At 37.5% G+C, this 223,486-nt stretch overlaps 7 protein-coding genes and 1 long non-coding RNA gene across 11 annotated transcripts; 4 read left to right on the forward strand and 4 right to left on the reverse strand.

Moving 5' to 3' along the window:
• Positions 1–21,705: 21,705 nt before the first annotated feature.
• On the forward strand, positions 21,706–28,584 carry LOC145772342 (uncharacterized). 4 transcript variants are annotated; one of them, XR_014289293.1, is made up of 4 exons: positions 21,706–22,360; positions 23,296–23,619; positions 26,215–26,366; positions 28,314–28,584. It is a non-coding gene; the product is annotated as an uncharacterized LOC145772342 (long non-coding RNA). The 4 variants fall into 4 exon arrangements; XR_014289295.1 differs by lacking the exon at positions 23,296–23,619; XR_014289294.1 differs by lacking the exons at positions 21,706–22,360; positions 23,296–23,619 and adding an exon at positions 24,939–25,222.
• A 17,402-nt stretch (positions 28,585–45,986) lies between these two features.
• Positions 45,987–58,810, forward strand: LOC145772295 (uncharacterized). Its single transcript, XM_082584162.1, has 4 exons — positions 45,987–46,056; positions 47,168–47,297; positions 53,825–54,058; positions 56,419–58,810. Exons 1-4 carry the CDS (start codon positions 46,013–46,015, stop codon positions 57,274–57,276), a joined length of 1,266 nt encoding a protein of 421 aa, XP_082440288.1. The 5' UTR covers positions 45,987–46,012; the 3' UTR covers positions 57,277–58,810.
• A 3,513-nt stretch (positions 58,811–62,323) lies between these two features.
• On the reverse strand, positions 62,324–110,866 carry LOC145772362 (uncharacterized). Its single transcript, XM_082584242.1, has 53 exons — positions 110,744–110,866; positions 108,663–108,740; positions 108,259–108,324; positions 107,865–108,016; positions 107,222–107,327; positions 99,954–100,139; positions 98,387–98,460; positions 97,485–97,607; positions 96,786–96,882; positions 95,201–95,311; positions 93,997–94,173; positions 93,255–93,338; positions 89,527–89,652; positions 88,741–88,830; positions 88,199–88,354; positions 86,462–86,586; positions 86,112–86,190; positions 85,548–85,667; positions 85,178–85,357; positions 84,709–84,780; positions 84,221–84,322; positions 83,677–83,855; positions 82,890–83,028; positions 82,310–82,464; positions 81,838–81,915; positions 81,355–81,493; positions 80,850–80,948; positions 80,646–80,750; positions 79,852–79,983; positions 79,252–79,389; positions 78,768–78,904; positions 75,394–75,841; positions 74,658–75,041; positions 74,288–74,488; positions 73,802–73,989; positions 73,127–73,216; positions 72,733–72,886; positions 71,997–72,134; positions 71,466–71,590; positions 70,853–70,973; positions 70,059–70,194; positions 69,411–69,598; positions 68,336–68,430; positions 68,154–68,268; positions 67,574–67,699; positions 66,796–66,912; positions 66,538–66,645; positions 66,185–66,334; positions 65,862–65,930; positions 65,128–65,214; positions 64,641–64,839; positions 64,441–64,565; positions 62,324–63,981 (listed from the first exon to the last, which is right to left on the reverse strand). The coding sequence occupies exons 1-53, from the start codon at positions 110,864–110,866 to the stop codon at positions 63,976–63,978; spliced, it is 7,098 nt and encodes a 2,365-aa protein (XP_082440368.1). The 3' UTR covers positions 62,324–63,975.
• Positions 110,867–120,461: 9,595 nt separating this feature from the next.
• Positions 120,462–123,408, forward strand: LOC145771905 (26S proteasome regulatory subunit 8). The gene has a single exon (XM_082583664.1). It carries the CDS (start codon positions 120,548–120,550, stop codon positions 122,066–122,068), a length of 1,521 nt encoding a protein of 506 aa, XP_082439790.1. The 5' UTR covers positions 120,462–120,547; the 3' UTR covers positions 122,069–123,408.
• Positions 123,409–125,813: 2,405 nt separating this feature from the next.
• Positions 125,814–126,805, forward strand: LOC145772290 (large ribosomal subunit protein uL11m-like). The gene has a single exon (XM_082584158.1). It carries the CDS (start codon positions 125,864–125,866, stop codon positions 126,467–126,469), a length of 606 nt encoding a protein of 201 aa, XP_082440284.1. The 5' UTR covers positions 125,814–125,863; the 3' UTR covers positions 126,470–126,805.
• Positions 126,806–127,024: 219 nt separating this feature from the next.
• LOC145772128 (uncharacterized) lies at positions 127,025–138,924 on the reverse strand. The gene is made up of 4 exons (XM_082583970.1): positions 138,650–138,924; positions 136,218–136,519; positions 135,817–136,005; positions 127,025–128,665 (listed from the first exon to the last, which is right to left on the reverse strand). Exons 1-4 carry the CDS (start codon positions 138,881–138,883, stop codon positions 127,060–127,062), a joined length of 2,331 nt encoding a protein of 776 aa, XP_082440096.1. The 5' UTR covers positions 138,884–138,924; the 3' UTR covers positions 127,025–127,059.
• A 2,470-nt stretch (positions 138,925–141,394) lies between these two features.
• Positions 141,395–159,459, reverse strand: LOC145772012 (sodium-dependent neutral amino acid transporter B(0)AT1-like). The gene is made up of 10 exons (XM_082583815.1): positions 159,076–159,459; positions 158,317–158,549; positions 157,371–157,598; positions 156,815–156,925; positions 150,537–150,778; positions 148,810–148,981; positions 144,727–144,922; positions 144,115–144,274; positions 142,822–143,002; positions 141,395–142,134 (listed from the first exon to the last, which is right to left on the reverse strand). Exons 1-10 carry the CDS (start codon positions 159,386–159,388, stop codon positions 141,919–141,921), a joined length of 2,052 nt encoding a protein of 683 aa, XP_082439941.1. The 5' UTR covers positions 159,389–159,459; the 3' UTR covers positions 141,395–141,918.
• A 27,337-nt stretch (positions 159,460–186,796) lies between these two features.
• Positions 186,797–196,676, reverse strand: LOC145771520 (solute carrier family 2, facilitated glucose transporter member 1-like). Its single transcript, XM_082583215.1, has 9 exons — positions 196,429–196,676; positions 195,787–196,007; positions 195,023–195,165; positions 193,617–193,735; positions 192,669–192,808; positions 191,261–191,411; positions 190,494–190,632; positions 190,019–190,221; positions 186,797–189,294 (listed from the first exon to the last, which is right to left on the reverse strand). Exons 1-9 carry the CDS (start codon positions 196,593–196,595, stop codon positions 189,108–189,110), a joined length of 1,470 nt encoding a protein of 489 aa, XP_082439341.1. The 5' UTR covers positions 196,596–196,676; the 3' UTR covers positions 186,797–189,107.
• Between the last annotated feature and the right edge of the window lie 26,810 nt (positions 196,677–223,486).

The raw sequence follows: 223,486 nt of genomic DNA on the forward strand, positions 1-223,486 counted from the left end.
ATCTTCTAATCTCTGAAAGCTTGGACTATATGTGTTATCAAAGTTGTACGAATTAATTCTCCCGAGCGTTCATTTGTTGGTTCCCACGATGTTATGATTTTACAAACTTCATTGCAGAAAATAAAGAATCACAAAAATATGTCCTGGATAAATATAGAAATGTCTTCTACACATTGGAACCTTTCTCTCAAACTCAATTGTAGTGTGGCATTAACTAAAAATTTCTAGAGCTATGTCTTCTTGCATTTCAATCAGTTTCATATCTAAAGCACAAGTGCTTGTGACAATCGGTCGGCAAAGTGGATAGTCATAGCACTGGCTACATCAACATTGAATGAATTCACAAGGATCGTCCTGTTCGTGTTCTGTCAGTGCTTGCTTACCTTCTTTCTGTCCGTGTTCTGTCAGTGCATACTTACCTTCTTTTTGTCCGTGTTCTCTGCGTGCTTACTTACCTTCTTTCTGTCCGTGTTCTGTCAGTGCTTGCTTACCTTTTTTCTGTCCGTGTTCTCTCCGTGCTTGCTTACCTTCTTTCTGTCCGTGTTCTGTCCGTGCTTACTTACCTTCTTTCTGTCCGTGTTCTGTCAGTGCTTGCTTACCTTCTTTCTGTCCGTGTTGTCTCCGTGCGTACTTACCTTCTTTCTGTCCGTGTTCTGTCAGTGCTTGCTTACCTTCTTTTTGTCCGTGTTCTCTCCGTGCTTACTTACCTTCTTTCTGTCCGTGTTCTGTCAGTGCTTGCTTACCTTCTTTCTGTCCGTGTTCTCTCCGTGCTTACTTACCTTCTTTCTGTCCGTGTTCTGTCAGTGCTTGCTTACCTTCTTTCTGTCCGTGTTCTGTCCGTGCTTACTTACCTTCTTTCTGTCCGTGTTCTGTCAGTGCTTACTTACCTGCCTACCTACCTACCTACCTGCAGTGCCTTGCTTTCCTGAATGCAGTGCCTTGCTTGCCTGCCTGCCTGCCTATATACCTACGTACCTACGTACTTACCCACCTACGTACCTACGTACTTACCCACCTACGTACCTACGTACTTACCCACCTACGTACCTACCTACTTTCCCACCTACATACCTACGTACTTACCCACCTACGTACCTACGTACTTACCCACCTACGTACCTACGTACATACCCACCTACGTACCTACGTACTTACCCACCTACGTACCTACGTACTTACCCACCTACGTACCTACGTACCTACCCACCTACGTACCTACCCACCTACGTACCCACGTACCTACCCACGTACGTACCCACGTACCTACCCACGTACCTACCCACGTACCTACCCACGTACCTACCCACGTACCTACGTACCTACCCACGTACGTACCTACCCACGTACGTACCTACCCACGTACCTACTCACGTACCTACCCACGTACCTACTCACGTACCTACCCACGTACCTACTCACGTACCTACCCACGTACCTACTCACGTACGTACCCACGTACGTACCCACCTACCCACCTACCCACTACGTCCTGCGCCTTTTCGTCCTGCGTCTGGCTGTCCTGCGTCTGGCTGTCCTGCGTTTTGCTGTCCTGTGTGGCTGTCCTGTGTGGCTGTCCTGTGTGGCTGTCTTGTGGCTGTCTTGTGGCTGTCTTATAGTTGTTTTATCGCTGCTGTCTTATAGCTGTCTTATAGATGTCTTTTAGTTGTCTTTTCGTTGTCTTTTCGTTGTCTTTTAGTTGTCTTTTAATTGTCTTTTAGTTGTCTTTTAGTTGCATTATAGTTGCATCATAGTTGCATCATAGTTGCATCATAGTTGTATCATAGTTGTATATAACAGTTTAGGTAGGCCAACCCAGCCTATGTTACAATTGCAAGTCTGATTAGTAGGTTAATTTAGCATTTGCCTAATATGAGTCAATAATTTTCTTTTTGTACCTTCTTTTAAAAGTTGTGAAGGAGGATTTGCGCATTTCAACAGATATATTATTCCACATTTTTGCACCACAGTATTTTATAGAGCGTTGTAGTTTAGTGGTTTTGTATCGATAATAATAGTAAGTTAGGTTGGTCGAGTTCCCAGTAGTAAAGTTGTGAATTTCGTAGCAGTTTTTAAAGTAGTTTTGAAAAGTGCCTGGTAATAAATTAAAACTAAACTGGTACATAAATGTAGCAATTTCAAAGTTGTACAGATCTTCAACTTTAGGATATTGAGTTGATTATAAAAGGGTGTGACATGGTCAGCCCATTTGCCTTTCGCAACAGCATTGACTGCCTTATTTTGCAAAACACCAAGCTTTCCTATATGTGTTTTGTATGACGACTCCCAAATAGTCAGTCCGTATATTAGGTAAGGATGCACCAGAGAATAGTACAGCTGAAGCATAGCTGGTTGATAAACAATGTTTCAATTTAGAGAGTCTGCCAACAGATTTGGAGAGTTTGGAAGATAGAGCATCAATATGAGGAAGAAAAGAGAGATTCTTGTCGATGAAGATACCAAGGTATTTAGCAGTGTCAACGTTTTTTAGTTGGGTATTGCCGTAAAATACTTCTACATTAGGCAGTGATCCAACGTTGGATTCCTTTCAGTTCAAGATTAATTAAACTTTGAAGACTTAATAAATTATAGACTTTAATGACAAGACAAGTGTCATCAGCAAATAATCTAGGAACACAAGAAACACAGTTAGATATATCATTTATGTATAGTAAAAAGAGAAGTGGTCCTAATAGGGACCACTTCTTTTGTCCACAACCACTATTAGGACAACCACTTGTCAACCACTGTCCTAATAGGGACCACTTCTCTTGAGGGAAAACAAATTTTATTTCTTTTAATGTAGAATTTTCTTGTCCTATAGAAACATATTGTTTACGGTTTTTCAAGTAGGAAGTAAGTAAGGCATTGGCAACTCCTCGAATGCCATAATGATCGAGTTTATGCAAGAGTTTTTCATGATAAACTGTGTCAAAGGCTTTTTTAAGATCTAGTAAAACAAGTCCAGTCAATCCATTGTTCTGCATTTGCTCATATGAGGAGGTAATAATGTCCAGAGCAGCATGATTCGTTGAATGGTTGGCACGATAGTCATATTGAGTAGGCGTTAAGATCGAATGCTTATTTATAAACGATGTCAATCGTTTGAACATTAACTTTTCTAGAATCTTTGAAAAGCATGAAAGTAGAGAAATTCGTCTATCATTATTAGTTTCAAGTTTGCTTCCAGATTTATAAGTTGGAATGACTTTAGCAATTTTGAGAACATCTGGAAATGCCATTCGAAAATGCGTGGTCGAAAAGGATGGATAGAAGCAATGCTATGACAGTGGAAGAGATTCGAAGGAAATAAGGCGAGATACCACCACTCCCTGCTGATTTATTTAATTGTAGATGGTGTATTTCATCTATTATTTTGTACACGTCTGGTGGTTCAAGGAAATAGAAGAGGAAATACGATTGTTTAAAAAGTCTTTAAAATTATTTGTTTTATCAGTTTCGACTCATTCGGCGAGGTGGCTTCCGATATTGGGAAAAATGAATTAAAACTCTCAGCTATTATTTTTGGATCGCTTTCCAGTTTATCATCACGAGAACGCAATCAAAATTTTGGGTTGTTTTCTTTTTATTAAGCAAAAGAGAATTTGTAGTACTCCAAATTTTCTTTGGGTTCATTACTGTTAATGTTCAGTTGGTTTTGAAAATAATGCTTTTTGCTATACTTTTAATCTTTGTTAGTTTATTTGAGTATTTTTTGTAAATGTATTTTCCTGTTTCGCCTCCTATGAGAAAGTGAGTTTTGCACATCTTTTAATTGTTTCGTATGGAGACAAGCAATCCTCGAATCAGCCAGGGTTTAATTTTCAATTATGTTTGTTTACGAGAAAGTTGTTAAGTGGGGCATATTTATCAATTACGCTAATGATTATTTTCATAAAGCGAGCAAACTTCAAGTTTAAATTATCGGATGTGGGATTCAGACAATACTGGTAGTAATTCAGACATGTGATTACTAAAATCATTACAAAATAGCTCAGGATTAAAGTGTCGTTTGTCTCTGACAAGGTAAGCATTTGAACGAGAGCAGTTCTTTAAACCAGAAATAATACAGAATATAGGATAATGGTCAGAGAGGTCACTAGTGATTATACCAGGCAGGACAGCGTTTGAAGTGTCATTTGTTAAAATGTTATCAATAGTTGATGAAGAGATATCAGTTACTATGGTTGGTTCAACTATCAGAGGGTACATTCCATTGCTTTCTAGCATGTTTAAATATTCGGTCACACCAGGGAGATTGCAATTAGTGATGTTTATATTAAAGTCCCCAAGAAGGTAGTATTTTTCATTCTTTTCATTTAAAAGTGGTTAGGGAATTATTTAGGGCTTGAACAAAAGAAGATAAATGGGTTACTGGGTGTCTATAGAGTGCACCAACTACAAACTTAGATTGAGTGGTCAAGTTTTTGATACTAATCCATAAGTTTTCACAGTAATCGGAATCGACTTTGCAATGGTTTAAAACAGAAAAAGAATAACGAGCGGAAACAGGCCCGGATTTAGGGGGGGCAGAGAGTGCAGGTGCCCCGGCCGCGAAATTTTTTTCCCACGAGATTTCTGTCTCATTTGCATATTTTGGTAAAAGTTTGTATTTAAAACCGTGAGAATGCAACATTTCCTCGTTGGCACGGTTGGTTCAGTGGTTTCATCCTCTGCCTAGTGTTCGTGAGAACGAGGGTTCGACGCTCCGTCAAATTTTTGCGGTGCACAAGAGCTTTTCAACAAAAGGAGGGTTAGGGAAAGCTTATATTTTATTATCATTGCAGAATTTAATTGGCGAATAGATATTTCGCAATCTGAACCAAACAATCTCTCAAAACACTTTCGGAAAATCTTACTTTTAGAGTGACTAGAATCAATGAAACAGAAAGCTCGTGGGAAAAAAATTTCGCGCCCCGGCCTCCCCTCTTTTTAAGGGCCCTCTACGCGGAAAAAAGGTGATTTATGTGTTTTTTATTTTTTTGTCACAATCAATGTGCAAGGCCTCGCGTCGGGCTGCTTTGCGTCTTGACAGAATGTGCTGTTTTCATTGTGGAATTTTGAGCGATGTGTTATTATCGGGTATTGACCTGGAGTAACCTTTGAATGAGAAATCTGTATTATGTAACGTATTTCTAGAATCGTCTGTAAGTATGCAACTCTGGAATGTTCTGTTATTTTTCATGATTTCTAAGCGTCGTTTGTCATGACGTCATCAGGATGTTTATCAGTAAATGTCCGATTGCGAAATATTTATTATGTAAGAATCTTTTACCCTACGTGACATTCTTTAGACTTCTTTAAGCTTCTGCTTGTTGACATTTATTGCAACTTGACAGAACAATGTGACACTACGTAACCTTCTCGATGTTACTAGACCGAAACAACCTTCTATAAATAGTGGTGTAATTTGCGTAATGTATTATTATTGAGTTGATTATGTGATTATGGGAGTTGTATTATTATGAGTTGATTATGAGAGTTGTGTTATGAGTTGTGGATTGGTAGTTGGTGCAGAAATTATTGTTGATTGAGAGTTGAAGAAATCAAATACAAGTAGATGAGAATTGGTGCTGATATAAATTGTGTTCGAAATTAGAGTTATTTGAGAAGCCGTTCGTTAAAGTCCTTCAAGAAGTTAGATTATCATTTCACTAGTGGAACCATTCGACATTTAATTGACTGCTTTTCGGTTTGACCCGTTAAACTACGTCATTGAACCTTTCCAAGTCTTTTTCCTGGTAAGAGATAGAAAGAAATCGTGACATTCTGGGGGCTTGTCCGGGATAAACCGAATACCGAAGAATACCGAAAGATTTATTGAGAGAATAATAAATTAACAACAAGCTGTCAAATGGCGGATACCGTCAAACATGAGATGATTGAAGACTTACGGAGCATGGCTGAACGAATGGGGCTGAGTGACAATGAAAAGTCTCAGTTTGTGATGGAAGAGTATCACAAGATAATGGCCCAAAAAGCTCAGCGAGAAGCTGACGAAAGAGAAGATAGAAGAGCTGCTCGTAAAATAAGGAAAGCAGAACTTGAAGCTGAAGGAAAACGAGCACAGCGTGAAGTCGAAGCTGAAGAAAAACGAGCACAACTTGAAGCTGAGGAGAAGCGAGCACAACTTGAAGCTGAAGAGAAGCAGGCGCAGCGCGAAGCAGAAGTTGAAGAGAAGCGAGCACAACTTGAAGCTGAAGAGAAGCGGGCACAACGCGAAGCAGAAGAAAAACGAGCACAGCGTGAAGCTGAAGCTGAAGAAAAACGTGCACAACGGCAGTACGAAGCAGAAGCTGAAGAAAGAAGAGCGCAATATGAATTGGAAAAGTTAAGGCTTGATTTAGAAAAACAAAAACTGAACATTGGTGAGCGATCTAATTCTACTAATGATAATGCTCGAGATGTTATTATAGCGCAAGTTAGACGTCCAGATTTGCCATCATTTGTTGAAGAAAAAGATGAGCTGGATAGTTATTTGTTAAGATTTGAAAGATATGCTACAATAGCCAAATTGGAGAAGTCGACGTGGGCTACTCAGCTAAGCATGTTATTATCGGGACAAGCTCTTGATGTATATTCAAGACTTTCGCAAGAAGAAGCGACGAACTATGACAGATTGAAGTTAGCTCTGTTAAAGCGATACAATTTCACCGAGCATGGATACCGTCAAAGATTCCGTGAGGCAAAGCCTGAACGACACGAAAGCCCAGGTCAATTTATTGAACGTTTAAGAAACCTTTTGTTAAAATGGTTTGAACTTTCGGGGGCCGAACAATCATTGGACGGATTGGCAAACCTTATAGTTAAGGAACAATTCACAGATTCATGTTCAAAAGATCTGTCTGTTTATTTAATGGAGAGAAGTCCAAAGACTCTAGAAGACATAGCCAGTGTGGCGGAACAGTATTTAGTTGCTCATGATGAGAAGTTGTCGACCGAAGAGATGTTGTCATTTGATGATGACGAAGAGCAAACAAATAATTTTAAAGGAGGTGCGGTTCCAAGAGAAGTACGTTGTTTTAATTGTAATGGCTTAGGTCATAAGACTGTTAACTGCCGGAAGAAGACTAACAGAAATCATCAGGAATCGAGGAAGTGGTGCAATTGTTGCAATAGGCAAGGACACGAAGCGAAGGAATGCAGGGACAAGTCGTTTTCCCTATCCAATCAGTCTGGAAAAGATAAAGACACGGACGTTTATCGATGCGGTTGTGCGTTAATGATTCCTGAACCCACGCTTGGAAGTGAGAGATCGGATGAAGATGATCAGTTGGAGAAGATAACGGGAAAGAAGACAAAAGAAGATGCTTACGAAGAAATAATACCTGAAGATTACCTGCCAGTAGTGGATGGAAAAGTTGGAAACAAAAAGGTAAAAGTTTTACATGATTCTGGTTCTACGGGTATAATGGTGAGGAGAGCTTTGGATAAAGACAGTCAGTTAACGGGAAAAACTGGAATTGTGATGTCGATAAATAACACTTCAATCCAGGGACCGTTAGCGAAGAAATATATCGAAACTCCGTATTGTAGTGGGATTGTGAAAGCGTTATGTTTACAAAACTCTTTAGTTGATCTTATAATCGGAAATGTTATTGAGAGAAATTCTGAAGTTACTTGTTATTCTTGTGGCAAGAATGGTCGCTTTGTTCGAGATTGTTCTGCAGATAATCAGCGACGATCTCACGGTCATGGATACAATGAGCGCGAAGAACCGAGGGGAAGAGGCAGGCAACGACCATTTGGAATTTGCTATAGATGCAGTAGACGCGGACACTTCGCCAGGGAATGCGTTGCTGACGGCGGACATTCGGAAAACAGGCGTTGCCGTAACAACCATTGCTACCGATGTGGGGAGATTGGACACATAGCCAGGAGCTGCCCTTTTGATGAAAAGGCTTGCTACAACTGTCACAGAGAAGGTCATCTGGCCAAGGACTGTCTGGAGAGGAAGTGTTTCCGATGTATGAAGATGGGTCATCTTGCTCGCCGGTGCATTGAAGACATTGAGGACGCTGAAAACTTTCACAGTAAACGTGATAATTATTGTTTTGAGAAAAGCTGTCGTTGATAGATCATGCAACGATCGACTAATGAGAACTGTTTTATTGAGTAATTAATTGTTTTGTAGTGTGCTTTGTATTGATTGTGTTGTTATATTGTTTACAACAATATTCTAAGGGGGGGGCGTATGTCACAATCAATGTGCAAGGCCTCGCGTCGGGCTGCTTTGCGTCTTGACAAAATGTGCTGTTTTCATTGTGGAATTTTGAGCGATGTGTTACTATCGGGTATTGACCTGAAGTAACCTTTGAATGAGAAATCTGTATTATGTAACGTATTTCTAGAATCGTCTGTAAGTATGCAACTCTGGAATGTTCTGTTGTTTTTCATGATTTCTGAGCGTCGTTTGTCATGACGTCATCAGGATGTTTATCAGTAAATGTCCGATTGCGAAATATTTATTATGTAAGAATCTTTTACCCTACGTGACATTCTTTAGACTTCTTTAAGCTTCTGCTTGTTAACATTTATTGCAACTTGACAGAACAATGTGACATTACGTAACCTTCTCGATGTTACTAGACCGAAACAACCTTCTATAAATAGTGGTGTAATTTGCGTAATGTATTATTATTGAGTTGATTATGTGATTATGGGAGTTGTATTATTATGAGTTGATTATGAGAGTTGTGTTATGAGTTGTGGATTGGTAGTTGGTGCAGAAATTATTGTTGATTGAGAGTTGAAGAAATCGAATACAAGTAGATGAGAATTGGTGCTGATATAAATTGTGTTCGAAATTAGAGTTATTTGAGAAGCCGTTCGTTAAAGTTCTTCAAGAAGTTAGATTATCATTTCACTAGTGGAACCATTCGACATTTAATCGACTGCTTTTCGGTTTGACCCATTAAACTACGTCATTGAACCTTTCCAAGTCTTTTTCCTGGTAAGAGATAGAAAGAAATCATGACATTTTTCCAGTCTTTGAAGTTTGTGCAAAATGCTGTGCAGTGTTGGATTAATGCTACTGTAGACGCAGAGGTGTTTTTTATTGCACGGGGCCCCTTTCCCGATCTAAAAGTGCCCCGGGCCCCCACCAGCTAAATCCGGCCTTGAGTGGAAACATACATCATGACCCCACCAACAGAAGTTAACGGGTTTCGTAAACAAAGTGATAGCCAAGAATAGCAATGCTTACCAATGGTGTTGTTTTAATGCGAGTTTCAGTGATGCATATGACGTCAGGAAGGGTTTGTAGTGTCGTAAGAAAATCGTACAAAAAATCATAGTTTTTTTGGATAGAATTAATATTAATATGAAGAAATGCTATAATTTTGTTTTGGTTTCTATGAAGTGCTGGAGAATTTTGTTCGTAATAGTTTCTTGGGCTAATATTTTGTACAAGCGACTTGTTTAGAGTTTCACACAAATCAAAATTGTCGTTAGGATTGCAAATGAACGTGGCTGGTTGACTTGAAGGCAAAAATTCAAAGGGATTATAATCAAGTGAGCTGGACATGAAGAAGCAATTTTAGGTGCATTCTCAAGACAACATATTAGTTTAGTCGCTTTCTGTTTCAGTGTCAAAGTCGGTTTCCAATGAAGTAGTTACGTTTAGTAGTGAAGGTTTATAATTTAGCTTGTTAAAGTCAATATCAATTCCAACCTTAAATAAATCATCATAACTATTAATATGCAGACATTGTCCAGTACTTTCATCTTTTCCATCTCCTTTTACCAGTCCTGCTTTTTTAGCCGATTTTTTCATACGAATTCTTCAATTGATGGTGTGCGCAAGAACAAATTTACAGTCGCAATGATTTTTTATATATGAAAGCAGTTTGGATTTTAGAGTGGTGAGGTTTTCTGTGATGAAGGCATTGTTGAAGTCGTGGTTTGCCTTTAGGTTTTTCTTCGCTCTAATTATTTCGTTCCGTTTTTTACAGTTGGACAAGCGCATGATGATCGCTCTATAGGCTGCCTCCTGAGCGCGGGGTTTCCCAATGCGATGCGCTCGTTGAATTTCATTCTCATTCAAACTGGCTGTAGTGATTTAGCAATATTTAATATATTTTTTTCTCCGTGGTCACTGTTAGAATTGGTTTCAGGTACTCCATGGATTCTTAAGTTTTTTCGTATGCCGTATTTTTCTAATTCGTCAGTCTTAGCAATTTTCAGATTTAAGGCTTGTTTTAGTTTCAAATTTTCCTCGTTCAGTAGCTTTAGATGACTTTTGCTCTGTTTTAGTTCCTTTCTTATAATTTTAATTTCATTAGCTAAATCAGTGATTCCCAACCGCGGTTCTTAGAGCCGCATGCGGCTCCAAACTAGCCTTCTTGCGGCTAAAAAACTTGCTAAGATAAGCCTTCTTACGAAAACCAATGCCCAGAAAAACGCCTCTGTATTTGGATCAACTTACGTATGCGAAGCACTTTTTAGCAAAATGATCAGAATCAAAAATAAATATCGCAATCGGTTGACCGATGACCACCTCAAGCAGCTACTGCATACTGCATCCTCTGCAATTGCGCCTCGCTTTGACAAACATTAAAAGCTCAAAGCCAATGCCAAGTTGGACATTAAATTGATTTGTGTTATTTTTCTTGTTAGTGTTGCTATTCGTTGGTAATGGTACATGCTTTCATGCTCTAAAATTTTCGTCATAATTACTTGAGTGTTTTCATGCGGCTCTATACGTACTCTGAAGTTTGAAATTCGGCCCAGACAACAAAAAAGGTTGGGAAGCATTGAGCTAAACTCTCAACAGATGATATAAAGTAAATTAATTGAACGTTTCGCCGTCGGCAGCCTGGTCTAGCGGTTATGATTTCGAAAGTTGTCATTTCGATGACGTAGGTTTGATTCCCACTTTTGCCATAAATCTTTTTTTGTAATTACCAAACAAAGTTCAAATAAAATATCAACTCTCTGGATGAGTGCTAGAAGGGTCACAATGATAATTAATAGGCACTTCCACGTCACAGACAAAGTAGTCTCTGATTGGTTCGAGGTTTCATTGGCTGTGGCAGAAGGTGGGCACTTTAACATGCTGATATCCAATTCAACTACGAACCTTCAGATGTTACGTTGTCCGTCCAATTGTGACTATTCCTGCATTCAGCCAAAGCGTTGATTATTGCTTTGAACTTTGTTTGGTAATTACAGAAGAAAAAAGAGCAATAGCAGTGCTGTCTTCTGTTTTCCTTTGTTCCGAGAAACCAACTTTGATGACGTCATGAACAGCGTAGCTTCTGATTGATTGATGGTTCGTGGTTGAATTGGATATCTGCATGTTAAGGTGCTTGCCGTGGCCAGGGATTCATGGTATACTATGAATCCCTGACCGTGGCAGAATATGTTCATGTGACGTCGCTTTCTACTTCAATGGTGCCATTCGCAGTTTACTTATTGACAATTCTCTGCAACAGCATTATTTGTTAAGTACGTTATTGTGATTATTAAATACATTCAGGGCTGCCTAAAGATACTGCCTGATTTGTCACATTTTGTAGAAATTTCCAGATTTTGCCAACTTTGGGCGACTGTTTAATTTTTTTAAATTATATTTTTTCTCCTTCTTTACTGTTTTCCCGAGATGACGCAATAGGTTTTAGCATCCTCAGATGTTGGAAAACAAAGACAATTTGATTTCGAAGATTTTAGTCAGACTGTTAATTTTTCAATAACAGTCTGATTGAGTGTTTTCAAATTACAACTTATTTTTTCTCATTTGCTAATGCTTCCCCAAGGCAACAAAAAGCTTTTATATCATTAAGAGACAGCAAAACGTAAAACATCTCAGAAAATGTCAGTCAAATACTAGCAGTAGCCGTAATCAAAATCTGCAAAATGTGACAAAGCAGGCCGCATATCCAGGTGGTCATGATACATTGTTTGTTTGTTTTTTTTCTTTGGATGTTTGATATTAATTAAAAACCTGTTGGTCTGACTCTGATGCATATAAATAATAATAATAACGTGTATTTTATGTAACACATTTTCAGCGTCACTGTAACGAGACTTCCTGCGTTTCTGGTACAGACGTTGGAAATTGATTGCATCTATTTACATTTCCTGCGTTCCTTTGCATGCATACCTTTTGGGTTGCTTTGGTGGTTGAAAGTGAATACCGGTGTAACGGTCCAGGAGTTACTGTGGTCCAAAAGTTACCGTGCTGCTGCAGCGTGGCACTGTAGAAATGATGTCAGACCACAAATAACCAGAGCTGTCCGGCGCTTCTGAAAGCGATACAAAAACAAAAATTTTACAACTAAGTTTACTTGAGTAGTTACTCCCAAACAAATCTATACCTTTTCATTTAAGATTAATTAATGCCTAAAATTGTCAATGTAACTTTTTGAGCAGTAGAAATTTAATTATTTTCATAAAATTTGGCAACCCTGGTAACTCTTGGACTGCGGTCACTCCTGGACCGTTGCACTGGTAAGTAAAATAAAGGTAAGTAGGTTCCACTCTGTTGATCATCTTTTGTTGAACATTAGTTTGTGTGCTGCCTCAACTTTTATTTTTACGTATATGTCCGTAAAACACGGACTCTGTGGACACTGTGATGTACTACGATATTGGCAACAGTAGTGGGTGTCCAAAATAGTTTATAAATTGTAAAGAACGGCAAAGCCGTTGACGGTTGACAAGCTAATTTGGCCGCAGCACCAATGATTTTCCAAGGCTTCCAAAACAAGACCCCCCTATAAAAGTAAAATAGCTTGTATACGAAAATATATACAGGGAGGTAGCCTAGTACCAATGAAAATATTGAAGGAAAAGTAGTTTTAACAAGCTATAAGGAATTAATGTAGACCTACATAATACAGCACATCTTAATTTTTTATGAATTAAACTAATGCAGGCACAAGTACAACGGTGTTTTATCCAAGTTTTCTAGTTTTCCTGGAAAGGTTCGGGGCCATCAAAAGCTTCCTAGGCCTTGGTCTAAATTAATGACAATAGCCTACATTACGGGACGTGCAACTCCGTTGTTCCGGAAGCATTAGAAGGGTCAATTACCAATTTAACATTTTTTACGCTTTGCTGCTGGCTTGCTTTCAATTAAAAACCTTAAATTACTTTAAAACCAACTTCCATCTTCTTGTATAACCCATAAAAAGTACATTATTTTTTTAAATCAGAAAAAAAAACGTAACCCTTCTTAATTGTGTTGCGGATAAGTTAAAGCGGATGTAGTTTCCCTTTTACTTTAGTTCGAACGTACCTCTCAATCTGCCTGAGCGCTACAATGCTTGTTGACTGTACCGCCTCAATAAGAAGGTCTAGGTGGATAGTCTAGCATCCTTTGACTCTCGCTAACATCCAACTCACAGTGGATGTTGTTTAAATAAAGGGATTTCACAGTGAGGAAGCTATATGGCTTTCATTTACAAACAGGAATTTGTTGAGCACTAATTTTGTTCACTCTAAAAATAAGTCAATTCTTTTACAAAAATCTGAATTAAATTTTGGAGCTAGTGAAACTGCAAGTGAAATAATTGAAGATTTTAAGCAGGCCTATGTCTCAGAAAGTAGAAAGATTTCCTATTCCTCACATTGAGTTTTAGCAGGATACTTTTGTTTCTGCAATTTTGTATTTGGCCTATTTTTTACTGTGCTTTTTTTTTAAATGTTTCAATTTCCTCAAGTAAATCTTCATACGCCTGCTTTTTTAGAACATAAAAACATACAGCAACTCCTTTTAAAACAAACACTACAGCTTTCTCCTGTTTGTCTCACCACGTAAAACTTGAACATTAAAGCTTTATTTTTTCCTGCATTGGCAGCTTATTCGATTGACTATGTGGTCTTTCCGTCCCATCCTAGACAAAGTAATAATAAAGTTTGTTAATTTAGCCCTCTATTAGCGCGTTGGGCTCGCAGTCGAGAGCCTGCGTGTTCGACTCTAGCCACCCGCACTTGCTGTTGTTTCTCTGGGAAAGAAACTTTACGATAATTGCCTCTACCCAGTGATCGATTTGGAGTAATGAGTAGTACCAAATTTAAGTCATAAGCAGAGTAGACAACCGGAAACAGACATTGCCGTCGGCTGCAGCTTGGGTCAGGTGTATGTCGGAAGGCGTACACCGATGCATAGCGCTCAAGTCCGCTTTCCCGCAATGCAGGATAAAGATAAACAATGGCCGAGTGGTAATGGCCGAGTGGTTAGCGCGTTGGGCTCGCAGTCGAGAGCCTGCATGTTCGACTCCAGCCACCCGCACTTGCTGTTGTTTCTCTGGGCAAGAAACTTTACGATAATTGCCTCTACCCAGTGATCGATTTCGAGTAATGGGTAGTACCAAATTTAAGTCATAAATAGAGTAGACAACCGGAAACAGACATTGCCGTCGGCTGCAGCGTGGGTCAGGTGTACGTCGGAAGCCGTACACCGATGCATAGCGCTCAAGTCCGCTTTCTCGCAATGCAGGATAAAGATAAACAAACAAACAAACAAAGCAAAACAAATACACTACGCATTGCTCAAATGCACATTGCTCTGCGCTTTTCACAAAGTAGTTTTAAAACAACCGTATGGTGGTGCAGCCGAGTTATCCACTTTTTATGGTGCTTGCGAAGAAAGAACAAGATTAAGGTGCCATTTGATATAAAATTCTTAATGTGATCTATTCTGACAGGGTATCGAATTTATTTTATCGTTTCAAAAGAGAAACCTTTACCGGATGAAATGTGGTAAATTTGTGCAGAAATATTTGAAACCGCGTGTTTTAGCATATTGGTTTGATAAATTAAAAAAAAAACTTCCTATTGGGATGCATGTTCTAAAATTTTATTGGCTTATTTTTGGTACTTCAAAATTACAAAAATAGTATGGAAAATGTGTCAAATAATATTAAGCTATCATTAATCATAAGGAATACAACTTAAATAGATTTGGTGGTTGCTTTTAAATCTTTAACCTCGTACTGACAAAGCCTTTGATAGGTTATACTTGGTAGTTTCGCATGCTTGTTAGCAAAAAAGCGATAGGCTACTTCGAACAAAAACTACGTATATGCAAATCCGTATGATGCCAGAAAAACATGGCGAACCATTAACTCGCTGTTACCAAATAAAGAATCATCCCAAGCTACAGTTGGTACTATTAACGTAGAAGAAACACAAATCTTCCAGCGAAAAATTATAGCCGAAAACGTCAATAACTATTTTTGTATAATTGGAAAATACTTGGCTGATAAGCGATAATGTTGAACCAGTGATGATTATGATTACCTCAGGTACCTGAACAATTGAGTCCAATCGTTCATCTATTTCGAATCAACGGATGAAAATGAAGTGGTCAATGAGAAGTTTTTTAGATACTATGAAAGCGTCTGGTTATGATAATATATCGCCATATTTTTCCGACCTGTATCAAGCATTATCGCATCTCTATTGACAGCTTTGATCAACTATTCATTCACATAGCCTATGGAAATTTTTCGGACAAACTAAAAACTGCCAAAGTTTACCAGTTTCTAAGTCTGAAAACAAACAAGAAGTTTCGTTGTTATCGTATTTCTCCAAACTATTCGAAAAGCTAATATTTAAGCGAATTCTTGTTTTGATAAAAATTCTGTACTCATTCCTACTCAATATGGGTTCCGTGCTAACCGCTCTACAACTCATGCCGCTCTCGATATCATATATCATCAGCACTTTCTAGGATCGAATGAAGATCAACGATTTTACAGGGCTTGCTTTCTTGGATCTAAAAAAGGCTTTCGATACTGTTTGCCATAAACGACTCTTGCGCAAACTTGATCACTATGGTATCCGGGGAGTAGCAAACGACCTTGTCTCATCCTATTTGAATGGCCATCAACAATATATCGAGAATAACAATAACTGTTCCACTCATCAGTTTATTGAGTACGGTGTTCCACAGGGATCTACACTAGGTCCATTGCTATTCTTGGTATAATTATTATTAATGATTTGTCCAATAGCATATCAACAATACTAAAATTGCTTGCCGATGACACTTGTCTCATTGTCAAAGGCGAAAACTTAACTCTGTTAGAAAACAAGCTCAATTCGGATCTAGTTGAAATTAATAGCTGGATAAATGCCAACAAGTTAACTACCAATACTACAAAATCAAATTTATTAGCAATTCCGCCAAAAACTGCAGTAATTTTGATAAAATCTATGTGCTCTACAACTATAATAAATTAAAAATAGTTGACCATGTTAAATATCGGAGTAACGATCGACCATCAACTTTCGTATCCCACATTGATGATCTAAAATCGAAACTTACCAAGTCCGTCGGCATCTTGTTTCACTTGAAATCTTTTATGCTTCCGAAAATAAGACTTCAGTTATATCACTTGCTTGTGCATCACTATATACAATACACCATGACACTATGGGTTCCACTTTTAAGACACAATCATGTCGACAAACTTCAAGCATTCCAAAACAAAGCAATAAAAAACGTTGCGGGAGGTAGATGGTCGGATCACATGACACCATATTTCAAACAACTAAATGTTCTTAATAAAAGATTTGTTCAACTCGAAACTGCAAAATTAATATACAAATATGAAAACAATTTACTACCATGAACATTCTATAATTATTTTAAAGAGGCAAAAAATGTATATTTTGCAATACTAGAAATGCAATTAACATGAATAATTTTTATGTTCCTCAATACTCATCTTCAAAACTTCAACGTAGTTTCAAATATAAAGGTGTGGAAAATTGGAACTCAATCCCGTTGGAAATGAAAAAAAAAATACCTAACTTGAAAAAGGTTTTTATAAAAATCATTATAAAAACCTTCTACTATCGTATTACTAATGTTGATGGCATTAGACCTATGTAGATCTCTTATTGTTCGATGTAGTACTGTGCATGCATATCTGTCAACGTTCTAGTGGAACTATTCAACTGACGCGTATTATATGTTCATTCAAGCAACTATGCTGTAAACTTATGTTCCATTTTTATCAACTTTGTGTTAATTAGAATTTGTTTGCGTTCTTCTGCCTGGTCGCGCAATGAGCGCGAAAATATCTTACAAGCATGTTTCTTTTATATTTAATTTGTTACCTTTTCTTTTATTGATGAGAGTGGCTGCTTAACTAAAAGATCTTCCAAGTCACTTCGCAGCCCCCCGTTGCAGCATCGACACATTCTACGTGATTGTTTATATTATTTGAATTTGCTTTATGGTTGTGTGTTATTTATACTCACAATAAATAAACATCATCAATCAATCAATCAATCAATCATTATAGAGGATTTTTGAAGCAGAAGCCGGTTACCGAGATTGGCGGAGAGTGAAGTTTCCCGATTGTTGAAATGTTGTTGCCAAAGAATTGATCCATCCATTAGGTGCCGCTGAATTGAGAGCAGTCCTTGAAAATGCGTTACTTAAGCGCACACCTAGAGAGTCGAACCAGCGCCGCTTGATCTTGTTGAGCGCGTAACCACTGAGCTAACGGTGGGCACCCTTGGTAGATAAAGTGAAGGTTCCGATTGTTGCTGAAGTCTCAGCTGTTTGTAAATTTCCAATCCACTAGAACTAGATGCCGCTGATTAGAAAGCAACTCTTAAAATATGTTACTTCACTTGTGAGGCCCAAGTGTAAAATGGCTCTATTTTGGCAAGGCTCAGCAGATTGAATGATCGTAAAAGCTATAAATCAGTTTATTGAATTCGAGCACAGCACAGGTAGCTAGTCTGAGTGGACTACTAATTGTTATGAAAACAGATTATATGTCTATTTAATTTTAACGGAATACTGTTACCGCTAATTGGCGCTGCAGATCTACATTAAGAATTTTTTTGTTTTGTAGGAGTCGCTGACGAAATGAAACATCAATTGCTCAACGATCAATGGTACGCGGGTTCCATACTCAACCGTTGCATTTGTAAATATATTCTATTTTAGGACAGTGATTCGCAACCGCAGCCCATCGTGTCGCATGCGGTCCTCAGCAAGTCTTCCTGCGGTCCTCATCGATGCGGCAAAAATATTTTTTTGTATTAGAAGAACTGCTTAAAATGTCGAGAATACATTGCTGTCACATAACTTACGTGCTAGCCTAAAATGCCTTAGTACTTTTTGCTTAAGGTTAGGTAAAGTTTCTGATGAAAAATATTTAAAAAAACCAAATGCCATCCAAACACAAAGATACTGAATTGGTCAAGAAATACCATATAGCACGATAAACATTCGGCAGTGTGAGTCTGCCATTGGTCATCGGATTAAACTGAACAGTTTGTGCAAAACAAACTGACCTACACTTACTGCACTGTAACAGTAGATTGCCTGTCAACAAGATTTGTCCGCCCCGATAGCTCAGTGGTTACGCACCCGGCTCAAGATCACGCGCCGCAAGTTCGACTCTCGGGGTGTGCGCTTGAGCAATGCATTTCAGGACTGCTCTCCATTCAGCGGCACCTAGTGAATGGGATAATTCCCTAACAACACTTCAACAATCGGAAAACTTCACTTCACTTTGCTAATCTCGGTAACCTGTCCGGCGTCAAAAACCTCTACAAGTATGCGAACCTACCAGGAAAAACCACTCAAGGCTTTGTCAGTCCGAGGATAAAGATTCAAAACCAACCAAGTAGCGAAGTTCATTGCTGATTTTTTTGTTCAGACTGTTACTTTTTTGTTTCAGATTGCAACACATTTCAATGTTAATCTGTTTTAAAGTTGACCAGAGTATCCAGATGATAACCAGTCGTGGCTCAATTGGAATCTCTGTGTGATGTTGCTGAACTTTTGCATATAATGCTATTAGCCTTGGAATACTTTAGTACCAATGTTGGTTCACTAATTCGAACAATATGAGTGTCATAGCTTCTCCACTTTGGAATAAGGTTTCTTTAAAGGAATACCCTTGATAGATTATTATCGATTTAGCACGTCCTTAATAAATCAGTATAGAAATGTGCTAAACGTGTAGAAAAACCTATATATTGTATATCTTCGGAAAGAGTATGAAAATTGTAATCAAACTATGACACCAAGCAAATAAAATCAGCCAGAGTCGAAAACTTGTTTAATCTATTGCGAAATTCTTCGTCATCGTTTGAAACAGCGGTTCTTTAGTATTTTCTTCAAATAGAATGTTGTTGTTATTGCAAATCTTGTGTTGCCTAAAATAAACGTTGTATGACCTTTGCAGTAACAAACTACTCCTGGAAACACTGTCAAGAATATTTATGCACGGACGAATAAAGAACTTTTTGCAGTAAAAAGCAGTTTTCCCGCTGTTCAAAATCCTGTGATACCAAGATGTCTGGTGACCACACAAACAACAAAGCCTCTAAAATTAGATGGTCAATTGTTACCCAACAGTCCTATATTAAATATTTTATTGTGTTAGACTGATTTAAAAACTGCGTTAGGTTCCAAGTAGCCTACTCATTAAAAGGGTTCTAAATAATTGAAAGGACGACGGTTTTATTAGCCACAGGGCAAGGCAGCAAATCAGAAGTCACTACATCTTTGAAATAGCGTAAGAACCAACCTTCTAATATGTTGCTTATTACATTCTCAAGGATTATCTGAAAATGAGTAGAGTTAGTTGGTAGGATTTAGATTTACGACTTGTTCAGATTTTCCAACAACCGTTTGTGAAATGTAAGAGATGAGAAAGCATGTAGTGCAAATTCTCAACATTAAATCTTTTCAAACTTATTCAATTATCTTTAGCAAACTCTATAGAGTTTCGCAACCCTGATCGAGGACACAGGTCTTTATGAGAGCATGTTTCTCGATTCCTTCACGACCGCACAATATTGAATGAAAATGTTCTCCCTTGTAATTCTTTCCAGGCTTCTTTCAATTTTCAATGACGCTCGTGAATCCGAACAGTTTAGTTTTGCATCGATTTGAATCTTAACAGTAACTTGAGGTCTCTGTCATTTTTAAACCTCTTCACTATCAATTTTATTAACAGGATAAATTTAAAATGGTTTGGTCTTTGGAAATCATTTTTGTCCATTTGGGTGTCTCTGCAAACCTGAACCATTCAACTAATAACATTGATAATTCAGGTTTCTCTACTTTAGCGAAATATTTACCCCTTCCCCCGAAATGTTTTTGATCACAATTTTACACTCTGTTACAACATCATTTGATAAAGTTTTACTATTGATTTAGGCTGAAAGTACTAAGTCAAAATGGGCCATTTTAAGGTATTTTTCAAAAATTTTCTAGCAAAGGCCCCCCAGACCCCCTCTGGGTGATTTGTCGTAAGTGACTCGTTTCCGAACTCACCCCTCATTTGCAAAAATACTTATTTTCCCCCCAGAAATCTGTGTTAGCTACACCCCTGAGTACCATCAATTAATTTTTTTCTAATTATTCCTTTTACAAAGTAATGTGATTTGATAAAACGAGACAACATAGATTAGAAAAGCTGCAAAAGAGATGTTGATTGCTGATTGGCAAGCACAGGATTTCTTTTCGCGTACAAATTCAACAGCCCTGACACAATCACGTTAATTCGGAAAACCAACATCAACTGGTTCCAGAGTCCAAAAACTGAAATAACAAATGCTGCTGAAATTTTCGCACTCCAATTGAATTCATTCATGGGCAAGCATATTTTGTCCAATCAGATTACAATGATTTTTGTTGCTCGATTTTAATTGGTGGAAAACTTCTTGTCTGCGTTCTTTTGAATAGTGGAGTGAGACTTTAAAAAAACAAGACAATAGACCTTTTCCGAGCTGATCTCAGTCAAGCGTGACCGGGTAAACACGGTCCTCTGAGATGGCGAAGTCAGAACTGATTTTGCTTGAAACTTGTTGCATTTTTGCGCGTATTGTAAGTTGCAACGACATCGCAACGTTTTCTAAGTAGTTTTTATCTGGACAAACATTTAATGTCTATGAAACCTTTTGTCAGTTCGTTTCATTTTTTTGACAGAAAGATACCAGTTAACATGCTTGGAATAGTTAATCAAATTTGGGCTGTTTGTTGCATGCTTTGCAATTTTAAAGGCCAATACTTTCATCAGAAAAAGATTAGACATCGCTTGTAAGAATGTTTTGTTAATTTCATCATGTTCATGCAGTGACCTGTTATCACCTCACCTGAATATGAACCGTCTGTTTGTCTGCACTGAATAAAGTGGCTTTAGATGTAAAAATGTGCAGATTTCAAAGAGCGAAATGATTTGTTGAGTTCCCTCTGTACTGCATAAATAGTTTAAAGCATAGCCGAAGTAAAAATTGTTTAGTTTAGGTAACATAAAATTCCAAAAATCACCATCAAATGGAGTTCTCTGTACAAACAGTGACTTGGACGTTGACACAATAAGATCACACCAAGTCATTCCAGATATAGCCATTTGTCCTTGAATTTGGAAATGATAGTGATGAGAGATCTTCAATTGTGGCAAGTTTGTTTTTGCCTGGTTCAGTTCTAAACAAAAGTCAGGGTAAGACGTTGCTGCTCTGACGCCAGTGGCGTAGCCAGAAAAAAAATTGGGGGGGGGGGGCAAATATTTGATGAATTGAAGAGAACGACAAAGTGTTTGATTTAAGACATCGCCACCTGATGTGCAGTGGCGTATCCTGGTGGTTTCAGCAAGGGAAGCAATAAAGCTGGCGGGGGGTTAGAGCGTGCCGAAGGCACGCGTATTCTAGGGGGGGTCCGGGGGCGTGCTCCCCCGGAAACATTTTGCAAAATTACACTCAAATAATCGATTATAGCGCTTTCTGGAAACACTTTCAGGGTAATTTGTATGGAATTTATTAACAGATACACAGATATTAACTTATTAAAGGTAGATGTTACACACAAACGGGCAAAAATTGCGGCTAAAATTAGAGAACACAAAAAACTCAGCTAGACAAAAACCCAACAGAGTAAGCGATTCTGAAATTGCTTCCACAGATTAGTTAAAAGAAGCGTAAATCGCGTAAACTTTGCGCGATTTACGATTTGCAAAATTTATTGGTGCTTTTCTGTGTGTCTAAAATAAATTCTAAAACAAGTCAGATGTCTTGCTAAAACTAAAACTAAAACAGATGTCTTGCAAAACGATATAAATTTATACATGCAACAAACAGCCCAAATTTGATTAACTAATCCAAGCATGTTAACTGGTATCTTTCTGTCAAAAAAATGAAACGAACTGACAAAAGGTTTCATAGACATTAAATGTTTGTCCAGATAAAAACTACTTAGAAAACGTTGCGATGTCGTTACAACTTACAATACGCGCAAAAATGCAACAAGTTTAAGCAAAATCAGTTCTGACTGCGCCATCTCAGAGGATCGTGTTTACCCGGTCACGCTTGACTGAGATCAGCTCGGAAAAGGTCTATTGTCTTGTCTTTGCAGTGTTGCTGACCCCATTTCATTTGGGTGAGTTTTACTTTATTTGGTTTGACTTATATTCACAGTTAGGCTACGTGAAACACAAAATTTTCAGGTTTTTTTGTAAAAGTTTCCAAATATTCTTTCTTAAGGCTCACGTCATAACGACGTTATAACGTCATAATGTTCAACTCAGCCAGACGTCATAATGACTACTCATATGACGTCATAATGACGTCATGATTTCTACTCGTTATAACGTCATAATGACGTTATTGTTTTGCAAGATGATGAATAAAACCATGGACCAAATCATGGAGATAAATTATAAAGTAGTCTATGATGAAACAAATCAGATTTTCAACATTTCAACCACAACCTACAGTGTTTTAAAATGACTATCTCCTATTCCTGGAATTCAGTAAATGACTTATGATTTAGAATCAGTGTCTAAATCATATCATTTGATTTTTTTTTTTGTAACGAAATTCTACCAGCAAGTAAAAATTTCCATTTTTACGTCCTTCAAATAACAAACACGTTGAAATGATATGAACAAGATAAATTGTGCTGGATTGGACAAGATAAAATGGTCAAGAATAATGGTCAAGAATAATATTAATGTTTGAATCTCTGATTTAATGATTTACCAGCATCTTGTAATGTTTGAATCTCTGATTTAATGATTTACCAGCATCTTGTTTTTTGTAAAAGGATATTACCAAAGTTTTACTTTTGCATTTACAAAACAAGGTTCTCTTAAAGCAGTCAAGCACTGTACATACAACGAACAGATAAGATTCTATTGATGCATTGCTTTATTGTTTGGTAACGTTAAAGCAACAAAAACAAGGCATTTTTTATGAGTAACGATTCTAAGTTAACTTCAATCTAAGATCATCAACATAAAATAGACAAACTGCTTCAGTCCAGCAGCTTCCAGATTTTCAACATTCCAATTTAGATTGTTTTAATCATTACAGCGATTCGTCACCATGGGGGAATTGTGAGGAATAAAGATTAAAGCTTTACCTAATCTCCAGCAACGCATTGACCTACTTCTGTCTCTTGCGAAATTGCAATCTGCTCCGTTTCTCATGACACAGATTCGAGAATGCAATTTTAAATTTGACCAATCAGAACTCTGCTTGTGGCAACCAAGGAATGGTAACCCGATCAACACTTCACGCATGATGGATTTTCCAATATCCGTCCGACAAAAAGCTCCCAGCGAAAAATTGGTTCTATTTTACATTGATTCGTTGTCTGAAAACGTTTAATCAATGGAAAAACGGATGCATATACTGGTGGGAGTCTTTTTCAGTATTCTGTCTTTGATTTTAACGCTCCACTTGAGTTTGAGTGGTCCATGAGACACTAAATATGTTGCAGATGTTATTTAGACTTTAGTTTGTTGAATACAAAATGCTTTCGTCGTTTTGTTTATGTTTATTAAACATCGACTTTAAGAAAAATATGCTTTAGCAAAATACGTTCAAAAACACAAGTGATAATATTTTGTAACGTATCTTTTTCAACCTTTCAATCTTAATTTTTTTAAAGAAATATGACTACAGCTGACAACCAAGGTTGTGTTCACGAAGAAAGAATAACTAACGGTAACAATTTTCATTCCGTTTTTCATTTTCATTCACGATCACTTAACGCCTAACAGGCATATCGTGTGCATCAAAAGTGAATATACGTTTCAGTTGTCTTTCAAAAACTACATTTTATGATTTTTGAATTCATGAATTGTCTGCATTTTCGTGGCATATCCGTACGACCAACATTGACACCTTAAACGAATGAAACTTCAGTTCTAGAAGACTAAATGATGATGGCAAATTATTTCGGTTTATTAGTTTGAGAGCATGGTTTGGTCATGGATAAGGTACAATAATATATTATTATTATTATTCTTAGCTAGAGTTGATTTGTTGGATAATAATTGTACAGCATCGAGTGATGTTTGGTAGTCTTCAGCTTTTTACAAATTTATCGCTGGTTTGAGTTTATCTGCTGTTTTAAAATTAGTGTTTAAACAACTTGCAACGTATTCGACGACTTCTAGGGTTAAGAGCGGAAAAGAAAAAATATGGAATGAAATAATGGATTGTGTTCGTATACCTTGTGAAATTTTGTTGTTTCAACCCATAGCACATTTCATGGTTTTTGTGTTGACACTTGCTTGATTTGTTTACAAATAGATGATTTCTGAAGTATCTAAAATAAACAAACAATAATGGATGAACAGTCAAATTGCTTTATTAAGACAGACATAAAATAACTTCGTAACAAGCGGATAAAACTGCTTCTCATAATGCAAAGTGATCCGTACAAATGGTCATCCCACTAGAAACCATCGACCTGGAACTTGGTCATTAAAAACATTCATTCGTTTGTGTTTAATTAGAAACCCTTGTATTTTAAGATATTTTTAAAAATAAGCAATATTTTTGCAGCGCTGTATTATAACTAGTGATTTAGTGAATGCAGCAAATATTGATTCGGTGAGATATTCATCTCCTTGTTGTGATGCTATAAAAAACATCTATGCATTCATAATGCAGAAACAAAACCAACAAAATAGAAAATTTAGTAAAAATCACAAACGTTTGAAACGAGCATGCAATTGGTGAAAACGCAATCGCAGATTGGTTGTGAATGACGTATTCTGTACATGGCTATTTTGAGAGACTATTTTGGGCCGGTACCAATGAGATCTTGGGCCCCAAATCAAGAAACGGTCAAAATAAACGCATTATATCGCAAGAATACGTGGTAGTTTCTTTTTCCCGGGCCCCTTGGGAAGGTTCTGAGCCCCTACAATTATCTCGGCTCGGGTTCAAGAAGATCCCCTGGACCCCTCTGTCAACGATCGTGGTTTTGTATAGCCTACACATATCGGTATACCAGATGAAAAAATGTTCAAATTAGTTAAAACTCAAGATATAGAATATGAGTTTAACAACTGAACTTTGAATGCAAAAATACATTGAACTGAAGTATCTAAAAAAAAGATATTTAAATCCTAATTTTTTTTGTGTTCTTTTGTGAAAAGCTATTGACAACCTAAACGAGCAGTTTTTGTCACAACTAGAATGATTTACCAACTGTTCATTTGCCCCTTTGGCGATGGACAACTGTTAAGTGTTAATTCCAATAATCATCACATATGCTCTCGTGCGTTTTAATTTTCTGCCGCTGTTCAGATTTCTCAAAGACATGGAGTCAAAACAGGGCGATTAACAAATGTCGTTTGGAGTGTATTCAAAGAAGATAGAAGGATTTGTTAAAATAAAGAAACTAAAATAACTTTTGGTTTGTTTCTTTTATAAAATTTTCGTCTCCGCCCTCTCATTCGGTATATAAACAGTTGCGTCATCACTACATCATCAGTATGATGTAAAACAAAACGAACGACGCCGTGTCGAGAGAATTCTTTCAACAATGTAGCTAAAAGGTGCTCTGGTAAGTTTTAAGTTATTTTATTGAAAAAGTTTCATAAAAGATACATTTTTCAAAGTCTTGATCTTCAGATTTTGCCACGTGGCATCCACATTGCTGTAGTGTACCATATTAGAGTTGACGCATATAAAACGAAAAAGTTTTTTGCGAAAGAAAATTTAAAGCAAAAATTTCTAACTCTTCCAGTGCACGCTTTTTGAACCAAAATTCTAAAGTAAAAACTTGTGCAGGAGGTGTTTCACTTTTTTCATTTTCAAATAAACATATTTCAACCAAACAATATTTCGTTGCGGCGCATTGTAATTCTGGGTTCAGTTTTTAGCTCATTCCTCAGATGTGCTGCTTTTCCCAAAAACAAATAGTTTTTTTTGTTCTCACATCCAGAAGTATTTTTCGGCAATGTAAAAAAGAACTACTCGTTCTATTTCCAGGCACTTCCTCGTATGATCAAGGAGACGCATGGGAGATGTCACATTGACAGCACAAGGAGAACAAGCGGATAAGATTTGCCAACAGTTCTTCCGCAAGAAGGCATACTTTTCCTACAAAATTTACTCTCCGCTATCAGATATGAACATGCAAGGTACATTGTTTAACGAATTTTATTTACGTGGAAGTGCAAGTAGAAATCTTTAAATCACAGATCTGCCAATGAGGTATCCTTGCTAAAGTAATTCCTTTCCCCAGAAGCACGGAAAACTATTCCTAAGTTACGCTTATAACCCTTCCGAAAGTCTTTGAGCGTCAATTCCAAAAACATTTGCATTTAGAATTAAATTTATAGATACAAATCTTACCTGTTACATATTTGCCGTATGTTGTGTGGGTGGGTCTTGTAATGTGGAAGCATCCACCACGTTGGTTCTTGACACCACGTTTTAACTTTATGCTTAACAGCTACAGTATGACGTTCAACCAGTGGGTAGAGCAAACAAAAGAATGAGCTGTCACTTTAAACTTTCCGTTAAGTTCAGAGTTTCCATCTCTGGATAATAAGTTTTTAGAGATAGCTCGTGCTCTCGTGCCTTGAACAGAAGCAGAGCAAAAGGAAAGTTTTATTTCACATTTATAAATTTTTACATTTTTCCTATTTCAAACACAGCTGTCAAAATTTTTCGTTTTTGTCGGGCTGTAGCTTGCTCACAAAATAGGTTGATAAGTTTGCTATCGGAAGCCCTGGGTTGAACCGCGATGCATTGGAACTTCCAGTTCCAGTGGTTTAATTTAGCAACACGGTTCTGAAAGTCCTACTGCATTGCTGTTCCCAATCTTCTAGCTTTCGTTTTGTTTTAGAATGAAACAACAAAAGTAGTTCAGCAGCTCAGCTTTCACTGTTCCTTTACCAGTGAAATAACGGCATGGTTTGGGAGATATCACAGTGGAAAATTTTCAGAAACTTGCACCAATGCACTAACCGTCACTATGAACTTTCCACTAAATTCAGAGTTTGTGAACTCTGGGTATAAGAAAGTTTGTAAAGATGGCTTAGATCTTCACAAATTGCCTTCACAAGTTTGATATCGCTTACCAAAAGGTAGGTGCAATGCAGAAGAACACATCTGGTGTAGCAAAAAAACTAAAGTTATTGAGATGTACAATGTACTGTACATGCCTTAATCTGAAAACGCCACCAGAAGTCGTGCTCAGGTCAATAAATTAATTCCTCGTTTGTTGCCCGAAGATAAAGACATTAGCATTTCTTGATTTCACAACTTTAAGCATTGCTTCGGGTTGCCACGACTAATTTTGAAAACGGTTTGAGTATTTTTGATAAGAGCTTCAGTGGTGCGAGATTTTTGCACTGCTAAGGTATTGTTATGTTGCAAAGACATGTTGTCGTTTTGAACTTTCTATTAAATTCAGAGTTTATTTTCAGCTCTGGTTAATGGAAAGTTTTCAGCGATGAACATGACATTCGCCAAGGAGTATCAATCTCTGGTGTAAAACTAACCTTTAGGTTTTGAATGTTTCAAGCTATCAGACGTTGCTTGTTTTACATTATTCCAATGTGTAGCGACGTTGAAACGGTGTATCGAAGATGATTGTGTTGGCTGAAAGGGCAGGCAGGTAGACAACCGCTTCAGCAATGGGATGTTTTGGTGTCGGACAGAGTGAACTTTCCTATTTGAAAATTTGGTGCTGCATTTTCAAACTCGGAAAGTTCTCACCATCCGTCGCTTTTTCTACTGCGTCTGGGAGGGCATGCTGTAGGCAAGCGTAGCAATTCGAATACGCATGTGACAGTCAGCAAACTTTGTATCTAAAGGTGTCACGAACCATTCTCAATTTCAACAACTTTGCTTGTGATTTTTATTGTGCTATGATCAACTGGTACGTTTATTTTTCTTCTGTAAAATTATCCGCCATAGGCATTTGAAACGGGGCGCCTTTTAGATAACACCTGACCAAGCCGAAAAAAATTGCTTTTTACTTTTCACATCATAATTCAGACATTGAATTAACATTAAGTGGCTAGTTTTTTTTTCACTGGGCTAGTCCACCATTTTGCCTAATTGATTTTACTTTGCAGATTTACAGAATCATTTGCAGCCAGTCAATAGAGCATCTCCCTTGATGTGAAGGTGACAACTTCTGATGCCTTACCCTCTGGTGTCACATAAGTAGCCTACCTAACCAGAACGATGCTTTTGAAGTACTGCAATAGACATATATCACTGTCGTTCGTTAGTAATTATGCTCGTGAACATGGGTTTCGCTGGACTTGGTTTGATTTTAACTTAGCTTAGCCTACTTATTGCAAGTGAAGTATGATCACGGTAAAATATCGATCAGTGTAGTGTGTTTTGGAAATAAAATTACAGATGTTGCTTTCAGTTACTGTTGTTCGAAACAATTCCTTCGGCAGGTTACAAAAATATTTTTTTACAATTTCGTGCAAGTTTGTGAAAGTCGTGTCTTTGTTTCAATCGGTCAACGCGAGGCGCCATTTTTCATCAAAGTAGTGACAGCATCCGCATGGTGGCAATAAAGTGTAACACGGTTTTCGAAAGGTTCTGTGTTAGGTGCAGTCGATCGGCTCATTATTATTTTGTTTTGTGTAACCTTGCAAGGAAATTTTTCTCCAAAAATTTTAGATTATTTATCAACATGTGTCATGACCTATAATACCGCGGAATTGAAAGAACCATGCAAGGCTGCAATCTGGCAACTCCAAACACTATATTCTGTTGACTAATACTCAGGCAGCATAATCGACCATTTTTACGTTTATTCAACGTCTGCAAAAGTTGATGTGGCATGTTAATATCACACTTTTTCTGCCATAATTGAGACATTGACTTGGAGGTTTTGTACGACAGTAGAGCCATAGAACAGTGCGTCACATTTCTTATCTGCTAACCAAACAAATTGCTGAACAATAATTTTCTATTCAACGTGTTTGCTCATAATTTCACAAATATGTTTGTCTGCAATTCCGGCTTCCAGGAGAAACGATCTTGACCAAGGTGTCGGCTCATGATTACGAAGTTGGTACAGAGTTCGTTAGTGCTGCTGTGTAAGTTGTCTGCTTGACATGTTAAATAATTCTCAGATTATTTTTTTTATGTAATTGAGTGCCATTTTTCAAGACCTGAGGTGATTCGACTGGATAGCCTACACACTGTGTACACAGCTCATGTGAATGTCCATGCAAACCGAAATTGCATTGCTCGTTGCTTACAGGTGGTAGAAGTCACAATTTGTCCAGTTGTTAGTAAGCTACGTACTCGTACAAACACTAAGGCATCAGAAAAGCAGACAAAATGAGATTTGAAAAAAATGGAGTTGGACCCTTTATAAATTCACAGACAAAACAAAGTAACTTTAACAGGTTTAACATATTTATTACATAAAGCAGTAGGTCGCTCCTTCTCAACAGTGCATATCTTTAGTGACAGTTAGATTAGTTGTTTTTTTTTCCAAAAAGGTATACATTCAATTGACTGAAAAAATCAGCTGTTGAGAAGTATGGCATAATTAGTGGTGGAACACTGATGAGCCCAGCTTCATGGGCGAAACACGTGTCTATCGCTGTCGATTGCTACACTCGAACATAGGTTCGAACTACACTGAGAAACATAGTCAATGTTTTCGCCTCGTAGGCCTGATAGCTCAGTTGGTTAGCGATCGCTGGTTCAACTCACGGGGTGTGCACTTGAGCATTCTGACCGCTCGCCACAAAGATTCAAAATCAACCATTCAACCAACCACACCCTGAAACCAAACGGTAGGCAATACCCGTTTGATGTAAGTGTAGTGAAAAAAGTTTTTTGTTTAAATCGAAAAAAACGGGGTTCTTAAATCCCGACAAATGACCTAAAAATTCATTAAAAATTGACTTTAGGGGGTTGCCCCTATTTTCCAGCCGGCAACCTCCCAATTTCTGCGCGCGAGAGAGTAAAATTGCCTATCTCGGTAACCACTGGTCGTAGAGTCATGATATATAGCTCAAAAGCTGTCAAAACATCATGTTTCTATCTGCCCTAAGAAGAAAGTTTGCTCTATTTACAATACAAAACGAGTTATAGCCAAAAAAACAAAATATACACACATTTTTGTTCAAATTCAGCATTTTTTCTGACAAATTGTGATCTGTCATAAATATTTTGAAAAAAAAATCTGATATGTTGCACAAGATATAGTAACACACTGATAATACCGAAGATTGGGCCCATAATCCAGACATATTCACAACACAGTCCTTTTAATATCAGTTCAAAACATCATAATGAAGCACTCACATTAAGGATAATGTTAATTGCAGCAGTGCAAAAATATCACGAGTGTTTGGTGATGAACTTCAAAGAACTCATATTCATTTTGAAAAACAAGTTGCTTTGCCTGGTGTAACATGTTAGCGACATGGCCGAGCGGAACTGCTCGTGGTTTTCAATACTGCAGCGGCAAAGCACGAGTTTGATTACGGCTGGAGGCAGATTGTGTTTGACATATATTTGGGTGGCTGGAGACTCGAAGAGTGGTAAACTCATATCCCAGTCGCCCCCAAACTTAACGTTTTTTCATAACTTTGTTCATTTGTAATTCCTCAGTTGAAATACTTCAAGTGTGAGCTTTGCTAATCCTAAAAGTTTCTGTTTTTAAAATTACAATTCAGGCCTTCTGATGGCACGATAATCACAAAAAAAAATTTGAATAGGTATGTCAATTTAATTAAAACGACTTATTTAAAATGCGTTTGTGTCAAATTTTTTCATCAGTTTACGAGACTTAACTTTTTGGCAAATGAGTCCATCTCGTCTTTCAAATCCTGCAACTTGTGCTGATGCTTCTGTTACGAGCTTCACATGTCGTTCCACTGTTTGATTGTGGCATGGATAAAACAAAATCAGAGGCTTCTCGCGGCATTCTTCCAACTCTGCATCGGTTAAGTGCTCAATTGCTGGAAAAAGTTGTTGATAAGGTTCAATATCAACTAACTCGTGGTTTGTTTGTTTATTATCTTTATCCTGCATTGCGGGAAAGCTATGCGCTATGCATCGATATACGCCTTTGGAACACAGAACAACTTTGGAACACAGAACAAACGAATTAGACTGCAGTTCAATGGGTTGGAACTGCTATGACTTTCAATGTCCATAAGTGAACTTGTTTTAGCGGCATGTTTGCGAATTGCAAGCACCTTTATTGCTTCACACCCTTATTTCGTATGTCTTCATTATCATCCCCCAGCATTGCAATCAGAATATTTTTGGGGTGTGCGAAATAACCATTTCTTGTCACCACATTCAAAGCAATTTCCCGAACGTTTTGGTCAGAAAAATTCAAAACTTGTTGAATCAAGTTGAAAAAGTTTATGAATCCATTTGTTATATGGTTGTTTAGCTTGATTTCAAATCAAGTCGGAAAATATACTTCAAGGCAAAAACGAACCAGAATCTCCAGGTTCAAAGGCGGTTCATCCACTGTCACATAATAACGTAAAATTCGGCATCCCAAAATTAGCCATCTTAAATGCACAACTGGTCCAACCTCCAAATAAGCCAGATCATCATCAACTTTTCCTTCAATAATTCCCCAGCACATTTTATAAGCATAGAACTGGTCCGTACTTAAGTCATTCACAACTTCGGATGGGAGCTTTGAAAAGGCCAAAAGTGGTGGCGAGAGCTCTTTGAATTGAGTAACTGGCCAACGGGATACAGTTCCATGTAGTTTTTTTCAATTGGACCTGCAAGTGTGTCTAGGCCACTTGTAGCACCATCGAGACCTGCAAACACATGTTCCAAAGGCAGTTCATTAGTAGCCTTGCCCTATGTAGCAGACATGCTATCCATTGAAGTGGCTTATTCAGCAAATCTTCCAGGCCTCGAATGCATCCGTTGTGTTTTCCTGTCATTGATACAGTGCCAACAGTACCAACAACTGCCAGTTTATTTTGCAATTCTGTACCTTGTAATGAATTGAATAGACGTTGAGCTATAGTTCTGCCCTTGCCATCTTCAGGAGAAAAGTGTGTGAGGTAATAACTCCCCGGCTCGCCAACTGCAGTATAGTGTTCTTCCAATAGAACAGATCTGTAGTGCTTTTCGTTTGGAACTTGCACAACCGTTTGTGTTGTATCTTTACGTCCATCAAAGTATAGATCATTCACTATACTGAAATTTTGTTGCTCTTCTTGCCGTAGTTCCTCCCTGCATCTTTCACATTCGGTATTATCAGTGTGTTGGCCCATTATAATCTTGTTATTATATCTTGTGCAACTTGTGCCCAACATATCTTGTGCAACATAGCAGATTTTTTTTTCAAAAAATTTATGACAGATCACAATTTGTCAGAAAAAATGCTGAATTTGAACAAAAATGTGTGTATATTTTGTTTTTTTGGCTATAACTCGTTTTGTATTGTAAATAGAGCAAACTTTCTTCTTAGGACAGATAGAAACATGATGTTTTGACAGCTTTTGAGCTATATATCATGACTCTACGACCAGTGGTTACCGAGATAGGCAATTTTACTCCCACGCGCGCAGAAATTGGGGGGTTGCCGGCTGGAAAATGGGGGCAACCCCCTAAAGTCAATTTTTAATGAATTTTTAGGTCATTTGTCGGGATTTAAGAACCCCGTTTTTTTCGATTTAAACAAAAAACTTTTTTCACTCCACCCTAACGTGGGTCTAAAGAAAGGTATGATAGGGAAGTGGACTGAAAGCTGTACAGGAATGTATGTTGAGTGTATGGAAAAGTCTAGTGAATTATTAATTTCATCTATTGTATAAGTGCCACATGTCTTTTAGGTTCAGCAGTTTAATACAACAAAGGACAACCCGGTATCCGAGAAGACTACATACCGTAAACTTATTTTTAATGACAAAACTATCATTACAGATTGCGTCTTAAGTTATATTTTGCCAAACAAGAATACACAATGTGTTTGGCAGTCAAGTGTATTAAGTATAAACAACAATAAACACCTTGTTGCAAGCAATAGGCTGGCCTGGTCAATGTCGAGTATGAGGGGAAAGAACGTGGATACCGCATGGATCCTGTTTTAAGATTACAGCAAAAATGGTCTATAGAAATTGATGTCGTTTCAGAAGGAACGTATCTTTCACCTTCAGTTAAATTTCTGTCAAATGCATAATCATAGCCTTATTCGTTATGCGTACGTAGGCCATAATTAATTAGCGTTTTATGTGCTTTACAATTAAGAGAACACATTGATTTACTGACAACTCACTGCTTTCTCAGCCTCTGACAAGTTCTCCACTCGTTGAGTGTCCGCTGTCTTGCTATGTTCCTGACAGAGAAAAAAATTTTCAAAACAAGGTTTTTTCTCCCGAGCTGTGTAGACGTATTCCCAGGGGATTTTAATTAGGCTACTTTAGAAAGGGTGAAATCGCCTGCTGCATGCCAATTGAAAAGCTTTCGATGAGAAAAGCATGACATTTGGACTGCTTTTGTAAAAAATAATATTTTTAACCTAATTTTCGTCGTCCAAAACGTCTGTAGAATGCAAAATAGTTGGTAGTTATTTATAATAATGCAGATAGCCTGTTATTGATGGAATTTCAAAGTTGTGTTAAAACGGGGTAGATGCAGGCGCAGTGATACTTGGATATGAGACTAACTAAAACTACAGTTTTGACAATAAATTACAATGAAATCGGTTGGCAATTTTTTTCAATTCTTAAATTTTTATCTGACGTTTGAATTGTTCAATCATCATGCATATTTTTGATGCAAAATTTCACGTTTTAACTCCACAATGGAATTTGGCCTTTTTATCATAACAGGCAAATGTAACAGTTCAGCTGGTTGAAAAGCCAAGTAGGGGAGAGTGCCCTGGGTGCCTACAGTGCTCCTCCCATCGTTTTTCGCAATCCGTGACAAATTATTCACTTAACCGTACATTACCATGGTCACGTGGTCCGTAGAAGCTGCTGAAACTAAGTTAGGCAGAAATAATCATTGCTTGTTGGCAGAAATGAACATTTGTTTTAGAGGGTAAAAAGTAAATTTTCAGAACTTTATAACTTTTTTTGTTGCAGTTTTTACGGTGGCTTCAGGGATGCTTCACAAGTTTTTCATGCTTTGTCAGTCACTAGACTAGGTTTCAGTAATAACGTTTCAGATCGTAGGCCTCGGTAAAAAAAACTGACGCCATTTTATCTTGTAGGCCCGTGGTTCCAACAGTGCCCCACCCTGAGGTCTCCTACAGTGCCCCGGTGGAGCACTGTTGGAAGCCATGAGATTTTATTAATCAATATGCAGTGCCAAAATGATTATCAACATTTTATGTTATATCAACAATATTATAGGTATTGGGGAGTTTTTGGTAGCCTAAGTTTTGGCTGTGGAAGAAGCTTCGTGCCTGAACTATATGTGGGCCTATTGTTTAGTAATTTTGTCTGTCAAATTTGGTTATTTTGCTCCATAAACCAAGCGATTTCTTGTGAACCACATGTCATTATAGGCCTACTAAAGTGTGTTGTGTCTGTATCTTGTGTTAATCATACCTTCCATGTGGCCGAATCAATGATATCTTTAATCTCCTGCATTGCATGTTCTTTCACTGATTGACTGTTGAATAAACACCTTCCTTGTCATTGCAATTGGTAGTTAGGTCATAACACCAAAGCTTTTAAAAAGGTAATTACAGCTCTAATTAAATCAACTTGGGCTGTTCTATAAACTACAGCTCAGTGTGTTCGCATGGTTCCTTGAACCTATTCGCATTCTTTCGTTTAAGCACAGTCACCACGACGGGCAGATAGCGTGTCCTACATGTTATGATAATTCTGGCTGTTATATTTTGTGTCTGTGCTAATTGTGTAGCATAATGTACCACTTTTAAAAGGTTTTGTCTTTACCTGACCAGCTCAGTGACATCCATCATGTAAAACAATACCGGTATCGGTACTAACACAAGTTTCATACCTAGGGTAATCATTGCAAAAAGAGTGGCTCAACATTGCAACTAAAGACACCAATTATTTTGATAGGGGCACTGTTGGATACCATATCCAACAGTGCCCCACTTTGACAGGTGATTTTTAACGCCTGATTATGAAGTTTGTGTAAATCTTTTAAACTTTTTTTTTTATGTGGAAATACTAAAGAAAAGGAGGAATTTTCATAATAGAAAAAAAAAATTTGAAAAAAAATTTTTTTTTTATGTCTAAACCTCAATTTTCCAAAAAGCGGAGCACTGTTGGACACTCTCCCCTATGTTTCCTTAATAAAAGTCTTTAGCCTTCTGACAAGACCTTAGCAAAACAATTTCTTCAGGAAGAATGCAGGATACGCGCTGAGGTTTTTGTTTGTTATGCAATTTAAAAGAGCAATCATCTTAGTTCAAAAATATAGCCTATATTTGCACAAAATTGTTTGCAAGGGAAGAAAAAAGACAGATTTGTAATTAAGTAAAGACTAAATAATTGATAAAGGTTCGGATACCGTTTATTTGAAATTGGAAAATGGAGAGGATCTATATTATATGAATGACACCAGGATTACCGTTCACACAGGCGTAAAGTGTCTGATTCAAACACATGCCATTTTGAGGATTAAGCCATTGAACGTAACGGCTCTGAACGTAATTTTTGATCTGATACTTTATCTGCACTCGCTGTTATTTCAACACCGCAGTTGATTAATGTTATATTAAGAAAAAACAACGCTTTCATATGATACATCAGCTCTTTGCTTAAATCATTAGAACCATTTTCTGTTTTTGCCTTCAAGTCATTAGACATGTCGTCCTCAAAAAGATTTAATTGTTCTATTCGTTTTTATCTAGCTGCGTTGCATTAAATGCTTATGTTAATGAAGTTGGTCAACCGTTATGTTTTAGAAGCCACTTGCAATATCTTAAAACTATTACATACCTAATGGTTCAGATTTAGAAAATTCCAACAATGATTAAAGCACCTTATAAAATTGTGCATCTGAGGCTAAGCGACGGCATCATAAAATGTAAACAGTTTAATAATTCAAAACACTTGCAACAAGAATGTTGACAACGTGTGTGGAGAACTAAAGATTATAATCTTTTCCTGCGTGTCATTATGACTACTTTTTTATCACTTCCGAAATCGGATTTTTGTATGTTTTTTGTAACGTTAAACCGGTCATCATCCATCAGATTTGCGTGGTGGTATGTTTACAGTGTCTTCTTGGACTGGTAGATTACAAAACTCACTGATTACTTTTTTAATGGAGTTTATGGAAGCGTAAAAGGCTTAAAAGGCTATGTGGAAAGTAGTATATGTTAAGATCAAATGCATGCTCACGTATAAAGCAAATAGATTAAGGCTCAAGGGTAGACAAAAGTATTTTGTAATGAATTAAACACACCGTTTTCTATGGTGCGAAGAGTCAGGAAATCATTGGACGGTGTTATTCCAATTTTGTGTGAAAATAGGTTTTGTAAGTGACTGGTTAGTTTTTACTTTGTAATTGTCCAGTAAAAAATCACATTAGTACACATCTAACAAACATCATCGACTCATCGTTTGTAGTCATTGAATCTATGTCAAAAGAACGTATTTGCTGGCTGGAAAACTTAGCTGAGATCTTTTTCAATAACTGATCAAACTCAGGGATGTCACAAAGGCTTGCAGCATATCGTTGAAACAACTCCAGAAAAAAGTGCCTGCCTTTCTGTAGGCTACGAGTTATCTAGCTTACGGTCATACTGCATTCGTTTTTTCCGAATTGGAATTGAGAAGACTTGTTTCGCAAACCAGTTCCAATAGTTTCATGGTCCACCAACTGGTCAAATAGCTTCCTCAAACAAGCGTTACCCAATGACATTCTCGATGTCTGCCACACGAAGAGATTCTGTTACATCATTCCAAGAAACTCACAACATGAGTAATCAGCTTAACCACCCAGCTAGCACATAAGTTCCTTCTAACATTGATAAAATAAATATCGAATCATAAACACATCTTGTTATATCGATTCAAGCGATGTTGCGTGAATTAAGTGACCATGGATTACATTGATGATTTACCACTGTAGGTGATAATAATCTAGTAGGCGTAGGCTACTGACCATGTTTTAGTACTTTTTTCCCCAAACATTATTTTTTGTTTTGCATCAGCAATATTAGTACAACATGTTGCTGATCAAGCATAGCTGTGAAACATTTTTGTTGATAACGTGTTTTGTTTATTTAGCTGTTTTAAAGAAGAATTTGTTGTAAAAAAATAACATCTTTCTCCGATCACCGTAATAAACGAGTCTTAACTTTTTTCTGTAACGTTGCAAAACAAGTTCCCCCTAAAAGTGTTGATTGGTTGAGGCTTCGATGCAAATGGGTCGTCATAGCTAAATTTAGTTTGTTTAACATCTGTTAAAACGATGTCTTGTGAGATGTGGAGACAGGACACTATAACGTTGATCGGTATGGCCTAATGACTATGCATTCTTTAGTCCAGTGAGGTTAAAACTTTTGTTTGGCTAATAGTCACACAATTCGAGGGTTCTAAGATGCCTTTACTGATTTATTTTCCTATCCCATGATATAGCACTCTACCAGATTTTGAGAGGTGAATCTTTCTCAACACTACAAATAAGATTAATAAGAATTTGTGCAATTCATAACCTCTTGAGTCACCAGTTATGAGTAAAATTAGTCAAAACTTATTATTGTTTATTGTTTGTGCTTTCGATGAGTGTCAAACTAAAGTTTATTTGAGCTTTAAAGATACATTCGTACTATTCAACCATGCAACCATAGCTAGTCTTTGCATTGTCGCACTTCAAATAGATAGGTAGCCTCTTTTTTTATCCTGCCTGATATAAGGTTGATTAGGTTACGCGTTTACAGCCCTGCATACGTTCTTTTTTGGTAATTTTGTTGATGAATATCATAGTTATCGGCCAAGCCTATCAACCACAGCGAAGAAGTTTCATTAAATTACTTAGGGAAACTTTCCAGGTATTCCACATTAAAACCACTGTGTAGAGTATGCATATTCTTTTAAACAATCTTGTGGTAGTTGTATATGCGAAGAAAGGTCACCAGTGGTCTATGTTAAACCAAAACTCTTGAGCAATAGGCCTACTGCGTTGATGTGTGTAACTTTAGAAGCACCATTAATAGGAATGGATCACAAAATGGAATCGATTGCTTTACTATTTTTCACAAGCGTTTTATTTGGTTAAGGTCCACCTTGTCGTTTTCAAATGCTCGAAGTGTGCGCAACTGAAACTAAATTATTAATCTGATTAGGCTTTTGTTTCTAAAGGCAATGAGAAAATATAAATTTTTGCTGTCAATTAGATCAACCCGAACTCAAGCCGGAGTCAAAGATGTTGTGTGAGTCAAATATGTTCCTGATGAAACATTTATGTCATTCGTAAAATTGTGAAAAAGTAGCTGCAATAAAAAAATGAGAAAATGCACCCTACATCTAGGTTCCGTACCTCGATGTCAGGCGATGGTGGAATATAATGCGGTGATGTCACTTAATGCAATTTTGGGAATTTATGAGTCGGGGGAAAATGCAGTCATACCATAAATAGCTTATATTGCGAACACTGGAAAACGTATGATGTATGGATGCAGAGCTAGAGAAACAGAAGTATTTAGCAAGAAAGAACGTAGTTGGTGCCATTTTTTAAGTTTTGGTTTGATTCAACAGAAATTGAACCCACTAATGACTAACCCAAGTCTAGTTGAAGTGGAGGTATAGAAACGAACCAGCCAAACATCAAACTCGTGCAAAAGACGGTTTATTTTTATTTGATAGTGCGTGTCTACAAGTCAATTAACTTAAGTCAAACCAGCAAATTTTAAAGAACTGAAATTCTAGCTACAAGTAGTTTGTATTTACTGTCTCATTGCTGTTATTTTTTTAATTTCCCGTTCACACAAAGAATAGTGCAAAGTTTTTAAAAGTTGAAAGATTTTTAAGCTAAAATTTTGTAAAGCAATTAAAAACCAAACAACAAGACAGAAACCGCTCAGTTTTGCAGAGTAGAAAACTTTGTTAGCTTTTACTGTTCATACGAATTTCCTGATCGGTTTAAAGTCGTCAATATTTACATTGCTGCCGCTTGAATACAATTAGTGAATGAGATATTAGTTGAAAACATTTTGAACTGGATTTGAATTCAGTTATCGTTGCTCAAACACGACCAGTAGGTTAGACTATTGAAGCAGTTTCTAAACTAGTACAATTTTTCCGTTAATTCAGGAAATATCCAAAGCAATGTCGATCTATATTCAAGTTAAGGTCACTTTCAACTTATACTTTATGACTAGCTACAACAGATAATTTTCTATTTGGATGAGCAAGACTTGTTTTCAAAACATAATTGGCAGGTTTAGAATTTTTCTTCTCAGGTTTAGCCAACATTGTAGACGCAAACGTCTAGTGAAATTTCTTTACAGTTTAAGTTGTGGCGAGCAAACAAGGAATACGGTAGTTAACAGACCACCCCACATGAGGTAAGTATAATAACTTAGGTAGATCGTACTTAATATTGCCATTTTTTTAAACTGCTGATGGCACGATGTTAATTTGTGTCCTGGAGCCGAAATGTCGATTTGGCCTGAAAAGAAAACAAAAACAGTGTTAATTCTGAACACAGCACTTTAAAATTTGGAGACGAATTTTACATCATTGTGGCTTCAGAACAAAATTCAATTCAATCCAATTTATTTTTCTTTGTCAGAATGCAAAACAAATGATATTGTAAAAAAGAAATACAGTAACAAAACCAACAAAAGGAAAAGGTGGCAAAACCTTAATGGTTTAAGACGTGCATGAAAAGATCTAATATTGCGATATATGCATCGACAGATATAGTTAAGCACGGCCACCAAACCTGAAAATAAAAAAAGTAATGACCGAAAGATTAATCCAAAATGGAAGCTTTACTAAAAAATTAAATGAGAGAGAATTATGATGTAAATTGTAGACATTGCGGAATGTAGGTCAGCTATAACTGAACTATCACAGTCTACACAGCTAAGTTAATTATCTTTTGACATATGCAAAGAAGTTGTAAGTGGCAAAGTCCCGATAGCTCACTTGGTTAATTGTCCGACTTCAAGAACAAAGAAACTGCAAGAACGAGCTACGTTGGTTCGACTCTCGGGGTGTGCGTTGACCAACGCATTTCAAGTACAGCTTTTCATTCAGTGGCATCTAGTAGATGGAATAATACATAGACAGCAACAACAAACGGAACTTCACTTTGCCAAACTCGGTGACTGGACCTGCGTCAGTGGTTGAAAGCCTCTACAGGTACGCAACATCAACTATAAAAAGTTTACTAAATTGTTGTAGGACTCTTTGCAGTTATGATACTTGTTACAATTCTTAAAAACTTTTGAGCCACAATGGTTATAATAACTGTGTGTTTGGCTAAAAACTATTTTGAATCCAACAAAAAAAAATTGATAAAACATTCGTACAAGACTGCTCTGATTAGATGTTTATAAGTAATGTCTTCAGAAATTGGGCACTGATGGTGAAGTCTACATTCTGCTGGGTCTTGGTTTAAAGACAAAGCTGGGATTCCTCACCGGTTACAACATGATCCTGAAGGCTACTTCAAGTAATGTTAGACGTGTAATCATTGCCCGTTTTAGCTCTCCAGAGAAAATATTTAGTCATTTTTTACCGGGGATTACTGAAAAAATCGCTCGTGTCTGATTGAAAGAACGTCGAAATAAATGTGATTTATTACTTACAACACCTGGTGAAGATTTAGCTCGTTTTACACCAGACAACTGCAGACAACCAGGTTTATAAATAGCGGTATAGTCTGCTGCCTGGTGAACAATCCCATCTAGCTTGGATGGTTTGGTTTTGAGTCTTTATCCTCGGACTGACAAAGCAACTGATAGGTTATTCTTTGTAGTTTTTACATACTTGTGGAGGCGTTTGACGCAGGGCCGGTTACCGAAATTGAAATAGTGAAGTTTTCCGATAGTTGTTGAAGCGTTGTTTCCGTTGAAATGTTATTGCACTTGTAATGGCTATTTATGTTAACTAGAATATATACTGAAGATTCTATTGGCTCAAGTTTCTTTTTAAGTTACTTAATTTAATTTCTTATAAAGTTCTAATAAATTATTCACAATCTAATTGGAAAGGACAAGAAAACTTAACTATAGATTGTAATCTCATAATTTTGTTGCCAAAGTAAAAGTATAACATATGATTGAAAGTATGTGGGCTTGTGACCTGCAAAAAATACAGTACCGTTTTTCCAGCATTTCAAATCTGTTTATCAAACGCTTTGCATAATAAAAGTAATTTGCGTTCTTCTGGTGACTATTTACTAGGTTACCTCCTGATGTTAAAGATGATAACTAGCTTTTGTATTTCCGACGTTTCGTCAGTCAGCACGACTGACTTTATCAAGGTGGCTAAAACAGGTTAACACAACCTGTTCAGCAACGATGGCACAACACAAAAACGTACTGATAAAATGAATAAAGTAAGCAGCAAGAATCAGAATTAACTGGTGAACAGTCTCTCTCTGTTTTAAAACGCTTTGCATGTTAAGAAATAGTTAACAACGGCAAAAAAACTGCATTGAAATCATAAAAATTTAGTGAAAACGTGCTTTGTTGCGTGTGAGCATACTATTCTTTTATAGGCCTAATATTGTTATGGTTTTTATTTATTGTCGCTCTACAACTGCTGGGATCTTTTAGCGGCAGGGCTCATTTTTAATTTTACATCAGGTTTACGATGTTGTCACATTACCCGAATTATTCTCACTGCGTTCTTCTAGAAAGAACACAATCAGCACCGTTTTTAAAGTCTTCAGTTTGACCCAATCTGGAATGAATCTCTAATCTACCAGCACCAGTGCCAAAGATGAAACTACTCGACTACTGAGCTGGTAGTTATTTATTTGATCTGCATTTCAATTTTTTGCTAGAGAGGTATCTTTGTTGAGCCATAAGCATGCTTTTAAAATTAAAACGTTGCGATCTGCCTTGAAGCTCGATGCTGGAGCGCGCAATCCGCGCATCCCAAAAGTTCAACCATCGCTGCTCAATCCTCCAATTTCGTTGTTTGCAAAATCGGTATTTGTTCAATTGAGTCATTGGAATTTACTTTTAACAGTACACCGGAAATAATTCGATTGTGCTCAAAATTCATTTGTAGTCAAATGCTGAAACGTCAGCGCAGGAAATACCCAGGCCTGCATCAAGTAAAAATTTTTTTATTAACTGCACAAAACGTTCTACTTGTTGAGTCTGGAACAGATATCGAAGTGTACAAATATTGAAACCAGCAACTTAAAAAGTCTATTATCTAAAAAATTTCCCCGCCTATTTTAATCACTGCTTGTGTAAACAAAGTCATTCATTTTTGTTGTTGACTTGAAGCGATCAATCCTTTTTCACGAAAGCAAACGATAGAAATTAGAATGATTCATATGATGTGTGGCAAAACACTTTTCGAAAACAAATTCTAAAAGAGAGTGGACGAATGAGAACGCAATCGATAAATTGTCTTTGTTACAAACCGTTTCTGACTCTACCTAGAATCGAACCCAGACCCTATCTAAACATGGGGAAAGACTCTTGCCAGCCGATCACTGAGACACACTGCGTTTTCAGAAGCTTCTGGTCTGTTTTGCGCTTTCACAGAGAGGCAATTATGAAAAAAAGCATGCGTTACTTGGGAATAATTTAAACGCTTATCTGCTTTAAAGATACGTTTCAGTTACATCTGTATCAGCCTTATAGTGAAGACTCAGACTTCATTTTACTTCAAAAATGGTTTATTCTAAAAAGTTTGCAGTTTAGCTGGCAGCAGCCAAGGTGGCTGTAAAAATGGCGCAGTGGCCTTCTATACAATATACCTGGCCTTCAATGCAAGATTATTTTCGATAGGAAGAGAGTGTTTTAAGCAACAACCTATCTTGCGATTATCTTTAAACGCAAGATGAAACAAGCACTTATCGAAATGAATTCAACGCAAGGCGTGGTCAATAAGCACGCACTTGCTGCAACAGCACTGACCAGACGTTCGGCTGAGGTGGCAAGAGCATAGGTATTACTTGCAAGCATTTAAAATTTCTTTTTCAAAATTTAACGCCGAGTAAGAAACGATCAAAAATAGCATTCATTGTCTAACTCTGATATATTTTATGTAAGTTATATACTACAGCATATAGAAGGTTGATGTATATCGAAGTCAGCAATACAGTTAAAGCTAGAAGTGCAAGTATAAAGCAGTTGGATGCGTGCCCAAGCCAGGGATCTCTGAAGTACTGAGGTATTCTGAGGTCCCTGGCCCAAGCGCTTAATTAAGGCGTCTTGGTGACGCTGTGAAAGTTATTATCTCAAGACCTATTGCGAGTGCATGGTTGCATCTTGCCGTAGCGCTGAATGGCATGCTTAAAGATAGACGCATAAATCTCCTTGTTCTTTTCTGTTTCATGTCGTTTGGTTGTGCAACTGATCTGTTTCATCATGTTATTTTAACTATTAGTTACAATGACGAGTTGTCACAGCCAGAGCTGTTGAGAGGATATTTAGGGCCCGGTACCAATAAGATTTTCGGGTCCAAAATCGGGCACTTCTAAGAAGAATGTCTATTGTCAAATGTATGCGGTGATCAAATTTTTGGGCCCCATGGAAAAGTTCCGGGCCCCTAAAGCTATCCAGGGCCCTGGTCCAAAAGTACCTCCTGAGCCCCCTGACAACGCTACTTGTCACAGCAAGCGAAACTCCCTTTTTTTCATTTTAAGCTAAGGGTTGATATCTTTTCCGGTGTGTTTTGTTTTTCTTCTAAACCGCTTTTTTCACCTTGTTTAACAATTTGTTTTGCGCTGACGACTGACTATTCTAAAAGTATCCAAGTAAATTAATAAAATACATCTTATGATGGTCATGTGATGGTACATTTAAAAGACGTAGGCTACTTGGAAGCTCAACAGCATTTAGTTGTATTTCGTCATGGTGAGAAATAGAAACGAGTGATGCTGATGTACATGACTTGAAAAATATTTCAGATATATTTCCTGATAGCTATTAAACTTTTAACATCTTCTTGGCAATGTTCAACTCTTAAGCAAATATACGTTCGTTGATATGAAAGCAAACACAGAAGCTGGGGCGATGATATTGAATCTTTCATATTTTAAAATTGTTTGCGTACTTTTAACGTCAGGAGACAACAAAAAGATGAAAAGAGTAGAAATCGTGTCTCTGCAGTCAAAAACTCAGAGGTCAAAACCTCATTCAAAGTTGCTATAGGCTGCCAGTGGCAAGATGAATCAATGCAGTCAAGTAGCTGCTTCAAAATCACTTGGATACAAAAATAGGATACTATTTTCCAGACTTGACTTATTTGTGATGTTTAATCCAGGGTGTGTGTAGGTCCCCAGACAGCAAAACCTATCATTTTACATTGATTTAACGTCTGCAGACGGAATGTGAGGAAGTTTGCTGACTGGGTTCAATTATGACCAGTACCGAAGCATCAGGGTCTGTGCGAGAGAGTATAAATAGTAGCGCAGCCTACACTTTTCCGGAAAAATCGTATTTCTGAAGCAATATATAAGCTGAAAGGGAGAATATTTGCAGTTACTTTATCAGAGGTGAGATTGGACCTTTCCTTCAACTCTTTACTTCCCAGAGAAGATTTTATAAACGGATTGTTGAAAGCATAAGATTTGCACATATAGCAGATGAACCATGAGCTGCTCATATTGCAGCAACACCATTGATTGGCGCTATTACAACTACAAGTCCTTCAGCAAATTGAGTTGTCCAAAAACTCTTGTATCTACTGTACAGTCTTGCGCTTTCAATCTTATGAAGCATTTTAAGAAAAAATCAAAATGTTATGTGTTAGGTACTTTATTCGACAAGAGACAGATATTTTTGTATAACCTGTATAGGCTGCTTTTCAATGGTGAGTCTTTAGGAGCTACTGAAGGTGAGAGGTTAGGCCCAGAAAAAGAGTTCAAGTTTATCTATACAATACAATGCAATATATTAAACAGCGGTCGCACTTTAAACTGGGTAGCAATTTAAAATTGTTGGTTTGGAAATTGAGCGTATGATTGATTATTTCCTAAGTCGATATACCAAAGCAATAATGCGCCACTGTGTTGTATTTTAGTTTTTCATAAATTACATTCGATTTACAGGTTCGTCACGCTGTAGATATTGCAGAACTGTGACATATGCGTTAAAAGAAGCTATTTCAAAACTTGTCACTGCATGAAAATGGTTTGACCTGTGAAAATCATTGCTTTAAAAATTAAGCTTAGGATTTAGTATTGATTACAACTTTTTTTTTAATTATTTTTGGTACGAGATTTGAAAAGGGCTGAGAAGATGTCAAGTGTTTCATTTTTAAATTTTGAAAATATGACAACCTGGCCTTCAACGTATTGGACTGTGGCACCTGGAAAGGATTATGTGACAAACGTTCCAGAAGTTACCAACACTACAGCATCAGCATATCAGGAAGAGAACCACAGACTTACTGCCTTCCAATTATCCGCCATATTGGTCCCGATATTTTTCGGCATCATTTTTCTTGTTGGAGTTGTTGGAAACACATTGGTCATTACAGTTATGTTGAAGATATATCAACCACAGTCTCAAGGCCTGAACTCTACAAACCGTTTTATTTTAAACTTGGCAATATCAGATTTATTTTTCCTCTTCTTTTGCGTTCCTTTTCAAGCCGTCATTTACAGTACAGAAGAATGGCCTTTTGGGGCTTTCATGTGTGTTTTCTGCGAATTTTGTCAGAAGGTATCCATGTTAGCAAGCGTCTACACCTTGGTGGCGTTATCACTGGACAGGTAATCAAGTTTATCATTTCTTATTTTACTTAAAAAAGGGGTTATAGCTTAGCCTTAGGTTAATTACTCTTTTCTCAAACAGACTGATATGATTGGTACAAATTTCATACAGTCCACATTCCTTTAATGGTACAAATTGATAGTTTTGTCGGGAACGCTTCAAATGTTAACATCAATTTTGCATTAGTCTTATATTTATTAGCCTTGTAAAGCATTCGTCAATCCTTCCCATGATTAATTATTTATATATACCCAAGGACATGACTTTGATCTGTGTGATATACTGACAAGGCTATAGCATTACATCTTGCTCGCAGTGAATTGATATCGGAGAAATACAATTTAATTTCGTTTCCAATGGATTAAGTCCCTTTTGGCAGTGTAGCGGCGTCTCTAAGGTTTTGATCATGCCATTAATGCGATTTTTGAATGTTTTGTGGCATGTTCACTCATAAATTAAAAAAAAAAATAATGCAAATTGGAAAAGTGTCTTTTACACCTCTTTGAAATGATTTTCAAGGTTGCTTTCAGCTCTTTTTCTTTTTGTTTTACAATTGTGAGCTTGATGGCTGTGGAAAGAGAAAAGAGTCCACTGTGTTCTTCAGTTAAAAAAACATTATTTAGTGTGCTTGATCGATATTAATACCCAACTGGGAATCAAGCTCCATGCGATAATTTTAAAGTTTTTGTTTATCGTTTTACGTATTTCTTTATCACTTTTATGGGGTTGCTGTGGCATATAAGATGTCAAAATACTACCTTATTTTTAAGGCACAGAGGCTTTGTGTCAGTAAAACACTAAATATTTTCGACCTTTCTAAACAAATTAATAATTCAGTGTTGAACATTTTTTGTAAAAATATTGTTTGCACATAACTTGTTGTAAATCTATGTGTCTAATGGTTAGAACAAATTTTAATATCGCTTTACATTTTTGTTTGAAGTGCTTGACCTTCTAGTGAAGATACTACTATACTGTATCTATAAGGTTATCAAATACCATTTTTAAAACACTTGGCTGGTACGCTGAAGTTACTGGATAAGTTGGCTTCTCCAATAAAATGCTAACAAAACAAAAAATTGTTTTAAAGCCATTATTTTTTATCTCCAGGTATTTTGCTGTAGCATTCGCCACTTCGGCGAAACAGATTCGCACACGCAAAAACTCTATGTATTGTTTGGTGACAATATGGGTGGCTGCCATCGGCCTTGGAGTACCAGCACTTTTGACAAGACAACAGGTGCAGCAATACAAATAGCATATTTGTTTACTTTTCGATAACTTTATGATGTTATTTTTATCCCGGATATAAACCCCTACGCGTCATAGTGGAGCCTATTTCAATGATTTTCAACCGGTGTTCTTAGGAACACTAGTTATACGTGAAAGATACGTGTTAGTTAAAACAAAATTAAATGACTGACTGATCATCAAGTGTTCCAGAAGAAATTTATTAGTTTGACTCGTGTTTCATGAAATACCGGTCGAAAATCAAAATTACAAGACCATCATTTTGTTTTTATGCAGTTTCTGCCTAAATATCAACTTTGTGCTTATCCCAACAGGCCCACATACCGCACTGACAGAAACTGAATGTGAATAAATTGTTGTTGTGTTGTTTATTTTGTATAAATATAAAAACTGCGTTTTGTATTTCGCAAGATATTTTAATGCGTAACGTGCTCTTTGACTCAAAAAAACGTTGAAAAACGTTGATGTATTTAAATAAAAGCAATAAACTTGACTGGTTGTTTCTGTAATTTTCCGCAAAACACTAAAATGTATTTAAAAGCAGGGTAGGCTATGTAGTCCTTTTGCAAAAACAAAACACCTTTTTTTTATTTTATATAATCACCAGCTGTCTTCTCATTTTTGAATTTCTTGTGAATTTGGTGGTGTGTCTATCTGCCTTCGACATCTCAAAACAGCAATGTTTTTAGATAATGAAAAGGTGGTAATGGAAAAGCATTTGGAAAAAAATTATCAATTTGACAAATGATGTTGGTTTTCATCAAAATATGAAGCCGAATGTCTGCCCCATGTTTATTTTCATAATATGCTTTCCAATAAATTGTAATGACGACTAAGCAATTTACAAACAAGAAATATCACCTGTCTTTGACAATTTTCTGCCTTCTGTATTTGCTAAGCAAATAAACCTAACATTGATGTCACAAAAATTATCCATTACCCATTACTAAACAACCGAATGACATCCTTGCTGTTATACAGGACACATTTCCGTCTTTTTCTTTGGGAAACATGTCAACTTTTGCTTTATCTCCTTAGAATGAATTTAACTATTTATCTTGAGTTAGTCATAAATCTGTGAAAACAATTTATTTAACAGCCTCATTCAATTTATAGGGTCTCATATTTCGTTTGAATGTAACACATAAATTTTGGGAGTAGACTAATGTACCATGAATATAAGCTCTAGGTACAACAAAACAAGCTTTATGACAATTCAGATTTTCACGTCTAGGCCTACTCTGCCAAGCCACAAGCCAGCTTTCATTTTTTGTTTTTTTTTTGAGAACACAAAACAAAGGTAGCCTATACACTATCTCAGCACAGCAATCTGAACCGAATTTTTTGTCTGAACGAAGATGATCATTTTTACCGATTTCAACTTTCAATTTGTTTTTACTGATAATAATTTAAATGTTTTTCGGTCCTACAAGATAAAATTGCAGCAAGTCAACAATAAAAAAAAGATTAAGCAAGAAAAAAAGAAGCAAATTTTAGTCACACAAGTACCACTTCTAGGCTACCCGGCCTACAGATAGTAACGCTTCAGTCAATTTTATAAATAGATCAAAATAACAAAGTACAAACATACCTTGGCTTGCGTACAGTTATTTTGCTCAATCAAAAAATTATTGAAATAATGAACAAACAAATAACTGCAAATAGATACATATTGCAGAGTTGTCAAAAGCGTAGCTTGTTTTCTAGATTGCGCAAAAAAGTGATATTCAGGAATAAAATGCTGCCATTTTTTTTCGTTCCCGCTTAAATTGTCTTGGCATTTTCAATTATGAGATTCCTTCAGATGATGACACGCATTGCGTTCATGTACTGCAATGTTTTGCAAGCTTTACATAAGTTATTATCATATCAAAAGCTGTCAAAAGATGCAAAAGATGCAGTATGTGGATTGTTGAAGTTATTGACTCGATAACAAACAAATTGGATGAGAGATTTGACCAAGATACCTTGCAGTTTCTTTGTGATATAGAAAAGGTGATTTTGGTTGGAACAAGGGAAAGAATGCAGCAACTTTGTCTCTTAAAGAAGGCACTAAGTCAAAGCTAAATGGGGATAATGATGTTTCTCGGGATATTGATGTTAATTCTCTCGAAAACGAACTCAAACTGTTAAAGAATATAGCCACGTCACCTTCCATGATTGAAAGCTTTGTGACGCTATCTGGTGTAAGCAAAGCCCTCAATTCTACTTTGAGAGGCATTTACAAAAATGTATTAAAACTGATACAGTTAGGCTATACCTGACAATTCCAATGTCCAATGCTACTGCAGAAAGGTATTTTTCGTGCCTCAGACTGGTGAAAAATCACTTGAAAAGCAGATTAACCCAAGAGCACTTGAACCATAGCATGTTCTTGCACATTTACAAAAACTTGATCGATCAGGTTGATCTCACCTCAATTTTTCAAGAATTTATTGCTTTCAATGATCGTAGGATTAACTTTTTTGGGAAGAAATTTCAAGTGTAATACAATAGCAGTCCCCTATAGATTCGGCTGCATAGCTTAGTAGTAAGAGCACTGGAACGACGTTCGAAAGTGTGCCGCTTCGACACCGCTCAAGATCATGCGGCTGTGTCTTTGAAGGTGGTCAGGAAGATTGGCTTCCTTGCCTTCCTGTCCACTTAATTTAAATCGTCAATCACTGAGATGTTGAATCAAGTTGGTTTGACTTTGACTGCTACGCCTCTGGGCCCGCCTACTTTTAAAATGGTTCCTACATGCCTGAGCAGATTCCGTACTTTTCAAACCGGATGTTAACTTTTCCGCAGTGGCTTTAGTCAATTTGCAAAATACCGCGTTAAAAGGATTACAGTTTTACGCGTTTTATGGAGAAAAATGATTTTGTCCCTTGAGAAAGTAGGTCGGCAATTGTTGATGTAAAATATAACAGTGTTTATTTAACTGTGTTCCCTTGGAACCTCGTGCAATAATTTATATTGATTGTACTGTATAATAAAACTGCATTTAAATCCTGAAATCATTAACTGCAATCAGTTGTTACTTCTTGGAATATATCCTGACAGCATAATCTGTCCATTCTACATTGATTTAACGTCTGCAAACGTTAAATCAATGTAAAAGTGACAAGTGTTGCTGTCAGGGTTATTCATCTATTCGAGCCTTGTTGATGGAATCTTTGAATCCTCATCTATAATATTGATCCTTTTTCTCAACAAAAGCACCATGAATGACATCGAAGAGGAAAATCGATGCGCTCTTTATTATGAAGCTGAAAAATTGAGCTTCTTCTCTCGTTTTAATGTTGCAACATTCAACACTAATGTAAATGTCAAAGTCATTTTAGTAGAAAACCATGTTAGTTACGCGCATGCGTTTTGATGCCAAGTTCTTTAAAGAATTCCCTGATGTCATTATATCATATTTTACATTTTTGGCATCTCTAGTCATGCTTTGCTCAGCAGTGCATATTTTAAGCTTGGTCATCTTAATCAAGGTGGGGGACAGCCGATATCTCACCAAAATTGTTAAGGGAAGCATAAATTAATTCAACGAGTTTTGTTGTCTTTTTTATCCCAGAAATTTGTTTTAAAGGAAAATTGAACTAACGACATAAATAACAAAAAACAATTAGAAGTTTAGAGAAATTTACAAAACGTCTTGAAGCTTTATAGACTTCGTCACCGTCTTTAAGGCTATAAATATACATGTTTCATAAATGCAACTACATAGTTATAACTTTCTTGCCTTCTGTGGTTGTATTAAAATTAAAGGCTCTAGCAGTGGCGTAGCCAAAGGGGGGGTTTTGGAGGTTACAACCCCCCCCTTTGACACGCGTGTGACGTCACGATATTGAGAATGATGCTTTCAGTCTAAAAAAAATTGCCTAATTTTAAACAAAATTTCACTAAAAGAGCGAGTTTTGCCAATACCAAACATTCAAACATTTCAGCCAGGAATTACCAACAAGAAAACATAGAGACTTAGCTTTATTTCCAAAAAATGCCGAAGAAAACATGATCTTATCCTTTTTCTATGCCACCGGACAGCACCACTTTACAGGAATATTCGTACCCACATTTTGGTTGAAAATGCTCTCAGAATGCACCAAATTCAAAGTAATTTTTCAAAATTATCTGGGGGAGGCCCCCAGACCCCCCGCCGCTGGATCGTCAAACCCCCCTTTCAAAGTTCCTGGCTACGCTACTGGGCCCTAGTAAAAATGTAATTTCTAGTCGATTTAAAAGTGCACACAATAAAAAAAAGGCCAGCCCAAATGGTCATCCATAACATAAATATGTGAATAAAATTACTGGAATAGATATCACTCAATATGAATAACTCCAATTAGAGATATTTCTTTAAAATCTTTTGCTATTGTTTCAAATAGTTTTTGTTGTCATTAAAGCTGTCTTTCGTGATTGATTTGATGTTTATGAGACAGATTTATTTTTATTTTGATCAAAGGTACTTATCTTGGAAATATATTGATTCGAAAAGTACAAGCAGGACAAAATTAATTCGTTTTCCTCCTTAAAATTTATTATGAGATTTTTTACGCTAATAGAGTTGTTTTAGATGTTTATTCAATTATTCCGTTTATGGTTTAGCATTAAACAAAATTAAATGTTAGATATTTTTACCTCTACAAAAAAAATTTTTCACCTTGATTCGAAGTCTGCAAACATTGAATCAATGCCAAAAAAGGGATTTTTTAGTTGATTATTTTTTGTAGTTTTTATTTAGCGTTGCTATTGTATTAACAAGCGCAGAATCATTACATTCTTACACACCGCATTAGTCAACGCCATACAGATTTTGTCAACATACTTAATGGATTCACGTTGTCGATAAATTTCGTTTCGATTTTTGGAAAATATGTTTTGAAATATTCCAATCTATAATTGTTCTGTCAATTGCTTATTTTGGTACGCGATTCTTTTATTGTCCAGAATAAAAGCAGATTGTCACTTTATACATCTTGTGATAGTTCAGCTTAATTTGCACCAGTAGAACGCATCATGTTATTTAACTAAATGCCTGATGAACAGCCTCATTCAATTTTCTTATTAGGTACATATGGCACAATTTAGGATGCAATTTATACTTCGCTCTTTTCGTTGTTTAAAATAAAAAAAGTAAAACATTTAAATTTGTCTATCCAGGTCTAGGAAAAATAACACTACTTTTGAATAATATATCCACAACTTAATTTGCAACAAAAACAATTCATTTTTGAGTTCTAATTTCATCAGTACAGGCGAAGCAGACTTATGCTAAACGATTTTGCAACATTTACTTGTTAAAATCAACAAAATCTTTTAGAAGCCTTGACCTGACAGTGTAACCCTGTAGCAATAATGTGTGTTATGCAAAGTGACTGCATTGAAAAGAATTTTTCATGCACCTAACGCAAACTGGCGGTGGGACGGCGTAACGGATAAGGCGTTAGCGTTCCAATTATGCAAACCTGGTTCGACTCCTGGCTTCAGCTGGTTGTTGAAAACATCGCTCACCTCTACTTAGGGTGTAATAAATTGGGTAGGCATAACTGCTGAAGGAAAAGCGGCCGAGAGAAAGTAACTGACCACCCTACTCTCCTTAGTGCCGAAGGCTTAGTACAATGAGAACCTTATCTTCTCATACCCGACACTTGAATCAAGTATAGGACCACTTTAACCTTTTTAACCCAAACATTTCTATACCAGAACGACCGAAGATTAGAGCTTATAATAGATAACCAAACAATTAGTCAATGTAGCTTAATTTACGAGTTGCAATTATTTGCAATTATTATAATCGGCATTACTTGTGATTCCTGAGGCTTTACTTCAACAATGGTGTCAAAGCATTAGAATCAATAACGCTTATCTTTTTTTGACACTAATGACTCTCATTGACATTCAACAGCCTCATTCAATCTTCACTAATGACTTTCATTGTCTTTTAGCACATCACATCAGTGTTGTGAATACAGACAGTGGGAGACGGATTTTTGGAATGTTTATTGCAACAATGTCGTGATTTTATTGACTAAAGTGGCAAAAGACACATAATTTCCATTGTTTACATTTTTTTCACTGTACATTTTAAAGCCAGGTGTCGTAAGTGTGACCACATTGCTTCTTTAGCACCGTGTTTCACACCGTGCGTACACTAAGCATGAAAAAAAATTTAAACAGGAAACATTTCCTGTTTTAATGGAAACTTAATTAATTACAATTGTTTTAATTAAAACTACATCCGTGTTCAGCTGATCCGTCACGCTTAAAGGGTTACGTTTTTTTCTGATTTATAAAATATGATGGCTTAATTTTCTATCTTATATAAAAAAAATATTGAAGTTAGTAATGTAGTGTTTTGTTTAAAGTGCGCTTGCAGTGAGGAGTAAAAAAGTGAAATTTAGAAATGACTCTTATGATGTGGCCAGAAAAAATGGTGTTTCTCCCTCCGTAATGTAAGGTCCATGGTAACAGTACATGCTCTTTCGCTGCAGTTCAGTTTGCAAAACATTACCCTTTTATCTTTGATTTCAGATCTATTACAATAATTCAACGCTTTGCATTATCAACTTCAACATGCCAACGCTGTACAGAGTATACATCGCCGTCATATGCGCCATTGGTTATGTTGTTCCTCTGTTCCTCATATTCTGTTGTTATGTCGGAGTACTTCGAGCGATGTCCAAAAATGCGAAGAACATCGCCGCATCAGGGAACAAAAGCTCTCAAAAGTCCAGGAAGAGAGTTACAAAGATCGTTATCATGGTGGTAAGAATAGTATCGACCTACGATGTTTTTCCTTGATGCGATTTTATTATCATCAGTAATAGCGTTGACAGGGGTCCAGGGGGTACTTTTGGACCTGGGACCAGGGTGATTTTAAGGATTTGGAAGCTTTACGAGAGCCCGGGAACTTAAAGAAACCATCGTGTATTCTTTGGATGTAGTGCGTTGCTCTTGGAAATATCTAGAGGCCAGAAGATGCCATTGGTGCCGGATCTAAGTTATTCTTTTAACGGCCCTGATTATATCATTAGACTACTTATAAAATAGAATATCTGTAAAAGTTGCGACTTTCAAGCTATTGTTCTTAAATCTATATACTTGATTAGTTTATTTATTATTCATTGCTTTAGTCATTTACAGACTTTGCGCAAAATTGGCGAGTGATCAGATAACGATACCTGTAATAAAATTGGTGTGGATAAAATAGGAAAAGTGGATAGCATTATAATGAAGATTGGAAACATTTTGCTATCTGAAAAATGCTCCCAATAAAAAAAGGGATTTTGATTTAGCATCTTTGTCACGAATATAGGCTATAGGACAAGAGACTAACACCAGGGGAAACCGAATTCATTGAATTTGAATATATTTTGAATGAGTTAGGAAAAGGCGATTACGATTGTATGGTTAGTTGTTACGAAAGCATAACAAGGACTGAGAAATGGTTGTTACAGAAAATAGAGTAAAGAAAGTGGAAAACCAGAGCTGAGTTGACAAATACTTTAGAAAAGAGATCTTCATGTGGTTAGGTTGAAGAAGGAAAATGTAAAGCGAAAGGATTTTGAAAAAAACAAACAAGCCAACTCCAGCTCTGATAAGTGAGGTTTTTGTCTAGAAGTCCAGCAAATAGAAAGGAACAAAGAAGATATCAAATCGACAGATTGTTAAAGAAACTAACATTTTTGTTCACATTAAAACGAGTTGTCAAATTTTTCGTTTCTACAAGGCCCCTACTTTTCACAAACATCAAACGTATTCTCTAAACTGTATGAGCAAACGAAAAAACACTGAAGAACAAATTCCCGTTTTCAAGTTTCAGTTTATTCCACCGCACGTGAAATGCTATAAAATATATTCAACTATTACATTTCTTTTCCTTCATCGTAACAATTTATTTTACAGCTTTCTTTATATAAGGTACTGTATAGTTCATGGCGAGGATGTGTATTTATCACTTTATTAGTAAGAAAAGATGTTTGTCGTTTATGAAAATGCCACTTTACCACTTGTTCCTTATCACTGACGTCACAAGGCACACAAACCACCTGTCAGTCAAAAAGGCAAATGGTTGCAGTTCATCCACTATATCCAAATGAGAGTTTAATTTAAGCCAGAGCTAATATAGCTCCAGGAACTTCTAAATTTGGCACCGGAGCTTTTCTAATTTTTATCAAGGAGAGTCAATCGTTACTAGGTCCAGTGAATACAACAATAGCCTACGCTAAGTCAAAAAAGAAAAATTCTGATAAATTTGTTTATTTTAACGCTTTTGGTTTCGTTTTGATGCAACATTTCTTACCTTTGTTTGGTTTCATTTTTAGATTAAGTTTCCAAGCGAAGAGTTTCGTTTTATTCTGTTGGATTCGATTTTACCACTTTCACTTTATTTTATTCAATAAATGCATTTTTTTGTTTCGTTGCTTTCAACTAGGCCTACAAACGAAGGAGAATCTTCGAGCGCAGAAAGCTTTCTACCCACACTTTAAAACTTGTGGCTTTACACCATTTTCTTACAGGAATTAGCAGCTATTTAGATTTGTGGGTGCCCGATACCAAGATGTCTCAGTAAAAAAGTTCTCTTCATTTCGTTTCGAAGTATTTTACTTGTGACTTTTATTTCATTTCCTTAAACAACATTAATCTGAACCTCTTTACTAACTAACGCTTGGCAAGCTACACATTTCGGAACTAAACTAGATACCTAATGTAATTAGCGATTGGTGTACACAGCTTTTTAAATAAGAATATAAAAAGACTCTTTAGATAATTTTAAGAGAGTGATTTTGAATGTGATGTCCATTTTCTCGAATTGATCTGAGTTTTGAGTAGTCATTGTATCCCAACGGTTGATAAGTGGTTGAAGATTTAGATTAAGTGAACGGGAAGGCAAGGAAACCAATCTTCGTATCTACCTTCAGATATGTCTTTATTGTCCTGCAAAAAAATAGCCTCATGCTTTTGAGAGGTGTCAAACCTGCGCTCTTTCGAGTGCCTTACCAAGGGTCTCACCCTCTATGCAAAGTTGTTTGAACTTTTAGGTTTAAGCTTTGGTTGAAAAACAAAAAAATGAAAGAAAATCAAATGGCATTTAGCTCACACAAAATCGTTCTTATGTTTTTCAGGTCATACTTTTTGCCATCGATTGGTTCCTACATCATCTGACCATAATGTGGGTGCATTTTGGAAACTTTGTATACAACGAAGCTACCTACGTGTTGAAGGTCCTTGCCCATTGCTTGTCCTACGCCAACTCATGTGTCAACCCGATCATATACGCCTTCGTATCAGTCCGCTTCAGAAACGACTTCAAAAAAGTCTTCACTTGTCAGTACTTCAGTGACGCTTTTGGAAGTATGAAGCTTTATTCTCGAAGAATGGTCGCTTCTATGCGTCACCAAAAACGAAGCTCGAGTGATCGAGAAAGAAAACTCTTTGAAATGAATGGAAATGTCGCAGAACGAAAACTTCGCCCTAGAGCGCCTGTTTTAGGTCATGTGTCCACAGATGTATCCGACTCCGGTTGCAACCATAGTAGAGTCACTGTATCCTGCTCTTTGTGCATGTTTGAAAAGATCGATCCTCATGATGCAGATCAAAAGGAAGATAGTAAATTACTCAACAGCAACTCAGAAAACCAAACTATTTCCAACAGAGAAGTCACAAAAGCTCAAGTTCTTTCCAACGACAAACACCGAATTGAAGTGAAAATAGAAAACAATGTCCCTTGTTCCCAGATAAGTGAGGAATCAATTGATTCTGGTGTGACGACCACACCAACACACATGTCTTCCAAAAACAACCACTTTGCTGCGAATTGTAAGGAAAAGACTCCTGTATTTGAAAGTAATACAAGTTGTGATTTTACTATAGAAGTTGCTCCAAAACATACTTTCAAATCCAAAAAAAAGAAATCAAAGATGAACCAAGAGAGAATTTGCAAGTTGAACATGGTAGATGAGGAATCATCAAATATGTTTTGAACACACTTTTTGTAAATAATTACCTTTCCCTTCTACACATTTTATATTAGGCTATCATCAGTCAGTCCTCTTCGTGTGAGCCTCACAATTTTCAAACTGTTCGCACAATGTAGGCTACAATGCGCTTAATGGTAGGCTATAACTGACTATACCGCACCAAATACCAGCCGAGCCAGCAATTTTTTTTTCTTCAATCTTTTGGTGAGGAAATCGTTCACGAGTCAGCTCCACAATTGAGCTTGTTGGATAAATGTTTGGTCTTGAATCTTTATCATCGGACTGACATAGCCTTGATAGGTTATTCCTGGTAGTTTCGCATACTTGTAGAGGCTTTTGACGCAGAGCCAGTTAACGAGATTGACAGAGTGAAGTTTCCGATTGTTGAATTGTTGTTGCCGAAGAATTATTCAATCCACTAGGTGCCGCTGAATGGAGAGCAGTCCTGAAATACGTTGCTCAAACGCACACTCAGAGAACTGAACCAGCGCCACTTGATCTTAAAGTTTCTCTGCGCACAAAGTCGGGCGCTTTGCCACTGAGTTAACGAAGCGGAGATAGGTCGATTTGCGAAAAGTTGTGCACTTTACTTTTTTATTAATGACACAAACCGTCCCAAGTCCAACAAAGTCATGGTTTTTAGAAAAGTACATTTTAAGAGACATTTTTAGGAGGTTAATGTAGATTAAAACTTTTAAAATTTCATGTCCCAAAGACTCAAGCTCGTGATATAGCCTACACTTTGGAAAAGCTGCAAAACATACCGTATTTAAAAACACAAACTTCAGCAACAGCATGACGGTTTTCGAAAACTTCAGACTTACCGTAGCCTACGATTTGCTATTAGCAACGATTTAAACATTCCCTACTTGTGCTTCAGCAACCAATCATTCAATGCTACACAGTCAGGCCACGCCAATCCGATAAACGAACTCGCTAAACCATTTTCAGTGTGGTGGGGTCATTGGGTTGTATCAACATGAAAAGAATAAATATGAAAAGATTTTCAAGAAATTGTTTTTTGCAAATTTGTGTAGTACAGTAGTAGAATCCGATTGTCATTTCTCTCAATGTAAATGTAAAGCAAAGACAAAGCTGCTGGAGGGCAATCGCCCCCTAAAATCTTTATCTTGACCCCCTCAAAAAAAATGTTTTTGATGCTATTGCAAAGTTTTAATACCATTACGATGTATGCCTCCGAACAGTAGCTTTTTTTCCTCTCACAAAATTATTTCTAGCTACATTACACATTCTCTGATGCGTGCACTGACAAATTATTTTGCAGTACACTGATTGGGAGAGTATACTGACTAACTGTGTGGTCAATTTTCAAACACAAAAGTGGTGCATAAAATAAAGAAATCGTCACCCGCCTACATTGCAACTGCGAGTATAATTGAAGACCTGAATTGTAGAACTACTGTACTTAAGTCACATTTTTTTGAAATTTAGTTATCACCAAAAATATGCTGTACAATGGTCAATGCCTGTCTCCGCGCAAAATTTGATTTAAAAAAAACGGCTTTAACTTCGACATAACGCACTCTGGTATTTGCATAGGAATGAAAGATAACCACCTTGAAAAAAACTTTACCTTAGCTGTATCTCAAAAGTTGTGTTTTGTTCCACTGTAATGTAGTTATTCAATATGTTTCTCGGCAGCCGATTTGTAGCAAGAATTGACAGCGATAGACACGTGTTTCGCCCATGGCTGGGCTCATCAGTATCGCACCGTATTCTGCCACAAATTTATTCGACCACCGCTTTACCAGTCAGTTTAACTCTTATCTTTGTGGAAACAAAGAAAGAGCCAACAAAACCAGCAGGCGCCAGGGCAGAGGACATGTGAAGAGAGGGGCGTTCTTCCCGGCTATCAGCACAAGGCTGAGCACTCGCTAGTACAGCGAGCAGCTGCGATTCGCTAACCATAACGGTGTAGCTTCCACGCAAGCCATTCAGACTTTCCAATCAACGATATGTTTCTCGGCAGCCGATTTGTAGCAAGAATTGACAGCGATAGACACGTGTTTCGCCCATGGCTGGGCTCATCAGTATCGCACCGTATTCTGCCACAAATTTATTCGACCACCGCTTTACCAGTCAGTTTAACTCTTATCTTTGTGGAAACAAAGAAAGAGCCAACAAAACCAGCAGGCGCCAGGGCAGAGGACATGTGAAGAGAGGGGCGTTCTTCCCGGCTATCAGCACAAGGCTGAGCACTCGCTAGTACAGCGAGCAGCTGCGATTCGCTAACCATAACGGTGTAGCTTCCACGCAAGCCATTCAGACTTTCCAATCAACGATATGTTTCTCGGCAGCCGATTTGTAGCAAGAATTGACAGCGATAGACACGTGTTTCGCCCATGGCTGGGCTCATCAGTATCGCACCGTATTCTGCCACAAATTTATTCGACCACCGCTTTACCAGTCAGTTTAACTCTTATCTTTGTGGAAACAAAGAAAGAGCCAACAAAACCAGCAGGCGCCAGGGCAGAGGACATGTGAAGAGAGGGGCGTTCTTCCCGGCTATCAGCACAAGGCTGAGCACTCGCTAGTACAGCGAGCAGCTGCGATTCGCTAACCATAACGGTGTAGCTTCCACGCAAGCCATTCAGACTTTCCAATCAACGATATGTTTCTCGGCAGCCGATTTGTAGCAAGAATTGACAGCGATAGACACGTGTTTCGCCCATGGCTGGGCTCATCAGTATCGCACCGTATTCTGCCACAAATTTATTCGACCACCGCTTTACCAGTCAGTTTAACTCTTATCTTTGTGGAAACAAAGAAAGAGCCAACAAAACCAGCAGGCGCCAGGGCAGAGGACATGTGAAGAGAGGGGCGTTCTTCCCGGCTATCAGCACAAGGCTGAGCACTCGCTAGTACAGCGAGCAGCTGCGATTCGCTAACCATAACGGTGTAGCTTCCACGCAAGCCATTCAGACTTTCCAATCAACGATATTGTCAATTCTCGCAGCTGCTCGCTGTACTAGCGAGTGCTCAGCCTTGTGCTGATAGCCGGGAAGAACGCCCCTCTCTTCACATGTCCTCTGCCCTGGCGCCTGCTGGTTTTGTTGGCTCTTTCTTTGTTTCCACAAAGATAAGAGTTAAACTGACTGGTAAAGCGGTGGTCGAATAAATTTGTGGCAGAATACGGTGCGATACTGATGAGCCCAGCCATGGGCGAAACACGTGTCTATCGCTGTCAATTCTTGCTACAAATCGGCTGCCGAGAAACATATCGTTGATTGGAAAGTCTGAATGGCTTGCGTGGAAGCTACACCGTTATGGTTAGCGAATCGCAGCTGCTCGCTGTACTAGCGAGTGCTCAGCCTTGTGCTGATAGCCGGGAAGAACGCCCCTCTCTTCACATGTCCTCTGCCCTGGCGCCTGCTGGTTTTGTTGGCTCTTTCTTTGTTTCCACAAAGATAAGAGTTAAACTGACTGGTAAAGCGGTGGTCGAATAAATTTGTGGCAGAATACGGTGCGATACTGATGAGCCCAGCCATGGGCGAAACACGTGTCTATCGCTGTCAATTCTTGCTACAAATCGGCTGCCGAGAAACATATCGTTGATTGGAAAGTCTGAATGGCTTGCGTGGAAGCTACACCGTTATGGTTAGCGAATCGCAGCTGCTCGCTGTACTAGCGAGTGCTCAGCCTTGTGCTGATAGCCGGGAAGAACGCCCCTCTCTTCACATGTCCTCTGCCCTGGCGCCTGCTGGTTTTGTTGGCTCTTTCTTTGTTTCCACAAAGATAAGAGTTAAACTGACTGGTAAAGCGGTGGTCGAATAAATTTGTGGCAGAATACGGTGCGATACTGATGAGCCCAGCCATGGGCGAAACACGTGTCTATCGCTGTCAATTCTTGCTACAAATCGGCTGCCGAGAAACATATCGTTGATTGGAAAGTCTGAATGGCTTGCGTGGAAGCTACACCGTTATGGTTAGCGAATCGCAGCTGCTCGCTGTACTAGCGAGTGCTCAGCCTTGTGCTGATAGCCGGGAAGAACGCCCCTCTCTTCACATGTCCTCTGCCCTGGCGCCTGCTGGTTTTGTTGGCTCTTTCTTTGTTTCCACAAAGATAAGAGTTAAACTGACTGGTAAAGCGGTGGTCGAATAAATTTGTGGCAGAATACGGTGCGATACTGATGAGCCCAGCCATGGGCGAAACACGTGTCTATCGCTGTCAATTCTTGCTACAAATCGGCTGCCGAGAAACATATCGTTGATTGGAAAGTCTGAATGGCTTGCGTGGAAGCTACACCGTTATGGTTAGCGAATCGCAGCTGCTCGCTGTACTAGCGAGTGCTCAGCCTTGTGCTGATAGCCGGGAAGAACGCCCCTCTCTTCACACGTAGTTATTCAACTTAAGTCTTCAATTTCTGTTAAGTTCAAACGTGCATCACGAAATCTGTGAATCATGATATCTCTTTGTTGTTGTTCAGTTTATTTTAAGACTTTGTGAAAATCTTTGCAAGTGATCGTGGTCAAGTTGGACTATTCAATTCATGTAAACTGTATGCCAACACTCTCGATCCTTTCATGAGCTCGTCATACATTTTTTATCTTTTTAAACAATGCTTTTCTTACATCAATGGCAAAAGCATCACATTTACAGTGGTGGTTGTTCTTTCAGTTTGAGATCACTGACTTAAGAGCAAATCGCACTCGTTCACACTTGTACTTGTTCGGCAACTTCTGCAAGCCCTGGTTTACATACGTTTTTTATTAACTTTGCAACGTAGTTGACTAATGATGATTCAATTGTTTCCACTTGAAACGAGCAGCATACGACTCAGGGTCAGAACACTGCCCACAGCATTTGTTTGTATGGCCCTTCTATTAAAATGTCACAGTATAAATTAAAACATATTTTGACCGCTGTACATCTGGTGATTCAGAATTAAATGCAAATTTATGTTTTTTAGCTGACGAGTTGACGACTTTTCCCAAAGTGCAGCAATGTGAGAAAATGCTTTTGAGAAAATTTCAACAAAAAAACCTTCAAGTTACAAACTGTGCGCCTTGAAAATAAAAACAAAACTGATTCGCAAAAAGTATTTGTATTCAGTGAAGGAAATATAACATCATTAGTGACAGGTGCGAACGAAACGGAAATATACAAAACGAACGACGTCGTCGTGACCCACTGTGATGTCATTCGGCGACGTAATCACGACGTCACGATGTAAAGAACACAAAGAGTAGCTTGAAAGTAGCAGAGAGCCTGACAAACCTGGCAACACTGCAGATTGTGTTAAAATATAACAACGACCATGTAAGAACAAAGAACAGCGTTGATCTAACGAAACTGAGCGTAAAATACATGAAAAACAGACGATTAGCAACAATCAACCTGATTACAAAATCTGCTGCTTGATGTTCACAAATATGAAACAACGTAGCGGAAAATATTTGGTTAGTATATTTATAAATTGATGTTGTAGGTAAGCTGATCAAACAAAATGTAATTTTGTAAAAAGATTTACCACCGCACTAAGTTTGTATAAAAATAAAAAGGTTTCTTTATTGGGTTCACAGGTGAAAGGGCAAAAGTCATATATTTGGTATATTTCCTTTCAAACGTATGAAAAGCATATGGGCCGTGAAATAAACATATATATCTGACATAGACATTGTACCACATAAGTTTAATAGCACCAAGCTTAAGATTTCCATCTCTGCCAGAAAATCAGTCATTTTTACATTGATTCAACGTCTGCAGAGATTCAATTATTGTAAAAAAGACTGATTTGCTTGCTGGGATACGTCGCAAAGACGTTTCTCAAAGAAAATAAATGCGAATAATAGAGATTTTGATTTTAAATAAATTTGCTAACATACTAAATTGCAACAATAAAGTGTCATAAAATATGTCATTCTGTCCCAGACAGCAAATCAATGTGAAAAAACGTTGATTTGCTGTCTGAGGTAATATATGAAGCTACGAATGGGCCACACTTCAGATACCATATATCTCGAACACGATCTATATAATTTGAGCTTACATAAAAACGCAAATATGGCAAATAACAGAAATGTTAATGTGAAAGACAGCACTGCTCTGTAGGAGTCAAAACTACGTTGGATCAGGACGATGTGACGTGAAATTCTAAAAATTATTTGTTTGACTTCCAAATGAGCGAAAGTTGTTATTTTTGCATCCTTTCAACCTGCCGTGACGTTAAAATGATGCAAAAAGTAAACGTTTTCAAAGCTGGTACTGTGCGATGGCAATTTGCACTGCACAAGTTTATTCAAATCATTTCAACGTTAACAGACTCTAAAATGACGTTGCTACTGAGAGAGGCAAGATTAGGATAGTCGCGTGAGGAGTGTATCTTTAACCAGCTAGCAGAATTGGCTTTTTTACATTCATTCAACGTCTGCAGACGTTGAATCAATGTAAAAAGATCCAATTTTGTAAACTGGACAGCATTCTGCAGGGTATCCTGTTACGGTGTGAAACAGAAACAAGATACGACGAATATTAAACATTAATTTTAACTCAACCATTTTTAGATAATTAAAAAAGAGCTAAAAACAACAAAACAAGTCATCGACGAGTGGCTTGTGATAGACAAGGTGAAAATTTAACTTTTTCACATTACCCTCAAGTCAGCAGACGTTGAAATAACGCAAACATAATTCATTGTACTGTATTATCTTTGTCGCTGCAAGACAGTCATCTCAAGATTGTCACGCCTGAAATAAATACAACGATCAATCGGATTGACATGCAATCAAGCTAAAACACATCATTACAAAACAGTCGATGCCAGTTTGGTTTGCCCAAGATTCCTTGCACTTGGCACAAGGAATCTTGTAAGCTAGCCCCAGATAGAAAATGTTGTAGATGTAATATTACTAGAAGTTTTAAAACATATATTTTTCTATTGACAGAGGATAGACAAGAATGGTGGTGGCCTAACTTTGATGGGCTGTCTACCAGCGGACGAAATAGTCAGAAATATGTTGAGGTTATTTTGTGAGTAGTTGCGCTAACGGCCCCGTAAAAATTGCGGATCTTTGACAGTTCGTTCGTATGAAAGTGATATCTAAAAACGTCAATTGACCAGAAATATTTTAAAACAGTGGTAGTCCGCAGGGAAATTTCGTCCTAACGAGCCCTGTTTAACTTAGTTCTGTTGGCAAAGAACTTACCTTGCCATGTCTGCCAGAGCGATCGGAGCTTCTTCTTTTAACAGACGCACTCACTGACGTAACCGCTGATGACGTCAGTGATGACGCTGGCTTGAAGTCTGGTTGACTTCTCGATTTTTGAAAATCTGTAATAATTTTTTTTTTGTAATACACCAACAAGAATTTTTATTGAAAACAAAAGTTTCGTTTCCAAAAATTACCGTATCCACTCGGATTGTTCACTATTCCCTGCTCTTCATTTACTCTGTCCACATCCAGGTCGTCATCTGATTGGATGCCATGGCGTTGCAGCTGTTCTTTCACACGATTTACCTCCCTCCATGCCATTCCTTCTTTTGATCTCGACAAAGTCAAATCTTCAAACAAGTTCTTGTACTTTCGATTCGAGTGTTTGATTTCCTGAAGAAAAAAAGTTAGTCCTAGCTAACAACAATGACTTTTTTACTCCTCTCAAAACCATCTTGATAATTTTTAAAACGGTGATCAAATACAGTATGGTTGATACATATTTAGAACTTTTCGCAATATTCAAACAATGTAACTACAATAGCAACGCAGAAACCCCAAAGGAATGGAACAGCATCACCACAGGAAGAAGTTTATTGCCCAAATCGGAGACAAGCGAATTATGTAACATCGATGCAAACGGAACGTAAAATCTACCAACTCTGACACCATCAGTGTTACCTGCTCAGCATCGTCAAACTGTTTCTTCAGTGACGTCACTTCCTGTTTGAGATAATCGATCTCAGAGCTTTTCACTCGAAGCATCACCTAGCGGAAGGAAATGATACTTTAACACAAGTGTTGATCTAGTTCAAAATAAAGCAAAAGTATTCAGAAATTAAAGTAGAAAAAAAAGAGCTCTGATGTGAATGAAGGTTGCTGGTTGTGCGGTCGAGTGGTGGGAACGAAATTCAAACGACCTCGATTCGACACCAACTGAGAGCAGGTGGTTGTGTCTTGAGACAGACACTTCATCACGTGAACAAGACACTTAATCACACGCTTAAACGTGGATAGGAAGAGATTGGCATACTTGTCTTTCCACCCACTTAATTTAAATCTTCGATTACCGGGCGAAAGCCTGGATACGATAAGGTTTTGATAAGGACTCGAAACTCTTTGTAACATGCTTTCAACGTGTAGCCACGTAATACCAAAGTACTGGTTATGTCAATATGAGATACTACTGGAAACAAAAGTCGTCGTGATTACATCAGGGATCAGCATGAGTCCCTAGGCCCAATACAAACACACCATAATCACACAAACGAAACAATTTAAGTCTACAATCACTTAAAATCTTATATCTTAACAAAGTTGCAAATGGTAATAATGTTTCTATGTCATGGGTAGATCAAACAATTCTGCAGTTGCATATTCCGATACATTTTGTTAGTTTACATCTTGAGACGGACCTGCAGTTGATAGAGGTCTCCGGCGGATTGCTCGTCTTTCGGTGAGCTCTTCAACTTCAATATTTCCGACTAGAAAGAAAAAACAAGGAGTTGTCAAAATGATTGTTTTGTCTTATCGTGTAACCTTTTCATTGGTGGAAAACCTACGTTTCGCTAGCGTTTCAATTTAAAAATTAAAACTGTTCTTATTCCACATAAAATCCACAAAGCTTGCAAGATTGTAAAAAAGAAATCTGCCATGTTTAACTTAATAGTGTACACGGCGAAAACTTTAAAAAAAGAAATTGCTACCTAAAAACTATCTAATAATTTTCCAAGTTCACCTCAAGCTTTTGATCAGTTATCGCAGTTTTTCTGGCGCGCAAACGCCGATTGTCACGCTCCAGTGACTTAAGAGAGTCTTCCTGCTTCTCGTTCTGCTCCATTGCGTTCGCAAGCTCAACGCATTTTCGTGAGTAGTGCTCCGATAAGGTCTGAAATAACAAATCATGCCCGTCTAGCGAAATCGGTCCGTTTTACAGTACATGATGCTGAATCAATTAAAAGGACCGATTTTGCTACCTGAAACATAATACGGAGCTATAATGAACTGATGCTCGTTTCAACGTTAAACAATGTATTAGATTCAACGTTAAATTGGTGAAAGATAAATGTTCGCCACCCAAGGCAGACTCACTTCAATTTCTAACTTGAGCTTGTCAATGTCTCCTTGAAGGTTACCGTTCCGGCCTAGACCAGATTGAACTAGTTGTTCCTGCTGTGAACGCATCTCGTCTATGTGGTGCTGCTCAAACAAAAACGACATGCTTAGTTAAACATTAAAAAAAATTGTTAGTAAAAAATAATTCAAAAACAAACAAACACATGATTGAGAGCTCAGCGCCGGCAACTGAGGGAAGTTACGTTAAAAAAAGTTCAATTTTTGAAAGTCCACCTTCCGCATCGCCTCAATGACTCTCTTCGTATCTTGCGCGTTCGTTGCGAGCTCGTCGTCGTGTTCCTCCTGAAGCTTCTCCAGCTCTCTCTTGTGAGAGATGTCCATATCTTCGAGCTGAAAGAATTTTGCGTTTTTAGTTCTTTTTGAACGTGAAGACTGTTTAAAAAACTAACTTCTGTCCTCTCATATAAGAAACGTTTATGTTACGTAAAAAAAAGTTGTTTGTCACCTTCTAGCAAGGCATACCCAGCAAGAAAGTCACTTTTTGCATCGTTTCAACGTTCCTAGAACTATCATGTGTTTCTACAGTATGTTGTAAACTGAGCAAGCGACAACTGAGCAAGTGACAACTGAGCTCGCAACATTTCAGCAAGTGGTTGAAGTTGAAAAATGAGGAAACTGAGCAAGCCGAAACTTAGCATGTCACAAGTCAGCAAATTCAGTTTAGCAAGCGAAGACCAAGAATGTCCGAACTGAGCCAGTAAATCTTATTTGCTGACTTGACAGAAGCTGAAATGTATTTGCTGAGTTGAAGCACTTGCTGAATTGTCGCATGCTGAGTGGTCTGACGACCGATCAACAAATGCTGAATATTATGCAAAAAAAGGTTGGTTGACACCTCTCAATTTAAATGGTTTAAATTTAAAGTTACACACCAAACAATTGATTTCAAACGCTAAGCTGCAAATAACCAAATAAGCCAGATTTACATGTTCGAGAAAAAAAGAGAAACATAAGTTTCCGACAGTCAAGCACGATTGGTGACAACAGCTACCTGTCTGGCGTGGCTTTGTTCAATGGCGGTGAAGCTTTCGTCACATAGAGCCTTGATCTCATCAAGCTGGGCCTGGTAGTTGTGTCTGTGCTGTTCGTCTTCCAATCTTCCTTGCACGGAGTTGAGCTGGAAAAGTAGAAATGGTGGTTTAAGTTGTGGTCTAAGTGCACGAACTTGGATTTTGTCAAAGGCGCACACACTATAAAAAGTATGGAGGCTTTGGCTTAAAATAGCAGGCAAGATCTTTAGTCTAACCCTTGGGAGTACGTAGTGTTGAAGTATTTGCGACAATACGTTGGAAGCACCCCTGGATGCAACCGGCGCGAGGAACGTGGGATTCTGCCGAAGCCACATTTGCGTTGTGCAACGCGTAGATCGTTTGACTCTCAGTTCAAGCACTTCGATATTTGCACCGTGGAATAAAAACATACTTTGATTCTTCATCCTTTTAAGTTTCACCATAAAAATAAATGAAGCACGTGGCACTCATAGTTAGTGCACGGTTTTACGTCTTTTGTTCTCCGTACTGCGAGGGGTAAAGGTTGGAGGAAAAAAAGGATTAAGTCAAAATAAAACGAACCTGTTCCTCCAATGAGCTGATTCGGGCTTTCAAGCCATCCTTGCTGTCCCCTTCTGATGTTGAAGAACTGGAGCGAGAGTGCGAAACTGCCTGTTGAGATTCAAGCCACGCGTAAGTTAAAACATCAGCACGATTGATGCATACATAAAACATTGGCACATCAAACATCAGAGGACCCGCATACCTGTAGCTTCATCTCCTTCATCCAAGCTTCCTTCTCTCGATCGAGTTGTTCCTTGTGAAGTTTATCACGATTTTCCAGAACTTTCTCATGCTCCTATGAACATTGCAAATACTTAGGTAAAAGTTCGTCTTAAGATAAATTACGTGAGCAAAAAGTGGTTACTGTTAAAAAAAAAGATCAAAGTCACCAATGAAAATTACCATTAATTAAGAGACATATAAATATACATAATATATATATAATATATATTATAACTGGATAGTAGCATCAAACGAAAGTGCTCAACTAGATCAGTGCTAGGAGCAATATTAAAACAATGAAAACTATTAATACTACAAAAAGTGCTCAATGCCAAGCAAAAAGGCAAAGCAGAGCGAATTAAATCAAATGTAGTTATTACTATCTGAAGCCTTTACAAATTGTTTCACCTAACGGATCATCAGAAGGTCTTATTCAAATATTCTATTTGAATAAGACCTTCTGATGATCCGTTAGGTGAAACAATTTGTAAAGGCTTCAGATAGTAATAACTACATTTGATTTAATTCGCTCTGCTTTGCCTTTTTGCTTGGCATTGAGCACTTTTTGTAGTATTAATAGTTTTCATTGTTTTAATATATATTATATATATATATGTATATATATATATTATATATATATATTATATATATATATATATATATACATAATATATAATTAATACATACATACATACATACAACCGACCACACAGAGCTTTAAAGTTGTGCTCAGAAAAGAACAACAGAAGTAGAACAACCGAAGAATACGCATAATTTATCTAGTGCCCGATCAAATTTCTTGCTCGGGGGTGCTCAACAAAATGCTCTGCAAATATTTGCGTGTGGGAAACCATACAGACCCCGCCTATTGTTCAGACTTCTCTCATCATACACAGGTTGCGTGAAAGAATAAAAATTAAATTTAAACATGCAATTTACAGTTCCCCAACAAACACGGGCATGTGAAACATTGAGCTAGAAATTGTCATAATGCGGGGAGCCCTCTGCATATCCCAAGCAATGAATCAAGATGTTTGAATTTACGCATCGCACCTTCCTCAGTTCGTTTGTTTTCTGACGAAGAGCGTCACGCATGGTTGATTCGGCATCTTCGCGGGCACTCATGAGTGCCATCTCGTGTTTGGCTTTTTCCTGCTTCAACAGATCATCAAAGTCACGCTTCAGTGCTTCCACCCGGACGGTGACATCACGTTCCGCTTCAGCGAGCGCTTCTTTGTGGTCTTCAAGATTATAAAAAGACAAAAATTAATATTATACAAACGAGTCAATGTAAAATGGAATGTTTTTGTTAGCCGGACAAGTTGTCGATTGCGGAGTGGCGCTCCTTCAACTAGAGACCCTGATTTTCCTCAAAGAAATGCCTACGGCCCTTCTTAGGCCGATGGCCTGTTGAACTGAACTGAGTTAGCTGATGTCACCATCTACTTTCCCAGCCAGCACGTCAGCTAAAATTTCAATCAATATAAAAAAAAAACTGATTTGCTGGTTAAGTTGTCACTAAGAAAGTATATCACCAACTTTAACTACAGAAGCTGAGGTTCAAGATGGGATTCGAGTACTGTAGAAGTTGAAGGTAAATTTATGGTGGTCAAATAAAGCACTAACTTTGTATATACTACATCACATACATGTATGTAACACAAATTACAACAATTTAAAAAATAAATGCTTCCCTATTACCTTTTTTTATTATTTTTACACTGCTTTGATGTTTCTTTGCCAAACTTTCCATCTCAGTCTTCTTGGCAGCTTCAATCGCAGAGAGCTTGTCGGCAAATTCTTTCTCAACCTCGCTGATTTCCTTTTCAAAATCCTCCTGAATCACAAAAGCAAACATTACTCAACAAATGCACAAGGAACTGCTTCAACTTATCCAACCAAATGTTGGGGTGCATGTTATTTCTATGTCTTTTTATGTACATTTTTGCAATACAGTAGCTTTTCAAACAGTTTCACTGGTCAAAATATGAATTATTTATATAAACTTGTTTTTCATGTTTATTTAGGCACAAAACGAAAGAAGTTATAAACTGTAACACTGACAAGGTGAAGCTGTGCACAAAGGGTCTGTTGAATAATCAGCGTGCAGTTAAAAAAATCAAAACTGGGTTGGAATCGAACGCTGGATCTTCTGAGTTGTAATTAAATAGCCAATACTGAGTCCTGGGCACTGCATTAATTGATAGTGTTGCATAGTTGAGGAGCCACACGTATTTTTTTTTTTTAAGTGATTGGGATACAGTTAACAACAAAATAATGTGAATACAATTTGATATTTGGCGGTAAAAGGAAAAAAAAGAGTTTGTCCAACGCTTTGCATTGCAAAGGTAAGCAACTCACCGCGTCACTTTCAAGAAACTAAAATCCTTTTTTGATAAAAGTTCATTAAACTGCGTGAAAGTAAAGTATTTATATCATTATTGAAGATTCACTTCAGAGCGAAACAAAATCAAACTTGTAATTACTCTCCCCACCTTCAAGTCTCCCATTTCAGCGTCATGCTCTTTCTTCGCTATAGCGATTTCTCGCGAGCATTCAGCTTTCTCCTTTTCAAACTTTCGATTGTAATCCTCTCTTGCTGAGTCGGTCTCTTTTCTGTGGCACACAAAACAGAAAGAAAAACTTAATATTTATATGAACAAGCATATAGTTTTCATACTTTCTTGTTGTACAATAACCCAGGTAGTAAGTCAGACTTTTGTACATTGATTTAACGTCTGATTGATAAACATCTGTTCTGATTTAACGTCTGATTGTCTGATAAAAAAGACTGATTTGCTGCCTGGGAATACGCAAGTAAACCAGACACAAGGTTTTACAATAGAGATTTTGTGTTTCTTAAAATAATTCCAACACACAGCTTCTATCGCAACGGCCAAAAAGACTCTTTAACTGAATCAGTAATTCTTCATGAAGAAATTTGAGCCAAACACCAAAAATATAAAACTTCAAAAAAAAATTCTAGATCTAGGCCAAAACAAATTCTACAGATCCAACAAATTGGTTAGCCATTGTAGGAGAAGATATAAGCGAGGGAGATGCTCATAGATACGGCCAATCATAACATAAACTTTGATATGCCTTTACCTGTGCTGTATTTGTATTTGCTCCAATCTCTGTGTGAGGCTTTTTATCTCGCTCATATATTCCTTGCTTTTGATTTGCAGTTGATTCTTGGCTGTCGACAAATCCTTTCGTAACGAGGCAGATTCCTGCAAAAGCCAAATGCGAACTTGGTTAAAGAGCTTAGTTTTTTGACTTAAGATTTAATGATGTTTTTATTAATACAAAAAAACTTATATGAAGATGAAAGGGGTTTGTGGATGAAAACAGTTTTCACATAAAATCATTAAAATGTAAAGGTAGGTCCCATACTTGATTCCAAGCATCAGAGCATCAGGAGATAAGGTTTTCATAAAACAATTTAAGGATAAAAAATGATTTGGAAATGTAAATTACTGTGCGGATGAAACATCGTTCTTACAAACTGCTCTTCACGATCTTCTTCCCCTGTATCTACATCCATGAGGACATATAAGAGCAATCTATCAGAAGCTTTTGACTTCAGGACTTCCGTTACTTTAATGCAAAATTTAGTTAATATTTCTTTAAGGTCACCTGTTCGTGCTTGAGTTTGCATGACGTCATTTCCTGTTCGTGTCTTTTAGAGAGCTGAGCAAGTTTGTTGTCAACATCCTCTGACATCCGGGAGCGGACAACCTCCAACTCCTCAACATCCTGTGTCAGTTTCCTCACCTGGAAAGAGAAGGAAGGAAATTTTGTATTAACATCAGATGATAAGGCAACGCAAAGTAGATGTCAATTCAACAGAAAAAAAAACACGTTTCAAAACAGAGACTCAATCGATTGATGAAGATGCGATCGTTAGACTAAAATCCTCCGAGATCCTTGGGCTTCAGGACATAAATGTAGAGTCGGTAAACAAAGTTAACACATTTAAGTTTCGCGTAAGATGTAAGGCTGTATTTCAATTATGAGTTGTGAAGTCAAGCGAAAAATATGCTTCGACTCTTCAGTTTATCGGCCGACTCCGGCTTCAGTGTTGTCAGACCATTTAGGGTTGCTCAATTTATTTAAACTTTTGTATTTTTTTAAAATTTAATTTCACTTAAGTTTTGACTGAAATCCGAAAAAAGATTGCACGCAAAAATTTTATTGTTTATCGTTTTGTATCAAGCAGGAATCGCAGTCGGCCTTTTGTAACGACTCCGACTCTGGATATGCCAAAACCCTCCGACTTCACAGCCCTGGTTTATAGAGCAGGATTGAAACAGAATGACGCAGAAACTTATGATTTCCATTTTGTCAAATACGAGCCCATAGTTAGCCTAACCTTGCTTTTGCTCGCCTCGCTGGCTTTCTTCAGTTTTCCAGCCCAATCTTCTTCAGTTTGTTTCAGCTTGCTCTTGAGCGCTTCAAAGTGGCTGGACTGTTCGAACACGGCGTTTTTCGCTTTGCGCAGTTCTTCGTCGTAGTCTCGACGCAGCCTAAGTGGTCAAACAAACATTAAGCGGAATTCCTCGAAAAAGTTTTGAAGAAATTAATAAAGTACGCGGCAAATTTCAGCTAAAAACATCCCTCTATATATATCTAGAAACAACATATAATTCCAGTTGGGTTGACAATCTAAGGAAGCAGTTTATGTAAGTTCCATTATTAGTTGATAGAAACTCTTGCACGCATGTTATTTCAGAGGTTTATTTAACAAATCTCAAAATTAGGAGAACCTGTGTGAAACGAAGATAATCTCAGCTTGAACGACAGCCTCTCTCGCCACCGTGGACGCATGCTCACCGATCTCGCTTGGCTGAAGACACCTGTTGTAAGACAACCACGTCATTGATCAGTGGTAGAGGCAAATAAGGTCTTAAAAAGAAATAAGAACGTTAACAACTTCGATTTTGTCGAGCAGTCGATTGTCTTTATCCCATTTCTATATATTTTGTGGCCATCGGTGTTTCTCCTTTAACCTTTTGATTACTGCTGCATCGCTGCCATGATATAGCCCCGATCAAAATGCTTTTCAAACAAAGAAGCTTGAAGAAAAGTAGACCAGTTAAACTTAGTATCGTCGAAGCATTTGATACGTTATCTTCCTTCTTGAAGAAAATAAGTTGGAATGACAAGATAATTCTGACGAGCAAGTGAAGTGGTTACCACAGAAATAGGATCGTCGCCCGTTCCATACGTCATACAGCAGCTATAGAACGTCATTGTTTTTGAACGACTCATCAATTGTTTGTAGACATTTGATTAAAAAGGAATTTAACACTAAATTTTATAATTTAAACAGGTTACAACTGCCCTAGCTAAAACAAGGTATATGCTAAACATTGATACATTTTACATTTGTACCGCAAACGACTCTTTTGTGATGTTTGATAGAAGACAAATATAATTACTTGTGCAGGGCAGCATCTGTTTGTAGAAGTTGGGCGCCCAGTTTCGACAAGGATTGGACATCTACAGACATGCATTTCAAATCATCGAATAGACGTTGAAAAAACGTCGCTTCTTGATCAAGGTAAGTCGCTTCAGACGAAGAAGGAGGTGTCACGGATTGGGCCCCATGCAAAGTACCGTAGTCAACCTGGAAGTTACATATTGACACCAAACCGAACCACCTAAAGTTGTCCTGTTTCATCAACATGTCATTTTTTTAACTTTTAAAACTTAACGCAAAAAGCTTTCCAGGTGATGCAAGACCGTCATCATTATTACACAATTTTGTAGAAAAAAATGTACATTTTCGGTAATATTGAACGTGTAAAATGCGAAAACTATAACGCACCCTATATGACTTAAGTTATGGCATGTGAACTATTTTTTTCTATCTGAAATTGGTGACGAAAAACGTAATAAACCATAAGTTCCTCAACAAGCAGCACCTGCTGTTCCCACGTAGGCATGTCGGAGTACGGTGGCGCTATGGACTCAGTATCAATCTGCACCGCTAGAGACGATACAGCGGCCAGGTCTTGGGTTTTGCAAGCGGTGACCAGTTCACGGAGTTTCCGAATGGCTGCATCCGCACGGTGGCGCGCTTGCCTTGCTTCCAAGGACAAACGGGATATCCTCTCGTTGTATACCTAAACATGAAATTTTTTTTATTAGTTTTTCAAAAATACAACACAAATACACTGTAACAGATGATAAATATACAGGTGGTCTAGTACAAAATAATGGACTAACTCAGTCTTCTGCTATTAATAAAAAAACCTTAAGAATAATCAAATGAAGTTTTTGTACGCCACCAACCTGAAGCACATAACTGATGTGGGCATGTGCCACCATGGCGTTAGAGAGATCCGAATTCGAACCTAATGCTTTGGAGCGGTGGGAGGAACTTCGGCCTCGGTTTAAGAGCCAAGTCTCCTTTAATGTCGATATTTCCCTCATCAGTAATCCTTCTAGAGTTAGCTTCTGTGCCAATGTGTCCACATACTGCAGCAGTCCCCCTGCTGCGTGGTGGGGTAGGGTGTCGGTGTAATCAGCGGCAGACGGTTGAGGTTGAGACGTGTTCTGTCGGTTATTATGGTTGAAGTTAGGTTGATTGCGGCCACTGGCGGCAACCCCAGGTTGTGATTGGCTGTGACGAAGCGTGACGGCCATTTCAGCCAATAGCAGCGCTTGTGTGCTTATCTGGAACAATTCAAATCATTAAAACGTCACATGTGTCATACCTGTCACAAGTGACTGTTGACAAGGTGGTTAAATCTTTCCGCATGTGACAAAACTTCAATACACTTAAGTTTTCCTTGACAATTTACACGAAGCAACAAATGGCAGCATAAGTTGATGAGGATGTAGGCTTTAAACCGGTATGGCACTCGAAAACAAAAAAATGAAAAGTTACTTATGTAAAGAACTAAAGATGCATCAACGTACTTAAGACAAAGTGCTCCAAAAGGACCAAAACGGAGCCTTAAAAGATAACACGAGATATTTACAGATTCAAAGCAAACGCAACCGACTCTAGAACTAGGTGTTGTACCTGTTTGGCGAACAACTGAGCAGCAACGTTTTCACTGAGTTGTTCAGATGAGATCGGGTGATGAGGAAATTTTGGCGAGGATTCGGTGGGACTGACCAAGCGGCCATCGAAATTTTTTAACCGTTCTGTCAACTGCCGAAGCCGGGAAACCGGGGTTTCGTCGGCAATGTCTGCACTCGGGGAAGAAGGCGGTTGTGTCCAAGTAGAGAGCTCTGCACGCCCAGACGATAACTGAAGAATGTCTTGTAAAACCGCTTCAAGCATTTTAGTAGCACTGTTCGTATTATTAGCGTGGCTAATGTGAGAAGCGCGGGAATGGAGTTCACCAAGGCAATCCTTTGTTGCTTGAAGTCTTTCATCTAATTCCTTGTGACTAAGTTTCAACTCATCGATGACATTTTTAAACTCTTCAGATGTGGCTTCTTGCTTCCTTTCCAGTTTCTTCAACCTGTCAAACAACATGAGAAAGATTAAATTCTGACCAAGGCGACGAAACCACTTTCGGATTGTAGAAGCAATTGAAACTGAACTTATTTTGGTATATTCCGTCACCCGCGAAATGTCAAAGTTTTTTTTCTCCCATAAACATTAAACACCGTTATTATGATTCTGCTTTCAAAGTTTAGGGCAACCTGGATAATGATTGTGAAGAAAGGAGCGTTCTTTCCGGCTATCAGCACAAGGCTGAGCACTCACTAGTACAGCTCAGCCTTATGGGCGAAACACGGTGTCTAGTAGGGTGTTTCATTTTTTCACCATTTTTGAAATTCAAAATGCCTGGGGTCCCATCTGGTGGTATTTGGGGAAAAAAGTTTACACCCCAATTTTTTTTCAATTATGACGTCATATTGAGGTGGTCCACGAGGTTTGAAATTTTTGGGCCTCAAAATCTCGAAATTTGGCCGTATCTCCGGAACCACACATCATAGATCGACAAAATTAGTATCAAAATGCGCAGAAGGGTCGGTTTCCTATACCAGATGTAGAGGATATTAAGGTCTATGTGGTTCAGAAAAAAAGTTATTTCAAAAAATCTGATTTTCGGTCAATTTTCTCCTGATGAACAAAGATCAGGTGATCAAGATAAGAAATTTTTCTGTATTTTTCCATTCTTGGAAGTTGCTATTGCGTAATAATAGTCCTTGTTTGTTTTGCGAGAGATGAAATGGTAATTTGAAGGTATTACTATTATAATATTAATGTAACCGTTGAGAAAGAGGTATGCTGCTCACCTGCTTTAGATTAAGTGTCATTATGGCATTAAGGTCAGGTATCAGTATGTCGATGCAAAACTTCAAGGAATTGGAGAGAAATGTGCTTCTCCTTAATTCAGATATAGTCAGTCACTATTTTAACTTGAGGAAGAAAGTAGCCGAAACTAATCCTAAGTTTTTGAAGAAAATACCCCATTTCCAAGATTTGAAAGATGAACTGCTGAAAGATGTAGTTGGCATATGGAACAAAGCTGGTCTTCCAATGCTCAGCAAACAGAGAAACCTAGCACTTCTGGCATACAATCTGCCAAAGCATCGGCACTGGTATGTTTGAAACAGAGAAAAAGAAATGAAGTAGTTAGATGTCTTCTACACAGTAGCGAAAGCGACTCTGATGGGGAAATGAATTGGGAAGATGATAAGGAATACGAGCCTCTGAAACCAACTGTTTGGGGAAAAGTGTACAAGAAAGTACATTCTTTTTCAATAAATGATAGAAGTTGTGTACTTGCTGATCGTAGGATGACTTCGGTACGCCAGCAGTCAGATCTTATGAGGTCGGTTCTTGGAAAAGATCAAGTAGCTGCAATGCTGCATCACCTTCGACAGCATACCGCCAACGACAAAAAACGCGAGAAAAATTTCTGATGGAAAGTGAGAACCTTTTCAACTCAGCTTCTGCCATGCAGTTATGTTATGATGGGCGCGTTGTCGATAAAATAGATCGATACGTTTTCTTGGGTCAACTTGTTGATGATAATGGCATGAAGCACGGAAGTGTGCTTCTTGTTAAATCTTTTCCCAAAAGTGTGTCGGTCACTGCAGAACTGATTTTTGGCACCATCATCCAGGAGGTTTGCAGAGTTCACCTATCCCAAGTATATTCAGTCATGGCTGATACGACTGCTCTCAACACAGGAAAAAAAAGTCCGGAGAATACTCGACTGGTCAATTATCTTAATGATGAAGTTGGTCATGATATTCATACCCTTTAATGCATGTTCCACATAAACGAAATGTATCTTTCCCATGTCATTTCTTTTGTGGACGGCGCCAAGAAGGGTCCCGGAGCAATGCAAGATGGGGCTTTGCTTAACCAGATAGCAAGACTAGACAAGCCCAGTACTGAAACATTAACACCAACTATTATTACGCAATAACAGCTTCCAAGAGTGGAAAAATACAGAAAAACTTTATCTTGATCACCTGATCTTTGTTCATCAAGAGAAAATATACCAAAAATCAGATTTTTTTAAATAACTTTTTTTCTGAACCACATAGACCTTAATATTCTCTACATCAGGTATAGGAAACCGACCCTTCTGCGCATTTTGATACTAATTTTGTCGATCTATGATAAGCGGTTCCGGAGATACGGCCAAATTTCGAGATTTTGAGGCCCAAAAATTTCAAACCTCGTGGACCACCTCAATATGACGTCATAATTGAAAAAAAATTGGGGTGTAAACTTTTTTCCCCAAATACCACCAGATGGGACCCCAGGCATTTTGAATTTCAAAAATGGTGAAAAAATGAAACACCCTAGTGTCTAGCGCTGTCCATTCTTGCTACAATCGGCTGCCAAGAAACTGGATAATGATATTAACATTTTGATGGCACAGTGTTACATCATAAATTATTTTGCCTGAATGATTTTGTTGCGTCCTTGCTAACTCGGTGCTAGACCGCTAATGCCAGCAGACCGACGTTAAATTAACGTAATAATGGATTGCTTTCCTGACTGAGAATTTACAGAATGTTTTTTTGTGAAAAAAAAAGCTTCACACACTCTTAACCTAAAAACCTTACTAAAACTTTGATTGTTCTGGATATGAATCGGGAACTACTAAATTATAATATCAACATCGTTAGCATGCCATCCGTTGCTTTATATCAAAATGTTAAAAAAATACAAAAAAAAGAAGGTCAATTACACCCACAACCAGCTCTCCCAAAAGATCTTAAATGTGCCAAATGTAACCGAACTTTTAAAGCCAGGATCGTACTCATTAGCCATTCAAGACCTCATCGTTAGCGTTTTTATTGCGAAGACCATCATTCTCGGAGATGAGGGATAGCCATCATCCGTTGCTTTTATTGTCCCAGCAACACACGTTGAATTAATATAAAAAGGGGAATTTCGTCGGGTAGTAAACTGACTTGGTGGTGAGTCTTTCGTCTGTTTGCATTTCCCTTTCTTCAGCTTCTTTCAGCATATTTTCACTCCGCTTCAGTCTATTCTCACTCTCATTCAGGTCTTCAGTCTTCTTTTCAATTTCCAATTCCAATCGATGAATCTAAGGTGGAAGGGATTAGTTAGTAGTTGTGGTTGTGGTTATATTGACGTAAGGATGTGTAGCCTACGGTTTGCAAACGAAATTTACAGAAACCGCTCAATACCGGAAAATAATTGTGGTAAAATTAATTAAAATTGACGTTAAAATTACACAACAGTGATACTTGTTTTGAAATAGAAAACTATGACGATGATGCTTTAACAAAAAAATCCATGCATGACAGTGATTGAACGTCCACGTAAGTCAAATTGAAGCAAAATACGACTTTTTTTTCAACGTAATGACATCATTTTTTCATGACGTCATCACAATGCAATTACGTCACAACTACATAACAAAACAAGTACCTTTTGTAGTAAGGTCTCCCTCTCTACAGAGATGTGCGGGTCGGACACTCTTCTAGATGATGGTTCCAGGGACTGTATGCGGGCGGCTATCATCTGGCCGGTGCCGCCCATCTCGGCCTCCAGTTCCGTCAGTTTCGCCTGGGTGGGAAAGTTGTGGCGTTATTTGTGTTGAACTTTCATAAATTGAACTCTTCCTCACGTCGGATGAAAAAATAATAATTTGAAGGTTTATGTTGGGAAATGTCGATCAAAATTAAAGTTGAAAGGAATTAAAAAGTACACAATGCCTTTCTCTTGTTTTATATTTTAAATAAACTGATTTTTTTTATATGTGTTTTTTTTTATCCGGACAACCCAGCCGTTGAAAATTTCAATTAAGTGGACGGGAAGGCAAGAAAGCCAATCACTATGCTCCGCCTTCAGGCATGTCTTCAAGTGTCTGCCAAAAAGCACATTCGAGTGCTCTTAGGCAGTGTCGAACCCGCACAATTTCAAGCGTCCTGCTAGGGATACATATCGTTAGATAATTCCGACAACACCCGATGTAATTTTAATGAACCACAAAGTTACAATTCCAACATCCGTCTTCACCCTCTCTACCTTAAAGCTGCTCTCGCTTGAGGAGGAGCTTCGAGAGCGGATGTCCTCAATGTCTCCCAGTTGCTTCTCAGCTGCTTTTAAGCGCAACCGCAAGTCCTTGATGGTCTGCTCTGATTGGCTAGATTTCGCAACCTGTTGGTTACACAAATATTGTGATATTTCAATTTCTCGTACTTATTGACATCATCATGCTTTGAACGGGAACGCCAGCGAGAAAATGCGCAGAAAAGACGGTTTGCTATCTTGTCAAGGAAATCAAATATCTTCTGACAGGTGTCAAACGTACAACAATGCTTGATAGGAACGACTCGGCTACATGTCTTGCAATCCAAATAATATATTTGTTTGTATTATATCTTGTGTGTTTTACCTTTTATTGCAATTTAATCTAAATGACCAAAAGCAAAAAGTGGATGCATCTAATCAGGTCTTACCAAATTGCAAAAAAAAAATGTGAACGAAAATCCTAATGGCTATTATTGTTGTTTTAAAATCCAAATTAGTTAGAACATTATTTTTGCTCCAAATACGTTTTTACACTCTTAAACGTGGTCATAGAAAACCATATCATTCTGCACATTTTGACCCCGACTTTGTCATTCTACGAAAAGCGGTTTTTGAAATACGCCAAAATTGAAGTGAACAAAATTTCAAGGGACGTGCCACACATTTTGACCTGAAATATTGTGTGTCGAGTTTGTAACCACCCCTTCCCCGCATCAGTCGCCAGGCTTTTTGAAAATTAAAAATGGTGAAAATATGTAACACTCTGTACCAGCAAATGCAAACAAGACTTGGCTAACCTCGTCCTTTAGCTTTTTGTTGTCGGATTTAATATCTTTGAGCTTTTTATGCAAGGAAGTCTTTTCACTTTCAATACTCTTCAAACGACCATTGAGCTGAAAGGAAAGACAAATTATACAATCAAAGAAATCTTGTAGGAGAAGTTGCATTATGGAAGAAAGTTTATGTTGCTGTGGTTACAAGGCCCATCCCACCTCTTCCAGTTGCTTTTCATTGGCAGCATAATCTTCATCATGCTCTTCCAACATCTTTCGGTGCCGGTGACAATTATCTTTCTCTTTGGTTAAATCCTCCTGGAAATTAAAAGTGAATATAAAAGAAATTAAATTTTAACACTGTAATAAAAAAAATTGCAAATTATTTGTCGCCTACTGCACGCGCTGCGGAAATAAGGATAAACAATCCTGACAGCTGTGTTTGTTGCAGTGTTTTTTTGCAAATGCACCGTGATGTGACAATACAATATGCTGTCTAATAGTTTCCTAGCTGCTATGAATAAGCTGTCGAAGATACGATTTTTTTTTATCGCGAAAAAATATGTTTATTTTTTCTTCCACTACTAATTCTGCCCCAAAGGTCTCGTCCACCAGTAATTTCTTACCTTTGTGGTGCGCAAACCATCAAATAAGTGAGTGCCCAAGGGGCACATAATAGAAGAGAACGGTACGCACACAGTAGCACAAACGTGGACAGAAATACCTGCAGTGATTTGTTGTGGTGTTGATAGACTTGGCTTTCAGTGATAAGCTTTTCGATTTGTTCCTTCAGCTTCTTTTCGTTTGAACGGGAGTTGTTGAGGTCGCTTTGAAGTTTCTTCACAGACGCTTCCGCATCGTTCCTGAACGTTGCAAAAACGTTAATCATAAACGCTAATCAGACAATGGTTATTTTTTACGCATAAAATAAAATTCTACCTAGCCCTTCAGAGGCACCGTAGGCCTAAACAATAAAAGTATTTTTTAGCCTCTTTAGCCTCACACAAGACACAATCTTAGTTGTATTTTAGTTGAAAATAAATTTAGCAATAACGCAAAAGTATCAAAGCGAGCAATAATCGTCCAGTGACGTTGAAACAATGTAAAACAAGGCAGATTTTTTTAGCAAGACATGAACTCTTCATTCAAAAAGTAAAATTTAAATCGTAACAAAAACATAGAAACAACATAAAATAAAGCAAGCAACCTGTGGGTGGTTATGATCGTGATATCTTTGTCCGTGGTTGTCATGACCGCTTTCATTTCATGCAGTTGTTCCTCATAACTATCACGACATATTTATATGATTACATGAACCTCACACAAAGGTGACAAGCACATGTTAAAGTTAATCTTTTTAGTTGTTTCATTACATTTTTAATACAATTGATTTGAATCAAACTCGGTAGCGATTTGCTTGCAATTTAATGATTGAGACGAAATGTCGGATTGATCTACCACAACAGAAAATGTGATCGGAGTTTTCACTAAGCAATCAACATGCAAACAATAGCTGTACAACAGGCAAAGGCTAAACATGACTTAGCCAGCAAACTTTTTCCTTCTTATAGTTTCAACGTCGTTTGACGTTAGACCGATGTAAAAAGGAAAAGTTTTTGTGCTATCTGGGACGTTATAGACAAAGATTCTATTTGAAAACTAGGAAATTTCCAGCTTGCCTTTTCATCATTTGGTTGGCTTCGCTTAGCCGATCCTCCAAGATCTTCTGATTCTGGCATCTTTCTTCAAATGCCTCTTGCATCTCTCGCATCTCCGACTCCTGCTGTTCGGTACGACCACGCAACATCCCAATGTGGTCTTGAAGAAGTTCTTCCTGTAAAACAAAAAGATGCTGATAAAATTCCTCCAACAAACATAAAACAATGTCACAAAACCTATGCAATATGCATACTCCGTTTCCGTTTCCAGATTGTTCTACAATAGAAGAAGCATTAAAGGCCAAGACAACGTCACGCATCGATTCGATTCTAGTTATTCTGGGCACACCGAGCCACGTCAGAAGAAGATAAGGAACTTTGAACAAAGTTGCTTGATTAATGATTGGTGAACGGACAACTGTTCATAACAGCGTCGATAAAATCAACAGAAACAAGCAAACAAGTCAGGTATGTATTTGTCACAAGCGCCATTTTTTGATGGGGCGATCACATCGTCCACGTTCGATACTTTACTGAGAAGTTATCTAATACAAAAAACTTGTTGCAGATGACACTTCCGAACACCCTTGAAGAGCAGCACCTCCTTGTTGTGATCCTTTTGCATGTGGATCTGTCGTTCCAGATCCCGTATCTTCCTCTGAGCATCCAAATGAAGAGTTTCAGTCTTCTTCAACTGCAATTCGTTGGCTTCCAGATCTTTTGTTACAGTGCTCACTTTCCTAAATGAAAAATAAAAAAAATAAAAAAAACATATAAGAAAATGGCAGTAAGAGAGATTTCACCACTCGGTAGAGTAAATATGAGTAGTACGAGGGAGTGTTTACGTTTGGCAATGCGGATAACTTTTCAAATAACTCAAGTAAAACCTGTCCGCCAAACCAAAAATGTCATAATTTTCCAATAACAAACGATTAATTTGATTGATTACTGATCACGGGAATCTTTATTCTCGGATTGAAAGTGTCTTTCTTGGAAGCTTCAGTAAAAAAGCAGTTTTGCATAGTCTTAAAGACTTTGAACCACTAACACAGGGCTGGTTACCGAAGTTGACAGAGGGAAGTTTCCGCTTATTGTTGTCTGTGAACGATTCCACCCACTGGGTTCCGCTGAATGGAGAGTTGTCGTTGTGTTGGCTCAGGCACACACCACTACAGTTTTCTAATTTCTTCGTTTACAATTAGCCCGTTTAACCGAGTAAACTATCGTACAACTATAATGTACAATTATTGTACATTGTACAGGATGAGCAACACTGCATAATCTAAAAACGTAATGGAGATGTAAAAATTTGTTTGTTTTGACATTAAAAAACACCCACATTGTGAGAGTAAAACTGTGCATTGTGCAAGCACTGCCAAGCTACCTACCTCATATGCTCTTTCTCCATTTCATCTCGCCTGGCCTTCTCAAGCCTGAGTTCATTCTGCAGATTGGTGACTTGGGTTTCTGCAAGTTGTGCCTCGGACACCGATATGTCCAGCTTCATGGTGCACTCGCGCAACTCACTGCTCTGTTTCCGCAGAGTGCCTTGAGTTTCGGACAACTCCTGTATCAAGAGACCAAGATATGTCATGTTAGTCAGAGAAAGCGAAAAAATAGTCTGAAAGCATGATAAGCATGAAAGAATTTAAAACAAGATGCTATGACATTTAAAATCATGTGCAGACCTAGGTCGTCAAAACGATTGATGCCGATTTCACAAACAACTAGTAGGAACCAATAGTCGCCACAGTAATAAAACCAGGAGCCTGGTGAACATTCTGGTTCGATTGCCAAGTAAATTGAAGCCACAGATCTTTCAGTGTTTGCTTCATTTAATACTAAGCAATACTAAAGGGTTTGATAACACTTTGTCAATTAAGGTACAAAGTATGGCAGCGTGTTTTACCAGGCATGAAAAGCTGAGTCTACCTGCTTCAGGTGATTGATCACATTGCTTTGGTCTCCTTCTATGAGGGGTGGCTTGGGGCTGCCATCAACAGTGGTGTATTCCGACTCAGGACTGGAGTCAACCTTAAAAGAAAGCAGAAACATCGATTGCGTCACTTTGATGCAAATATTCGGTGTAGTTGATCTTGGAAATGGTCAGCACTCCAGCATCAAGGATTACGATAAGGTTCAAGCAATATGCAGTGTCATCTCACACCGTCGAGATGATTACGCTCTGCTGTTGACAAAATGTCGCAGTATTTTAAACTTATGAGCCCGCAAAGAAACATGGCATCTTCACTAGCAGCAACATTAAATTTTATTTTGAGAGCAATTTTTAGCCTGTCGTGATCAAAAAGGCATTGAATGGCACTGTATCATGTAGTGACGAAGATTATCTTCATCAAATCTTTACTATTATGCTCACAAATGTACACAACAGAATAAAAGAGAAGTGGTTAGACATTTACTTTCGAATCCTCATCTTGAGATGAATTTCTTTCTGTTTCTACCCGTTCCATTTGTTTCTTAAGGGAATCAACCTAGAAAAATAAATGATCCGTCAGAGCAAGACAATTCAATGAGTTCAACAAACATTGTGAGACATTTCAAATGAAGATGCTACAGTGGATGTTACTTTATTGTGTCTGTGTATGTTGAAAGGTGCCTTTTGGAGTTTGACCAAGACAGAAGAATGAGAATTTTTCACAAGTTTTTTCAATGAACAAACGTTACAAGCTTCAAAAATTTTAATTTCGAGTCCAAAAGAAACAGCAGCTTGTTTATTGGTTAAGTTAATGGTCATCATGGTTCATGAATACTAAGTACATGACCACCAATATGACTTATATGTGTTCTTTCAAAAAAAAAAAAAAAAAGAGGTAAAAAGTGAAACTATTTGGAAGATGTTCAACACTACTTTTCAAATAAGACTCCAACCTCGTTCCTAAGAGCCTTGACCATGAAAGCAGTTTCAGTTATGGACTTGTGATGGGGGGAAACGACATCTTCTTTTAAGGACGGATAATGGAGATTTTCAACCTTCTTCCATTCGTTCTCAATCGAAACACGGATGTTGGACGAGGAGCGATGGATGGTGGAAGAGACAGGTGGTTTTGTCTGAAAGAAGCAAAAAAATTGACAATGAAAAAACTAATCCAAAATTATCAACAACGCAAGACCATACTTAACGAGAAAAGCTATCAGACGTTTCAAATATTTTATAAGTTATCTCGGAATTCTAGAAAAGTGCGAATTTCTACAAAGCCAACAAAGAAAGGGCACTTCTTATCAAAATATTAGTGAATACCGTGAGATTCTTCACGGAGCCAACTTTCCTTCCTCCATCTACAACATCAGTCTTCTGCTTTGATAGAGGAGTCTTAACATCTTTCAAAAGAGAAACGGGCTCCAAAATACGACTTCTTGCCTGCAACAGATGAGGAATACAATTTTAAGTCCTCTACTGTAGCTTTATGTTGTACAGGCAATAATGCAAAAATAAACTTAGAACGTCCTTCACTATATCACTTGAATACCTTCTATCTTTGTCGTTAAACCGAGTGTGGATAACAATGAGACAGCTAGGTAAAACAGCAATGGAGTCACCTCCAAGGCTCCATCAAATACGAAAAAAGTGAATAAAATTAACTTTTTTCATTTTTGCTGCTTCCTTAACATATTTCAGGCTAGTCGAAACGCATTTCCCTCCTCTTTTTGAGGTAGTCCGCTACTTTTATGTCATCCCATTCCCCATATTCTATGATTACGTCCATATTATCTCCCACTTGGTGTTCCTGATTTTCTTGTTTGTGAATCTAAAGTGACTGCTCAACAATGCAATACAGAGTAGAGCCATAACTACAATACCCACCTTAGGTTCGGGCTTGGGTGCAGGGTTCGCTTTTTCGTCCTGTACAGGATCAACTCCAATAGCCAGAGCGGCCAAAGGTCTAAAAAAGAAAACGCCGGTGTAAAGATATTTTGATGTAGTGAAACTGCTTTCATGGTTAAGGCTCTTAGGAATGAGGTTGGAGTCTTATTTGAATAGTAGTGTTGAACAACAAGAGCTATACGCAACATGGAAACGTGGCTGCTTTCTGTGTTAGATAAATCGGTCAAATGACGTTGACAGAGAACAAATACTGCGGAACAAATTGGAAAGAAGTTTTTATTGACATGTTCATCATCATCAGTGAATTGACACATAACCCTGATTCCCACCTCAATTCCGCAAAGTCGTACGTTCTAAACCTGCCCTTCCGACGGTCGCTGATCCGAGCTCGGCGGGATACCTTTGACCTCTGTGTGTTACCTGTGTCTTCTGCTTCCACTGTCTTTGGAGGAACCTAGAAATTTCAGACAGCCATGAGATGTTAGAGCTCATTGCATTCTAAATCAAGCTACGGTTTTTTTTTTCTGGTGATAATGCAATGTGCATGTAAAATCTTACACAACACATATTGCTCAATGAAGGAGTACCTTCTTCAAACTCAATCAACAAACCACACCGCCGCGACTCATCTATAAACACGACTGTGCACGCAAAACGTACCGGTATCTTTGGTAAATTATTCACGTTGACCTCATAATGCTTCACTACCAACGCTTATTCTTTGATGTAAAAATATATGAAGAAAAACACAAGTGTTACAATGCTTCACTGACGTTCGTTGACAATGCGCAGTGTGCACTTTTGGCACCAATAAAATAAAATTGAAAATTTTGAAGACACCATAGACAGGAAAGTCAATAAACCAAAAGAAAATCCAAGCTTTCAGCGTTAAGTTTAATTAGTGTTATAAGGTGGGAAATCTCTTCATTTTCTTTTGCTCTTTAACGACACTCGAAAAGTGATAATGTGTTGAGCATTGTGTACACAAGAAATGCAGGCGTTTTACAGAAGAACGAATCCCCTCAATGAAGTGAATTTACTACGTCTAAGCCAACTTTGGTGCTACATAAATTCAACTAAAAAAGCGAATTATCTTAATACCTTCTTCAAAAATAGTGCCATAAATGCTCATTTATCAACACACGAAATAAGTTTTTCTATCCACAAGATACGAGTCTCCTACCTACAATAAGTCAGCAGTTATAAACTGAGCAAGCGACAACTGATCAAGTGACAACAGAGCTAGCAACATTTCAGCAAGTGGCTAAAGTTGGTGAATGATGAAACTGAGCAAGCAACAATTGAGCAAGCCATAGCTTGGAATGTTACAAGTCCGCAAAATCACAAGCGATGACCAAGCAAGTCCGACGGGAATACGTAAATCTCATTTGTTGACTTGGCAAAAACTGAAATATACTTGCTTAGTTGAAGCACTTGCTGAGTTGTCGCATGCCGAGTGGCTTGACGACCACAAGATGCAACGCAGTATAGTTTGTAAGAGCAGGCAGACGACAGGACCATCATTAACATTTAAGTTTTCAACCAACCGGTCACAATGAAATCGTGTGAAAAATTCACACGAGTTAGACAAAACAAACATGTCGTGACCGAAGCAATTGTATATTATTAGAATTTAACTAGCTTTATACACGTTGCAGAAGTTAAGTTACTTAACAGTTAAAATTTTAAGACCTACAACCAGCATTAGTATGTAAGACTGCATATTATTATATTTAAAAATGTCTGTAGTTGGACTAGATTTCGCGACGCCATGCCAGACACAGTTCAGTCTAAAGCAGAAAGATAATTGACTGTTCAAGAAAATAGTTTAATCAAACCGAGTTATACAAATTTGAAGAAAACAATTTTTTCCGCTGTTAAGAATTGCAGCAAAAACAAGATCAAGAAGTTAAAATTTCTTCAACTTAATTTAAAATTGAAATGTCACACTTCTACAAATTTACAACATTTTGAAAGGTCTTTAGTTTTTCTGCTGACAGTAGGGCTAAGTCAGCTTAAATTTCATTCTAAATCTAAACAACTGAATACTGCAAAAATAAAAGCACCTGAATGATTTTCTCTGGAACAGGATCGGGAGAAATAGGTGAGGATGTTTCGTCGCCAGTGACCTCACTTGCCTGTGACGTCACTTCGATAGCCTTTATCCATTTTTTCCGCATGGTCGCAGTCATGGCGGCAAACGTGTGAGTGGCTTCTGCGGTCTAATTAAATAAGATCAAGTTGTATATTTCGTATCTTTTTACAGCTAGACAACGTTTAAAAATGGCAAAATGACCGAAAAAGTTTAATAAAAGCTGTGTCGAAAACTCTAGAACCGTTTTGGAATAGACGAAAAAACTAACACCAGAGAAGATATAAATAGAGGATGAGAAATATCAATACAACGCATTGAGGTCTAAAAGTTGGATAGGCAAACAGTTTGGTTAATTTATGTCAATTTGAGACCGTCAGGACATCGATGCACACACTCAGTTCAAGCAAGTCCACGCTGTTTTCATCTTCAGTGCTTAAAAGTACGCTTATGACAACAACAGAAGCACAGGTTCTTTACAGTGTGAGACTTTGATCAATCATAGCAGCAGCTCACCTCGATCTGGAAGCCATAGTTCCGATGAATGTCCCATTCCTTGACACGCCGGAAGTTTGCAAGCTCAATTGCGCCCTCGGGTGGGGTGGACTGAATTGAAGAAAATACAAGGTCAGCTCTGAAGTGCACGAACTTTCTTTATTTGTGAAATCAACGTTATATGACGAACGTCCGACGTATAGAATCAAGGGACGCACAGAACCGGTGCCAATACACGACAAAACAAAAGAAAATAGACTTGGCATTTTACAGAGTGACGAGAAATTGTTTTGTTTACGTTGTGTTCTTAGACCAATAAACATGCGTGAAAGAAGAGGGTTGTAATCAATTATTGATAGTTTAACATCTTTTCCTTACCCGCCGGGAAGCAAACACTTTTTTCTGTCAATGCCAAAGAAACTAATACATGACATACAAACATAATTAACTTCTTTTTTGTTCTAAATGCTGATGTTTTGCAAAACAAGCTAATCTCAACATTATTGACAGGCTTTCCAGCTGGCACGCGCACAAAACATAATCAGAAAAAAATAGTGTGACATGTCAGCACGTGCAAACGTCATAAACTCTGCATCCAACATTTGAAATTATAGACAGTTGCTCAGCATGAATATATCACTAAACTTCTTTTAATACAAATATGACATATTTTGTCTTTCGCAAATTTCTAATCAATCACTATTCTCCAACTGGTCGGTGTAACAACTGGTCGACCCTGATGTTTCGGGATAAAGACCAGGCTTCTTAGAAGCAAAATAGATGATGAATTATTATTCTTGAACTTACAGCGTCGGAAGTCGATTCTTGAAAGTATTTCAATTCTTTCTTGATCAAAACGAACCAAAACTTCTTCCATTTTCCTTCCTTGTTCTTCATCTGGAGCCAGCCCTCTTTCACGTTGAATAGATCAGCCTGCAAAAAAACATTGATAATGATGTAACAGCTAAACAGGTAAACAGGTGTAATGGCAGCCCTGTTTATTGTTCGTAGCACCGGTATAGATACGCCAGGCAAGATCACTTATATTGATTTGCGGTCTGGGGTGTATAAAAATTGTGCTTAATGGTCGTGGTATTGATGATAATGGCGTATGATTGATCATATATGTTATGCAAGGGCGCTGAATATCAACCAGAGTTGTTCTCATCGCTTGATGCCAGAACGACAACCCTCGGCGACAATTTTTTTTTTGCATGACCTGACCTGGAATCGAACCCATGCCACGAAAAGCAGAGATCGGAATACAAAAGAGCGGGTAATCACAAAGCTGGTACCTCGTCGTTTTCGTTAAAATTTTCGAAGCGATCGAAAAAGCAATCGAAACTTGACAGACTTCAACGAACGGTGATGTTAACTGACACCCATTGCCAAAAAAATGCGTTTATCATCGTTTCAACGTTCCATGACGTAATAGTTGTGTTTTGCAATACAAAGCATCTGATTTAATGACCTGTCGAAAATTTCTACACAGCAAATCAGGCGTTTTTACACTGATTCAAGGTCTACAGACGTTGAATAAATGTTAAAAACGATCAATAGGCCGTCTTGCTTGGGCTTCCGATGAGGTGATTCATGCAGGCAGAGGGTCGTATATCTTTGATTGCATTGCGAAGACAAGAAATCCAGCTGCCAAGAGTTACCTTTCTACATATCGCATCAATATCTGGTTTTGCCATAGAGAAATGAAATGATTTATTTTATGTTAAATAAGCATCTGTTTGATGTCAAATCAATGTTAAAACAATAGACTTTAAAATCTGCAGTCATTAATCAAAACATGTCACCAGATATCGTAACCTTAGTGGCCTTTTTACATGGTCATGTCGTCTAGACATTGAAACGACGTATAAATAACGGGTTTGCAGCCTACATATTGACAAATTTGACACACCGCCGCGCCACTGCTTCCCAAGATGACACGAGCTACATCTTGAAGCCAGTCATGTTTGTCGCTTGATTTGGCAACCGAAGCAAGGTTTACACAGCAAATCTGCAGGATTCTTGGCTAGAAAATTGGCCTTTTTCACATCGATTTTATGTCTCGAGGTTGAATCAATAAAAAAGAACCACTTTTTGCTACTTGGATTAGCATTTGAAAAGAACATGGTTTACTTGTTCATAAGTGTAATACATTCGCTGTATGCTAGAAAGTGGAGAGTGAAAACCTGACATGCACAAAAAACGACGTTTGCAAAGCAGAACAATTGATATAAAATTCATGTTAAAACAAGGCACTCCGTGTTACCCACAACTAGTGTAAAATTTAGTGCTTAATCAATGTCGCTTATTCAGACCAATTTCGCACGGTCTCATTAAGCACAGTAGTCTGCTTAGCATTAATTTTTCGAAAGTTCCTTTAAAAGTTAAAATATATTCAGTAGACAATTCAAAAAATAACATAAGAAAACACATGCTGCAAAATCGATGTTGAATTTATGGATGCGATGGGCTCGATTAAATTAACTGCTGCTCAAAGTGTGCACATTCTTTCTCAGCAAAATTAAAGACGGTAACTCAAAGCAATCCTTCTGCACATTTAATTGACGTCTGCTAAAGTTGAATCAATGTAAAAAGAACTGAGAAAAGGTTGATCTAGTATTTGTCTTATGTTTTATATATTAGGTCAATTGAGTAGTTTTGAAGTGGTTCTTCACCTATAACTCCGTTACGTATGACCTCACCAACTTGCGCTCACATCAAGTAGAATGGTTGTTTTGTGGTTAACCTACGTAAAAGTTTTGTGAAAATATGATATTGATAATTAGGATATTGAAAGGACATTCAAAAGAAATCAAAATATTTTTTCAGCTAACACAATTGACGTTTTCAATTTCTTTCCAACGTTGTCAAACGTAAATATCATCGCTTGGGTTGTGAGAATACCTTTCATGATATTTAGAGTTAGAAAATAGTTTTTAATAGCTAATTGTGGCTCAAATTTCAGACGTCTTGCACTAAAAACTATATAAACTGAGACACTTGCTAGCAGAATGAGATCTCCATTTGGCAGTGGGTTTATCGAAAAATCGTTGTGTTTTAAATGTTGAATCAATGCAACATATCCGATCACTTCAGCAAAACTAGGTTACAAATTAATTATGCTCAAACCTTCACCCACTAATAGAGCTTCGATCAATAACAAATCGATACCAAGAATTTTGTTTTTGCATTGAAAGTCAGTCAATAATGCAACTGAACAAAAGTAACTTGCAAAAATGATCTAACACTAGTTTGTATTAAGCAGAAAAAGCTGTTCTTCTATTCATGCTGTTTTGTTTATAAGAATAGGCTACGACCATTAACCTACAATATCATAATAACATCGTTCAAACTGCACAACTATTCAATTCTAGCATGAAGTGTAACAGTTGGCCAGTAGTAAAATTATTGTGAAAAAGTATGTTTGCTCACAATCTGAACGAGCAGAAAGGATGTAAAACAAACTTACCAGCAAAATCTATTCTTTTTGCATTGAATCAGTGTAAAAAAAAGAGAACAGATTTGCTGGCTGGAAAGTTGCATAGAGAGCAAAATCAGTCAATTTTACAAAATTTCAGTCAATGTCAAAATGACAGATTTTGCCGTCTGGGATGGTAATCAATGAACGCAGAAACAACGTGCCGGTTCAGTGGAACGAATGTAAGCAACTATGCCGGCAATCTGAGGCCCAGCCTTTATCAGCCTGATATGTGATGTCAACACAAAAAAAACGTTAAACTAACCAGTTTCGTATAACTTTCAAATCAGCCCATTTCACATTGATTCAACGTCTGCAGACGTTCAGTCAATGTCTATAAGGGCGGATTTGCTGGCTGGGTTCTGTCATTCTTCTAATCTTATGGGATTTTCATAAGTCATTAGAATTAGATATTAAAAATAACTCACGAGATTAATGACGTCTCAAGCTATATGACGTCAGTGGCGATAATAAAAACGATGTTAAAATAACATAAAATCAAAACAGTCTTGATTGTAGCATTTTCAATGTTTGCTATATTTGAGATCTAAGAACTTGAACAACAAAGAGTGCAACTAGATGTTGAAAAAACGTGAAATAAGAATTTTCTGCACTGGAAGAGTCAGACTTTCATGTTTGCTTTACAAACTGAACTTGTTTTCAAGATGAAAACAAGTCAAGTATTTGTACATGAGTTTAGCATTTTAGTTCAAAGTCTTTACTTTTTGAACAAGACTGTCCTGAATGTCCTCGGTTGAAACGTTGACGGTGGTAGGAAAGATTGAAATGCAAGTGGACAGTTTTTATTATTTCCAGCGTATTGACACAAGAAAACTTGAAAAAATCTACCACTCAACAATAACGAGACAGCTTGACACGATTAACAACAAACATAGAAAAAATATGTAAAATACCTTAAAATTAACAATGAAAAAGCGTAACACAAGAAAATGCGCTCTGCTTGCAAGTGAAGTGTCGTAAAAAAAAACATCAAAATGACGTTTTTGCAGGATATTTAATAAAGAATTTCTAAAAAAAATGTGTCAGTTTTACCTACCGTAAGATGGGTGAGATCTTTTCTATCAAGCGATTTTGCTCTCCGAAGGGCAGCGTTTGATCTCACCAGGTCAGTGTGCGTTCCCTGGTGGAAAAATATCAAAGTCACACTTGCACAATCACAACAGCAGCAAAACTAACATATCGTATTTTCACAAACTGAAAATTCCTTCTGAAATATCCCAAACAAAAAAGTAAGTTTTTTTTTACTTTACAGACGTTGAATCAACGTAAAACGAAGTAATATTGCTGGTTGTGCGCTGGATAGTTGTTTCATACAATATTTATTGCATTTGGCTTATTTTGACATTAAGTGCTGTTTATGAAGACTATACTACACAAAGGACAAAGACTATTGTCATATTTAACACAATAATGAAATCAGTTTTTGTGTTTGATTGGATTTGATACAAAAAAGCAAACGAGTTTGTACCAAAACGGTTTCATTTTTTTAATCCCGGCCAGTGAAACAGCCTCTTTTACGTTGGTTCAACGTCTGAAGACGTTGGCACCAGCTGGAATAGATTAGTTGTGCAACACTTTTGTAGCATCCATTTATTTGTTGAGTAACATTGTCGCAAAAACGTACGAGATTCATTCCAAGTTACAACCACACAAACGAAAAATACAGTAATTACGTCTTTATAAAAACGACAAAGTCGAAGACCGCGGCGCAAATCGGATTTTAACGTTTCTTGACGCTAAATTTATGTAAACCTAACTAGAAAAGTGACAGTTCATGCCTGCTTGGTGCTGTTTGATTTTCTATCAATCCCTCGTCCTCTCTTGCTATCCCAATCTAAGTCAAGAGGAGCTTCAGGAGATGTTGCTCTTGGAGCAGTTGACCCGGTCTGGTCACCATGGGAACCGTCCGAGGGGATGCCAGAAGGCTCACTGTTCTCTTTATTGCTCGGATCGGTCTGGACATGCAGTAATAATGATGATAATAACCAAAATATAACATCATAGAAGAAAGATTAATTAGATGTTAGACATAAGTAAAAGAAAAAATATGTTAATGTAGTAAAATACCAATATCAGAAAGATCAGCTCAAAGTAAATTACTTCAACGATGGATTTCTATGCGCTGGTGCGCAACTAATTGGAGCCGTTCACAGACCACAAGTAAGCCACAAGCATAACTTTACTATTAACCCCCTTTAACAGTGGTTTTCAATCTCTCTACAAGTGTCTAAAATCCCCAGAATTAAGCCAGAAGCATTCTCCATCCGTGGATACATGCTCTTTCTAGCAATTAATCAAAGGGCAAACAAGTTACAAGATTAAAAGTTTCAAACATCGCCGTTAGCACAACAAGCGAAAAGTTGACATCTAAAAGGTTTTAAATTGATTATTATGCAATGGAACTTCTACAAACTAGCGCAATCAGTGTATTATTGCCAAAAATAATGCACAATTTACGCGTAATGAAAGCTTGTAATAAAACGCTTATTGGCTCCATTCCACAACCAATGTAGGAATGATGTGGTTTGACGTCTCAATGGTATGATTATAATTTTTTATGCAGATGGAAGGCGAAATTGTCGTTAAAAATCCATTAACCAAATTGTAACATTCACTTAAAACGCACGTTTTATGTTTAACAGCATGGAAACCTGAAGATAATTTTATTTATTTATTCTATAGATATCATTCAGATACATAAATGCAGAAGCTTTCTAACAAAACTCTGTAGTCTGTAAACCTTTAAGCAGTGGATGAAGCTTAAGGGAAGCTTTAAGCCCCAGTAATATTGAAAGCATAAAAAGATGACCCTTATCCCGTCAACAATACATTTCCAAATACCGGTTTTTATGGTGACATCCATCAATCATGAGAGTCGACAACCAGTCATATTTCACATTGATTCAATGTTTGCAGACGTCGAATCAACGTAAAAAATGACTGATTGGCTGGTTAGACATAACCGGGGTACGTCAATGTTACCTCGACGTCTTCAAACGTGTCAATCACCCTGGATCTCCTCGCCTCTCGTCCAACAATTCTGTCGCTGTCGTCTCTGAGTGGACTCCGATGACGGGATGGTTTTTCGCTTTCCTTTGACAATAATTAGACGTTGAAGCAACGTAATGAATCAGTGGGATAGTTTCTTAATCAATTACTAAATTAGCAAATTCAGTATATTTCACATTGATTCAAAGGACACATCGAATAATGACCAAGACAGTAAAAAAATGTCGTTTTTAAGATGCAAAATAGTAACTTTTGTTTTCTGGGTAACATTGATAGTTGAACACAGCTCTAGCTTTCATATGGCGGCTATCTATAGGTATTTGTTTTCACTAAAATAAACCATCAATAAATCTCATTTTGTGACGTTACTTTTTGAAGCCAACGGAACATTGACAAAATTGCTGACGTAACCAATGACGCAAGAATGCTCAAATCATTTGTGATACGCAAAAATAGGTCTTTTTAAAATCTTTTCAGGCAAAGATGAAAGCCAAATAAAAGTAACTTATCAGCATAAAATGGTATAATCTTACATTGAACGAACGTCATAAAAAAACAAAAACGCTGAGATATCAAAATTGGCTGGATCGCATAACTAGCGATCAGCAGAATAACAGCGAAGGTCAAGTCGGGTTGTTGTCCAAGCTTGAAAAATCGGTCTGTTTTGCATTGATTCGACGTATGCAGACAATTCGCTAGCTGGGATATTTTTTTGACACTCTGAGACCCAGACAACAAAATCCGTCATTTTTACATTGATGCAGTCTGCAGACGTTGAATCAATGTAAAAATGACAGATTTTGCTGTCCAAGTACGTGATCGATAGACCAGACAACCGGTGCAATGAACTGGAAGGGATTAATTAAAATCTCAAGATAAGCTTAACAGCAAGTAAGCACGCACATTTTTGATTGTTTGTTTTATATAAAAGGACGTAAAATCCATCATAGAAATTGTCGTTTCATCAACTGGCTAAGTTCTGATATCTGCAACGCTCCATATGGCGGCTGGGCAACTTGACATCAATAATGTAGGATACGCTACTATCGACAGGGTTGCCAGGCACTACGTACAGTACTTTCATTGACACGAAGCGCCTACTCTACTGTCCAGTCTTCAACATTAAAAAAAAGTATTTGAAATCGCACAAGCTGAAATTTTCGTCAGTTTATTCGTGTTTTTAATATTGCTTTATAAATTGTTGCTTGCGAGTATATAAATATTGTACCAAAACAACACTAACTTTTCAGTTAACCAGACATAGAATACAAAACCTGCGGCAATTTTAGTCGTTCATTCAACCACTTTCCGAAGACAGTGTTTTAAATTTGGCAGCACTGGGAAAAACTTTTTTTGATCAATTCCTCTTTTTTTGGTCACATATCATAAAAAATAACAAAGTATTATTTATGATGTATTGTATAATCAATAGTAGCAAGTAAGAAGCTATTATTCAACGCTTTAGTTATAACATTTGTCATTAAAAAGTTGGTTTCCAAGGCAAGGTTCGCATCACACTTTACACGATTAAAAAATAATTCAATCGGCATCTGGTTACCTTTTTGTGGTGTTTGGAGTGGGAGCTTGAGCCCTTCTTGGATCTCGGTGGTGGGGCAAAGTTTTGATAATCCATCAAATGCTTCTTTTTGGAAACACTAGAAAGTTTGACAATGGGTTTGAAGAGTATGAAGTCACCAGTCGGTAAGCGCGCCAATGTCATACAAACTAGAGACACTGAGCGTAGACCACGAAGCGACAAATACCCAGCCTGTTAATCAGTCCTTAACATTGATTCAACGTTTGCAGACGTTGAGTCAATGCAAAATAAGACTGATTTGCTATCTGTGTACACACCACCTTTTCACTTGCATGTGTGAAATCTTACAAAATGAAACAAAGAGATACTGGTGATTACTTTACTTAAAAGAAACCTGTTTTTTCTGCTATTTTTTCATGTCAGTTTCGCGTGCTCGTAAAGCTTAGAACCGCTAACACAGGCGTGGTTATGAATCAGGTGAAAGTAGTGGGTTTGCAATTGCATAGCTGAAAGGCAGATAACCACTACGATCGCTATTCCTTACGTTGTAGCACTAAGAAAATGCTGTCAGTTGAATAGGTGCCACTGCGACTCAAAACTACTCAGGCAAATTAATACTGCTGATAATACAGCGTCGATTTGGCACGTTGTATGGCACAATTGGTACATTTTTGACACAAAGAGCAGGTACAGTTGAACCTGGCAAGTTGTGAACCTTACCCAGTTTGACTACCATCTGTGCTTTCCGCAAAACTTTGGTTGCTTGCAGAGGAATCCAGTGAACTTGTGGATATGCTGATGTTTCGGCGCAGGCTTCCGCTTGGAGGCGCAAATCCATCGATCCTGTAATGATAATTAAACAAAAGTTCAGGTTGCAAGAAGCGAGTTTCTAAAACGTTGTTTCTGGTTGGATGAATATTTAAAATTTAAACCGAAAGAACTTCGTCCATTAAAAAGATGTACAAGTTCGCTTCTTGGGCATTAACCAACAGGTGGCAGCGTGTGACCACTGACCATTGCATTTGCATTATTACATTATTTTATGTTAAAGTGCAGGATCACATAAATGCGCATAAGTACGCTACATGGTACGCTATTAAGCCGTGAAAGGCCGACTTCTTGCGACTTCACAAATCGGCTTCCTTCAGAGTAACATGGACGCTTAATTAAAGTGCACTACTACGATGCTATGGGGAAAAAGGTGGTGTTTCCGGTCAATAGGGCAAAAGATCATCATAAGTTTCACGATCAGTTAAATTCCAAACGTTTCATCAGTCAGCACGACCAACTTCGTCAGGTCAACAACATTTTAACCGTTATAGGAATAACAACACTAAACGTCTTTAAAAATAGAAAACACCGTTTAATAGAGGTCTCTCGACTACTTTTATAACTAAAAATTTAACATCTTCAGTTACGAATAGTTTATAACGGCAAGTGTAATCTTTTGTCCGATCACTTTTCAGACAGAAAAATTCGTCATTTTTACATTGATTCAAGGTCGGCATTCAATGTAAAAGTGGCGGATTTTGCTGTCTGAGTTCATCAATGGCTTATGTAGGCTATGACACAGTAAAAAAAAACATGTATCTGGGTTTTTTTAGACATTTTCTCCAACCAACCTCGTCCCAGATTCAGTGAGTTTCTTGTGAAAAACATCGCCACCTATTCCTGAAGATGATTGTGAGGCACGTGTCTGGTCAAAAATATAAAAGTTAAATTTAAAACAATACAATAACCGATGGTTAGATCGTTCGCCTCCAAATCCAACAACCCGAGTTCGAATCTCACACGGCAAAGATTTTTTTTTAGAAAAAACAACTTGCTGGGCAACAATACACCCCGCCAGCACATTAGTCCTGTTTTCAGTCAGTCCAACGAATCAATGTAAAACAAGACAGATTTGTGGTCTGGGCATAAGCATGGATTGGAGAATATTGCAAGCAAGTACCACATAGCGTAAATAAAATTATAAGTAAACATTCTCACGACTTAAGCAGTGTATCACGTATCCGTGTGGCCAAAGCGTGTGCGTCATTATGGCGATTATCTCAGCCTTAGGCTGAATAAAAGGTAAAATTCAAGCTCAAATCGCTTTTTGACCACTTTTATCAAATGCAGCAGACGGCTGACTATGTACAGATTGTACACTTTCTGTTGGAAGGCTTACCCAGCCGAAATCAGACTTGCTCTGCAGACGTTGAAACAATGCAAAAATGCCAAAAAAGACAGATTTTTGACTGGGGAGTGGGTACTTTTATTATAAATGACACAAACTCGGCATGATATATCTTTTTAAAGTGAGGTTTTCTTCTTACAAAATGAGAATATCTGTAGAAGCACCAATAAAAAAGACTGATGATAAAAAAAGACACAATGCAAAAAGAACAAATTTTGCCAGCTGGGAAAAAAACAAACCATGCAAAAACTAAGCCGTCTTCTTACAATGTTTCTTTGATACAAAAACATTCATGATCATTGCGAAAAACGTTAAAGCTTAAACGGTCTTGCTTTGATTCACTACTTTGACAATAAAAATCGTTTTTTGAACGTTGGACCGAGTACTCATTTGCCAGTGCATGGCCAGAGAGAAACCCGCAGCTTACTTGTCGTTTGAGAAGTGGACAAACATATAAATCCCATAAAAGCGCCCAAAACTCTGCTTGTCACAAGACAAGCAATCAGACGTCATTGTTGTCACAAGCATACTGTAGTACGTTGCAGAGCAAACACGAGGAAAATTTGATCGGCAAAACCGTGTAACTGAAGTTAATGGAATGGTATTAGAAAATTTGAAACACGCAGCCATTAGGACTTAAGCTGACGCCCTAATGGCGTTTTTAAATATAAGGAAATTACGAAAACCACTTAGTTAAGACACATTCATGAACTGTATCCTTGTTTTATTTTTAAAAAAGATGCTCTGTTTCTACGTTACACATGATTTAAAGACACAATTGATGCGCTGCCAGATTTAAACGCGATGTTTGAATTGAAAGATTTGCTACTTTTGTAGTTAGACTACAGTGGCACAGCTGCCATAGATTGTGACTTCTGTTTAAACACGTTCCAGTCGTCTTCAAACACCATCCAGTTGAGTGGCGTTTCAATGGTTCATATTGACCCGACAAACACGTGTGTGACCTAACAAGGAAGACGACCAAGATACTCTGCAAGGTTTAAACTCACATCACAGGCTCCACTGCTCTGAGTACGTCCCTTTCCTTCTCCATCAACATCACTGCTTTTCGGAGCAACAAAGGAAGAGACAAACTCGCCTCTTTCTGAGATGGTACTTTTAATAGAGGATGAGGAAGAGCTGGTGCTTGATCTGAGAAGAGAGCTCGCAGAACTGTGCTTTGATAAATCCTCAATCTAAAAATATAAAAAGACCAATCATAGGCGCCGACTTTTCAAAAAACCTTGGGGGGCGAGAAAGGTGATGACGTCATAACCATATCGCTATTTTTGCTCAATTAAAATAGTCTTTGATTAAGCTTAGTGTCTTGTTTATATTGACACCTAGGTCGCAAACCGAATTTATTAGAACAGCTGCTTGAAACGATTAGTTTTTTACGCATGCAAAACGTCTAGTCGTAAAAATTTTCATATTGTTAGCTCATAATTGGAACAGTTGGACAGTGAAGTTATCGAAATAAAACGCAAAAAATCATGATCTCAAGCAGAGTGAAAACCCGCTATCAGTGTTATTAACCTCGTTTCGCTCGTTTTGCTAATTACTTACCTTCAAAGCGTTAACAACGGCGAAGTGTTTTCTCTTCTGTTTTTTATCGAAAGTCTTATAGTCTTTTATTGAATGCAGTAGGCTATATACTCGAGTATAAGTCGAGATGTTCACAAGTGATTTTCACCTCAAAAAGACAAGTTCAACTAACACAGGACAAGCTGTTGTCTCCAGCTCGGCAGTTTTCAAAATGAACGCACTTAAAATCATTGTCGACGTAGATTACGGAGTGTGAAATCGCGTCGGCCTCAGTAAAAGTTTTGAATTCGTTTATTTGCAGTGATTCAAATTTAATTTTCAAATTTAAAGATTTCTTGTCAATTCTAAACTTTATACATTTGTTGAGCAATACGCAAAGCTCACGAGACAAAACAGCAGAAAAAGCTGTTTTAAGAGATCATATTTTTATTTTTGCGTGAAGGTTGTAATCGTTAATAAAATTAGTTTGCGTTGTAATCGTTCTTATTACGTAACATTCCATGATCGTTAAAGTCGATGGCAAACCTTAACGGCCGCATAAAACAATGATGTCAGGTTGGCTAGGTGATAATAGCGGTAAGAGACGTCGTTAATGCAGGCAATATCTGCGACCAAGACCATTAAACACCTTTTCTTTTATCGGTTTTCGATTTAATTCTCACGCATTGCGAAGAAAACAATGCGTTCTGTTGAATCGTAATTGTCTCACAGCGGGAAGACCTCGTTGAAAATAGCGCGTCTAATTTAGCTGGTTAACTTAATATTGCAATGAATAGTTACGTGACTATTCCAGCAGCGTAAGTTACTCTACGATCTACTTTGAAATGTCCATACCGTGTGAGAAAGCCATGCGATCAGCTGCTGTTTTGCGGGGTCTGCTACTATTCGGTGAGTCCGATTCGGTGAGTCTGATTCGGTGAGTTCCTAACCTCTAACCCCTAACCCTAACTCCTAACCCCTAACCCTAAAACGGCAATGATAATTAGGCTACGGTACCCGATAATTAAAAAAAAAATTGAAAAAATCCCCCGTCAAGGGACCGGACTCACCGAATCGGACTCACCGAAACGGGCCATTCCGGTTTTGCGGGCAAGAGCAAAGTAGGCTGTTTTTTTTTGCTTTCGGCATTCTTTAAGTCCGTTTAAATTATCTAAATCTCTTTCGCGAAGTGTTTTATCTTCGAAACACCACTTGTAATAACCATTTTTGTTGCCCCTCAACTATAAATTTACGGAGGGCGCCGCCCCCCGGCCCCCCTGGAAGTCGGCGCGTATGAGACCAATAACAACAATCCAACTTTGATGCACACAGTACAAGCACTAATAGATGTAAATTGATTTCTTTCACTATTGGACTGGTGGGTTTAGTTACAAATGGATGATGCACCAATTTTAGGCAAGGATTTTAGGAATGACCTTTCCAGTGAGCAAAATCTTCAATTTTTACACTAATCCAACGTCACCAGACGTTAAATCAATGAAAAAATAAAGCATTATTCAAAGTAAGGTTAGCTTGTCAAGGTGAAATCACATACTTGATCAACCGTCATTCTTTGAACATGGATTAGCATGCAAGGCAGCAGTGTGCTGGCAACTCGCAACAAAAATCATGCACGCAAAGTACCCTCATGCCAGTTCCCAGACAGCAAATCAGTCGCTTTTTACATTGATGCAACGCCTGCAGGCGTTGTATCAATGTAAAAAACGACTAAATTTGCTGTCAAGGTAATGATACTATTTGTAAAACTTCGTAGATAAATCAACACAAAATACATTTCTGAAACTAAAATGAAACTGCTAGCGCAATTATTGTGTCAGAGCTACAGCTAGTTGCATGTCAACAAAGCAAAACAAACCTGCGCAAGATGAGATGTAATGTTGAATGTGCTTTTTGGCTTAGCTACTGGTGTGCTTGGAGCAGAATGACTGGTCGCAATGGCAGCTAATTCCTACAACAATGAAGCATGCAACAATGATAGAGGTGCAAATTGAAACGTTGAATTCAAATGCGGCATGTTGACATTGATTGAGCGTCTGCAGACGTTGAATCAATGTCAAAGTGATCAAGTTTGCTGTCTGGGAAGTAGCATTACTTTCGAAATGAGACAACTTTTTTATATGAACCTCAAAAAGTTTCTGCACTGAAATATCGTGAAATTTGCTTTTCAGGTCCAAAACATGAATTGCATTGGTAAAGCAACAAAAAGCACACAAGCGAACAAAATCGGTCTTTTTAATATTGATTTGCAGTTTGCAGACGTTAGGACTTCAGACGATCTGAAAATATGATAAGCAAAAAATCCAAATTGAACCTTTAACACTATTCTAATATACGACAACGTAGAAGCGACACCAATGTCAGCCTTTGTTTGTCAGGTAGCTATTGACACGATCAAAGAAAGATCATCGAAGCATAGAAATGTCATGTTACAAAAAATGAGACCTGACAAAATATCAAAGAAACGATGACAGAAATGCATATGCAAAGCAGTCTTTTATGACATAAACTTAACATATATGATACATATGTTGAATTAATGTGAAAAACTCATTTGCTGACTGGCATGGTTTGACAATGTCATTTGATAAAATATGGCTCCCTCTCTGCCGTATTCAGTGTTTTGTTTTACTTTTTTATGTAATTTTATGTTCATAAAATACTATCTGTGTAAAAAAATATCTATGGAGCTATGTCTGCGTAAGACAAACATGCGCATCATCCAATCTTCCAAAAAAAATGTTACAAAGTTTCGCCAGAAAGTTTTGAGCTCGTTGAACTGATACAAAATATCAAAAACTTTACCATCAAGTTTAATAAAGGCTGAAATAACACAACACATTCAATCTTAGGTTTTACCAAACTTTAAAGTTACGCACAGAAGAAACCTTCAAGCTGGTGAGAAAACCTTCGAAAGTTCACCACAAGGCAGTCACACGACAAAACGATCAATCAACCAAACGCTCACGAGTCACGATTCTCGGTGAGCAACAGGAAATGAAGAACTTTCACTGGCTTCATGTAAACATGATTTAGACAAAAACGATTGGGCAAAACAAAGCTTCCTCAAAGAAGATTTGAAGAGTTTCATAGACTTTTAACGTTTGCAGAAGATTACCCAACAGTAAAAGGACGGATTGTGTTACTTGATTATAATGTAAAGAACTATGTATACAGTGACCACTAAAATTGTCAATTTGCAACATTAGGCAGTTTAAACTCCTTGTAGATAAAAATTTTGCTTTGCGCTTTCACCTGACTCTTACTGCTTTTGGAAGGTGCTGTTTTTGCTCTTTTGTTTGGATACTTAATAAAGCCGCCAAAATTGTTGGAGCGGAAATGGAAGTTTTCTATCAATTTTTGGTCTGACCAGCCAGGATGCGACCGGCACGAACATGCAAATCATATTTTGCACTGCTTTGACAGTTCTAAATTAGTTGTGAGTGTGACTTACAGATTAAGCGCATATGAGTTTGTGCTTTGTGACTAAGATTTAAATTAACAACAAAATAGTTGCACTGCAAGTGCAACTTAATGGACTTCATGAAAGAAAATGTCACCCAAGATTTGATCGAAACAAAATCTGTTTCTGAGGAAGTCGATGTTAAAAAAAAACTTTGAACATTGAGTGAGTACGCTACCAAGAAAACATTTTATGTATAACTAGGAAGTACTAGCCGAAATTTTTAAAGATTAAGCTGACCCTTCGACAACCTGAAGGAAAAATTATTAGAATTGGCAAAGGTGTTTTTCATAATATATTTTGACAGCTTTGCTCGTCAAGAGAGCACGTATTACGTGACGTGAAACAACGCAAAATAAACATTAATCGCAATAAAAGAAGCCGTCTAAAGGTAACATTTCCTTACACAGATCTCATACTCCATGCCACCACACATTTAATCCTGTCAATTGTCGGAGACAAGCACAAGAAAATAGTTTAGCAACTGATCTCTAAGAGGCAAAACCGGTCAAAGATGCTGTTTGGGAGACGTATTATAATGAATTACAAAACTATTCAAACATACCCAGCACATGGTTTAAAAAATAACGTTTATTTTTGCGCATCGACGATTTTTTCTGAGACCTGGCACTTGTATCTTAAAGCGGTCTCTTTCATATGATAACTTTAGACCAGTTAACCCAACCAAATCCTCACCTACGAAGAAAATGATTTTTGTTTCTTAACCTTTAACACTGTTGTGGTGCATACAATAGGTTAAACGTCATGCGTCAAAAACCGTGTTCATAAGTTTTTCTGGCCACCGTTAAAGCAACTGTGCCTTTTTCCGTGGTATTTTCAGCATCACTTCCAGTCACCTTCATGTCACCATCGCCACCACCATCAAACTTTTGAGACAAAATTCAATCAAAAATAACAAAAAAACAACAACATCTGACTGTTCTCCAAACCTCAAAATTCCAATGCTCCTTTTTTTGAGTTTGAGCGGATTGGAAAGTCAAGCCGCGATTTATCCAATTCTTTTTGTGTTTTATGAAAACCGCGTTTTCAAACGTTAAAAAATAGTAACAATTTGTTTTGGAATGTGACAGGGCAAAAATAAAGCTTTCATCCCAGCTTGCAAATCAGTTCTTTTTGGATTGATCCAACGTTTTCAAACGTTGAATCAATATCAAGAGGCTGATTTTCTGCCTAGGATGTAATAACTAACCATACTTCTGCAAATATTCAGCATTCCGCACACAACCTTCAATTTGTGAGGGAACAATGAGCAAAGTTTCAATGACTACAATAGCGTTGTGGTTGCCGTAACATTATGAATGATATCTCGCGAAAGTTACTACGATCACAGTGGGATGAGAGGTTGAAATTTGAAAGTCAAAACAAATTCTGCTTCATGTTTGCATTGGCAACAGATAACATAAAGATAGTCATGGCTCCTTGAAAGACAATGGAAATCTTCACATCTAGTTGGATCACAAATGCTGCCCTTATGTTTGATTTGAAAGAATGTTCTTTTTTATTACATCAGCCAGAACGCTACAAGTGATGCTAAAATTGTCTGAGGCTACCCGCTGCATAGATTTTCTTGTCGCATACTGGTTCACAAAGGAAGTTTTTGCAACTGTTTTTATGAAAATCCTCAATGAATGATCCTCCCAGTTATCAAATCAGTCCTTTTTTACATTGCTTAACGTCAGATTAGTAAAACAGAACAGATTTTCTAAGTGGAATTTACACGTGAAAAGATTCTAGACGAGCAAAGAACAAAAATTAAATCGTCATTTGTGAAAAGGTGTAGTTGATGAAAACAAATAACTGAAAAACAAACGAAAGTAGCAGTGTTGTAAGAATTTGTTAAAGTGTGACCAATCGCTACTGTGATTGTACACAACTATTATTTAATAAGGTCATATTTACGTGTGAACGCCTATCAAAGACCAAGCAAACAAAGAAATGCTGCTCAATTAAAATCAATAAGACGGAGGCTTGTAATCTAATCATACGTGCAACCTGATATGCCAGTCCCGTACAAGCCAGCGGTGCAGAGCTAAGAGCAATGATACAAACATAAAGTATAAGTACAAATCTGTTTACAAGAGAAAAACAAGCTATCTATACGTTGAAACAATGCAAACCTACGCTAAATGAAGCATAAAGATTTTACAAAAGCAAGCAGGTGACGATTCTACTGTACAACGAAGAAATTGTCTTATTTACAGAAAAAAAGAGGGAAATTGAATAAACAAAGTTCTGGAAACGTCAGTGAAATCAACCATCGTGAATGAGCAAGACACCAAAACCGCTCCATATTCGGAAGTGATCACTCGGCTTTGAAACATAAGTCGATCCTCGCACTGAAATCTTACCCTGATGAAAACTGCTAACAAAAGTACCATTTTAAGACAAGACACAAAACTGTGCAACTTAACCAAGTACGAACATGCAGATTGCAGAGTTGCATATCCTGAATATTTAGCAAGACAACAACTAAGGACAGTACATTGACTACAACAATGCAACAAAACAACGTCAATTTTAGTCACAACAACATCATTTTTCGGTCATGTCCAGTGAGAACGGGGACTTTTAATTGATCAAACAACAAAAACAAACTGGACCAACACCACAACTACTAATAGTGGTGCAAAGTGTTAATTACTATAGGGTGGTCGAAAAAAAAAGACAGAATGACAAAAACTGCTGTGGCCTGAAGGCACAGCCTGACTGAGTCATCAGTACGTCGTATTGATCTTATGGTTCCATAAGCCAAAATCACCGATTAGTCTTCTCACATGCTCTATGGAGGAATATGACACCCCGAGTCCCAGCTAGCACAATCTGTCACAAATCCATCCTTTTTTCATTGGTTCAACCTCTGCAGACGTTGAAGCAATGAAAAAGGGATAGATTTAACTTGCTTGGATAGAGACTTTTAAAATTTATGGATATGACAACTGACAAACAGAATATGACACAAAATACAGCAAAACAAAAATTAACATGCAAGCGTTGCCAGACAATTAGCGGCCAAAGAACATTGAGACGTCCGAAACAAATTATAGGAAATTGAATGAAAACTTATAAAAAATCGCTGTAGTTTCCGTTTTCATAATTGCTTGTTTGAACAAAATAAGGAAAAGATGCTTTTCAATGATTCGTTGCCGGGCAATTTGTGTGAAAGCAAAAACAAAACTCGTTTTAGTCAGGTGGTAAACCACTAACCAGTGGAGCGCATGATGTGTGAGAAAGTGGACTCGACATGCTAATTACCTGCTGGCCATGTGAAGATGCATCACTTTTTCGTTTGAACAACCTCTTTTTGAGCCGTTTCTCTTCCTTCATGTTCTGTGGATACACCACCAGCTGATCATACCACCTGTCAATCAATAAAACGTCAATGGTATAGTTTCCAAAGCAGCTAATAAGGTCATACACTAATTCATAAAAATGCAATCAACTGTCACGAACAATTGGATAAGTATTGATGACAAAAATGTTGTAAGAAGAATGCAATCAACTATCACGAATGATTGGATAAGTACTGATGATATTTACTACAAGGCCATACAATCTAACGTGTGATAGTTATTAGAAGGGCACATTAAGTTGCCGATGCAGTGCGTTTCAAAAACTGTTCGGTAGCAAAGGTCATCCAGTGTTATGAGAGTAACAAAAACAAGAGCACTAATCTTTTTAATGTCTGCATAGTTTCAAAAATCGGTCCCGGGGACAAACGTCAAGTCTCATCTGCTAATGACAAATGAATGATTGATTGCAATAGTTTCAAAAAAATACTTCAGGCAAATAAAATCTTAGCTTAAAAAGTCTCAAAGTGAAAAATCCCATCCCGGCGAAAAATTTTATTCGCGTTTGTGAGTCAAGTTAGTCCACGAAGGCAAAAGCGAAACATTACCCCATGCTGTCTTCTTTGCATTCTCCCCTGATGTAATAGCTCTGTCCTGGCAATGAAATGCATATGGAATGCTTCTGATTCGTGATCGGCTCGGCGTATGTGACGTCACTACAGCGGTTCATGTCTATGGTGCCTTGGGCGACTGTGGTTTCCTAAACCAAAAACAACAGTCAAATCGGATTGCAAAGTAAACCTACCAATAAACAACTAAAGCAACTGTGCTTCAGCTTGCAACGAACTAAAATACGTTTCGCAAGCAAATTGTACATGATACGTGGTAATTGGTTTCATTGCAACCTTTTCTTATTGGATTAGCCACAGTGAGGCAAAACAGTGTTGTTGAGGGTGGAAAACGACCGGTTGCAAAGCCAGCACTTATGTAAGCTGCACTTACGCTGTTGTCCAATGCATAGCGTAACGCTCCAAGTTCGAACAGCACAAACCATCGCCTTTGCCACTTCTGAAAATCGTAAATGAGCTCGTCAAAAAAATAGTGACGTCAAAAGCGTCACCTATACAAAGCTGATTTCATCACTTTAACTTTAACACAACAATTAACATGGTTTGGTAATTTTTAAGTATTCATATAAGACAATCAATATTTTGTTCAGATTGATGACATTTCGTAGAGCAATTTAATTTTAATCCCTTAATACTATTTTACTAGAATTTACAGTGGATACTGGATAGACATAAGTACTTTCAACGTACCCATTCAAATTATGAGTCTAGCAATTCAACCACAACAAGAAAAAAACTACAATTGAAATACCAAGCACAAAAAAGCAACAAGCTTACTCTGTTTTTCTGTGTTGGATTGTTGAAATCTGTCCCTATAGGAGCCAACAGCAGCCATCCTCCATATATTGGCTTGGCCTGTCAAATAAAAAAAATATATAAGACTCCAATTTAACTTCTATTTTAAATCGTGCGACTCCGGTTTCGATCCCAAAGTTGCCAGATTTTTTTAATATTTGAAAATATTGTGGATTAGCATTATAAAATTGTAAGAGATATGATTTCAGGAATTAGTTATCTTTGTTCGAGATTCAAGAAGTTTAAAATTTAATTTATATAAAAGTGAGGAAAATGTCCAGGGTAAGTCACTGCTCATCTTTTGAAATATTTGGTGGAATGAATAACAGTTTGTTTTCAATTTATTTATTGTAGCCTATGTAATATTGTATATATATATACTTAGATTTGATCAAAGTGATGTGCACTCTTTCATTTCAAGTAGCCTAGCTAAAGTGTATATACTGGTATTTGGATTTTGAAACATGCAAAATTTTAGAAGTTATCGAAATTGAAGCGATGATTTTGTGTGACAAATCTGATAAGAGAAAACACTTATATTTTCTGTTTAAGTTTTAGAGTACTGGTACGAAGAAAGAACGAGAGATAATATAGCCTACAGTATTACAAACAAAGTTAGCCCATGACCCACTAGAACACGGCCAAATATGTTGCTATTTAAGGAAATTTCTAAGAGTCTGAATTGTTACAATCCTAGCTATGACAAACCTGTCATCTTCCCATTTCCAGAAGTAAGTAAAATAATCAGTATTTGCACCTAGACATATGTTTGGCTTATTTAACTGGAGAATAGGTATGTACGTTGAGCACAGTTTACACAATAATAATGTAATATGTAAGACTTTCCAACTGCATCCTGGAGGTAGTCTCATCATACAGTTGTTAGGTTTTTTTGTATTGCAGGATTTTTCGCCAAAACACATATTTTACTTGCAAAATTAAACTTGGCAAAAAACAAAACAAACTAAAATTTAAATTGGCACATCAAATGAACAGCTTACAACATACAATTCCCAAAAAATCCTTGCTATTTTAAATAGAACATGCAATTGCACCAAACGATGCTACCTCCAAGATGCAGTTGAAAAGTCTTACATATTAAATTTTTATTGTGTAAAGTGTGCTCAACTGTTCAACGTACATACCTAATCTCCAGTTAAATAAGCCAAACATATGTCTAGGTGCAAATACTGATTATTTTACTTACTTCTGCAAGTGGGAAGATGACAGGTTTGTCATAGCTAGGATTGTAACAATTCAGACTCTTAGAAATTTCCTCAAATAGCAACATATTTGGCCGTGTTCTAGTGGGTCATGGTTAGCCTATTACAGTTGCAAACAAAAGTCTCTTGTTTATCTTTTTGTATCAAGCCAGAGTCATCTTTTTTTACTCTACAACTTTTTGAGGTTAACTAATCCATGCTAAATTGCATCTGCTCAAAACAAAAAAATTAAGTTTTGATTTTGATACCATAATGTAATCTACAGCAGACTAATCAGACATTTTCAAGTTTTCATCGACAGGTTCTGTCATTCTGTTCTACTTTTACCAGTGATAATTATTTGTTTAGGCTGCCTACACATATTTTTGAGATTATTTAAATGTGAAAATACATTTCCGCGCTGCCTAAACACCTTTGAAAAACAAGACATTTTTTTCAAAAAGAATGACATAGCCTAATGAAGTTTTATTTTTAGGTATGTACCGTACCATATTTTATGTCTTGTTGCAAGCAGTTAAAAACTTATGTATATATACATATAATTATTATAAAATTGTTAAAGAGTTTTCTGGACAAGCCCGCAATATTCGTCAAACATCGACAATTCGAGGTTTATGCTTAAAAACAAAGTTTGATAATGATATGAAAATATGGAGACTATGAAACACTGTCTGCACATACTGTATATTCATATTGCTCAACAATAGACAGAGCAAAACTTTTTCTTCAGACTATTCAAATCAAACTTATATTTTGTTTAAAGTTTATATACAAACCAATTGAGCTATGGACAATGCCTATGATAAATAACAACCACAGATCAAAAAAAAATGTTCATACCTTGTTCAAATCTTTGTCTGACTGCAAGTGTGTTTCTCGAGGTCGAAAACAGTTTTGGCATTTATTTTTATTGAAAAAATTGGGAGCAAAACTCTTGCATGGGTTGTCTTTGTGGCTTTGCATGTTTCAGTTCCAAATAATTCCTTTCTCTAGCTCCAAATATACAATGAGTCCAAAAGATGCTAAAAGCACAATCAAACCAACATGCCAACATAAAAAAATGTCAAACAACAATGTATATATACTTAGAGTTGTTTACCTGTAGGAAAGTAAAAGTTTTGCATTATACCACTACTACCAGTAACCGTCATTGCAAACTTGATGATGGATGGATGAGCAGTGTATCAGTTTTAGATATCATATTAAAAAAATTAGTGCACTCATTTATTTTTAATACAGTATGTATTGTATAACTAGGTCTTGCATATAATCAAGTTTTTTATTACATCATAACATTAGAAAATATCACTTTACATTATAGGGTCATTCCATGCCAAACGTCCTGAAAATCATAAAGATCCCAGTTTGACCCTCTTCGATTTTGCTCAAACTTTGTCAAAATGTTACTTGGCATGATTTAGCCATACATTACAAATTTTAGCTCAATATCTATTGTAGTTTTGGAAATATGATGCTTTAAAGTTTTAGGTACCCCCTAAACTTGGGAGCAAGTCTTTTAGGCGCAGACAGTTAGGCGCCGGTCAAATAGGCGCGCACACTGTGGCGTCTGGATATTTAGGTGCGGAGCACTGTGGCGCCCGCCATTTAGGTACTATTCCTAGTAAATTCTGCAGATCGTATCAGCTTGGCATGTAGGGCAATGCTTTTCACACAAAATGTTGTATTGCAGAGAAAAATATGTTATGGCTTCCGTGAGTGAAGCTGCTTTAACAGGCAATGCTTTTCACACAAAATGTTATTTTGAACAGAAAAATATATTGTGTTTTAATGCGCGTGTTCGGCATTTATTTGTTGTTAGTCGAGGTTTGCGTCGGCGAAAGTTTTATTAATAAATTAATTATTCAAGTTTCCGAACATGACTGAGTTCACTTTTAGTCAGGATGCATAGAAAATGTCCTGTGGAGAACTGGAGATGTGCTAATATCAAGAGTAGTAGAGCGTTGTCTCGCACCTCATCTCAACACGCGCATTAACACAACAACATATTTCTGTTCAATATAACATTTCGTGTGAAAAGCATTGCCCTACATGCCAAGCTGATACAATCTGCAGACTTTACTAGGAATGGCACCTAAATGAACGGGTGCCACAGTGCTCCGCACCTAAATATCCAGACGCCACAGTGTGTGCGCCTATTAGACCGGCGCCTAACTGTCTGCGCCTAAAAGGCGTAGACCCCTAAACTTTTCCGCATTCGGTTTTTTGGACCATTTTCAATTAACCATATTATTTGCTCCGAAGGTTATATAAACTTTATTTTTGTAAAAATGATTCACAAAACTGACTGATAACTGATAGGTCTAGGACACTTGGCATGGAATGACCTTATACAAAGACTTTCCATATACTGTACATTGCACTTTCCAAAGAAAGGCAGCGTAGATGTTACAAGACCATAACACTTTCATCCGTACCGACAATGACTTATACTGAGGCCAATTGGGCCCTGCCCTGTCACAGAATCCTGGTTATAGGATGCAAAAATACTTCACTGTTATGAGTATGTACCCTATACATCACTAGACAAAAAAGAATCAAAAGGGACAGATAACCGTTAACCATCTGTAGACAATGCTAATTGCTGCAAAGCAATATTTGCTAGAAAATTATATACAAAAATGCTTCATAAAATTGTTAGTCAATAATGCTCCATAATACTTATATATAGTGAAATCTGTTGAGTATAAAATGACAACATTTCTAAAAACAGATTTTATGTAAAGGACTTTTACTTTTAACAGGAGTGACTTTCACTTTAATGTGACCCTAAAATATTGGCTACTTGTGTGGTTAGTATTATGAATGCAAGATTTTGGCATATCTACCTCATATAAATAATCAATATATTAACCATGTGGTAGTTGGCAGTAGCACTGACAGGGAGGTACAAAAAGTACTTGTGGGTACCATACCGTACAGAGATAAATTTAAGGGTAATGACTATCCCAGGGGCCATGTCCACCTTGTATTTGTTGGGTACATTCTTTTTTCTTAAAAGCATTTGAATTTGGAGGCTGAAACTCTCATTTGTACTGAGCACAAACTATTAGCTCAATGGCCCTAGTTGTTGGTACACCAGTCTCAAGCAGTGAAGCAATAACCAAGGGAGCAAGTCTTTTAGGCGCAGACAGTTAGGCGCCGGTCAAATAGGAGCGCACACTGTGGCGTCTGCATATTTAGGGTCTGCTACTATTCGATGAGTCCGATTCGGTGAGTTCCTAACCTCTAACCCTAAAACGGCAATGATAATTAGGCTACGGCACCCAATAATTTAAAAAAAAAATTGAAAAAATCCCCCGTTAAGAGATCGGACTCACCGAAACAGGCCATTCCGGCATATTTAGATGTGGAACACTGTGGCGCTTGTTCATTTAAGTGCTATTCTTAGTAAAGTTTGCAGATTGTATCAGCTTGGCAGGTAGGGCAATGCTTTTCAATGCAAGTAATAAAGTTAGAGTTTTTAAATTTTCTTGAATTTGAGAATTTCTCTGGGTAATTTTCGGTTTGTCATAAGAGGATGTGATCGTGTTTGGCGAACGACGCAAATATGTAATGCATGCCAAAGTCGCAAAAATGTAATGCGTCGTTCGGCAAACACGGTCACATCCTCTTATGACAAACCAAAAATTACCCAGAGAAATTCTCAAATTCAAGAAAATTTAAAAACTCTAACTTTATTACTCATAGTTGAAAAGACATAAAAAATTGGGCTGTAAGCTACTCAAATTAAAATTTGACCACAAAAATGCGGCAGCCTAACGATTGAGTCAATTCGGGTCAAAATTTAGTTAAAAATTAAAAAAAAAAGATCGCTTCCACGTAGCTTCGAACTCATTCCCTCTGGAACACAAGCCCGAGACGTATCCTACGCGCCACCGAATCAGTTGAACATAATTGTCGAATTTATAACTTATATAGGCACTCTTCTCGTCTTTTGCTTTGAAAGAGAAAAAGAAAAAAGTGCCTATATAGTGACGTCATGACTGGTCAAATAGTGTTTCAGATTCAAAGACCGGCGCCGATCAAATAGCCACTGACTTCTAAAAACGTTATTTGAATGCCAAAAACAACTTACTTAATGTAAGAAGATAAAACTTACACAAGTTGTGATAATATTATTGATAAATAAATTGTTCATTTTTTTATGTCAAATTATTGTTATATATTTGCAAAATATTTACAAATTTGTAGACGCAATTACGTCGATGGTCGCAAATATGCACATGAACACTATATCAAATAAAAACAAACCAATGGACATTGGTTTGAAGTATGATATATATAGTTATATACGGTAATAAAAAACAAGTCCAGGTAGATAGTGAACGTCAAAAATGCACAACAGAATCTTTCAGCCTCTAACATGTGTAATTGCATAGTTCAGGCTTGTACCGTAGTTCATAGCACATGCAAGCTAACATGTTGAATGCTTTTACTAACCACAACATTTCAGATTTCATTCTTCAATTGCCATCTTGCAAAATATTTAATGATCTAATAGGCCTAGTTGTGATATTTTACATAAAAAGGCCTTCTGCACATAAAACTTAAAAGGTAAGTTACCAAGATTAGGCTATCGAACATAGCTGCATTGCATTTCAACTTATCTGTGGTGACTGGTGACCATAGGATACTTACACAACCACAATGCCAAAACCGTTTTTTATTTATGGAATCACTGTTGCTCGTCGAGGACTACTTTCAAAACTTGGTTAAGTCACTCAGTTCTTACCGTATCTTTCATATTTTCTGGAAAACATCAATGATGAAGTTGAGCCGAGCGCAGAAACCAAGGTTGCCAAATAAAAATTTAATTCCACGCAAATATTGCCTGAAAAAAACCTAGTAAGTCAAATTTTTGAAAAAATTCAGTTAGGCCCTTATTTGGATTTGCTAGGTCTTCCCCATCTATTGAACCAGTTAAAATGTAAGAAACGCTTCTCTGTTGGCAGATTTTCAATTGGAAGAACCTAGCAAGTCATGTGAGTGATGTACAATGTTCTAGAAAAACCTTTGATGTCTCAAATTTGTGTTCAACAGACTTTGGCTCAGAGGTGGGCAGTAGCGCGCTACTTTTGTAGCGGCACTACTTTTTTGGTAAAAGTAGCCTTAGCGGCGCTACTTTTTAGCTGGAGTAGCGGCTGCAGTAGCGGCGCTATTTTTTTCCAAAGTAGCGGTAGCGGGAGAGGCACTACTTTTTTTCAGTTGCACTTGTAGGGACCCATGATGAACATCTACTGCTTTCAACCTTGTGCAAAATGTAATTCTCACATAACATTTACGTTTCTTAAAAACTCACTTGTTGTGCACAAATATAGTTTGATAAATAGTTTTCTACCCAGGAACCCAACAGTGAGAATAAATAGTTGCGTTTCTTAAGAAAACTCACTTGTTGTGCACCGGGATAATTTTGATGGATCATTTTTTACTCAAATAACCTACCACCGCAGCTTTCCCAAGTGAGGTTGTTAAAATGGCCATTTATTGCTTTCAATCTTTTTCAGTATACCCGCAGTTCACCTCTGTAATGGAATCTCACTAGTAGGAGTTCACCCTAGTTCGTAAACATTGTTGAAATTTGCCAATTTTAAATTACGTAACTGTTTGCTTTTTCCTTTTTCTGAAAGTGGTTTATATACCTCTGCACAAAACAATTTTAACAGAGACTCATAATATTACTGAAAAATTAACTCAGACTCATAAGATAACTTTTCAAATTCAAAAATCTAAATTCAATTCGAACTCACGAATAAAAGAACTTGAGACTCATTGTGTTACCTTTGTTCCATCGAAGCTTTGTTACGCCAGCAGCGGTTCGCGAATTTTTTTTCCCACGAGATTTCTGTCTCATTTAGCCTACATATTTTGGTAAAAGTTTGTATTAAAACCGTGTGAATGCAACATTTTCTCGTTGGCACGGTTGGTTCAGTGGTAGGCCTATCATCCTCTGCCTAGTGATCGTGAGAACGAGGGTTCGACGCCCGTCGAAGTCAAACTTTTTTTTTCTTTAAATTAATTTTTGCAACGCACAAGAGCTTTTCAAAAAAAGTAGAGTTAGGGAAAGCTTATATTTTATTATCATTGCAGAATTTCATTGGTAAGTAGTTATTTCGCAATCTGAATCAACCAATCTCTCAAAACACTTTCGGAAAATCTTACTTTTAGAGTGACTAGAATCAATGAGACAGAAATCTTGTGGGGAAAAAAATTTCGCCAGCGGTTCTGCTGTCATCAGGGGAATAAACATTTAAATCAACAATAAAACCGAGAACCCCTGCACACTCCCGCTACCCGCTACTTTTTAAATTAAATCGAAAAAAATGCTTGTTTTTTTTGCAGTTCTGGCGTGGTCAAGCAGCTATATAATCGGCTTGGTTGCAAAGTTTCGGTCTTTTCTAGCTGACGTCAACTTCTTCGGCGAATATCTCCGTGTGATGAAGCCTATCTGCCAGGCTTTAGACATTCTTCAGGGCGAGCCCAAGGCATATTACGGAGTCTTGCTTCCAACCATCACAATTTGCGAGAAGTTGACCGAGATCAGTGATTTTGTGACCCGTGAAGAGTTGAAAGTGAAAGTCCTTGAAGGGGTGAAGAAACGATTCAACAAGTGCTTCAACAACATGAAATGCGTTATGGCATCATGTCTTCATCCCTCCTTCAAGACGTCGTGGCTACAATTGGTCACAGCGGTAAACCATAATCTCTTCGAGGAAAAATTGTAAGATAAAGTTCCCGGATCCGTTCGTCTGCATGTAATGACCGAAAAATAAACACTCTTTTGAAACGTCTATTCAAAAGTGTATTCCTGTAAAATTAGCCCGCGGCTATCGAAAATGGAACGCAACACCGTACGCCTCTAAAAACTGTCACTACAATACAGATTACTTAGATAAAAGACGGAAAATTTGTCCAGCTAGCAAGCACCAAGCAAACAGTTAAATTTGCGACTGACTTCCAACAAACAATTTACAAATGACTAAAATAATTTGCGATATCTCAAATGCACGTAGACAGTAACTGTGACGCAATAATGAAAGACAATTATGAAGTCATTCAAACAGGTGTTCAAGCGGCTAATGCAATATTTCATCAGGTCTTACGACCGATGGTGCAATATTTGGACATTTTCTAGCAATTTCCATGACGTAAGATGCCAGCTAGGTTAAGTAGACCATAATGGTTTTATATGACGTTTGATTTAGTGAATAATTGTCGGGAACAACAATTTTTGCACTACGTTTCCACGGATGATGCTGACGCACTGCGAGGAAAAGTCAAGACAGATGTAATTCGACTGTTGCGGGAGACATTCAGCCAGGTTGATACCGAGAAGAGTGACACCAACACCAGTCATGACTCCGAGGATGTATTTTTTGGAGTGTTTGCGCCATCCCGTGAAACGTCGGTGCAGAAGGAAGCAGCAATTTTGGACGCATTTTTTTCGGACAAGAGCAAAACCTTGAGCTTTTCGAATACCGAGTTAAAACATACCTGTTCATTAAATACAACACCCCCATTCCTTCCAGTGCTGCGGTGTAGAGACTTTTCTCTGTTGGAAAAGATGTGCTTAAGCGAAAGCGGGCAGAACTTAGTGACCCTCATTTTGAAATGCTCGTGTTTTTTAAAGATGTGTAACAATAAATTTCCCTTAGAATGTGTTATCTATGATGACGTTAAAATGACTGCGTAAACGAATGATAACATTCGTTTTCAAGGTCATTTTTGCGTCACTAGGGACTTGAGTGTTTCCTAGTGTCATTTTAGACAAAAGTAGCGATAGCGCGCGCTACTTTGGCCCGAGTAGCGGTAGCGGGTAGCGCGCTACTTTTGTAAATTGGTAGCGGGTATCGGTAACGCGCGCTACTTTGGCCCAAGTAGCGGTAGCGGGTAGCGCGCTACTTTAAAAGTAGCGAGGGTGCCCACCTCTGCTTAGGCTACTAGGTTTTTCCAGATTACAGGAGAGGTAGGCCTAGGCTAGACAATTTTTTTTTTTTTTTTGAAATTTTACTGCTTATATGCACTTTGTTTGGTTGCTTTAACTTTGGTTTATTTATTTGATTTTGACTGGTTGTTTTAACAAGCAATAGAAAACAATAGCGCAATAGAATACGCAACAGAAAGACCACGTTGAAAGGCTGTTTTGCATTTTTGCGAAGATTTCAGATGAAATCCGAAATGATTTACAAAAGATTAGGCATAGGCTACCTAACAATGATGTCGACTGCTTGTGCTGTACTTTTATGTTTGTAGATATTAATGTAGATACTGTATTAACAGCAAACGCAACACTCCACAACCAACACGACACCATCACAAAGGTTGATGAGAGCATAGGCTATCAGTAGCCTACCATCAGGATTCAGGACATCGTCATAGTATCTACCAGCTCATCCATTCCACTCCTACCAGGACAAGAAACAATAACTTAAACTGGATCTCGAACCTCAATCGTCGTAGGTTACTGGGTTATGTGCAGTCTGGCCATAGAAAGAGCTCGACATCTTGCTCTCCTGGGCCATATCGAAACTGGCTTTTTCCTGAGGATGGGTTTCTTATCGGTTTTCTTTCTCCATCATATTAGCCTATTATTGTACCAATCCAATATCATGCCAAACATGTTTTCCTTCCTAACAAGTGAACTAAGTTATTTTAACCCATACATCATTTTCTAAGATTTTGTATTTTTCCATCTAAGCTGCTTGAAATAGCAAAAAGTGAACAAAACATAAAAATTGTTCACATTCGGTCTTTGACGAAAAGTAACGAACAGCGACAGAAGAGAGAATAAAAGTTAGAACGTATACAATTTGGATGACTGTTAAAATGTGATAATTCGTAACCTCTTATTTTTTCGTTATTCTGAAACATTTAAACTCATTTTATTATAGACCTACGGTATTAATCAAACACTTTCTGATAACTTAAAATTATAATTCGAGTTGCAATTGCGTGGAAATAGTTTAATGGAGTTGGATAGTCAAATTAGTTAGGATGTCCATCAGGCAGAACGAATTTCATTAGACAGCCAATTAACATTTACGATCTCAATAAAACTATCCTTACACATAAAATATATAATAAGCCTACCACATGTAAATAATGCCAAAAATCAGCTTTAGTAATTTGAAATGAGTTGTTTTTTGTATTCCTTTTATAAAGATTCAATCAATCAAACTCTTTTTTGTCAGTTATTTGTGCTTAGAATTTTTATGATGCATGGCAGCAAAGTAAAGCAATTAAAACTGTTTATACGTTTTAATTTTTTTCTTTTCCCATTCATTAGTTCAGATGAAAACTACCACAATGGTTGAAAAAGTCACACTGTTTATTGTCATCTTATACTTTTTTGGGCTGGCAACATGGTTATAGAAATATCAAATTTTGATTGGTCATTCTTTTGCTTTGCTCTCAAGCCTTCAACCCAGGCTAAAACTTCACTTCTCCAGTTCTAAAATCAGATTTTATTAGGTCAATTTAAGATTTAGACTTCCCGTAGCTTTTATGGGAGCTGGTATACAAGTCTCCGACCTGGTCACAAATACTATGAAGCCAGACATTGAAGTCGACCAAAAACATAGGATGAAACTGCTTTATTTTTGTTTTGCTGTTCACACACTTTACCCTATATGTCTTGGTTGATTCCAATTTTTGACGTATATGTTTACCATAGCATATTAGCATTTATGACCAATGCGGAGACTTGTACATGTACACCAGCTCCCTTTTATGTTGGGTGTACTGTTTCATTCCATGCAAGTTAATGTAAGATTGTTTCATGTCTGGCATTAAATAGTGTGTAAATCTTATGCCAAAAGCAGTTGCCAATTATTAAGGATAGCAGTTATAAAAACCTAGAATTGAAATGTTAATTAGTATAGCAGTGAAAGTACTCAGCAATGTCATAGAAAGGATGGATTTGATTGATTGTGGGAATTTTTATTGTCATACAAAAAACAAAATCTTGGCCTCCTCACACACGGTACCTACTCGTAGAGACGTTGATTCACTGATTTATATCTGGTCATGAAGATTAACAGAGTGAATTTTCTGCTTGTTGTAATCTCATTGTTAATAAATTAAACCATCCACTTGGTGCCATTGAACAAAGAGCAGTCCTTGATATACCGGTATGTTGCTCAAATGTATACCCCAAGAGAGGTGAACCAGCAATGGTTGTTTTGTTGTTTTTTCAGTAAGATTGCTTGCCAGACTTTTTGTTTAAATGTGTCTCTAACATATAACAGTCCACCTTAATAACTCAGTTGGTTAAGAAATCAACTTTATACATAAAGCAATTCTGCAAGATCAAGCTATACTACGGTAGTTCAACTGTTAGTGTGTGCTTTTGAGCAATGCTTTTCAAAGATAGGCTATCTTTCCATCTGGTGGATGAAATAATTTATTGACAACAAGCAGTAACTTCACTTTGTCAATCTCAATGACTTAGTAAATGTACAATATCAATATGCTGCATTATGTTTTACTCGAAATGAAGTACTTTATTGTAATTATTAATATTTTTGTTTAGATAGTGATTTGTTTTACATTGTATCTCAATAGACGGTTTATCGATGGCTTATTCCTGATAGCATAAATATATCATTTCTGCCCTTTCTTTAGCTTATGGCTGGTAGGGGAAAGAAGAAAACTACATCTCGCAAACGAACACGCAAATCAACCAGTAACGAAGAAACTGAAAAAAAATCTTCTCTGAATAAAAAGCATAGCAGCCCCACCAAATCTGTGGGATCGGGAAACCCTACACCAACCAAACGGGTAAAACGCGACACAGTTGCTGAACCATTTCCAGATCAAAAACTGCGTACTAAACCATCAACAAGGAGCAGCGGTATGGAGTCTCCTCAACTTCGAAAAAGACCAAAGAATGAAATTCTAAAAACTGAAGCAAAAGTTGTCCATAAGTTAGCAACTTATGTGTCCAACATGGAAATTGATTCTCCTCCAATGGAGGCTGGTATTGAGCAGTATTACCAAATAAAAATTCAAGACTTACAGGTTGTTGTTAATACCAAAGCTCAGAATGTCAGACGACTTCAAGCTCAAAGAAATGAGTTAAATGGTAAGGTCCGTATGCTTCGAGAAGAATTGCAGTTGCTTCAAGAGCAAGGTTCTTATGTTGGTGAAGTCATTAAACCTATTGATAAGAAAAAAGTTCTTGTGAAAGTTCACCCTGAAGGAAAATTTGTGGTCGATATTGATAAAGCAATAAAAATTGAAGATGTAACTGCAAATTCTCGTGTAGCACTAAGAAGTGATAGTTATGTTTTACACAAAATATTACCAAGTAAAGTAGATCCGCTTGTTTCTCTTATGATGGTCGAAAAGGTTCCAGATTCAACATATGAAATGGTTGGTGGTTTGGATAAACAAATCAAAGAAATCAAGGAAGTGATTGAGTTGCCTGTAAAGCATCCAGAATTGTTTGAAGCATTGGGAATTGCACAACCAAAAGGTGTTCTTCTGTACGGGCCTCCAGGAACTGGAAAGACACTTTTGGCAAGAGCAGTTGCTCATCACACCGATTGCACTTTCATCCGAGTTTCTGGTTCAGAATTGGTTCAAAAGTTTATTGGCGAAGGCTCTAGAATGGTAAGGGAGTTGTTTGTGATGGCAAGAGAACATGCTCCTTCTATTATTTTCATGGATGAGATTGATTCTATCGGTTCATCAAGACTTGAAGGAGGAAATAGTGGTGGTGATTCAGAAGTTCAGCGTACAATGCTCGAGCTTCTAAATCAGTTGGACGGGTTTGAAGCTCACCAAAATATTAAGGTAGTAATGGCCACCAATCGAATTGACATTCTTGATTCAGCGTTGCTTAGACCAGGGCGAATAGATAGGAAGATAGAATTTCCTCCACCAAATGAAGAGGCTCGATTGGATATCTTAAAAATTCATTCAAGAAAAATGAATCTAACTAGAGGAATTAATTTACGTAAAATTGCTGAGCAGATGCCAGGAGCTTCGGGAGCTGAAGTCAAAGGAGTGTGCACTGAAGCGGGCATGTATGCTTTACGTGAACGACGTGTACATGTCACACAAGAAGATTTTGAAATGGCTGTTGCCAAAATAATGCAAAAAGATACAGAGAGAAATATGTCAATCAAGAAACTGTGGAAATAAATCAAAAGCTCAAAATTGTCACAGACAATTGTTCATGAATGAAAGTTTTTTAACATTCACGGTTATCACGGCAATTTTGCTGATTGGGTTAATTTGAAGCCACATATGTTTCACTGCCAGGCAGCCTCATGCCTGGACCATTGCAACGGATTTTTTTCTCCACTAATTAAGTAGCTTCAAAATGTTTCCTTGGATGCTTTACATATGCCATGTCACTATGTCTATTCAGTAAACATTTACTGCAATATATGATATAATACCATTAGTTCAAATTGTTTAATGTGTTTTCAACACTAACAGAAAGAAAAACTTTATAAAAAGGTCTTGGTGTAAAGCATTACACATTTATCAGAATGGCCATGGAAATTGTCTTACATCTTTCCAGTGCCAGATATTGGGGGCCACAATTATTCACAGAGTTTTAGGCAAACTAGGTTATATGTTTGAGTATAACGTTTCAACAACCTTGTTTTTTTGGACATCATTGAAAGTATTTTATGTGATCATTAACACTCAATCGTTTACAGTTGCATCTTTTATTTTCGTGGGCACATTATTCGCCATCTCCGCTTGAAGCAGATTGCGCATCATCGTGGGTTATCTGTTTCCATGAGTCACAGTATTTAACTAGCTGGCCCAGTGTTGCCAAATTGAGTTTGGTCCATGTCTGGATGTGGTCATGCCATCGTCTTGATGGGCACTACAATTGTATTGAATGTTGCAACACACATTTTCTGGAAGTAATGTCACATTGCCTTTATTACAACTTCTTAAAAGATAACAATTTGTTATCAATGCAAAAGTTTAACTTTATCCGTTAGACAAAGGTAGTTGTAATTGATTCATTGTTTTTACATGCTTTGTTGTCTTTTGTTCATTATGTTGGTTTTGTGTAGTGAAAATATGGAAGAAAAATTGCTTTTATGTTTTGTCACATTTAAACTTAGTTTTCTTAGTGAAATGTACAGAGTTAGGTAAATCCATTGTCTTCAGATGTTAATAGGACCGATTTTGCTATCTGGGTAGCCGCATACACTCTTGCGGTATAGACAGACTTCTACTCACATTTAAGTCTGAATTTTTGTTGTTGTGCATTAGCTGAGCTCTTTGCTGCTTGTTTAGTTTTAGATAATTTCTGAAAATTGTGTAGGCTACCATGGTTATTGAGCATTGACCAAATTTCAGGTACCATTTAGAACACCCAGTAGATATGTCTTTATTATTGCAAAAGCTACTTTAAAGGCAAATTTAAACAACTGACGTTTTACAAAAACCTGCATGTAAAGTTTGAATCTAAAACGCTACTACTGCATTGTAAAAAATGTATTTGTGTGTTTCAGGGATACTTTTGACAAAATAGGTACTAGCCTACTGCGCTGATTGCATCATTGAAGCCAAAACTCGCTGCTTAAGAAGAAGTGCAGTGTCCACATGTTTCATTCAGCATTAAATGGACAAGCTCTACATGATTAAGTATGAAAGATGTCCGCCATATCCTCTATTCATATTACGCTCAGTTTGTGATAGTATTTTGAGGGAATCTTTAGTCTCTAACTAAGAAAACCTCTTTGTAAGCCTAATCCAGGCAGTTTTGTATACTTGCAGAGGCTTTGAACCACTGATCAGGCACGGTCATTGAGATTGACCGAGTTAAGTTTCCGATTGTTAAAATAAATGAAATCGGTTGCTTGTGTAAATTATTCCACCCACTAGGTACCAGTACTACTAAATAGATCACGCAGTACGCACGGCTCATCCAACTGATCTATCAGGGCAGCTTGATCAACATTTTTCGTAGTGTATTAGCAAATTACAGTTTTACTCAACTACTGATAGTTTAATATCTTAATCCTCAGGGATAGTATTATTCCAGTTGTTTGATACCACCTTTTTCATATTTAAGCACTTTTTCTGCTTAGGCTAGGGGTGTTCAAAGTTCGGCCCGCAGGCTAAATCTGGCTCGCGATACATTTTTGTATGGCCCGCGGCCCCTCGCCTGTTGTTTTACATCATCATCATCATAATCCATCGTCGGTTTGTTCCCCACTAGTGGGGGTGGCCGATTGTTTCCGCGCAGCAATTGTCTTAATCCCTTTTCTCCATTTCACCCTGTCCCTTGCATCTTCCTCCTTCAGTCCGACTTTTTTAAACTCATCCTTCACTTGTTGTTTCCACGTTCTTCTTGGACGACCGCATTTCCTCTTCCCATCCACCTTTAGATCTAGTGCCTTTCTAAGAAAACTTCCTTCCTCCCTCCTTATCACATGTCCATACCATCTTACTCCATTTGCCCTTGCCAGTTGGTCTATGGTCTCTCTCATCTCTAGCATATCCAACAATTCTTCAGTCCTTTTTTCCCTTCTCCTTTTCACCCCACACATTGCTCTCACCATTGACCTTTCCGTTCTTCTCAGGATTGCCAGTTCACTCTCTCTCAATACCCATGTCTCGCTATGTGTGTTAATTTTGGCTGGCAGTCACACAGAAATCATACCAATTCGATTTAAACAAAATTAAAACAGTATTTTCTCACAGACAAGAGAAAAGCTAGCAAGAAAAGTTAGAATCATTATTGCGTCATAATTACGAAATCAACTGTTGTCCTGAAGAGTATATCATTTCAATTTTTTGCAAGCGATTTCAACGACCGCTTTCGAGATTTTGCCGGACTTATTCCTGTTCACTTTCTGCGTGAAACCAGGAGACGCTCCGACTTATTTGCTGCTAATTGAGATTCACTGCGACGCCGAGTGCGAAAATCGACAGCAACATCTTTCCGTTGTACTAATTTACCAGCAGCTGGATAAAAAAATTCCACAAATGCAAACGTTTTGTAAAAAAAACGTTGAGCTTGTTCGGCTCAACATATTTGTGGGAGCACACGTTCACGGTTAAGAACTTAACAAGAACCGCTTGAAATCTAAACCGAGCGACTGTCGTATACGTGATGTTTATCACTAACATCGAACCAAATTTGACCTCGGTATTTATATCAAGACGCCACTTTCATTCTTCACATCAACACAGCTGTAGCCTATTATGTAAAATTTCTGGATGTTTCAATTCATAATAGAAAGACTGATAACTTACAGCCAAACTTATCACACCCCGTGATATGCAACCTATTACCTGTAAGGCTGTAACATAATACTTACCGTACCCTGTATATTGCTTTTTTATATGAAAATGATATTAACTAGCTCAATATTATTCGAGCAAAACAAGATTATTAGACATTGTTGGCCCGCGGGCACTTCGGCATTATTAAATTTGGCCCGCCTGTGGAAACGTTTGGACACCCGTGGCTTACGCAAAGGTTTCCGTATAGTTGGGTGCATTGCGTCCTTTTCCACCAGTATGGTTGGTCTCGATGCCATCTTCCTGCTTTCATTGGCGATTGCCTGACCAATGTTGCTACGGGCATTGCCTTGGTCTATTTGTGTGTACTTCCAAAGCCATGATGCTTTGACATACGCGATTCACTCAACTTTTGAGAAAGTTTGAGAACGCCACCACATTAGTTAGATTAGTTGTAGCGTGTTAATGCTGGCCATGCTTCTGATTTGAAGCCTGCTGTGACAAAGTAATTTTGAACCTTACATTTTTTCCTCTTAAAATTGTCAGTATTTTAGGCAGAGTATTTATCTGGTGCAGTGCAAACCCCAATTTACACTGAGATACTGATGTATTGTTGAAAGTGTTTTCGAAAGCTCACAAGTTTTTTTTTACTTTTTAAAAGGTATAAAGTATTTGATCGACTTATGCTTTGAATGAGATTGATTGCAATTGACCATAATGTCAAAATTGTCGAGGGCTGCGAAAGATATTAAAAAGGTTATCCATCCAAACATTATTAACACCATTATACGGGCGGGTGGGGCTACCACCGGTCCTCCTCTTGGGCCCGAATTGGGAAAAAGGGGACTTCCCATTGCTAAATTTGTTTCAGAGTTTAATGAACTCACGAAAGACTACATCCCAGGAATTCCGATTCCGACCAAAGTTTATATTGAAGGAAAAAAGTTTTCCATCCAGCTCATGGAGCCAGCTACGTCCTATTTAATCCGACAAGCTGCTGGAATCAAAAAAGGAAAGAGGCCAACGGATACCATGGATGCTGGTATGATAACGTACAAGCATGTTTATGAAATTGCCAAAGTTAAAATGCAACAAGAAAGCGTGAAAATTCGCAGCACAACTATGCAAGAAGCGTGCCAAATGGTGGCGGAACAATGCGAAACTCTCGGTGTTAAGGTTGTCCGCGATCTCGATGCGGATGAGTATGACAAATTTTTAACAGACCGTGAAGAAATGGACGCTGAATATTTTAGGGAGAAAGAAGAAAAATTAATGGAAGCAAAGAAAAAATTAGCAAAAAAATTGTTGAAAGAAGCAAAATAGATGCCGTTTTTACCTACAAGTTGGTTTACTGTTAGAGCGAAGGCTAAGAACGTTATCTTTGCACTTCTACCACGGAAACGTACAGGGTTTGATGGCGGAACGGAAAAACGTGGATAGCAAAACACATTGTTATTGAGTTTGATTGAAAAATCGAAATTATTTATTTCACGTCTGAGTGGTCGTCAGCTGCGAGGAATAAAGTACGAGATGTTTCAAACCTCTAGTTGCTTCTAGACTGATATCGGTATTGAATTGCGTTGCGGTATCTCATCCCGTGCTAAAGTTGAGTGTATCGATGTATCTGCATCAAGTTTTTACGCCAATAAAATCGATTCATCCACACGTGTAGCAGTGTAGCTACTGTTCTTGCCTTCTTTGCATTGAAGAGGCGTGTTTTTGAGCTTGATACTGCTAGTTCCAGGCACTATGTGACCGCTTACCGAACAGCGTTTTTGGTTCGCAATGCTATACCGATAAGACTAAATTTCCGACAAGAAAAGGCGAAATTGACGAGACTCTTTCTAACATAACTGCTAAGTACACATTAATGCAGTGTGCATTTATTCAACAGGTAAACAAAAAAAACGTTATTAATCCAACCATTTTGCATTGTTTGCACGCATGTCCAAAATTCTAGTTCTTCTTGCCCATGTTGAGGCCAAGGCCCACAGCACCGCGTCTAACGTAGAAAACACTATCAAATGCAACACAAGAATAGACAGCACTGCGTACAAATATATAAGAGTGTCCGCATTCGAAACAAAGTATCTTTGATATCCAACGTAGCCCATTGCAGCGAATCCAAGAAGAGCTCCAATCCCAGCTATTCCTCCTGCTATTATATTATCTGGCAATATTACATCTCCCGGAGGAGCTTCTTTCTCTTCCAGTTTGTATTGTTCAATCGCATCCAGCATCCCACTTTTTCCTTCTCTCAAACAACAAACTCCAACAGATTCCGCGAAGTCATAGCGTCCATTGACAGCCTGGTGATGTTCTAAGGCTCCAGTAGGTGCTTGGACGTAAACGTGATGTTGGTCGTGCCATCTGGGAGCTGTTTCGTATACAAAATCCGGCCTGCGAGTAAGGTTGATCTCAGATCTGGTTCTTGCAGATTTGGTTGCCAGTTCTTGGTCCGATTCTTCATCAGATACAGAATCGTATCCATCTCCGTGTTTCTGAGCTTCTGCTTCATCAGCGCCCGTGACAGACACAAAGTCAGATGTTTGTCCCGAGTCGCTTTGGTTTGTTCTTGCTGACACGCTGGGCATGTCTTCTGCAAACCGTATGTGTTTCGTTTCCACTGGTCCTTTTGATGGGCGAGGAACCTGGCCGCTACCCCAAAGCTTGTTTACAATATGCTGGACTTTAGGATTGGGTGGTTTTCTTTTATCATGCTGTTGGATCTTAGATAACATGACATTCAACTCTTCATCCACTTCCTGTCTAAATCCGCGTTTTTCAGCCTCCATACGGTCAGGTGTACTGGCGATAGATTCAATACTTTCATCGCTACCATAGTATGGCTCAGGAGGTGGAGCGTTTGTTTCTGATTTGACGAAGTTTATACTGACGCTGCTTTCTCCACTACTGCTGTTGCTATCATCGCTGCCTTTCCGTTTCTTTTTCTTAGCTTTACTCAGCGAACTTGCAAGGGTCGACGTGTATGTTCGTTCCGTGTGCCCAACATCGTGACTGTAGCAGCACTCATGTTCAGGCTTACACACCGGGTTGGTTATTTGAGCTTTAAGACTACACTCGCTTATTCCACACTCAGCTATATGCTTGATTACTTTAATTTGCCTTGGAGTTAACTTCAATTGTCCCAAACAGTCATCAAATTCTGATCCTCTAGCTTGTTTTACGACCGCTCCTTGAGCATATTCCAAAGACCCCGCTTCCATTATGTGAGAAAAGTCGTCTCTGTCGTCCACCCGAGCCCACTTTGTACCACCGGCCATCATTTTGACAATCCCTCGAAAAAATGTACCGGCAAGGACACCAGCAGCACTTGAAGCGAAGGCTGCTTGAGCAATGTCGTTGGCACTGAAAGCTGGCGTGCCGAGATTTTTGCTTCGCACGTTGTCTAAAATGCCTTCATCGTAGAGCAGGTAATGGCCGAATCCAAGTGCTACTCCCATCGACGCCCAGTGAACAGCCCATCGCTGTAAACAAGTGAAGGACGATCCAAGTGCTCTGCCAACAGATTAAAATTGAGTTAGCACAGGTGCAGCTAAGGGAGATTGAAATTCAATCTTTTTTGATACGTTGTGACAAAAAAATGAATTAGAATCAGTGGCGTACGCAAAGTCGATATCATGCCAGCACCCATTGAGCTTGATATTTAAATTTTTTGTATTGTTTTATGGCTTATCATGGCTTTATTTGAATGCGTCATTATCTAACTTATTTTTTTTAGTTTTTATCCTAAATCAAGTTTTGTAAACACGTAGGCCTATGTACGGTATGTGTGTTGTGAGGTTATAGGGAGCGTTCAAATATTACGTAACGCTGTTTTTCCGAATTTTTGACCCCCCCTCTCCCATGTGACGCCAACGTAACGTTTTTGTCAACCCTCCCCCACGTGACGCTTTTCCATTACAAAGCCCGTTTTGCCAGTGTAATTCAGGGATGGAGGAACTATTTTAAAACTAGGTGGGCCCAGAGGCGCAGCAGTCAAAGTTAATCCAACTTCTGGGAGGCGAAGCCCCCCAGATCCCCTATCAAATTCTTGCATTCCTAATATTTCAAATCGTTTCACCAGGAGTCGGCAACCTACGGCATGCCAAGAAAAATCATCTGGCCCGCCGCTTCTTTACAAATTATAATAATATGTGGCCAGGCCAGTGGTTTATTACAGCATAATCGAATGGTAGAACAAGTAGGCTACTTTTCATTAATCATTTTAGTAGGCCCACGTCTTTGATTTGCAGCGTGTCTGTTCGTACACACAAAGAACTCAACATAAAGCGCCATTGTGATACACAACATATTATTTTTTGCAAGTTAATGGGTCAAACAAGGAACGGCAAAGTTAATCTACTCAAAAATAGCTTTAAAACAGCAAATTTCTCTGTTACAAAGGAAAGACAAACCAATGAATCAAAAAATGCTTTGCTAGCTACAAGGTAGCACAATCAATAGCAAAAGACAAGAAATCGTATAGGCTACGGTAGTGATGGAGAATTTGGGAAAAGGTGTAAGATGGATGTTATTGAAAACATATGTCCAGAGAAAAAAAAACAAACTACTTTTCAGATATAGGCCTAAGTCTTTCAACAAGAACAGTATCTCAACGAAAAGAAGAGATATCGGAGAACGTGACATCAAGCAAAAAGTTATTGTATATCTACAGTTCTTCACAATGGCAATAGATGAGAGCACAGACACGACAGATAAGCCTGCAGCTGAGCTGGCAGTATTTGTGCGTGCAGTAAACAAATATCTTGATGTTAAAGAAATTGTTCAGCTGATTCCCATCAAGGATATTGCTAGCCGATATTCTGAAGGCATTAGGTTACGTCAACTCCTTGAAATCATGCCTCTGAATCTATCAAAGGTAGTATTAATAGGCTACGGCCCGCCAAGACCATGTGAAGTTTGGCTTTGGCCCGCTGTTAGAAAAAGGTTGCCGACCCCTGGTTTACTCATTGCGTTTTCATAATTGCCTTTCGTGCCAACAGGCACAATTTTCCATTATTGGGCCGGATTTGGTCAAAAAATTTACAAAATTATTGAATTGCTCTATAGCGCTGTAGGCTACAAAATGTGGCGATGTAGGCTACACACAAATAAAAAGGCAACAATACACACACAGTTATAATACCACCGGAGAGTAATAATATTCAGCATTATACAGTACGTGCATATGTAATGATATCACTGTCCTAACCATAGAGAGCATAGAGAATAATTATATTGTTGATAGATTGCTCCACCAGTCACACGCAACCACACCCACGCCACACGTGCTACACATCAATAATGGACTCAATAGAAAAGTTTGAAGATTGGATTTCATCATTGCGATATCAAAGATGATCAAACTACTGTGTATCAAATGAGTGAAGATCTTTTTTGGAACTCCCTCTCTGATTTGCCGTTTTTGCTACTTTTTCAAAGAAATTTGACTTTCAAAAGTGGGTGGGCCAGGCCCCCCCCCTGCGCACACAAGTACTTTTTCTGGCCAGGCCAGGCCCACCCAGAAAATAAAGTAGGTGGGCCGAGGCCCACGTGGTTCCTCCATCCCTGCAGTGTATATCAAAATTATGACGTGGAAACACGTGCTGATAAAATATCTTGGTTTGTATGCACCTAAAGCTTACGTTTGAGACATGAACTTTTAGCTATACTCTTTTTTTGGATTAAAACGTTATGTACCTATTGAAAACGTTTAGTAGCCCACCGTCCAAAATGTTTCGATCCAAACCTTTCATTGTTTAGTTATGTATTGAAAGAAACATCACAAAAGAAACCGCAATGAAAGCTATAAGCATCTTCGAATTGGGTCATCAATGCTTCAAAAATGTTTCTATATATTGGAACAGCAGCCTACTCTCGCTTGTGTGGTTCGAACTTAATGCATAATTGTTTTCTTCAGACTCGCACGTATGAATGTCTTCTACCTGTTGAGAGGTTTGTGTCAAAGTCTGATAAACAACATTAACCTTAGAAAATTGAGATATTTCAGACACATTGCAAGAAGCAACTCGTTGGAAAATTCAATGTTAACTGGGATGGTGCAAGGCAAAAGGACGACAAAAAATGAAATATTATGACAATATCAAGCAAATTACAGGAATAAAAAGCATGCCGGCAGCACTAATAAAAACAAAAGACAGAACAAAATGGAGGGAGATCACAGCTGATCAAACATGATCAATCTGTTGAAGAAGAAGATTCTTTAAATATGCTCGCAGTGTTGTACGCGTCATTGAAATAATTTGACAGCGTCAGCGCGAATTGCCTAAAAACTTTACGGCGTAAAGGACTGCGTAAGCTCTTAAAGAAATTGACGGCGTCAGCGCTAATTTCTAGCGCTATTTTTTGCCAGCGTCTAATAAAACGGAAATATTTCAACCAAGTTCAGGCTAACAATAGCTATAAATAAAGAGCAGGTATTATGTTTTGAGACTGTATTGTAATTAGCTGCTCAGCCTATTAGTTATTTCCTTGCAGAAAAACAAGCATTTCAAAAGGTTTGTCTGACAATCTGCTGCGTTTGGGACGCATATTCAGGGGCGCCGGAGCGATTTTTGACTGGATGGGCAGGAGTATGAAAAAAGGACACTTTTGTTGCTGAAAGGCCAATTTTTTTTGTAAGTTTTAAGATAAGATATAGCGTTAATGCTCATCTATCAGCTCATTATCGAGTAATGATACAAGTGTCCGCTATACAAAGAACAATGGCACGGAAGGGCATCATGCTATTTTATAATGATGTAATAAGTTATAACTTACTGTGATGGAGAATTTTGTGTCGTGAATATTATTTTGAGGCAAAAATAGAACATTTTAATTAGGCTAAAAGCGAATAGCATAAATTGTTATATTGCAAAGTGTGCAGTATAGCTTACATGACCTTAAAAGGGCACCATTGCCCCCTCTTCCCTCCCCATCCATAAAAAATTGAGAGCAGGGGGGCATCCGCTCCCCCAGCCCCCCCCCCCCGCTTCCGGCGCTCCTGCGCATATTGTCCTTTTCAAGTGAAAACATGCGTTCCACAGCAGCGCTGGTTGGTATTGGTGTGTGGTATTTCAAAAACAAGTTGAAAACGTTTAGTCGGAAAGGTATCACTATTCCAAGCGTGCTGTGATAGTTTAGCATGTATAAATCTTTTAACGAGGTCCACTACACCAACATCGCTCTTTTCAGGGGCATAGAGCTCTTGAAATAAAGTATATTCAACGTCCGCGATGCCATTCATGGATTTTTCGCTTTCTGTCTCTGATCCCTCGTTCTCAATACATGGGTGATCCCAATTTGGCGAACTTCTTCCGCATGTATTCCAGGGAGCCATTCCAACCAACGCAAAAGCCGGTAATTCGGATGAGTCGCGCTGGCCAGAATACATTGTGAAACTCTTATTGTGAAACGAGATTTTTCATGAAAACAAAAAATGACGCTAAGCGCTTGACGCTTAAAATCGGCAAAATAGTTGACGGCGCTATCACTTCCGTCAACTGAAAAATAAATTGACGGCGCTAGCCTCAGCGACCAGCGTCAACAAAAAGTTGACGCCGTCAACGTACAACACTGGCTCTACGTAACATTTGCTAACTGTTTACTGTAGCTCATTGTACCAGCTGCACTACAAAACTTTCTACGATTTTAAGAAGAACCACATGTTTAAAGCACCACAAACTACCGCCCTGGTAGTGTCACGAGAATAAGGCAATCGCTGCGAGCCTTCATATCCCCTTCTCTAGATATCCCTGATGTAGGCCTAGGCTATGTAGCCTAACAGTCATAGGCAGTGGCGTACGCAGGATTTTCTGAAGGGGGGGCATTGACAGTAGCGTAGCCAGGAATTTTGAAAGGGGGGAGAGTTTGACGACCGGTGGGCTTAGCCTAACGGCGTTTTCGCCTAAGACGACACCCATCGGCTGGAGGGCCTCTCTCAGAAAATTTTAAAAAATTACTTTGAATTTGGTGCATTCTGAGAGCATTTTCAACAAAAATGTGGGTATAAATATTCCTGTAAAATGGTGCTGTCAGGTTGCATAGCAAAAGGATAAGATCATGTTTTCTTCGGCATTTTTCGGAAATAAAGCTAAGTCTCTATGTTTTTTTGTTGCTAATTCCTGGCTGAGATGTTTGGTATTAGCAAAACTCGCTCTTGCAGTTTTGTTTAAAATTAAGCAAGTTTTTTTTAGACTGAAAGCATCATTCCCAAGCATAAAAAGACTGAAAGCATCATTCTCAATATGGCCCAATGCTCCCCCCCCTGCGTACGCTAGTGGTCATAGACAGGGCCGGATTTAGCTGATGGGGGGCCCGGAGCACTTTTAGATCGGGGGCCCCCGTGCAAGAAAATTTTATGCGCCTACGGCACGAAAAACCACCTCTACGTCTTCAGTAGCATCAGTCCAGTAGCCTACTGCACAACATTTTGCAGAAACTTTAAAGGCCAAAAGGAAAAAATAACACAAAATCACATTTTTTCCACATAGGGGGGCCTGGGGCAACTGTACCCTCTGCCCCCCCTAAATCCGGGCCTGGTATTAGGTACACCTGCATACCTGTTCATCACCATGTGTCGCTTTTTTGCTGCTTGACTCGGAAAGTATGCACAAATAAACTACCGTACCGTACTCGTAAGCGTTACGTAACGTTTTGCTTGTACCCCCTCCCCCCCGATGTGACGCTAACGTAACGCTTTTCATAACCCCCTCCCCCTCGATAGCGTTACGTAATATTTGAACGGTCCCATAGATGAATTGTTCATAAACAGATGTTCGTAAAACAATTGTTCATAAACTGAAATCTTCGTAAAACAATTCTTCGTAGGCCTAAAGGTGAGTTGTTCGTAAGCAGGTGATAGTGAGTTGTTCGTGAACAATTTTTTAGTTGTTACTCAAGGGGCGCCGGAAGCGGAGGGGGGGCATCATGGAGGGCAGGGGGGCAATAGTGCCCTTTTAGGGTAATGTAAGCTACTGCACATTTTGCAACAATTTCTGCTATTCGCTTTTAGCCTAATTATAATCTTTCATTTTTGCCTCAAAATAATATTCACTGCACAAAATTCTGCAACACAGTAGCCTAGGTTATAGACTACATCATTATAACATAGCATGATGTCCTTCTTTGTATACCGGACACTTGTTTCATTACTCGATAGTGAGCTGATAGATGAGCATTATCGCTATATCTTATCTTAAAACTTTTATAAAAATTGGCCTTTTAGCAACAAAAGTGTCCTTTTTCATAATCCTGCCCCCCCCCTCAGTCAAAAATCGTTCCCGCGTTCCTGTTATTACTCGTGCAATAGAAAATCTATATATATAAATGAGTAAACTAGTTGCTGCAAACTAAAAATTTATCGTCAGACGACGATAAATTAGCCTAACCTGCACAAAAGCATAAACTCTTGGATCGTTAGGCTACAATACAGATCAGCAAGCTTAACACTGTAGCTTATAACAAAACTACAGGAAAAATCTTGCTTTCAAATTGCCATAAAATTATGTAGCCTAACAATCGATCTGATTGCAAATGGTTTTGCTGGAGCTAGACTTATCCTACAGGCAGTGCCGGTCTTAGGGTTTTTCGGGCCCTGTGCGGAATATGCTTTTGCGGGCCCCAATGACAATAATCCAATTCAGTGGCGTAGCTAGGTACTTTGAAAGGGAAGGGGCGGCGGTGGCGGCGTGATCGCCAAAGATGACAACCAGCGGCGGGGGGTCTGGGGGGCCTCCCCCAGAAACTTTTGAAAAATTACTTTGAATTTGGGACATTCTGAGAGCATGTTCAACAAAAATTTAGGTATGAATATTACTGTGAAATGGTGCTGTCCGGTGGCATAGCAAAAGGATAAGATCATGCTTTCTTTGGCATTTTTCGGAAATAAAGCTATGTCTCTACAGTATGTTGAGTCTGGATGCAACCTATTTCGTCCCCTGAAATCGTGTAACAAAATTAAATTTCGACTTATTTCGTCCCCTGAAAAGATCGAGAAATTTTGAAATGTTTGCGGCAACTCCGATCAGCGATTTCGGCTATGTCGTTTTTTTTTCTCGATCTTTTCAGGGTACGAAATATTCAGGCGACGAAATAGGTTGAATTCGTTGAGTCTCTATGTTTTCTTGTTGCGAATTCCTTTGCTGAATTCACTTGTTGAATTTTTCCTTTGAAAATGACAAAATTACTGCATATTCTGAGTAAATTGCGGGCCCCCTAATTTGCGGGCCCTGTGCGATTGCACGGTTTGCACATCCCAAAGACCGGCACTGCTACAGGTAGCCTAACTGATTGGTTGAAGAAACACTTAGCCTATCTAACCAAAAAAAAAAGCCTTTTTAAAAACTTACGACTCGCAGTTGCACATGGGCCAGGTTACTTATAGGCTACCGTATGGAAGGAATAAACCAATAGTAAAGTTTTTACTTGTGGAAATGTTTTTTTTTTCATCCTTTTTGCTAAATAGGCCTAGAGATGTTGAACTGCAGTTGCTTTAATCTTGCTGTTTCTTAATTCTCTAACCTGAGTTTACCAAATTGAGCTATCGGTGTGGACTTTTTGGTATTTTAGCACATAGTTCAACAGTTTGCTTTAACTGATTAGAAACTTATTAAACTTAAACTAATTGTTCAGAAATCTTTCATAAAATATTTTAAAACCAACTGCACCTGAACCAGGCAAAAGTCCAATTGTGGTTTTGCAACATAACTTTGATAAAGTACTCTCTTGTGCTAAGAGCTCCAATGAGAAGCGCTTTAATTGAGTAAGGTTTCATGTCTCCTCGCAACCACGTGCCAACTTCACTCTTCCAACACTTTCTGTTATCCAAGCACATTACTCGAATGCTGCGTAAAAACCTGAAAGGAAAGATGGACTGGTGTTTAAATAAAAACTTAAATGAAAGATTCAGCTAATCCTGTTATTTGCTCTGGCTTTTCTGAGTCAAATTTTCATAGTTCTGTAATGATTCAGCAATGAAAGTTAAAACCATACACGGTCTACTTAGCTCTGTCTAAAAATGAAGTAGTGTAAATCTAATAAACGTTATATATTAAATATGTCTACTAACCATGGTGGGCTATCTCCTCTTCTGTCTGTCATAACTTCAAAAGATTCTATTCCTCCCAAGTAATGGGGCACGGATATGATAAAAATGTCTTTATTTTGGCTTCCAAATAAACGCCTTGCTCCTTGCCTACGTTGTCTACTGGTGCATACTAACGTAAAGCCGGCACTTTTCGTTATTCTTCCGCACATTCTCAAATACACTTTGGAAGTTGTTCCTCCAGCTGGACTTTGTCCTGTTTCTAAAAGGACTGCATACAGACGAAACCCTCTTGGTGGGCGCATTGGCAAAAAGATTGGGTGTCTCTGAAAAGGGTTTTGCAAAAACGTTTTTATACTTCGTTGGTGTTTGACTTTTTGAAGCTGCCGTAAGCGTATTTGCTTTGGCTTTATCATGGCCCGGTTTTACGTATTATTATTATTATTTATTTGGGTCAGACAAAGCTGTCCATATCGAAAACAAAACAACGAAATAATACACAAACTGCACAAAGGTCACAGAGAGCCACTTTGGATGTCGTCAGTTTAAGAGCTCACTAAATATCTACTGTTACAAATTTACATAGCCTACAACGAGTGTTGGAAAAATTGAAAGTATTTAGAAAGATAAAAACAACATAGCCTAATATGCCTAATGTCTTTTTAAATAGCGCTGTATCCATGGGCGCCGATCGCTCTCTAAGATTGGTGGGAACATTTATTAGGAAAGGTAGCAAGGGGCGACGAGCGAAGCGAGCTAAAAAAATCGGAGGTCTGTTCTGATAAACAAACAAATACAGTAGATACAAGTCTAATGCGATGTAGGCTATATATATTTTAATTGTCAGTGTCGGCATTGGACAGCAGTCGTCCAAACACTGCAACTCGGCAACGAGTCTTCGGCGAATTAAAAACGAAGTCCTTGCACTCCTTGGAGAGGTCATGGAGGTTGATCGAATTCAAAGCTTTGTTTTGCACATGCCAGACCATTGCATGATAGATATGATCGTTTCTGTATCATGGTGGATCGTAACCAAGTTTAGACACGTCGCAAAGTTGAAAATGACTATTCAGCTGAACACGAGCTGGCTGGTGAAATGAGCAAATGTCACACAAAAAGTTCCACTTGCCGGAACATTTGCCGAACAGCGGATGGCATCTTTTTGAATATCATTCGAAAATCTTCTGCAAGGGACTATGTGTGAGAGAACTCAGGACAATCGTCTAACTCTACCACATGTGATTGTAGCTTTCCATTAAAGAGTGATTCTTGTAGAATTTTGTAGTTCTCAAGATCGGCCGACTTGAAATAGTCAGTAAGATTTTGCTGCGAGCTGTCAATGACTGCAAAATACTCTGACGATATTTCGTCTCTGGTGTTTGAAGTTGAGGAGGTTTACTATGGCCATGTCCATACTGAATACGATTTAGGATCTTTTTGGGACGTGACAAGTCTTTAAAAAAATTGGCAGGGTAAGAGTTGTTTTAATTGAAAAAAAGCATAAAAGCTGCCTGCCATCCTTCCATCTGCTGATTTGGCCTATATAGGCTACAATTTTTTGCCAAACCGGCCAAAAATTGTATTTTTCAGCAGTCCTTTTCTTCAATTGTAGTCCATTTCAGCAGTCCTTAACTTCAATGTAACAATAACTCAAAAAACTCTTTTTTTCTCACACAAAAGTGACACAAGCTAAGCCTATACTGCACAGCATGCTTGTACGACTCTTTCTAAGTAATTCTAACACTCCGCACTGTCTGGCTTTGGCGTTACCAAAACAAATACAATTTGCGAGTTGCACCTGGATTTCTCCGCCTAATCAAACATTTGTAGGCTACTACGGTTGAGGTTTGCTCGCATAAAACAAAAATGTTGTCCTCTCCTTTCAATAGATTTTAAATGTCTGACTGGTAAAATTGTAACATTCGGTTAATATTTTCCCTTATACGTTACAAAAATAATGTAAACAGAAGGTGGGGACATATAAAAAGATGGTGGGGACATGTCCCCGCTGTCCTATAGGGATCGGCGCCCATGGCTGTATCCATCGTAGCTATTCGTTGCTCCCAGCGCTGTACGGTAGCTTACAAAGTAGATTGTCTGCGCAGGCGTATAGTTTGAAGTGATAGCCTAAGGTATTTCATACTCTATTGCTTTTGTGAAATATAGCAACTTAATTGGTTATTTTAAGGCAAACTCAACCTTACTTTCTTAGCAGACCAATACATAAAGGAAGCTATTTATTCAAGGCACCATTACACACAAAGAAATATCTAATTTTCTTCCAATCGTAACGTCTGCTATTGCAAAGTCATAAATTATAGTAACCTACTAGAACTTTCATAAAATATACAAAGCATATCGTTCACTAAGAGATCACCGTATTGCAAAACTAGCTTATCAGAGCGTAATTTCAACTTCCAACAACTTATATTTTATAAATTACTTTCCACAGTTACCTCGTAACTTATTTTGTCGTCTATAATCCACGCCACGGCAGCTAATATAGCAAATATCATGACCACATCAAACAGTGTGAAGATAGTAACTAACTGTCCAGCAAGATTAGTGGTCTTCAACTCCTCGTTGTGAAACAGAATTCTTCCAGAAATATTCTTCAAAGATATATTCTTAATCAAGTTTCCATTGCCCTCGTCATTTCTATCCTGGTAAATATCTTCATATTCACTCATTTTGTTCTTGTTGAAGTGCCGATATGATAACTCTCTCTCTCTCTTCCACTTCGTAAATTGCGGAGCTTGGTGGATATTTTAGTAAAGAAGTATTTTGAATTATGATGTCACATAAATTACATTGTACGTATAAACACATCATCACAAGTGATATAATTATTTAGTTGTTGGTAGGCTATTAGTTTTAAAAAAGTTAAGTATTAGTTACCTATACACAACAATAACATACAGTAGTTGAAGATGTTTTCTCTTTCGTCAAAATGATGTTGAAAAGGTAGCATTGTTGTTTGGCGACTTTAGACATTATGGCTATTTTGTAGTGACTAACCTAGAGTATAAGATGTCTGCCCCGATTACTCATTTAATTGAAACAAAACAAGACACAATTAGATTCAGAGCCGAGAATAATTTGAGCTCGGGCCACTCCAAACAAAAACGTCCAAAGAAAAGAACAGAACTTCAAAGAATGAGCTGTGTTTTCTTCGTTTTTAAGCCCCCTGAAACATTTCGGCCCCTAAAACGATCCCGGGTCCAAATGTACCCCATGGACCCCTTGTCAGCCTACGGATCAGATGAACATAAATATTTAAATACACAAAAATTGATCAGTTGGATGTGAAACGCCCCCACATCAACGAAGAAATAGGTAGGATTTAGTAATGCCGTTGTAAATCTTGGAGTGACCTATACGTTTGGCATTACCCACATTTAAAAAGATTGGTCGCAAAATATAACTCATCGGAACTGGGCAGTTTTGGTCTACACAGCCCTAACAAGTGCCCACGAATGTGACATTACTTGTTGGTACACATAAAATTGGACTTTTTAAGCTAAAGCTACTGGGAATCGTTACAGCATTTAGTGATGCCACATTACCCTAAAGTTGTAATTCTTCTCAAACTCGTTTGGAGCAATGATTGTGGAGAAACTATGCAAAACCAGTAGGCTACAGTAAATAGCATTCCTAAACACCTCATTCCAAGTAGGCCTAGTAGCCTTGAATCGGGAGGTTCAGGGAGTACTTTTAAACCTGGGCCCGGGGTGACAATAGGGGCCGCAAAATTTCCAAGGGGCCCTGGAACGAAGACACCATCTCGTATTCTATGGATAGAGTGGGTTTTTTCTTGGAAGTGTCCTAATTGGGGGCTCTAAAAGCTCATCGGTACCGAACAAAAATTATTCTTTCAACGGCCTTATCTCCAAGCTTTTGTCAGGGCACCAAGGCTATCTTGAAAAAATTGGGAGTGTTCAACTGCCTTCGTAATGAAGAAATTTCAATAGAAATAGGCTTATGTTTCAACAGAGCCTCGCTAAATCGTTATTCTGTGTATGTGGACCAGGACCCTAAGCCACACAGCACAATCCGCACTGTTCTATTTATGCTATCGACCGCAAAGTGAAAATATTACCTGACAGCACACTTTAACGTATAGCCAACTAAAAGAAATGCTTCACCAATTACAACTTGCATGGTACCGGTAACCTGCTACCCAGTGGCGTACGCAGGGGTGGGGGCATTGGCATTTGCCTCCTGTTTTTAATAAAAAGTTTTAGTAATCTTAAAGAAGTGGAGTACGACATCTAATAGGTTTCGGATAGCACTGTCAAAGCAAATGACAGCCCCGCCCGATACCTCAGTTGGTTAGCGCGTGACTTCGCGAACGAAAAGTTTCAAGATCAAGCGGCACTGGTTCGACTCTCGGGGTGTGCGCTTGAACAACGGATTCCAAGGACTGCTTTCCATTCAGCAGCACCTAATGGATCGAATAATTCTCCGGCAAAAACACTTCAACAATCGGAAAACTTCACTCTGTCAATCTCGGTAACCGGCCCTACGTCAAAAACCTCTACAAATATGCGAAACTACCAGGAATAACCAATCAAGGCTTTGTCAGTGCGAGGATAAAGATTCAAAACCAACCAACAATGCTGTTAGGCTATAGGCTAAGCAAATACAAATCTCATGGCTCTACGCCCACCCTTCACCCCCCCCCCACCCCCCCTTGCGTACGCCTCTTCTGCTGCCTACCTCGCACTAATACAAACAACAGATGTTGACTGTTCTAGATTTTTTTCTAGATTACAGTTTGCAGTGTAACAAGGTATTCTTCTCTATCTAATACAGAATACTGGAGTGCAGACTGCAGAAATGCAAAATTTCAAGTTAAATGAGGAGTGACGAATTTCGAAATGGGCGATGATAATGAAGTTAGGCTACAGTAGGCCTTCGCAAAAAGTAGTCTGCAACCTTTTTGAAATAAAACCTCAAATTGCTCTTCAGATTTTGCTATCCACTTCTATAGCGATAGTTTATTGTCCAGCTAACCAAACGTTTATAGTGAAATGGCTAAAAGTAAGTCTTGGATAGCCTAAGTTCTAGGCTATGCTTTAAACTTAAGTTATCTCACAAGTTTCACTTTAACTTAGCCGACTTTCATTTTTGCAAACGTATTAGTTTTGAGCGGTAGGCTGCACATTTTTGCTTCCATCGTAAACTTACACAACTTCCTTGCGTTTTTTGTATTTTACAGAATACAGATTACTGGTTCAATACGCAATTAACAATAATGGATTGAATAATTGGTTTGCATAATTTAAGAATTTATGTTTAATCTTGAAATGTGCATTACAGTACAATGAAAATTTTACTTCAAATGATGTAAAAATATAAACAAACTATGTCTGCTACCTATACAACTTTTCAATCATCGGATTGGAATTGACTTTTTCAACTTATTAAAACTTACTCATCAAAAAACAAGCTAGCCAACAACGACAGGTCATTGAAATCGATACGAGGGGCACACGGCAAAACCATTTGTGATTTATTTGATAGTTTTATACAGTATGGAACAGTATTTATATCGTGTTTAAGTTTTAACTCATCATTACTGTATGTTAAACGTACGGTTGCTTATTAGATTGCAGAAAATTTTGCAGAAAAGTGCCCCATGTTCTGAACACAGAACTAACCGTTTACCAAGTAACAATAAAACTTGAACCGAGTGAAACGTAGGCTATCATGCAAATAGCATTTAGTACTTGTGGTTATTTTTCCAGAAAGCCATATTTTGAAAAGTTCTGCTCCATTTCTTGTCCACTAATAAACCTTCAGGTCTGTCCGCATTGAGCCACTGTCTGGCAGCAGCCCTGTATATCCAGACAATAGGAATACCAACACAAGGGAGGACAATTAAAAGGATGATAACCATAACCCCGAACCAAGGGTAGACTTCTTTTTGCTGTGTTCCCTGTAAAGCAAATGTGGCATTTACAAATTTAAACTTAAGTTTATTTTTTATTATCTTTGGAAAGACAACAAACTTCGCAGCAGAAAGTTGTAAGTGAGCTCTTGGAAATACAAATTGTCAGGTAAAGTGGGAAATTTGATGCAATATATAAGGTAATGCAGGAAGGTGGTATTTTCATGAGTGAAAAATAGCAGTTTCATCTCAAGCTGATAGAATAACACGAAAGTTGGTTTTTAGTAGAGTAAACTCACATGAAGGGCATTTTACTTCAAAATGAAACTAAATTAGACGCCAAGAAGAGATAATTTCACCTGACAGCAATTTAGAAATCTTTATCAATGTTTATATCTATTAAAATTCGAATGCTGAATTCGTAATTTTGATTCAAATTTGTGTTTTTATTTTATATGCCAGCTTTAGATCACGTTTATATGCAACTTTTATGTTTTTGTCCCAAATTCAATCCATATTTACAGACGAATACTGCTTGTTAGTCTGCAGTTGCCTACTTAGCATTAGTGACGTAGCTAGAAAGACAATTGTAGGGGGGGGGGAACAACTGTTGGGTGAGGGCACATACTTTGATGTTTGAAATAAAGAGTTTTGGGGGGGCGATTAAAGATAAAATTGTTGAGGGTGACTACTCCCCCAAGGCATGCCATACGTCCATGCTTAGCATTGTCTTACATCTCCAACCCATCCACTGTAGACCAGTTCTCCAATCGCAGTGGTATACAAGTACGCCCCAAACACAACAACCAGTATGACAGGGGATACAACAAGCCAGCATATGCGGAAGTAGTAATGCAATATCCAGCCGATGATGGACTTTGGTCCTCCAATCATCCAAGTCAGGTCGTCATCAAAGCTGCGTTAAGTTTTTTAATTTTTATTCAACTTGTTCAGCGGTTTTGCTTTTGTATTGTAGTTTGGACAAACCGAAAGCTTATTTTATCCGCTCTGTTAGCTCAGCAGTTGCGCACTCGACTCAAGATCAAGCGACGCTGGTTCGTTCCTCTAGGTGTGCGCTTAAGCAACGCATTTCAAGGACTGCTCTCCATTCGGGAGCAACTATAGTGGATGGAATACTTCTTCAGCAACAACACCAACAATCGAAAAACTTCTTTCTGCCAATCTCGGTGACCGGCCCTGTGGCAAAAACCTCTATACGTATGCAAAACTACCAGAAATAACCTATCAAATGCAGGCCTTAGCCAGACATTTTCAAGGGAGGGAAGAGGGGGGGTTCCCAAATCCAAAAATATGGACCTTTTAACAACATTATCTTCTTGACGTGTCCACAAGGAAGCAATCAAAACATAAGAAATGGCAGTACATAATTTAAGGACCAAAAAACTTCAAATAGTCAACATTACAAAAACAAAATAAATAAATACAAACTATTGTCACATTAACAATAGCACATCTACAGTGGAACCGATATGGTCATCAACAAAGATTCCACGTAATCAGCTGATCCTGTGATCGTATTTACACTACACCTTCTCCAAAACTGTGGACCTTTTCGGCTCAGGGGGGGGGGTCCCGGGAACCCCGAGAACTCACCTGGCTACGGGCTTGTCACATGCATTGTCAGTCCGAGAATAAAGAATTAAAGCTAATCCAATCATATCAGTAAACTCAAATGTATCCAACTAAAATATCTACCTGAAACAATTCTTTATCACAAGGTAAGTATTTTATTGCATTTAGGTTTTTGGTTTGGAAATTGTCATTAAAGTGGATTAAAGAATAGCAAAACAGCTAAGCAAGCCTATTGTATGTGCGAATTTAATCATGCTATTAAGAAACAACCACTACCTCTCGATTGTCGGACAGGCTAAGAACTCAACATTAGATCACATAACCAAACGTTAGCCAATCTCGTGAAACAAATGCAAACATGCCCTAGCTTGTAAAACGGTGAAAAAATTAATCTTTTTTTGGTTGTCTAAACTAGGTTGTGTTACGAAATCTTACTTCTTCAATCCATATGCCCATGACACAACAGTTATTTCAAAGAAAGCAATAACCAGAAGTGGGATTGAGCCGGCGTAGTTGTTGAAGATATCAACCCAATAATTTCCAGCATTTGTACAGAACAGCAACCCAATCAAACAAGAAACCAAACAAATCAAGCCTGCAAAAAGATATAAGAAATCTTTGGATTTGTTGCGATTTCAAGTCAAAGCTTGTAAACAAAGTATGTACTTCTTCTGTGTGTGTTCAGCAAGATTTGTCTTTCTTGAAGAGGTCAAATGTCACTACTCATTAATCTAAAACGCCAATCTTTACATAAAATTTTCCACCTGCTGTTTTCGTGTCCCAGCTATGTTTAAAATTAACTTGTTTACTAAAACAAGAGCTTCCACAAAAATGTTATGACAATCTCCTGATTTGGATTGGAAAGCGTTGGCTCCATTTTTGCATTAAAAATTGCTTAGTTATCTGCGTTTTAGATAATTGCCTATATTGATTTTATTCTCATGTCACATTTTTAATTTTCAATCAGTGTAGACTTTTTTCATTTTAGACCGCAAACTTGCTTGTAATCGCACAAAACTCTTTTATTAAACGTAGGATTAATCTTACCGGTCAAAACGGGTTTGGGTATTTTTAACCCCAGGTCGAACAAAGGGGTAACCACTCCTTCTACGGTTCCAAACATGGAACCAAGTCCAAGCGAAAGAAGCATGAGGAAGAAAAGCACTGACCATACTGGACTTCCAGGCATGTTAATGATGGCTTCAGTGAAGACAATAAAAGCGAGACCTGTTCCTTGAGAGGCCTGTTGAAATATGCTATGTGGTAAAAACGTTAATTTATCTGCAGTAGGCTAAGTAATAGGTAGGCCTACATAAAAAAATTGATGTTTTTCAAGTTCACAAATGCCACCTTTATAGGCTACAAGCTAGGAGAACATATCTAAGAACTTTATTAAAAGTTAACGCTTCTTCGTTAAACTTATTATTAATTAAAAATTTATTAATTTATTGCTTATTTACCATTTACAAATTTATTTATTTAATTTTTTTATTTATTGTTATCATTTAAAATATTATTAATAGAATTTCTTTTAACTTTTTGTTAGACCTATCTATAGCATACTGCAGCGCCTATCAGCTATGTTTTTATCCTATCTCGGTTATGTTATAGTCGTCATTTTATTTACGTTGAATATATGTAACTCGTGACCAGCGTCACTACATAATCACAGTTCAGCGTTTTCTGGTACAGACGTTGGAATTGATTACCACCGCACTGCGCGTGTAATCAATTGAGCGTTTTGTACCACGTTCCTTAGTTGATTGTTTTGCGTTTCTTTCTTGATATATATTGAGTTGTTTTGTGCACATAAGTCAGTAAGTAACAAGAGGTAAATGATTTTCTCACTTGGTTGGCTATCGCTACAATTATTATTGTTTATTTTATATTAAACGTCTGGAAATACAACAGACATTTAACTGGCGTCGTCGGCAGGATTCGAACCTACGCGGGCAAAGTAGAATGCAGTAGAATTCATGGGTTACCATTGGTTACTCAGCATTGATGCTTTTTCTAAATACCCTTATTCATGCTACTACTTCCTTATCTTCAACAGCTACTATCAACCTGCTAGAAGAAGATTTTGCTCATTTCGGCTATCCCCATACTGTAGTTACCGATAATGCTACTACTTTTAAATCCACAGAATTCCAAACTTTCTGTAAGGAGAGGGGTATGGTACACATCACGGGTGCCCCTTACCATCCGGAAACCAATGGAGCGGCGGAGCGCCTCGTACGTACGTTCAAGCAAGCACTTCGCAAATTTTCCCTGCCCCCGAAACAAGCAGTCTTGCAATTCCTACAGCAGTATCGACGCACGCCCACTCCGAGTGGCTACTCTCCAAGCCAATTACTCAACAATCGTCAGATTCGAACCAAGATCGACACGCTTCTCCCCACACCGTCTCAAGTGGTACCCCGACAAAACCCTCACAACACGGACGCCTCTGAAGTTACAAAACGACATTTCAAACCGGGAGATCCCTGTTACGCGCTATCATTCACTCCACGACGGAGACAGGATCCTCGTTGGGTTCCAGTCGAGGTGATTAAGCGACAGGGTAGCCGAATCTTCCTGGTACGTCTGCTGCCACATGGTCCGACGTGGAGGCGCCATATGGACCAACTGCAACCTCGCTATGCATCATCGGAGGACCAGGAGCCGGGAGAAACTCCTGCACCAACAGTCGACTCCTCCGCTGTCTCCACCTCAGCTCGAACGGATTCGGACGACACACCGACTGTACCGGAATTCGGGCCACACAACCCACGAAGGTCGAGCCGTCGCCGCAGACCTCCGGCCCGTTTCGGACTTTGAGAGATATTGTTTAATTCAGTGTCTTGTTCATATTTTTCTTTGTGTATAAAAATTATCGGGGGAGGTGTTATAGTCGTCATTTTATTTACGTTGAATATATGTAACTCGTGACCAGCGTCACTATACATAATCACAGTTCAGCGTTTTCTGGTACAGATGTTGGAATTGATTACCACCGCACTGCGCGTGTAATCAATTGAGCGTTCTGTACCACGTTCCTTAGTTGATTGTTTTGCGTTTCTTTCTTGATATATATTGAGTTGTTTTGTGCACATAAGTCAGTAAGTAACAAGAGGTAAATGGTTTTCTCACTTGGTTGGCTATCGCTACAATTATTATTGTTTATTTTATATCAAACGTCTGGAAATACAACAGGTTACTTGGGAAAAAAAGAGGAAACGGCATGTCCAACTGCTGGTGTAAACTGTACCTGACTATTGGCAGCAATAAAAATACATACAGCCTATATGTATACAAAATACAAACAAATACACAATATGCATTGCGCAAAGCTCACTGCTTGCAGTTTGATCAAAACTTGATCAAAACTTTGATCAAGATTGATCAAAACGGAAAGAAGATTCCTTGGAACGAAATTCTTCTAAGAAATAAAAAAAACAAATTTCTCCTCCCACCTCACCTATCCTCCATGTCCTTTCGGATTGCACATGGAGGATACAAATGGGGAGATTTTAATAGATCAATACACTCCGACAGAACAACAAATTGCAAATTCTGCAGAAAACCAGAAGACAATGTGGCCCACGTCCTCACCAAGTGCTCCTTTGCGCTAGGAATATGGGAGCGCCTGAAACAACAATATCTTGACCTAACCAACGAAGACATGGAAATAACAAAGGACATGATCCTCTACAACCAAATCCCTGACGGACAGAAGAACAACCCGATTCTTTTGACCATGATGAATGTCGCCAAGCACACCATCATCCAAAAGAAGATATCTCTGGACATAGGCGACACATACATACAGGACACAAAAAGGTCCACCATTCAAGCCCTGTGGGTCATCATGACAAAAACGAAAGACATAACACAAAAGCATAACATTCCTTTGTCATCTGACATTTCTACTCCTTCCAAACCTCCTCCTACGGTCAAAAGAAAGAAGAACCAGTCGAGATCCACTCTTCAACCGCCCTCTCAGTCGTCATCGGTGGTAGGGATGACTGATTGCAGCGGTGGATCTCACTAGCACAGCACGGTCGTAGATCATCTTTGAAGAAGCTTAGACAGCCAAGGGCGTAACAACCCACCTTTAACCCGTCCCTCTCACTCATCTGCAACGGCCTGATGCCGGAAGAGTGATTGCAGCGGGAGATCTTTAACCGTCCCTCTCCGTCGTCCCACTCGCCCTGGGATGACAGGATTGCAGCGGCCCATTCCAAGATGACTCTGGGGTCAGCGAAAGCTACCCTCCCTCTGGCCGCTCCTCTCTGGCATCTCCGCCAAATGAGATGTCAGACTGCAGTGGCCCATTTTCTCCAAACAGGTCCCCTTCTTCAAGCCGGCAACAAGAAGATACACACACACAAACAAACTCAAATAAAATTTAAAAATGAATTATCTACCAAAACGCGCTAGTTCTCATGCTTGACCGGCCATCTCCTAGTCTGCTCCAAGATCAGCAAGAGAAAAGTCGAGACAGGCAGATCAGCTTGAGGCAGCCACTAACCAAACATTTACATCCACAGACTACCATCTACCGCGGTGGGTCCCTTCGGTTGTAGTGAGTCCCTCGCCTCCCTGGTAGGTATCTTCCATGTAAGTATGGTGTGCCTGCTGAGTGTTTGGGTGTGTGGACGACTCCCGGAGCGGACGCACTAATGATGAGACAGGAAACAAATCCATGTCATATGGAAAATTGTAAACCTGCAAGATGTAGTGGGTATGCATCTTGAACTCTGAGCGTTGCGCGAAAAAAAAAATGCTTGCAGTTTGAGCACTTTGACAAGGTTGGCAGTAGTACTATTTTTGGTGCTTACGTATCACAAATAGGAAAATGTCACATGGAGCCGGAGGTATATACCTTCATGGCCATTCCAGTGTAAACACTGCACTGACGAGACCGGAAGGTCGAAACGGTGTGCACTGTCTGCAGTTAGCAATACATAATACATATGTATATAGCCTACTCTGATATTTTCAAACAACTAAGCTGAAGGTCATTAAAATTTTGGCAATGCCAATTTAGCGCTTGCAGTTGGCGTAGCTTCAACTAACTGCAATGTACCACTCTCTCATACTGTAGTAGACAAAAAAAACACAGAATTTATAAAGACAAAACATCACCTCGCTTAAAATTTCTTGTACGTCGCAGTGGGTTAAGTTCAATGAATCTATTGTTATGGGAGTGTCTTCCCAATTATCTGTGCCGTTTAAACTAACAAGCATATCATCATAGTTCTCATACGTGATGGATCCTTCAGGCATTTCGTATGTATCCAGAAGTAAATTGATATTTCTGTAACAATAATAAACATAAATATAATAATAAATAATTCATTAAATTGGATAACTAAAAATAAATGTACCACTAAAGTTTCACTTTTTTCACTTATCAGCAAGACCAGTTCAGTTCAGTTTGTTTCTATTTCTGCATCACAGCATGAAGGTTACATGCTACAGCGTAGTAGAGGTCTAGAAAGAGGTAGAATCAACAAAACACGAACGTGAAAACGTGCTTGAAACAAGAAGTTAGCACGGTTGCAACACCTTTAAAAAACTAAGACTGGATAAAGAAATCGAAAAATAAACAATTAAATTATGGAAATCGAAAATAAAACTCACATTTTCAAGATTTGTAAGAAAGAAGTGAAGAAACAATTGCTATAAAGATCGGTCGCACTACGTTATTAAGAGTGTTGATGGTCGTGAGTGGAAGTGAGAACACATCGATGCGTTTTGTTCATTACTAAGAAGAGCGAGGGAGGCAAAGAAGACACAACAAAAAATAATCCCACAACAAGGAGGGAAACGTACCTAGTCATGCAGGCCTATGACTTACAAAATCGTTGCTGTGTGACTATATAAATAAACCAAAACAAAGTGTAAAAAGGATTTAGGACAAGAGCCAATTTTACTCAAGTAGTGAAGTGAATCCTATGTTATTGTATTGCATTACATGGGTAGTTTGCTTATTTTTTAGCATGACAAGTAAATAATACAGTACAGTAAAAAACTAGGGCATTACGTTACAGCAATGAAATACAGTTGAGTTCTATTGCAAGCAGCTTGCCCAATATATTGAATTTAACCAACACGCTACCGTACTTTAAATTTTGAAAAATATTAAGAAAATTTGAAATAATAAGTAGATTAACAACTCTGTGACAGCTTCTTATAGCAGCATGAACAATTCTTATGATTACACTATATGATTCAGCGAATTGACACCCTGAAGTAGTCAAGTATTAAAAGTTCCCCTCAGAAGCTTTAAAAAAAGGAGTAGAAGAAAGGATGATTTCGCACAACACGAGCACAACACAACTTTTACCTGACAACAAGTTGCTAAAGAGGCCTATTAGCAATAACGTTAAGAGGAGGTCCATATATAGAGAAGATGACTAATTGAACATTTCACTTTATTGGTATTGCAGATCAGCAAATAAATCTTGAATTTGAAGCACTCGTTTCATCAACCATAACTTTCAAGAAATAGCCTACTTTTTGCCAAACTTAAAATTTTAAACAAAAGGACAGTCGAGTGCAAATTCACTAATTTTTGAAAAAGAGAAAAGCATTTTACATTTGTTACTGCAAAAATGCTATTGAATAATGAGATAACAAATTATCTAACTTGATTTTGTAAAAATAAAAAAGGCGGACCTGTAAACCTGCAAATAGTGTGTGAATTTAAACTTAAACTTGAATAGGTCATTTATCGAGTTTTATATTTTTTGCGAAGAAAAAATATTTGATCAGTTTTTATTCTTGGTTTTGCGTAATGTTCAACCTTGTAAATAAGAGTTACGAAAATGGGTCTAAACAAGCAGGTACTTTTAGGTTTAAGAACTTACCCGTCTAAGCAGCCTTCGTATTGCACCGTGGCCTTGTACCCTAAAATGGCAAAAATAACAATAGAAGCAAACACGGACGTGAAGGAGTTGGTTAAAGCGATGATGAGAGCATCTCTTTGGCAATCCTGCTTTTTCGGATTATAGCTGGCAAACGCAATGACTCCTCCGAATCCCAATCCAAGAGAAAAGAAGATTTGCGTCGCGGCGTCCAACCAGACATTAGGGTCGGATAAAACGTTTAGCTGAAAAGAGAAGCAAATCAACGGTAAATTGTTAAAGTTGCTACATAATGTGATTTGCTTTAATTTAAGTATATACTCTATTATTCAAGAAACTCTCTTCTTTCTCCTTTTTTCCCCTAATTCTTTTCTCCTTTTTCTCTCTTACTTTCTTTTCTCTCTTTTTTCTCTCACTTTTTCTTTCTCTCTTTTTCTCTGTGTGCGTAGGGAGCACAATTGAGTCAGCTCTCAATGTACACTGACGTTCCAGTTTGGACCGATCTCAGCGCCTTGCCAAAGTTTAATGGGGTGTTCGAAGTATGGTTGAGAATTACGTAGAAATGTAAATCTTTGAGCTCCTTTTGTCGTTACACAAAAAATAGGCTTGCCGATTGAAATTTTTTCAATTCTTTCCTTGCTGAAAAACTGTATGTTTATGGTGAATAGAATAAGGACACTGCGACATATCGGGACCCATTTGTTTGTACAATAACTCAAGTGATAAATGATTTATACGACACATCATGTATATTTTGAAGTTTCCAATACAGGCTATTAAATGCTTTCATGGTACTAACTGTAAAAATGATCAGTTTTATAAGCTGATTCAATGATTTACGAACTTTTACTAAAATGAGGTGTTTTGATTCAACTTAAGTTATATTGTGTGTGGTGCAGCGATAAGAGGTTTATATAGCTGGTCTATTGATAGCCTATGATTCTTTTTTTTGTACAGGCTATTTTGTCTGTTTAAAGCTTGAAAGTAACCTAAAGGTTGTTCAGGATTTTATAACCAAGAAAAACATATCAACAATACTTCAATGCCAAGAAGTTTAAGAGAATAAAGAACTTTATAAAATTTCTCGAATTTCATTCAGGTTTTGTGTGTTAATTAACCTGTAATTGCGAAATATGTTAAAAGTGCAAATACATTTATTATATCTTACATTCGTATCACAGGTTTTTGAGAAAATATTTTTTCCAAAAAAAAAAAAAGAAATAAAGAACTTGTAATGAAGACATTGCGTAATCCCCAAGTTCATTGTTTTTTGTGTTAAACTAAATCCAACGATCTCTCCCGCTTGTTTTGCTAGCTGTTGTTCGTTGTACTAGATCAAGCATTTTTTTTGCAGAACAAAACCATCTGATGAAGCAAACTTGGAGGTCTAAGCTGAGCATCCTGTCATTAGATAAAAACTCAAACACGGTCATAAGTTTAACAAAGAAAAACTTAAGCGATGAGAAAAAACTAATGTGGTTTACAAAAACGAGAGCACAAAAGCAGAAACTAACATTTAAGAAAGTAGTCTTTTAATTCTCTCGTTTTCGAAAACCACATTAGTTTTTCCTAAACTAAGGATGTGTGGGGTATGGGGTATGGCGAAAAAAGCAAACAATAAATGAACTTTAACAAAACATCAGGTAAGACTAAAAGTAAACTTGTGTCCACACAAGAAGAATAAAAATGTTAATATCAGCAATATTTGCTGATCTGGATGACAGATGCGCAATGGTTGCTATACATTGGCTTCGCAAATAAAGGCGAGCAAATTTCAAGTGTCTAGACTTCAGATTTCAGTGAAACTTAAAAGTTAGCTGCAATTAAAAAAATATAGAGTGATGTTTGACACAATATTCGTCTACTACCTGCGCAGATGTGTTGTCTACCTGTTTCTTTGTATTTGTGAAATACAACCATTCGTGAATAATAGTAACTTAGTAAAACAAATCGAAGATTTTTGAATTGTATTTTTATTCTGATCAAGGCTAAAAATATCGTTTAGAATCCATACTGCAGGAGTGGGCAACCATTTTAACACAAGGGCCAGTTAGGAAAATGTAATGCTTACAGGAGAGCCGCACATCAAATAAACACTATAATTCATACTTTTAGCAATGGAATTTATCTTATTGAAATTTTGTACAAGAATGTCATCTTCCTGCAGTAAATTCAATTCAAGCTGGATTTCTGCAGGCGCAAAACTTATTTTACAGGTAGCCGTACAGGCAGTGGCGTAGCTAGGGAATGTGCCGGAATGTGCCGCCGGGCAGATTCAGATTTTGCCGCCCCTTCAAGAAAAAGCATGTGAAAATGAAATGCGTTTTTTTTTATCAGATTATAATCAAAATCAAAAATCGTAGTCTGAAAGTTCCGCTCCCAGCCCGGGGCGGTCCGCCCCCCCCCTAGCTACGCCACTGCCTACAGGAGAGTGAAAAGACGGTCATATCACTTCTTAAGCTTCGAAATTGTGTAAATGGGGATGAAAATAACCTTAGTTTAAATAGCCTTATTTAGGGAAAAATAGCTGGAAGAAGATGTATGGCCTTACAAAAAATGAAAAGGGCCGATTGCGGCCCGCGAGTCGCACGTTGCCCACTCCTGCCATACTGTATCAATAATTGAAAATGTTATTATTTTATTATGGCCGAGCATTTTAAAGATTTAAATGGAATAAAGTTATTTCAAGTAAGCTCACGATAAATAAAATTTGTTGATGGCATCTTGTTTTATTTAACCAGTTAATTTTTATTTGGTACTTCAATGGGAAGAGTAAAGTATTGATTCTTGTCTTTTGTTGGGAAGCAGTAATTTATTTGTTACAGCTATTGACACTTAACGTAATATTGGAGAAGTATAATTTTATTATCCATTTTACGGGAGTTAAGAGATCACAAAGTATTGACCTGGGACTTTAAAAAGTAAATAAAAGCAAATAATCCGAACAACTGATGTCTGAAATAACAAGCTAGCAACACTGCAGTTTACATTGCCGTTACTATCGTTTCCGCAGCTGGAATAGCACACTAATATTAAACATGGAAGTTAAAGTTTGCTTTAAAAATTTGTTGGTTACTTCAAAACAACAAGCTTTAAAATTTCATCACGTATTTTAGCTAATAATTTCAAAACATTACCCTTTTTTTAAATGAAATACTCAAATCTTGCAACTTTGCATTGCCATCAAGTGGAAGAAAATGTTTGTTTTTAGCATCAAAATTTGCCAAACCAAGATTTCGTGACTAAATATTTGGTTTGGTTTGGTTTTGAATCTTTATCCTCCGACTGACAAAGTCTTGATAGGTTATTCCATGGCCACCTAAAGATACGGCCTGATTTGTCACATTTTGCAGAAATTCCAGGTTTTTCTAACTTTGGGCGAACGTTTAAATAAATTTTTCTAAAAATTAGATTTTTACGTTTTCTTTATTCTTTTCCCCAGATGACACAATAGGTTTTAACATCCTCACATATTGAAAAACAAAGAAAATTTGATTTCGCAGATTTCAGTCAGACTGTTAATTTTCAATAACAGTCTGATTTTGCGTTTTTCAATTTACTTTTTCTCATTTGCTACTGCTTCCCCAAGGCAACAAAAAAGTTTTATGTCATTAGGAAACTGCAAAAAGTAAATACATCTCAAAAAATATCAGTCAAGCAATAGCAGTAGCTGTAATCAAAATCTGCAAAATGTGACAAATCAGGCCGCATCTCCAAGTGGCCATGGTTATTCCTGGTAGTTTCGCATACTTGTAGAGACTTGTCAGTTTTAAAGCTTTTGCGTATGCGTACTTGCTCAGTGTATTTTTAAAACCCAAAAATGTGACCAAACGCAAGGTTAACCTAGTAAATGTTTATGAAAGATGAGTTTAAATATCCAAAACAGTGATCTCATTTCACGTCATTTTAGTTGTTTCTTACCGGGGAGTGAGAAATACCAGCTGCAATACTCAATCAACAAGTTTTTAAACAAAAACAAAACTGCCCTGAGCTTCTAAGATTTAGAACGTAAGTTGTATGGAAAGTGTGTTAATAATGCTTCTGCCAAGAAGTTGGCTTTATCGTAAATTACAACATTTAATTTAGTCTACAATCGACAGCTGTTGAAAGAGCATGTTCAATTCCAGACAGCACAATCCTTTATTTTTACATTGATTCAATGTCTGCAGACGTTGAATCAATGTAAAAATGACAGATTTTGCTGTCTGGGATGTTTTTATGTCCAATAAAAAAGTGTTTTGTCAGTCCATCAAATCGCAAAAAATTAGGATCCAATTTTCAAGGAAGTACAACACAACTTCGTTTAATATGCGAAAAATGAATTAGGCAATTTAACGTATTAGAGGACAACTACACGCCCAGTCAAGCTGGTGCAAGAGAGAAGCCCAATTATGGTACGGATCAAACGATACGATGCTTGGAAATTCAATGTTCTAAATAACAGCCTCTTTTAGTTTAATAAATTAAATCATAACTAGATCATAATAGATTATAATGTCAAGTCAGTGAGGCAAACCCCCCAATGAAATGTTTTCGGCTCTCTCCTAGAAAAATCAAAAGTATATTTTCAATTCATTAATCAATTCATCAAAAATGGCTAGCCTATTGTGAATTAAGTGCCCCTTCCCTGATATAACCGTCTATTTACCGATTGGTGCGCTATATGTTAGCAATAAACTGATTAACGGATTTAAGTTACTTTAAATTGTACTTCCACAAATATTACTAAGAAACATGTTTAAATGGGTAACAGCTTGGCCATAAATTAGTTTGTTTTCTGAATGCTTAGTAGGTCTATTCCTATTCGTTTACTTCACTGTTGCTTTCATTGAGATCGTAGCCAATATAAACATTTGCTAAATGTGAGCATCGAATGTTCATCAGAAATATATTTTCGTTTCACACAGGTTACAGTGGACATCCAGTTGAAAGTAGGAACTTAAATTAGTTTTACTGCTTTACTAACGTTTCGCGCAACTTGACAAGTCGCGTCTTCAGAGCAAAAAGAGACGTTTTAGTAAACTGTTAAGTTTTGAAAATTTACGGTCTTGTTAACACAATTTTTTTTAATGTGAAAATGCAAGAAAACTTGAAAATTAATTGCATGAATTTTAAAGAACAGTCGAATGATTTGCGCATGCAAGACAAGGTGCTGGTACAAAAGGAACAAAGACTTTGGTGTTACAAACAAACTAACAGCTTTATTTACGAATCTATTAATTATTAAATACCACAACGTTGCACCAGGCTAAGCTAATATTACTTTGGCTACGTCATGGAAAACTACAGCGTTTGCAGAGCTTCAATTGCCATTACAATTACTTAGCATGTGTAAATAGTGGATATGAAAGAAACAAGGAATTGTTTCGCACCCGTTATATATGACAGAAATATGGTTTTATAATAACGTCTGAAGACGTTGAATCAATGTAAAAATTTTACTGTCTGGATATTGGTCCTCAACACAGCGAAAACAAAAAACGCAGCTGGCGTTTGAGAGACCTTTGCACTGTGACGAATGATATCTTTTCTAATTTCTAATTTCCTTTTCTCACTTTATCATTGAATGCAACAAAATGAGCTCAATAGAAATGGCTTTAAATAAAACAACTGTCGAACTCAAACTGACAGCAGGCTATTATCCAACACAAACTTAGCAAGCACGGTATTTTAAAAATATAATGTTTTCATTTTATTGTTGATATCTTATTTCCGAGGCAAAAAGCAACAAATGTAAATTCATCATAACCCATCCCATATCACGAATAAAAGTTTTATAATGTTTTTTTTTTACATAATATACGTCACTATCTCGCTTCGTTATTTGCCTTTGCTTATTATAAAAAGACAAGCCCCACTTTAGTTAGTGCAATGCTTATTTTAATTTTTTATTTTAAAAGTTGTTTTATTCACAAGCGAAATAAATCGATTATATTATTTTACCAAAAAGCTAATAACCTTCAACATGCAGACATAAGGTATCCACTATCCATGTAATTCTAACCAAATATGCAAACCTATTAAGGTTATATAACAAAATCTGAATTTATAGTAGTTTTTGTTAACTGACACAATGTGGTTTAATAGGCCAGTCTCTTCAGTATTCCAAAGCCTATGATTATATTGGCCAGCCTATTGATAAATCATAAATTTGCATTTTGACGCCGAATGCAAACAATCCTGCGTCCAAGTTTTTGGAACTATTTACTGGGGGGGGAGGGGGTAGTTTTTAAAAGAATTATTGTTTTATTTATTTTGTACGTTGCGGTGACTATACTTACATCTGGAGTAAATAAGAACGACACTCCCTCTCCAGAACCTCTTAAAGTTAAACCACGACACAGGAAGATGAATAGAACCAAATAGGGAAACGTTGCTGTCACGTACATGGCCTGGAAGATGAAAATAACTCATGACTTCAAATGTTTTCAACTTACAAGCTTCTGTTGTAAACTTTCTTGCCAATAAGTTAAAACGATTTGTTGAACTTTGAATGATTCAACTAAAAAGCCTGTTCAGCGAAACGAAAATTATAACACTTGTGTGCAATTGGTTTGATAGGTTGGTTAAGTTTTGAGCCTAATTTTGAGAATAGGTTCAATTTCACATGGAACACCAAAATGTTTAGATTAAGAACAAAACTTCAAATTGATAAAATCGTTTTCTGCTAAATTTATTTTTTAGCATAGTGACTTTTAAAGTTAGATTTTGGCTTTAGAGTTAACACTCTCATTCATTTTTTTGCAAACTGCTTCATTTTCTAAAAAACCGTTCGTCGTGATGTATACCCAGTTACCATTTACCCAGCTCTATATGAAAATACGTTGTTCAACTTACTTTTCCAGAACTTTCGATTCCCTTGATCATTGTAACCCAAATGAGCGTCCACGCCAGAATTAAGCAGATGACTACCCACCACACCAAGCCCCCTGTTTCGTCTATACTTGACGAGACATTAAGGGTGTTTCTGTACCAAAAGTAGTCAGTGGGTCCACTATTTTCGCACTCCAGCACATATCCAGTAAGATTTTCATTTAAAGGGCAGTTTGCATATGGTAAGGGGTCCTAAACATAGCATCAATAAATTTAAAGTCTATATGCAATCATGCATTTTTTCGACCATAAAAACAAAATCTAGTAGTTGCCAAAACACAACCGAAATCTTGAAACAGATCAAAGGGATTAAATATTATCCAATATTTTCTAGATGCAAAAATGAGATTACATCCACTTTCACCTTTCCATTCAAGTAAATTAGGGTCATGTATTTTTCTTATTCTTATATGTAATAACAGGAAAAGCAACACGTGGTATTGAAAATATTCTGTAATGATATTTTAAAAAAGGATATTAATGATATTAAAGCACTATGATATTTCAAAATTAGTAGCACATTCAAACCATTTAGGTATTTTGCATTTGGATATTTTAAACTGCAGAAAATATTCTTCAATCAACAGTAAGTGGAACCAAACCAGAATTTTGTGATCCCAACCAGAAGGCACGGACATAAATAGCAAGTTTCAGCTACTAGATATGAGTTCCCGTTAAAAATAATACGTTCCGATTACCAATAAAGATTTTAGGTAACAAAGAAGAAGTTCCGGTTACAAAAGAAAAAGTTCTGGTTACAAGGAAGACGTTCCAGTTACAAAAAAGTTACTGTTACAAAAAGAAGTTCCGGTAACAAAACAGAAGTTTAGGTTACAAAGAAGAAGTGGTTTCTACTTATGCTCGTTTTAGTTGAAATTTGGTCCTGCTCGCGATCAATCCTATCCCTTACCGTGAATGAATTGCAAATGTACCAGAAACACCATGCAATGATGGTGTTGTAGTACAGTCCAACCATGAACGAGACCACCATACTTCCAATGCCAATCCCTCCAAGATATGGGTGAAATTTTACCCAAGTTCCAATCGCTCCTTGCCGTAACCTTTGACCAACTGATAGCTCCAATAAAAAGAGAGGAATCCCTTCAACGACCAACATGATGAGGTAGGGAATCAAAAACGCACCTGGAAATAATGACGATAATAATAATAATAATCGTGTTTTTATTTGTGCCCATTGCGATAACATACAGTACACTGCGATCTCAGATGCGATGCAACAGACGACAGGAAGCAGCGAAGTGACATATGGTCTTCGAGTCAGCTGCTCCCCTTAGATAATTAATTTAACATTCGAGTAAAGTTATATTTTTCAGCAGACGATTGTACCAAGAATTGACAACGATAGACACCGTGTTTTGCCCATGAGGCTGGGCTCGTCAGTGTTTCACCATTAATTTCTGGCACAGACTACCGACGAATATTTGCTCGCTGTTCTGGTGTGTGTTCAGTCTTGCGCTGACAGCCAGGAAAATGTTCCTGTCTACAAGTATTTAATTTAACATAAATTTTTAGAGACGAAATATATTGTAATAGCTGCGTTTCTTTTTTCAACAATCAATGAAATACTTTGCATTAAGTCGTAACTTGAAATAGCTTTTAGACAGTTTTCAAAGCAAAACTACGAAAAATCAAAAATTTGTTTATTTACCCCCTCCATAGGTCTGGGCAAGGTATGGAAATCGCCAGATATTTCCCAGACCCACAGCGTAAGCAATACAAGCCAGCAAAAACTGGACCTGGTTGTCCCACGCTGGTCTTCCTCCAGCTTCATCTTTTGGTACAAAACTTCCCATCCCTACATCATACCCATCGTCAGATGCTTCAGAGTTAAGGTCTTTCTTCTTCTCATCATCGTCGTCCAACGCAATGTTGGTAAATTTTTCGACCATTTCTAAACCACTTTTCTCGTTTTTTGTTACATTGACGTAATCTGGTTCAAATGCAACGTTTGTCTCTCCCATATTGTTGCTTTATCAATGTTAAATTTGCTCCTAGTATAGGCTATTTACTCCTGCCAAATCACATTAACAACAACAGGCAACCTAAAAGTCAGTGCAATAGGTAAATATAACAATTGTTGACTTTGTAAGCCACCAACGTCATGTGACGATGTGATACGCCAAACAACACAATAGCAAATTGCTTTGCTTTAAATCTACCAACTTCACGAAAGACAAACCTAACTCTCAGAGCACTTCCAGGTAAAAATACCTCCTTAAAATCACAGAGTTAACAACCGGGGTGAGTTGCACCTATGAATGAAGTACACTTAATGAAGCAGGAAAAAAATGGAAAAATTGGAGAAAACAATGAATCGACCAACAAATTAACTGAATTCTAATTGAGTGATTTAAAGTTGATAAAAGTCTGCAGACTACGGTGTGCCTAAATGTTGCGGATTTTTCACTTTTTGATTAGAATCATGGCCTGTAAATGAAATTGTTCAAAAAGAAAGGAAATATGACCGAATTACAATCAGTATCAACAAATGTAATAGAAATTCTGTTGTTTTGAACCAAAATATAAACAAAAGTAGCCATTTTGTTTGACATTTTTATCAAAAAAGTCTTCCCCTGGTTCTCAGCCCACCTTTGATGAAATCAAGTTTAAGTTTTATTATTGTACAATAATGCTGAATATACATCATCAAACTAATACACACAGATTATCTACTTCTTCTTTGTCTTCTTTTGTTCAGCTTTGGGGCCCAAGTATATATTCTTTCACTACCCCAGGTTCAAGACGTTCTTAAACTTTACTGGACGGTTACACCAATCTAAATTTGCATTGTTTCACCCATCAATAGCAAGTGTTACAGTAAAGCTGTGTGATGCAATCAACAGCAGATGGATGTGCTTAGGCTTGATAAGGATAAGATAGTTTAACAGAGAAAAATTCTTCAACCTATTTTGCTGCTAATTTGTTTTCCTTTGCCAATAGGTAAAATCTTTTCCAAACAAAACTTTAAAAAGTTTGTAGGCCTACACTATCAAATGAATACTCAATAAAATAGTCAACTTTTGGCATTTTATTTCAATTCTAATAAGTATGGCAACTTGAAAACAATTTTAAGCTCAAAGCTAAAACATGAGAAAGAGTTTGTTATAACAGCTACCACTGTCTATAAAGAAATCATGATGATTGTTTTTATATTATAAGCAAATCGTGAAGAACAAAATTATCATCTATGATGTCGCATCAACTTCGGTTGAAATCAAAGAGGAAGATTTGTGATAAATTTCTTAAGAAACTTGTATAGAAAATTTTCAGATGAACTTTCTTAACAAAATTAATTCAAATTTTTTTCAATCACATGCATAGTTTAGAAATTTTCAACGAAATGTCTGCTTTAATTTCACACTATCCACTAATCTGCTATAAAAACGTCTCTTTTTGTATCTGCATACGCTAACACAGCGAAGTGGACAGAAAATACAACATGGCGGTTATTATAAAGATAGTGATGTCAAATAAATTTCATCAAAATATACATGGAAGTTTGTAAAGCTCTTCACATTCTGACATATTCATGGCTAATCAAGACCTTCGTTGTTTCACCCAACCATAAGAAAACAATGCGGACATCACAAGGCAATTTATTGACAGGCTGCTCTTGTTTGCTTAATTACTAATGATGAAATAATATTACCCACTCTTAGTGAAAGTTGAACGGGGTTAAATTTAAACTTTTGTACACACCAATTATTATTTATTCAATCTAACTGAATTTATTGTTTTGTATGTATTTAGGAGATATTTCTTTCAATTTAACTTGCATGGAAAATTACATGTAATACTCTCAAGCAAAAAGAAAACACGTTTCCGACTGGAACAACAACTTTTAAGTTGTGGAACAACAACTTTTAAGTTTAGACACAAACTTTAATGAAACAAACAGCATCGAAAATAGGCCTAATTTCTGGCTACTGTCTCAATTCAGACTTAGCAGTGGGGATAAAACTTAATTGTAGCTCATATCAAGACGTGAAAGAGAGTAAAGATATATTAGCTGATAAAATAATTTAAAATCTGTTGCATTAAAAGACTACGCTTCTTAAAAAGTATCGTTCTTTATCGAAAATCTGATCTAATTTCAACAATTTACAATAAAAACGGCAATTTGCAGAAAAGAAAACGCTTGATTAGTACCAAGAGATACAATAAAAAAAAATAAAAAAACGCACTTATTTCAACGTAAAATGCAAAATAGTTTTGGACAAGTTAGCCTATTTGTAAGTTATTAAACAGGAAGAAACCGCTCCTACTGCCCTACTCTCGTTCGTTGTTCTCTTTTGTTTAATGATAATTTTTTTTTTATAATTCATCGGGCTCATCGTCTTGGCATCACAACATTTCTTTACTTTCTTGTAGTTTAAATAAAGTTTAAATAATTTAAATTTAAATTTTAATAGTTTAAATAAATGAAAAGAACTAAATTTTCTTTTTAATTTTTATACATCTCCTTTTCTATCATTTGTCTGGAAAAAACATCTGCTCCTGAACAAACACATCGACCTTTTAAAGCTTTCTAATAATAGGCGTACTGCCAAAAGCCTTTGTAAGATTTTTTTTCTTGTAAAAAGGATTTGTAGCTGACGGTACCCATTGTTTGTTTTTTGAAATAAAGACCTAATGGCCTCTTTATGCAACTATGCATCGCCATTGTGTAGGTTGCTGCAGGTTGCCTAAGCAAACAATGTCTCCGTACAAAAAATACCTTTTCATCAGCAAACAATACTGAAAGTTTTACGTAACTCCGAATAGCACAGAACTTTAAATTTGTTTGCATTTCTTTTGATGTGAATTGTCCAGTGCAGTAGGAACCATTAAAGTAAAAAAAGCGTTCAATGCAACACAACATAAATAGCCTACATGCCATTGGTTCATCTACAAAAACCTCAGATTCATTTTCGTATTCTGTTTGTTTTCTTGATGGTGTGTTTTACCATCTTCCTTTTGTCGGTTGAAATTAAATGGAATTCTATTAATTTTAATTATTATAGGCATTAGGCCGATTACAAAACTTTACTCTTCACGTTTATCTATTCTTATACTTTGCCTATTAGCCTACTTTTTATATTTCTTATTCGAATGTTTACATCGCCAAGAAATCGAATAACTCTTCTTATGAAAATAAATCAATAGCTTTTTTTCCTTGGTCTGAACCTTAAAACATTTGACCAGGCTAACACACACAATAGTATTTCAATAAGATAAATTTATGTTATGGAATAAATTTATCTTATTAACATAAATTTATCTTATTAACATAAATTTATCTTATTGAAATACTATTGTGTGTGTTAGCCTGGTCAAATGTTTTAAGGTTCAGACCAAGGAAAAAAAGCTATTGATTTATTTTCTTAGTGATATTGCTTTCTGTATTAGGTAGATCGCCCATTTGAGGATGTGTCATAGTACCAGATCACCTTTTTCAGTTGGTTTTTCCCATTTTTGAACTCTTCTTATGCGTCCCTTTTTTACGTGATCGTTCCACTGCAGGTGTATCTGTACAAATCCAATCCTGTCTTGAGTAAAAACCCTCTCGACCGATGCTATAACTTTGATTTCCTTTGACGCACCAGTCCGTTTTTGTTAAGCTAGTAGATGTCATCGATCTTTGTTGGACATACAAGCCGGACCCTGCAACGCTAAAATACACAGCAAATTTTGCGAGCTGATACGCAGAACGTTTAGTGGTACAACTTCACGTTTCCAACACAATTATCTAAATTCTAATGAAAAGTTTGTAAACAGTTTTGGTGTAATTTCCATTGCATTCAATGATTATGCAATGCATGGTAATGACACGCAAAAGCACGCAATGCACGCAGTTGGCAGATGCAATGCATGGTATGACACGCAAAAAAATACGCATAGTCTCTGCTGAAAATATTGAGATAAACGTTTTACGCTGAATCAATCAATTTAATTATCAAATATAAAAAAATAGTTGAAGCCGTTGATTTAGCTTAAGCGTAATGTTATTCATGGAGGTATCAAGCTTATCAAGCATGTCTGTTGCAAAGACGAATTTACGATTTCAATTCATGTTAGGTTGACGTTATAAAACTGTCGTTCTCAAATCGTCCGCAACTAACTGTACGAGCTGACTAAACTTAAATGTTTGACAACCAAATGTTCACTCTCCCACGTGTCATGTGATCCAAAGTGCTCATATTCGCTATCACGTGATCCACGTATCACGTGATCCAGCACTTTCTGGTGTTGATCATCGACATAAGTTCAATTGACACAGTGATGTAACTAGAAAGAAATTGTTAGGGGGGTAAAAGCAACAGTTGGGGGGAAAACGTCATTCCACATGGATTAAAATGTTATAAAAACGTTGTAACAGTATTAAAACATTTTTTGTGGAGGGAAAGATATAATTTTGAACGAGATTTCCCCCGTGGCTACAACCCTGAACTGACATGGGACCAGGAAGGCGAACTTTTGCTCTACAGGTAAAAAAACGTCCCTGGCGACATAACTATTAACTTTTGCTTGGCTTGCTGTGTGACTGTGAGTGGTCGGGGCGTCGTTGTGTGAGCTTCTGGGGTCGAGGGTCTATCCTTCTACCACCCCAGATTCACGATGTTCAGATACTTCCTTGGTCAGATACTTCCTTGGCGACAAGGCATAAATAAATAGTATAAATAAATACAATAAAATAAAAATTTCAAAAAAAGTGAACATCTGATTTGCACTCTTGCTAAGGCACCTAAAATTAAAAAAATTGCCGTGTTTTTAAGTCGTGTTTCAATTCATGTCGTGATTCAATTTAAGTCGTGTTCAGGCTTGAAATTAATAGAAATTTAACCATGCCTGGGCCTGAGTTTGTTAGATTACGGTATGCAAATCGTAATGTAAATCACTAGGTCTCTGCCATTTTATGCATTTTTGAAACTGAATATGATTTAAAAAAGACAGAGATTGATTTTGAGATTGAAAGTAAAAATCTTAATCTTCGGACTCTTCGAGTCTTTTTGGAAGCTAATTTTATGGGTTTTTGTTCTTGTGGAAGCTTTGAACCATGGATGCAAAGTAGTCATTGTGAATGACAGAATGAAATTTTCCGCTGCTTGTAATGTTGCTTCGCTTTTGTGTCCATGACAATTTAAGCGGAAACTTTGGAGCAAAAAAATCATCTAAATCTAAACCCGGTTGGAAGATCTCAAAATTTGCTTATTACCATTTGCTAGAAACTCCTACACTACTTATAATAAAGTAACATTCCATGTTACAGCAAACTACATTTCAGCAACAAAAAATTGGCAGGCCTAATTTAAGTTTTTTATTTTCTCAAACACAAACGCAAAGTTTCTGCAAAGAAACATTTTGATTTTTCAAACGTTCTTATTCCAGGCAACCAGAAATGTTAATGAGAACCAGCTGGGACCAATGAATTTTTCTTTTTCTAGTTTCTCTAAACATAATATAGAGCTGGTCAACAAAAACTAAATCATTTCTAGAATTAGAGTTGGTTATCCATTAATGAAGCTTTCAACATAAATGTTTTTTCGCATTGTGATTTCTTGTTTGCGCATGGTGAGGTCAGCAGCTCAACTTCTGACTTTGCCAGAGTCTAATAGTTGGTCGAGCACTTATTTACCTTGATGTGTTCGTGGTCGTCATTGGCAACTTTATAAATTTCTCTGTTGTGTTCCAGCAGCGGTGTTAACGTTTGTGCAATGTGCGTCTTCGCTTTGTGATTCTTTGACCAGTGACTAAACAAACCACCATAATCTCTAACTCCTACAACATGCAGTGTGCTGTAATTGGTCATCAATTGATTGATTTTTGTGTCGAAGAATAACGTCTCAATGTAACATTGATGCAACTTACTCGGCTGCATCCTCATATTGCTGCTCTTCAACAGCATGCTTCATAAAGCGTTGAGAGCAATACACAACTGCAATTGAAACTGTTTTACATCAGTAATGGATCCAGGAAGGACACTTGGCCTCGTGGGTGTAAAAAAATGGAAGAAGTTGTTCACAAGCTCTTCAAAAGTTGATAATAAAAACTGATGACAGTCTGCTAATTCTTACACTTCAATAAAAGCGAATATAGGCTATAACCTAGTTTCAAAATTGGATGTGGTTGTAAGACAGACTGGGAAAGCTTCTTTGAGAGCTCACTCCTGGTAGGCTGGCATGGTTGCAGAGGCTTTGAACCACTGACACAGGCCCGGTCACCGAAATTGTCAGAGTGAAGTTTTCGATTGTTGAAGTGTCGTTTTCTGTAACTTATTCCACCACTAGGTGCCGCTGAACGGAGAGCAGTCTTAAAATGTGTTGCTCTAGTGCACACCCCGAGAGTCGAACCAGCGCTGCTTGATCTTGTGCTTTGTTTGTGTACAAAGTAAGTCGCAGTTGGCAGACACTGAATTTCCACGTTGGATTTGGTTGCCACGTTTGGAGAGTGGTAAAAAGATCTATTGGCTCCAGAAGTTCAAAAAAAAAAGAATTACTTAGGGGTCTTGTATTGTCACGTCTGTTATTATTATTGTAACTGTCTCCGCCGCCAGTGTAGCCAAATCGTTTGGCATCCGCTGGCTTCGATCAGTCTTTCAACAAGGTTGATAGGATCTCCATTCTGTTTTGTCCTTTGCGATGTTTTGCAATCGATGGAGATGTGGTGTGCTGAGCAAGGATCCCAGGCCAGCTTTTCTGATGTCAGATCTCAGCAGTTGATCTATAGAATACGTTACCATATAGAATACGTTGATTATTGTTTGAAAGTTTTTTCTAGTAAAATATGATTTTAACAGCTTTTATCTGTATAGTAACTGAAACTTACCAGACGTACAACTCAAAAACAAAATGACATAGCCTGTGTGTAAGTCATAGTTGCTATTATTTTTTTTTCTATTTTGTTTAATACTCACGATGAACCACATTATAATCAGCTTGTTTTCCGTTGCAGAAAAAAATAAGATTGAGATTGTTTTGAAGTTTTCAGTTTGTCGACTCGACCTGGAATCGAACTAAACCCATCAGAAGCAAAAGCGGTAACCCAAACCACTACGTCACTGATCAATTGCATGATCATTCCGAAGAAGTAGCAACTTTTTGTGAGCTCATAGGCCTATCGAAAAAAACTTGTTGAAGATTATTTTTTAAACGTAATATTGATGTTATGATTTCATTTATTGTCGCTCTACAACAGCTGGGGTCTTTCAGCGACAGGGCTCATTTTGAATTTTATAAGATGTCATAAGATATTTAAGATGTCATCACATCATTACCCTGCTCATTCTTACTGCGTTATGCAAAAATGAACACAATCGGTACCGTTTTTAAAGTCTTCATTTTGACCCGACTTGAAATCAATCTCAAATCTACCAGCACCAGAGCCGAAGGCGAAACCACTCGGCCACTGAGCTGGTATCTGATCAGCGTGAGATTCTTGTGGTGAGATTTTGCAATGAAATCAGCTGGGCTTTTTACTTGGCTCTCCATGATTAACAATCAACGATTTTGTTGATTAGTTGTGATGAAAGAATTCAGTTTCTGTACAAACCAAGGCGGTCAACCTGAGACAAACATCGGATTGGTTTGTTATATGTTAAGGTATGAACTTTGTCACTTGTCGTGACATGGATTTAAAAATTCACTGCAACTGCGACGTTCATGCAGATAGCAGACCAGTAACTACTAAAAGTGTTTTGGTTGGTTGATTTTCGTCGGAATTTTTATTCTCGGATTGGACTAAGCCTTAATAGGTTATTCCTGGTAGTTTCGCATGCTTGTGGAGGCGTTTGACGGCCGGTTAACAAGACTGGCAGAATAAAGTTTTCCGATTGTTGAAATTTTCTTGCCGGAGGGTATACCATCCACTATGTGCAGCTGAATGGAGAACAGTCCTTGAAATGCGTTGCTCAAGCGCATACCCTGAGAGTCGAGCCAACGCCGCGTGACCTTGAGTCGAGCGCGTAAAATATGTCAAAATGTGTTTACATTTGGTTAAAATACTTATAGTGAAAACATTAAGGGTCGGATGCACCAAACGTGGTTAACTTAACCGGCGGTTAACTTTAACCGGTGGTTAGCTGACCACCGGTTAACTTAACCGCCGGTTAAAGTTACCACCGAATGCACCAACCGCTGGTTAGGTAACCGCGCGAACAGTCGGAATTTGCTGAGTCATCAGAAGCAGTGAACCAGAAAACAGTTTGTTATTGCGTTCTTAGAGGCATTACGAGTTTTGTTAATATCATTTTAAAGGTTACACAGCCACTTTTATCAAATACAAGAAAGCATGGCAGCGAGTTCTTTTCTGTTTCTGAATAGTTCGGCTTGCTCTCCACCAGGAGAGAGAGAGAGAGAAGTTCTTTTTATTTGCATCAACAGCACATGTGGAAAAAACAATACAAGATTACAATGTGAACTAGGTTGTTTTAATGTTTGCTGACGATGATGGGAGTGGCAGAAGGACCGAACTGGTCATCAAGTCTGCCACACCCGTGTGGTGTCATAGCTTATTTGACATGGAACGGTGTCGGAGTTGAACACAAATATATATTGTATACATTACAAAATAAAAAACAATACACACACGAAATTTAACAGTACAATATAAAACAGGAATACAAGAAGCGATGCAGAAATACAAAATGGCATAGGCTATACATACAACACAGCATAGGATACTGGTAAGGAAAAGAGAAACAATTGGAACATGAGTTCCATCAATGCATCCGACCACATTGGGAAAGCCTGCAACTTGGAAAAAATCTTGCTTTACACCCATCAGCTGTTCACCACTCGGAAATATCATGAAGCTTGATTTACGTTTGGCAATTGCTCTAGACACTCTGTGAACAATCGGACATGCAGTTGACTGTTCAACCCCCACTAAGTCGCTATCTGTCCTTTGAAAATTACCAGTTGCGTAAAAGCGGAACGTAGTGATTAATTGCAGAATAGGAGGAACAAACTTGTTTCGTTTGGATGCAAACTTTAAATCGCATTCAATAAGGTGTAAAATACTCAGTGTACATTTCTTGCTGAATCTAAATCGTTCAAAAAACTCAGTTGCATCAAATTCTTCCATGGGATTTGACCGATCCCGTATAACACGTCGTATGATGGTTGTAACGTCATTAACTTCTGCTATGTCAGCAACTTCAAGATCATGAAGAGCATTCATGATTAACTTCAGAGCGTACCGGTAGTCTTAATTTTGTATGAAGCTGTAATGCAACAACATTATAGTACTACAGCAATGCAAACTAAATGTCTTTAAACACTCTAAAACAGGGAGGTAGGGCAAGCCAAGATCTTGTCTATAATGATACAAAACCTTCATATTAGCATTGTTTATAATTGCTTTATAAATATATAGCATTGTTTATAAAGGGGGCCAGAAAATGAATTGGCACGGCCTGAAAAATCCTGTCAATGTCCCTGCTCACAAACTCAGTACCGTAGATCCTAACTACTGTACTAAAGTTTTACCCTATTAATCTAACACACCACATCGAATAGCAAAATAACATAGGATTGCCTGATTTCTTATTGTTGCGCTACGACAAAAGCTTGCAATTTCAAAGAAAGATAATCGATGACACACCCGACTTGTTAAGTTGTTATTTTTGGTGAACTTTACTTTAACGATCAGTAGGCCTACTGTAGGCTACAATGTACATAGGCTATTTGACAAAGTGAAAAGTAGTTAAGATAAGCTTGCCAAGTACTGCCTTCCCTATGCTATCAAAACAGCTAAGAAACAAACGCTTTCATCAAGTTAACCAATGGTTAACCCACATCGTCTGTTGGGTTAACTTTTCGGTTAAGTCAGCCAAGTTAACCTGCGGTTAACTCATTGTCAGCGTTGGTGCATATCACATTTTGGTTAAATGAAAGTTAACCGATTGGTTAACTTAACTAGCAGTTAACCACGTTTGGTGCATCCGACCCTAAGAAAATCTTCTTTCTTTGCAAGGCATTTCTACTGCATAGGCCGATTTCGTCTTGACGTATTTAATAACAATTAAAGTTTTACTCAGTCAGTGGTGCTAATTATTAAAGTTTAAAGTTGCAATCGATTCAGTGGTGGATCCAGGAGACTGCGATTGAAGCAATCGCCCCATAAAACACAGCAAAGTAAATTTACTCACGGTGTGTTCATTTACAAGGCCAGATTAATGTTGATCTACGAATCATTGTTTTTCTTGAATTCGCTCCCTCCCCAAGGCTACTTGATGGATCCGCCCCTAAATCGATGGTTGTGTTTTCTAATCGACTCAAATCGGTCAAGGTGTGATGTTTCAATTGATTAGATACCGTGCTTCATTACCATTTGGCAGTTACGCCACTCATTCAAGTGTGCCAGACTAACGCAAGCATGAAGAAATTTGTCTGAAAAAATTGAAACCATATTTCAGGTCATTTAGATATGAAGTTAGAAAGGGAATGCAGTGAAACAGATTCAAGACTTTATTTCAAGGTTTATCTTACCAGTAAAATATGGCACGTAGGTAAAACGTCGGAAAGTCATGTTTCAATTAGAAATGCACTAAATCTGTTGAAATCCACTGAAAGTTAAAATCTTGACTAAACGTAGGCTATGAAAATTCAGAATAATTTAACGTATTTGTCATGGTGTGGTTTAATTTGTATATTAGATCTGTGCAGCTTTGTTTTTTGCTTTACGCCTGATACGCTTTTATTGCAGACATAGAAGAAAAAGCAGTAATTTAAGACACGGTGAACTCTGTTGTTTCAATCTGAAATTCTGCTTTTACTTTAACGATTGGACGTATGAGAAATAACAACAGTGCCATGAATAGTCTTGTTTCTAACACTCAAAATTCAAATTGCTTTCGTCTGCAGCAAGAGTGTGGCTTTAAGGAAATTACAAACAATGCCATGACTCCAGTTGGAAACGTAAAGCAAGAGTACAACTACGAATACCACCCGTCTCTTCGTCACGTGTATCCAAGCGTATGTGCTCATGTGCTCATGTTTTCCCAGCTGGTCTTGATTCAATATTCTACAAAACCTTATATATACAATTCGATTTCGAAGCTACTGTTCCATCCATCATTATATTTTATTGATACAGTTATAATGTCTGATGCTGCAATGTAAGATGACTGATGACAGGCAGCACCTTGACTGGTTAACCGCAAGGTTGTTCGGTGCTGCCAGACCTTTCTATTGCCATATTTTGATTTGTATGTAATTGTGTTTCTTTATATCGAGTCGTATTAGAAAGGCAAATAAACAATATCTCTCTCTCTCTCTCTCTCAAGCTGCTTTGCGGATCCGTTTAATAATTTTGAAGTTCAGCCGCCATCAATCGATCACTTGAATTATGAAACGTCAGCCACCAACGGTGCTACAGAGTGCAAGGGAATAGTTGCACAAACTTACATTCCAGACAATCAATCACCAATTCCCTCGCACGTTTTGCAAATGAATAACAATGCAAACAGTTTTTCTGTCCAGCAAGAGCGCAACTGTAACTTCAGACATATTCAAAGCCGCCAATACCAACCAATGGAGGAAGTATCACGACGAAAACTGGCTTCCGCTAGAGAGCGCAATCGTCTACTTGGTATTTCCCTGGCGTTTTCACATTTAAAGAACCACCTACCCGAAACACTTCTGAAAGACGAACCCGTTTCCAAGTTGGTAATATTGAAGCAAGCAGCCACCTATATCAAACACCTCAATGAGGTTGTGCAAAGTCAAAGCCACTCCTAATGTTTGGGTTGTAGTCTAATGTGTTTTCAGTACTCACACATGATATGCCTACTTGCTATTTTACTGACATAGACGTTTTATCTAGCACCGTAGGCTACTTTAATTTGTAAGGACTTAATGGGTGCTTGCTTAGCTGACAATACTACATTTTCGCGTTTGATTATCTTGTATTTTAACCTAGCTTAAATTATTTTTATACTGTACATATTTTGACGCAGACCTGAAAAGATGTTTTTTTTCCACAACGGTAAGGGTGCAATTCACTGACTAAGCAGCGGTTGAGAACTATGTAGCATGGATTATTGGTGCGCTACTGATGAGCCCAGCCTCACAGGTGAAACACGTGTCTATCACTGTCAATTCTTGCTACACTCGACCACCGAGAAGCACACGTGACATAAAATTGTGTGCTTGAAATGTGCTAGACTTTGATAAATTGAAAGTAAAATTAACAACAAAAAAGATGGTTTATTGCTTCACTGACGTTTCGCGCACCATGACAATGCGCATCCTCAGAGCGAATAACAAACAAAATAAAATTTCACCAGGTTATATACTGCAGTGCGATTGAAGGCAAGAAAAAATAAAACACGCAATATTGTAAAAATTGGCCAATGATGTGTGAGCGGCTACTTTCCACGTTAAATTACGTAAAAACTTCCAACAATAAACATAAAAACTTCCAACAATAAACATTGGAAGTTTTTACGTAATTTAACGTGGAAAGTAACCGCTCACACATCATTGGCCAATTTTTTTAAATATTGCGTGTTTTATTTTTTTATTTTTTTCTTGCCTTCAATCGCACTGCAGTATATAACCTGGTGAAATTTTTTTTGTGTGTTATTCGCTCTGAGGATGCGCATTGTCATGGTGCGCGAAACGTCAGTGAAGCAATAAACCATCTTGTTGTTAAATTTACTTTCAATTTCATCAGATGAACGGAGCAACTACTGCTAGAAACGATAATTGTCCTGATGAACACCCAAACTTTTCAGTATTCAGACTTTGAGAATACAATGCAATTTTAAATTATGGTAATAAACCGTCTTTGTCTGCATGATGCAAGAGTTATCATTGTGCATTGGTCTAATCATTAAACGATTGTTTACTTTCAAAACATTGTGGAAGTAAACGTACAAAGGAATAAACATGCACCGAAGCTTATCGCTATAGTTTACAAAGCTTATCTTTTTCAAGTGGCAAACTTGTTGACGACGAGAGCATGGCAACACTTAAGATTCAGCTCTACGGTCGGCCGAAAAAAAAGCAACACAAGGACTTGACAAATTTCAAACTTTTATAGCACTGAAAAAACAACGTATCGATATCCGTTAGATGGCGTATCTTAAGGTGACCATGGAATGAAGCAGGCTATGGTTTTCCGGTCAAATGCAACTAATGTTATGTTACGCAATTCACTCCGCATTTTACATTCTATTGTTCTTTTTAATATTATAACTGCTATTGGGCCGAAGAATTGCATCTTTATGTATTTATTGTACATTGTCTGTGGTTCAATGAAAACTAGGGATATTTTGAAATTGTTTTTAAGACAGATTTGAAATTAATTTACTGATATATGCAACATTAATACGTTAATAGTCACAATTGGTCTTCAATTAGCATTTTTAAAAGTTTTCTTCATGGGAATGTAACGTTACAGCCAGTATGGGATGGTTTCATCTTCCATTTGCGAAGAAGTTGGATAGATTAGCGGTTTGTTACTCAAATATTAATGTTTTGATATTTCCATCAACATGTAAGTATGATTATGAGGGAAAAAATTAGGAGGGTTGAAAATGTTCTAGTTGGTCTAAATTTTAAATTGCAATTTTTGCAGCTGCAGCATACAACTTGTTTCTGACGTAATTCCGCTTTTTATTAAAATACTTCGACGCAAAGGATTTAACATGTCTCAATGACACAGTTACTTTGTACAGTGCTTTTCTATTCAGAAAACATATTATGCAAGCCAGTTCCTGATAGGTCACTCGATGTACGTATGTTGGTAATCAACTATCTAAGTTTTGTAAATTTGTTGAAAAGGTATAAGGTACTGTGTACTAATTCATTGGCCAAGGCAAACCAAAACATGTTTTACTGAAAAACTTAGTTTGAATGGAAATCAAGACAAAAAAACTTGCTTTGAAAACCAATAACTTTGTCGCACTTCACCGAACGTTGCTAACAATCTGACTAAAATCTTTTAAAAATTGTAGTTTCCAACGTTTCTTGCCTTGCAATGGTGTAAGTTCGTATTGCCTGGGAAGTAGCAAAAATCAAAAATGCAGTTTTTTTTAGTTCAATCAAACAGAAACTGTCCTAGCCTATATTGTGAAGCAAACTGAAATATCTTTTTAATTAAGGTTCGCCTATTTTTTACTATTGCCCAATTATCTCAAATTTTTTTGTTTTCATCCAGAGACGGCTAAGCATTAAAGGATGACAGATATTTTTTAGATAATTTCACTCCGACAGCTTACAAATCAGGCAGCTTAGAATTAAGTTTTGGAAGAACATTACGCACTTCAAAACAGAAAAAACTTCTTTACATTTTAAAACAAACCTAAGCGAAAATTTGTCATATTAAATAAACGCCTTCTTCGAAACAACAAAGAAATTTTAAAACAAAATAAAACATTTTGAAATCGCAATACAGTTAGTTTCACAGTAGCTTAACATGTAACAGCAGTTCATGGATGTATTTCCATTTAACCAGTCAGTGTAAAATATGTTGGTCGAGTTGCTTTTATTGGCTCTTCGTAGTGAGACAAGGGCTGGTTTACCACCATTCCTTCGCTTCCGATTTCCTCATAATCGTTTGATGTTTCGCTGTCAATCAACTCAGTCTTGGAGCAAGAAAGGCTGTGAATTGATTCATAACAAGGTTCTAATGGTGTCGTCGCAGAGTTTTTTTGATCTGTGGAGTCTATTGAATGATGACTAATATCTGGAATCTGTATTCGGTTGTTTGAATTCAATTCTTTGTTGTTTTTCCAAAGCAGGCAGTCGTTTTGTGGCGAGTCACTTCCTTCGATTGCATTCTTTTTTGCTTTGTAGTGGATGGTTGCTTGGGCCAGATACGAAGATCTTCTTTCAGATGGAAAAACTTGTTGAACGCCATCACAAGTCGTGATTGTGCATATTGACGACTTCTTCTGTCTGACTTTTCTTCTGCATAGTTTCAAAGAAAAATTGAGTTAGTGATTTCAGCCAATCTTTCTACAATCACATGTCCAAACGTTCAAGTAGGTTACTATTAAAATCAAATAGTTTAAACCAAATTAATCAGAATCGTCTCTGGTTTTGATTCTTTAACTTTTTACCATTTTGCACTCACTTTTTCCATTGCATTCGGATTTTACATACAAAACTAACATATGTACAAATTCTATGTTTAAGATTTTTCAATATTTCAACCTCAGCTTCTCATGACACATAAAGTAACTTTTCTATAGCCTCCAGCAATATCTTGCAATCGGATGCTGTAGCAACTACTGTACAATTGATTATTGTGACTATGTGCGGTGTGCCCCTATTCGTTTTTAAATGTTTACACTTCCACCACTTACGACATTTAAAGTAGCTTAACTGTAATAAAATAAAGCCATGAAAAACATACATAGTTTAAGAAAATAGTTTGCACTTCCATTATCGAAATTGTCTCAAAAACGTAAGCAAATATTGCTTTGAACTATTATTACGTCATAGTTATACAGTAAAATAGTTGCACGCCCCCTGTCACCTTTTTGTATGAACATAGCAAATGGTAATAATCGAAGACATCACTATAAGAATCACTAACGGCAGTATCCACATGAGTTGAGAAGACGTGGTTTCTAGAAAGTACAATCTTTATTTGCATATGAATATTGGGTAAACGTTAAAATAGAAGTTGACGACTTTAGTTAAAGACAATAAAAGGCTAATGAAATGTACACCGACATAAAAAACCTAAATAAAACGTAAATTAGATGAAAAGGATCACTCAAGCTAACAATTTCGTCGATCTGTTTCAAGATTCTGTGTTCAGCAGATTGTGAAATTTTTCGTTGATCAATCTCGGAAGCTTAATGTTTTTCAAATTCGAGTTTCGGAGTGTTTAACTGTTTATAGTAGTTTTCGTATTTGAGAAAAAGACATTTACGTGTTTGCAAGTTTGTGAGAAGAAGAGATGTTGTAAAAGTAGTCTGCTTCTACAACAGCTTGATATTTAGTTAAAGTTGAATTTCTTACCGTCAGAAGACTGATTTTTCTCGGTTGCGGTTGTTGTTGTACTACTTCGACTTGAAGGAGCTGGTGGAAGATGTCTCATTATTTTTACATCACCTAAAATGATTGTCCTTCAGCCAAAGATTTTGTTTACATCAATGAAAAATCAGCATAAACTTATGCTTCAAAAGTGACACATACTGCAGTAGGCGACGAACTTAGACTACAGTGCTGTATTGAATAGCATATCAGTGCCGGTCTTTGGGGTGTGCAAACCGTGCGATCGCACAGGGCCCGCAAATTAGGGGCCCGCAATTTACTCCGAATATGCAATAATTTTGTCATTTCCAATGGAAAAATTCAACAAGTGAATTCAACAAAGGAATTAGCAACAAGAAAACATAGAGACTCAACCTATTTCGTCCCCTGAACATTCGTACCTGAAAAGATCAAGAAAAAAAAACAACAGAGCCGAAGTCGCTGATCGGAGTTGCCGCAAACATTTCAAAATTTCTCTCGATCTTTTTAGGGGACGAAATAGGTCGAAATTTGATTTTGTTACTCCGATTTCAGGGTACGAAATCCGGGTACGAATTTTTTAGGGGACGAAATAGGTTGCATCCAGACTCAACATAGAGACATAGCTTTATTTCCGAAAAATGCCAAAGAATGCATGATATCCTTTTGCTATGACACCGGACAGCATCATTTTACACTAATATTCATACCCAAATTTTTGTTGAACATGCTCTCAGAATGCACCAAATTCAAAGTAATTTTTTTTAATTTTCTGGGGGAGCCCCCCAGACCCCCCGCCGCTGAGGGTCACTTTCGGCGATTACACCGTCAGGCTTCGCTCGCCGACCATCAAACCACCCCCTCCCCTTTCAAAATACCTAGCTACACTACTGAATTGGATCATTGTCATTGGGGCCCGCAAAGCATATTCCGCACAGGGCCCGAAATACCCCAAGACCGGCACTGAGCATATTGTTTGTTTTTTCTTCTTACCACTTCTGCATTACAATGAAAAAACAGGTTGATTTAGAAAGGTATTTTGTATTCGTTTTTTGTTATTTTTTCTTTTTTTCATTTTGACGTTATGTTGACGCTTGGCTTAATGATTCTAAGATATGTTCACTCGTGCTGTATGCCGACACATTGTATCATCGGCACGCCTCTTCTGAGTAGGCTGCACGCATGCCTGGGGCCCTGGCAAGTACTAGTGCTCTGGGCCAGAGCAGCTTTGGCCTTTGGGAGGAATGGGAATTATAGGATAACTCAAAATTCCGAAAAACACCAATTGCTCAAACTGAACCCTTTCCACCAGCTGTCGTTTCATCTCTTACCCAGAAATAATAACCCCGTTAGACGTTAAGGACTAGGTTAAAATTAGGTTACTTAAATAAAGCGATTAGATAACCTACGTTTTTCACAATTCAAAATGGCGTATTGTACTGCAAATTTTGTATCCTTTCGTACATGATCCTCGGATACAAAAGTCAGCAAAGGACTTCTTTTCCAGTTGCGAAACTGGCTGCACTCCGACTGCTTGCATCTAGTTGTTCTACTTTTGTAGCAAATGCTTCGCCTATCGGGACGGTATCCACATCTACCACTATCTGCAAAAAAATAACAAGTGGGCTACCACATCTATAAGAAAACAAAAAAATCTTCAGTCACAATGAAAAGTTAAACCGTGGGTAACCTAGATTTTTTCAAATTTGGTTGAGGGGATTGCTAACCTCGAGTTGGCAAAATCTTTTGGAAAGCTCAATCTGCCTTTTCAGGCCATTTCAGACTGTTCGTCAGACCACTTATGCATGTAAAGCAAGGGTCTCAAACAAGTGGCAGGCTAGGACGTTTTGGGTACGGCCGCAATGCGTTTTAAAAATTTCAAATATTTAACAGTTAAAATTCATTATTCACTTAACAAGATAATACAATTTGGATAGAGAGGTAACTCTTTTAAACCATAAACAGACATAACTAAGCAACAACACTACATTTAACATTATAAAAACAAAAAACAACAAGCGAACGTTTTCGGCTAGTCATACAGTCAATGATACCTTGCATCAGCTGCGTGAAGGTCACTTACAGTGATATCTACCCTTTGTCGCACAACTTCTGATAGCTATCGGCTTGAAAAGGGCTATATAACAAGATAAATTCTTTAAAATTGCTTAAAAAATCTGGAAATGCCCATTCCATCAATCTTTAATTGACTTTTAAGCGCTCGTCTTCTGTTGTGCAATTGTATTGGGTAATTGCGTTTGAGAAAGTCGTATTGTTACATCACAATCACATTGCCTCGTCTCTTGTTCAGTTATCACAGTGTATAGAAACCTTGGTAGCCTATTTGCGGCAGTGACCTCTTTAAGAATTTCGTCTTTTTCGAGCATTTTGAAAGTTGGTTGCAAGATTTTTGCTCTATATTTCCGCGTCGTTCCGTTTAAATTTTTTTCTCTTTGTTTTTACAGTGTTGTTTCTATTTCTTTGTTCTTACTACTATTTCTTTTCTTTTTTGCGATCTTACGTTCTCACTAAGGTACCTCTTTATTTTGTTTATTGAACGGTGATGAAGATTAGCTGTTTTATCAGCATCGACAACGCACGGGTACAAATAATTGACACAGCGGAAGAGCACAATAAACACAGTCACGTTAGAGACTTCAAAGAACCGGCCTGCAACCCCCGCGGTGGCGGGGAGCGGCGTGTTTTTGGATTGGCGATGCACCCAGGGAGGAGGCTCATCAGCTTAGGTTGCAAGGGCCAAGTTAGGAAGTTGGGGTAGCTGTGGAAGGAGAGTGTGAATCGAAAACTCTGTATGATGTGTCACCAAAATTAAAAAATCGGAACGGGCAGGGAGACAGGCTTAACTTTCCGCAATACAAAAGGTATTCGGTCCTCGGACTAATTACAAGCGTTCATTTGGCCCTCAGAGCAATTTGAGTTTAGACTCTTGATGTAAAGGGGGATCAGACTAAAGACTGGATGCTCTCCAATAGTATTTTTGTGTCCAGGAAAACACCGCTAAAAAGGGTTAATAAAAGTATAGACCGTCGGCCCCAATTAAAGGCTCATACAATGGTAAACACGACGATTGTAAGCACTGATTTTCTTACAAGCACAATGGCTCATCCTAAAAAGTAGGCTACTTGTGTGCTGGGATAAATTTTCTTTTAAAAAATTGTTTTGAGCAAGCGAATGAAACATCGTTTTATACTTCGATTAATCTTGATGTACTTACTGTCAGGAAGCGTTATGTAATTTTTGCAGTAATATCTATCCCAAGCTTCTAGTTGTATCTCAATCACCCTCATTAGGATTACTTGATCTTTTTTGACATTAAATTTCCAACGACAATTTTGCCAGTCCATAGGTAATTCCCCGTCTGGAGGATATCTTACAACACCAATGTTGCCAGTTGGTTTCAAAATAGACTGATCCAAGTCACAAAATCCATGTCCTTGCTGGCGCAATGGCAAAACTGCGTCGCAAAAAGTTTAATTATTGTTAAGTAGGTTGTGATATGTAGTAGATAACATTATATCAATAATTCAAATAAATTGTTTTTTGATGTAGGCCCAGTGCCTTTGATTTTAGTTTTGTAGGCTAGTAGGCTATTCTCGCACTGCTACCATGTTCGTTACTTTCATAAAACCGCTGATTGATTAAAGAAATCTTTATCCTCGGACTTAGAAAGCTTCCTTGAATGCATTCTAGCAGTTTCGTATACTTGCAGTGGCTAACCGCAATGCAGGCTTGGAACCGAGATTGGCAGAGTGAAGTTTTTGCATGTTTTGTTCATAAATTAGTCCAATTAAGAGCTGTTGTTACACTAACACAGGGGTTCCCAAACTTTCTGTTCATCGGTACCCTTTGGTCAATTTATAGATTCGCTCGTGTACCCCCAAAATTTTCTCATATTTTTGGCTTTAGAAAATTTATTAGATATTGCAACAAATTAACAGTAGAGCTGCATTAGAAGACTGCATACATGATATTTTGTACCAATCAAAGTATACAAAGTCATTCATGACAATGTAATCCAAGGTTAAACAAACACTACAATCAAACAAACAATATATCTGCTGAATAAGCCCAGCAATCCTAGCTAATGTGATGGATGAGAATGCTTTTTAGCAAAAAGCTTATTAATACGAGGTGAAACATTAGCAACAGCACAACGAAGATCATGTTCAGGTGTTTTGAGCTGTGATCTGTTTTTTGATTTGATTCCAAGCAGCACTGAAAATGTTGACTCACACAACCATGTTGATGGAAACAACAATAGTGCATGAATAGCAGGTTCCGCAATCTTTTTGTACTTTTTTGTACGATGTGTAAGACTTGCACATCGTAAACCAAAAATCACTTAAATTTCTCTCAGAGTACACATCGCGTGCAAAGCCATCATGTTGGAGTTCAATCAGTTCCTCTTGCATCCCTGTCCCAGCCTGCAGTGTCTGAGCGTTCGCGGTGAAAGGATTGGAAAAGTTGCCAGAGCAAACATTTCCCCTCCACAACTGAAGTTTCGCCAGAAATGCTTTGACTTTAGCTATGAATTCACACACTGTTAGGTCTTTTCCTTGGAGACTCGTGTTTAGCATATTCTGAGCATCAAAAATATCAACAAGGTAGGCAAGGATCAAAATAAAAAAATCATCCCTCAACGAAGTGACAAAATATTCACATTGGTTTGATTGTTTAAAAATCCCAGCAATTCTTAATGTACCCTTTGAAAAGTCGAAATGCACCCCTGGGGGTACATGTACCCCAGTTTGGGAACCCCTGCACTAACAGAAAAAAATCATTGTTTCTCGTTTACAAAGCCGGGTGTTTAACCAAGTATAGGCTATAACATTTAGAACGGAGAACTGCTGCATGTCATCATCAAAGAAGTCATAGCACAAAACTAGAGAACTGTGTTCCAAAAGCTAGTGCAAATCGCTACTACCACAGCTAAAGCAGGTCGTTTGTATCTACATTTGTGAAGTAATCGATCACTCTGCTAAAAAGCGAAACCCAAGCTATTGTATCTTTTAAAAAAACAGCAGCTTTCTTAGAAAAATTATAAGATGTTTGGCATTGTGATTGTAGCACCGACCGACGACCAAAATGGTTCCCAGTTCGACGTCACTTGGGAGCATATGCTGCTGAGCTTGAATCAGGTCTGATGGTGGACACGAAAATTGACTTTCTTACCTCTCAGTCCACCAGTTTAATTTACACAACGTGCACTAAGATTTTGATTTAGGCTACTACTATCGAGCTAAATAAATTCTTTTTCACTTACCTTTCATCACAAACAATAATATGAAATTTTTAAACATCATTAGCTTGAAACTTCACTTTCAATACCAACAAACACTGTGTTGTCTTTTTAGGTGTAGTACTTTTGTGTTCAACGTTCAGACGACAAACACAATCATTCTGAATGCGCAGAATTGAATTGTTTTCTTTGCTGATTCATGGCCCTATCAATGGTACAGTTTCGAAGTGATGTTTCAAGAATCTACTGTTTATGGTGAATTTCGTCTAAGTGACTAATGAATTCGTGCAGGTGATCGCCTTTGCTTTGTTTTTCTAACATTTGTAGCGACATTGTGACCAGTAAACAGTCTCAATTAAACAAGCTATAGTCATGGCTTACTTTATGTTATGTAATATTTTAAAAGGAGTTCATTAGAGAGGTCACAGCTGATCAAGCATGATCATTCTGTGGAAGAAGTCTCAGAGAAATCAAGCTCTCAAGGCTCCACCTAAAATGGAAGGTGTTGATTTTTATAATCATGGGTTTTCTGCATTTCCTACATTGTAGCTTACAAAGTTTCTTTTTTACTAGTAATAAAAGGTTTCTGCAGACTCTTAACCTCAGTTCTGGCTTCTCGGTGTTATGGGAATTGCTAATCATCAATAATTGTAGGATCCATGTGAGAGGATTCAACCAAACGTATAATAATCAATAAAAAATCAACCAGGTTTGGTAACTACAAAAATTTATTGGTAGAGCTTTCGCCGCCGTAAAGGCGGCTTCATCAATAGGCTACTCTTATTCTCTATTTGAATAAGAGTACTGATGAAGCCGCCTTTACGGCGGCGAAAGCTCTACCAATAAATTTTTCTAGTTACCAAACCTTGTTGATTTTTTATTGTTTCTTTTTTACCCTGGCACCTGAAGATGGCCGTAAAGTGACAAGAGGTTTAAATCCCAAGCCTTTTTCTCCATGCACCAACCATAGATGTTGGTTATACGTAGACTACACCGCTATTGCTTAGAGTTAGACTATGATAGACAGATTTAGTTGGCACAGAACTTAGTCAACATTTTCTAATCATTATCACAAGTAAACTGTTTGAAAATTGGTACAAATAAAATACAAAAACTAAGTTTTACTACAATAATGCAACGCTAAACATGATACAGCAACATAGGGTAAAATAGCATTGTTGACTCAAACATAAAAAAGTACCTCAAACGGCGTTGACTTTACAGTGTGAAAATTTTTTTTGTTGTTGATCGAATTGGTTATACTGTGCACAAACAAATCGGGCAAAGTTTTTCTGCATTAGAATAGTGTTCTCGTTTGTTTGGCTGGCTCAACCACATTAAGATTGGTCTGGCCAGAAAAAAGGTATGTTGCAAATTCTCAGCAGGCATACGAGGTGAAAATGTGGCCAAGAGTCTTTAAACACTCAGAAAGAATCCAATATTCTTTGGTCAAAACGTTGCTGACTTCAAAACACATGCAACACAATGGGCAGCTAGAAGCAGCGAATGAACATTCAGTCATCGAGTCGCTGCTCCTATTTATTTTTCCGATTTTTGCTGAAACACAGCCTCGTGCTCTACAGCGGCGTCGAACCCACGTCTTTTCAAGCGTCGCTAAGGCGCGCTCACCACTCACCACGAAGCCGTCAAACAACGTAGACAATGCAAGATTCAACAAAATATAGATCTAACATTCCAAAGAGTTTTTCAGATGAGCTTCGGACTTGCCCCCTTCCCCCCAGAACTTTTAAGGTTGAAATCAAGGTTAAGACTTTTAAGTCTTGTTGTTTTGCAGATGAGCTTTGGACTTGCCCCCTCTCCCCAGAACTTTTAAGGTTGAAATCAAGGTTAAAACTTTTAAGACTTGCTGCAGTGTTGTAAGCAGTTTAAGCAGTGTTGCGTTGAAGCTAGCGCCGTCAGTTTATTTTTTAGTTGACGGAAATGATAGTGTACCGACTGCTGTCTCGTATTCGTCACCAGCCGGTATTCTGCGGTGCAGTCCAACGTTCTCATAATTCTGTACTGTTTAGCCTACTTTCAAGTTTTAATATTTTTATCATTGCGTCTGGCAGCACTCGCCAAGGGTGACTGATTTCGCCTATAAAACAGACTGGTGTGGTAATCTTTTTCCTTTTCAATCAACACACTTCTGATGGAATGACGTGACGTTTCTAAATCCGCCTTGATCGCTTCACACGTGGCGTAATACAAGATGTACTTCCTGATCTCAACAATCTAGTGTCGTTGTCACTTGTCAGCCACCCTTAGTCAGAAGCATTCAACCGGCAATCCCAGGAATGTTACAATAGCGCTGTCAACTATTTTGCCGATTTTAAGGGTCAAGCGCGGTGCGTCATTTTTCGTTTTCGAGTAAACGTTTTCAAGACTTGTTTTTGAAATGCAACACACCAATACCATCCAACGCTGCGGTGGAACGCGTGTTTTCACTTGGAAGGATATTATGCGTCCTAAACGCAGCAAATTGTCAGACAAACATTTTGACATGCTTGTGTTTCTACAAGGACAGGCCGCAACCAGGGGGGGGCATTAAGGGCATTTGCCCCCCCCGAAATTTTTTGAAAAAATTTTAAGCGTTCTATGCAGTATGAAATGTACTATGAATAGTACGTCGTACACGTAAAGCCATACTATCGAAACCGAAAGTAGGCTACGCTGGTTGGAAGCCATGCTAACGATTTTGTTCGATAAACTAGGCTGGCATCCTCATTATCTGTTACTCAAATTCCAAGCGCGGAATTGGTGTTAAACAAAATTGCCAAATCAAGTAGAAAGTTAGACATTATGCTCTAAATCAGTGGTTCTCAAACTGGGGTCCACGGTCCTTTTGGGGTCCGCGAGACAATTTTCTAGGACCGCGAAGCACCTTCCAAAAAAATTAACACGATCTCGAAGAAAAAATTTTTGTGGAAAGTAAAAATTTTCAGGCAACTTATTTTGACCAAATGGAACCTAACATAGAACTGATAACACCCAAGCAGGTGCGGTGCACCCATTTTATTGACGTGTGCATGTTCAATTGCATTGAGGTGACAAATAAATTAGTGTTTACCGTTTTTGCGTTAACTTGCCTTAAGTTTTTGGAGGACCGTGAGTCGTTGAAAATATCGCAAGGGGACCGTTCAACAATTTTTTTGAAAAACTTTGAGAACCACTGCTCTAAATTAAAATGTCATTTTGCATTTGCAAAGTCAACTTCTTTGGGCCTACAAACATAAAAGCTTGTTGAGCCAACAAAATGTTTCAGGATTGCAATTACCGTGTTGAGTTTATTCATATGTATCTGTTTGTTTATTTTGATTTAAATATATGTTATTGATTAATTTATGACTCCAGTCGTGCCAATGCAGTTCGTAGCCTACAGATGTTGTATTTTATTTGTAATCGACTGAACACATTACTGTATTATCATAATTTTCTTCCTCGGGTAGTCATAGCTAAATGAGAAAAGGTTACAAAGGCTAGTTTCCTTTAATGCTGTACTAAACAAAAACGTGATTGACATAAGTTATGATCATTGAACCGTAACATGGTAGTGTCACACATAGGCGTAGCCAGGGGGGCGAAAGGGGCCATGGCCCCCCCCCAAAATTTTCAAAGTTTGAGTTCCGAAGTTGAACCCTTTGTTGAAATATATAATATAATTTGTAGAAATTTATATCGTTTTTCAAGACATCTGGCGATTAACACCCTCCAGGACTTGTTTTAGGCACACAGAAAGACACTAATAAATTTTGTAAATCGTAAATCGCGCAAAATTTACGCGATTTACGCTTCTTTTAACTAATCTGTTGAAGCAATTTCAGAATCGCTTAGGCTACTCTGTTGGGTTTTTGTGTAGCTGAGATTTTTGTGTTCTCTAATTTTAGCCGCAGTTTTTGCCCGTTCGTGTGTAACAGCTACCTTTAATAAATTAATAGCTGTTTATCTGCTAATAAATTTGATACAAATATTACCCTGAAAGTGTTTCCAAAAAGCGCTATAATCCATTATTTGAGTGCAATTTTGCAAAAATTTTCCGGGGAAGCATGCCCCCGGACCCCCATAGAATACGCATGTCTTCGGCACGCTCTAACCCCTCACCAGCTTTATTGCTTCCCTTGCCCCACCAGGATACGTCACTGCACATCAGGTGGCAATGTTTTAAATCAAACACTTTGTTGTTCTCTTCAATTCATCAAATATTTGGCCCCCCCAAATTTTTTTTCTGGCTATGCCACTGGTGTCACACACTCTTGTCCCTTATCAATGGGCGTGGACAGTAACATAAAAATGTCACAATGCATCATTTTAATGTTTGTTCTTTGATAAAAATTAAATGCCCCCCCCGAAAATATTTGCTGGTTGCGGGCCTCACAAGGATATAACTAATAATTAATTAAGCTAAGCAGCGAATTTCAATACAGTCTCAAAACATAATACCTGCTTTTTATTTCAAGAAAATAAAATGAAATATATTCTATTAGAATAAGCTTAACTGAAGATGATCTAGCATTCTAGCTACTAGCTGATCGAAATCGATTTTTAGCTATTTATGATTGAACTGATTCGTGTGAGAATAAATTCCTTTGCATTCCTTTGCACTGCTCTTTATTTATAGCTATTGTTAACCTATAAACTTGGTAAGGCCAAATACTTCCGTTTTGTTAGACACTGGCTAAAATAGCGCTGACGCTGACGCCGTCAATTTCTTTAAGAGCTGATGCAGTAGTTTACGCCGTGAAGTTTTTAAGCACTTCGCGCTAACGCTGACGCCGTCAATTTATTTCATTGACGCGTACAACACTGCTTTTAAGGTTGAAATCAAAAGTTTGCTTTAAAATTAAAGTTAGTTCAGAAATCTTCTTCCTTATGTGAATCTTTTGTTTGCTTTTTACCACCCTTGAGAAGTGGGGACGACTCGGGCTCGATGTTACGACTACAGGAGTAGCCTAGTCTTTATGTTAATTAAATAAAGGTGGACACAATCTGGATGTAGAGAGTTTGGAGAAGACATTTCTTCTTTTTTCTGTTTGCGCTATGTAATCTCATGTATGGTAATTACTATGAACTTGGACGTTTGTAGGCCTACAAACCATATCTCTGGGTTTCCTAATTAAGCACAACCCATGGGAAAAAACTATATATTTCTTTAGCGACCAAGTCGTAAGCTACATTGTATTGTGAACAACGTAGGCTAAGCTTCAAAAACAGTTCAGTACAATACATAGTTATCTTTTGGTGTGTTTTGCAGTACAGGCATAAGACTACAGTGAAGCTACATTTTGATATGTTGTTACAAGGGCAATAATGGACAGTTTCCAAAAAAAAAGATGGGACCTAAAGGTAAGCTTATGGCAGCCCTGGCATTCCAAACTATTTGCTTTTAAATAGCAACGCATCACCTTCAGCAACCAGATGTAATAGTATGACACAGCAGGCATACATAAGGTCGTTCAGAGGATAACTGAGGCCAGATAGGAATAAGAAGCCTGTACTCTCAAATAAAATACCTCCACAAAACCAATAAAGCTTTAGGCAATATGCGATATTTTTTTCGTTTTCAGGCTACCTGAAAATGTTAAATGACCATGTTTAAACGACATCAATAAAAGTTTGTACACAACCTTTATATTCATAACTCTGTCGATGAAGGTGGCCCGAAAATAAATTGGCACCGGGCCCGAGAAATCCTGTCAACGGCCCTGAATCTACTATACAGCTGGAAAGGTAAGCTTTCAATGGGAGCAATTTGTACAGCTGTAAAGGCTGAATTGCTGTAAAATTCCTTATTTATTTTGCAGAGCAAAGTTTAACTTTGGAGGTAAATGCTCCCTGGGCTCCCGTGGCTTCATCTATGGGTCATTGTCGATAGGTTCAGTATATGAGATTTTGAAAATTCAAAATATTATAAACAGAGACAGAGAGCTCAATCGGTCTGCTATAATGTCAGCAAACTAAATTGGTCGTATTACATTGATTCAACGTTTCCAAACATACAACTTTGTTTGCTGTACATTGTACAGGGTATTTTGGAACACAGAAAACGAGTTAACAGAAAGATGGCAGCTTATTGGACGTTTGTAGTCTATTTCAGATAAGAATAAGAAAACTGCAAGAAATTGTTCCTCCGCCCTCAGTTGCAGTGATCAGGTCAAACGTGTTGTTCACTTCGTTTTTTATTGTTAACTTATAATCGCACAGTTGTAACAGTTGCAAAATTAAGAGTTTTTACAATTACTGCACCTATTCACACATACATCGAACACACAATGGCCTCAGTTCCTATAGGAGTTTAAGGTAAACCGTACAATGCTAATTGAAAACAAATAGATAAAAGAACGACTGTGGTGGTTAGCATAGTGTCACGGGTGTTAATGCAAATATAATAAAAACTTATTTTCAAATTCTTTTGTCTTGATTTTTCACTTTGAGATTATTTAATAAGGCGAAAAACGGCAATCTATCCTCCAAACATTCAAGGCAAATGCAATAACGCAAATGAGAAAATCAATTGTGACTTCTCTTTAACGAACTGAGTCATTCAATAACCATGGACTCGGTAAAAAAATCCCTACCAGACAATCTTCACCAACAGGTGAAAGCTCAAACATGTCCAATGTCCATTGGTTTAGAAAAAAAAATAAGCGGAAAGGAAAAAACGTCTAGTTTACGAAAACAAGACAATACAAAGACCACTTTCTTAAAAGTTAGCCTCTCTTTTTATTCCCTCGTTTGCGTAAACCACGCTTGTTTTCACCTTATCGTTTATGCTTTTCTTTCTTAAATCTATGGACATGTTCGAGCTTTTACATACAAACTGTGAATATATCTCATACTTTTTGAACAATACCAAAAATATGAACCATCACGTGCAATCCAGCCTCCTACAGACCCCTATGCATCTCAATCCGACGAGAACAGTACTCTCATTGCTTTGAAAATAGGTTTTTCCAGTTTTGTTAATATCAAAAGGGAGTAGTCTGAGGTTGAAGCTGGCATTTAATCGAGAATGGCATCTTAAAAGCTTAAGTCACAGATTGAGCATCTGCTTCATACAAAAACTTCAATAAACGAGATAAACTTTTTTGAATGAATTTAAATTCACCTTTTTTCATGTAGACCTATAGACAAAACAAAGAAACTTTAACTGGTTTAGCAGAATGTATTACACAAAAAAATGTTTTGTCTGTCTATGGTTCAACAAAGCGAACTCTCTACAAAAGCTTTATCAATTGTAGGTTATTAAAACACATTTTATTTTGTGGTCTCACAAAATGTTTGTATATAACAGCACGCTGTAGAAACTTTGCCAAATATTTTTTTTATTCCGTTTTCTCAGAGCCTAAATCGAGCTTCATACAACAGTCAAAGTGAAAAGAAATTAGTTGATTTTATGATTTGTGTAGTACGTTTTATTAAAAATCTTTGGGGTTTACAATGTCATCATTTGGAGCGATGGTGGCCTTAGTGGTACCGGCAATAAAAAAGTTGAAAACAAACTCTAATCTTGTTTTGCGTGTTGTGTTGTTGATGTGCACCCATTAGTTTAACTTAAATAAATAATAATAATAACATAACTTGAATAAAAAAACTTTTTTATTGCAATTTTAAGTGCTTACAGTAACATAAACGGTGAACTTATCTCTGAAAAACAACATTGTTCTACGTTTACGAGAGTACATTTATCTGTATTATGTTTCACTTTCTTTTTTATCCTTGAAACAATTGGGCAGACAACGTAACCCAATGCCTGCGCAGTATTACATACTTACGTTATCTTGTATTGTTACGATTGGCAACATTGTTCTTTCACTTTCTTGCGTGTTTTGCTCTACCCCGTTTATGTCGCGCTTGACTTGCACGACCAACTTATTACGTTTAAACTACCAACACCATTTTTAAAACAATTCACTGAAAGTTTCTTTAACTAAAACAATATTGAAAAAAAAATCCGACATTTAGAAGCCTACAATTTGAACAAATTTTAAATCAAAATTGAAAGCAAGATATCCCCTCAAATATGACGTCATTGTGACGTCAGCCAAACCTAATTAACGCTTCAGCGTGTTTATTATTATCGCAAAATATCTCAATGGCCATTTTAAGGCATTTGTGGATAAAAGTCGGAATGGCGTATAATATTTTCCGCAAATACAATTGTGCAATCACGATAACAGAAATGATTTGGTGATAGTCTACTGCACGATTAAACGTCTTTACGAGTGCATAAAACTTTATAAAATTAATAATCACTACATATCTTGTGCGGTACTAGACAAAAGTATTGTACGTTTTTGGAATAGCCAAAGAGTTCTTTTTTCCAGGATAGGCTTGGCTACACTACCAAGACCTTGAAATCAGTTAGAGTAGTAGTACAGACAGGCTACGACTCTTTCCACAGTTGTTTTATGTCTGCAGGGCTGCTTTTGTATTTGATTGTTAAGCAATCGTCACATCAAATGTCCAATATTAAAGTTTTGTTGATTTATCGTAATACATTGAATCGGCGTTGTCGATAAAGAACTTTCTAATGTCCGATATGTTCTTGCCTTTTGTCTCCGGAACTTTGAAGTAAGTGAACACCCAGAAAACAGCAAGTAGCACAGCAAATATGATAAAGGTGTAACCACCAATAACTTCCTCAAGCGAAGGGTATCTGAAAAAACGAAAAAGCTTTCGTCATTGTGGTATTGATCAATTTATTTGCTTTGCAATATTGATTTCTTAACTGAGCGCTCAAATCATTTCAAATGTGTCACTGTTTAAGCTGCTAATGCCTGATAACACAAAAACATTAAAAAACTACATAACGCGTAAGTTTGTATGAAAGACGAAACATGCGAAAGAAAAGTTGATTTCTACTGTATATTAACCGAATTTTTATTTGCTACAAGCCAAAAGTAAGTCTTCTGGGTAACATTCCAAAGGTTGTTGCATTGTTAGCAAACGAGTACATTTTGGCCAGCAAGTCAACACCGACATTGCCTTTTTGCTCATGAGTTCCCGCTCATGACTTTTTGTGTAACGTTAAATTGTCAAACCAATTTGCCATTTCGCTGCCACAGCTATGCACGTTACTTGAAGTCGTACAATATGTTAACATCCCTTCAATGGACAGGCGTGAAGCGACGTTTTTCGTATTTTGCAAAAATGATCGAAACATCACAGTTACTATTTACTGTATTTATCGTAAACTGTTATGCAAAACTATGTACCGGTATTATGCTTTAAAAATATCACAACATTTGCTTTTTTGCTTTTGCCTTTTGAAAACATACATTTGAAGATGAACAAAGTCATATTCATGTATAGCCGTAAACAATGCCACAGATTAATTACATGGGTATCCGATTTTTAAAATCAAGAAATAGCACACTCACGCCAGAGCCACAGCAAAATTCCCCAACCAGTTGACCAGTCCAGCCACACTGACAGCCGCTGGCCGGGTCGTCTGATCGAATAGCTCGGCGGTGATGAACCAGGGGATCGAACCAGGACCCGCTTGGAAAAAGACGACAAACAGCAGGATCGCGGCCACCGAGCACCACGATACAACTGGAGTTTGGAAAAGATTCAATAAAACCTGTTTAAAATAGAAATCTGGTATTAATAACAAAATCTTAGAATAGATTATGTTTTTGTGATTTTGTGCAATGTTTTGTATAGATATCAGGCAGCCCTACATCCTTCAGTTGTGACTTGTATTCGTTGCTACACTTTTAATTCTAATCAAGAATTCGTGAAAATGGTAAACATCTGGCTTTTGCTTTTATGTTTTGTATGGAGGAACTACGTGGTGACAGATGGTAATTTACAATAGAAATAGTTACTGTGAAAACTTAAAAAAATCCTTACCACTAGAATCGATGCCACCACGCACATTCCGGCAAGTCCTGTCAGGTGGAGGATACGTCTTCCAGCCCGCTCAATGAGGAGCATGCTCACTGTTGTCATGACAACGTTGACCACTCCGATTCCGACCGTAGTCAGGCCTCTATGAGAAGAACAAGAGAATCGATTGGATGCAAGTACCGTTCATGACGTGAAAATACATGTTTAAAAAATTAGAAAAAAAAAATTGATTAAAAATTTTTAACACAACAATCAGTGTCAGGGGGAAACACATATTGAGTTTTTATGCATCTTGAGAGGAACAGCTTACATCACAAGGTTTGTAGCGGTCTTATATCATAGCTTCGCAACATCACAGCTTACATCTTGCATGGTTTGTTACACAAGTAAACACGTAGCAATAGCACTCTTGCATTTCAGGAAATATTTTTTCCAAACTTTGAAGCTGTTACTTTCATAAACATTTTGGTCAAATGAACGTGGAAATTTGCAACAGTTTAAAAATTAAGCTCCAGGTTCCCACAGACATTTGAGCCATTGTATTCAGCAATTGATAAGTTTTTGCCTCTCTCCAGCTATTAAAGGTCACACTATGAGTCGATAACTTTTACATAAAGATGATCTTTTTGTTTTGCTTTAGAACTTCGTAATATATAAACTTTCTATAAAAATAGGAATGCAGTAATAGTAGTGGAAAATTAAACAGGTTCCTTTTCAAGCATCTTTGTTTACGGCTACTAACGTGCACAATGATTATGCAACCCTCTTACGTGTATTGAACCGGGACTCCAGCAGCGATGAAAATAGCAGTCGAATAGTAGAATATGGCGTTGATGCCGGACAGCTGCTGTGATAGCTGCATAACCACAGCTACGAGAAGTGGTCGCCGCAGCTCAGAATTTTTAAATAGCTCAATGATTGCTGCAATTCAAAACAATATTAATGTGATATTTTTATGTTCTTTTGATCTAGGTTTATGCTCTGGCATTAAGAGCAAGAAATGACAAGCTAGCTACAGTGCCCACTTTTAGTTATATCATTAAATAGCAAAACGAAGTGATTCATAAAAGTTCCAACTCGGCTGCGATATCCGACAGGTGGAGGTGAGAGCGTTGCCAGATATTTTTTAATTATTAGAAAAAACATCATTTTGGCATTTTTAAAGTAGTAGTGACTGTCCAAAACTTGCTGGTAGACAACTATGTTAAAACTATTCTAAAGCAATTGTAATAATTCATTAAAGCAATTTAAACCATCATAATTTTTCCGAATTTAACCTCTCTTGCATATAACACACAGTACGTGAAAAGTAATTGCCGGTTTCAAGACTTAAACATGAAGCTTTACATTCTTAAGGTTCATCTTAAGTTTTTCAAACTTTTTTGGTCTTAAATGTTTAGTAGGCCTACCGCAATATACTTTTTAAACCTGTTGGTTTTATTCAATTTAAGTTGTGTACACCAATTCACATTTTTATTGCAAAGTAACACAACTAAAAATTGCTATAACTCAATCTTGTGCGACTTTAAACTTCAAGTTAGTTTTAAACGAACAAATTTTGGGCAACCACTACATTAAAAATGCCAAAAAATATATTTTTCTACAAAATATTAAAAATATCTGGCAGCACTTTTACCTCCAATTAAAAATATCTGGCAGCACTTTTACCTCCAATTAAAAATATCTGGCAGCACTTTTGCCTCCAGTTGTCAGATATCGCAGTCAAATTGGTCATTTCTTAAATTTCCATGAATCCCTGGCCAAAACATAGGCGCGTGCTTTTGACAGTAATTGTCAAACCGACATTATTCGAGCGTTACACTTGGACCATCATACGGACATTGCATGTCCATATGCGCAGCTCGGCTTTCCGGCCATATTAAAAACGTTAATTGCCAATTTTGAAGCCTCACCATCAGCTTGCTTTTAATAAAAACCTTTAATCACTTAAAAGCCAACTTCACGACTCCTATACTATCTATAAAAAATACAATGTTTGTGTAAATCTGAAAAAACGTGACCCTTCTGGTGTGGCGGATAAGCCAAAAGCGGATGTTTAGTAGTTTCGCATCCCCATGATTTAGAATCTCAAATATGGCTGAGATTTGCATGTTCAAATGTAAAAAAATTCTTGCTGGATTTGAAACTTAGATCAAACAAAAAAACATTTAGACTAACTTGTTTCTTCAGCATTCTGCGCTGAGTCTACTTCTTGCTTCATTTCCTCGAGTTCTTTGAAAACATCAAAACTCTTTCCACGCAGCAACTCCAGTGACGTTTGAGCTTCTTCTTCGTCGTTGTTTATCAAAAGCAAATGCCTGCAACACAGAAATCATCTTCAACTACTTCAAGATAGAGTCGAATTTGGCTATGATGACATTTCACTATGTTAACACTTTTTTGATTGACATTGTTATTAGAAATATGACTATACTCGCTGCAATTCTGTGACACACTGACTTATTCAAGGCGACTTGCGAACTTGGGCCAAAAATCATTTTGAGAAAGAATCCTTTCCAGAGGCCTCGCCATTTAAGGTACAAGCATCCTTATTTAAGACGTTTAGAACACTGCAGCAGCAATTACAAATGTCACAGTATTGAATTCAGACTATGAGTTTCATCATGACATGCGATTATGTAGGTAAAGAGTTAATTGTAAGGTAAAAAAACAATGACATACACCGCATATGACATTGCACTATAGAAAATGCTATGTCATTTTTAAAGATTCCATTATCAAAAACCCGTAAAAATTAAGAGCATGTTCAAACATTTGTTTTGCAAATTGGTGTTTACTTTTAGCGGCAGAGATGAATCACGATGATACCCACTGGCCAATGTAGTTGTCAAGCTTAGGAAAATGATTTTCACAGATTGATTGTTTGTTTTGCTGTTTGGAAATGGATACATCCGTTTTATCTGGAACTTAATAGTCTACTCAAGAGACGTAGCCATGGTGTTTTGAAAGGAGACAATCGCCTCCTCCCCAATGATTTTATCTTTACTCTCAAAAATACGTTTAATATCGTTATAAATCATGTTGAGTGACGTTTTCCTCAAAACAGTTCCTTTTTCTCTCCCAAAACGTTTTTTAAGCTACGACATTGGTATACTCGACACGTACCTCGGACTTTCAGGACAAAATGGAAGCACAAAAAGCTGATAAACGGAAAATATTCCCGTCATCCCCAGCAAGAGTGGCCACAATTCGTCTGTTCCAAGAACCCATTCCAGACCTAAAACCTGGAAACGAGTTAAATTTATCACAATGAGGATTATTAGAATATCATAAGTATTAAATTTTTCTGTTTTTTTGCATGCACCCGTAATTTTGACAGACGATAAAAACGTATCGTTGAAGCGACGTGGATAGCCAAAAAAACATATGGCAACATGCGTTGGCAATGATAGTCTTTTGCGATTCCCGGATGCAACTGAAACTGGAAAGTCAAAACGTATTCCAGGGATCGCACAAAGGATAAGCTTGTTAATAAAAAAATAAGAAGCTTAACTTAATATATAATACAATCAATAAGAAACTAATGTAATTTTCGAAAGATTCAATCCATGAATAATGGTTCTGGGATCTGGTCGTTTTATTTAATCAAGATGGTTTTTATTGCTATTAAGTTTGCGGTTTCATCTCAGCTAAAAATTAGAGCTTTTAAATTTACATTCTTAGTAGTTTCCAAGAATTCTCATGCGATAGTTGTATTGAGCCCCTGAGCCTGTTTCTGGATAACTCAAATGACATCACACCAAATGAACGCGTAACCGCAACTGTAGACCGGCTACCACCTGCTCTTTGCAGGATCTTACTAATAGATTGATTGAATTTTTGTTTATAAAGTTTACTTCTTCATTTCTCACTGCCTACTCCAGATGGAAGTAATTCTTGCAAAGGGTGATATCACTGCCAGGCAGTAGGCTATATATGAGAAAATGTCATTTTTGGAATATTTCAGTCAGACTGTTAAAACAACGATCAACAAAACTTAGAAATAATGAGAGATCAAACCGTCAGCTATTCAGAGATAGTGACATCCGTAAAGAGCAGTGCTGAATTCGAGGGATACGGTGGTATACGCAGTATACTCTCTGCTTTTTCGAGCAACTATAGTATACCCTCTGGTTTTCCAAAAAGAGTGCCTATGTTATCCTTACTGATTTTTGACAACTACTAACTAACTACTTAACCCTTTGAGAATCAATGGTACACGGGTGTACCATGAACTTAATTCCGTACCGAGGTACAAAAACAGGTACAAAAGCAATTTTGTACCTCTCTTCCAATTTTGATGTTTATAACTTATGTTGTGGTAGAATATAGATTTGTATTTTACAAGTTGTGTATTATTTATCATTTTGGTAGATTTGACAGTATAGGCCTACTCCGTGCTTTTTTTACAAATACAGAACTGATAAAGAATAGAGACAGTCGTAGCAACAATGTATTGGTGTTATTATGTTCATGTTCTCAAAATCCTGTTTAACCCTATTATGAACAACAACATTCAACAAGAGACCTACCTGAGATAGCAGCAACGATGTTACAATTCCCATTTGCGACAAGGTACCAAAAACTCCTCGTAGACTTACGGGAACAATTTCCGTCAAATACATAGGAGCGATTCCCATGTTTAGGCCACAATTCACTCCAATAATGAAACGGCCTAGTAAATTAAAACAATGAAACGAATAGGATTTTTTTTGCTTTTACACACCAAGTAGATGATTAAAAAGTCTCATCAGAGTTAATTAATGTAGGTTTATTACCATTATTAATAGGTAACTGAAAGAAATTGAAACTGATGAGCTAAACCGTATATAGGATAAGCTAGACCGCCTATAGGCCAAGCTCTTCATGGAATTTTTGAAATTTACGATAGATTTAAAGTGCTGTAGGCTTTCAATATTGAGCTTTTGAAGAATGAAATCACGCATCTTCGATTGCACTGTCTTTCAAAGTAGAGTTAAGAATATTTAGTCAAATTAGACAATCTCTTACAAATTATGTAAATCGACCACAATTTGAAAACTGCCAAACAATGTTTCGATTTTACAGCCTTCTTCATTTCAGGCCCATTGTAATGTTACTTTGAAAACAAACTAAAGTCATTATCAAACAAAAGTTCACACGTAGATCAGTGGCAGCTAAAGGCTGTCCGTAACGAGGTAGGCTATATTTTGGGTAGAGCAGTTCATACATAAAAATATTTATCAGTAGGCTATAATCACAAAGTGAATTTTCAAATCAGCATTGACTTTGATATAGCCTATATATTGTTCCTTACCAACAATTAGCATTTCGAAAGATCCAGCGACCTTGGAAAGACCCATAAGAAGACTTGCAGTTATTGCCAAGCTGTTGTTGTAGACCAATGTACTCTTCAAGCCGAACCATTCCGCCGCCCATCGTGAGGCAAAAGATCCCAACATGCCTCCGACTGCAAAAATGGCGACGGAGAACCCCCACAAGAAATTAAGTGTGGATGGCTGAATATAACTCCCGTACCTATTAAATGATAAAATTATAGAAAAATTAAGTTGATTGAAGATAAAGTTAAATTAATTAAAGATACAATTTAGAAGTTTTTGTAAAAAGAAAATTTCTTGTTTTTTTTTTTTTTCGAAACGACAACTGTTCATTAAAACTTTTCTTGTGGGCAATTTTAATTTAGTTTAATTGCATTTTATGCGATATTTTTCTTATGACTTTCTGTGATTTGCTAAACAAACATTTCATAGCCATACAGATTCTCTGCTCTATGTTGATGAAGAGCACTCTGACAACTAAAAGATTTATTATAAATACAACCAAAAACAAAACACTAATTCTAAGGTGAATTCGAAAGGCATAGCCGAAAAAACTTCCCTGAAGCATTGATGCTTCGAATATTTGCTGGAAATGAGGCCATTTAAAACGTTGCACATACCTTGAGTAAAAAGTTTGATTATAAAACTGTTCAATCACAGCTTGTGGGGCATTGATCACTCCTGTATTGTAGCCGAATTGAAAGGTAGATCCAACCACAGCCATTGACGTTGCTAGAACTAGCTTTAAAGAAATCATCTTCTTTACACCATTTCCTCGATGTACCATATTAACTGTAGTTCAATAAATATTTTTTAATATGCTTTAAACAGTGTTTGGCAGACTGTGGTGGCCTGTTTTTTCTTTTCCAAAAACCTAAAGAAATAGCAGCAGGCCGTAGTGAACAATATTTATGCCCCTCACTTTTTGCTGAGCAAGTATTTGTAAAACAAACATGAGTAAAAAGGAATGTTCCGTTTACAAATTGCTTTTTCATTATGACTAAGTAAAACATCACAAGTTAAATAGACGTGTCAGCTGGTCAATTGTGTTCTATAGTACCGGTTTCATTGTCACCAAAGCGTGAAAATTGTTATTCAATTAGACCAGGGGTCACCAAACTACGGCCCGCGGGCCGAAACCGGCCCGTCACGTGCTGCGGAAATAATAGCTGCACTACAACTGTTCATGAAAAAAGTTATCAAACTTTTTGTAAAAGACTGACGTTGCTGTTGAGCTACACGCAACCTGCTAATGATTTTTCCATATTGTTTCTTCTTGTGACATCACAAACTTTGTTGTTCAAAACACCAATGTTTCATCAGTGTAATGCAGGGCTACTCAACTGGCGGACCGCGGTCCGAATCCGGACCTTCTGGGTGTTGATGGTGGACCTTGAACTTTTGGAAGAATAACCTCATTGCCACGTTTCAGGGCTTCTTTAAACAGATTTCTGCTGGGAGGAAGCAATTTTTACTGTGATTATCCTAGTTGATGGGGGGCTTCGACTCCCAGACTCCCCAACACTTTCTCAGAAATCCAATTCGAGTTACATTTTACCTAAAAATGTGGTTTGGTAGCCTACAGATAATTCAACTTTAGTGGTTGCGTGTGAAATAACTTATTTACCGGATCGCTCAAAATATTCAACTTGTCAAACTGGACCTTTGTTAACATTAGTTGAGTAACCCTGGTGTAATGTTTTTTCAAGAGCACGATGCCCTGTAGTGTATCACAGCAGGGGATGACTTTTCCAGCAACCTTTCGATTTTCATCACAACTTTGCTATTCCACCGCTGAATTGTTATTTATTGTGCTCAATTCAAGTCAATGGAGATTCTAAATAGTTGTATATCTTTTCACAATTTGCATCCGGCCCGCAGCTGTTAATCTCGCAGCAATCCGGCCCTCAGAGAAAAAAGTTTGGTGACCCCTGAATTAGACTATCTTGTATCTATTGTTGGATCTCACGGTCGTTCAACGTTGTTTTGATAGACGTGTGAGCAATTTTTTTCGTGCCACAAAGTGAAATATAACACCACACTATTGTTTTACAGCTCCTGTCTGCGCTACTGGGTGTATTCACTTACATGGGTTTAACGCAGGCCTAAAATATTCTGATTCCGTCGTATTTGACACAAAAAAGGTTTTCAGAGCTTATTTCAATACAAGGATATTTGTATTCTGACTATGTACCCGATCTTATCTGTGTAGCAGCAAAAATATTGTTTAATTTATTTATCCGTATGTTCTATTGTAATTATCCTTTTCTAATCTAGCATTTCATTGAGTGCAGAAACGAAGACAATCCTACCTAACACTTAATTTGTCTTCATTGTAGGCTTATTAGGCTAATAACGCTAAAGGCTACTTGGCCTTATTTCATAATTCTTTCCTTTATTTTGAGCCTTTCTCTTCTTTTTGACGACTAGACTTCAGCTGTAGGTGATATTATTCGTTGCATATTTCCAAACTTTCAAAGATGGTTTTTCCATCTCCTCCACATTGCAATATGAACTCATTTTTTCAAATTCACAAGGCATAGTTACAAATGTTTATTGTTTTGATTGGGTAGTTGTCACGAAACAAAGTGTAGGACATCAGCTTGCCGAATGTCAAGAAGGTTCTGCACGTTCACAAATTAAGCATCTTGTCTAAGTTATGACAGAATAAACTTTTTAATTCACTTTCTAAAAAGCTAAAACAGACGACTATTCTGTCTACCTTAAAAGTCACCGCCAAATATTTAGATTAACTAACAGTTCATGCTAGACCGGACAGATAAACTGACAAGGCAGAAAGTTCCGCATTCACAACATTCTTCTTCAATAGATCGGAAATTGATATCATGAACACTTATGCTGTGCGCTTGCCGGTTGCCACGACGAAGAACTACAAACAACATGCATGAATCGTCGTAAGACAGTGAAGTGTAAATGTCCAACCGATGGTCGGGGATGAAAAGTGCTTTTTCGTCAAATTGAATGCGCAACTTAAAACTTTTTTTAATTAGTCTTCAAAACAGAAATGTGCAGTAGGCATCAACAGATCAAAGCGATTTTTCAATATCATTACGCCAATTTTTAAAGTTGCATGCAGTCAGTGTGCCATAGCTTGTGGCTGATCCAGGGGAGGAGGGCGATTGCTCCCACTTAAAACACAAAAAAATAACTGTATTTACGGTGTTTTTGCAAGATCGAATTAATGTACAGCTACACTCACTAGCGTACGCAAGGGGGGGGGGGGCATTGGGCCATGCCCCCCACTCCCCTTAAAAATGTTTTAGTAGTTAACGACGTAGATTAAGGCATTTAATATGTTTTGGATTGCACTGTCAAAGCAATTAACAATGTTGTTTTATAGACTAAGCCAATACGAAATACATGGCCCAATCCACCTACCCCACCCCAGGTATGCCAATGTAGCATAGTGTTCTGTAAGCCTATTATAGTGAGAAAGAAATGGATAAAGTCTAAACTAAAACCATACTGGGATATCATGAAGACGTCTGGGATATCAATGGCCAGTGGCGTAGCCAAGGGGGGGTTTGGGGGTGACAACTCCCCTTTTAGCACGCGTGTGACGTCACGATACTGAGAATGATGCTTTCAGTCTCTTTATGCTTGGGAATGATGCTTTCAGTCTAAAAAAACTTGCCTAATTTTAAACAAAACTGCATTAAAAGAGCGAGTTTTTCCAATGCCAAACATTCAAACATCTCAGCTAGGAATTAGCAGCAAGAAAACATAGAGATTTAGCTTTATTTCCGAAAAATGCCGAAGAAAACATGATCTTATCCTTTTGCTATGCCGCCTGACAGCACCATTTTACAGGAATATTCATACCCACATTTTTGTTAAAAATGCTCTCAGAATGCACCAAATTCAAAGTAATTTTTCAAAATTTTCTGGGGGAGGCCCCCCAGACCCCCCGCCGCTGGGTGTCGTCTTAAGCGAAAACGCCGTCGGGCTTCGTCCGCTGGTCGTCAAACCCTCTCTTTCAAAATTCCTGGCTACGCTACTGTCAATGGGCCCCCCCTTGAGAAATCCTGCGTACGCCACTGGCTACACATCATTGTGTTTTCTTGACTCCCTCGCTAAAACTACTTGCTGAATCTGCCCCTGGCCATAACCGTTAGCTACCAATAGTAATATGCATCCTGTAAGTGAACAAATTTTCTTTTAAAATTTCCCAAACTGCTAAAGGTACGAGGCGCTAATACAATTGAACTTTGGATCCATGTAATGGTATATAATAAATTGAGCAGACAAGAATTTGGGAAAAACTTTTAGCAATTTTCAATCCTGTTTTCTGCACGTATATTGATCCACTGCTGAATATTATAGCTGTCAGACACACATTTGCTCAGTGTCATGTTTGTTTTTGAAACGCTTTTCAATGCGTCTTATTTAATTTTAAGAATATTTCCCGTTCATTGCTTGTCATGAAATGAACAATTAGATTTACTTCGATTGAAAAATCGCCTCAGACAGCAAAATCCGCCATTTTTGCATTGGTTTAACGTCTGTAGACGTTGAACTAATGTAATATGACAGATTTTGTTGTTTGGGGGCTGACTCTTCGGCAGAAAAACGGAATTGATACTCAAGAGGTGGGTTACAAAAGTGTTGCCAGTCTACATACTATGCAAATCAGTTGGAAACGCAAAAAAACAACTGGGAGTTAATGTTATCATAATTTATAATATGCATGCCAACAAAAGATGTCATTTTTATCGTTTCAACGTCAGGCGATATTAAATCGATGTCAAAATTGCAACTTTTGCTGAGTGGAATAATCACTATTCCCGTAGGCGACAGTAACATCGGCATGGTACTGTAGTTTCACTCAAAGTTTCTTCCATTGTCATTATACAAGTCAAGTGATTGAACTGTTAAGTTTGCCTTGCTTCTGTGCATGCTTGCGCTGTGTTATGACTGAGCCCATTGGAGTCGCAACAAATAGTCACATCCGCCCGATAGCTCAGTTGGTTAGCGCGTGACTTCATGAACAAAGAAGCTTCAAGATCACGCGGCGCAAGTTCGACTCTCGGGGTGTGCGCTTGAGCAACGCATTATAAGCATTATGAGCAACTCTCCATTCAGCGGCACCTACGGATAGAATAATTTCCCGGAAACAACACTTCAACAACCGGAAATTTCACTCTGTCAATCTCGGTAACCGGCCCTGCAGCAAAATCCTATACAAGTATGCGAAACTACCAGGAATAAACTATCAAGGCTTTGCCAGTGCGAGGATAAAGATTCAAAACCAACCAACAAATATTTTGTTGAAGTAAATCGATGTTTCAGGTATAAAAGTAAGTTTTGTGAGATTTCGTAGATTTTGTTTAGCAAATATTCTATTAAAACTATTCTCATTGTTTTGATAATAATAAAGTAGTTTATCAGAGGTACTGTATAATTTAGCAAAGCAACTCCACCTGCAACGCTAAGCCATATAATGGGCTAGAGTCCGCTAGACTAAGCTAGAAATGGTAAATGAGATCAGGTATAATGATATCAGGCAAATAAGATTATAGCACTTTTTTAATACTAAAGCTTGTTGATTAGCCTTTGTGACGTCAGCCGCAGTTTAATTTAAAACGAAGCGGCACCAGGGATTGCATTCATTCAATTTCAAGGGATAGCACTAAAGATGAAAACAGTGTAGTTTTCGATAATGACTTTAGCATCTACATTTTGAGCTCTTTATTATTTAACAAGACCGGGTATGTTTGTAACTATTTAGTATTTTAGTTAATTAATCTACCTTTGAGGTGGTGACTTTTCCAATACTTTTGGCAATGAGCTTTCGAAAACTGAGCAAACTTTTCAAAGATATAACTGTTTCTTTCATTCATGTGCATAAGCCTACGTACTTTACCAAAGGCTGGACCAAGAAAAGCAAATAAAATTTAAACAAAAACATTGGTTTAACCGACTCCACTATCTGACCACAATTATCATTGCCACAACTATAGAATTCAGTGGACGATGATACTAGATTGATCCAAGACCTGTCTTTAAACCTCTGTCATTACTTTGGAACTAAACTGAAAGTATCCGTTTTCTAATAGTTAACAAAAGTTTTGGTTGGTTTATAAACACGGTTGGTTTTTCCTCAAGCTATTCATGACATATTTTTATTTCATTTCTACCTTCACTATTTTGTTGTTTTTATTATAGTCTGACGGTATTTTGCAGTGTATCCTGTATTCCAGTACCTAACAAAGATTTCTTCATCGCTAAAGTACTATAATCTTACAACAAGCTCAAAAGTAGCTTCATATTTATAATACCGGCTGCTGTATCAATGCGATCGAACCGCTTTATTAGCAATGGTGTGAGTTTTCATGCATACGCATTTTTCTTTGTCATCACAAACCTATTCTCCTCTCTACTGTGGTAAAAGCAGCCACGATAATTAAAAAATGCTTATCTTGATGCAACGACAAGAAATCTATCAATGCCTTTATGAAAATTCTCTTCGTACTCCACTGTTAGCTTACAAACGGCCATTGAAACACCAATTTTAAGCAGGAGAATATCAACCGTAGTCATATGAATTTTTCTTGCTTTATGTTTGACTGCAATAAAGGTAGACTACAAGGAAGACCGGTTGCAAATTAGATAATAATTTCCTAATGAAAAGTTCTTTCACTTGGCCATATTGTTGTAGCTATACTAAGCTGGACACTCTGTCAGAGTATCAGTAGGGGCGTAGCCAAGGGGAAGCTTTGAGGAGGGGCGATCGCTCTCCTAAACTTTTATATTGCCCCTCCAAAAAGTTTTAATATTATTGTAATGTTTTAATACTATTATAATTTATATTGAACAACGTTTGACCCCAAAACTTTCTTTTTCTCCCCTAAAATTTTCTTTCTATCTACGTCACCGAGTAGCAGCCTACATTGGGAAGATATTAGCTATTCTTGGGTTTAACATGGATAAAGTAGTTTGCCTACATTTTCCGTAGTACATAGTTGAAATGGGTTTATAAATATAACAGTGTTGTGCGCGTCAACAAAATAAATTGACGGCGTCAGCGTCAGCGCGAATTGCCCAAAACCTTTATGGCGTAAATTACTGTGTCAGCTCTTAAAGAAATTGACGACGTCAGCGGTAATTTCTAGCGCTATTTTAGCCAGGGTGTCACAAAACGGAAGTATTTCGATTTACCAAGTTTAAGTTAACAATAGCTATAAATAAAGAGCATTGTGTTTTGAGACTGTATTGTAATTAGCTGCTTAGCTTATTAGTTATTTCCTTGTAGAAACACAAGCATTTTAAAATGTTTGTCTGACATTCTGCTGCGTTTGGGACGCATATTGTCCTTTCCAAATGAAAACGGTTATCATGAGCCAGATGTCATCATCAAAAGAGCCATAGTGTATAACTGTATATGGCTCGAGATGTCATAGGTTCCCGACCTCTGGGATAGACCATCAACTGCTGGCATAGACAAAGGTTCTTTATCGTTAGTGCGCCATTCTTGTGTATTTGACTTCTAACAAGATTGGTTTTTGAGACTGTTTCGAGCTGCGAAAGACGATTTCGTCTTTTCTCGACTCAGATTAACCTAGGATACAATAACCAAACTTGAAGCTGCATGATTGGATAGACGAACAGCTGCCACAAAAAAAGATTGTTCATTGCTATCAGTCTGAAAGTCAAAACGTCAAACAAAATTTAACTCTCATTGTGAAACGAGGTTTTCTATGAAAACAAGCTTAAACAACTAAAAAATAAACTAACGGCGTTAGCCTCAGCGTTAACAAAAAGTTGACGCCGTCAACGTACAACACTGTAAATAGGTAATATAACTTATTTCAGTCGAAATAAAGAAACAATCATTTGAAAAATAATTTAGCATCTTTAAAAATTGTGAAAAACTCTGAATGTAGGCTAACTTATTTTGCAAAGAAATTTAAATCACACATGGTAATGGGCTATGAAATAACCTAAATATAAGGTAGTTGCAAATGAAAAGTTTAATAAGCTGCTTTTTAGAAAATCTTACTCATCTATAACCAACGCCCAATTCAGTTTGTAGCTGTAATTTGTAGGCTATCTATAACGCAACTGCCAGTTTAGAATCCAATATGTTGGCGGCAAATAGAGTTTGATTCCTCCAGTGCCCTGGGAATGCTGCAAAGAAGAACACAATGCTGACGGTATTTTCTGCGAGTGCCTCCTCTATAAAGCATTAAATGCGATGCACTGTTGGTTATCTACACTCTACAGCAGCGCTAAACGAACACACTGAACGGGCTTTCTACCATATGTCTTAATTTTTGAAAGACCTTTTTATACGAAGGAAAACCAATTCACTCATAGTCGAAACCGGAAAAGCTGCGACAAAGTTTAAGCTATTGCTCTTATGTCAACTTAGGATATTGAAGCTGAAATTCTTGCTTTTTCAACTCTATCTTACGTAGTCTATAGCCTTCTGCAGCATGGCGACTGTTATCGATTTTTAATACTTCTAAGGTATTCAAAATTGTTACTATAATGGTAGTTTACGTACATGACAGTAAAAGTAGTCTAAATTTGATAAACAATGCAAGCTATTTCTCAAACATTTCATTTATTTTCCTTTTTTGTGTTAACTCACTGTGGATAAAAAAAATGATTACGACTGTGCCAGTGTGATTGTTATATATTGATGTGAACGCAGCTTCACTTTCCATGAAATAGAGTAGGGCGAGGCTGAGTTCGCCTTCACATTAAGTTACGTAACCGGCGACCGTCGTGCTTTGTTATGTAACAGCACATGTGATCACGCTTCAGGCTCGTGGGAAGTTGAAAACAAAAATCTATCGTAGCGCGAATGACAAAAAGCGTATTGACGATACAGTCAACAACCTAAACTGCTTTTGCATCAACTGAAAGGGTTTACGAATATTACGACACCAATTTCGTGACCTAAAATAACATTCATGCTACGTGTTTGATAGCTGGTTCCTCGGTGTAGATTACAAAACAAGACTACAAAACAAGATTACAAAACTTAGCTTTGCAATACAAGACTAAGTTGTTTAACTTTAATACAACTACTTGAACTACCATCACTACCAGAGATTATTTTATTTTTCATACCTATCCGACAAGTTAGGGTGTAAAACTCAAAGTAAACTTTCATTGCTTCGGGTAGCTTAAATTTTGCACCATGTCAACATGGGGTTTCATCCCAACGAAACATAACCTAAGCATTCGCAACACTTCTCACTGTCCAATTAATACATCTGCTGCTTTTTTCATTGATTTAGTTTTAGTAAAACACACCCAACATTTTAACTTTACCTCATTAGACGTTTGCAGAAATTAAATCAATAAAACAGAATCCTTCTCTGGCTGAGTAAGCTAGTGACACATGTAGCGGTACTGAGAAGAAAATGCTTTCTGTGTATTAGTTTTCACTCAAATTACGGAAAGCTTTTTTCTTTTGTCCTTGTGCTTGTGTTACATAAGTTCAAAACAATTTTTTCGCATAGGTTTCTTTGGAGAGCTTCGTCAGCCAACAAATAGGCTGAGCCTTTGTTACATTGATTCAATGTGTACGGAGGTAATAGCTGATGTGATAGTTGGGTCGCCTTTGAAGATATTTTTTCTTTCCTGTTACCGGGGACATAGCTCATCAATACCTGCTTTTTACCTTTATTTCGTCACACTAGAATGACTTAACTAGAACGTCTTTTATTTTCAAACAAAGCAACGCGTCAACTTCTTTATCGTTAATATTCGAACAAAAAAATACGACTTGTTTCGAGCTTTACGTGAAATGCAATGAATCTCAGTTATTATTTTATTTCTGAAAATAGTTAAAGTAGTTCTTATAAAATAACTCAGAATGGTTCGGTGCCGAATCGAATCCTACCAAGCGTCGAAGATTACTTTTTCATGTTGCTAGATTAAATTGAGATTCCTTTTATGCCAACCTTGAACGGAGCCAGTTTATCCGAAACCGTTTGTATATAAAGCAGACAAAAAGCCTGCTAACTGTAGCCTACTTTCAAAACAGAAAATAAATATTTGCCTACTTAATGCTTCAGCTTAGATAGTTAGATTTTGTAACTTGTGTGAACCGCTTGTTGTAGATGTGTGAATCTGGGTAAGTTAAAGATGAGGATATAGCATTTGTTTCACAACACTGAATCACTTTAATTTGGACATAACAGGTAATAACGCTACGGCTTTCGCACTACAGTGTCATTGCCATAAAGCAAAAACTAACATTTATACCGATTACTGTACAGTGTACATTAGGGTGGCTCGTTTTTGAACTTTTTTTTTAATTCTCTCGGAGTAGTGGGGAAATGGTGCCAATGAGTGAGAAAACACTCATGACAAAATTTGAGATTCGTAACAAATTGTCTTCAGCCTCCTCATGGGGCCCAAAAATCGAAAAATGGGGTCAAAAACGCAATTTTTTCCAAAAATATTTTTAGTTTGGGTAGATACAATATTGTCTAGATATATTTAATTAACCTAAGAAAAAAATTAAAGTCATTTTGAACTATTCCTTTAGCTTTCTCACAGCTTCTTAAAATTTCCATTTTGCTAAAAATTTCGCATTTTTGTTTGTGGTTACATAACTACAAACTTCGTCAGTGACGTAAATTCAAATAAAAGACGTCACTTTTTCCTTCCAAATTAACCCAATTTCATTAAAAAATGACGCAACAGCTCAGGGCAGGTCTTATTAAAGAAAAATCCAATGACGTTTTATAGTTGGCAAAATGCCTAACGCAATTATGTATTATGTGTAGGCTAATCACCCACAAAATGCGAAATTTTCAGCAAAATGGAAATTTTAAGAAGCTGTGAGGAAGCTGAAGGAATAGTTTAAAATGACTTCAATTTTTTTCTTAGGTTAATTAGATATATCTAAACAATATTGTATCTACCCAAACTAAAAATATTTTTGGAAAAAATTACGTTTTGACCCAATTTTTTAATTTTGTGCCCCATGAGGAAGTTGAAGACAATTTGTTACGAATCTCAAATTTTGTCATGAGTGTTTTCTCACTCATTGGCACCATTTCCCCACTACTCCAAGAGAATTAAAAAAAAGTTCAAAAACGAGCCACCCTAGTGTACATGCGATCTTACTGCCAACCTAACATCAAATGCATTACACTCAGTGCTTACGTGACCGCATGTAATCTGTATAATCTGTGTAAACTTTTATTTTATCGTAGCCTACAGTTATTGTCGCACTGGTAGTAGAAAAGTATTAACGTTATCAGTTATCACCCACTATGTCAACATTAACTTGATTCAAAGTTGTGAAACAGTTATTATTATTTCCATTTTCACTTCACACAGATTCTTACTTCTATAACAAGCGGTTCAGTCATGTTAATATATACTGCAACACTTAAAAGTGCTTAATATATAATCCAAATTAGGAACAAGTATAATAATGTAGCCTACTCAGTACCAGTACCGGTCTTTGGGGTGTGCAAACCGTGCGATTGCACAGGGCCCGCAAATTAGGGGTCCGCAATTTACTCAGAAAATGCAAAAATTTTGTCATTTCCAATGGAAAAAATTAAATTCGCTTCACAAGCAAGTACCGGTATCCTTGAAGTCAGTTGCGGCTTTAGGGTGAGGAAAGTGCTGAGATTGTCGGGCCGGGCCACCTTTACAAGCTTACATGCTTCTAGGCCATTCAAATATCTCAGCTAGGAATTAGCAACAAGAAAACATAGAGACTCAGCTTTATTTCCAAAAAATGCCAAAGAAAAGAGGACCTTATCCTTTATCTATGCCACCGGACAGCACCATTTTACAGTAATATTCATACTAAAATTTTTGTTGAACATGCTCTCAGAATGCACCAAATTCAAAGTAATTTTTCAAAATTTTTTGAGGGACGCCTCTCAGACTCCACCGCTGGGTGTCGCCTTCGGCAAACACGCCGTCAGGCTTCGTCCGCCGGACGTCAAAACACTCCTTCCCCTTTCAAAATACCTAGCTACGCCACTGAATTGGATCATTGTCATTGGGGCCCACAAAGCATATTCCGCACAAGGCCCGGAATACCCTAAGACTGGCACTGTCAGTACTCACTACTTGACCGGTTACCAGTTACTTGACGTCACCCGTTATTTGACTAGTTACTCGCTACAATGACAAAACAATCTCTTTTATTTTTAACAAAACGGAACAAGATCACACGTCACTCTTCAGCTCATCGGCTCAACACTTGTCCAGTCCAATCACAGCGTTCAAATATTTGTGAATGCCTAACTGGGACTTTTTGTTTGACTGCCAGGGGCTGTCCCGGCCAAAACAGACGGATGATAAGCCTAATTGGGAAACATTGTTGAGTAACAAAGACACACAACCTTTGTCATGGTTGAAACACATACTCTGGCAACCTGCTACTGGATACCCACGCAAAACTAGAAAAAAATCTTTTTTTTAATTCCTTACACTTCTATAAATCTACGCGACGCCACACTACAGTGGCAAACTACATCTTCAGAAAATGACACATTGTGAAATCTACGACTTAAAGGTGCTGGCGTGGGCTAGTTGTCCTAGTCAGTGGACAACTTACAGTACTTTGAGGGGAGACAGTTTATGCAAGTTTTCAGACACAACGTAATATTGAAAAACATGTTTGCAATCTTAAACCGATCATCTGTTGTCGACTCTCAGAAATAAGTCTAAAGTTGTGTCACAAACGTTTCAGGCAAATTGAATTGCTTGGCATGGACTGGAGCAACAATGGTGCAATTAGACGTTGTATCGATGACGTAGGTTATTGCAATGTAGTTGCCAACAACCTTTACCATGACATTTCCGCAAACGTCAAGTGCCTTGCCTCATGAGCTACCACTTGATAGATTGTTACTTTTAGCTGTAGACTACTGCTGTTGTTGGCGCTAGAATTGTTTTTTTAGCTAAGTTTTCATCAAGAACATTAACTCTGATTGAATTTTCACTTATCTACTTTGGTGTAGTTGCAACTGTTTGTTATTTTTTTAGGAAAATAGGTGGGAGTACATGCAGGTAGATTGCTGCTATGGATCAAAATGATGCTTTAGCTAGTCTGCTGTACTTAAAGGTTTATATCAGAGAGCTTAAAATTTCATAAAATTTTGATTCCTATTTTAATGCAAGATACAACCTAAAACGGGTAGATACGACTCCGTTTCGGTATTTAATTTAACAGCTTTTTGTATCGTCTCCAAACAAATCGTGGTTATCATCACGTTTTTGATGTTTTTGCTCAAAATCTGTAGCATTTGGCTGCACCTAGACCTAGACATTTCATCAGACCTGTGTCAGTCGCATGCCAGTTTGCTATACTTTTACTTCACGCCCTTGTAATTTTGTTCTTATTGTTGTGACTTTACCCATCTGGCCATATTCTACTTTAGAATCTCTGTCTGGACTACTTGCATCATGCACATCAACTACTATACAACAGTTCTACGGTTCTACTATAATAGGAAATGCTGATGGGAAGTCATTACTGCAAAGTGGTGCGTTCTCACAGGAAGAAAACTAATTGAAATAATTTGTTCGGCTAATTTACGAAAGAGTGATGAAATAACGCAGAGCCAGCGACAAAGACCTTTTCAGAGACACTTCAAACGTCAATTTCTTAGATCTGCACTAGGCCTACAACTTGGTTATTTGTCACAATATTCATTGACATGACTGTACTTTTTTGACCCGTATACCGTGCTGTATAGTGTAGGCCAGGGGTCACCAAACTTTTTTCTCTGAGGGCCGGATTGCTGCAACATTAACAGCTGCGGGCCGGATGCAAATTGCGAAAAGACATACAACTATTTATAATCTCCATTGACTTGAATTGAGCACAATAAATAACAAAGTCAGCGGTGGAATAGCAAAGTTGTGATGAAAATCGAATGGTTGCTGGAAAAGTCATCCCCTGCTGTGATACACTACAGGGCATCGTGCTCTTGAAAAAACATTACATCTTTCCAAATTTGGCCTAGGCTTTCCCCATTTGTGGCGGCCTAATGATAAAAACAGAGCACCAACATGTAGGCTGCCTGGTGGAAAAATGTACAAATTCAACATACAACAACTAACTACAAGAACGAACAATTTTAACAAAGAAGTCTCTATTACACAAAAAGGCAAAGCCAAAGACGGTTGCTAATGCCAAGGGAAGCACTGTATAGAATTTATAACAGTGTCTGGCAGTTTTTCTATTACCGGTTTTCCTTAACAGTTGTAGTGCAGCTGTTATTTCCGCAGCACGTGGCGGGCCGAATGAAATCAGTTCGCGGCCGGTTCCGGCCCGCGGGCCGTAGTTTGGTGACCCCTGGACTGTAGGCTATGAGTTGTTCAGGGTTTTTAGCCTATTGCTTAGATTTTTTTTCTTTAATTAGATCTTTCTAATTTCGATTTTTGTGAATATTCATCTTGATTTTTAAAGAACTTCCGCGTCTCACTCTTGCTGATAGTCATATAGCTTTTCCTCAGATGTTCTCTGCTGATGGACTTTGACTGAACACTTTTCGTCTGACTTCCATTTAAATCCCATTTTATATGACTTTTGTTCTTGTTTTCTTCTTGTTAGACTTTGTAACCGAAAGAAAGTAAAAGAAGAAACAGCTCTGTGGTGTGTTGTGTCAACTATCTGGCGATGCTTTGCGCTTGAGCGACGAGCTGCCTGGACCACTGTCTATGTAGCGTTATCTAGTGGCTGGAATTATTCACATGCAACAACACTTCACAACAAGCAAAAATTACATTCTGCCGAGCTCGGGAAGCCTATGCAAGCACAGCGTGAAAAGATGCCAGAATAAAGTTTTTTAAGAGACTTTCTCAGTTTGAGAACGAAATTTCCACTACCAACTAATTTTGCTTATTTGCTTCTTGTTTTGATGCTGTCCATCTGGCTTAATTTGTTAATTATGTTCATTACGTATGTAGTAATGAATGACAGCCTAATGAAAAGTGTTGTGGATTGAATTTGCCAGTTCCAATATTGATGTGGATGAGCAGTCATAATAATAATAATAGAATGGAGAAAGAAAACTGGACATAAAAGAAACCCATCCTCAGGCAAAAGCCCGTTTCAATGTGGCCCAGGAGAGCAGGTGTTGAGCTCTTTCTATGGTTAGACTGCACATCACACAGTAGCCTAAGACGATTGAGGTTTGATATCCAGTTTAAGTTATTGTTTCTTGTCCTGGTGGGTGATGGAATGGATGAGCTGGTAAGTGATGATGTTCTGATGGTGTTGATGAAGCTCTCATCCCCTTTCGCGACGTGTCGTGTTGATTATGGAGTATTGCGTTTGCTGTTAATATCTACAAACATAAAAGTACAGCACAAGCAATCGATATTATTGTTAGGTAAGCCTAATCTTTTTGTAAATAATTTCGGATTCCCACTAAAATCTTCACAAGAATGCAAGAAAGCCTTTCAACGTTGTCTTTCTATTGCGTGTCCGTTTTGCTTAAATGTTGTTTTAGTTTGTGAATAAAAAGTGACTTTGTATCAGTCTTTCTAATTGAAGAAGGAAATTCGTTCCATGTTTTCGCACCTGTGAATTCTATTGAATGTTGAGTAAGCGTTTTTGAGAAGCATGGAATGTTTAGAGAATCATTATCATGGTTTCTTGTATAGGGGAGAGTGGGGTTAGTTGGAAGGCGGGGTTAGTTGAAAAATTATCATTTTTTTAAATCTCGCTGACTTTTTTAAATATTTACTGCCACCATGTGATGTAGTTTATAAAAACACATAATCCATGTTAGTTTCGATTTGTAGAGTTAAGTTATGCCTGTTTGGCAGACAATTTTGTATTTTCTTACTTTCGAAGTAAAACTTTTGGCGTTACCCTTTGCTTTTCAACGTTTTTTTGGAAGTTAACTGCTCAAGGGAGGGGCCGTTTTTGGATTAAATTCAATCAGCTGTTACGTGTTATCCGCTGGTGCTATTTCAACAGAAGTTGCACTGGTGTGAAAACAAATCATTTGTCTATAAGTTTGAAAATTCATTATTTTAAAATTTTATATGTTAAACTTGATATTTCAATTTTTGCAAAGGTACCCAAAAACGACAATTTTGATTTATCTTGCCGCAATTTAATTACCGTGCTAATCCGATTTCATGCAAAGTTCTGAAAAACAATGAGCTCGATCGAAGGCACGAAGTGTGTGTGCGGTGTGCCGAATCATTGCATTGATAAAAATTTACGACTTGCGAGCAAATCTTATTGTAAGCTACTCACTGCTTCTAAAATAGTTACAATCAGAGTAATATTGTTACACGAATTTGAAAAAAAAACAAAACTGCTTTTGTTGTCTTACATTTTTGTCCTAAACTAATGCATTCCCAAACTCATGGCTAGCTTCTAGTTTTATGGAACTAAATTTCTCATAAGTAACAGCTTAGCCTGCTTGAATAGCTGTTTACATCTTCGTTTGTGTATTTTAGGTCTACAATTGAGTTTGTAGTATGAATATTTTTAGTAGAGAGAAGACAATTGAACAAGCTGTTGAAATTATCTGAAGTTTCTAAGTTCAAATTAGGTGCTTTTGAAATTGTGGATTTGTGTCAAGTCGCATCACAAATATCATGCAGGCTACATCATAAGTCATTTCGCTTACGGGTGTTTATAAACATGACTCATAAATTAAATCCACAAACAATACAGCATTTACATCAACAAAGCTAAGTTTGAAGCTCACTTTTTGTTGAAGATTGTGTCAATCAATTTGAAAATACATTTTTAGTCCGCCAGCGTCGAAATAATGCAACAGCGAATTGAGGAACATGCGTAAACAAAGGAAATGTGAAATAACCCACAGTCAGCAAAGCTACATAAATTTAACGTTTACAAATGTTGAAGCAATGTAAAAGGACTGGATTGCTGACTGGGTCGTCATTGTTTGAAACACAAAAAATACGCGTAAAGGCGACAACATCAGCAAGGCAGCGATTATGTTTCTGGCCAAAAAAAATTAACTTTTGACTTCAAAGATAAAAATGATTATAACGAAGCTTCAAAGTTTGTAGTAAAAAATATTGCAGAGATACAATAAACATAATCATTTTGTGCCAGATTGTGAGAAGACTTCCTAGATTCTTTCCAAACATTTGCAGGATTGCAAATTATTTTCGATAACTTTATATTGCCAAAAAATGGCTTATTGTTGAAACAACGTGGCTACAATTCTATAAAAAATTCTTAGGCCTAGGCCTACTACATTGAAGTAATGAATTTTTTTTTGTGATTTTGCTGATGACGTTTTACAATATTCGAGAAGTAAAAAATAATAATGATGAATTATTTTACAAAACCGTGGTTTGCAAGCGCTTCACAAAAAATTGTTGGGGAAAATTTACTATTAGACGTGAAATGTTTGTAAAAGAAAATTGTCGGTTTACGTATTTATAATGTTTATTGCGCTGTTCGAATTATAAACTGCCTGTATTGTCTACCTTTGTGGTTGCCGGCCAGCTTAGAGCAGCATGCAAACTACGCGTTTATGGTATTTGCATCGTGTTATGATTCTCAAAAATTTCTCACAAGGTCTTTATTTTTATCGTGATATTTTCGTGCCTTTTCTGTCCTAAACTTGAAGTCATTGTGCAGCACATCCACATCGGTTTTTAGACTCAGTCTTCATTGAAAATTTTTTGTGTGGTGCATCATTTCAAGTAGTGTCTTCCCCTAAGCTGTTACACAAACCGCCAAGAACCAGGTTGATTATTATGTATCTTACAGCCGTTGAGAGCCCGTTATTGTATGTGCGGAATTATTACTGTAGATGTCTGACTAAATTCATGCCAAAGTCGAGCAAATTCTGCATTCGGGATCCTTGCTGTTATTTATGGTATTTTTTGTTGATAAGTTTAGGCAGCATTTTTCCAAGATAAATGAAGACATCGGTATTGTTCGTCACTTAGATTTAGTTTTCTCACCATTGTTTATTCATTCTTTGATCCACTAGTTTGTCCCACTTTTGGTATAATCGGATCGTTTATAAATGGCGGGTCTTCACAATAGCCGTCCTCTTATACATTGGCGCAACGTATTCAGAAGTTGAATCAATGATAAAAAAAGCTGATTTGTTGTTTGTCTTACGTGACGCCTAGCTTTATGCCTCTTCTACATTACAAAACATTTAGTAATGTAAATGAGGCATTATCATCTTTATTTTGCGCTCTTTGATTGAATCTTTATCTTCGGACTGATAAAGCTTCTTGCAGAGCTTAATCCTGGCAGTTTCGCATACTTGTAGAGGCTTCGGATCACTGACGCAGGCCCGGACACCGAGATTGACAGAGTGAAGTTTCCGATTGTTGAATTCTTGTTGCCGGGGAACTATTCCATCCATTAGATGCTGCTGAATGGAGAGCAGTCCTTAACGTGCGTTGCTCAAGCGCACACCCCGAGAGTCGAACCAGCGCCGCTTGATCTTGAAGTTTCTTCGTTCCAGAAGTGACGCGCTAACCAATTGAGCTATCGGGGCGGACTTTGGAACAACACACAGTGCACTGTGAAACAAAAATGCAGGACATAACAACAAGTAGGCGACATAAAGCAGGGAAGGGACGCCATCGAGTTAGCTGCTACGTGTAAATGGAGCCTATCTCATAATTTTGAGTGTATCTCACAATTACTGTTTGCAAAAACGCTATTTCTCCGGCTTCTCCCAAAAGCATTTGCAGTGATACCTTTCCTCAATTGCAAGTTTTGTCAATGAACATTCATTTCCATAGAACGTTTATTTCGAAACCAGGTTTTCGTGCATTTACCCAAGAGAAGATTTCTTATTGTAACGTTTTTTATTCGTCAATGAATATTATCTGCTTGAAACAACTGTTTTGAATAGTTTGTGGCCTATAGCCTATTGGCACATAGCCTACTATTTTGATCGTGGATTGCTATTCTTCTTTGTAGAGCTGATAACACAAAAAACGTTTGCTATTATTGTTTCTAATTAACAGCTTTGTGATCACTGGCTTTTCTTTTGTAGCATAAGAAATAACGCGCTTTGTATTATTGAGGTCAAACCAAACAAAGGAAAACAAGAGGATGTTTCTCTCTGCTCGCGCATATCGATGCACGAAGCAATTATGAGCTTATGGCTTGTTATCGCAATGTAATCCATTTCACGCTTTGCTGGAAGTGAGCTAGAAATAGCAAAAATTCACCAAAATCTTGAATTTACAAGAAAACTACACAACTTTTAGCATCAAATTTAATATCATCAGATCCGCCTGGCAATTTTAGGAAAAGTCAAAAAAACCCAAGTGCATGGCGTTACTGTGCTTCAAATCATCAAAGGAAATATGAGGGGGGGGGCCAAATCTGGCCTCCCTTTGAGACGCAAAGTGAAGAAACATCTTTTCCGTCGATGTAGTTAAAGATAGACAGAAGTTTTTTGGTGTGTGTCAGCTGTAGGTATTCTACAACACCAAGAAATAAACAAATTTTAGTCAAATTGAAATGCACCATGCTTGAATATTTTAGGAAAATAGTTTGTCATATGCTAATGGGGCTAGTTGGAAAATAGTGGGCGGGGTTGGTTGGAAAATGTTTTGATACCGGTAGGACGATGTAATATGATGCGAGTATATCACCGTGGTATGATAGTACATAGTATAAGCTCCAATGAACTTGTTTTAAGCAGATATACTGGGAAAATTTTAATTTGAATAGCTTGGAAAGTGCAATATAAGTTATACGGTATCACGAGTTTTAAGAATGAGTTTATTAAAAAACATTTTTACGCTGATTAGGTGTAGAATTTATTGCATTTTGATTTGAAAGCAAGTAGGACTAAACATATTTACTTACAACCCCATGTAAATGTTTGTTGGTTGAAAAAATAGTATCCAGTTAATTAGTGTGCAGTAAACTGACGTTTTTCAACTAACCCCAGGCATAGGGTTAGTTGGAAAATCAATTGTATGTTTGTTTATTTTAAATTTGAATTAAAAGTTAAATTCACTGAATACTTATTTTTAGTTGTATGATAGGGGACTACATAGGTGATAATTTAAGCCGCTTCAAATTGTCAGGTTATGCACCAATTGTTTTAAATTCCACTTAAAAAAAAAAAAACTTTTCAACTAACCCCAGTCTCCCCTACTTGCAGAATTATTTTTGCTACAATTTATTGAAATCCGCTACAAGTCATGAAATGTATGTACATTTAATTATTTTTAATAGAAACAGGTAAATATATCCATTTGGGTCTTTTGTCTAATATTTTCCGTGTTTTGGCTTACTTTTGTATTATTTTAGCTTTTAGACCTTATCATAGTCTGGCAACTCTGCTTTGTTGGATATTGCGTCGCGGGCTAAAAACGAAAAAAATTAAAGCGCTGTTATGGTTATTAGTTATAATATCGGCCTAGTAAGCAAAAGTTTGAGCCAAATGTTGGCTTTACACTGCTATCCTGGCTGGATAAACTTTGGCATAAGACAGGATATGTGAGGTCGAGGCTAAACTTGACTGAAATGAATTCTGGCTTAATCGTATCTGTTACTGGCGGAGACCTTATGGTCTCGCCCTCTGCTAATTTAGCAATTTCACATAGAAGCAGTGACGCTAGAAACCTGAGATTTCTTGACTTTTACTTTTTTTTCTTGCCCCAAATTTTAATCCCGAATATGTTGGTATCGGATAATTGTGAAGTTGACAAGAAACCTTTTGTCACAGCCAGTTATGAAATGCAGGAAAATTTCGGGTTTATTCAATAGCTTGATTGACAGTTTACTATTAGCGTGCGGTTTCATTTTGTGCTTGTCAGTCAAACGCGACGGCGCTAAAATTCTAGGCAGCAAAACCTGTCTTTTTACATTGATTCAACGTCAATTTTGTTGTCTGGGTAGGGAGTCGGTCTCTGACGCAATATGAGTCATTCTTTGCTGGCAGACAATAATTAGGAAGGTAATTCGTTATTTGCGCAAATTGCTTTGTAGTGCAAAAAGTGCATGGAATACTGTTTGCACAGAAACGGAAAAATAAAATTGATGAAATTCTGTGTTCAATGCAAGAAGACTTTCAAAATGCAATGTCAACCGAAAAATTTGACCAAGAAATGGCAAAAATAGGCCTAAAACCGAGTCTTTATCACCTTTTCAACCTAAAATACACAATCACGAATATATTTTGCGAAATAAATTGATTGAAGTGATAGATAAGGCTTTTGACCAACGGCATACTTTTTCCCGGTGTTATTTGATATAAGCCGACGGAGAAATTAGTAATAAGAGAGACGTATACCTGATGGTCTCGCCCAGTAACTCTTGTCGCCAAAAGGAAGCAGTGACAGATACGGTTAAGCTACTACGGTACAGCAGTAGGTAACTGTAGCTGAGTTTTTGGTGTTTTCCAATTTTAGCCGTATTTTTTGCTCGTTTGTGCGTTAGAGCTACCATTAATAAGTTAATAGCTGTTTATCTGCTTATAAATTTTATACAAATATCACCCTAAAAGTGTTTCCAGAAAGCACTATAATCCATTATTTGAGTGTAATTTTGCAAAAAATTTTTCGGGGGGGTATGCCCACGGACCCCCTAGAAAACACGTGCCTTTGCACGCTCTGAGCCCCCACGAGTTTTATTGCTTCCCTTGCTCAACCAACCAGGATACGCCACTGCTACCTACTAACCTAGACTGATATGAACCAGTCAACTGCTTCTAGCAGACTTATTGCCCGGCATTGCTTCAACAATTGGCACTCCAGTTGCTTTGGAACGGGTATTCGGGTAAACGACTGATTCAACTAAGTCATCTGGACTAGTCTACTTGTTTCTGCTATCAGGTTTGGTGGCCGTGCCTATTTATATTCATTGACAGCCTATAGCCTATAGACCAGTGGCGTAGCCAAGGGGGGTTTTGGGGTTTCAACCAGGGATATCTAGAGAAGGGGATATGAAGGCTCGCAACGATTGCCTTATTCTCATGACACTACCAGAACGGTAGTTTGTAGTGCTTTAAACATGTGGTTCTTTTTAAAATCGTAGAAAGTTTTGTAGTGCAGCTGGTAGCCTACAATGAGCTACAGAAAACGTTAGCAAATGTTACGTAGAGTCAGGGCTTCTCAAACTATGGGTCGCGACCCCAAATGGGGTCGCGTAATGAAATTTTGGGGTCGTAATGAAATTCTAGTGCCGGTGGGTTGTAGTCTTGCCATGATGTCAATTGACCGCAACCGTCGGTGCGAACTGTCGAACGATAAAATATAATCAATCGTAACAATTGATGCATTGTTACGCTATCATTGCTGTAACGTGCTGACCAAAAGTAACCTTACCGCTCGCATTATGATTTCAGAGTAGCTTATCAACTAGTTTCTGAAGGAACCAGTTGCAAGATTAATTGACTATGGATCAGTGGTTAGGTTCCGTAGATTCATGCGGTAACAATTGCAAGCACAAAGAAAACAATTGATAAGTCAGAAAGAAGAAGAATATATAATGATCAAAATGATCCGTTTTAATGTCATTAACGTGGATGTCCCCATAATGCAACAAAACTTTAATTGCAACAAAACTGTTGGTGTTTTATTTAAATCCAAGATGTTGAAACTTGACTTTAATCCGATCATATATTTAAATGAAAAACGTATCTGCTTTGAGACCTAGTGAAATATTTAGGAGTAATAATTAACGACTTGCTATCCGATGATGAAGACACGAAACGACAATTACGGTCGTTGTATCAGAGTCACTATGGTTGTATTGTGCTGGAAACATGTTAAAAGCAAGGTTTTCCAAATGTTCGATTGCTGTTAAAAATGTGTTGTTTCGTTCCTATTGTATTCCTTTTTATGCCTGTCAACTATGGTGCAACTATCTTTCATCCAATAGTAATCGCTTACGTGTTAGATACAATAATTGTTGCAGAATGTTGTTTAATCTGCGGAGACGACGCAGCATCACCTCTGCATTCGTTGATAACAATACCACAACTTTTCAAGCTCTCATTCGTAAAAATTATACCAGTTTGTAACACGATTTAACTTGTTTTCCAATCAATGAATTTATGAAATAATGCCAACAGACTGTTACTATCAATCTTTGTATGTGGTACAATGCAACTCAGCTCTCCACAACTTTTCAAGCTCTCATTCGTAAAAATTATACCAGTTTGTAACACGATGTAACTTGTTTTCCAATCAATGAATTTATGAAATAATGCCAACAGACTGTTACTATCAATCTTTGTATGTGGTAGCCTACAATGCAACTCAGCTCTTCGGAGTTGAGTATCTGCTTTGTTTCTACATTTTATGTTTGATTGTAAAATGGACCATGTTGAGTCTGATGTAAATAAATAAATAAATAAATAAATGGGGTCGCATAGAAATATATTTTTCAAAATGGGGTCGCAGAGCAAAAAAGTTTGAGAAGCCCTGACGTAGAGCATATTTAAAGAATCCTACTTGTTTACAACGACAGTTGAAAAGTTACCAGTAAGCAGTTTTTTTAACAAAGCCTTTGCAGTAGGCTAGATGTAAAGCAAGTATATGGGTAGTTGAATTAACAAGCAACTACGAGCATGCTGTGCATATCCAGGCCTGATGCTAATAGCGCAATGCAAGTTATCATAACAAGATTTATTAAACTACTATCGGTGCCAATTGTCATTTTACGATAAACACAGATTATTTACGGTACGATAAACAAAAGCCCTTCTATTGTCAGACGTAATAAAAACCTTCGTATCCCCTTCTTTAGATATCCCTGGTTTCAACCCCTCCCTTTGGCACGAGTGTGGCGTCACGATATTGAGAATAATGCTTTCAGTCTCTTTATGTCTCTAAAACAAAGTTTGCCTAATTTTAAACGAAACTGCGTAAAAGTGCGAGTTTTGCCAATACCAAACATTCAAATATCTCAGCCAGGAATTAGCAACAAGAAAACATAGAGACTTAGCTTTATTTCCGAAAAATGCCGAAGAAAACATGATCTTATCCTTTTGCTATGCCACAGGACAGCACCATTTTACAGGAATATTCATAGGCCTACCCACATTTTTGTTGAAACTGCTCTCAGAATGCACCAAATTCAAAGTAATTTTTCAAAATTTTCTGAGGGAAGCTCCCCAGACCCCCCGTCGCTGGCTGCCTTATGCGGAAACGCCGTCAGGCTTCATCCGCCCGTCGTCAAATCCCCCTCCCCTTTCAAATTTCCTGGCTACGCCACTGATATAGCCTACCATGACATGTTGTACATGCATGTCTTAAACCAGAGATATTCTTAAACCATTACGGGCTTGCAACCTTTTTCTTTTGTTGGTTTTGTTGTTGTATTTCATTTTCACAGTAGGGGAAGGGAAGGTAATTTGATACACTTTTAACATTTTTGCCTGTTAACTGAAAATTACGTGACACAAACTATTGATTTTAGGCTGAAATGAAAGTCTGATCCCTTACACACTTTTTAAAAACATTTTCGCTTTTTTATCTTTGTTACTTTTTTTTTAATTGAAATTTTAAAAACGTCACTCAAATGTATCAAATTACCTTCGACGGAAGGTAAATTGATACACCCGGAAGGTAATTTGATACAGTAAAACTAATACAGAAATCCCCTTTGACAGTAAAGCAATAAATGGAAATTTAATATGTGGTTGGCGTGCTTGGGTGCAAAGATGACTGTTGAGACCCATGTGTGCGGCGAAGCTTCTGCAGCGGGATGGTCATGGGAAGGATCATTGGCTGGAGTTCTTATTCAAGGGGGCGCTTTGCACTTTTCTCATTTTTTGCCAGCAGATAGCGTGTAGGCCTACGAAAGCCTATATAATAGTTGTTTCCCAAAGTAGCAGGTCTTGTTAATAAGGAATAACTTATTTAAATCAAGTAGATCAATGTCAACATTTATTAGTCACAAAAAATAATTCAATATACTGTATCAATTTACCTTCTCCACGTGTATCAATTTACCTTTTTCAAAAAAAGTTATAAAATGCGGATTTTTGTATGCTTGGATGCACATTGCAGAAAAAACGTGACATGCCCTTGAAGCCTTATCAATGAACTGTCAAATGAGTTTGGTTTCATCTTTCAGGAACTTTTCTTTAATTTTCCAGACGAAAATAACCATGAGTTAAAAATTTTACGAAAATACTCAAAAAACACACTTTCACAATTTTATGCCATAAAAGCACGAGTTAGCTGCATGGTGCAATTTTTGTAGGCATTATTTTCACAGATCTTCCACCTAATGACAATATTTTTGACTAATATTTTTTGTACATTTCTGTAGGGGGGGTGTATCAAATTACCTTCCGTATCAAATTACCTTCCCTTCCCCTATCGCTTCTTTTTGCGTTCCCACAAAATATTAAATAATTCTTTCCGGGTGTGCGCTTGAGCATTGCAAAACGCATTCTAAGGATTGCTCTCCATTCAGCCCCACCTAATGGATGGAATAATTCCCTGGCAAGAACACTTCGTCTTCAACAATCGGAAACTTCTCTCTGTCAATCTCGGTAACCGGCCCTGCGTCAAAAGCCTCTACAAGTATGCGAAACTACCAGGAACAACCTACCAAGAATTTTTCAGTCCGAGGATAAAGATTCAAAACCAAACCAACCTAACCAAATTGAATTAATAATTTTGCAGGAGCAGAAAAGTTTTGTTTGCAAAAGTAAAAACAATGAATATTTTTGCGTGGCAACACGGCTTAGAAAACTTGAAACGACTAGTCATATGCGAGTGCGACGGCCGACGAGTCAACTCAACAACGATTAATTAACGTACGGAATCGACAAGGAAGAAATTTCAATGTGCATTTTTCGAAAGCCACACTATTTTTCTTACAGTTTATGCTTCTCTTTCTTTCTTAATAATTGTGTAATGGTTTACCTTTTCGAAACCCACACTTTTTTTCTTACAGTTTATGGTTTACTTTCATCCTTGTCGATTCTTTTGTTAAGTTCTAGTGTTTACTGGCTGACATGATGCCATATGATTGTTACTAACATCTGTTCGATTTTGTAGTGCTAACCCATTTATAAAAAATCTCCTCATTTCACTTTCAGAGAATCTAACTTCAACTTTCATGAATGAAGAAATAAGAGATTCTGAAAGAAAAAATGTGAAAACAAAAGTTCTGCTCGTCATGGAGGTAACTCCAGTTCTGAACGCAAAGTTTAGTCCATATCACTTTTAAAATAAAGTTTATTTTCCATCTTTTTACTTTAAACATCTTTTAAACACTGTCTTTAAACCTCAGCTTTTGCTATGATAACGGAGGGGTTTTGACTTGAATGTTAATTAAAGATGGGTAGAGTGGATGCAAGTAATAAATCTAATCTGAGGTCTTAAATTTACTAAATATGGTTGTTCAAATTTCTTTTTTTTTAGTTAAAATAATATTTTTTACAAAAAAAACTACCATACTGTATAGGCTACTCGAGTAGGCCTATACCTAGGTCGAGATTTTTGCAAGTGATTTTCACCTCAAAAAGACGGTTTGACTGGAGCATTTGGTAGCTAGCCTAATGCTTATTATATTATAACCATATAATAAGATCTCACTAAACAGAAGTATATTATACAAGTGGAGTACGGTAAGCAAAGTCACAGAGCTTATGAACATGAGCACTGTGTTACACAATGTCTGTTACATGACCATTTTTTCTTAACTTTGCTTTTGAACGTCACAGACGTAGTGTCATTCCAAAGAAAGGGGACAATTTTCTTTTATTTACTGGTGAATATTTGTCATTTGACACATTTCCTTTGGTTTTGAGTTTGCATTGCACAAGTTTTATACGTCAAACTGTAAAAGTACAGTATATATAGGCCTATATATATAGGCAGTGGCTATTTGACTAGCTCCGATCTTTTAATCTGAAACACTTTTGACCGGTCATGACGTATTTTTTCTTTTTCTCGTTGAAAGCAAAAGATGAGAGGAGAAGGAAAAAGTGCCCATATAATATGAGTTCTAAATTCAACAGTTTTATTCAACTAAATCAGCGGCTCGTGCGATCTTTCTTGGGTTGGTATCCCCAATGGTATGAGTTCGATACTACCCGAAAGTGTTTTTTTTTAAACTAAATTGCTCGCTAAAAACACTGCCTAAAAGGGATACAGCTTAATTCGTACCCTGAAAATTTGTACCCTCAGTTCGTACCCTGAAAAAAATTAAAATAAGCCAAAATAGCACATGGGTCGGAGTTTCCACTTAACCCTAACTTGAAAATGTTTGCGGAAACTCTAATTAGCGACTTCGGCTGTGTGTTATTTTTTCTCTCGATTTTTTCAGGGTACGGATTGTTCAGGGTACGGTATGAATTAGGTTGCATCTAGAGATGTACCGATACCAATATTTTGGCCGATACCGATCCCGATACCGATATCACTTTTTTAGGCCGATACCGATACTGATACCGATATTTTGGCCGATACTTTGGTGTTACAAAAAGAAGCAATTTTGGTATTTGCAAGGAAATATATCAAATGCTAAGTTTTACCTTATTTGCATAAAACTATTAAAAAAAACTTTGGATTGACATAATTTATTAAAGATTTAAGAATCCAATCTCAACCACATTGTTGTGTCATAATAGTAGGTTTTATTAATGAAAGGCCACCGTAATTGACGATTGGGGTATAAGGGAAGAAACATTACATCATAATTGGGGTTTCTGAAAAATTAATAAAATGTTTGCGCAAACTCTCCAAATAAGGCTATCATAA

Source organism: Aplidium turbinatum, chromosome 6, assembly GCF_918807975.1.
Source record: "Aplidium turbinatum chromosome 6, kaAplTurb1.1, whole genome shotgun sequence".
Taxonomy (NCBI): domain Eukaryota; kingdom Metazoa; phylum Chordata; class Ascidiacea; order Aplousobranchia; family Polyclinidae; genus Aplidium; species Aplidium turbinatum.

What these genes read in the sequence shown, in the direction of transcription:
- LOC145772012 (XM_082583815.1), bottom strand. Translation starts at nt 159,388, where the DNA reads ATGGGAGAGACAAACGTTGCATTTGAACCAGATTACGTCAATGTAACA. An exon ending in TGCCCAGACCTATGGAGGGG is followed by an intron (nt 158,550 to 159,075) that starts GTAAATAAACAA and finishes CATTATTTCCAG; the next exon opens with GTGCGTTTTTGATTCCCTAC. An exon ending in GAATCGAAAGTTCTGGAAAA is followed by an intron (nt 156,926 to 157,370) that starts GTAAGTTGAACA and finishes TTCATCTTCCAG; the next exon opens with GCCATGTACGTGACAGCAAC.
- LOC145771520 (XM_082583215.1), bottom strand. Translation starts at nt 196,595, where the DNA reads ATGGTACATCGAGGAAATGGTGTAAAGAAGATGATTTCTTTAAAGCTA. An exon ending in AATCAAACTTTTTACTCAAG is followed by an intron (nt 196,008 to 196,428) that starts GTATGTGCAACG and finishes ATCATTTAATAG; the next exon opens with GTACGGGAGTTATATTCAGC. An exon ending in GCAGAATGCTGAAGAAACAA is followed by an intron (nt 191,412 to 192,668) that starts GTTAGTCTAAAT and finishes TTTGAATTGCAG; the next exon opens with CAATCATTGAGCTATTTAAA.
- LOC145771905 (XM_082583664.1), top strand. Translation starts at nt 120,548, where the DNA reads ATGGCTGGTAGGGGAAAGAAGAAAACTACATCTCGCAAACGAACACGC.
- LOC145772362 (XM_082584242.1), bottom strand. Translation starts at nt 110,866, where the DNA reads ATGCAAAGCCACAAAGACAACCCATGCAAGAGTTTTGCTCCCAATTTT. An exon ending in TACGACTTTGCGGAATTGAG is followed by an intron (nt 86,191 to 86,461) that starts GTGGGAATCAGG and finishes TTTCTTTTTTAG; the next exon opens with ACCTTTGGCCGCTCTGGCTA. An exon ending in TCATTGAGGCGATGCGGAAG is followed by an intron (nt 66,646 to 66,795) that starts GTGGACTTTCAA and finishes TTGTTTGAGCAG; the next exon opens with CACCACATAGACGAGATGCG.
- LOC145772128 (XM_082583970.1), bottom strand. Translation starts at nt 138,883, where the DNA reads ATGAGTGAATATGAAGATATTTACCAGGATAGAAATGACGAGGGCAAT. An exon ending in ACGACAAAATAAGTTACGAG is followed by an intron (nt 136,520 to 138,649) that starts GTAACTGTGGAA and finishes AACCCTTTTCAG; the next exon opens with AGACACCCAATCTTTTTGCC. An exon ending in TGGACTTTTGCCTGGTTCAG is followed by an intron (nt 128,666 to 135,816) that starts GTGCAGTTGGTT and finishes ATCTGTTGGCAG; the next exon opens with AGCACTTGGATCGTCCTTCA.
- LOC145772290 (XM_082584158.1), top strand. Translation starts at nt 125,864, where the DNA reads ATGTCAAAATTGTCGAGGGCTGCGAAAGATATTAAAAAGGTTATCCAT.
- LOC145772295 (XM_082584162.1), top strand. Translation starts at nt 46,013, where the DNA reads ATGTTAGCAAGCGTCTACACCTTGGTGGCGTTATCACTGGACAG. An exon ending in CACTTTTGACAAGACAACAG is followed by an intron (nt 47,298 to 53,824) that starts GTGCAGCAATAC and finishes CTTTGATTTCAG; the next exon opens with ATCTATTACAATAATTCAAC. An exon ending in CAAAGATCGTTATCATGGTG is followed by an intron (nt 54,059 to 56,418) that starts GTAAGAATAGTA and finishes TATGTTTTTCAG; the next exon opens with GTCATACTTTTTGCCATCGA.